The sequence below is a fragment of the Athene noctua genome, chromosome 5, assembly GCF_965140245.1.
Source record: "Athene noctua chromosome 5, bAthNoc1.hap1.1, whole genome shotgun sequence".
Lineage (NCBI taxonomy): Eukaryota > Metazoa > Chordata > Aves > Strigiformes > Strigidae > Athene > Athene noctua.
Window position 1 is genome coordinate 11,103,276 of NC_134041.1, and position 226,341 is coordinate 11,329,616.

A 226,341-nucleotide genomic window follows, 5' to 3' on the forward strand; every position below is an offset into this window, starting at 1 on the left:
TCATGTCAACGTTTGCAAGCAATAAAAGGGCATTATGTGCTGGTCATTGCATCTGCTTTTGAGATAAATCTATGTTAGCATTTCAAAGGATCAAGGAACTCTTCCAGGGCAAACAAATTCTGGAGCACTGATGCCAGATGGTGTGTATATAAAGTGGAAAAACGAGAAAAGCAATTTACTGTGTTCCTGTTCCAGGGAAAAGTATCACCCAGAAGGACAGCAGAAGAGGTGAGAAACTACTGAGAAACTGGAGACACTGTTTTCTTCTTCTGTAACATGTTGTTTTCTTTATATCTGAAAAGTCTAGGTACATAGAGGACCTGCATCCTTATTTGGGCAAAATTTTTGCAAAAAGATAACAGGAATAAATTAACTAAAGAATGAAGAATAAAGAAATTAATAATGTGTATTAAGAATTATACATTAATTTATGTGACAGGTTCTAGATTTATCTATATAGCTAATATGTAGTCTGTGTTTAGAGAAATTTTAGTCACACAGATAAAACGTTTTTATCTTGGATTTTTGAGCAAGCTTTACAAAAGAGGCAGAAAATAATGGATCAGATTCTTAGGTATAAATTAGCGTAGCCTCCACAAAGTCAAGTTGTGTAATTTATCCAGCTCAGGTGCTGACCGCTACTAGCTCACTTGCACCTGTATTAAACATGTGATTTCCAAGTGTGCAAAACAACTCTGCAAATTTTAGAACTAATTGATCTTTTCTTCAAATCTAGCTAAGTAGAGGAATGTTACTTGGAAGGTTCAAAGATAAATTCAGGTCAGCGTAAGAAATTTAAAACAATTTTCTTAAATACTGAAAATTGTAATATGCTTTCATAAATAGCCTGAACTATTGGTGGCTTTTATCACTTGCCACCCAACCTCAAAAATATGTAGCAGAAGTATAAGTGTTCATATAATAAGCAAAGAGAAAGGGAGAACATGTGTCTTAATATTTATGTGTGCATCTTTGCCAAGCACGTTTTATTTGGTTATATATGTAGCTTTTTTTAAAGCAGTACTTCTTTTTCATGTTATGGCATCTCCTAGAAATAAAGGATATAAATAAAGACTTCTCTCCATACAGGAAAAACAACCGAACAACAATGCTGAGGTTTGCTCTCACCCTCGTTGCTGTCGTAACATCCTCTACCTGCCAAAAATATGGATGCCTGGAAGGGGACACTCACAAACTGAAGCCAAGTCCTGAGCCAGATATGCATGAATGCACTCTGTACTCTAAATGTAAGAGTGGTTTCATTTTTGTCAAATATAGTCTAGAAGTACAGCTTTGTACACGCTAACTGTTTTGGCAGGTCCCTTAATTTCTCAAAAATATGTAAGACGCAGTATACATTGCCTTTGAAAAGCTTCCTTCACTGGCATTTTGCTGCATGCAAACTGAGAGTAAGATTCTGGTTCTTAACAAAGTCAGCTGCTGAACTCTCATTGACTTCATTTATTTTCTTTAAAAACTCTGATGCAGTTACTTTTATTGTAGTTCCGTCTGCTTAAAAGAGTTTACAGCAAAGGTGAATTTGGTTTACATGTTTAAGTGTAAAAATTAATTAATTTTAGCAGACACCAAATGGGAAAGTTAAAATCAAAATTCTATAGTGAGGGAAGTATAGTATTTGTTACATTTCTTCAGCAATTTTTATGTTTGGCAGCTTTCAAAGTTAGTATCCCTCAGGATATAACATCTGGCAGTATACTAGTAAAATTCTTGGGGCTCTCTGGGCACACCTTGACAAAGCACGGTTGATGCCAGTCCACCTTACTTAGCATTTACACTGCTGCTTCCAAAACTAAAAATGTTAAAGCTTGAGGACATCTTCTAGTTAGTACTAAGAGACTTTATCATGTTATGGACCAAAGCAGATTCATCTTGAGTCTTCCAAATACAGTATTAAAGAAAATCCTTATTGCAAGATCTCTGTTTCTTTCCTAACAGCTTCCTGTTGCTATGTGGACTTCACAGAGCAATTGGCTCATTCCCCAGTAATTAAAGTAAACAACAGCTACTGGAACAGATGTGGGCAGCTCAGTAAATCGTAAGTCAGCTTTGATGTTGTCTGTGTCCTGGTTCAATAGATCTGTGCTGTAGGAGCCACACAGCTAGTGGCAACTCCTCCTGGAGCTGCTGATGGACAGTCCCTAGGTTGCCCTGGAGATCATGCCACCCAGCCTAGTTCCCACCATCTTTTCTCTGTACCTGACCAATGTCTGACTCTTCTTCTTCTCTCACAAGAGCCCATGAATCCCTAAATATATACTGTTCATGCAGAAGGATTTATGCCATTTTATCAAGAAAGGGTTATGTTTTTTCAAGTTTGCTTCCAGTATAGAACCAGATCTAGCAATGCAGAGTAGTCATAAACCCAGTAGGTAACAACCACGCTGCACCTCTGTAACTCTCCAAAGCAACCATCACATCCCAATGAGTGTGACCCCTAGTCAATACAAACCAGGCTTCTTCCTTTGTTTAGAAAGCAGATCAACTTGATTATTAAATCTGGGGAAAAAAAAAAAAAAATCAGAGTCCAGAAATGAAACATCTGAATATTTAGAATAAAAATTCTTGTAGTCCTCTGGGTTTTTTAACCATGAAGAATGTCTTCATAATGAAGATTTTTAGTACCCAGTTAGATGTTAGAGCTGTGAAACATGGCAAGTTATAGAAATAAAAGAATGAAAGTACAAAACAATTAAGCAAAAACAGATGTGCAAAAGTAACAGCTATTGCCCGCCACTCCCAGAAGAGCAGCAACAGTATGCATTTTTAAATAACTTCAGCTGGGCTGTGGGAAAATCTAAAGATTACTGAAACCATGAGGCTACAGCATAGAAGGAGTTTTGTACTATAGTTTTAAAGTACATTTTATTATTGCCTGGAATCATTCTTGCCAGGAAAACTCAAGGCCTCAAAAGTTTACAGAAAGCTTACACAAATAGGGCTGAAATATGCATGGAAACATTTGTGCACTCTTTAGCTGTCTATGGTAATTGCGCAGTCAGAGCCTGTACACAATGCCAAAGGAATGAGTTTTGAACCTAGACCCTAACCAGGCAAAAGGATGCTTTTCTTTGTTTTTCTCTGAATCTGTAGTATTACATCCACATCAAAGCAGGCCTAGGAAACTGAGGCCTTGATGCTCAGAAACAGGCTTATTTGTGGCTTTTCTCACCCACCACAGCTGTGAAGATTTCACAAAGAAAATTGAGTGCTTTTACCGGTGTTCCCCACATGCTGCTCACTGGATCCATCCCAACTACACTGCTGCTATTCAGTCTGTTCCACTGTGTCAAAGCTTTTGTGATGACTGGTAGGTTCAGCTTTTTATCACAGTACTTTTATTTAGCTTTAATATGCCTGTGTTACTAGGGTGCCGAGGAGCATGGGTGCATGAAGCAAAATCTCCCAGTCAAGTGGCACTGTTGCACCACCTTTATTCCTTTTCTCTTGTTCTTCATTTCTTGTTTGCCATCTCTACTTTTTCCTCTGCTAAACTACTACCCCCAAAATAATGACACAGGCTGAATGCAGCATGGAGTCAGGAAACTCTGACAGAGTTTAGTGACTGAGGGACAGCACTGTCCTGCTCTCCCTGAGGATGCAGTGCAGTGGCATCAGAACTGCCTGATGTGATGGAGGAGCAATCACCACACTGACATCACTAACAGCAGTGAGAGCCTGCCAACACTTTGAAAAGTCCATGCCTGTGAGTTAGCATTTATGTAGTTTAAATCTAAATACTTGATCATGATGTGATACATTTCTTCTGTATCTATAAAATGCTCTGTGCAATCATGAAAGCAAACACTTCCTGTATGTTTTCAATTAATTCATATACCAAATTAGCTTAATTCCTTAACTTTTTTCACCTTTGTCCTTTTTCCTTCCATCATCCCTCTCTCTAAAATCACTTCTAAAAAGCCTGAATCAAGAAAAACTTGCAGCCAAGTAATACTAAAAATATTAATAGCAATGAGCAAGTATAATAACATCTAATTTTGTTTCCCAAAATATAGCATCAGGGAATCACATTCTTTTCTGAGTGCAAAACATGTAGTGGGACAACCCAGCACCCATCTGTCCTTTGTCTTGGGGTAGGAGCATTTATATCCAGGTGGGGTGCTGAGATTTTTTCAGTGGTGCATATCCAGCATATCTCCCTCCCTCCCTCCCTCCCTCCCTGTTTTGAGTTGCTGGATCTTAAATAATGTCATCATGTAACAAATAAATCTCAGTCAGGGCCATATTAATGCTCTGCCTAGTAACTACAGTAACTTGTCTGCGTAGTTAAATTGGTGTGAAGCATAGGACAAACAGCACAGGCTGCGTTCACACTGAAGGACTATAACTGCTAGATCGCTTGAAAGTAATGAACTGTGAATGTCTGAATCCCTTAGGCTGCTCTGAAAATCACATAAAACTTTTTTAATACTTCTAAAAATGTTATAAAAGAGCTTTTCTTGGAAGCACAGAAAATACGTAACACATGGTAGCACACAGTCAGGTTCTCCCGTGCTGCTCTGTACAATGCTTTCCCTAGCCGTTATGCAACTTGAATATTATTGACACATGGATCCATTTTCACTCTCATCTTCTCTCCAAGAACAAAGTCATGTATGCAGTGCAGTATTTTGGCAGGATATGTCTTTAAGTATGTCTCCATTGCCCTGTGCCAGAGAAGGAAACAAGAAGCATAGCTTGGATTTGTGGATTTGTAATGGAAGATAGTGAGAAGGGCTGATGTATGTCTTAGCTTCCCTAGTTTCCTCTAGTGACTAATTTCATTTCTGTGTTAGGAAACTCCATGTGCCTCAGGAACAGATTTGTCTTGTGCAGTCTTCCTTCCTAGATTTTTGTTAATCTTCTAAACTGAATCCAGATTATTGACCTCCCTGAAGATAAAGACCAAGACCTTGAATTTGTGAATCTCAAAGCTCAGAAGAAAATATTACCAAAATTTGAAAGCATTTTGATATTAAAGCATTGGAGTTGCCAATGAGTTTTAGAATAGCTCTAACAGGCAAAGCAATAGACTACCAATATCTAAACCAAATATATCCCAAACTAAGTAGCACACAAAATCATCACCAAACTGCTATATCTAGTAAAAGTGTAAAGATGAAAGAAAATATACCCTGTAAGTTTAGTTTGCATCTACGAACTGGTGTAAGCCAGCCTTAGTATATATGAGATTTATACCAAAGTGGGTATGGTGGGTCAGTGTTACATAGCAAAACCCTCAGTGTCCACTGGGTATTGCCAGAACCTCAAGATAAACAGCATTTTAACTTCTGTTGTTGGAAAGTATGGGGGGTGTGATCAAGAGCTGCTGCATGGGAAAAACTGACGCTTTTCCAGTATAGAGTCTCCTGGCAGAGAACAGGCTCTACTCTAAACAAATACTAAACAATGATCTATTGCCCCTGTTGGCGTCATAGATGCCTGGCCTGAATCAAAAATGTAATGATGACCCATTACCGTGCATGCTAGACTGTGTGCCTGCCTAGCACCAATGTCAAACCCATTCCCTCACCCTGCTTAAGGCCTGAGGCTAGAAAAGAGCCTGGACAGAATTCCCACTCTTTCTGGTGATTTAAAGTAACATTTTTTCATGTTCAGTATTCACTGGAGTCCCTTTAGCACGCTGTAGCAGTGCTAGTGACATGACCTACTTTCTCTCCATGCCGTGAGTGTGCCTGCTGCATACTGTATGTCTTTGTGGCCAGAAATGTGCAGAGGATTCTGAATGAGCAATGACTTCATTTAAGAGAAATTCATCTGACTAGCTTGGGGCCTTCCTTTTCTTCCTATTGTCTTAGGATTCCTCGCTCCCACTAGTCCTAAAACTATTGCTTTTGAAAGACCTCGATGTACAAGCCAGTTTCTGATCCACCTGTGAAAGGGCCCTGTGCCCTTTAAAAGAGAAACAGCTCATTATAAAAAATGGGGAGGGGGGAGGGCTTTAAAACAAAAATACCCTGACTGTGCATAGGGAACTGGTATGTTCAGGCAGGATCTTTTCAATATTTATGTTTATGTTTCTCACAGGTTTTAATTAATGTTTGAAGAAACCACTATGGGTTTCTGGACAGCAGAAATCAGACTTTTCATAAGTCACAATTTTTCATAAACTTAGCTTCATAATTACTTCCACCGGGATAAAGAAAAACTTGTTACAATAGAGTTATGCCTTGCTACCTGCTTATGTAATAAACCACAGAGTCAAGCAATAATCAATAGGAAACATTTCATCTGACAATTCAATAGATAATAATGAATAAAAAATATAAATCATTTAATAAACATATCTAATTCAAATTCCTGAGGAAACCACATGCATAGCATGAATGCCCCAGTCCAGTAAAACTCTGAAATACATATTCACAATTTTAAAAGTATAACTGAAGGTGACGGTCAAAGGAAGCAGCTCTGCCTTCTCCTCTGCCCCAAGGGCTGCTCATTCTTTCCCCTAGCCTGTCCCCACCCATGCGCCAGCAGCGCTGCCTGAGAGGCCATGAAGGGAGCCCATCAAGCTGAAAAATATTTAGCCAAATAAAAAAGGAAACCAAAAAAGAAGACTGTGGGAAGGTCACAACTGCTTTAAGTGGAAGTGCTAGTATCAGCCAGCTCACAGCAGATGTTGATCGACTTTGGTAGAAAGCAGTGAATTTAAGTGTGTGCATAAAGTAAAGGACATGCCTACACAGCTTGAAGAATAAAGGGGTAATTTTTGAATCTGCTGCTGGTTTGTGAAGAGTTCATAGATGGTAATTAACAAAAAGTTTGCACTGATGCTCCCAACTGGCATGCCTTCAAGCAGGCAAAGTGACCAGCGTTAGAGAAACAGCTGTCACTGGGGAGTTACCTCTGGGTGTCCTTCTCAGTCAGGGTACATGCAGCAGCTGACAAACAACAAACCAATTATTCTTGTAGTCCCTAGTCCCAAAGTCATGCCACAGGCTGGTAGGATCTGCCTATTAGTGTCACATTATATTAATTTATCAAATTGCAGCCTATATTTCCAGCAGAGCCCCTTACTCTGACAGCAGATTCAAGGAATATGTCTCCTGCCCTAGACCTGTTCCCTTCAGGCTCTGGTTACTCTCCATCTCTTACTGCTCTTTCTCCCCAAAAAGCCCAGAAAACCTATGTGAAGATCTGCAGATGTGCATGTTCTTGCCTTTCTGCATGTGCAAATGTACTGCACTGTCTAGTGCTTGTAGTTCTGTGACCACATGACAACCTCATGTTTCATTTCACAATGAAAGTCTGCAGCCCTCATGATATCAAAATAGTTTTGGAAACATGACCTTGAAGATCAAAAATAACAAAAAGGCATTAATGATAAATACCATGCTGAGCAATGCTAGCTTTTTGAAAGCTGTGCCTCGTGGTTTTGGCACTCTCAGTTGCTGGTGTGAATAGTCTGCCTGAAGCCACTGAGACTAAATTTAAGCAGATGTTAACTGATTTGTGGAAAATGATCCTTAAGAAAGGTAGGAGCCAAAAAGTAGAACATAAGAAGTGGAAGGAAGGAAGTCATATAGGATAATGGTAAGTCATGCAATCTCTCATCACATAGACCAGCCAGTTGCATATCATACTCATTCCAGGCCATTTACAGGCTTTTTTTTATATTGCCACTTGCAAGGTAAAAATAACTTAAAATTTCAAATTTTAGACCTTGATGCTACAAGGCTATTATCTTTCCTCCTTCACTTCAAGTTTAAGTCCTTTGAAAACGTCATTCTGAGGCTGACAGCCTATTAGTTTATATGATTCTGTTTGTGGATTTTCCTTATTTCAGTGCACATTCCTCATAGCAACTCCCTGCCCAGGAAATATCCTCATCTTTCCCCATATTAATTCATAAATACAAACTTTCCCCACATCTCCCTCAAGTGACAGTTTCACTCTTAGTGTACCTGTGCTCTGTCATAATATTGAACATCAGCATTCATGAAACTCCCTCCCACCCTGCATTTCCTCCTCTCAGTAACATCAGCAAACATAGCTAAGCAGAAAACACTGCACGAATGAGTGCTGCTCCTCAGAACACGAGCCCTTTACTTAAGTCTGTGAGTATAAAATGTAAGGAGTGAGCTGTTTAGTTTTCATTTAGGTCTTCCTGGCCAGATCAGAGTTTATGTACATGTCAAGCTAAGATAATGTGCACATCTTTTGAAGATCTGTTGCTAAGCAAAACTGTGCAACCATACCACGTTACGAGCATAGCCAGCATAGAATTTTTGAGTTGAATCTGAGTACGCTGAAAAATAGTGAGATAAATAACTGTATGTTCCACACTAATCTCCATGAAGGTATGAAGCCTGCAAAGATGATTCCATATGTGTTTATAACTGGCTGACGGACTGGGAATGGGATGAAAGTGGAGAAAACCACTGTAAGAATAAATGTATTCCGTACAGTGAGGTAAGAAACTCTGATCAGCTGGAACAGAAAAAATGGCATTAAGAGTTGGGTTTTTTTTCCTGAATATATGGGTGTAAAATGCAACAAGTGAATTATTTTTACTTCAGCAGTTTTAAGCCATACCTACATCAGAGTTTTTAAGTACATAAATCTTAAAACATTTATATTTATGTAAATCACTCTAAGTATATATACATTTAATTAATCACTATTCATGCCACTTGTGAAACAAAAGTAAAAGTTCAAGCAGCATGGATATTTTAACCACAGTGGGGTTTATAAAGTAAAAGATAACTTTGTTCATACAATAGAAACACTGAGATGCATTTTATAACCTTCCTTAGATAATGTGGGGCTTTACACACCTCTGCCTTTTTCAACTGGGATGTAAGTTCCCAAATCACTAAGAAAATTTTAAGGTTTTCTTGCCTATTAGTCTTTGCCCTTTTCTCAATTTCACTTTATTATGTTCAAGTCCTTATGCATTTTCCAAATCCCAAAGTCCTGACATTTTTCTAATTGTCTCCCTTTTGTTCGCCATAGACCCCTCATATCTCTCATGTGTGTTCCCCATTGTGTCTGCCAATGGCTAGGCAGAGCTAACTTTGTTCTGTACAACTCTGATGGTTAAAGAGCAGCACTGACAAGATTTCTGAGAGCTCATGCCATCTTTCTGAGAAGGTTTCATGGTTAGGATAACTAATTTTATGAGCAAAAGTGTATAAAATGAGAACTGACAAGACTTACAGGAGCAAGGTGGCCTGGAACCTGATCTACAGACCTTTCATGAGTCAGGTAGGATTTTTCCTAGTGACTCAAGTAAGTTTAGCATCAGGGCAATATCATACAGCTCAAAACTGCTACACTTTTTTGAATACTTTTATGTTGAACTTCATTGAGTCCATGAAAACTGTCCAAATTGCAGAAGCAAATGAAATTTAAGTGTAATGCTTAGGGACCGGTAGTATGGCTTGCAGAAATCCCAGATTCACTGTTTTGAATTCAGTTCAAGTGCGTGTACTTCCAGAAGTCAGTTCAGCAACTGATAAAACTGGAAGTCACAGTCCAGTTAGTGTAGGATTGCTGTCTGCCTTGCAAAAGTGACACTAATCAGCAGGCTCAGGAAGGTGGCCAAAAAACAAATGGGCTGCAGAAACTTACAGCTTAGTTTCCCAGATGTGCTAAATCATCAGTAGTTCCAGATGAAGTGAAAAACAAAATGATAATCTCCTTAAATAATCTCCAGTCTCTCTTCAAACTGTCCCTGGTCCAGAGATGGAAGTTTTTAACCTTGAATTCCCTTGTACTTATTTCTTAAAGAAAATATACCATCTGCAGGGAAAAACACGCAGCAAATTCAGAGTTCTTATCACTTGAAGCCAGGCACAGCTATTCCTAAACTAAATGGAACCACACCCTAAACTGCCCATGTTTTTACCAAAAATAGGTTTGCATGCTAAGTAAGAATAAAGATGAAGTTTCTTCAGAGAAATTAAAAAAAAACACATATCCTGTATGAAAATTACATGATACACAAACACTAGACTCACTTGGTTTGGACTCAACTCATGGAAAAGAAAGTTACTGTTACCCAGAAGCACAAATGGCTTTCCAATGTTCCTTTCTTTTGATGCCCTCGGCTCATATGAAGGAGCAATCATCAGCCCTGCGTTTGACGTATGCAAGTGGTTGTAAGGACTATTTGGAACAAATGCTGAATATTAAGAATGCACAACAAATCCTATCCAGTTTTAGCCTGGATAAATCGAGGCACATTTTGTCATTGTTCTCCCAGCTGAGTGCTCCCCAAGCAATGTTAATGCACAGACTAGAACATTTTCCAAGTAGCTGAAGAATCAGAATCGTTTGCAGTAATTTAGGACATGTTTGGCAAAAGGGCTGTGTGCAATATTTGTTTGCTGCAGCATTCTGGCTATGCTCTGATCTTTAAGCAGAGTTAGGAAGAAGGTCAAAATAAAATTACTAATTTAGCAAGTAGAAGAGCATGAATACATGTTAGAGAACCTGTGGGACACCAAAATAAGATGTAGCCATGTATCCTGCATACAGACCTAAGAAAACCACGACAGCTTCTAATGCTTTCTGGAATGATTAGGTAAAGGCAGGTAGAATCCAGGAACAGTACAGGAGCTGGAAAAAGATATCTAAGGCTGCTTAAAAGCACAGGAATAGTGAGAAAGAAACAGGTAAGATCTGCCTGCCCTGAGAACACAACGAGAAAACTAGATGAAGCAGTCTTTCCATTTCTCACCCTGCATTACTCCTACTGCACTAGCCAACCTCCACAATCCTCCTCCAGCAACTGCAGCATCCATGGAGAAAGATGTGAACTGAAAAGCTGTTTTACAGACTACAGAATCTTTGGGGCTATTTGGAATGGACTCTATTACTCATGAAGGATAGATTTCTAAGGCAAAATGATGATTATGATTTCTTCTCAGCTGCCTTCCTGCACAGTATAGGTCAACATAGTTTTGCATATGGGGAGACAGGGAGACATCTCATAAGAAGAACTTGTGGGAAATAGGTGGAGCAGAAGAAGCTGCAGGACTACAGATGCCCAGTCCCACTTCCATATAATAGACTTTAAAACTGTAACCATTGATTTTTTGCACACAGAGCAGCTTCCATGTATCATTTTCCCAACCACAAAGACAGGGCACCTTCTGCAATATTCACAACATCAGATCTTTATATGAGCTGGCAATGATAACAATAAACCAGCACATCATCCAGAAATTACATCACTAAGAGAAACACTGTAGAATTAAAGAATCGGCGTCATGTGCAAGGACTACTTGTACTGCTACAAATGAAATACAGCTTCCTTCAGAAAGATACTGGTGACATGGTCAAGGTGAATCAGGCAGCAGTGGAGCCCAGTAGTCCTGCTGCCTGGCCCACTGTTTCAGTCATTAACACTCCTTAATTCCCAAGGCTTCTATTCTTGCCGTCACTCCCACCCACAACATCATTCTTAGCTTTGCTTCTGGGAGTACCTAAAGCTTCCTTTACAGAAACAGAACAGATTGACCTTCAGCCACAAACACATGGGATAAATGCAGGCAAGATAAAGTATATATCCTGCCTACTTTGTGGCTGGACATGATAACTCCTAAGCTAATACTCTTTAGGTGAACTCAAGCTGGGAGGGCAGAAGGTTGTCACAACATGAGCTTGGCAAACAAGAAATATCTTTGTGGTATATGGTTGTGCAGGTCTTAGGACACAGGCCTTACAAAAGGATGTAGTACCAAGAATAGGACAGATTCACTTGAAGAGAGTACAAGAAGCTGCTGTTTACAGTTTCTTGAGCCAGAAAGGCCATTGCACCACTGGACATAGCACTCTGGAAGCTGGAAGAAAATTTACTTTCTTCAAGCAGTTTCTTAAGTTATATCCATTCTTGTTGTCTGTGAGGTCCTGCTCAGTCACGAGGTATGTTGCAGCAGGCACGATGAGATCCCACGGAGTTGTGACTCCGCTGGGCTCTCTCTAGCCTGTAGATATAAAGATTCCCGTATTCAAAGCAGTGTCTGGCACTTTCAGCACTGCTGAGATCCCAAGACGTGTCAGAGTGTCCTGACATGTACAGCTTTGGTCTGTCAGACCCAGGAAGCTAGCAGGGCTGTCAGCCCCACAGTGGAAACAAAGGGCTGGCTTTTGATCACTTTGCACTTTGTGTAATCACTTGCTTTCACAACAGGCAAATCTCTTTTGCCAGCTGTGGAACTGAATAACATTTTAAGATATCTCAGAAGTGATGAAGCCTGGCACACAGCAAGACAGTGAATGACTGCAGACTGGTTTTTTATAATCTAGAACTGGTAAATGTTTATCAGTTGGGTACAAACTGATTTTCACTCAGTTCTTTTTAAATGTAATTGATGCATTTCTTATTTGACACACAGATGTACACAGATGGGACTGACATGTGCCAGAATATGTGGGGGGAGTCATTTAAGGTGAGCAAATCCTCCTGCCTCTGCTTGCAAATGAACAAGAAGGACGTGATGGCTATCAAGTATCTCCTATCCGAAAGCTCAGAGGAAAGCTCCAGCATCAGCAGCAGTGAGGAGCATGCCTGCCAAAAGAAACTCCTGAAGATTGAGAAACTAAAGGGAGAGGAAGGGGAACAAACAAGATAAATGTTGGCGGATGTATGTCAGGACAAGAGAAATCATCGTGGAGGCTGGGCTCAGGGCATCACGCCAGCTTGCTTTATCCCTTACTTCCTAGAACATAATAAATCAATGGCTGGTTATATTAATCTTTCTGTGATGTTTTTGCATCTGCATCACAAAGCTCCCAGACAGGTTAGCACAGGTGTAATCTTGTGACTTGAACTGAACAGCTAGAAGCCTGAAGGTAACAGCTAAGGGTTGACTTTCAAAGAGGAGAGCACAGGCAGCTCCTGCTGACTTAAGGTGGAACAATGAGAACTAGAGACCTCTGGAAGGCCATGTCAATAATGCACCAAATCTTCAACCCAAATCTTTCATTAGCACAGGCACACAGCACTCCTGTCACGAGTTCTGGGATGCCTGACTCTGCTCAGATGAAGAAGAAACACTGCAGGCAGAAACAGGTCAGTGAGCCTGGCTACAGAACACTGAAATGTATTTATTTTATATCTCAGAATCATTCTTGCAAAACAGGGGATTGTGGTGTACTAGATAAATCTCTGCATACTGTTTACTGGATACTGCCAGTATATAGTATCCATGGTCTCTTGCACTGGGCTTTTACCTTAAACAGCAGTATAAAAGTCTCTCACAATATGAATTTGAAGCATAATTTTGAGTGCAATTAATCCCACCAAATTGTTCTGGACAGAATGATCTGTGACAAATGGAAGTGTCAGAGATGGATCCAATCAGGTTCCGGCCATCAGTAGTTCTGCTTCGCAGTGTCACTGTTAGGTCAAAGTAAAACCAAAACTCGTCAGACAAGGATGAAAGAAATCCTGCTTTCAATTATACATCTATACTCCCCCTGACACTGCAGTGGAGTGGACAGGTCTGTGCCATTCTGTACAGCCTCTCATAGTAGTAACATCAAGGAAGCCATGAGAAGGATTTAATTTCAGGGGTCAGATTATCAAATTGTGAAAATCAGCATCATCCCAGTGCTTGCTATGGAGCTAGGTACCTTACAGCATTCAAAGATCTGGCCCACAGTTAAAACAATGACTTGGCATGTCCTGTTAAACTAGGAGAATCTTAAAAATCCGACACACTTTCTTCACTAGCCTGTTTATTTATTGGAATGGTTTCACACAGCTGCAACAGTAATGCTAAACACATTAGGTCATGCTCTGCTTCCAACCAGCTTCTCAGTATATTTAACAATGGACTAATTCCTACCAGCACTGAATTGTTTTTAGAATGATACTTCGCTACATCTGTATTTCGTGCTAACTCAATTTGTAAGTTCTACTGTTTGAAAAGAAAAAACAAGAATTTGGTCTTCTGTAAAGCTCTGGCAGTCCTTTCCCCCCCCCCCCCCCCCCCCATTTCACTAACTCCGTTCTTTCCTGTGCTTCTTTATTAGACTTGAATCAGAGCAGAAATTTTCCTGCTTTTTATTTTGCTGTGCTCAAAATTCAATAATTAATTCTCCCTTCTCACTGCCATAATACCAACTTTTTCTATATCACCATAGCCAAAGATTTCCTGCATGTTTTTTGTTAAGTAAAGCACAATTGTTTCTGCCTGTTCTATGCTCTTTTTCTTCCCATTCCACTTTATTCTCTTTGCTCTGGCTAAATTACTCTTGAAATCACTTTCAGCAAACAATTCTTCCACGCTTAGTTTCAGGATGAGCCATGGGCTGGTTATTGCATGCTCTTGAACAACACTGGATCCTAACAGCAGCTAAGGGACCAAGACCATTTAGCTCCTATTCATAACTTTCCCACTGACTCATGATGTACCCTAAGCAAACCATTTAACTCTTTTGTGACACAAATAATTTTGCAGAGCTACCACATTTTCTCTAGCACATCTCCTTTCTAAGCCACAAAGTCAAGAACTACTCAGTTGTCCCTAGCGTAGAAATTGTCCCATATCTCTTGGTCATTCTTTCATTGATCCAGATAGGTTTTATTCAAATACAAGTTATCATCCAGAAAGACTTTCAGTCTTGATTTAAAACTTCAAATAATGGAGAATTGACCAATTCACCTGAACGTTTGTTTCCTCAGTGTTAAAGATTATCCCTAATTTAATGTTTGTTGTTTCAGCTTTCAGCCACTGGTTGTTGCTAAAGTGTGTTATATTAGAGTTCTTCAGTATTCAGCATTGCTTTTCTGCTCAGCAGCATATACACTGGATTAAAGTGATTCTTAGCAATTAGCTCTATTTTAGCTCTATTTAGTTTACATATGTCACTGTAAGGCATTCCCTCTCTCCTTAAATCATTTTTATGGTTCTTGCTGTACCTTCTTCAGTCATGACTATCCTCCCTAAATTGTACAAATCAAAGCCGTGCGCCATGGCAGCGTTAAGGGTGACCTACAGAGAGAGCACCATGTCCCTGCCTCTCTACACACTTCCCCCTGATTGCACTGCCTGTGTCTACAAAGGCATCATTCTGATTTTTGCATGCCTCCAGTGTCCATGTGTTCCTCATTTTTTCTTGGTGTTAACTCTTTTCCACTATACAGCTCCCTCGTTCCAGAGCTGTGAACTGTGATCTTAGTTCTTAGGCTTATTGCTTTGAACTTGGTTGTGTTACAAAACCTTCATGCGAATATACCAACCTTCCTCAGCCACTGTTTGCTCTGTCCAGCTGCTATATATTCACAGTAATTTACATTTTAAACAATCTCTGTGTCATTCAGAAATGCTATCAGTGGAGATTTTTACCTTTATAGAAAGGCTTGGATAGCTCACATAAAGCAAAATTTAAAATAACGCAAATCACTAAAAAACAGCAATACACTGCAAGGTGAACCAGGGAAAAGAAAGGTCCAAGTTACTGATGATTGCAGACTTCCCCAGCTAATGCTGACCTGATTTGGTAAGTGCCTGCTGTGCACCACAGCTCAAAAGCACGTGCCCTGCTTCTGGACCCACACTGGCCCAGACAACTGAAATGTCTCTGTGTTTAGTGACACTGGACTAAAATGCTTTATCAAAATGTCACAATGATAGATCAAATGCTTTTGTGAAATATGTTGTGAAATATGTTCCTACACTAATCTGTAGGAAACAGACTACAATCTTTATCAAGATGTTAAATTGGGTTTATCACCAAGACAATGTTGATTAAAAATATTGCCAATTATTGACTGACTTACAGCCTGGCCAAGTTTCAGCTTTTGTACTGCCTTGCTTGGGATTGGTGTCACGTTAACCATAACACAGCTAGCTGGGTCATCCTGCTTGCTCTGTTGTTTGGTTTTTTTTCCATAAACATTGCCACAATACTATGAATCTTCTGAAATTTCACTGAAATGCCAGGAAATATTACAAATGAGATCTTTCTTGACAGTTCTGCTACGGCTCTTCAGTATAGGTTATTCAAGCCTGCTGCTTTAAAATTATTGTTACTTACAATGATTAACCTCATTTTTAATTACTTGCAGAGTGAGAAGTTTTTCATCATCCTTCTGTAATGCACATATTTCAATACTAAGCATTATAAACAAAACTGGCCCACTGTATCTTGTACCATTGCAAGGCTTTCTTCATCAGGTTACCCAGCTGTTTTCCCCTTTAATTTAGTTGTACCAGCCACAGTTTCCTGCAGTACCTTTAGAGTTCTCACTCTATTTTTATAGTTCATAATTCTCCATGGATATTGACTGCAACATAGCTTCCTTTTTAAAAAATAATAAGCATCAGTAATTATGACATTTTCAACTTCTGTTGCATTTTTCATGTGCAGGTTTCACTCAGAAGCATTTTATAAATATTCATTAATCTTCAAAATACACCTGAGGGGAAAATAAGTAGTGAGAAGCAAACTGAGTCAGTGGGAAAGAGTCAGTAAGAGACTTATCTGATCATTGCAAGTATTGCAGAACTAGGACTAGCATGGACAAGTTCTGTTTCAGAGCCTTATTTCACACTGCAAATGGAGTTGCACTTTTTAAGGTGATCCTTGGACAAGTTAGTATGCAAAAATTATAAAAGAGATTTTATGAAATAAAATATTGCAAATGCTGAGCATCAAAAAATATAATAAGTTATTAAACAATGCATTTCCATGCTCATTGAAGTATAACAAAATTATAAAAATAATAATTGTTAGATTATTTAAGACAAATAATCTCAAAACAGGCTTATTTCCCTTGCTGAGAGACAACCAGCCTGCAGAAAAAGGGAAAGCTGTAAATGAGATATGGGTTTTTAAGGGCTTTGATAACATTTGATGTAACATCCTGATAAGCAAGCTGAGAAAACCAAAGTGCAAACAAAATCACCATAATACTGGTGCACAACCGGTTTAAAAATACATTAAAATATTACTATAGGTATGTTGTCATTAAACTCAGACAGGTCTTCTGTTATGAATCCCAAAGGGTCTGTTCTGATTCTAGTCAACACTTTTGCTTACTCAATGAAGTAGAGATTTTGCAAGCTCTTTGAAGGACAAGATTAGAATAAAAATGATCTTTCTAACCAGAGAACTAGTCCAAGCCTCCAAAGGTGAACTTGTGAAAAGGGAGATGAAAAATGCTTGCACTGAAGAAAGGTAAATCAAGGAAAAAATTCATCCAGGGAAATACACGGCAAGAGAACAGCAGAGCAGCCACAGAACTAGGATGCGTAGTAGCAGCCTATGCCATTTACAGTTGAAATGCTGCACTGTGGAAGATTTAATCTTTTAAGGCTTCAGTGTATGCAGAGCCCTGGAAGTCCTGACTCACAAAGCAAACAGATGTAGGACCTGCAGACGTCCTACTAACAGTTACTCAGAGTTTGTGACGTTATCTCACATTCCAGAGAGACACTGCTTCTGGAATGACCCCACTGCACACACAGGCTGTGGAATGTGGTGGGTATCAGGCAGATTTAACTCTATCCATCTTCTCAATGAAATTGGCTAATAAGCTCTGTCAGTGCAAGTGCAATACCTTCTAGGAGAGTAAACATGCTCCTGATATATATCTAATGACTATATAAAAAAACGGGAATAGAATTAGCTGAATTTATGCACATTTTCAGGTTATTTTCCTTTTTTTCTCTTCAAAAGGTTTGCATAACTTGGAGTTATTTTTTAAAATACCACTTGCTCTAGACAGCTCATGGGTCTGTTGTGTGTTTGCTCTACTTTATTATCCAAGGGAACATGGTGATTTAGACAATAAGAGTTAAGTAAAGAGTCCAAAAAGCATTAGGATTTGGATTACAATTTGAAACATTGCCAAACTTTACTGATGGCAAGGCTAAAGTCCCATGTGCCTGAAGACTGATAATTCTCAAGCCCAACTCATTTTTCTTTTTGACAAATGAAGACCTGCACCTTCGACAAAGCCACCTTAGTGAGCAGGTCTAATTCAGTGTGAAGCTGCAGGACAACTCTAGACAAAAGTGAAAAAAGAGCCAAGCTATGAAATCAACCATCTACTTCAGATAAGTGAGACACAGGGTCAGACCCCAACAGTCTGGCAGCTTTCAACAGCTCCAAGAAAAAGTTGCAGCGATCCCCTACTACTGAGATTTAACTTCTCAGAGAAATGAGGGGGGAAACTCTCTCTGCTGCACAGTTTTGCTTCCCTTTAGCTACCAAAAGCCTATCTTTCCTGCCTCTATTTTGATGACCAACTGCTATCTGAGTCTTAGTATTCTTTTGGCCTCCTTCCTTGGAAATGCAGCGAGCTCTCTGTGGAGTTTGCCTCGGTTCCCCTCTCAGACAGCTGTGATTAATTCAGTGTTCGAGCTCTTGAGTTAATTCTCTCATTAGATCACTTTCCTTCTTCATGGAATGATTATTCCCACAGGAGAAATGAGAAAGACTAAAACAATATTGTGCTAGTATCTGACACACTGCATCCAGGATGTTTACTTTAAATCAAATTGCCTGGAATTGCTCCAGATCTGTGGCTTAAACACAAGAATCTTCTAACTGGTAGGGAACTGTAGCCACGCATATTGCACAACATTCCCAGTTTCACTGGAATTCCTCCAAACTTCCTGCTAGGTAAGTATACCCAGAACATGAACCTCTCCACACAAGTAGGTCAGATGACACAATCCTTTCATTGCTAGGGCATACTTTAAGACTGAAAAAGTTTTTTCCTTTTTTTATTACTTCTTATCATACGTCAATCACCTTTTGACCCAACACTGTTGTGAAGGTGAAGCCTGAAGCAGACAGCAGCGAAATATTGCCAGTGCTCCTGAAATCACAAGCCATTTTTTGTGCATTACTCACTGGGAATGCCACATTCTCTCTGGAGGCTCTCACAGCTCAGACATGCTCCCCACTTTTGCTGCCTGCCAAAAGGCTCCCCGGGCTATGGCTGCTTGCTGGAGGGCATCACCCCGCTCAGCTGGACTCTAGCACAGCCTGCTTCTCAGTACCTTTGGTGCAATGTGGATACTTGGGAGAGTTTCTCAATATCCCGTTCAAGAATGCTAAACCTGTCTGGACCGACAACTGTGGTATCAGGCGGTTATCTTAATGTCACCTTTACCTAAAGCCATATTACAGTGAAAGCAATAAAAATACTTAATTACAAATTCAAAAAGAGAGAGGAGAGGAGGGGAGGGGAGGGGAGGGGAGGGGAGGGGAGGGGAGGGGAGGGGAGGGGAGGGGAGGGGAGGGGAGAGGAGAGGAGAGGAGAGGAGAGGAGAGGAGAGGAGAGGAGAGGAGAGGAGAGGAGAGGAGAGGAGAGGAGAGGAGAGGAGAGGAGAGGAGAGGAGAGGAGAGGAGAGGAGAGGTAGAGGAGGGGAGGGGAGGGGAAGGGAGGGGAGGGGAGGGGAGATCATTCAGCATGGCACCTCAAGGAGCTTTACAGTTTTCATAGCCATTAACAGTTCAGCTGAGAAACGGACACAGCCATCACCACCTCGCAGGTAGTGTGAAAACTGTAAGAGTTTTCACACAAGCCCTATGTTCTGGGGCTGCCTGTGCAGAAAGACTAGCTTTGGGAACCACTCTTGTTCTCCATCTTTGGGTCAATTCCAGCTCAGACCTCAACCCCCCCCACACACACACAGAGACACACACACACATAATCATCAAGACTCATTATCCCTCACAGGAATTAAAGTAACAGCTCTGGGGCCTGGCCCAAACCTACCAAGAGAGAGTGTTCTCATGCCTGGCTTAAGTCTGGGAAATGTTATCTCACTGTGAAGCACAAAGCCTTTACCCACTGAGGTGAGAAACATTCAGGCCCTGCAGGGAAGCTTCATCCACTAAAGCTTACGTATCACACAAAAACATAAGCTGACAACAGGTTTATGTAGGTATCTAATTAGAATCTAGTGTCTGTAGATTAACAGAGGTTTTTGACTGGGTAGACAACACAATAACCAGTCCCACTGGGGTAATAATGGGTTAATCACCATTGTCTTTGAGAAATACCTTGAAAGTACTCAGGGAGCCTCTTCTCTCCTCTGTGTTGCATGAGTGTGAACTGGTCTGCTGGGCCTCTTTCATCTTACCCCTATAAGGGCTCCAAATTCATCATGCAGCACATAACACCACCGCTCCACTAAACTGTGCATCAACAGAGACTGCTGGTCCACGTCAGTGCCTTGGGCATGCAGTGGCATCTGGAGGAAATGGGACACCTGGACAAACGTAGGCCTTGACAGAGAGAGGGCGTCTTGAAAGCGTACGAGATGCAGCTTAGTGCACTACAGATATTTCTAGTCTTCATAACCTTTTGGTTGGCTCTGCACCTCTGCAATTTTGACTTCTCTGCAGGAAGTTTGAGTTCAAGTCCTTATGAAACTTAGGGAAGTAGAAAAAAAATGGTTGCATCCTATGAAGATTTTGTGACCCGGACCCAAAACCACAAAGTAAACTCCTTTCTATTTTGGTGAGGCTGTCCAACACCTCTCCTCTGGTAGGTCAAGTGCGTTAAAATACAATAACTACAGTGAGTAATTAGTAATTAAAACAGCAATTAACTGTATCACTGAAAGATTACAGCAGATGCCTTAGCACTTAAGACAAAGTGCAGAGATGCACTGCAGTTTGGAAAGGGAAGTGAAGATTTCATACCCATTGAAACAGAGAGAGAAATTTGACCTGACACATTCTGGCTGACTTTTGTGGAAAAGTGGCTCCTTATCACAAAACATCCCACAGGGTTTGTCATACCTACAAATAGTCAAGGCCCAAGTTTCACGTCTCCACTGCAAGAGAGAATTTTAGCAGCCAAGTATGGTAAGAATACTGCTTGAATACCAAGTCAAAATGATCCCTAAAGTTATAGCCATAAAGTACAGAATTCAGACTAAAGGCAGACAGGCAAAACCACACTTTCAAATCAATTATTTTCCTTTTATTTTTTTGAGACTAAAATCCCTCCATCTTTACGGCGGTCAGGAAAGAAAAAAACTTAGATCTAACAAAGATCTTCCGGTAACAGGGGAGAAATACAACATGGACACATGCAACACCTTTTAGTCACCCATTTTTGTTGCATGTTCAAATGTATCATCCTGTAGTAACAGCACCATCTGCAGCATTTGAGAGAGGGAGCACAGACACCAGCTTAGCTCAGCAGAACATCTTCCAGCATCTGGAAAGGTTTTCCTGAGAAGACTTCAGCCAGGGAAATCTGAGCAGCCATGGGCCTCTGGTATAACACAGGGAGGACTGAAGTACTTCATGGCACTCTGGCACAGCACAAGGGTTTTCCAAGAGAAAGCCTGAATAACTTGTTTGTGAGATTCTTCTCACTGAGGGGTTTTGGCACTGTGACGGCAGCACTTCTGTGCAGGCGTGAGCAGCAGGACACGTTGATGAGCACACGGCATGCCTTTCTTGCCACCCGTCCTATATGTCAGTCAGCATTCAGGTAGCTTATTGACAAATATCATGTTAGGAGCCTATTAAATTAAAATTGAAGAAATTTTGAATTCCTTCATTGGAATGATTGTAACTCTTGATGTTAACTAATCAAAAGGCTCCTCATTACACAGTGCAATTTTTTCACTGTCAAATGTACTTTCAGTCATATTCCTGAAAATCTACAGCTTGTCTAGGGAGAAGCAAAATAGTACATGGGAGCGTTAGCTCCATCTTGTAGAGCTGGTTACAGAAGAAACATGCTGAAGCAGTGCCCTCTTCTGGAGGCAGAACCGTTCAACCACATTAATACAGTACAGGACAGGCCTTCAGGGCAAAATTAGCAGTCTCAGCAACGCTATTTTGTGTCTGTAAATTTGGCGCTGTGGTGTGAAATCCTAGTACTGGCCAAGTGTCTAACAGCTGACATCAGCCAGCGACTGAGCCACTGGCATTTAGGAGAATTCTAAGCCTTTTACTCACAGGCCACTTCCAATGAATAAAATGTCAGCACGAGAGGGGTCTGGTTTCTTTTACTGATTCATCAATGAAAGAAAAATCTCAACGCATTTATTAGCCTAGCTTAAAATTTATACTGAGTTATATCAGCATGCATTCAATTGTGTGTGCTTGCATAAACTTTATTTTTCTATCTAGATCTATATTTTCTATGGGTATTTTTTTAAGACCAGCTTGAAAGGTAGTTTTACCACTCTACTGTCAAGAATGTAACGCTGATGAACAGAGAAACCAACAGTCCCCAGAGAGTATCACGATTCTGATTCCTTCCAGAAGCATATTTAAAAGTTGTTACAATGAAACGCAGAATCATGAGAAAAGCCTGAGGGGCCATGACCATTGTAACTGTAAGCAGACATGTTTTTCTTTCCCAGTCTCACAGTAAATAGATATGGAAGCATTCCAAGAGGCTCTCTGATTGCTTTTTGCTTTGGCTGCATGTCATGTTGCTGGAATAGTTGTGGAAAACTCAGGAGGGATGCTTTTCTCTCAGAATCAGTGCCAGCTCTGCCAGACCCAGTGACCATGTGCATGTAACTCAGTATGTGATGCCCATCGCTTGGTCAGTGCTCAGGCATGCAGTGACTCAGTGAATTATACAGACCAAGGCAGAAGCATGCTGTGCCTCAGGATCAGTCCTGTCCCCGGTGGCGCACATGGTACTGCTACAGCGCACAGTGATGAAACATCCGTGCTGGAATAAAGAGGAAGGCCCAAACATGGCATGACACTAGAGAAAGGGGGTGCATGGGCTGGCTCTGCCTCCAGTCAGTGCTGGCTCTAATGCCACAGTTCTGAGCTGACAGGCAGTTCCCCCCGCCTCCCATCTCCAGGGTTTCCCCAGGCAGATGGTAGCTGTGGTTTCTCGCAGAGAGAGATTAGAGTGGCTCAGAACCCAGTTTGCAAAAGCATGACTGAGGGACAGAGGCTGCGAAGGCAGTGAATAAGGTGACGGCTCATCTGCAGGTCACCAGTTACCCTGGCACCAGGCACAGTGAGCAAACCTACCGGGGGACCAGCTTTATTAAGCACAGACAAGCAATCCCCTCGCGGTGCGGTGGCCAGAGGTGTCTGTGGGGCAAGCACACAGACAAAGGATCAGACAGACGTACCACAACTAGGGCAAATCCACCTCCTACGCCCGCCGGGGGAGAAGGGTGCTCGGCACCAGGACACCTCGGCGGGCCCGTTCACACAACCCGCCGCCGCCTCTGCGGGGCGACCGCGCGCTCCCGCCAACAGCCCCCCGGCCCCGCGCATGCGCCGTGGCCGAGCGAGCCGGGCGCCGGGAGCGCATGCGCCAGCGCGGCCCCTCAGGGGCGGGGGCGGGGCGGTGCCGCCGGCTCGGGGAGCGCGATGGCGAGCGCCGCGGCGGGCAAAGGCGGCGGCAGCTCCTTCTCTGACCGGCACGCCCGCCTCCTCCTGGCCCAGATCAACCGCCTGCGGGCCGGGCAGAGCTTCTGCGACGTGCGGCTGGAGGTGGGCCCGGAGGCGTTCGCCGTGCACCGGCTGGTGCTGGCGGCCAGCAGCCCCTACTTCGCGGCGCTCTTCGCGAGCGGCATGAAGGAGTCCGGGCGGGATGTGGTGCGGATCGCGGGCGTCGAGGCGGGCACCTTCCACACGCTCCTCGACTTCATCTACACAGGTAACGGCCGGCGGGGTGGCGGCGGGGCGGCCGCCGGGCCGGCCGGGGCGGCGGTTGCCCGACGGCTGCAGCCTCGAGCGGAGCCCGCTTGGTGTGCGTGCCCGCAGGGGTGGTGAGCATCGGGGAGCACAACGTTCAGGAGCTGATCGTCGCCGCCGACATGCTGCAGCTCACCGAGGTGGTGGAGCTCTGCTGCGAGTTCCTCAAGGGGCAGATCGACCCGCTGAACTGCGTCGGCCTCTTCCAGTTCTCCGAGCAGATCGCCTGTCACGACCTGATGGAGTTCACCGAGAGCTACATCCACGCGCACTTCCCGGAGGTGCAGAGCGGGGAGGAGTTCCTGGCCCTGACGAAAGAGCAGCTGATCAAGATCTTGCGAAGCGAGGACCTCAGCATCGAGGACGAGTACCAGGTTTTTATAGCAGCAATGCAGTGGATTTTGAAAGATGTGGGAAAAAGAAAGAAACACGTCGTAGAAGTGCTGGAGCCTGTTCGATTCCCTCTGCTACCAGCACAAAGGCTGCTAAAATACATAGAAAGTAAGTGAAAGAAGGGAAGAAGTATCAGATGTTTGGATTTGAGCAAACAATGTGTCATTCTGAGTTACTAGATTTTGATGGATTTTTTTTTAATAACATGGTGATTGAAAAGATTTACTCTATCCAAACAAATTCTGCTTTTTAACAGCTTACTTTAAAACCTGCTTTTGAAAAACCCTTACAGAAGTAGGCAATATTGATTTGTCTGCTGTTTTAGGAGAAGTTAGTAACTTTTCTACAACAGAGTTACTTATTGTCTGTAATTTTTCACTATGCCTTTTTTCATCTGCTTTTTTCCTCTAGGTATTCCAGATTTCAGCCTTCGGGTGGCCCTGCAAACTCTGTTGAAAGAATATTGTGAAGTCTGTAAATCTCCCAAAGAGAACAAGGTCAGCAGTTTTCTGCAAGCTTCTAAAGGTCGTCCCCGGAGGAAAGCCAGGAAGTACCTTTATGCAGTAGGTTAGAATTTGGCTGTTTGAACCTTGTAAAACAAATTATGAAGTAGTATTTCATATTACAGTGTTGAAGGAGATACTGGATTTTTTTTTTTAATCAAAAGATATAAAAATAGCAAAATATTTCATCTGGCTAAGTTACTATTTTGGCTGCTTTCTGCTTAGAATTGCACAGAGGGGCAGCATTCACATTTCATGTTGCTATGACATGGCATTCAAAGCCTAGATTTGCCTTCTAGAAATTATTTGCCTTGGGCGGGAATCTGCAAATCAGCAGAGCATTTGCCCGTGGTTCACTGCTGGAATGGTGTATGCAGATTCAGTGCACATCTTGTTCTTCTGAAGGGTGAAGTTTTTTCTGTCTGGAGTATTCTGGTTTGTGTGATAGGATACTTGAAATAGCAAGTCTTCAGCAAAGCTGCAGCTTTGTATTGGAAGGGAATGCTTTTGCTTCACTCTAGGAAGTAACACAGACTTAAGATAGCAAAGGCTGTCGGCTTGTCTTTAGTAAGAACACAAATGGTAATATTTGTGGTGTTGTGAGCTCAGGCACAAGTTACGTGACCCTCAAGGTGACCATTATTCCTTGTGTGCTGGAGAAACAATGCTACTTCAAAAGTCTTAAAGTGGCTAGTAGCTGTTACTGTAATTTTTTCGATGGTTTAGATATAGGAGCGTGGGGGTGAGCAGGAAGCTCTTACTCAGCCGTGATCTTTCCGCTTACTTTCTAGGTGGGTACACCCGACTGCAAGGAGGACGCTGGAGTGACAGTAGAGCCCTCAGCTGTGTGGAGCGATTTGACACCTTCAGCCACTACTGGACCACAGTGTCCTCTCTCCACCAGGCCCGGAGTGGGCTGGGTGTGGCTGTGGTGGGAGGAATGGTCTATGCCATCGGAGGTAACAGCTGACATGTGTTTTCTTTGTTACACAGACAATAGAGAATGCGTGGATGGAGGTCTTTAAAACTATTCTTCCTTTAAGTGGTTCTGAGGAACCCAACAGTAGATAATACAGCTTTTAGACACAGTGCCAATTGATGGTTCTCTACCATCACTGCTCTGTGAATGCCTGTTAGGGCTCCTGCATTGGCCATTTTTTACTAAGCTGCTCTCTCCTCATGGTACAGCAACTGACAGGTAAGCATATGGATATGTGCAGATATACTAAGAGATGTTGGATATTCTGTGGACCAACTTTGTGTACCAATTTGTGTACCAACACTAATAACATTTCTTTTCTCCCTTGTAGGCTAGCAGAAGCCCATAGCATAAAAGGCAGCTGTGCAGGACAGACCACTTGTGGTCTGCCTACCTGGAAAGGCTTGTTATGTATGTTTGTACGAGGATGTGATGAGTAGCTCTACTAGCCCATCATTAAAGACTGCATATATATACTGGGTTTTGTCACCACAGAACACGTTCTTTGGTCTCAAAAACCCTGCCAGTTGTGCTATGGAGTGAAAAGTGTGTAGCACCCCTCTGATATTTTCAGTAATGTTTCAGGGAGCTGTTGATGAAAACTGTTACGGGTGATGATTCAGTTCTAGGTATAAAAAAGGGTTTTTTATGTTGGCCATTTGGCTACCTGAAAGGAAGGTCTTGTATTCAAACGTTGTCTGTCCCGGAAGAAGTTGAAGAATGCTTGTGTATCTGCAGTGAAAAACATTGTTTCCCCTGTCTCTGTTCTTGCTCTTACTATGCAGGTGAGGACAACTCAATGATTTTTGACTGTACTGAATGTTATGATCCTGTCACTAAGCAGTGGACCACTGTGGCTTCCATGAACCATCCCCGTTGTGGACTGGGAGTGTGCACGTGCTATGGTGCTATCTATGCTTTGGGTAAGTTCGGGTGAAGCTAATTTTAAAGGTGTTAATTCATGGAACTTGCAAATTGATCTTAAATATTGCATCTTGGTGTTGCAAATTTGCAAACTTAAGTTTGGAAAAACAGATGTTTACACGAGCATTAGTATACTAAATCTTTGTTAAGGAGTTATTGTTTGGTTACAACTTACTTCCATTGTAGATTGCATGCTGGTTTCAGAATTAGCCTGTCCTGGAACAGTGCACCATGTGCCTAAAAATGCACCTAACACACAAACTTCGTGCCATTAAATTCTTTCCTGTGTTTACTGTTATTTGCAGGAGGTTGGGTTGGAGCAGAGATTGGCAACACAATTGAAAGATTTGATCCTGAAGAAAATAGTTGGGATGTGGTGGGAAGCATGGCTGTGCCCCGTTACTACTTCGGGTGTTGTGAAATGCAAGGTGACTATTGTTAAGTTTGTATCCATAAACAGTTCCAAGAGCTGTTGGATTTCGCAGCTTTACGTTTCAGTCATGAAACATAAATATGCATGTCTTGTACTGTGCTGTCAGTTGCACAAGCTTGTGCCTCACTTATATGTCCTTCTAGTACCATACTTCTAATTCTATGGAACTTAAAGACTGTGAAGTTCTGTCTTCTGCCTTTTATCTCATGAAAACTTTTTTATGTGGCTGCCAGTATGGTTATCCAGCTAGTCTTGTAACAGTTGATTTTCCTTTCCGATACTGCTTTTATTTACCTCCTATATTTGGGTTTGTGTGTGTCTTTGTGACAGTTTCTAGAGTTGCCACAGGTTATTTTAAGATATGTCTAAAGATTTGATCTATAAATGTGCTTATTAAGCATTTGATCCAGGCCTGGTCAGCGCTTGCAGCCTTCTGAATTCTCTCCCCTACACTTGATTAATTAGTGCTCCATCAGAGCTTCTAGTGCTTGAACCTCAAGTTACTCATTTGAAAGCTTTATGTATGCTACTACTGGACAAATGAGGGACTTTTATTTGATGTTCTTAAACCATCTCAGTGTCAGTCTGAAACTTGTAACAAACATTTACTCTCTTTCAAACCTTTCTATTATGAAACCTAATAGATGAAAAACTCTGCTTCTACAGGTTTGATTTATGTTATTGGTGGTATCAGCAATGAAGGAGTAGAGCTACGTTCTGTTGAAGTGTACGACCCAATATCTAAACGTTGGTCTGAGCTTGCTCCAATGAGCACCCGAAGAGCCTATCTTGGTGTAGCTGCTCTCAACGATTGTATCTATGCTGTGGGAGGCTGGAATGAATCTCAGGATGCGCTTGCTACTGTAGAAAAATACTCCTTTGAAGAGGTATAGTAGAGCCCCTTTCTTTCATAAGTGTAGATTGCATCAACTTTGTGTAAGATGCTATAGAGGTTGCCTGCTTCCGTTCTTTAAAAAGAAAACAGTTGGAAATTCTATTTCTTTTCACTACTGGCTGGTAATCTCAGTGAAACAAAGCTTCAGTGACCTCAGGGTCTGTCTGTCCTAACCAGCCTGTAGAATCTTGCTATCTGACTCGGTGGAATGTTTACGAAGATTACATGTATGCTTTTGGGAAACTGAAAACTAACCAATACTGATGATGCATAGATACTCTGTAGTTTGATAAATACTCGTTAGGGTTAGGATGGGGGGATAGATACCCCCTCTGCAATAGAATGGTCAATAATCTGACAAGAGAGGAAAAAAATCCCTGAAAGAGTTGCTCTTTGTTGCAAAAGTTGAGGATCTTACTTCTGCATCAGAATGTAGTGGTGTTTCGGCATTCACTAAAAAAATCACTTTGAACACTTAAACTTTTGAATAAGATAAAAATTATTCGTGACTATTATTGCTCATGTTTCTGTGATGCTCTTCAGAACAGTGGCTAGTGTTAAAAGTGGAGCATAATCCAGTGTACCATTCTGTTCTGCTTTTGGACTTGAATATAGTTTTCCTTATTTCCCACTTCACACTGTACCATTCTCTATTTTAGAGACAGACTGCATCTTGCAGTGACTGAAGAAAGGGAGGGCGGTCGTGTACAGACAGTATGTGATCCGCTTTTTAGTGACTAGCATGATTTTGACCACTCATGAAGGCGTTGTCATTAGTCTTGATAATCCTCTTGATACTGTACACATACCATATTTCAGCCCGTGAAGTGTATGCATAGTGTTTTTTGTTTCAGTCTTTTAAGCTTGAAAAGTTACTTCTATCAGAATTGGGGCTTAACCCTGAAGCTACTTGTTGACTCTTTCACCTTTCCATTAGGAAAAGTGGGTTGAAGTTGCATCAATGAAGATACCAAGAGCTGGTGTCTGTGTTGTGGCTGCAAATGGATTTCTTTATGCCTCGGGAGGCCGAGCTCCTAGTCATGATTTTGCTGCTCCGGTAACCTCTGACTCTGTTGAAGTTTATAACCCTCATATGGACAGTTGGACTGAAATTGCCAACATGATCACCAGCCGCTGCGAAGGAGGTGTAGCTGTGCTGTAAAACACAAAGAAGAAAACTCATTCAAGGAATAAGTAAATCTGTTTCCTCAGATTTCTGGTTTCATTGGCCAGAAGCCTCTTCTAACACCAGAGCTTCAGTAGAGACAGTGGAGAATTAGATCAGAGGGCTCTTCCTGAGCAAAAGGAAATACTAAAACTCTTGTCCTGCAAACTGGCTCATCCAGTGTCTGTCTGAGGAAGTACTCAAGTGTAGGAGTGCCCCTTATGACTGGATTAAGATCACTGAAATAAATGGTGAATTTGCCCTGTAAAAATCCGAAGAAATCATTCCAGCACATTAGAGACATTAATCAGGTTGTTAACTCTTTAAGATGCACCAAAGCTAGCATCTTTAGCTGGCCTTACAATCTGGAAAGAGGGTACTACAGACAGCTAGGAGTCACCTGTAGATAAGAGCAGATGGGCTACTTGGTTAGCATTAAATGTCCTTTTCTGGCAGAAAACAAGAGAAGATAAGAGATAGGAAAGACTTGGTACTTCTACTTAAGACTTTGATGCATTTGAGCCTCTTTGCTGCTGCTGGAAATGACGGTCATTCAATATGAATTGGATATTTACTTCTTGACCACTCCACTGACTTGGATGGTGAGTGGCTGAGAATTTCCTGTTCTGGAAGGTTATTCTCATAGTTCCAATAATGTCATTCCACTTCAGCACAGGCTTTTCTTCTCAGTCCACTTGAGCACGGGCTTTTATTCTCAGTGGTATCAGTGATGACAGTAGAGCTCCTTTTTGTGTAAGCTCTGATGAATTCTAGATAGAAGTGCTATTTATTAGATTAGCTGTTCTGTTTAGGACTGCTCTTAGTATGAAAACATAAGGAAAGCCTTTTGCCCCCTTTTTTTTTTTTTCCCCTTAGTTAAATGTGTTTTACCCTGTGTTACACGTGCTGAGACTTGGCATTGGAATACATGCTACTCTGCAAGGTACACACATTCCTTCTTGCTACATCTTATCTCCTACCTCTTCCAAAGTTGAGCAGACAGAGCATTTTGATAGAATTAGCTGCATTCAGCATTAAAGTGATACTAGTGTATTTTGTCTTGAGGAGTTTGTATTTAGCTTGGATACACTTAGTAGGATAATACTACTAGGAGTTTGGAGTTATTTCTAGATTCATTTAATTAACGTACTTGAAGTTGCTTTTTGCACAATATGATTGCATTTTCTGCACAGCTGTGGATGATTTGGATGGAGTCTGAAATAAGGCTGTTTGATAGACAGTGTTATTCTAGAACACAAAACCACAACTGGAATGTCACAAAACAGGAAGCCTGCACTGTGTAGACAAAGCAGCATTCATGCTGTCTAGGTCAATATCCCCTGTGTAAAATTAATACATGAATAAAATCCTCCGAGGTGAGTGTTGCCGGTACCTTAGAATCTAGGTATTATATTCTAACATAGGAGATCGGGAGATTGCCAGGCAAAATCATGCTAGACAATGGACCGTTTGTTTCTTTGATCATTCAATAATCTTGTGTGTGTTTTTACTTCAAAAGGATTTCTTATGTGTGAACTAATGTTTATTCTGTCTTTTTTTCCTCAAGTTTAATCTTGTTTTAGACAGTTTTTCATAATAAAGTGCATTTTCAGAACTGTGGAATGCTCTTGAATATGGTGCTTTCCTGTCATAATGAGTTGTATCTCTGCCACTTTCATGTAATAGGTTTTGGGGTTTTTTTACTGGAAATCCTATTTCCCAGTAGGATACTACAAAAAGATGGTTTATAAATGTTGACTATTTGAAAGGTGCAAGTAACACACTTCTGTAGTAAAACACTGATGTGTTTCTCTTCTCAGTATAAGATTACTCAGACTCTGTAGAAGTCTGGCTCCTTTGCCAGCTCTGTGCAGCCCTCTCTGGGATCAAATGATAGGTAATATTTCTTAGGCTCTCTTCTTTGCATTTCAGGATCCCTTGTGAACCATTTGGGAAACATTACATTAGCACTTTTCTATTAGTTTGGGATCTACCCATTCACTTCTGTCCCTACCTGCAAACTTCGTTTTGTGGAGCTTGAGGGAGTCTGCTGTTTTATGAAGTTACCTTCACCAGTTTTTATAGTTGATTCTATCACACGTGTTTGAACAAAACTACGAAGTCAGTTGATTATGGTCTCTGATACTCAGCACCTCTTTCCCTGAATCAAACCAAAGGCAGTATTCTTCTCTGGACCCATCTTAGACATGTTTTTTAAGTAAAAAAGAAAAAAAGAAATGTTTTCATTCACAAACTAAATGTTACTTTCTTTATATTCAGAGCACTGAACTATACTGCTGTTTCAGAGTTATGATGCTGTTAACATGTGAAGGTTAACAGGTTACTGAAGTCTGAGGCTCATGTACACAGTTGCTGTTACAGAAACGCCATGTAGGAAGATAGTTCTATCTTCAGGATAGACAGATTTTTTTTAAACGTCTGTTCTTTGCAGAATGAACAGATAACAAATCTTCAGTGACAGTATGTGCCCCATTCTGTATAGAACAACAGTATAGTACTGTAAGAGGAACTCCCGCAATTGTCTAAATTGGCCCTAAGACTCTGTGGATGTCTCTTTTCAACTCTCTTCCTGCATCTTATACTGTGTTTAGATAAAAAGCCCACAGTAAATATACCCACATACAGTTTCATCAGTTTCTTGAGGTAGCTGAGGCTAGAAAAGAAAGCCATGTGGCTTAGTTGTATCTTTTTCCCCTAAATGATGTGTTAGGAAGACTTAAGTACAAAGAGCTTATGCTTCTGCAGAGTTTTCAGTAACTGGCCCATCATGGAGGGTTTGCAGGCTCCGAGTCCATTTGTACCTGCCCTGGGTGCTCAAATAAAATTAATTTTGAGGAGGGAGAAGACACAAACTACTCTCAATCCCATTATCTGAGCTCTTAGTGCCAGCAACTGAGTCCTTGTGTCATATCATACATTCATCCATGTGTTGTACCCTCAGCTGATAGTACTTTAGGAGTATGACAGATCTTTATGGTTATGTTGCATGCAGCTTCCTTGGCTTAGGCAGCCCTAAATCCAGACAAAACCTAGGAACAGATGTCCCAGTTATCCTTTTTTATTTCAGTAAGCCTGAGAAGGAAGCTAACCTGTCTCTTGGGGCGCCTTGTCCAAGAAACAAAGCTTGCCCTTCTAGCTTTCCCCACTCCGTCACAGAAGCTGAATGACATATCTTAGGTGAGCTCTGACCTTGGCTTGCCACCACAAACAAACCTTGCCTATCCTTTCTTACCTGACTAGCACTTAATCACAGCATTTTCAACAGCTTCTTGGGTGAAATAAGAATTCTGTTCCTCAATGTAGGAACTGAACACATATGTACTTTTGCATAATTCTCTGATGCTAAACACTAAACTAGAACTGCTTTCACCTTATTACTGTTTACAACTACACAGTTGTTCTTCTCACCACATAACATTATGACACATGATAGTTCAATCAGATACTTTTAATAATTCAGCATAGAGAAATTCATACCCATGTCATTTGAATACCATTTTAAATTCATGACAGTAACATCTCATTTGAGTGATGCTTTATTCTACAGATAAGGACAAACTCATGCCTGCCTTAGAAGTCAGCACTATTCACAATCCTTCCCTCCTAAACTAGCTGTTTGTTTTGATCACTACCATCTTATGACTTCTAAGCACAAATAAGTGTTTGTTTCCCCTGGAACTCAATACAAATACCTTATTGACAGATAAAGAGTGTTTTCCTATTGATTTTTTTATTCCATGTTCTGTCATTTATCTCTGCTGTCACTTGGTTGCATCTCTGCAATAGTCTTCAACACTGCAGTAGATAATAGTGATAATACCATCACCACCGTTCCCACTACCCTCAGTACTTTAAACCACCTAGGATAAGCAGGAAGAAGGGAAACATCATAATGCAGTGCAATCCCTAAAGCTATTACTAGCATTATTGCAGTAGAAGTGATATCTTTCAGAAGTAAGGCTTGCCACGCAAGTAGAGGAGAAACTATACTGTTAGCCAGGTTCAGCCAGTCTGGCTTAGCTGGGCTGTTTTCTGGGAGAGCAAACCCCCACCTCATTCCTCCTATGAAAGAGACTGTTACGGCACCATACATAAGCTGAGCAGACACCAGCTCTGGGTAGTAGGTCCCTTGGACGGCCATTAACAGTGGCACAGAAGCAAATGGAATTAGCCCTGCAAGGCTTAAGTAAAGGGCTGGCTTGGGAGACTCCTTTAGTGATTTCATACTTCGCTCCAAGATGCCTGGGCCTTTGGTCTCAGAATCTGGGGGGGTTTTCTTCTTGAAGAAGGGGAGAGAGGTGTGAAAAGCCTGGAGCTTCGTTGTATATACTGATGCTGGGTTGAGGCTTGGAGATCCTGAGAGAGGACACACACCTCTCTGCAGCCAGAGGCCAAGAGGAGACCAAGTTGTCTTACTCTTTCCGTGCAGTAGTAGTCTGGGAGTGGTTAACTTCTGGAGCTGCAAGTATAAAACTTGTTCTGAACACCTTACATGTATGCTTAAGGATCGACACTTACCTAAACTACCCATGAAATATTCTACCAAGTAGTTTTCCAAGTCAGGTCACAACACAGCTGCCTCTTCCACTCAGTTTTCAGGTGATTTTAACTTAAATAATTAAACCAAATGATACAGCTTTCAGAAGCTACCTGATGAAAAGCAACTAGGTTCTTCATAGTGACTAAGAAAAACTTGTTCACTACAAAAGACTTGTATATCTACCCATCCTTCCACCCACACATGCATTCTTTAGGCATTTTTCAGTTAAGATATATCAGTCCTTTTCAGAGTAAACTATGAAGTGATTGCAGAAGTAGGACAAGGTCACCCCAGAAACTAGCTACTATCCCCTCGCTACTCTACCACAGAGAGGTGAAAAAAGACCTTTAGACATAAAATTTGGTTTTATAAAAGAAATTTATTAGTTTTGGCTAAAAGCTCCTGTAGAGACTAGAAACCTCTCAGAAAAGCTGAGGGATAAACATGTGGCTACTCCAACTTCTAAGACACCCTTTTTTAATGCACCAGTCATACCTTTCGCTATTTTACTTTTAAAGAAAATCAGACAGCAAAAAAGGCTTCAGAAACTTACTTTGAAAGGTGTGTGGAAGCAGCATCTTTGTATGAGAGGAAACATACTTGCTTTATCAAGGCCCTAAAACAGAAAAATTCAGAAGGTCTGTAACTGATGAATAGCTGAGTTTGTATTATGCCTAAAGTCATCACAGTCTAGACATGCAAGACTCTTATAGATGTATATTTAAAGATAAATAATATATGTACTCAATCTTTATTTACCCACTACAGGATATTTTGTTTCAGGTAGTTCTATGAAGTTCTAAAGTTACAGAATCACAGAATCATCTAGGTTGGAAAGGACCCTGGAGATCATCTAGTCCAACCGTTCGCCTAGCACAGTTCCCACCTACAGCATATCCTTAAGCTCTAAATCGACCCTACTCTTGAACCCCTCCAGGGATGGGGACTCCACCACCTCCCTGGGGAAAAAAAAAATAAAATCTTGTAATAACTGTGGCAAGAACAATTTCTAGTTAAAGAACTGAGTCTCAGGGAACAGGTGATGGCTTTCCCGTTTATGGATCATTTCCTTTCCATGGGATAAACGGCTGCATGCAGGTTACAAACGACCAATTCCTCACATGTGGAAAACCCAATCCTGAACCATTACAGAGTAGGAACTTCACCACATCCCAAGCTGCAGGTAAGCTACTTGCACGGGGGACAAACCTAACTGGGAAAGGCAAGCAGCTCGCCGGCAGACTTGACCCCCCAGTTCACGGTCCTGCTGCTCCGGGGAGAGAGGGGCGGCTCCGCGCGCCCGAAGGCTTAGCCCGGAGGGAATGGGAGACGAGAGGCTGTGTCCGGAGGGATGCGGGTCCCCCGGGGCCGAGGCGGTCACGGAGAGGCCGAGCTAAGGCCGGCCGGGCGCCCCGACCACGGCGGTATCCACCGGCTCTAGCCCGCGGCCTTCCGACCCAGCACGGCCCCCAGCCTCCGCGCTGAGGCGGCTTCCGGTGCCCCGGGAAGCGCTCCGGCGGGGCCCGGCGCTCAGCGGTGCGAGTCCGGCCGGGAACACACGCGGCCCGTGTCGTTCCGCCGGGCTGGGGAAGCGCCCGGGTGTGTGAGGCAGCCACCGGAGCCGGCGATCCCGGTCCCTGCGTGCTTGAGACCGGGGACAGCAGAACCGAAAGGGCACGCTCCTTCCCCTGCCACCGCAGCAACCTCACTCGCTCCGAGGCCGAAGGCTGCGGTCGGGCTGGCGGAGCGGCGACAGGAGCCTCCGCTGCCCCCGGGGTTGCCGGGCGGGGAGTGGCGGACGGGACACGCCGCTGCTCTCTAGATTCGGGGATCTCCGCCGCGGGGAAGGGCAGATCACGCGGGAAGGACTACATGTCCCAGCCTGCCCCGCGGCGCGGCGCCCGGCCAATCGGCGCGGCGGGAGCGCGCGCGGCCTTCTGGGGCACGTAGTCTCCGTGTGGGGCCCGACCCGCGGCGAGGGCGGCGCGTCCTACCGCTCTGATTGGTGGGGCGGGGGGCGCGCGCGCGCCCCTCTCCCACGTCCGGGGCGGGGGTGGGGAACGCCCCGCGTGGCCGCCGGGGAGGGGCGTGTCCCTTCCGCCTCCTCGGCCCCGCCCCGCGCACCCTCAGGCCCCGCCCCCTCCGGCCCCCGGCCGGGCAGGGCCGGGCAGCCATTTTGGGCAGAGCTTTGTTATGGTTCTGGGGCCGCAGGAGGCAGCGAGAGGGGCCTGGCCGGTGAGTGCGGCTCCTACCCCTCTTCTCCCGGCGCTCCGCCGCGCCTCCCCGTCGTCCGCCACCCCGGGGCCTGGCCCGCCGCCCTTCCCCCCTCCTTCAGCCGACTCTGCGGCCTCGGAGCGGCCCGGGATCGGCCTCCCGCCAGGCCGGGACCCCGCTGGCGGCGGCGGCGGCGGGGGGTGCGGCCGCCGGGGGGGCTCCCTCCGCCCTCGGCCCTGCCGTGCGCCCACCTCCGTCCCTCACGGCGGCGGGCCCGCGGGGAGCCCGCTCCCGACGGCGGCAGCGAGGGGCTCCCTGCGGGGCAGGCCCGCCGGGCCGGGGAGGGTGGTTGGGGCCGAGGCTTCTCGCTTATTGTTTCCTGCTTAGCCGGAAAGTTCCCAGCGCTTGACACTGCCTGGGCGCTGCCGCCGCCGTTCTGGCTCTCGTCCGGAGTTTAGCCTTGTCCTGTCATCAAGCTGGCCGGTCGGGTGCGGGGCGAGGGGCGGGGGGGGGGAAGGCGGGCCGGAGAAGGACGGGCCGGGACGCCGCGTTCCGCCGGGGCGGCGGGGTGAAGTCCCCGGGGCGCCGGGCCGGGCGCGGGGCTTCCTGCGCGGCGGCGGCCCCGAGGCGGGCGGAGCGCCCGCGGCAGGGGCGACTTCGCTGCCGCCTGTTTGGATTGCGAGCTGGAAACGAAACTGGGTGAGCCGTGCTGGCTCGGGCCGTTTCCCTTCGCCTCTGCGGGATTTACGGCCGCTCTTTCCGGCAGCCCCCGGCGGGAGGGGGCGGTCGGCGCCGAGCAGTGACACGTGTGCGGCGGGCAGCCGAGCCCGAGCGTCCCCAGCCCGCTACCAGCCCCGCTCGGCCGAGCCGTGCGGGGGCCTGGGCGGACGGAGGCTGGGAAACTTGTCAGGTGCCACTCGTTATCTCCTCACAGGAAAACAGCGCCTGGCGTGAGCGTGAGATGGCGCTTTTTTTTTTTTATTCCCCCCCCCCTCCACCCCACCCCACTCCCCCCCCCCCCCCCCCCCGTCGTGAAAGTTATTTCTGTGTGTCCGGTGTGTTTTATGCCCTCTTGGCCTAAGGTCTTGCATGGTTTAACTTTAATGGCTGTAGTGGGACTCGATCAGAACAGCTGCGTTCACACGTAGCATTTCAAAGCTGCGTTTAAAGCTTTGAATTGAATTCAGTTTAGTAATGAGCCGTTTTGGAACAATTTTAGAGCAGTTAGTGGGTGTCTGCACAAGTTACAAGTTTTTAAACAGCTTTAGAGGAACAGTCGCTATTTAAATCCTTGTAAGTAATGGTAGAATCGTTTAAGATCGTTGCTTAAAAATATTTTTATATTAACATGACCAGATAAGTCAGCCTACCTTTCCCCGCCCGCGAGGTCTGAGTGACACAAGTGTTAGTAATGTTGATAATACTGTGAAACGTTGCAAGTGACTGACTGAAGTATGGAAGCAGCAAAGGAAGGTATGGAGACGAGGGAGGAAACAGCTGAGATAATTGAAGGACCATTAAATCTGAGTTTACTGTGGAGTTAATACTGCTTCTGTGAAAATGTTAGGTGGTTATCAGACCGAGTTTATGCAAATGTTAACTTCATGAATGAACATGGCTGGTATTCCAGTGAAAGGTTCCCCGTGCTCATCCATTTGGAGACCAGTATTTCAATCTTCCAGTCTCTGACTCAGGAACGAAACAGGTGTAGAGCAGTAGTAGGAAGAAATAAAATCACCAGATTTAAGAAGAGCAGTTTTTCCTCTTGCATTCTTGTTTCAACTGTAAGAAGAACTTCTTGAAATTTTGTGTTTAGAACAGAAAAGCTTCAGGTAATACTTCCCTTTTTTTTTTTTTTTTTGTTTTTTACAGCTATTTGTAGGGAAGTGCAGCTTCTGCGTTTTATATTCATCTGGTTTGTAGTCTTAATCCTATCTGACACAGAAGTTTCCATTGCAGATATACTAGGACTTAAAGCAAAAATATTCAGTGAACAGATGGCATTTAAAAAAAAATAATCCTGTTACTTCTGCAGATGCCTCAGAAATAAGAGGAGTAGAATGCAGATGTGATATATAACAAATCAAGTGGAAGTGCACACTTTCTGAATTGTTAGTAAAAATAGTTTACTTTGAGAACATTTTACAGGGTATGGTCACCTTGTCTTACAGATGTGACTGCTTTCTATGTGGTGTTACTGCCTCTTGAAATTCCTGTTTTAAATTAGGAAGTTAAGCCACTACTAATCTTCACTAGCATTTTCATGAAATATAAAATATATTCCAAGACCTGTGGGATACTTATTTTTAATAAATACTGTGAAAAATACTGTGGTTAGATCTGAGTTTCTTCAGGAGCATGGGGTATCAGATAATGTTATTTTTTTTAGTGAACAAAAACTGTTGGGTTGAGTTAAAATTGCTTTTTTTTTTTTTTTTATTTCAGTGTTACAAGATATTTGAAGTTAGTTGTGGAGCTGCCGAACTGACTTTGTTGTGAAGTGTACTTCAGGGTGTGCTTTGTTCATTTGTCTGTATGAACAGATTGGAAATGAGCTGACTGTGTTCAGTAGAGCTAAAACATAAAGCACCTCTCTTCAGTAAAGTGCTGGCTGCTCTTGCATGGATACAGCTTTTTCTTATGGCTTTGTAAAAACACAACCATGGGATGACTGTTGCTATAACTTATACAGGGAAAGGTCATAGTTACTGAATTTTGGAGTTGGAGAGGTACAGTGTATACCAGGAAGTTTGGGATTTTAAAGTTTTAAGTTAGTTTATTTGTAGAGGCAGGAGTGGTTTAGATTTTTTTCTGCTAGCGCAGCAATGTAAGTAGACTTTTTATTGTCACTTACGTGGTGACCAGGATACCAACTAAATCTTATGTGTCTTTTGTTTCAGTAAGAGTAATTGAAGTGCATGTTCTCTTTACTTGTCAGATTTGATGAAAAGCAGTGAAGTTGGCAGAAACATGGTCCTGCTTAGAATACTTCATGAATGCCAGGATGTTGTTTAACTTGTGTTCTGTAAGTTAATATGTTCCTGTGAAAATGTGCCAAACTTTAATGAGTTACTGTATGGTCAGAAGATAAATTTACATTTTTGGGAGTGGATTTAGGTAGAGATTGATAGTGGCTAAGTATTCACCACCCCATATGTGCATGTGCAAACACTGTGCAGACCTAAAAATTCGAGGTTAGACAAGGCGATTAGCATGACAGTAAGTGGGAAGGGAAGCATATTGGTTAAATTAATCATACATATTAGTGATCAGGCTGTATCGCTCCAAACTGGAATTTCTTGATTAAAGTGTGCTTAACTATTTAAGTTTCTGCCTTCTCTAGCTGGCTTTCTTAAGTGTCAGAAGAATTTTAACACACTATGTTTCTTAGACCTTTCTGTAATTAAACAGCAAAAAGACTTTGCAAAGTGTTGTTGTATGCAGTTCCATAAAATGACTAATCTGAAATAGTTGTGCTTCCAAGGTCTGGCTTAGCAAAAATATTTTGCAGTGTATGACCTTGTGCCTCAGGGACTGTTGTACACTGGATGGTTCACCAGGAGCTACTGAAGTTCTAGGATTTCCTGTCATACTAGCAAAAACGCCAATGTTTTTGTTTTTTTTTTTTTTTCTCCTTGAATCTTGTGATCACTTCCAGTTCAGTGTTTTCGTAGTCTTGTATTCCACCCTGAAAGGAGCACCATAGCTTCATGGTGTGATGTTTGATGGCTCTTAATAAGCAAAGGGGTGTGTGTATATGTTGTTGTCTAAATGTATGTCCCTGGTTTTAGGAGTCCCCTTTTTTCTGTGTAGGTATAAAGGAAGACTTTTAAATGACTTTTCCTTCTAGCTGTTTTTCCAGTGTCTGGTCTAGGTACAGGTAGGTAGTAAGTGTCGGGGTGGATAGTGGTGTGGCCAAGAATGACTGGCAGTGGGGATAGAGGTTTAATGTGGCAGGGACTGCTTTGCTGGATATCTGTGTGACCCTCATAGGGTATTTGAAACATACAGAGCATGTGGCAGTGACGATCACTCTCTTTGAATTTTGTCATATTCAGTTTGTGATGAACAATTTGTAAATAAAGGACTGACTCTGTCATGGAGGTATATGGTATTATTCTGGGCACAGAAATTACTGGTATTCACAAAGTTGCTCGTGAATTTGTATGGTAAAGATTACAACAGGTCTCCAGTCTTTCAGCAGAAAGGAGTGTTTTATGATTTTGTTCCAGTGCATCATCCATCATCAAGGGATTAATCAGTATTCACGCAAGGTGGTCTGAAAAGACCTTTGATGCTAATCTTAAAAAATGCAGCAAGGGAACTCTCTCACCCTGAAAATGTTGCATGTGTTATGATCTTGACTGTTAGTTTGGGAAAACTGTCTTTCCTCTACTTTGAACTCTAGTTAAAGTAGAGAAACAGGTTAATGACAACTTTAATGTCTTCAGGTTGGCTGGGCCTTATGGAATGTGTCCTACAGTATTTAGGGAACTGAGAGCCTGCGGGGGTGGGAAGAGTTCCAGAAAACTGAAGAGTTAAGGAGCGCTTCCCCTCACAACATCTAGATAAAGGTAGGACTTAGGTATGTTCAAGGGAAGAGTGTTTGCATCAGGGAGTCTGTCCTGGGTCATGTACTGTTTGGTGTTTTCACTTCTTTGCATTGAAATAAGATTCTTTACTGAACCAACAGATATGATCTTGACAAATTCAAGAAGTAGTCTGAAAACAATAGCATTGATTTCAGCCATTTCAGTGTAGACAGGTTCAAATTACTGTGTTTAGGAATATTACCTTATGCAGACAAGTAACAGCTGGCTAGGCAGCAGTTCTGTGGGAGAGTATTAAGGGGTTGTAGTGGTTCCTAAATTATCGTGAGTCAGCAGCATCACCGTCATGAAAATTGACTTGTCATACTGGAACATGTAAAAGAGCATTGTAAATAAGGTAATGAAGCAGTTTTTCCATGCTGCTGAGGAGTGATAGGTCTTTAGCTAAAAGTATCTCGTTCAGTTTGTGATACTATCATACCTCAGGAAGGTTATGGCTGGGTAACAAGATCTGTAAAGAAGATAACAAAGTCTGTAGAAGAGAGAACCTCTGAGTGAGGATTGGGAAAAAAAATTGGATCATTTGGCTCTAGAATGGTTTGTACAACTTGTGTTTCATCAGACCCCAGCAGGTGATCTATAAAGCAGCTTAAAAAAGTTACCTGCAGGTGTAACTGGGAGCCAGCTCTGACATCCTGTCCCTGCCTGCAAGCTGTCAGGCTTAGTAGGTGGGTCGCATCAATTTTTTCATCATCAGTGCTTTGAACTTAAGCTTGTAGCTTCAACAGTAAAATTGAAGTGGTTGGGGGGAGTGTTTGTTTCTTGAAAACATGACTGTATTTGATCACGAGATGTGTTATTACATCCTTTTTCTGCTGCCAAGCAGTGCTGGGATACGGGGTGGTCTGTGGGACTTCTCCCCCCTGACACTGCCCAAAAAAACCCTCCCACCTGCTAAAGGTTGCCTTTCAGTCAGGGAACACTGAAGTACTGGTCTGGAGAAAAGATGTATTAAAAGGTACCTGCAAAGAGAGTTTAGTCAGCTTTCTATATCCATCATGAATAAAACAAGTAGTTATGGGTTGAAATTGCAGCAGAATATATTTAAGTTAGGCATTAGGTGCAGGGACAGGCTTTCAAGCCATAAGAATAACCAAAACAGATTGTAGAGATATGCTGGAGAATGCAAGTTTGCTAATCTCTTCTGATTTACAGCTTCCAAAAAAATATTCCAGTGGAGGTATGAATAGCTGCATAACGAGTTCCAGTCTGCTGATAACAAACTCATTTTTCTGATACTTTTGGAGACATATTTTAGGATTAATTTTTGGACTCCTGCAGCCTGAAGGTCACTGTACAGATTGGTGGAGGGAGGCATTGCTTAGTTTATTTTCAAAGACATGTGATGGGAGAGGGTAGAGCTAAAGTCTTAAATATCAGGAGAAGGGGATGAACTATGCAACCTCCGAAGATCTGCCCCCCCCCCAGGTGTTTTCCTAGTATTCCCTTGTTTATTGTAGGACACTAGGATAGAAGAACGACATTTTAATTCTTGGCTTGCACGGTGTACCTGCAGAGTAACAGCACAGTAATTCTCTGCAAGATAAAGATGACTCAAGACCAGCTGGACAACACATTGTCCATAACTCCTTGCTTTATTTTATATCTGAGTTTCACAGACTGTCATAGACAGAACTCCAGCAAAACACTGTGAACATCCAAAGAGGATATATCTGCCAGCTGCAGCAAATCATCAGATCACAGGATTAGGATCACTTGTTCCTCTTTTTTCTTTTTTTTTTCTGAAGCCTACACCAAACAAATGGAATATTTATTATTTGTGCGATTTATTTCATATGTATAGGACTTGTTTTAAGCTGAACTGTCTTCAGTGACTTTTTTGCATTGATGTTGAATGTTCAACACCAGCGCTGACGTTCATTCTGATGACGTACACTGGAACAGGTTGCCCAGAGAAGTTGTGGCTGCTTTCTCCCTGAAAGGGCTCAAGGCTAGGTTGGACAGGGCTTTGAGCAACCTGGTCTAGTGCAAGGTGTCCCTGCCCATCGCAGAGAGGTTGAAACTAGATCATCTTCAAGGTCCCTTCCAACCCGAAACATTCTATGATTCTGTGTTTGATAGTACTATCTTTGAGAAAGTGCTGAAAATGTTAAGCTAGTGGAATGAAAAACATAGCAGACAGTGTAAACTTTACAAACTGTAATGCAGGTGTTGTACACATGCTGAAAAGAGCTGAGAGAATGTGTCTTTGTTGTGTCCTAGTCGCAAAGAAGTAAGTGTGGAGCTTCTTCATATTTGCCTGGTCTTGAAATAAAATGGTTTGGAAATAATCCAAGTGGGGGGGAAGCACAGAGAGGGTATGACTAGTCCCTTAGTCTTGTCCTGTTGTCTTGCGTGGGAAGTACCTGTAACTGGAATATACAGCCCTTCCCGGTCAGTAGTACTGGTCTTGTAGGGCTTGGATAATGGTATTGTGGGGAAGGATTACTGTAATATTGTTTAGGAGAATGGTCTCTTATTTCTGATGTCTTCTCTGTTTATCTTGTTGACTCTCAGTTCCCTTTCCTCTTTGCAAGTGACATGCCTTCTACTCTTATCCTTCATCTGGAATGCAGATCTGTACTTCCCTGTGCTTGATTTACAGTCTCTCCTGCCTTGACACAAATATTTGATAAATAGTCTGGTTGCATTTGATGCTCTTTTCCAAAGGAAATATGTTTTTCTCAGCTCCAAATGGAATATATTTAAATGTAAATGTGCTATAGTAGTGATGGTAACCCTGGTAAAATACTGGGTTATAAAATACCCATAGTGGGAAACACACATCCTTTTTTTTTTTTTAAGGTGCTGGGGAACTACTTACTTAACTTCTGTTTAGGCTCTGTCTACATCTCTGGAAGACAGGTAGGCAGGAGGTATGTAGTATGCAGCAGGGATAAACCAGTAATTACATATTTGCAATTCTTTACTTATGATGACAAACATTACCCTGGTGTGTGCTACTGAGCAGTAGAAGCAACTTTGTTCATTAAGGCTTTTGGCAGACCATACAGATAGACTCTTCATTGCTATTTCACTCATTTTGTCATGAGGTTTTGGGAAGGATAGTGGTACCTTTAAAGGTGGCCTTGACAAGGTGTTGTGCTTCGTAAGGTGCAGAGCAGAACAGAGCCTTATCTTGACCTCAGATGCTTCTAAAAGGCCTGCAGATCAAAGTGCACTACAAAATAGATGCTTGATGTTGTTCCCTTCAAGAGCTAAAAAGACCTTTGGATTTGATTAAAATTAGCAGAATACCTTCTCCAGATTTAAAATACCTTATTTAATAAAATGCTAAAGCTGGTTGAAAGTTCAGAATATTGTTCACATTTAAAGCCTAATACTATTTAAAATATGGTTCTTTGGTTTGTATCAGTAGTGTCAATAGATAGACTTGTTTAATAGAGGTGTATACAATCCCTGGAACCTTACTGACTGCAGTAGGGCAGAACAGTGAGCAAGTTTTAATATTTCAGGTAAATACCGCAGTTCTCCAACATAAACAATGCTAAAGACTGTTAAAGGGACATCAGAGGGAAGTAGAATCTTAAGCGGCACAGGAGAGAGGCATAAGGGATAACAAACACTATTGCCACTGGCTGTGGAGTATAAAGCATGCAGAAATAACTGTTTGTAGGCATAATATCTAGAAGGTCTGTGTTGTCCCCATTCTGTGCTTAGAACAAGTTGAGCCTTTTAGATTTTACGTGTTTAAAATGGTCCTATTTTGGTCCTCAGAGTAAACTCATCAAAACCTACTGGAACAGTTCAGTTACAGGGTGTCACACTTGCTGGCTGAGGTTCAGAGCCTTATCATCTTACGCAGGCTTCTGTTCCCCAGATACTCCCTCTTCCAAAATGTGCTTTGGGCTTTCGTGTTAAATACAGCTTGCTTCCAAAGACAGGCTTGCTGGCTTTGGGTTCTGTAGTCTCCTCAATGCACCCAGTACTGTTGACCCAGTAGCAATGTGGTCGTAGCCTTGCTGGCAGAAATTTGCATCAGCCAGGGCTAGGAGGGCAGGCATCAGTCAGTAGCATTGCTAAAGGTGATGTTTTTGTCAGTGGTGTTTCCTTATTCAATGGAGAGTCTTTCCTACATCACAGTCCTAGAAGTCACTTTTCTCTGTGATTTGGTTATGTTACTCTTGTATGCCCTTATATCTTTGAGTGCTGTTAAGAAAGAAAAAAATTATCTCCTTACCCACCCCATTCTAGATTCAGTATGTATTCACAAGAATAGGCTGTTAAGGCTTTGCAAGGTATGTGGTTGTGTGGGTGCATATATTCGTTCCAGAAATTTTGAAGTAGGTAAGATTCACTGTGACCTTAGGGAAGTGTGAAGCAAGGAGGTAAATGGGCAGGATGTTTGTGAAACAGCACTGTACGAGACACCAGTGAGAGGACTGTCAATAGAGAAAAAGGTTTTAGGGTATGGACCTTTCTTAATCTATTTTCTGTTCATTGAAGTTAGTCATCCGGTTTGCAGAAGTGGTCAGATAGCTAACAGTTAATATGATTTTCCCCCAGCCCATTACTCTGGAAAAACTTTTGTATGGACAAGCTTCTGGCATGTTTTCATCTTGGAATATATAGATTTGCAGTGTTGTTTCTAGAACACAAAACAGTTTTGATGATTCTGCAAGATGGATTCATTTGCTTTAAACTTGAAAAACAAGGTGTTAATCTTTCAGTAATAGCTGGTTTTCACAAGAACTTTTAATATCTGTATCTGGGAAGATTTTTGTTTGGTGATTAACATTTTAATCTATCATTTAGTGTTTTAATGGGCTCATGTTTCCATAATTCTAGAAGATCTGGTATCATGCTTTGCATTTTTAGATGCTAGATTTTTTTTTCAGCAGTCAGATAGAATTTAAACAATGTTTTACACAGTATTTTTAAATAATAGAACTGTCCTTTATATTTGAGTAACCATTTTGGGGGGTCTAGCTGTGTGATACAATGGAAAGAAACAAGTAATGATGGCAGATCTGTATTATAGTTATTCTGGTGCATTATTACCTCAAGGTGTATGAGTACTACCAGTTGTACATGCCCTTCTGGAACATCTACATTTGTCCTCTCAAAAGGTAGCCCTATTTCAGCCATGTAGCCAGACTGAAGGTGTGTCTAGACAATTGTATTAATGGAAACTGAAAGCAAAATGAAAGTTGTTTTTTTAGATATTTTATGTAGGTGAACTGCAAATAAATGATCTCAACTTGAGAAGACATAGCTCACCAGTGGTTATGACAACTGTTGAACTAGTAATGCTGCACTTGTGTCTTTTGTAGTAAGGCCTAATGCATGTGAGGTTGAAGCAAGTTTTATAATTACATTATTTTAAAAGGACTGTACGCCCAAATATGATTATCTTATTGAATAAAATGTTTCTAATAGTAGTAAGGCCAAGCCATGTTCTGCTTTTTTGGAAAACAGGATAATGAAATTTCACGTGTGTCTTTCTGATATCCTTAAGGAAATCAGTTAGCATGCTTTTGATGACCCCTAGGTTGGGCTCCAGGCTGTGACCCCCTATTTCTGGGAATGTGTTGGATGAATCAAAAGTTGTTAGAAGGATATCATATTTTAGTGACTGCATGTGGTACTAATTCTTTATCATAAATTAACATACACCTATTAAATGACACTCTACTCTGTAGAGTAGCTAAGTGGAAAGATCCGTTGTGTATGTTTAGGCCTATCTGCTTGATTAAATAACTTTAAAAGAGCTGCACAGAAAGAAAAGTGATGAGGGAAGTAAATTCTGTTCTGCCTTATGCATCCATTAAATTGTTCACTAATTTTTCTGAATGCTTTTGCAACCCAGCTGACATCTGATCTTTAGGAATATTACTGAAATCCCAATTGACTTGGCCAGTTAGAAAAACAAATCTTTACTTTTTTTAAGTAAACATGTTCAATTTAATACATAGAAATGCAATGAGTGAACTGAAATTGTGACAGGGATAGACAGATGTTGTCCTTGTGACCTTTTACAGCTGCTCTTAGCTGGATTAATAAATGTATAATGAAGGGTGAAGTTTATTCTGGTTTTCCATTAGAGGCTCCTCCTCTTTGTGATTTGCTGTTGTAGGAGAGGAGAAACAGAATTAGTGGCTGTAATTAATAATATTCTAGGTAGGCAGCAGGGTTGAAGGGACCTGAGGACATTTGCAGGGTACAATGAGGCAGAAAAAGCATCCAGTAAAATGTGTCCATTTCAGAAATGTGCACTGCATTATGTAATGTGAGCAAAGGTTAGAAGCCCTTGTTTCAGGTATTCCCAGAGAAGTTGTGTGCTAGAACAGCGCAACATGGCCGGCGATCTTTTAACTCAGCAGATTTTGCTTCCCATTGGGCTTTTACAGTTTTGTAGGCCAAGGCAAGAGATGGTAGGGGAAGTAATAGTAAAAATGCACTGCTGGTAAGGCTAATCTGTGCACTTTGTTAGGACTTTTGAAACATCTCAACACATTTCCAGTGAGGAATTTCAAAGCTCAGTGGATCTGATTAGCTTGTGTCTCTAGTCTTATATTCTAGTCAGTATAGGTCTTTACATATTGAATACCTCCTTGGTTCCTACTGCAAGGTACGTCTGGAAAGCTTGAGAATCAAAGCTTTAGAAACTATGGTTTAGAGATTAACTCTGATCAAGTCTATGTTAGGAGTAGAAATGAAAGTTAACAGGGGGATTAAAACAACTGGGCAACTATATTCAGCTGTAACACAGCCAGAACGCTTTGAGTGGTGTACTAGAGAATGGGAATTTTGTGCTGACTATGTATGTTTCTTCTTTAAATTGAATATACTTGTATGTTCCTTCCATTTTCATGTCAGTTTTTTAATATTTAAATAAATACACAAATCTGGCACTATAAAAGAGCATTTGACAATTTTAACTTGTTTACCTCAGTGATAAGTATCACTTCTTCCACTTTCATGTTAAATGATATGGTAAAGGATATTTAGATATGAAACTTGCTATTCAAGGGAAAAAAGTACTTTAACAACAAAACCTTATGAAAAGAAGCTGATATGAAATTACAGTGAAAACAGTTTTAATGCAACATGCAAAAATTGCTAATTTTAAAAATTTTTAAGGTTAATTAGAACTGTTAACAAGTGGAACCCAAGTGCTAATACAGAGTTTAATTTTTTTAATGTATTTATATTACTTGCCAAAGACTTCATTTTGATCAGTGAAAGAATATTTTGGGGTAGTTGACAGACAACATGGTTTTTTTCTTCGCCAAAGCTCATTTAATGCAGGTTTCATTGTTCTGAAAGGAGATATGTCTTTATAAAACATCTCAGTGATATTATTATTAGTTACTCTTTTTCTGGTACATGTTTCCAGAAAGAATTTGAACTTAAACTCATTTAAAAGGAGGGAGAATTAATTAAATTTGCATTAATGAGCACTTTCATTGGCTTTTTTTCTTGGAATTGGGAGTGGTTACCGGGGGTGATCTTTGTCCTTGCTGTTTTCCATAGTGAAGCAGAGACCAGTTCAATTGAACTGTAAATGCAGTATGAGAAGAATTGGGAACTTTGCCTTCAGGGAATATGTGAGTGTTTGTTCCACACACCTGTTCGTGTGCATGACCAGAGAAAAGCAGACCCCACCTGTACTTTGAGGCATCTCTTGTGTCTGTTCATTATTGAGTAGCTGGCAAAGGTCACTTCAGTTCTATGTAGTAATAAAAAAGACCAAAACACCAATGTTAGATATTGGGAAGAAAGGTTAAAAAATGCACAATTTTGGCACTGTATAAATTAGTCATGCTCCCAAATCTTGAATAGTTTATGCTGGTTTGGTGATGATGGTAAAGGTTAGTGAGGATGATTAGAGGTGTTCAGAAAGCTTTCATAAATAGTCTGACATCTTGGAAGAAAGATGATTTGATGAGTACATATATCGTGTATAAAAAATCATGAGTATCATGGGAAACCAAATAGAATATGGTTGAGCACTTTGGTAGCACAAGAAAACTTCCAATTGAATTGAGGCTTACATTTTTATAGCCACAAATTGACTTTTACACAAAGCACAAGTAAACTGTGTCCCTTCTCGTTTGAGAGGCAAAAATGTATAAATGTGTCTAAACACAAAACAATTCAACAGATTTACATAGAAGCACTGACTGGTAATAAAATGTAATACAGACTCTGGCTTAAAAGTCAGAAAAAGTATTCTGGGAGCCCTGGTTGGAGTTTTGCAGAGTTTCACTTTGGTTGTGATTGTGCTGAAATATAAAAAGATGTCTTGCAGCAGCACAGGTTTTGCAAACTGTTGATGTGCTTTCCTTTTCCATTTCCTTTTCCAAAAGTGCTGGGAACCTTTTTTGTGAAGTGGAACCTGGGTATTATACTTCTGTGGTGTGTTTATTTTTTGTTGTATACTCAGACCTAGTTCCTACTTCAGAAGTTTTAATTCTGTGGTGTTCATTTGTTTAGATACCCTTAAATCCGAGGAACAATTCTGTGCAGGCTTTGCTCTGTTTAGGTCCATTTTTCACATAGCTGTGAATCATTCTCAGGGTTCATTAAATCAACTTCTTAAATTATATTACTTCTGTCAATAGTTTGACATGGCTTAATTGCTATACAGTTTGTTCTGAAAAGCATATTTATTCAGAAGGTAATGAATCTTGTTTAAATATAGTCAACTGCATTGACTTTGTCCCTGTTTTATCTTCTGCTTCCTACTCAAATGTTTGGTAGCAGCCTCAGAAGGTCACATTTAAAGGAGTTCTGTACACTGTGAGTTCAGTGTGATGGGAAGACTGTTCTGTCTGTAGCAGATGTTCCAGGATGTCCCTATACACACTGAAAAATCACCCTTTAGTATAAAAACAGGTGTCAGCAGGTTAGCACTTCTGTCGTTTGCAGTGTGTGATACTTACGGGCTTGTGGTATTGGGGTGGGATGCTCAAAAAATTCCCAGGTCAATATTGTGTATGTTCATGTCCACTCTGGTTTTGCCTCGTCTTGGCTGGTAGTTTGTAGGGGTTGTTAGGCTGCTTGCTAGAGCTCTACCTCCAGAAACGTGATCATGGCTCACAACTTAGGCACAGAGATGTTTTCCTCTTTCCAAACTCCCCTACACAACAATAACATCTAGTTCCAGAAAGAAAAATTTGCTATGAAAATTAGGGGGTTTATTAAAGGGAATGACCCAGAGCATAAAAAGATGGTGATTCTTCTACTATTCCCTCTCTGTGTGTATTTTGAGCCTCTATCAAAACAGTCTTAAACACTTTAAAAAAATTCGCATGCTTTGCAGAGTAAAGAATGGCATAACAAGTGCAATGAAAGCCAAAACTGATCAAAGAATGGAACTGTATCCAAACAAGGAAAACAAACCCTTAAGTCAAATATAACGACATAATAAGGCATGCCTAAAGGGATCCTGAAAAACTGCTGATGGCATCAGAACAGTAATAAAAATTTTCAGACGTTTCAAGAGTAGTAAACTATCTGTTTGCTTCTGGTTAGGTAAGAAGGTTCAAGGAAAAAGGGGCCATAGCAGAAGAACTCTTTTTTCTTTTATTGTTGTTGTTGGTATTTTCTGTGGAGGAGTTAATGGAATACTGGATTTTATCATGTGTCACTTGAGGGGCATCTGGCTGTACTGGAGCAGGCGAGCAGTGATACGGGTGCACAGAGGAGATGAGGCACATGGAATGGCCAAGCCTACCTGCACCGAGACTCTCATTATTTTAGCAGCAGGTTTTTAAATTGCTATGAAGTGTGGAATCCCTTTCATTAGCTGCATGCAGTTTCTCCACTCTTCCCTTTATTCTGATTCAGCTTGTTTGTATTGCCCTGTTGTAAACTAAATCTGGGAAGTGATCATTTAAAAAGCAAAAACACCCTTTTCAGGGACCTTGTTTTTTAATTAGATTATTTCAGTTTTTGTTTTGATCAGAGATCAAATAGCTTTTGGCACTGTGCTATAGTTGCTCAGTTTCTCCTTCTGTTCTTTTCTTTAGTCATACTTTGTCATGTTTATGCTGCTTGTATTGATGGAGTTTTGTTTTGGTTTTTTTTACAGTGACTACAGTTCCTGTCTCACCTCTTTGATGAAAGAGGACTATGACCCAGAAGTGAAGTCTCCACTGTAGAACAAGCTCCTGTGGAATAATTTGTGTCCCTTTAAAAGCAGCACCCAGTTTACAAAAAATAGCATAGAGGAGATTATTTTTGGACCTGGCTTTTTTTTTGTTCATGTGACCTATGTTTCAGCATGTAAATGGTGAAAAACGGGGAGATAAACATTTGTGCCTGCTTTTGAGCTTTATATCAAGTAGTGCTTAGCTCTGTGGAGCATTAACCAAGTTACGTGAAGACCAGAATATATCCTAACATTCATTTTTTAAAATACTATACCTTTTTTTAGCAGATGTATGTGATAAAAATGAAGTTTATATTTTAAGAGCACTTGGGCAGATGCTTCTTGTTTAGATCTTAGCATTTGGGGCAAACGTTTTTATGTAACGTCGTCCTTTTTCCAGAGTGTTCAGGTTGATCTGCTGCAGATCATGAATTATCCAGCAGACTTGAGTGTATCTGTTCAGTATTAACCATGGTGTTGCTCTGAATGTTGTCATGCAGACTTGACAAACCTTTTTGTAATGTAAAGGCTGACTTCTGTACTACCACAACCTGAGGAAATTTAATGAGGTGAACGTGGTCGTGGCTTTTTTTTAAATATAAATTACCTTCTTAGGTAATTTTTTTTTTGTAGTGAGAGTGCAAAGAGAGGTTAAAATGAGCAGCTGAGGGGGTGAAGGGCACAGTTGGCACAAAGTGCGGCCTCTTGTGCTCAGCTTTGAGACGCACTATTGCCTCAAGGCTGGCCTTACAGCATACTGTAGAAGGAAGGAACCCGAAGGTCAGTGAAGCACAGAAACTGAGGACATTGGACTACAGAGGCCAAACTCAGGGTGAGTGATCATATGTACATTTTTCTTTGCTTGCATAGACTTGTTCATAGATAAATTAAAGTTGAAAAATAAAACAGTAAACTGGAGAACCTTCCACAAAAGGCAGAATCCAGTTATATGGACCAATAATGGAATTTGCATCGTTTTGAGCAGTGTAAATTGCCGTGACGTGGAAAGAACAATTCAGTTTCAGATTCCTCAGTGAGACACCTCAGCTGGTCTTCAGTTGAACTTCCATTAAGATCCTTCAACCAGCTTGTGTTCTGTTCCTAACCATTTGGTTTCTTCGCTATGAAAGCAGTTTCACCATAGGGTATTCTCTGGTGTATGGAAGTTGGTGGATCTGGATACAAGTTTAAGTGAGGGGTACAGGTGCTGCCATATGGTTGTCTTTCAGGTCTCTGATCTGCTGTCAGTGTCTCTAACATCATCACTGGTTTGGTTGTATTTGATTTACAGCCTCTGGAATAACCATGCAGTGTTCATGTCTTTGTAGACTATGAAACAACGAGCAATGAAGGAATGTACCCCAAATTCTGTCATGTCTTGATTTTATACATCTGTGCATTGTATGACTTTTGTATGCTATTTGTTCTGTTTTCTTCCCACCTCCACGCCCATCTTATCATGAATTTCATGGGTGTGTTACTTGTAAACAGGAAGTAACTGGAAGTTTGAAGTTCTTACCTGTTGCAGTCAGAGGAACAAAGTCAGCAGGAAAAACAAATGCTTGCATGTAATATGAAAAAGTACAGCAATTTTTCCCTCCTATTCATATAGGCCAAGCTTTGGGAAATAAATATTATTATTTCAGTTTGAGAAAGATGACAGGGAATGTTCTTTCGTTTACAGATCCTGGCCATGAGGTTTGATGCCTCATTTTATTGAAGGGAGACACTGGACCTAAATGGCGCAGCATGACTTTGTTCCTGCCTGGCTTAACTTCTCAACGCCACAGTCAACCAAGGTAATATTAATACAGATCACCTTCTTTTACAGCTATGACAAAAAGCTAAATGTTGCCCCAGTGTTTTGTTGAACTTAAAAAGTTTAATTTTAACTTCTTTGGTGTTTTTAAAGAAGGCTTTTGGAAACTTACTAAGGTGAAAATAATTTTATTGTCTTTGTTTCAACAAATATATCCCTTTTATTTCAGAGGAGGAACAATCTTTGCATTCAGACGTGGGAGTAGTTCAGCATCTTTCTGTTGAGACTTGAGTGAGATCCCAAGTAGAAAATCATTAAAGAAACAGCACTAAATCTGTGGGGGTCAAGACTTGAGCTGCCACTTATTTACAATTCAGGATATAATTTGGGTTTGACTTATGAAAATAATCTGACCCTTGCTGAGTAGTAGATTGATAATAAGCCCTTGGGCTCTAACTCCAAGCTCAGAAACACTCATTAGTTTTTTGCAGCCTTAAAATGAGGGCAGTTTCCCTGTCACCTTCTCTACAAAACTGTTTCCAGAAGCTTAGGTTGACCTAGGAAGTCTGGTTTAGGACTTGTGTTACTTGTACATGGCAGTGGATAAAAACATTTAAATAGCAGACCAGATCATAATGGACAACACTGATGAACAAGAAAGAAAACAACTTTCTTTCCTCATGTTTAAGCTTGAAGGTGAAAAGTAATTTCAGGATATTTGATCCATTTAAACCAAACCTGATTTTATTTTTTATAAATGAGGGAAAGTGAAGAGTAAAAGATTCTTTAGAATCTTAATGCTAGAAGCATTAATGTTTTCTACAGCATCATAGTTGTTTCCATTCAAAAGTGCTTTAACTTGCTTATGTATCTCTGAATTTTAATCAGATTGATTGGACCCTCCATTGCTGTCTGCTCTTCTGACTTAGAGAGAGTGAAGGGATGAGCACCTCTGTATCTTAGAAATTCTTAATTTTGTAGAAAGTATGTGTTTGCAAAGACTGCTGGTAATTTTAGTGTGTTAGGCTCTCTCTGATTCTCTATAAGATACAGAGATTTGTGTGCCATTCTCATCGGGTTCACATGATTTGTGTGGCTTGTGTGGTTCACATTGTTGGCTAAGTCACTGTTGAACTGACAGGCTCCTGGAGTGCCCTGATGAATGTGTCATTACATCATTTTTTTACTTTCTGCAGTCCCCTGCAGCCACCTTTGAGAAACATGGAGAGCATCTTCCACGGGGAGAGGGCCGTTTTGGGGTGAGCCGTAGGAGACACAACTCTTCTGATGGATTTTTCAATAATGGGCCCCTCCGAACTGCAGGAGGTGAGTAGGAAGGATCAGAATGCAGTCTGAGAGCAAACATTTTGGAATATTTTACAGAATGAAGAATTCTGCAGAATGTAAATAACATTTCCAAAAACTGTACCTTTTCAAAACATCCTATAAGAAACTTGTGCTATTCTCTTCTCCTGTGCCATGTGTTCAGGCCTTGAGGGGTTTCTGTGGTAGCTGTATGTGCATTACATAGCTTTGTTTGCTTAGCAGTTTGCTGTAGCTGAATAAGTTTGGCCTAGTAGTTACTTAGTGAACTCTGAGTTAACCACAAAGAAAAACAGCCTGATATTTCCAGTGTTCTGCATGGTGTGTTGACTTTTTTATTTGCATACTTATCTCCTTTTGTTTAGACTGCTGGCATCAGCCATCCCTTCTCCGCCATGATTCTGTAGATTCTGGTGTTTCTAAAGGAGCTCATGTTGGGCTTTCTGGCAGTCAGCCTGGCTGGCATGGTCCCTCACGGGGCCATGATGGTGTGAACCAGCGTGGTGGAGGAGGAACTGGAGTTCATCGCCACTGGAATGGCAACTTCCATTCTCGGAAAAGTTCCGCCTTTCAAGAAAAGCTGCCTGTTGAATCCAGGGAAGAGAAGAAGGAAGATAAAGAGCAGTTGCAATTTGAGGAAGAAGACTTTGTAAGTGTGTAGCTTCTCACTAAAAGCGGCAGCTGTGAGAGGTGGCTCTTCAGATCTCATTTTAATTAGCATTGATAGGTGGTGAGGCTCTAGAGTTGCATTCCATTTCATGTCTGAGATCACAACAGATTTAAAGTTATTCCAGTGCTGACAGGATATTAACTGGTACCCAGAGTCCTCGGGTTTTGACGACCCGTTGGGTGGTGGATTTCGGCGCATTACAATATTATCCCAAATGGTTATTGTGAACACACAAGGCAGATCTTCAGTGAAACTCATAAGGTGACACTTCAGTCTGCCACAGGAAAAGTAGTTGCACTGACTTTGTGGCTTTTTACAAAGCCTTTTTTTTTTCCTCCTAAGTACATGTGTTCAGCTTATCTTCAGTCTACCTGCTGTTCCTGTCCTCTGCATTCTGGTACATATTGGTATTTGTGATAACCTTCCCAAGCTTGTTTGTGATATGTGCTCAGACCTTTGCAACCATCTATCTTGAATCTTCAGGAATAGTATTTTTTTTATCAAAGATGTTTTCCTATTTCTCTGTTAATCTGGGGATCAAGGTTTCTTGAACTATTTCTTCTATCAGTATCTCCAATTCATCAACTTCTTATCCAGCATTCTGATTCACGTGGTATTATCAGTACAGTAGTCTCTTATTACATCCTGTTTTACTGGAATATCTTTAGTTTTCCAGACGTTACCAGATAGTCCTTGGACTTAACGGCTTTCATCTTTAGGATGTGCAGCCCTTAATGCTAATGCTTTGAGATATATGCACCTTTTCTGCTTTCCTTTTTTTTTTTTTTTCTCCTGTGCCCTGATGAGGATTTTCCTGATACCAGACCATGTATTTTGCTTTTTACATCTTGTTTCTTGCTCTCTCTAGGCTCTTCTTTACCAGTGTAATGAGGGCAATATCATCTGTAAGGTTCTGGTAACTCAGTCCCTTCACTTAATGCATTTCCTCTGACTTCATCTTCAATGCCAAAGCCATTGCTGCCTCCATTAATGAAAGGTTTCAGTGATAGTGTGCACACTTGTGTGTATCATCATCTTGAGATTTTTGCTGTCTTATTCAGCCTTTCTCTCTGGAAGGCTGTTTACAGCTGAAATTGTCATGGCAGTTTGATGGCACTGCTTCTATTCAGGAAGTAAGGAGTTGGATTGAAATGTATGAATGCCCACGGCTGCTTCAGGCCAAAATCTAGAGTCTGTACTTAAATTGCCACGGAAGCCGGTTTGATTTAACCTGCTGGGTTTTTTCAGTGAAGTGCTTGGAGAGCTTGCATGCTCATGTTCAACTGCTTAGTCTAGGAGTGGTAGCCTGCATCACTGTAGTTAATACCTTGAGAGCAGTGATAAAGCTTGTGTATAGATTTCTGTTAATCTGATTTCTCAATTCAGGATTTCTATAAACTCCTTCTTCAGACTGTCAAAAGCCTGTTGAAATGTAGAAAGTTACTATAACGATTGCCACTGTGTACTGTTCTAGTCTGTCTTGGTCTAAATCTTTCTTCAGTGTACTTCTTCATTCTCTTCTTCAGTGCCTTGATGAGTGCTGCATGAGTACTACATGGCTGTTTCTTCTGTAATTACTTCCCCTTTTTTTTTTTTTTAAATGATAATACCACACACTGTCTAGTAGCAAGCTTTGCTAAATAACTCCTGTATTGTCTTTGCCATAGTGGTAAAACTAATGTATACTGTGGTTAAGTATGTACCTGTTAGGCCTATGTGGCTGATGATGGCAACACCTTTTCCTGAAAGGTCTGCAGAACAGGCTGTTAGTCTAAGTTCTCCTGTGGTGTGAGCACTCTTGCTATAAAAACTGACCTGTAACTAAAAAATGGAGCACTGAAACAGAGGAATTTCTAGGGTCTCAGTCAGGAATTTATGCTATGGTGTGACATTTTTTCCTAACTCTTATAGAACAGGAATGCCTACTATTTCAGAAGCTCATTATTAGAGACTTATGCTGTCACCATAGTAACTAACATATGAAGAATTCATTAAAAAGAGGAAAAAGATGGCTTTATTTTGAACTGAAGTTATTTGGGACGGGGGAAGAGGAATAACTAATCAGGAACACTTGTCATTGAATGCTTAGATTCTCTGTACTCCGCTTTGAGCTTGGACATGTCCTTAGCTATTCCACTAAGTTGAATTCTGATACTGAATCAAAGGTAAGTCTACAGAGAGCACTGAGTCTGTGTGCAGTATTGTCCTGAAAGGTGGACTCAAAAGCTTAACATAAATTTACCTGTAGCTTCTTTGTAAATGTGTATATATATTAATTGTTCCTTTACATTAGGAGCCTAGTATTGCTTTTGTTGGGGGGAGTGTGTGTTGTTTTTTAATGGGTTAATGCATAACTATTATATAAAAATATTTGGGAAATGAGACTAGATTCTTCAGATACTGATGATGTGAAATCTGTTTTATATTTTGAGCTGCTGATTAAATACCTAAATCCTTTACATGTGTATTGGTTGGTGGAATGTACATAATTGTATAGTAGAATACTAAAGGGCCTAACCTGAACCCTCTGATAGTTATGTTGGAAATACAGCAGAAGCCAAGGGTAATACAAACTTGATTTTTAGATGTCTTGTGACAAAGCACTCTCTTCTAGTTCAGGTGCTGTTCAGAGAAATCTACCTGTATTCTGGGTTTCTAGAAGCATAATATTATGTTAACACTGAATTTTTTTTGTTACATGTGATAAAACGATATACTCAGTTGCATTGTCTTTTTACAGCCATCTTTGAATCCAGAAGCTGGAAGACACAACAACCAGAACAAACCTTTAGGGACACCTTCTGGAGTATGGGGTAGGTAAAGGTAGTTACATCACTGTACAGAATGCTGATGCTGAAGCAGAAAGTTATAAGTGATGTTTAAGTGCTATTTTTTTCACTCAAAAATATTTTAAAGCCTTAAGTGACACAGACAGTTTGCAGCTTTCTCTCCTTTGTTTTCCGTCCACAATTTTCACTAATCTCTTGGCCTTTTTGTCTACTTGAAACTGTGCTTGTGTTGTCTTAAAAGAAACTGCTGGTGGCAGTAATGTCACGGTTGCATTTACTTCCTGTCTTACTGCAGTTACAATTTCATGCAGACATCACTTAAAGGATAGAGCAGATTTGAGGGAACTAGATGTTAGTTCCCGAGTTGTGATTTTCATATTAGAAATACAATAAAACTGTCATCATTCTGTGGTTTGGATTTGATTTCTTTTTTTTAAACTCCGAATGGGCTTGCTTTTGAGTTTGTAGTATGCGAATCTGTGCCTTTAAAAAAAGTGTGAAACAAAATGCCAGTTCTAGCAACTGAATACAGGTTTAATCTATACTTAAAATGTAGCTAGATAAGTTGGCTTAATACTGTAAATAGTACAAATAAAAGAAGAATTTCAAAACCACTTCTTGCTGTAGTACCAGATTGTATTCTTTTTGCATGTTTGTCAGGTATCTATTGTTCTGCTGAAAAAATAATGACAATTGGCATTTATGGGTCTTTTAGCTATTTATAATATTACTGTTGTTAAATTGTTCTGCTTCTGCAGATGTGTTGGTTTGGGCTAAGAAATACTAATTGCGCTTGTTTGTAAAAGCACTGTGTCTTTTGAGATATAAGTTAAGCAAAGTATTTTTGCTGTGTTAGTGGACTAACAAAGCAAATCCATGGTTGCTCAGAAAAATTCTAATGTCTCCCCTGATTACTGTAGTATAGTGGGAGGCTGTTAGCTGATGCCACTGTAGGTTTTTCCCTTCAGTGGCAAGGGAGCTGTTGTGATTAAATGAAAAAAGATTGGACTTAGCCAGTATTTTTGCTCAAAGCTGAAACAAAAGTACAGCTGATAGCAGTCTCAGAATCAGTTGTGCAGCATCTAAGATTGAGGGGGGAGAAACTGGAGCAATATAGTTGAAGCTATTACAAAACAACATTTGTATTTCAGAATGTTTCTCATTTTATTTTTACAGAAAACCCCCCTAGTGCCAAGCAACCTACGAAGATGCTGGTCATCAAAAAGGTTTCAAAAGAGGATCCTGCCGCCGCCTTCTCAGCTGCATTTACATCACCTGTTTCTCACCTGGCAAATGGCAACAAAGCCACCACCATTGTCCCAAGTGTCTACAAAAATCTGGTTCCTAAACCTGCAGCTCCTCCTTCCAAGGTACAGGGGTTTCCAGTGAAGTTAGTGAGCTGCAGATCAAGGGAGGGAATCAACCCCCTGGCAAAAAGGAGTTGGAATCCTGTAGTTTCTGGGATAGCGGCCTTTACAGTAGAGGTCTGGTTACTACTAAAATTGTTGTTCCCTGTCAAAAAGCCATTTGGTCTTGTCCATAATGAGAACTAACCTCTCTTCTGACTATACTAATGTCCGTTTGAATGGATGTGTTCCCATGCATTAGACAAATCCTTATCTGAATTAGACAAAACAAGCAATGCTATAGAAGTGGAATGTGTGCTATGATGTGCTCAAATTGTTCACGTGACTACTTTGAAAAATCTTTATTGGGTTACAATACTTTGATGTGTTTAAAACACAATTGAAGCTAAAATCAGATTAGATTGTAGCATCCTGTAATTCAGCTCTAATTTAGTTGAGCTTTAAAGACAACCTGGGAAAGTAATGGGGTTTGTGCTATAATTCTTTTGCTGATAGAAATGTATGAGTGTTGAAAAAAAAAAAAAAGTGTAGCTTTTTTGTTTCTTAGTTCTAGGGTTTATCTTGCCCATTTTTTCCAGAGAATCTACATGTATAGATGCCGTAGAAACTTTGTAGGATTGATAATGAAAGTATTTAAGAAGCTAAAGAAAATTATTAGCTAGGTTGTTCTTTAGAAAGGTATCCAAATACTTTGAGTTCTAAAATTTATTAATTTCTAATGCTGTGACATTCCAACAAAATCTTTCCTATGATTAGAGTAGATTAGTCTTACACACTTCAAAGATAAAAGCAAAATAAGAAAGATTAACAACTTTTTTTGTTAGAAAACAAGTTTAGAGCTTTTTTTCCCTTTAAGTTTCTCTTAATTCAGGCTAAATTCTATCAACTACAAGAAAAATCCTCACAGTTAAAACGATTATCAAATAATCTTGTATAAACCCTTAATTTGGCAACTGATCTCTGTGGGATGGGATAAATTGGGCCGTTATAAAGGTTATTAATAAGAGTTTTTAATTCCACATACAGTTTTCAGTCCATATGCATACTTGTTCAGAATAGTTAAACAAGATGCAGCTTCTGATGGATAGGGAGCCTCCTGTGGCTTTTATTTTCGCTTGTACAGCTTGATTGATACATGTGAATATATAGTCTTCCCTGGTTTTAGTCTGGATGTTTTAAGTGGTCTTTGAAACAAAAGGCTAAAGATACATTTTCTGTCCAGACTGTTCGGTTGTCTCTGATTGCTTCAAAGTAAATATAATTCTAGTGAACAGGAATGGATACAGCTTTTCTGTCTTGGATCCTATTGTGTGCAGAAATAACTTGCAGGTTCTGAAAGTTAGTGCTGTACCATCTGGAGAGACTGAGAGGTTGAAATGCACTTCTGAATGCTATGTAAATGTCTGTTGTTACTGCCAGTCATGGTATACCAGTTGCTTGAAATTGTAGAATTTGGATGTAAAAATCTGTTCAGTTGTTACTCCTTGCTGTGCAGTCACCATTGCATTTGTTTTGGCTACTTCTAAAACCCGTGGTCAGAGGTTTTTCATTAATTCTATCTAGAAGAGCTGTCTTGAAGCTTTTCCTAACTGTGTTCTGAAATTAGGCTCTGTTTTGATTCTTCAGATGAAACAAAGTGCATTAATCAGTGCTTACAGTTAGAATAAACCCTTTCATTTTTATAGATATTTTGAAAAATATTACCTGTTTTTCTGAGACAGCCTTGTGACTTCCTTGTGGAAGTTCAGCTTACATCAAAAATAATGGTAGGGCGCTTTTGTTAGCTTGTTTTATGTTATGTAGCTCTCATTTGCATTCCAGATTGTGTATCTATATTTAAATCAGAGATTATGACAACATGTAGTGCTAGCTGGCTAAGTTTCTTTTAATGAAGTATTTAGTGTACTGAACCAGTTGGTAGGTCTGGATTACACCTGGATTCATACCTGAGGTATTACAATATTGATAACTTGTGAAATGGTATTTGTCTCGTGGAGAAGGTATTGACTTTTGATATGTAGCCCAAGAAATCAGTTATGTTTACATGATATAAATATATATTTAGTGATTTAGATATTAATTTTTAAGTGTATATGCATTGACGTAGTGCTGTGATCGTTGGGGGAGTGTGGCTCTCCTCAGCAGTGGGGATTGCAAGAGAGAAGAATTGTCTGCTGGTGTCATCAGCAGGCTTTTGTTAATGAATGGTGACTATTGGCAAAGCTGAAAGGTGGGATATCAGCATATCCTTACTCAGAAAAACTGTGTGCATGATGCCTTTTACAAAGGTACAGACATAAAGCAACTCTGGTAGGATCCATTATTCTGAAAACTTCTAGAAGTTGTACAGAAATTGCAGTGTATAAAGTAGTAGAGAGGTCAAAATATTCCTTTTGACAAAGTCAACAGCATTGAAAAGGTGTCACAGGCAAGCTCAATGAAAAATGTTTCTGTTAAATTGTACCAGGTAGTGTTGAACAGAAGTGGTGGCAGTGAAACAAGTGCATTCTTTCTTGGCTAATGGAGATCACTCATTGTTCACAGTCAAGCAATCCATGAAGGTCATAATCTGCAAACGATTCCTTTTGATATTCATCTCTAGTTGTGCTTGAATCTAGTGGCCTCCCTAGGAAAGCAGTAGGGGTCTTTCCTTGAATTTGTCTAAGCTGCCCCTTTGTGGAAACTGGGAGAACAACAGTCAGCAGCTAAGAGCCGGGCATCTTAAACGGTGCAAGCACCTGGTCTGCGGAGGTAACTTTCTGTCATAGTAATTCTACACCCTAATTTTAGTACCAGACGATATTGCGCAGATCAGGATATTTTCCGGGTTTGAAGGGAATGTTTGGAATGTGTGCTGTGAATGCCAGATAATCCATTCAGTAATGTGGACTGCTCTTGTTTTTAAGTAGGAGTGAAAGAGTAATGCTGATGGCCTCCCCTACCGATTTATTTATTTTAAAATTAATGAAATAACCCAATGGAGGGTGAGAACGTACTGAAGTAATGGCTTCTGCTCTCATTGCTTGCAGAATGCAAGATCTGTTGCATCTCAGATTTAACTGAATCCCACTTCTGCATGAGTTATTTTGCTAATGACTTGAAGGTGGCTTCAGAAGTCTAATGGGTCGAAGGAACCAGTATGGTTTAGTGCTCTGACGGGTGTTTTTCTTCTGCTACTGATAAAAGTTTCTTGTTAAGATCCTTCTTGTAAAGACTGTTGGTTCACAGTGTTTGTCCTTGGCTGAGAAGAGACTTGAGAATAATATTCCAAGTAACAAAAACTTACCTTGAAGTCTTTGCTTTTCAGCCAAATCACCAGTGTATTTGAAGGAGTACTGCAGAGAGTATCCAGAGCAAAGCAGCAAGTGTTCATGCACTTTAATGAACTGACTGCTTTTTCTTTTTTCTTTTTTTTTTCTGTTGTTGTTGCTAAATCAGTGTAATGATGGACACTTTCAGGGCCCTAGGAAATAAGTAATTTATATTCTCAGCCTGGACAGAAATATTCCTTGATGTTTGCTTCTTCCTCACGCAGGGGAGGTTCCTGTCAAGTGATGCAAACCCTTCCTCTGTGGCATACACTGTTCCCATATGTAATGTGAATTTAATTGGGATTTTTTTACTTCCCATCTGTGGGTAGCTGTAAGATGCATTGCATTTCTTGGTGGTGATTCCAGTTAATGAAGAGCAATGCTGGATTTTCTCTTTGAGCTCTAACAGTTTTACTGGAGAGTGGTGCCTGTGAAGCAGAGTTGTGAGTGGTTTGGGTAAGACAGAAGAAGATGGGGGTAAAAAAGTGAGTGTTGAGGTAAACTTGTTGAGACTGTTATTGGAGAGGAAGGAAAAAACCCCTAAATCTGTACAACAGCCAGCTACTTGCAAGCAACCCCTTTTTTTGCCTTACCATTTACTGTCCAGTATTTTGTTCTCTTCAATATAGCCAAGTCCATGGAAAGCCAACAGAAGTGAACATAAACCAGGCTCGCTTTCCTCCAGCCGTGACTCTGCCTTTACCAGTCCAGTGTCTGTAACCAAACCAGCGGTACTGGCGAGTGGCTCAGTCCTCACCTCTCCCAAAGAGGTAAGGGGTTGGGTTTGGGAATAGGGTGGGAACTTCTAACACTATCACCTACTATAGCTTAAACACGATACGGTCCTCTCTATACATGGTACCTACCTTTGCGCCCTTGAAGAATGACTCACTTGTACATTCCTAACACGTTCTGATACACCAGAAGAAAGAAAAATGTGGTTTACCTGGATGTAAAACCATTTGCCTTTGTCCAAATGTATTAGAACTTCCCTCCAATTTAAAAAATACTAAAGCTTTACATAGTATTGCATAACTAGACGTGCGTAAACTTGGTGTTATTGGAGTGTAGATAGCAAGAACTGATGTGAATAGATAGATAAACTGGTACCATGCTGTTCTTCAGTATGAGAAAAGAAGGGGAAGGAGGTGATCTGCCTCATTTCCTTTCTTTAGAACAGCAGCACAAGCAGTGAGCTCTGAGGGGGTTGAGGGAGTTTAGCATGTATAGGTGTGTCTTCAGCTACAGTGTCTGTTTTTAATTTTGGTGTTGGAAGGAGGTAATCTGCTGAGGTGGGAACTGACCTACCTCCAGGTTTGGTCTCAAGTATGGAGAGAACCTTGGAATAGAAATCTGTTAACATTTCAGCAGTAACTGTGAAATAACACATTTTGGCCAGCATTCCTATGCTTCACTTTATAGCTTGTATACAAAATGCTGGTGGGACCTTGAAATTCCACAAAGCTTAACCAAAAAGTGACACTGAATAACTTTTCTCCTCTGCTCCTGGGAATCAAAATTCAACAGGTTTGTGAGCCTATGTAAAAAGAACAAAAATAAAACAGACTACCATAAATTAAGTCTTCACAAAATTTTAAATGAGAGTGTTTGCGTTTCAAGTGCAACAGTGGGATATTTTTTCTAGTTGTGCATTTGTCTTGTTCCTTTACAGATCTTACTTCTGAAATAAGACCTTGTCATCTTTATGATTCTGTGCTTTTCAGGCTTTACTTTGCAACAGCCTGTATTTTTCTGCTTTAGCCGCTGCCGAGTGTAAAAGTGGTCATTAAAAGCAGTAGTTAACAAGCATGCACCTGTCACTTTGACAAACAGATCTTGCACTGTATTCCTTTCCCTTACCTTGCTTTTGTCTGTCCTTAGACTGAGTCCTTTGTGCTACTGACAGCTTTTCTTTTGGTGTAATGCACAGCACAGTATGGACACCTTTGCAGCATAAATATGTAAGCTTCAGTAGGCTTTCACCTCCAGGTAGATGCCGAGATGGGTAATCACTTTATATCATACAGTCGTAATGCAAGTTGTCTCCTTCACACACACACCCACCCCACCCCCCAAGGTCTTGAGTGAAACTTTAGTCAGCAAAGATGTCAGGTACTAATCTGACAGCAGGAGTAGGCAGCTGGTTTTTCCCCAGAACAAGCAGTACTTCCTTGAATACTTCTTGTATTACCAGCATCAATCAACTAACCAAAAAGGGCTTAAAAATTCCTCCCAACTAAAACTGAACACTTGTAATACATTTTTCTTTGAATTTGTTGGAGACTTGCAGTGTGAAAATACAGGACCATGGCCAGCAAATACTACTGTAATCCTATCCCCACCAGCCTACCACAATAACCTCTGCCTCTTTATTTCTGAAATGGGGATAATGCCCCTGCTGCAGAAGTGTTGAAAATAACACCTTTATGCATAAGAGACCACAGTGTGTTGAAAACTAAGAGTGCCAACTGGCACCATGTCCTCACAAGCCAGTCTAAGAAAACCAAATTAAGATACAGTCTGAATTCTTAAAATTATTCAGGATGACTTTTCTGTAAGAGTAGCCACCCCTGTTACATAGACTGACATCTGAACAAATCTGAGATGATGCCTAGTGCTCTCGTTAAACAAACAAACAAAAAAACCCAACAGAGATGCTTTGACATTTCAATGAAAGGGCTAAACTTACCTTTAGGAAACATACCAAAAATGTCTACTTGTACCCCTTCAGTACTAAAAGAGAATGTTTTGTAAAAACACTTCTACAGAAAGCTATGCATAAAATGAGAATTGAAGTGAAATTAAACTCCCTTTCAGGGATCAGTTGTTTCTAAACTTTAGCTATAACTGTCTTCCTCTAATGTGTAGAAACTTTTAGTATCTCGGCAGTTCTATGAAACTTTAAAACAGCCACTAGTAAGGAGCTTGATTAGAGTGTTCCAAATGAGTAAATATGTGAGCTGACATAGGCAGGGTGCAGGAACATCCTTAAAACCACAGACAAAATGCAAAGTGTAAACCTGCTCTCGTTGTGTCGCGACCCGGGGGATCCCTGCAGCAACACCAAAGCAGAGGCATGCAAGTGGGGACACAGGCACTGCAGAGCTTGGTCATTGCTAGCCAGAAAGGGGAGAAAAAGTTGTTGAAGCTGCTGCTTTCACCTGTGTATTAGGGATTTTTGCAGGTGTGGGTTTCCACTGTGCTTTGCTCTTTCCCACAGCAGGGCAGGGATCTCAAGCATGTTTGATAAGGTGCCTCTGAGTCTATCACAGGCCTGTGTTATCTCAACACGGATGTTTTACCACAGATGTTTTGTGTTTTACACACAAAACTAAACAACATTTAGTACCATACATGTTTTTCAAAAACCCAGCTGCAAGTCACTTGAGCGTGTTTACAATCCTTCTTGCCTATATATTGCTGTTATATTCCCACACCAGAAGACATCTGATTTTTATTCTCCTTTGTTCATTTTTACCTTCCGTCACTGCAGACAAAGTAGTTACCATGTTGAGAGCTTAATTTCAGTACTGTGCTAGCTTTTTATCCTAATACTCACAGCCACTTTTGTCTGTTACAATTGCTGATTTATTCTTTACTGTGTTCAATTAGGCAAAATCTGCAAAGGCCACTTGAGAAATGTTTACTGTAAGACATTACTTTCAGCATGTGCTTCCCTGAAAGGCATTATTGCACACCAGTGTTTCATGTGCAACAAGCATTAAAAATATAAGCAGCAGTTGCTGCCTTGTTTTTGTTTGCTAAATATTTTAGTTCCCTAGATCTTTGCTCAGAGCAGTGTGAGTATGATAAAAATACTTTGCGAAGGAGATTCATTTTGAAGAGCCTGGATTTGCAACCTTCCCACTGCAGTTTAAAAAAAAGTCGGGGGGGAGAAAAACACTCCAGGCTTTAGGAAATTTTGCTCTGTTTTAATTAATATTGAGGGAAAAAAAACAAGTAAGCAATGGGAAAGAATAGTTTTGCATGCAAGATTCTAATGTCAGGTCTCCATACTAATGGCTAATTGCTCATTGTTTTAAGAGTAGCCAGACGTGAACTCCATATATGAGCAGAAAGTTAGGATATTGGGAACTTTCACATAACGTACCCTTAGGTTTCTTTTCTGTGCCCAGTCAAAATCATGGACTAGATTAAATTGAAAGCTCATCTTGGTTAGTAGTGCTTTTATTGCAGTGTCATGGCTGGGATACTGCTAATGTGCAAACTCTTGGGCCTTCTGCCTGGATCACAGATTCAGGATAATTAAGAAAGCTTAGACACTGTAGAAGAGCATAAGAGGTTACCTTGGGTTCGTGAATTGACCTGAGCCAATTTCCCACTGGCTCCAGGGTTGTCTGTGTCTGGCTCCACACTGACCCATCCGGGCTGTGAGTGTACATAGCAAGGAATCAGCCACGTGCTCTCCAGGGGAGGATAATGAGGCTGTGGCTACCCATTTCACACCCAGTTGTGGTTAGTTAAGCATGTAACCACTCCCTGGAAGGAGATTACGCCACCCTGTAGCTTAATTTCAGGGTAGAGTCTGTCAGGATGGCTTAAGATGCAAATTTGAACTGAGACTAATCTTAATTTTTTAATTTTTGTAGGGTAAGAGTCCTGCATGAAGTTCTCTGCCTTAATATTCTGTTGTAAACTCCAGCATTGCTTGAGAGTTACATTGCCAAGGAACAAAATAAAATATTTTTATGGCTGAGTTGACTCCTAGGGGAAGAAAAAAAAATTAAGACTTGATAATGATAAGTGGGAGAACAGAGTGCTGGTAAGGGAAGAAGTGAATGTGCCTCACCAGTCAGTATTTTTTTGATGGGAATTTGACATAAGATTTTTCTTTTTTGAGGGGTTAAGAGCCAGCCAAAAAACTGATGGATGTTTGAAAGGTGTAAGCACAGACCCTGAAAAGGGCCCCATCTTTGCAGCAATACAGTTTGTAAGTCTCTATATTCTACCTTCCTTGTCTAGAGTCCTTCCAGCACCACCCCTCCCATCGAGATCTGCTCTTCACGCTTGACGAAGCTGATGCGCCGTACCACTGATAAAAAGAGCGAATTCCTGAAGGCACTGAAAGATGATAGAAACGGGGAGATAACAGAGAACAGAGAATGTGACAAGCTGGATGATGTAAGATTGCTGTCCTTACTGTATATATGATCGTTATGTATTTAAGGAGTTGGGTACTGGAAAAAACCAGAGCAGTGAATGTAGTTCAAGTTCTGGTGGAGGAGAGGAATGATTTCCACTGGTCTGGCACAAATGCCAGCAGGAGTAATGCACAGCACTGTGATGAAGGGAGGTCCATAACATGATGAAATGTAAATAGGTAATTAATAAATAAGGTGGAAGGGAAGGTCACAGACAGTGATGATAATTAGATTTTTGCAAGGATTCTCTAAGGAGTAGAACAATACCATATTTTAAAATCTTATTTTACTTTCAAACTTCCTTGTCAAACTACACCACAGGAAAGTTGATTTCAGTGCTTGTGAAAGGTGCAGGATAGTGGCGTGAGGCTTGGATGCTTGGACCAGACCTCTAAATGTGTAAGTCTGCAGCATAATTATCAGTCCAGGCTTTGTAAAAAACACTGACTCGAGGTGAAAAGCTTTGCTTTGCTTCCAAAAACAGAAGCTTGAACTTGGAACCGTGCTGTTGGCATGGTCTGTGCAAGCCCACTTCGATGCTTTTATTTTTCTTTAGATGGAGAGCAACAGCACACCAGAACCAAAGGAAAACTGGGAAGAGAACTGCCATCAGAATGGCCTTTCTCTCCCGTTGCCGGAGGAGGGGGAAAACCTCTCTCATTCATTGGAAGCAGAACACAGGTGAGTAAATGGTAAAATAAGGTGTCTGGAGTAAAGGAGGGCAAGTCCTAGGACTGTTTGAGGAGAAGGAAACTATTTCAAACACAACACTCTGGGAAGCAGCAGTAGTTTTGTGTGTAGTGAGCTAGAGGTGTGTGGGCTTCCTGACTAGTGCTGGACTGGGTGGAGCCTTATTGAAGGTAAAACAAGACACTGATGACAGCTGAGCCAAGACTTTGCAAGGTCTGTAACTCCACTTCTCTAGTGCCACATCCCCTTGTGTTGGTGCTACCTAGATATTTATCTGCCCATACCAGGAGTGAGGACAAACCTAATGTGATTCTGGTTAATTTACAAGCAGGTGCCCTAAACAAAATGGTCTGAAGACTGAAGGTACACACTCACACCACTTCTCTGTCTGCAGTTAAAATACTCCTGTGCTGCTTTAAATGCTGTAAAAGTGGGGGAGAGTTAAGAAAATATTTACCTAGTGTCTCAGCTTGTATCTGGCTTCAGTGAGTAAACAGTGTGTGAGCATCTGGTGTAAGCGGAGGGTAAGTTTTAGGAGAATCCTGAGCTGTGATACTGGTTTGATTGCCTTGTGTCCTCTTTCAGTGTCCTTGGATAGAATTTCAAATCTCTGCTTTGCTCTCCTTCTGCCAGACTAGTTATCTACCCGTTGTACAGGGTTGCTGATGATTAAATATTTGTAAAAGACACCGAGTACGAAAAATGTTGGGTAAACATGAAACATTGTTGAAGTCTGCCTCATACAGAAGATTCCCTGGTGAATCAGGAGTGATTTAATATCAAAACCTTGTGCTTCGTGGACAAAACGTTCTCTCCTTTGCCTTTGTTCTCTTGCTTTAATTCCTGTGCTCCTTTTATTTTCTCCACAAATCAGGTTATTGAAAGAAATGGGATGGCAGGAGTATCCTGAAAATGATGAGAACTACCTTCCCCTCACGGAGGATGAGCTCAAAGAGTTCCAAATTAAATCAGAGCAGGTATGTTTACAGCTCTTGCCACTCATGACTGCTCTTCTCCCTCTCCCTTCTCATGCACATGTCTTCTGTGGTGTAATTCTTAAGGATATTCAAGAAGACAAAGAATTGAAGTGAGATTGTAGTGTGACTGATGACTGTGTTACCCATGCAGAGCATGTGTATGCAGTTAAATACATAATCTGGGTCCACAGATGGTTAGTGACAGTTACTCTCTGCACTTTTGCTTGGTTTAAAACTTGCTTTCATTCCTACAGCGAAGAAGAAACGGATTTGGGAAGAATGGATTTCTTCAGGGCCGCGGCTCCAGCCTGTTGTTCCACTGGAGAAGCACTTTTAAGACAAAGATTGAGGACTCAGACACAGAAACTAGTAGCAGCGAAACGTCAGATGATGATGCCTGAAAGTGGGCACAAGAAAATTAAAATAAATAAAACCAACCCAATAAACTCAGTTCATAGTTCAACATGTGTTTGGGGTTGTATAAACTAAACAGAGTTTATTCTGTCTCCAGTCTGTTCAGTTTTTTCTTTTGTTGTTGATACTTCATGCACAAGGGAAATAATTGTATCCCAAAGAAGAGAGAAATTGGCTTCTTTAGCTTTTTCTTTTGGTTTTGCCCTAATGCTTAATAGAAGTTTGTGCAGCTAGCAAATTTTGACAAAAATCCCTTGTGGGGCAGTGCACAAGTTCAGTCTTGTAAGCAGGACACAAGTGGCTGACTGATCTTTGCAACAACAAGCTTCTAACAGTGCCGCCTGCATTACATAATGTTGTGCGGTAACAGTGTGCTAAAACAATCATTGTCAATGACAAAATGGCTATTGAAGTTCTAATTATGTTAAATTAATGCTAATAACATGAATTTTTTATTTTATTTTATTTTTTTTTGGCGGCTCGGGGAGCTTCATCACTTAACCAGGCGTTTGTGGTTTTCTTTTTTTGGGTACAGCTGTAAAATATTTGGATATAGGACTTGTTTGTGTTCTTCTTCTTGCAGCCTTGATATTCAGGGTGGATTGTAAAATATAAATTTTTTGTGAGATTTCAAAGATTAAGATTATTTTGATAACATTATTTACAGATTTAAAAAAGTGACTATCACATTGAGTCTGTATGAGGGGGAAAAACTACTGCATCAAAAATAACTAACTTGGAATAAATATTTTGCATCAGTTTGCCAATTCTAATTGTCTTTCTTATGTAAGAAAAGCTTTCCTCTAAAGGGACCTGCAACTTTGGGGGTTTAATAGCTCTGGGGATAAATAGTTTCTTCTCCCACTGTATTTTTCCACTTGGCAAACATTGCTGTAGCGCTCAGACTGCAGGAGCTAAACTCTTCCTTTAAGAAGGGAGAGGGAGAACAATGGTGAGATGATAGCCCATGTTTGTTTTTTTTTTTTAAAAAAGAAATGAGAGAAAATAATTCAAATTATCTTCTACTTCAAGCAGTGTGCTTTTTTTTTTTTTTTCTGCTTCATACAAAATCGTGAAGCTCGACTGGTCGGTGTCACTTGTTCCTAGTGCAATGCTGCTGTTTATGTTCACAACGTGGCAAGGGAATGTCTGAATCCAAAGCTGTTTTCATTGAAATCTTTTTTAAAAATTCATGAAAACATTTCTATTAGATTAAAAAGGATTTTACAAACAACTCAGTTGTGGCCTAAGATATTTCAGTGTCTGTTTTAAGTTCAGCTTGTACACAAACATTTTGGATTGGAAAGTATTGGCATGGTTGTGCACTGTTAGGGGGTTGGATGGAATTGCACGTGGGGTATGAAATCCTGGGGGGATTTCACCCGAGGTCTTGCTTCAGTCTTTTTAATCTGTTCCTGGCCAGGCAGAGAGGGCAGATGTGTAATAAAATTTTCGTGTTTAGCTGTGAATCTTTGCACCTGGGTTCAAGGGAACATGCTCAGTGACACCAGGTGTAACTCTGCTATTTGTGCCTTTAGTTCCTGCTGGCTCGGGCTGCTGGCACTGCCCTTACCCCCTGGAGCGAGCGGCTGAGGGCTGTTCTTCATCCCTGCCCTTGCAGCCAGGCTCCACTCGCTGGGAATGCTCGGGGAGGTGCTTGGGCTGCTCTAAGACCACAGATCCTCTGCTTCCTTTTGAAGGTACTTCGACTCTGGTGCCACCAAACATGGCTTTTGTTTGGACAACTTTATTCATTTTAAAAAAATACAACTTCCTACATCCATTTAAATGAAAAATAAGATAAATGTATTGTTGTCGTTGTCAAGAAACGGGGTAGGTTTAAAAAAGTCCGTGCTGGAAGCCACTTGTACTGGGCAAAGTAGATAGCTGCACCGTTCCTGGCAAAAGTGAGAACCTGCTGCTGGGGCCCAGCGGAGCAGGAGCTGCGTGTCCCAGAGCTCGGGGTGTTTCATGTCGAACTTCAACTTCCACCACGGGGGGTGTGCGGTTTAAACACCGATGGAGCTTTTAAAGCGTTACTGCCTGCCTCTGGGAGAGCCGGACTGAGCAAAGCCCCCTCAATCAAACGGCAGCTTTTTCCTGAGCAAATCGCCTGTTTTCTGTGGCGGGTGTTGCTAGTGGCAAAGCGGGAGGGTGACGTAGGGCACCCTGAGAAGAGCCTGTGGCTGCTCAGCAGAGAGAGCGGGCAAGGAGGGGGCTCGGGTGGGCCCTGGCCACCTGTGGCACTGAGAAGGGGGCAGGGGGCGAAGGAGCGGTTCCACCTCGGGGAGGAGGTTGCTCAGCAGAGGTGATGCACAGCTGTGACCTGCTCCAGGGAGGAAAAGGGGCTCTGCCAGGGCACCCCCGGGGCTGGCAGCGAGTGCTGTGTAACCACGAAAGGGGAGCTCTGGGGGGGACAGGGCAGACTCTTGCTGTGCGTGGCTGCTGGCAGGGCCTCCCCCATCTTGGTTTCTGTGGATCGCTCAGGTGGCCAAGTGACATTTTTTTTCCCCCTTTCCCGTGGTAAACAGTGGGAACGGCCAGGGCCAGGGGTGCGGCCGCCTCCCTCGCCCGTCCCAGCATAGCAACGGTGGCTTCAAACACCGCGGCCGCTGCCGAGCAGGTCGGTGCCCGCGTCCCAGCCCACGCCAGGGCGCCGTTCCCGGCGGGATGACCCCTCTGCCCGGGCAGGGTGGCACCCCCAGGTGACCCCCAACTCCGCGGTGTTTTCCAGGGTGTCCCATGCCGGGCGTGGGAGGCTTCATCTGCCCCCGCTGCCGGATGGTTTTCAGCTCCCGGCCGCTGCTGCGGGCGCATGAGGAGAAGCTGTGCCTCGGGACCCCGGCCGCCAGCACCTCCTGCCTCCCCGGGGGGGACCCACCACCTGCGGAGGGGACTCTGGGCACGGCGGCGAGGCCGCAGGACACCCCGGTAGTGTGGCGCCAGGTCTGGCACGGGGGTGTGGGGCTGGGGAGAGGGATGGGTGCTGGGCTGGGACGTGCTGCGGGTGAGGAAATGCAGTGTCACAGCCACTGTGGCTGGATCTGGCCCAGCCTGAACCAGGGGAACCCTCCAGCCTTCCGCCCCTCGGTGGTCATTTGGCCAAAGCCAGAATAGTTTATGTTGTTAAGCATTTCCCCCCCGACCTTTTCTTCCTGTTTGCCTCTGCGAGGTCGGGATGTCCCGGCATGGGGCCCGCGCTGAGCCGCACCATCTCCTCGTGCTTCCTGGGCTCCCACCGGCCGTGCAGGGACAGCGGGGGTCGGGGCGAGCGCGGGGGGCTCCCCTGGGGGCCGTGCTCACCCCCCGCGAGAGGGCCCTGCTCCGTGCAGCTGACCCCGCGTCCAGGCGGCTGGCAGTGGAGGTACGGCAAACCCGGCACCCCAACGGCTCCCTGCGCCCCAGCCCCGTGACTGGTGGGGCTCCAGCCCCTCGAGCCCTTTGCAATTCCCTGTGCAGCAGGGAGAGCCCCGCCGGCGGCCAGCCCCACCGCGGGGGCACGGGCAGCAGCCACCGGAGCTGCTGGAGGCCCACGAGCACCACATGGCTGAAATCCGGGCCAGGACCCAGCAGCTGGAGCAGCAGAGAGAGGGTAGGTGCTGGCAGGGTTCTGGGGTGATGGGAAGGCATCTGTGGGATGCGGTAGCCCCCAGGGAGCAGGGCTGTGGGGGTCGTGCTGAGCCACCCCTGCGGCCCCTCTGCCATCCCACAGGTCTGTGCCGGCGGCTGGCGGCGCTGAGGACTGGAGTGGGTGCAACCCCCCACCCTGAGCAGGGGGAGCCAGAGCGGAGCCAGGCCCCAGAGGTGCTGCAGGATCAGGGCAGACGGGCCCCAGAGGTGCTGCAGGATCAGGGCAGACGGGCCCCAGACGTGCTGCAGGATCAGGGCAGACGGGCCCCAGACGTGCTGCAGGATCAGGGCAGACGGGCCCCAGACGTGCTGCAGGATCAGGGCAGACGGGCCCCAGACGTGCTGCAGGATCAGGGCAGATGGCTGCCACACGGAGGGTGAGCCCCGGCCTGGGGACAGGGCTCTGCACCCCTCCAGGGCAGCGCCCAGGAGTGGGGGACTCTCATCCAAGGGGCCATCAGCCCCTCATTTTCATCACATCCCTCTATTTCCATTTCCTCCCCAGGGCTGCCCTCCACCTTGACACGCTCCTGCCAGCCGCTGGGCCGCTTGCCGCCGAGGCCAGGTGAGGTCTGTGGGTGATGGTGGAGCCGAGCCAAGCGTCTGCCGAGCCCCCACCATGGCTGATGCCGGGGCTGCGGCAGGGCACTGCGACTGGCCTACCTGCACGCCGGAGGGCACAACCCAGCCATCCTGGACCAGCTCCTCCAGCTCCAGGTGGAGGCCACGGCGCTGGAGAAAGGGCCCACAGGACTGCGCGGGGGCAGGAGGATGGGTAAGCCCCAACCCCAGCCCAGCCCCAGCAGGGACCCTGTCTGCGCAGGGGGCAACTGAGGCAGCCCCGGCTGTGCGGGCAGAGCCCCCTGGTGCTGGCGCACAGGGCCTGGACGCGGCCCTGCTGGCCGTGGAGGTGGAGAACCAGCGGCTGGAAGACAAACTCTTGGCGCTGAAGGCCAGGAGGGAGAGACGAGCCAATGCCGGTAGGTGACAGGTCCCAGGACTGGGGCAGCCCCCACAGCCCCCGGTTGCGGCTGTCAGAGCCCCTGGGCTGCACTTGGCAGGGGCCTTGCATAGTGACAGCCCTGAGCTGGGGGACAATGTCCCATCAGACATCTGGGAGGGGAACAAGGAGGGGAGAGTCACGGCAGCAGCACGAATAGGACCCCCAGCAACCCTGCACACCAGCCCCGTGGGGTGCCAGGAGTTACTGGGGGGGTGCTGGGGGGAGTGTAAACTCTGCAGCGAGGAGCTGCCGTCCCGCAGGCTCCCGGGCAGCCCAGCGGCACATGGAGGAGCTGGCCCAGCTCCAGGCAGAGGTGGGGATGCTGCGACGCCACGTGGAGCAGACAGGGCCACGCCTGCCCCAAACCATCCTTCCACCCCCCGCGGCCCCCCAGCTCCTGCCAGCCCTGCCTGTGCCAGAGCTTTTTACGGTAAGAGCCTCCTCCCAGGGCTGTTTCCAGCTCTCCGGAGCGGGGAGATGGGGTTGGACAGGATGATGGGTTGGAGGTATGAGCTTGGGGAGATGATTGGGGAATCACTTTCCCGGCTGCAGCCAAGGACAGGGGTGCCCCACAGAGAGGGAGGTGTGCCCCCTCCCAGTGCCAAACCGCAGCCATTAAGTGCTCTGCACCCACGGCCGTGTGTGCCGTGGGGTGGCTGGGCAGCTCCTGCCAGGACCCCCCATTAACGCCACTTTTCTCCTTTCCAGGAGGCCCCTGGGCCAGCACTGGGGACGGGCACAGGCACAGCCCCCAGCCACCCCCTTGTTCCCTCCAGCCTCCCCCTTGCCCCCTTCACAGCCCTGGAGGACCCTCCTCCTGCTCGGGACACCCCAGTCCAGCACAAACCCCCTCGAAGGTGAGCTGGGAGGGGACCATGTTCCCCCAGCACCCCCCACCCAGCTGGAACAGGGACTCAGAGCTTTATTAACTACGTGAGGGGAAGGGGTGGCAAAATCTGCATTAGGGCTGCAGGGAGGGGGGCTTGGGACAGGCTCCATCATTAAAACTGAGGCCCCGCAGTCTAGGACTAGAGAGGCTCTGGGCATTTTGGCAGCAGCAAGAGCTGGCAGGGAAAGGACAGGCAGCGTCAGGCACAGCCCCGAACCAGCAGCCCCATGGCTCAGCCTCTGCCCCAGGAGTGCCCCCATGAAGGTTCCATCCTGTGCCCCAGAGCCCTCTCAGAGGGGCACCACCCTTTTTTTCCCCCTTTTCCTACAGCTCACTCCTCCCTCAGGCACAGCCCCACCACAACCCCTTTCTCGGGGCAGCCTGACACAAGGCCACCACAGCCCAGCCCTGAGCACCCGCCTGCCTGGTGGTGGGTCACATGCTACAGGCTTAATAAACTGCTTCAGCCTCTCGCTTTTTACTTCTGTCTTTTTACACATACACACACACGTATCCCCCGGGGACAGGGGGCCTGGCCCTGTCACTGAGGAGCCACCACACCCCCTCCCACCCCAACACAGGGATAAAGGAGAGGGGGAGCAGAGCCAGTGATGCAGTGCCAAAGGGTGCAGGGGCCAGCCAAGCTCTTACCAGCCTTCCCCCACTCCAGGCTGAGGGAGGCACCACAGGACCCCGCACCAGGCTCAGCCTAGAAAAAACAAACAGCCAGAGCTTGTGCTCGAGCCCCTGCCCCAGCCAAAGGCAAAAAGGTCTTACGTTGACTTCCCCTAGACACCACTAGAGTAGATTCCATTCATGACACGCTCCCAGCAGCAGCCAGCCCTGCCTCCCCCAGCACACGCCCTGCTCCTGCCCCCTTGGGCTGTTCTGGATGGAAAGGCTGAGGCTACAGGGACAGGGAGGCCAGTGGAGAGCCAGGGCAGAGACCTGCACCCCCAGGGGCTGTGGGCAGCAAAGGCTGCAGCTTGTAACAGGAGGAGGTCAAAACAAGGACCATTTGCTTACAATCTTTATTGAAGTCATACAAAAGTTGCCAAAAAGTGAAAAAATACACTATATACAAAACCATTTTCCTTGTAAGGAGAGGAGTGTCCAAGGTTAAAGAATTATCATACTGTGCTTTCAACTGCAGCCCCTGATTCTGCTTGTGGCCTTTTCTCTGTCTAAAAGAAAAGAAAAGGTTTTGTTTTTCAAGAACAAGACACTGCCTTACAGCACCAATTCATGCAGCAGTTCAAGGTTTCTGTCATTTGAAGACTTAACTGACTACTCACATGCTTTACTGGTCTTCAGAGCCCAGCACTGTTCTAAAATACTGATGTTAACAACTGTAGCCCAGGTGGTAAGTATTAAAACCCAGGAGTACTGAAAAAAATACTTTGGGGAAAGGCCCTGTGCTGTAGTTCAGCCCAACTCCAACACTCAGAACATGTTTCTGTCCCACCCCACAAGTCCACACCTCCACAGCTGGTGACTTCCCAGCCCAGTGTCAGACACAACATGCATCCTGCCAGAGGGGGAATATCCCCCATCTTATCTGGGCACCTTGTGGAGACCAGCAGGCAGTAAAACCAGTACAGCTACCATGCACAAAACCATGTCCAGAGGGGAGCGGGGGGGGGGGGGGGGAGGAAAACAAAAAAGGCATGGCACAGACTCCTGCCTCAGCTGCCCACCTCCTCTTCCATTTTTTCTGCAACCTCATTTCCACTGGGGGCAGCGTCAGCACCACCACCATTGACAGCCGGTTCTGGTTTAGATTTCTTAGCTTCATTGTCCCCCTGTGGAATCTCCTCCTCTGGTTTCCTCTGAAGACAAAATTGTATATAGTCTTCACTACGTACAAATTAAAGTTTAAATATTTTTTAGAAAGTTAGCATCTAGATGTCATTGCACATTATCTATTCAACCTCTACTTGCCAGGTTCAGGACAGATATTTAAGTGTTAAGACTTAACCAAAGCTCTGAAGCTTTGGTACAGAGGTCTCGACCACAAAGGATTTCCAGCAAGACATTATTTAGGTGCTAGTATCTATAGTGCTGAATTATCCTTAGTTGTAGTTTGGCAAGGAAACATGCAACTGCTGAGCCAGGTAACAGTTAAGAGGGTAGATTGAGGGCATCTATGACACTTACAATCACCTGTGTAAAGCAGATCAAAGTTGCTCCAGACAAACCTGAACTGAAAGAGGCCAATATAACACAGGCCAGGCTGTGCCACAGCAGCATACAAAATAAAGACTAAGATCCTATAGGGGATAATTTTAGTTATATTAGCAAACAGTTCTAGAAAAACATAAACCTTTATTTTAAAGGAACCTAAGCACTCAATATATTACCTCTATGAGGCAGTCTATCATTACTACCATTAGACTGGCTTTGCTGTTTATTAAGTCCAACTCTATTTCCACTTGGAAAGAAGGGAACCCAACTCAGCCTGGTTGCTTGCCCTCTTAAGATCTGTAAGGCCACCATGCTCTTCTTGCAGGTCTGCAGCAGAGGAGGGCACTTGTTCAGAGAACACCTGCAGAGCCACACAACTCGGCTCTGAAGTTAAGCCAGCGTGGGTCGGGCAGGGTGTTCAACCACCAGCAGCAGTCTCCTCGAGGCTGGATGGTTCCCAGTGGAAAGGAGTTTCATGCACTGTTTCTGGTTTTACTTTTAGAGTGTTTTTTCCATTACAGAATTAAGTTTTAAAAGAAAACAAGCTTTAGAAATCCAATTATGCAGAGCAAGCCAGCGGTACTTTAATGTTCAACTAGTCATTTCTGGACTCACCTTTTTCCTGACTAGGTGAGAGATGTCTGTAACACACTGAGATGCACCATCAGCTGCTTTTCTTACTGGAATCTATTACAAGACAGACATTGGCACATGAGTAACAGCAAACGGTAATCCTTAGAGCTGACAGGAATTACCATCGTCCATCTTAAATTAACTTACTGTGGAAACAGAACCACTGTCTTCACTTTGTGCAAAGCCAGATGTAGTTCCAACCTTAAAAAAACCAGAAGAAAGTGAAGAATTAATTTCCAGCAGAACCACATATGCTAGTTTAGAAAAGGACAGAAAACCCAACTCCTTCACGTCTCAGCTCTCCATTCTTCACTTACACATGGGACAGATGCCACACTCAGTCCATTCTCACATTTGCCCGACATATCATTTCCAGCCCTGACACATTAAATTGCTACAGAAGCCTAAATTCCAGTTTGGTTTGAAACAACTGATGTCAGCGTGTTTACCAAATATTCTCTTTAGATGTCAGCTGCCTCAGTTTCCTTTTCACCATCACAACCCATAACACCTGTGAGCAACCACCAGCCCCCAAACTGTACGATCAATCCTGAGCTCCCCGTTACTGGTTTACTTCAAGTTTGACTGGAAGAATGTTTGGTTAGAAGAAAACCACAGGATGCACTAACCAGGGTCGCTTTCAGTGCCAGCTTAGCTACTCTTGAGCTCTTTTGAGACTCCTTTGAATCTTCTATCTTTTCTTTAATTTCAGGAAGCAGTCCCTTCAGTTCTTCAATCTCCTGCTCATCTTCAGGGGACCCACTTTCTGCCTTCTTTATTCGCTCAGTAAGCATCGCTAGGATGAAACAGTTATTATGGCAAAAAACTTCAATACACAGAAGCTGCCCAGTTATCAATATCCAGAGGTATCTTAACACACACTGCTTCAACAACTCTGATATCATCGTGTAGCCCGTTACCACTTTCAGACCAGCAAACATTTGCACAGCAAGGAATAAGCATACCTAACTACTTCTAGGGCAGTTAAAGTCTGATTTGACTTGTGAAAGCTCTCATATTCACTAAGCAGTTTTAGAAATCCACTTACCCATTCTCTTGTCAATGACTTCTACAGATTTACCAAACTGCAAAACCGCCTCATCGAACTGGCTGTTGTAGTGGTAGGCCAGTGCCAGCTGGTAGTGACTCTCAGCGAGCAGGCGGTCGTGAGCCTCCAGGTACTTCTGCTGCAGGGCCAGGCAGGCCTGAAACTCTTCTATAGCCTGCATGTAGTTTTCTATAGGAGAAAGAAACAAAGTCTTTACAAACTACACTCATTTATCCAAACAAGCAGCTTATTCAGTTACTCCGTATTTTATTAGACCTTATATAGTCTGATCATCAAGTGACAGCGCTGCCTCCTCCCTCACAGATTTAAGAGTCCAGTTCCTCTAGTTCTCTAAAGAGTTCTTTACTGTGTTGCTGTAAATAGACAAACTAGGCTTTCAAGCCAAAACCAGGCACACATATCCTGCTATTTAACCCCCTACCATGAACTGAATGTAACTGGTCACAACTGCAACTTGAATCTAGAACTAAGGGGTTGCCTGCACCCCTGCAGTAAAGCTCTCCATTTCTGATCCAGAAACTTGTCAGATTATTTCCAATGCTTGCCATAGAGAAAGATTACACTCTACTTTAATTTAACATGATTAAAACATGGTTTTAAATGAAGGACAGGTAAAACACGTTACAAGGCACGAAGGTGGGGCTTGCTTCCCACTCTTTTTTTCTGCTGCATAATACAGAGTTTTCCCTGACCCTACCCTAGGATTGTGGAAAGTCTAAGAGCCAACCATTTCTCATTTACACACTACTTCTTACTCAAAGCTTTCTTTCACCATTCTGGAAAAGCATGGACTATTCTGTTTAAGGCTTCAACTTGTTCATCAACTTCAAAGCTTCTCAAATGGCTGCACTATCAATTAGACAAACTATTTTGTTTTCATCTTAAAATGAACGGAGGCGAGTTAAGGCTGTTAAGTACAAAAGTGACAGAAAGTGGAACCAAACCCTTAATACATGAGAATTAATATTACTTACCAGATTCAATACTAACTTCTCCGAGCTTTAGATGAGCTTGAGCTGCATGGAGCTGACCTTCTTTTGTTTCTTGTCTAAATGAAGAAAAAAAAAAAAAGTAGTTTTCAAATCCTGAAGAGAATATGACACATTCACTAACTGCTTATGTCACACACACCCCATTTACAATGAGTTTCTCTAGCCCATATCCAAATGAGGACTTAAAGTCTTTACCTCTTGTAGATGATTTTTGCCAACTCCAACATCTCCCAGGCTAGCTCAAGATTTCCAATTTCATCCTCCTCACTTTCCTGTAAAGACTAGAAATGCATTAAAGATTAAGTGGTTACATATCACATCAAACAACACTGAGTTTCTAAGCAGTGTCATCAAAGAATTAATTTCTTCATGAGAGAAACAGTATACCACTAGAAGGTAAAAACAAAAAAAGAACATGCAGAAGAGGTTATTGCATCAACCAAGGCTTTTCCTGCAGTGACCGTGTTCTAGGTGGAAGATAAGCTTACATTGTTAGTTGATATGGCCTTAATATTTTTTTTCCTAGAAATAACAGGGTGTCAAGCACCAACATTATCCCAAGAATAACATTTTTGATAAAGGTGGTATTTAAATGAACCAAAAGCTAAATAAAGGAGCTGATGTGGGGTTTGGGTTTTTTTTTTTTTCAAATGAGCTTTTGAACAAGACAGGTGTCTAACATGATTAGCAACACACTCTAATAGGCTTCAGATTTTTCTAAGTGTTTTGACTGCTATATCAATTTAACACCTCAGATTTAAGTAGGACTACACTTCCCGCTACATTCCCATCCTAATCATGGCTTACTGGACTGGATGCATTCAACACGCATAGTGAGACAACAAAACAAGCAGAGAATAAACTGTTACAAGTAACTAACTTTAGTGAGAAGCTAAAGCAACTCTCCCTGCCTGCACCGACCAGGCTGCATTACTCATCAACAGACTGCAAGCATTTGTTTTGGCGTAGCTCAACAAGCCCAAGTTTACAGACTGAGCTGAGCAAGATCCTACAGTGTGGACTACACATAAGACTGCCCCTTCCTTAGGCAATAGTGCTTTTTAAAAGTTATTTCCTACACAGAACTAAATGAAATACAAGTGAGCTTTTATAAAAACATTAACATGACATTTCTCTTCCATGAGCACCAGTATCAGAGCTCAGCCATCTCACCTTGTCTTCCACTGTCAATTCATTCTCTTTATCATCTTCAGCTTTCTCATTTTCTTTATCTTCCTCTTCAGATTCTTCTGTTTCTATAAGGAAAGTAGATGAACGAGAACACTTGTTACTATGCTTGCTTCACATGGAGTCAGGCAGAATGTATTCTATCCAGCCCCTATCCTTCCAGTTACAGGTTAGATGTGTGATGCAAGAAGAGCACAGAGACATTAGACTCGGCAGCAGCAGCCATCTTGCTGAAAGCATTAGGCACCATAGACTGAAGTGTTTCCGAGATACCTTAGTCCTTAAGTTTCACTTCAAACTACCTACAGAAACTTAAGAGAGCATTCAGTTCTCACAAAAGCACTGAGAACTCACACTGAGGCCGTGGGATCCTGAGCACCCTGGAGGTACGGGTCAGTTGCTGGACTTCATGCTACAGATAACAAAGGTTTTCAGCAAGATAGCTGCCAAGCTGGGTACAAATAAAGACTGTTTCTGAATTTGTGTTCCTCATGTCAGATATTTAAGTGGCAACATTATTAACGAATGTGCTATTGTGTAGCACTGATTTGACTTCTGATACTGTGTTGCATGATCTACCAATAGAAAACAATTCTGGGAAAATGTGCAGTGAAGGAGTATGGCTAATAACTTTAGAGCACTGGTTGACTTGCATGCTGAAGTCATACACCTCATTCCTGTGATTTGACCACTAATTGCAGAATAACACCAGCTTGATGGGGTGGAGACTAGAGAACCTGTGAGCTCATTAGGCTAACTCCCAAAAGGCACACCTACCACTGAGAGGGCCCAACCTGCAAGTATGAGGACAGCTCAATCAAAGGCAAAACAGAAAAGATATTAGGAAGTTAAATTTTAAGTAGTGGGAGGAGTCTGGAACGACATAGCACCAGACCAGGATGTTCAAGAGTGTCCTCACACTAACAGAGTTGGGGACAAAAAAGCAGCAGTATGTGCACATAATCAGCTTTTCACAGGATGAGGAGTGGATAACTACCCTCAGCTTACACTCAAGTCACACTCTGTCCAGACAGACATGTTGTTAGGCATCTGCTCCACCACTGAGTGTTCACTGTGCTCAGCAGTACAAGTCCTTTCAGTGTCCAGAGCTATTCAGTCTCAATATGTGCCACTCCCAAAATAAGGGTCTTCCGTGAAGCTGATGTACTGACAAGCAGTTTCAATTATCAGCTCATCAATTAACTTGTGCAATAGAAAGCCCTGGCCTACTAAGGCCATGCAAGTAATGCTTCAGCAAAGTGTACAAGTTTTACTGGGTTACCTTAACATAACCCTGAACACAGCTGTAGTGAAGCAGGGAAGCAGAATGGCAGAAAAAGCTAAATAGCAGGAAGACTGTGCTAGACAGTAGCAATAAGCCTTCAGGTTCAAGGGCAAATTAAGTTTAGATTTGCCAACCAAACTCTCACTTGTAATTACCACCAGAAAGACTCAAATGGAGAGCTCCCTCCCCCCACCAAAAGCAAATTTACTATTTTGTTATGTATTCAGCTGTTCTTATTTTTCTGCTCCACTGTTTTAAAATAAAATATGGTTATAACCAGAGGCAACTTGTGCTTCAAGTTATTTGAAGGTTAGTGCAATAAACCCAGATGCATGCAAGTGAACATCCATTCAGTATTCTCCACCAGCCTAGCCATTACTCACACATTTCACAGGGCTGTAAGTTTGCTTTCAAGTAAGATTTGCTTTGCAGTTAGTTAAGCGTTAGTCTAGACAAACTGAGACTATTCACTATTCCTTAAAACTTTACTTGGATGTAAAAATCCTTCAAGAGCCCCTTTACTGTGCCTTTTCCTTATTCTAAGGCAAACAGAAAATTCTGAATGGAACACTTTTTACCCATTGTTAGCCAAATCCATCAAGTCATTCACCCACAAGTACTTTTCTCCTCTCACTGTTACCTTCTCCCTCTGCCATCAGGTCATCTTTCTCTTCTTTTTCTACCTTAGCACCTTCACCCTCTTCCATCAGGTCATCTTTCTTTTCCTCTTTCTCTACCTTAGCAGCTACTTCAGCCTTTTCTTCCATGTCATTAGACAGCTCTTTGCCCTCTGTGGGCACAAGTTCCTTTGAGGACTCTGTCTCTTTCGATTCATCCAGTTCCTTTTCTATAGCTGTCTCTACTGGCTCTTGTTTCTCCTCCACCTTCTGTTCAGCTGCCTCTGCTTCCCCTTCTGCAACTTCTTTCTGCTCCACAGCAACTGCTGCCTGCACTTCTGCTGTCACTTGTGCTACCGCCTTCTCTTCCACAGCTGCCTCTGCCTGCCCTTCTACAGTCTCTCTCTTTTCCACAGCTGGTTCTTTTCCTGTCGCTTCTGCTGTCTGCTCTCCCACCTCTCCCCTCTCTTCCACAGCCAGTTCTCCAGCTTCAGCTTCTTCCACAGCTGCCTTTGCCTCCTTGTCTGACACTTCTGTCATTCTCTCCTTCTCAGTTGACTCTGCTACTTCAGACATCACCTTCTGCTCTTTTTCCACTACCTTCTTTTCCACAGCTACCTCCTCTTTCGTAGTCTCCTTTTCCACAGCGGCCAGCTGCTTCTGCTCTTCTGAAATTACTTCTTTTTCCACAGAAGTCTCCATCTTCTCTTCAGCCTCTTCAAGCTTTATGTCCTTGTCAGCAATTGCTTCTTCTGCTGGTTCTTCTTCTGAGATACCTCTCATTTCAGCATCCTCCTCTTTGATATCCTTCTCAGGTAGTACTGGAGACTCTTCTGTAGACTTTTTGGCCTCTTCTTTTTTCCCCATGGCGTTATATACCTGTTCTCTCAACTCCTCCCTTGCATCTTCTACATGATTGAGGAAGCATAAACATTTCTTCGAGTTTAGTGATAAAGACATTAATGGGCACTGACAATACCACCCTCAGACCCTCCAGTGTGCTGGTTTGCCATCAGATTAGATGACATTCCTAAAAGCTCCACTTTCAAAGTAAAGGAACTAACATAGTAACTTGAACTAAGCAAATCCCTTCCCCTTCCCCAGACTGCATTATAGCAAGCGGCCGCTCAAGCAGTGTGCAGTTTTGCGCGCTAGCATTTTTAGTCACAGCTAAGCAAGAGGTGCCAGTGCTTTGATAGTCTGGATTGACAGGAACTCCTGTATTATCTCCAGCTGCAAGTAGTACAAAATAGTTACTATTCTTGAACTTTAACAGAGACTCTGACCTGTCCTACTATATACACTGTACCATTACAAGGCAGTTCGAGTCGACTGTGAAGCTTAATAAAGCAAGTCTGAATGAAGTGTTTCAGGACACAGAGACCTGGTGACACTTTACAGATGCTTTCAGTGACTGGTTTCTTGCAGAAGTTTTAGAGCTTTTGTTCAATCTTTAAGCAAGATTAGAAGAACAAAAAACCAAGTCCATTCAGGCTGCTAAGAGTTTCAGCAGAATGATTCAGGCTGAGATACCGACGGACTGAACTTTGATCATTTAGACAAGAAAACACAGCTCAGTGCCTCCACAACATGGCCAACAGCTTTACATACCATCAACAGTTGGTAATGCAGAACCACCTTCAGCTTTTTCTCCTTCCTCTTCAACCTGCACCCCTTCCAAGGCATTTCCCAGCACACCGTTTTCCATTCTAAAGGGAACAAGTTTGTTATCCCTTAGCTCTTTTAACACCACCATTTTAACTGCACAAGCTGCAATGCCCATCCCACCCCAAGCAACCCTGTATAAATGAAGTTCTGTCTATGTGAGGGTGAAATCCTCTTATGCCAGGCAGACTCTGAATCTGTTAGCATACCTTGCCAACTCCAGGAGAGATTTTCCATAGTAAAAAAAAGCTTCTGCACACTCATCCGCTGTCTCACCATACTTTTTACCCCTACAAAAGTAATGAAGAATTATTTTACCTGTGCGTACTTTAGATTTTTGATACGTGAACTTGAAAGTTAAAGATTACCAGACAGGAAGAATAATTTTCTTAGCTTGTCTCCCATTGTTTCAAACAAATCATGAACACTCCTCTCATTTAGCTAGACATGGCTCTCAAGCATCTAGCAATGTAAATTAATCTAAAACCCAAAGAGGTATCATCCTCAGAGACTGATCAAGACTAGCAAACAAGTTACTAGCAAGTAACACCATCCCATTAACTTCATATTAGCAGACATCAGAACCACACACTGCAAAACATCAAATTCCTTTTCCTCATTAGGGAATTGCACCAACAATTACCATCATAAAAGTTGCCTAAATTGCACACCAACTACAGTACTGTCCAACGCTTGGGTTAATTTAAATAGCTCGTCCTCTCCTCCACTGTATTATAAATACAGCAGCATATGTAAGGTAAAAATCTCAATCTTTCTTGTATAAGCCACATCAGTGTAGCCAAGCTGAAACCCAAGCCCTACAAAAATACAGAGAACAGTAGTACTCACAGTAAGCTCGCAGCTTCCTGGAATGCATTAACAGCAGCCGGAATATTTCCCATTACCAAGTGTTTCTGTCCCAGACCCAATAGTTTCTTTGATTCTCCGTCCACATCCATACTGGAGAGGGGGAATAAAAAAAGAAAAAAAATTCATTTCCAGCTTTCAAAACCTAGTCAGCTTTGTGTAAGAGCAAGTTGCATACATTAAACTGGTTGGAACTACTGGGGGGGGGGTGCGGTGGTGTGTTGTTTGTTTAAATCTGGACCAATGTTTAGTTCTGATGACTGAGGGCAGACAGATTAATTAGTTAACTGCTGCAAGAAGTAGGCATCAGAACCTGATATGACAAAGAATGCTAAAGAACACGCTTGAAGAGTTGCACACCAATACAACACGGACTATTGTATTGATACTAGTTAAGCCAAAAAAAATAGATGTAGGTTATGACTTCTCATAGCACACCACGAGGCATGAGAAGAATGATACGTTCAAGCCTTCGTTTAATTTCAGTTCATCTTGCATAGCTCCATTTCTAGAAGGTCCTTCCCATTCCAGTACCTTGGACTAGGACAAGAGGATCTAGCCACAGGAGTACCACTACATGCTAGTCACATACTTGTACCTCCCCGATGCCTCCCCAGCACTAACTCACAGATCAAAAACTTCCTGAACAACAGCTAGTATTTGTGTGCTTATTAGCTCTTGAAAGAGTTTTGTTGGGGCAATTTGTGCAGACCGCTGGTGAGCACGTTTTCAGCATCTACAGCATCCACATCTGTTGAACTTCAAGCTTAGCAACTGATATGAAGGGTGACCTTTTTGTTTCACTCAATCCCCAGACTTCGCATTCTTCAGTAACTGACAATTCTGACTCCCATCTCACCTGTCTGTCTTGTCTGTGGATGTGGAAGGAGCTGCCAGTTCCTCTTCCATCCTGCAAACAAAATATTGCATAAGTGTTTATAACAGGCCACCCATTCCATGACAGGAACTGAGCTCTCAGAGGCGTGAAATCAGAGCCAGGAGCGGTGCTTGCTTTCAAGTGTTCAGCCATCTACAGCAAGTTCATTCTGCTGGCTGTCTTCTGGAGAAACCTAGTAGTTTCAGGTTTATTTATTGTTTGAACAAAAGACTGATAGGAAAGCAGATGCTTTCACTTTCAGGTTATATCAGACCAAACCCGGCCAACAGGCCGGGACAACCCGGCCAACAGGCCAGGACCACCCACCCCTGATCTACAAGCACCCGCAGCTCAGAGCTTTCCCCACGCAAACTTGCGGCACGGGACGACCCGTAAAGCACAAAAACCGGGCGTTTTGCACGCGCTTCCAGTTAGAAACCCGGGAGCGTGCCTGGAGCGCCCGTCCGCCCAGCCCAGGGGGCCTGGGGGCTCACCGCGGCCGCCCGCCGGGCAGCCCCTGCTCGGCAGCGCGCCAGGGCAGCCGCCGCACGGCCCCCGGCCGCCAGCTGACAGCCGCCGCGGCCGGCAGAGGGAGGCCGGGGGCGGCGCCGCGGGGCTCCCCGGGCGGAACAAAGGCCGGGCGAGGCGGGCAGCGGCCCCGGCCCCCCCTCTCCCGCCCCTCACAGACAATGGGCGCCTTTCCCGCCTTCCCCCCGGCCACGCCCCCCGCCATTGGCGCCAAACCCCGACGGCGGCTCCTCACGGGCTGATGGCCCGGCGTCACGTGACGCCGCGGGACCACCCGCCGCTCCCCCTCCCCCCACCCGCCCCCCGGGCAGGCTCCGCGGCGTCGGCTGCCCCCAACAAAGATGGCAGCAGCCGCGCAGGGGTCACGTGGTGGCTCCGCGCGAGCCGAGCGGGCCCAGCTGGCGCTGGCGGCGCGGGGCGGCACGTACCGCCGCGGGAGGGGGGAAGGGGGACGGGCGCGCGAGCCCGACCCGCGCCCCCCGCCCTTCCCCCCGAGAGGAAACCCTGACCCGCCACCGCCCCCTGACACCCCCCAGCCACGGGCACCCCGCGGCGCGAAAGCGCGCTCCCCTCTCCCCGGCTGCCCCCCTCCACTCCCCTGCTCCCCGACACGCACACACCGTGAGCGGGGCCAGCCCCGCGCGGCCCTACCTAGTCGGGGAGGCCGGCGCGGGCTCAACGCAGGGGGGAGCGGCGACGGCCGAGGATTGCATAGAAGCTGCTGGAGACAGAGGCGGCGGCGGCAGAGTGCAGACCCCTACCCCTCCGGCTGCCTATATACCCCCGAGGACACGCCCCGGCCCGCCTGGCGGCGCGCGCACGCCGCGGGGGGACTACCGCTCCCGGCAGGCAGCGCGCCCGGCCGCCGCGGGACGTTGGGGGCGCCGCCGCGCGGGGCTTGTCGGGAAACGTAGTCCCGGGCGGGAGGGGCGGAGCCGGGCCCGCGGGGCCCGCTGGGAAGTGTAGTGCCGCGGGAGGGCAGGGCGGGGCGCCGCTGCCGCGCGGCATGCTGGGAGGCGTAGTCCGCCCCGCCGCCACCCCGGCCGCCGGCTGGGCGGGGAAGGGGGGAGCCGCGGCTCCGCCGCCCGCCCCGCGGGAAGGCGGGCACGTCTGCCCCAGCCGGCCGGGGCTGCACCCCGGCGCAGGTCTCGATGAGCCCGGCCCTTGCAGGCGTGTCACGGAGCCCGGGGCTCCTCCGGCCTTCGCAGGCAGGGCCCCTCCTCAGCACCGCGGCGGGCAGGCGGGCCCTGCCCCTGCGGTCTGATCCAGAGCCGGGGGGGCCGGCGCTCTCGAACGCGGGACACATCCAGCTCTACCGCCAGCCCGTTCTGTGAAGGGCTGGTATCGCATGTGGGGAGGCACCAGCACCCTTGCCCTGGCATCATCCCGCCACCTCCAACCTCAGCCTAGACAAGGTGAGCAGTCGGGCGGCGCCGGCTGGGCCCACACGGATGCTCTGCTTTCCCCACAGCACGTGTAGCCCAGCAGACAAGGCAGACATGGCTGCTGCAGCTCTGACAGCAGAGACCTCCGCAAAACTTGCACAGCAGCAGCAAAGCCATTGGTGGAGACCTGGAGGCTCCTTTCCCCCTGCATTATTTCAAGATAAAAGTTCACCAGCTTTAACTGTGCTATGTTACTCCATGCAGTAACAAAGCTGGGAACGGTGGGTTTAACAGAGATACGGAATTAATCTGCCTTTCTTGGGAATTCTCTCTGCCCACTTACTTGCTTTTGATTAGAGAACTAACACGAAAAAGTTAATTGGGGCCCTCACATTACAGAGGGGAAAAAAAGTCTCAGAGTCATACACCAAGTACGGTATTTATTTAAGACATTCAAACATGCAAGTGGAAATACATGCAAGAAAAGCCACTTGGCAGGATGACTGCTGTTAACATTCTACAAAGCACCTTCAAAGTAAAATTGCTTCCCTACTGATTTGCAGTAAGAACCGTATTCAAAGTCACCCGTGTTTGATTAGAATAATAAAAAGGCAACAGGGATTTCATTTCCCTTAGAGGAAAACATCCAGTCTAGTAAAGAATCCTAACTGAGCTGTAATGGATTTCTCCACTGAGGTAAATTCAGCAGAAATTAGGAAACACTTTACTGAGGAACAGAAGTTCTTTAAATTTTACATAATGATTACAAAAAGCGATAAACGGGTTTGTTCTCATTTGGCTGCGTGCTGTGAGGCCCAGGGCAGGAAATACTTGAGGAAGCATTATGCTTGAAATGAATATATAGTTTCACTATAGGCCTACTCTAAATGCTAAAAAAATTTAATTCTTTAATTTTTGAACTATTTGAATACAGATGATTATTGTTCTAATTCTATGTTTGTTATTGCTAGGGGAAAAAACAAACAAAAAAGTGTTCTCTATTTCACTTGCAGTCAGTTAAGCTTTCTTTATTTGGCAGCAAATGAGAAGTCATGCCTATGACTGTCTCTGAATGGCATCAACAGATCTGAAAGAGTTCCTTTGTTTTAAATCTGAGAGGCCTTTAGAAACTCTGTCTTGCTACTCCATCTGCCCAGAGGCAAATGAGCATTATTTCTATTTTATAGGTAGAAAAAACCAAAATAAAGTGTTAACATTGCTAAGGCCACAGAACGTATCACCATCAGAGCACTGGTAGGTACTAACCCTCCTGCCCTTTGTACTCAGATGGCCAGATAATTAATAAGAGACTGAAACAAAATAAAACCGTTGTTAGAGATAGGGTTCCAGTTCTGCTCAACGGTTTATCAGCACTCAGTAAATTCCCTGCCAGAGAGTAACAAAGAGACATGGCAAGTGGGAAAACAGAGGCACAGGAAAGGCAAGTGACTTGCCCAGTGTTACCAGTGGGTCAGCAGTAGAACAGGAGACAGGACCAGCTCTCCCAAGTACCAACCCAGGCAGCAGTCAAAAACGTGACATTAAAATGGAAGGGGCCCTCTGACGGGTCACTGCTCTAATTTTGTGACCTTCCAGAACTCAAAACTGGAAATCCTTGGTAAAGAGAGACTGGGCAAATTTAGGGGAAAAAGCAGGATGTTTTTCTACAAGACTTGCTAAAAAGTTCTTGAGGCTTTTGTGATAGGACAATCAGCGCTATTGTCTGAGCTGAAACCTATCCATTGACAAGCAGGGAGGACTGCCCTGAAGGCCTGCTCCAGGGTATGCATTTATTCTCCTCAAATCTACAGGCAAAAAGTTGATGGCTGAGCAGTTTTTTAGTCTTAGAATGCTTTCATGAGGTTTTTTTTCCCTCCCCTTATGGTAATAACTAAAGCTTTCAAAACTTTCTCAAAGGCAGTAAACCCCCAGTATTACCCTTGCTTGATAATTACGTGTATGGAACTTGATTTAGACTCCCCCACTCTTTATCTAACCCCCAAAAGACTTTATGCTTCCAGGAGCAAGCTTGCAGTCATTGTTATAAATCCACAAACTTTGACATGGAAGCTACACTATCTCCAAAAAGGAGGTAAATTAGAAGAGGTACATTGTAAATAAACCTACTCAGGCAGAAAGGTTTTATTTAAACTTTTTTTTTTTTTTGACAAATTGTGGCAACAATTATTTTGTGGAAAGGCATGCAGGGGAGCATGTTACTCTAACGCCTTATTTTCTACTAGTTAATAGGGGTCATTGAAGGGGTAATGGGGGTGTCCAGCATCTCTTGCTACTAGTTTTCCATCCACCTGTGAAGTAAACAGACAGACTTGAGTCAAGAAGATGAAAATCCATTCTTACTCACAGTTTCAAATCCTGCGTGATTTAGATTTCTAAATATTCATACCCCAAACATCTGGGAGGATGTCTTTCAGCTTAAACAAGAGCTGTTCCCTCTACTCACGAGTTCTCTTAACACTTCTTGAAAGAAAAATTCTAAAATTAATTTTAAAAAAGAGACAGATTTCTGTAGCCTAGAGCAAGGGTCTTTCAAGCTGCTGAGGCTTGAAAAATTAGATTAAGAATAGTTAAAAGCCTTTTGCCTTGTAGCTGTTAAGTGTTTTAACATGCACACTTCAAAATACTTTATTGGAGTCAGAGCTTTTGCCCATGTTTCCATTATAGAGAGTTGCTGGGCTGCCAATTTTGCAGATGGATAAGATGAAACACACTGAGTAACTTGTTCAGGGTCATATAATGAAGCATTAATAGTGTCACTGAACTCCTTCAGAGCACTTTTTGTTTCAGAACATTTCCACAGAAGACCAGCTTCTTCAGCTGTAACATGGGAATACTGAAACCCATATTCACAAAATACAAAACTCAGAAGCTCAGGCTGGCTCAAAAGCAGATGTGGCCATGCAGAAGTCCCAATTCCTACACTGCACCTCTAAGCATTCAGATGCACAAGTTGCACTTCTGGTTGTAAATCTATTGTAATACCCCTGACTTCCAAGGAACCAAGGTAAAACCTTGCTCCTCATCTGTAACATTTGGGGAAATTTAGGTGCAACACTAGCAAAGAGATACACACCTCCCCGGGTGACAGAGCAGTATAATTCAGCTAAAACTCATACTAAGTGACTAATGACTGAATAAAAGTTATGTTAGAGCAATAATTGACTTATGCATATAAATGTGATTTTTATACATATAAATGTGGTGTTAGAGGTCACTCAAAATGTTACGGGGCAGAGGTAATCACAGGGACTTTCAAACCAAGTATCCACTAGCAAGTCCTTCCATTAGCTTTCCGTATAAAACCTGCATTTCAAAGCAACAACCGGAATCCCTAGTAATGAATTGTTTACAGTGACTACTGAAGTGTAAAATTAGTCACTTGGGGGCACTACAGAGCAGAAAACTAAGATGTTAAGGTTTGTCTGATGATCGAATTAAAATAAAATAAAGCTGAAATGAAGCTGTCAGCTAAAGGCAAACTGTGAACAAAAGCATCACAGGATCTTTAGGTTTCCTTTCTCTTTGAGAGTCAACAACTTCGTGTTCCTAGAATTCATATTCTTCATTTTTCCCCCCCCAGTTTGTTCCCCCTGAATATTTCACTACACAGCTCTTCAGGTAAGCATTCTTCTTTGCAGCATGCCAAGACAGCAACTGCCAGAAGCAATGTTTCACATAGCTCATTCCAGCCTGCCCCAGAAATATGAGAGAAAGAGGGGGAGGAAAATCAGCAGTGAACAAACTGCAGATCAACAGTAGCTAACGATCAAAAATGGACAAATCATCATATGTATAACACAATCATTCCTCCTCTTCTGGCCTTCTACTCATTCAAGTTTCACTTAAGTATATTTCTTGGCCAATGATGTGTTTCTAAAAGTTTAGATTTCAAGCTGGTGCGAGGTGATTTCCAACCTCTATCCAGATAACGAACCGTTAAAGTATAAAGCAACTTAAATTGTCTACATGCAATGTAAGAGCCTCTCTTCATGCTTTAAACAAAACACAATGTGGAGAAGAGTGGCACAACTATAAGAACTTGTAGTTACATATCAATGAAGTAAAGCAAGGAAAAACTGTCTCGTCAGTTATGATAGGAGCTCTGATATCACTGTCCTATCACACTTTGAAACCCAGACACTCTAAGTTAGATTCACAGAGGAGATAGGCATGAAAGGTTAGAGAGGAATTTCAATTCACAGTTGATGAGAATTCTTTCCAGTAAGCCCAGAAGGAATGGGCGGAGACAAAAGGTTCCACTAGAGATCTCAGCCAGAGTCGTGTTTTAATTCTCTCATCTTGCTTCTTCCTGTCTTGTTACCTGACAACACGGCAATATCTTTGAAGCCCAGCTGCTTCACATTCACTCTTTTTCTATTTGGATGGGCTAGCGCTTTGAACTCTATTTCATCTCACCTTTGTGAATCACTGTGATCTGATCAGGTCTCCCGGATAACAAAAGCACACAAATTATCCCCGGCTCATCCAAGCCAGGCTATATTCTACTGTATTTTGCAGTTTCATTAACAAAACAACATTGTTTGCAGCATGAGTAGCAAAACACTTGAAACACCTGTCAGCACCAGGTGTGCCTGTCACTATCACACTCACACAGATCACCAGCTAAGCCTGCAGTTTGGTGTACAGACTCCTGATCCATAAACAAAGATAATTTTGGTTGCAGGTATGGGGGTTTATATTTACACGCACACATTGAAGCAACTATACAGTTAAAAGCATGGCCTTGAAGCTCTTGTAAAGCCCCAGCATGACAACAGTGAAAGCTGTAACAAATACCTACCCTTGATACAAGATAGTCATTCACCACACATTCCCTACTTCTCTAACTCAGACTAGTCACTGATACGCTCTCAAGCAATCAAAAAAACCTCAATGATAAAGCCTGGAGAAAACCTTTCCCCAAGTAATTCCTATAGCCAGTAGCCACTGACTACTGAAGAGTAATTTATAGGCAAACTGCTGGAGAGGCAAAGGGAGGTTTGCAGACCTACTGTATCTATGCAGTGTACTGTATGAAACAGAAGGGATAAACCACTTCAGACTCATTACAGCATAGTTGCCATATGTTGGTTGGTGACACACCACAGAATGGCAACAGCTCTCTCTTGTATAGTCAGAAGCAGGATAGTAAGAAATGAGGAATACTATAAAGCCAGGAGACAACAAGGCATTGATTTTTTTTTTTTTTTTTCAGTGAGGGGAAAGGAACAAGGTTAGGTCCTTTAATATAAGAAAAGAAAGGCCAAGAGGACTTCAGCATTTTGAAGGGACTCATTTCTCTAAGAACAGACTGGCAAATGATAGCACATGAGGTAAGGTTTCATGTGACAGAGTAAACTACTGATGCTAAAAGATGCTGTGGATAATGGATTTGGGAAGAAAAATACAACAGCCTAAGGCAAACTCCTTACACTGGAGGAAGGTCATTACAACAGGTGCTCAAAGGGGGGGACACCATCCAGTGGAGGGGAGTATATAAATTCCCTCATGCGGCTTCCATGAAGGATGTGGAGAACTAACAACACCATGAGTCTTCACTGTTCTTAGAGGTTTATGGTATAAAGTAGACAGGGACAGATGGAACAAGGAGTACTTCTGGAGGAACGGCATGGACCTTAGCCCACTTGTACATAAGAACAAATCAGCAGGAGTTTGGTGAGATTTGAAGTAAGATGGGATTTTGGCTTCAAGGCCCACAGACAGCAATGAGAACTCTTAAGAGTGCTATCACTGGCCAAAACAGAGGAGAGAAGTTTTCAAAAAGCTACCTATTTTGTACCCAGCTTTCGAAAAAATTCATCTTAGATACCCTAAAAAGATGTAGTGTTCTTACAAGTAAGTAGTTCTGATGGGGACAGTAAAAGAAAGAAAGCCAAAATGCCCAAGCTGTGGCGACAGGCACATAATGAAAACTAATAAAACAGGAGAAATTTACCGTAACCATTGGCACAATGTAGCGCCAGTTTTTATTCAGGCTTCCAATGTGGCTCATCTCCTCTTCTGTGAGGCTGAAATCAAACACCTGAGAACAAAAGCAAGAGGCTTTATTCAAGAATCACAGGTTTTTCATATTTAATTGATATTGAGTTGTGCCTTTTGGTTTTGTTTCCTTTGTAGGTCACAACCATCCCCTTGTGCTGTGAATTTCTCCAGAGATCTACAAGCAATAGACCTGTCTTAAAAGGCAAAAAGGTTCCACTTCTCAATAATCCAGGACAGAATGGAACAGAAGCAGTGATCTGAAACACTGCTGATTATTTCAGTGTTTAATTTCAGATGACAGTGTAATAACACAGTTGTAACCGAAGTAAACACACACAAGACTGGAATAATTTATTAAGCTGTAGTTACATATTTCTTTTGTCATTTCAAAATGAAAACCTATGTGCTATATTAGAGTTGCAAGGTCCTAATATTAAAACCCAAGTAAATTAAACGTAACGCAACCTGTAATATTTCAAACACCTTCAGAAGCGGCAACTTTGCTAAGTCAGCCTCAAATAGAGGGATTTCTATGCAACTCATCAACGGAATTTATGCATCTGTAAAAATCTTGGCTGCAGACAGCATTACCTTGTCTTCTGTTTATAAATATGAAGTTGCAATTAAGCTCATTGTATAACAAACACCAAAACAAAGGCTTAAAGCCTGAGGTGTTCATACACTTGCCAACTCTAACCTTACACTAATACTGCATAGAACTCATCCACAAAGATAAAAAGCAGTGTGACTGTTCCTCCAAGTACCTGCTGCCTATTCAGTGAAACACTCTGTTCCCATGTAGATCTAAACCTCAAGTAACTGCAGAGTTTACCAAGTTTCTTGACATTTCTAGCAGCATACTACATGGCAGAACTCAGTTTCACAGAAGTAAGTTACAGAAACAAGTCTTAGCTTAAAACACATAACCAGCCCATCTGTATGATTAAGGGTTGAAAAATAGATCACCAGGGTGATTCAGACACTTCCTTCCAAATTACTGGAAGTCAGAGTTTTCAAACAATTTCTAAAGTGAGCTGTCTGTACTTCAGAGCAGAAATGAATCACACTAATCCTATTCCTTCAGCATCATTACAAGACAGTTTTCTGCAAAAATAGTCACCAGCCCTCACTTACAGGGTAGAACAACTGCTATTCATAAATAAGAACCACTGAACATCATTAGGGGACTCCCTTGTTCAAGAAATTTGTATTTCAGATAAATTTCAGTAAATATATTTAACTTTTACAAAGTACATTCTTTACTCTTTGATAACAAGACTGTGCACATGCACACTCACACTCTTAGTTGCTTAAAACATATCAAGTTTGTTTCCTAAAAATCTTTACCCTCCCTTCTAAGTATGCGCATACATTGATGAATAAGTACAAACCAAGTGGCTCAGCTTGTTGTTCTGCAAGTAGTAGGACAGTGTATTACTCACAGGAAAGGCCACTGCTGAAACTCCCTTCCTCCATTTAAACTCACCTGGAGATTCTGCTGAATGCGAGCGGGAGTGACACTCTTGGGAATGACAACCACTTTGCGCTGCACTTGCCATCTGTTAAGAGGAGGAGGAGAGAGATTTTCTGTGTGTGCAGCCCAAGAACCGCAATATTTATTTTGGTTGAATGATATTCTGTGGCATCAGAGGTGCTACTTACACTTCTATGTGAAATAAAAAGCCCCCAGAAGAGGGCTGACTGTATTGTGTTAGAACCCAGCATGTCCAAGCTCAAGCAAAACAGTAGCCGCTGGACTAATCAATGAGAGGAAGATGTTCATGCCTTTGAACAAGCAAGCAAGTTTCAGGTGCTTTAAGCTAGAAACCCAAGAAACAGTTAGGGAAAAAAGTGTACTTGAGCATTTTATGCAAGTTCTAACATGACAACCACCGAGAAAGTAGAAGAAAACCCAAATCCCTCAGGTGCCTGTCTAGTGGTTTGAGTATGAAGTCTTGAACATGTTCAGCTGGCAGGGTAATTTGCTGCTGCCCAAGACTGTACTAGTGATAACTGATAGATACAGAGCCAGACAAAAAAACAATGACAGAAATCCAGTTTTACTTTACAAGGTGCTGATCATATTCCGGATTATCACTCAATCATCTTGTTTCCCAGTATCCAGCAGATGGCTTTTACTATTTAAAAACAAAACAGCAAACTGTTCTTCAGTGTGAAGAAGGAAGGTCCCTTCCTCAGCCCCTCTTCCTGGGAGCCCATCTGAATGCAGTAGCAAGAGCTCAAGGGTTCAAGCAACTGACCCTGTGCAAATTCAGTAGGCAGCACTCAAACGTGGTGCACTGACTGCTGCCTTAATTGTCCTACTGCTGTTCCCTGGAGGAAAAGGTAGTGAAGTGTCCCAGGCATGGATCCAGGCCCTGAATAGACCACTCAGATCTAGTCCATCCACCTGCCCTAAGGCAGGATCAACTCTACCAACTCTGTAAGACAAGCAACAAATGGGCTTTGCTTCTGGCACTCTGATTTTAACACTCCCCACTGATCAGGGGACACACATCTACTTCAAGTAGATTCCTTCTAAATTGCATGTTTTGCTTTAAGGCCAGGTCCCAAATGCCACCCTCTCTCACAGTTGTTTTGTACCTGAGAATGATCTGTGCAGGTGACTTGCTGTATTTTTCTGCCAGTTTTTTGATCCCAGGTTCTTCTAGAAGCACAGGCTCATCCGGGTGTTTCCAGGTGCGATCTGGAGAACCAAGGGGACTGTAGGCAGTGACAACCAGTCCTTGTTTCTGGCAGTGAGCTATGAGCTCGTTCTGAGCTAGGTAAGGATGGCATTCTACCTATTAAAATGACCCACAATGAGTGGCTAGAGAACAGATACCAACACAAAACGCTAAACACACAGAAAGTCAAAAGCACAGTAGAATCAAACATATCACAGGTCATTACAGATTCTGGAAAACCTTATGAGGTTAAGGTTTAAGTTAGAGAATGAAAAAATGTCTGGTAGGCTAAGCTAAGTTTACAGGAAAAGGAGAACAGATTGCCCAAGTGTCAAGTGCTGGGTTTTCTCCATGTACCAAACAAATCATCCAACAAGCAAGGAAGCTCTCTATAGAAGGGATTCAAATCACTCCCTCGCAGTCTTTCTTTCTTATAGAGTATAATGATCCTCACAGGGAAGACGAACTCTTCCACAGAGATGTTTAATTAAGCAGGCATAAGAGGCCACAGAAGACTGATAGAGGCCTCCTCCCCAACAAATTACTTTGCCTGGAAAGACTGCCTTTTTATGCCTACTCCAGCAGAGCCAGCTGTATTCTTCCCCGTACAACAGAAGCTGCACCTCTTGTGCTAAACACTTAGCATTCATTTGTAAATTCTTCACTCCTATGGACACATAGTAAAAGTATTCATCCTCTTCTTTATTCATCTTACCTGGAGCACAGCTGGTTTGACAGTAGCCACACTTAGCACATCATCGATCTGACGCCTGTTGAAATTTGACAGCCCAATGGCTTTTACAAGACCTTTTTCTACCAGCTTCTCCATAGCCTTCCAGGTATCCTTGTAATCAGTGTAATCATAACGCATCGTGTTATCAGGATTCTTTGGGAAGAGATTGTCCCCTCGCCTAGAGCAAACAAAGTATAAGTACATATACCACATTATTCATATAATGTGAGTTTTTGCTAAAAGAAACTTTCCTCAAAGTATTTTCAAAAGCTTATATGTAGTTTGGAGGGCAGAGTACAAACTGAGCAAATTTGTCTGTTGAATTCCATTATGCTGACTTAACCTATAAGAAATTATTTCACATACAGTCTTTCCTAAATAAACTCATTATACAGTACTTTAAACTACTCACCTATATGGTAGTGACTACACAGAACCAATAAGCCACCGTATACACAGCAGCAGCTCTTTGCACACTTTGATCCTAGCAAAACTGCTGATTCAGAGCAGCAACTCAGAAGGCAACTTCAGTTTTTCAATTTGTTTTTGAGGGGGGACTAAAACTCTTCATGGTCTGTTTGGAGCTGCTACCAAAGGGATCTTGGTTTAAGAGCTATCTAGGAGAGACTGCATTCAAAGTCTGCTGGTTTTCCCACTCCCTCTGCATTCTGTAGCTGTGTCAGCACTCAATACAAGTGCAGATTCTCACAGAGGTCTTAACATGTACATATTTGTCCTGGTTAAACCTGACAATGTTGACTGTAGGTCGGGTGTGTTTCCAGTTAGTAATACCAACACATTAAAAAAGTAAAATTAAAAACAAAACCAATGAAATACACACAGAGAACCTGGTTATGCCAGGTGACGCCACCATAGCCAAAGGGCTATGACTGCTCTCTGAGCTGTACGTGCTTGAAGGGGTGTCAGCAATCCCTCTGGAAGAGTGCTGCTTCAAAACCACTGCAGGACTCCACTCGCTCAGATCTCGGAGACTGCAGCTCTAGCTAAGCAGTAAATGGTGCAAGAAATGGCAGTAGCTGGGGACAAGGGGAGATGGTTCGTGTTCAAGTCCTTGATGGATCTGGAACCAAAAACAAGTCTGAAAACCTTATGAGCTCCCAACTCAAAGCAGCCTCATATGTCAAGAGTAAATATATTAAGTGAGAGGTTAATTTTCAAGACCTAAAGGCACAGTGATTTTCATCCAGAAGTCCACTTTAATTTCTGTGTAAATAACACTCTTCTGCTTAGCTTCCCAATACAGTAGGTATTAGTTAACCATGCATTAGAAGTTGAAGTAGAGCTAACGCAAAACGGTAGAGTGAACAGTTCCCCAGGAGAAAACATAAAACTGCTTTATTGGAACATCAGTTTTGTCAAGTTTCCACATCAAGCCCATTTAAATATTAGTAATATCTAAATATACATCATTATTTGTGGTATGTGTTAACATCAAAGCAATGTTTAATGGGTTTTTTCTCAATCAACTGGAAAACAAACCTGTTTCACAACAGGGGGAATTTTTAACAGTTCTTTCTCTAAACCAGCTCTAGTTGAAAACACTTCCTCATTCTGTTATGCTGAGGAATGTATTTATACTTTAAGTGTCTTTCCTCTTACCGTTAGTGTTGTATGTACGTAAAACTCAGTTTGTATGACTAGAAGGGGGAAAAAATGTTCTCAAATTTGCAGAACAGAAAGAAACCCCTTAAGCTGAGAGGGTTTCCCCTGTTGAGTGAAGTCTCCATGCAAACACCTATTCAGATTTATTCTCCCCACTGCTTTTTTACTAAATGTAGGGGCAAAGGAGTGGAACTGCTTCCACATCTACAAGAAAATGAAGTAAGGAATTCTGCTTCTGATGGGGTTGTAGGGTAAGTGCATTTAGCATTTAACTGGAGAACTTCCTCATCTCATATTTACTCAGATCATAGAATTAAAGTGTCATAAGAAGTGATTTTACTTTCTTCCTCATACAGACACCACAATGATACTGCATGTGCTTGGCCACTCCAGTAGAGTTAATAACTATTAGTGAAAAGTGCTGTTATCTTTACAAAGCACTTAATTCCCATTTTACAGATAAGTAAAACTAAGGCACAAAGCAGTGACAGGATTTCTTCAAGGTTACCATGAAAGTCAACAGCAGACCTGAGAACAGCTGTCACACTTCCCCAATGCCTAGACAAAGACACTAGACTGTTTTAAACTTCTAATATATTTTAAACTCGACACAGATTTTACCTCACAGCAAGCCAAATATTCAGCTAGTGTAAGATGGCATGCTTCAGTATAGAAACCCATCCCATAAAGCTTTACTACTTTTTCCCAGTTAAACTACTTTCAGTTACCTAACTCTGCTACCCATGCCAAACTTTCAGAAGTTTAGTGATCCTAATTTCATTACCTAGTTGTTCCTACTATTGCAAAATTTAAGTAATTGCGTAAAGATTTTAAATGAAGACTTAACACACATTTTCCAGCCTCATCATTCCTAAATAATGAGAACAACTGTCCCTTTTCTATTTACAGTACTGTTACACAAAACTAGAAATCTTGTCTCCTCTACAGTATGTTTACAGACATACTACAAATCTAACAGTAAACAAATTCTCACCCAACTGAAATTCAAGAAGAATGAAATTTGAACAATTGTTTCTGTGAATGGACCAAATACGAGTAAGTGTACAGGTTATGGGTAGAAAAGAGTGTCTATATGACAGTTTGTAGCTCTATGCTATTATCCGCACTGGAAAAACATCTTCCAGGCAGTATACACAGGAAGAAATTCACAGCCCAGAAAGAAGCTCCTCAGGACATAACACCAGCCACTTATGTAAAATTGGGGTTTCTGCTTTCTGTGCCCTTTCCAGGTAAAACTTACTCAAAGGCATGAGGCCAGTGCATGAGGTACAGGTCCAGGTAATCCAATTTCAAATCTCCAAGTGTTTTCCTCAGCGCTGGCTCTACATCTTCTGGGTGGTGCTTGGTATTCCAAAGCTTTGATGTTACAAACAGATCCTCCCTTTTAATAACCTTTAAGAAAGGGAGGAGAGTGTAATTTACTGGAAGAAGTTCAGAAAGGGAATTGTAACAGTTCCCCAACTAGCTTTGAAACTAATAGAACAATTAAAGTTCTTAAAAAAATATGGTAACACATGGAACCCGCAGGTTAAACCTTTCAAAAATATACTGGATGGAGAAGAGCAAGAGAAATAAACACTTACATTGGCAAGTCCTAAAGTATACCAAATACTTAGCAATTTCTTATAAGTTTTCAAAAACAAAACAATCCCCTCCACACACACCCACACTCTTCTCCAAACTTTTCAATTCAAGTGTTAAACCCACTACCAAGTGTGATGTGACCTAAAGAAAGATTACCCAGTTTATTCATATGTAAATGTTGTGATTTCTATTTAACAATTCACATAATCTAGGCACAACCCAGTAACTTATACTCATCACACCTTATAAACAAAGAATGCTTCTCATGGAAAGAGTGTGGGAAATAAAACAAAGCTTTCCCAAACCTCCACACTTGAGCTTCTAGGTTCTGTGAGGGACATGCTAAGAACTGAGCACTCTATCCTGTATTGGAAGGGTAAGACGCAGAAATGAAACAAATGGGAAGCTGGTCAACTAAAAAGTATAAAACACAAGAGGGAGATCATGTTTGGCAGGCTGAAGCACAGAACACCATCAGAGTGCATTTCTTACTGACTTGTGTAGGAGCAAGTTTCACTCACATCTATACTTTGTAGAAGCTGGAATGATTAATTAGTTTCTCTCCTCCAACCATTCAGTTATTTGTGTGCTTCACATATGACTGTTGTATTCAAAGAGAAAGACGTTTTAAAAAATTCTATTTTTGAGTTAGCTAGCTAATAGGAACTGAAAAATAGAGTCCTATGCTTCCGTATTATTAATTAGCATATCTAGTAGGAAGGAATCCTTGGGGCAAACTGAAAACAGTTCTCTCAAGCTAATCACATAACAAAGAGACTGCCCTAAAGCCAAGGCAAGAGCAGCAGAAAAGCAGGAACATAAGGATTTCAGGAGCCCCAAGGCTGTACAGGCAATCCTTCTGGCCCCTCAGGCCAACAAGGGCAAGGGAATGAATTTAATATTCCACCTCAGGTCATTCACAGGAATGCCTGTCAAATTACTTGATATCTAGGCTATGGCTCTCACTGCAGGCCCTAGAATCCCAGTTACCAAACCTTCACAGGTTTGGGGTTTTTTAGGAAAAAAAAGGTACTTATTTACTCACTCATATTTGATCTATAACCAAAAAAAACTACAGTCACCGAATGCTACCCACCACTGCATGCTACTCTAAACCAGCAAAGTAGAGTAACTTCATAAAAATCACAGCAAATATTTTCCATTTTAACAAGTGATTCTGGGAACATCCAATTTTTTGAGGAACCAAACTGGGATAGTTTGCAGGGGGGAGCGGGACAGGGAAATGTTAAAAAAGACATTTTCCGTAGTTTCCATGCAATATTCCTGATAATCTTTTCTCGTCCAGATAGCCAGGACAGTAGAGGAGGGAAAGCTCTCTTCCATGCCTGCTCCTGATTAATAATGAACAGCTGGGATAGACCAGAAGGAAAAGCCACAGAAGTTTACTTTACAGACTGCTTTCAGGTCACAGTTGTAGGTTTTGATACAACATATTGTCAGCATGGTAGTTCTTGTGTTCTTACCTTGTTGGATCCAAGGCATTCCTGGAAAGCCTCACCGATCTCCGCTTCATTGCTGTAAGCTGCTGCGCAATCAATGTGGTGATAACCCACACTTAGGGCATATTTCACTGCTTCTTTCACCTGTAATCAGAAACAGATTATCGAAAGGAATCGGCGAAAAGGGACACATGGCTGGAAGAAACAAAAAGTTAAGGCCTTAGTGAGGAACACCCCCAAAACACAGGTCTACATAAGGTCATGAGATTCAAACAGAGTAGGTCCTCTGTGGCACAGTCTTTAGGAGGGAAAGATAATTACTAGCAGATGCTCCAAGAGTAACAAGAAAACAGACCATGCACACAGGCCAAGTATGCAGAAACTCATCAAGATAGATTAGGGATTCATTCTTAACTAGAGTTGTCCCACTTAAATATAAAACGAGCTTTAAGAAGCAGTTTTCAAATAAATCATGGCTTAGGAAGACAAACTTTCTGGAACCAGCAGACCAATCAATCAATGTCAGTCAAGCCTGGAAGACACCTTTTCTCTCCCAGTAAAGGAAAAAACCTGGTTTCTAATTCCAGAATTGCCAGAGTTTGGATTTGGTTCAGCTGCTAACACTTAATTTCTAAGATACAGGTATTTTATGGCATATTTTCCCTTTATGTCTTATTCTCACCGATTGTACAAAAATCGAAGTCACTATACTGCTGAATATGAACCCATGGCCTGTAGGGGATCTCCTGATGGTGCTTGCAACTTTGCATTTTGCCTTCCACATGACTGACAATGAAGGTGTTGCCAACAGCAACATGTCAGCAACGTTGCAAGAACAAAGAATTACTAGATTTCAGTGTCATCATCATCTCCTGTCAGGTTGACGAGCATCAAGTAAAATCTATTTCATTTAACTTCCAGTGGACAATAAGCACATGTTCTCTTTTACATCTATCTATCTGAAGTGCTACAGTAAGAGTATATCATATCTGTTCAGGGATTTCTATACATTGCTCTTCACTGACTTGTCTCTAGAGACTGTGGGAGATTGTAAATTACTCTGTGTAAAAGGCTTGATGCAACAGGGCCCTAATGTATTTATAGAGATGATGTCTCTCTTGTCAAGAGATTAGAAAAAAATGTCCACAAATACTACAGAGAGATTGATTTCTTTCAACTTAATCAAACTACCAGCATTTTCTATTTTAAAGCTGACAAAATTACTAACACCAGTTAAAGATGTATACAGCCCTGCTTCTAGATGCTACAGAAAGAGAAGGGGGAATCAAATGTGAAAAAGATCTTTCTTCTACTGGTGGATTTAACTTGGGTTTCTTGTCAAGAACCGCAGTAAAGGCAGACACGGTAAATTCTGACTGTGTTCTTTGGCATTTTAAAAGGAAAACTGGAATGTAGACCAGTTTCCCTTAGCTAGAATGACAAAGCACTTCTATTACAGCAGTGAAGTAAGCTCTTTCTTTCTCTAGCAGGATGGTATTTACGGTCCTTGTTTCACTTTGATAAAAACATTCCTCACAAGGACACCACAAAGTCAATGTCATGGCAATTCTGAAAACACTTGAGACATATTAAAGGCTTTTAAGACTCAATATTCACCCTCCAAAAAGGTAAGAGTTATGGAGCTGAGGCAGAAAGGAAAGGAAAAACAGCAGTATTCTTTGTTAAGAATTAATCCCCCATTTCCTCCATCAGGACAGTATTTTTTTTCAATCCAAACATGCACAAAATTTTCCATAAAATGAAAGTAGGCACCTCTCAGAAAAATAAGGATAAGGCACTCCAAACATGTCTTTTCAAAGCAATAAACAGGAGGCCATATTTCTGTATCAGCATGTTTTGATAAATTTCTAGCACTGAAAAACTGGGACTAGTCATTTAAGTTTTGGATTTGGTCGAAATCCATATTTGTGTAAACTGCTCTCAGTCTACTAAGGCATTCCAATGTGAACAGAGTTCCTGTTCCACACGAAAGGCAATCACTCAAGAGAAAATGTGCAAAAAAAGCAGGGGGGGGGGGGGAACTAAAAACAGATAGATGTAAATTTCAGATGAATACTTCCTTTTAACAGCAAGTTTTGTATTTCTGAGATTATGTTTAGACAGGAACATGCATTTCCTGAGGGGCAGGGAAAAAAAAAACCAAAAACAAACCGACAGAAGCAGTTGGAGATTCATATGCCTCTGGGTATTTGGTGTTGTAAAGTAACAATAGCCACAGGATCCCTCAAACTGTCCGTATATTCTTTAGTTTAGCTTGTCAATACCACTATGGAAGGAGCAATTACTAAATTACTACAGGCTTGGGGAGGAGTGGCTGGAGAGCTGCCAGTCAGAGAGGGACCTGGGGGTGTTGACTGACAGCCGGCTGAACAGGAGCCAGCAGTGTGCCCAGGTGGCCAAGAAGGCCAATGGCACCCTGGCTTGTGTCAGCAATAGCGTGGCCAGCAGGGACAGGGAAGGGATCTGACCCCTGTACTCGGCACTGGTGAGGCCGCACCTCGATTCCTGTGTTCAGTTTTGGGCCCCTCGCTACAAAAAGGACATTGAATGACTCGAGCGTGTCCAGAGAAGGGCAACAAAGCTGGTGCAGGCTCTGGAGCACAGGTCTGATGGGGAGCGGCTGAGGGAACTGGGGGGGTTTAGTCTGGAGAAGAGGAGGCTGAGGGGAGACCTCATTGCCCTCTACAGCTCCCTGAAAGGAGGTTGCAGAGAGCTGGGGATGAGTCTCTTTAACCAAGGAACAATTGATAGGACAAGAGGGAATGACCTCAAGCTGCACCAGGGAAGGTTTAGACTGGATCTCGGGCAGCATTTTTTTACAGAAGGGGTTGTTAGGCGTTGGAATGGGCTGCCCAGGGAGGTGGTGGAGTTCCCATTCCTGGAGGGGTTTAAGAGTCTGGCTGACATAGCTCTCAGGGATATGGTGTAGTTAAGAACAGTCAGTGTTAGGATAATGGTTGGACTGGATGATCTTCAAGGTCTTTTCCAACCTAGATGATTCTGTGATTCTGTAAATTAATTTTACATTAGGCAAGTTGAGTCACACAGCTTAAGTGTGACTCACCAACCTAGCATCATATAACCACAGAAAGTAGGTGGGAAAGGATCTTGAGACATCATCTAATCTATCCTCATGCCCCACAGCATGACCAACTAAGTCTAAACCATTCCTATACACATTTGTCAAAACCCTTCTTGAAGGTGACAGGCAGTCTATTCCAATGCTTAGCTATCTTTATGTTCAAAGCCTTTTAGACATCTAACCAAGATGGCCCTGATGCCACATCCTATTCCTCACAGACATGAAATCCATAGCTTCACCTTGGTGAGGGCTTCTTGTGCATTTGCAAAGTGCCAGCATGTCTTCTTTCAAACCTCTCTTGACCACGTAACTGTAGGTGCTTCCCATCTTTCATCACAACTCACCTTTCCCAAACCTTGGGATGATCACTGTTGATGCTGTCCTGTCAGCTGGTTCGTGCTTTCTAGAAGTGGTTTGCCCCAAAACAGATACAATATTGAAGCTGAAGCCTTATTCTCCACCACTGTATAGCAAAGCCCTTGGAACTACAGTCCCATTTATATATCCAGCAAGGGACATGGCCTTCCCACCCACCCTCTTTTGTTTTTGAAGAAGGAGGAACATAAATAACATTGCTAACTATCAGGGGCAGACTGAGAAACAGAATCTTCAAGTCCCAATACATTATAATATCCATTACTAGATTTTCAGTTCAATTTGCCCATAACAAGGTGAAAAACTAACAAGCCATCTTTATACTTCCAAGCAACACAGAGTTCAAGTGACTAGGGAGCCTCTTCTGCACAGCCCCAAGCCATTATGAAGAAACTTTCACTCTAACAGTTCCAATCCATAATACTTGGAAAGAAAAGGCTCTGACAGCCTCCCTTGGTTCTTGCAAAGTTGTCACATTTCAGCAGTCCAAGTACATCTGCTGATGGGGAATAGGAAAAAAAACAGATCATCTGTCCACATGATATTCAGATGCAATATGACCAGAAGTATTGCTGTATCACAGTTTGTACATACTGTACTAAAATTTGCTGAAAAGGAACTCAGACCACCACATAAGTAATGTCCACTTATGAGAGCTGATCTCCCTAAAAATCAAGGGTTTTGCCTCCTACCCTTCAGATGTTGAGTTCTGAAGTGTATATATTCCCTTAATATATACCAGCAGCAGTGAATTTTTATGCACGTAACCAGGACTCTCTATATTATCTAACAAACTTTCAAGAACTAAAGTCTCCATAGCTGCAATCCTGTCACAAGACACCCAGTCCGACGGGTTTTCTGAGGTACGCATTTCCCCTTCAGCTTTCTTAAGTTTCACACAGAAATACAACTTCCCTAAACCCTGCGTCTCTCTTCCCCACAGACCCAGCCTCTGCCACAGCAGATCAGACTGTTCATCAGTTGGGGATCAATCCTCCAAGTTGAAAGCCTGGCCCAGTTGAGAGAGAGAACAAAGCATTAAAGGATTACAGATAATCAAGCTCCAATATTAAAAAACAGATGCTAATTCTTGATGCTCCTGTCTGAATGGACTTCTCTTTGAACTCATTCATGCTGCTGGTTCATAAGCTTCTGTACTGTGTTCCCTTCCATTCAATAGTCTGCCATCTTGTTCCTATAGTAACATAATAAAACAAATTTCTCTTCTTGCATTTGATCATGTAAGACAGAAAACATCCTATTATTTTATAGGACCTAAATCCTATAAAATACTATAGTCTTCCGACATGCGTTTAGATTCAGTAATTCTCCCCATTCTTACCATCTAGGAGACTAGAGCTGCAATGATGCCTTTGTAGTGGACTGCTAAGATCTGGCTACAAGGTCAAGGCTTGTTTAGGATCAGGAACAGTAACAGTGATACTAAAGAAATTACTCAAGAGAGTAAGGTCAAAACTGAAAAGCAGCTTGGCAAGGAAAATAATTACAATCTGCACAATATTTACCTGAAATAATTTAAAAGCCATTCCCTTCCACTCTTGCTTCTAATGCAGCCCTTGCAGAGAAGTGCTTTTGATAAATAGCCTCTACTCAGTAAACATCTAGATTAAATGTAATCAATGACAATTCTTCTGCTTCTCTATGTTTTTACCCCTTAGTCTTTAATTCATAATTACAATTATTCTCCCTGAACTACATCATGTCCTTTTAAGGGTAAATCTTTTGGAAACTGCCAAATTGCTGCTATGCTTCTGAACTTTGAAGAGTGATAAACAGGAATTTATTTATTCCATAGGAATAGCAGCATATTCTGTAACTCTGGCCATTTTCACTGCATTTTCTAGATTTTACCTTCAGTACATTCTAAGAATAAGTCTTTGAAGATAGTAGATATTTTTAAAAAGTGACTCCCAATGACTTCCATGGGACCCCAGAGAAGATAGCTGCATCCTGTATAGGGTTCAGCTGTTAGAAGTGCTGCTTACTGTGGCAAAAATCCATCTGAATTAGGTTTAAATTATGCACAAACAGGATCTTTCCCACTTCTTTTATAAGACTGCACTTTTCTCAGAACCACAAGTGCACAAAATAAACAATGCATTCATATTACGTTTGTTCAGTTTCAGGCATTTGTTTTAGACAATGCGTATTTAACTGCTTTGAGTGCACAGAAATTAATCCATTAAGTTCCTGCATGTTAATAAACTTAATTCAACTGTCAGTTGATGTTTTAAGTGATAGAGCTGAACATTCATCCTTGTCATCATTTCAGAGATTGGCTGAGCTCTCACACCAACTCAGCTTCCACATTAGCACAGCTTCTATTCCCAACAGATCAACTGTCCTGACAGTTGTTTGGACAGGAAGCCCAACAATAAAATGGCTCTGAATAGATTTAATTTTTATAGCTTTTTTTCCCCACCATTTCCTATAGCTAGCATGAGAGAATAGCACAATGGGTCATCCTGAGAAGGGTTTTAACTTTCACTCTCAGTTACAAGTAAAATGTCATCCAGTGTACTCAAAAAACCATCATGAAGCTAACAAGAGTAGCAGCATTTACTGCACAGACATACAATGGTACATATAATCCAAAAGGCATTAAAACAATACCAAGAATTTCACCAAGCAAGAGGACACGCCTGCTGGACATTGCACATACTTGCTGTGAAAAGCAATCTCTGCCCTCCCAGAAACGTATCTTTTTGGCTAAATGAAACAGAAAGGAAAAGCCAGACAAGGGGAAGTATTACAATAGCAGGCACGGCCCATAGCATGCAAACATTCCCACAGACAGTTTGTAGTAACACAGAATTGTTTCCAAGAGTGGTGTTTGCCAATTCATTGCATTTAGAAGCAGAGTGAATGTCTAGCGACACATTAGTCGTCTTAGCCTAAAATCAGGATGACCTAAGCAAGCTCTTTGTTTTTCTGCTAAACATGGGCTGACTGCTGGAACAGGACTTAGGACAAGAACAACTTGAGTTCTTGCCTCCCAAAATAACGCTTTCATGAGTCATCAGCCCAAGCCAGAGGGATGTCTGGTCAAACTGGCAGTCTGAGGAAGAGTCAGGCACCATACCACAGCTACAGCATTTTCTCTGTCTCACCCCACTCATTGGTCTCTTTCTGGATTCACCTCCCAGAGCCCCACTGCCTGAGGCCTGGGTTGACAAGTCTTAAAAGAATTTGCTGCTGCTGCTTTTGTGCCTTAAGGCCTTAGTCATGCAAATACATACACACATTCCACTAACTTCAGGCGACCCAAGACTAAAAGCATTCAAGCAAAGGATCCAGGCCTCACATCTGGGATCTTCAAAAAAGGTGCTCAAAAAACAAATACTAGTTGAGAGCACAATATTATATTGTTCTCTACTTACTTGGCCACGATCACTTTTCCAAGTTCCCAGTCCTACGAGAGGCATCTTCTGCCCAGTGTGGAGCGCAACGAAGTCACATGCTGCAGACATTTTTGCCTAAAGAAGAACAAACTGAGTTTTGCAGTAATTCATTAAGTTGCAACAATTTACCTTTTCCGTGCAAAAATAAATAAAATCATAGAGGTCCTCACAATGCTAGAATAAAGATGAAGCAAGTTCTTTACAGTTTTGCCTGCTATAAAGGAGATTAATAGCTACCCTGGAGAGACTAGAAAATGACCCCTTTTTCTCTTTCTTCTTATTCTCTTTTCGCTTTACAATTCACAAGTTTAAGATTTCACAGAGTTGAGAAGTACAAAAGGAAGCATTCTGTAATAGCATACAACTAATAGAGAAGCTCAGGTGAAAACATGCTTTTTTAAAAAAAATAAGCAGCAAGCATTGAGGAGGCAGAAGGGAGCAAGAGATGTTTGTCTGTCCTTAGTAATTCTGTAGGACTTCTGCACAAAGTCTTTCTTTTCTACCAACTCACTACCAGCTCGCTCAGGAACCAAGCTCTAATTACCACTGCAGTTGGGGATAAACACATTTTGTCAGAACAAACATTTTGCCAGGATAAAAACATTTTGTCAGCTGGTTCAGGTTAAGGTTTGAAGGCCTGATACAGACAGAGTTTTGATTAGAAGTGAATGGTAAAGGCATTTATGAAGGCATAGCCCCAAAAAACAAAAAACAAAGTTTAAAAAATGCTCCAAAGAGGATCACTGCTAGAGAATCAGTCCCATCTTTTTGTGCCAGATAATGTGCTTTGTCACCCTTGAATCCAAATTTTCACCAACTTCAAGATGAACTACAGCTCATTATGAAGGCCATCTGGCATTGTGAAGAAAACCAGAAATATCTGCAACAAGCATAATTTTTTAATAAATTGTTATATCCTGCAACAGACAAATGCTACCAAATGAGAAGACTTTTATTTTTTTTAAACTCTAAAAAACCCCTCTGATGTGAAGTCAGGACTAGCAAACAGGACAAAATGGAGGCACTTTCAAAGGTGGACACTAGGAAATAACACCTCAGCACACAGAACACATAAAACCACTGCATATATAAATTTTTATTTTTCTTTAATCATTCTGACATAGAACTAGAAATAGCTGTGTGCAAAGTGAGCTAAAATGCAGTAGGTCCTTACATATTTATGCGTTTTGAATCCCAAAATAACTTTGTCTTCCTGCTCATTCAGAAAGGGACGCTATCTTTTTAAAGAGCTGAAAGATTCCTTGCTCCCATACTGCCAAAATCTGCATGTAGGCTCTGATGGAAGTTTGAGATGAAGAGCACAACTCTTCCATAAGATGCATTTCAAGTACAAACAGAATGCAATATTCAGCACTGCTATTATAGAAAGTATCACACACCGCATCTAGCACAAGTTCACAGAGGAGTAGCGTTCTTCTGTTACTAAAGGGAGAATGAAAAAAGATTATGCAAAGTCAGTTGGCACTTTGAGCCTGGGCTTCTGTCTCATGATTAGCACTGTGATATCCAAGTATTTTCCTTGTGAAATTCAACAGAACAAAGGTCCAGCAGGATCCTCCATTACCTGTTGCTGGCTTTATAGCTGCTGCAAACAGCAATCTGCTCAAAGCAATAAAGCTTTTTAGCAAAAAGGAAGGTTTTACAGTGTGTCCCAACATCCTCATTCTACATTTTTTGTCAAACTGTTAAAAAGAAACCACATTCAGGATGAGCTCCAAAGCTGGCTAGCTGATTTCAGCAGAAGCTGAGGAAGTTACTTCCCAAGCTCAGCTGTGTCCAAACTTATTAATGTTATTTGTTTTTAACAAAACCATGAGTGGAAGCATGCAATGTTGTTTGAATGTCTGACTATGTAGGAGGAATGGATGTTTTCAAAGCAGAGCATTCACACAGCATACCATCATAAGACAGCTTTGCCTACTCCACGTTGTTATAATTTTCCTCAGATAATTAAGTCAGAGCTGATGGATGCGTTCACACAGAAAGTTTCTATTTTCAGTTTCTTGCTTAGCTTTTCAAGCTGTATTTTTGTAGATTTACAGCAGAACCAAAGAGCACGCTTGTTTTAGAGAGACATGACAGTGTAGTTGGAGCAGCCCCGACCTGAAGGCCATTGCACACCAAGGAGCTGGTCATCCATGTAGCAGTCAACCCGAGTAGGTCCAGGCTTGTCTTGTGCTGCGCTTCAGGTACAGCACGGCCCTCAGGCCTGTGCTGTGCAACACACAACCCATGGCTGCAGGATAAGGTCAGCAGCTAATTGTTACCAAGCTGTCTGCAGGCAGCTCCTACTTGGTACCTGCGATTATGCCACCTACGTGTCCTTGCCTTTACCTAAAAAAGCAGGAAGTTCTCACGCAAGCATCCTTTAAAAGTATAAATGATGAACAGAGTTGTTTTCTTGTAAGAAAATCACTAATAGCTCGAGTGACTGAAACAGGGTAACCCTTTCGATGGACGGGTTCTGCCCAACATGCTGCACGTGAATCGGAGGCCTGTTCAGTGCTGCACAACTCGGGGTTCCCAGCACCTGAAGGGATGCGAGATTACCAACACCACCATCTTTCTTTATAGGGTTAGCTCTGACAAGTCCCATTCGAGGTGATACTTCACAGAGTCCGATTCCCCTTCTTATCAGGACTGCAACAGACCAGCACCTCTTGGTGCAAAACAGCCGTTAAAGACAGACTAACGGCTCTGAACTTGCACCGAGAATGTATTAAGTCCAGACGTTAGTGCTTAGGCAACCATCAGTGAACCAAACTGCGGGTATACATCTATTTTTTGGGGTAGGGAGTCAGAGGAGAAAGAATGACAATGACAAAGAGTATTCTCTTCTATTCTGAACCTGCATAGCAATTTCATAGTCAGCGACATGCAAGCAGGTGATTTTTATGTGAATTTAGTTGCCTAAGTCAAGGTATCTTCTTACACCACACAATACAACTGAAGACTTAGAGCTTTTTGATTCACACTGCCCTGTAACACAAATATGCCACAATCATATGCTTTACACAAGCATGTTACACAATCATCTCAGATGCAGCACTTCAGCCCAGAAGACAAGGTACACGTTTAATCAATAACTAGCATCAGCACATTTTCTATAAACCATCTCACTTCATGTAACACTGTTGTACATTAACATCGCAAAGAGAGCAGAACTACAGCCTCTGGAAGAATGGAAACATGCCAGAATTAGAAACACTGGAAGAAAACACACTAATTAATACTTTCCACTCAGATTCCCCCCCTAATAAGGGGATGCAAGAGAACTTGAGTGTCTGCTAGCCATCATTATTTAGTTCATTAAAAACCTGGAAGCCTCTTTTTAGAAGGGCAAAGACAAAAATAAACACAGACGCTAGTTCTGGGCAAGTAAGATGTGGTTTTGGCTTAACAATACTCACCTCTCCGACTGCCACATTTGCAAAAAAGAGTAACGCTCAGAGCGATGCAAAGGCACCGCGAGCAGCCGGGCTAGGAGGGTGCACGATCAGCCGGGGAGGTGTAAACTACAGCTACATGTGAGCCCACAGCTGGGACTCATTTTTAATGCAAAGCAAGAAGCCTCCCCCCAGTCAAACGCGCATAAAAACGCACTAAATCACCATGTATGGATGCAAACAGGTATATATGGAAAATACGGAAGCCGCTACCGTGGAATCGCTGTTGCCCCACAAACGGGCCAAACCCTCCGGAGGCGCCCAGCCCGCCCACCTCCCCCTTATCGGGGCGGCCAGTCCCGCGCAGCCCGCGGCAGCACTCACCGCTCGCCGCCTCCCGCCGCCTCCCGCCGCTCCGCTTCCGCTTCCGGGCGGGCGCTGCCGCCGGCGGGACCGGCCCGGCCCCCGCGGAACGCGTGCGGCCTGTCCCAGCCCGGCGCAGCCTCCGCGGGCCGGCCCGGCGAGCGCGGGGTAGCGTCTGCCCGGGAAAACAAGATAAGATAAAATCAAATCAGATCAAATAAAAGTAAATAAGATAAAAACTAAAAAAAAAAAAAAAAATCCAGCAACGAGTTCGTGCAGGGACTGTGCAGAGGAGCCGGGGTCCTTAGGCCCGTCCCCGCGGCGCGGCCGTGGGAATGGGGACAGCCCCGGCTCTCCGTTCACAGCGAGCGCTTGGGGGACAAATCTGCGGGAGGTGCACTCAGGGAGGGAACCCACCCCTGCAAACCCGACAGAGGCTGCACAGAGGGCACGCACTTACATCAAAAGCTCTGTCTGCTGTTTGTCTCGAGGCTGTTTTTACTGGTAGGAAGGCAGAATTTCCCCAGTTTTAATCGCAGCCCTAAATAATAGGAATCCAGGGGAGGTCTAAAACCAGTCACACTCGCTTTGCTTCAGCTTTTGTGCTAAAAGGTGCATAAAGAAACGGAACTTCCTAAGAGGGCTGAGGCTCCTCTCTGCAGGTGCACAAGAATGCGTTTCCTTATTTGCGCAAGATTGAAAGTAAGATTAGGGCAGACTGATTTTAAGAGCGATTACTTCTGGGTAGGTACAATCTTGCTGTTGTAGTCAAGGATACAGCCTCTAACAGGAGCAGACTTCGGCCTGTAACTGAGAGACTAACCCTAGGTTTACAGGACTGTACACGTAATCTTAAACACAGTTCAAGAAAATTATAACCAGTTTTGGGTTTTCCTCCAGGCTTCCATTTTTATAAGTAATTTATTCAGAGTTTGAAAATAGTAAGATTATATCAGAAATAAGGCAAAATACATATCCAACAGGACTTTGAAGAGGCTTTATTTCCAGAGAGATAATTTGGCTGCAGATTCTTTCTTTGCTTCTTCTGACTTGAAATGCTCAGGAGACCTAAAGGCACAAAGGTTAATTAATCTCTTGGGCATGCACATGACCAGACTTCTCTGTTGTGCAGCCTGTTTTGATAAAATACAGGAAAGTGAAAAGATAGTGCAAGGACAAGGCAAGACAACAAAATAACAGGAAATAGAAAACTGAGAAGAGGAAAGAATAAAGGGGGAGGAATGACCGCTGGGTTTGATTTATTTTTATAAAGACCCTGTCAATCACAAATCCATTTGAAAATCCACAGTCTTAATGCAACAGAAGATTTTTGAATTAATATTACATATGAAAACTTTAACAAACCTCAACCTCTGAAAATGTAATAAGGAGTGAAACAGGAAAGGTAAGGAAGACATTTTGACATCAAAAGACAGTGATTATCTAAACACAGAGTAATCAAGTTTGTTAATAAAAAAAATATATGCAGAGAAGAAAAAGGTAATGCAAGACATTTTGACCTAGAAATACAATCTTCACTTGAGCAAATCAAGGAAAACAAATGTGTGCATTGTATATTTAATGATATATAATTGTTTTAATTAAAACTATTGTGCACCAGCTGCTTGTGCATAAATGCCCCACAGCTTGGGAACATGTCAGCTGTTGACTTTTCAGTTGACTTTTTGCATGGTATATCAAAATGTCCCCACCTGGCCAGGATTTTACTCTTACTGTGCCCCTGACGGTACCCTGTGTATACAGTAAATTCAGGATGCTCAGGATTCAGCAGGCTTTCTGCACATGCAGTGATCCACTCTGGGGAACTGTATGATGATGTCCCGATGTGCTGGCTTTAGAAGGCATGCATGGATCATCTCGGCTGTAGAACTGATGTGTGGATGCTCAAGGGATTGTCCAGCATTGCCTGAGTGCAGTTCACACCACTGTCCCAGCTGAGTTCATCTTAGTCTAGCAGTCATGGGTACACTTAAATAAAATCCTCAGATCCTCTTCTGACAAAATGTGTGGAAACCCCAATGTGTGGTAATGTTCTGAAATAGGATCCATTTCTTTGCTTTTGATTTCACACACAATGGGGTTTTGTTTTTCACATCAGGGACTCATTCCCAAACAAAATCTATGGGAGAGACTGTGATCAAAATGATACCTGTAAAATCTGGTGTGATTTGGAAACCTTTGTGTAGTTTCAGTGCTCTGGCACTGCAGGGCCAGCCAGCTCCTCTTTGTCAACATAAACTACTTAATGTGGCCATATCTGTATGGGTGGGTGCAAAGAGGCCTGCGCTTGGGCTCCTCATGCTCCACGCTAGTCAGGTACAAGCTGATCCTCTCTGGTGGGTATCTTAGTAGAGCATCACACTACAGCTAATCCACTGTGTGAAGAGCAGAGTGGGGAGAAGCAAGGTGTGGAGAGAACTCTGTCCTTCTAGCACCTGCTTGGGTAGATGTCCTTTCTTTCTTGGAGAACTTGGGTCTTTTTAAATCTGAGTAGCACCTGATATCTAAAGATGGAAAAAGGCTACAGAAACCCATCTCCTCACTGAACAAGGAGCAGCCCTGACAATTTATCACTCCAAAATCTCCAGAAATTGATGGCTGAAAAGAATAGCTCAGAAACGAATAAAAAATAATTAGGCCATGGACACATGAATGGAAATGGAATGCTTAAGACACAAACCTGGAACAAACTGCGCTGTGGTAGCTATGTAAAATGGGTATATTATGCATCTGGAAGTGTGAGAAATGTGCAGAACAAGCATTAAAGGAGTCTGAAACCATGAGAAAGTCATTACTTTGTCCATTGGTAATCATGCTGGAGTTGTAGTAAGACTGCATTTTTCTAGAGGTTTTAATTAGAACAGCCTGACCTTTCAGGAGTTAATCTGCTCAGAGGTTCATGGCCTGAGCTGATAGGTAGATACATATATGTCTCAATTTATAGATCTCAATCGTCATCATCACATTGATGTTAAGAAAGTAACAAACTTCTTTCTGTAAAAGATTAAGCATGATGTAACAATAGAAACAGCAATAAAGTATTTGCGTTAAGGTGAGTGCAGTTTATTTTTCTGAATACACATACATATTGTTTTGCTTTTATTATTTCAGGTGTAATTTCATCTGGTAATGAAACCAGTCATCTCTTGGGTGAATCACCACATGGGTACGGTCACCCAGCAACACTACAGTAATGTAACTTATTTAAAAGTTTGTTAATCCTTTGTGGTTTTCTCCTCATTACAATTTATAATCAGGTTTTAACAGGTATAAGAAACACTACTGTAAACTGCAAAACAGACAAGTGAAAATCAGTTGGTAAATACATTTATCACTTTTGACTAAACCAAGCAGTTTTGTCATTTATATGTCCTTATTGGCCTTTAATATTCACTATTTAATAAAACTTTTATATTGAAATTCAGGGTTTGGACCTCAAAAAGTACCAACTGTTTAAATTCAGTTCTGCATCCCAACAGAAGGATTTGCTCAGGCTAATTGTCCCTCAGTGTAGCTTCACTCTTGGAATGATGCAAAACTCCCTGAAGTAAGTAACTGTGTCTTCCACGAGTTTCCATCCTACACCCTAAACTCAAGAGGTAAGACTTAATTTAGCTTTCAGCTTTTTTGCTGACTTGCATGACTTGGATCAGTCTCCCCATTGATGAAGAAGAATCAATGAAAGCTTTGGGAATTAGCACCAGGTTGAGGAGGCATTTAGTAACGTGGAGCGAGAGGATGAAGGTTTGACCCCAGAGCTATGTAACACTGAATGCATTTGCCTTAATAGAAGGTCTGATTTTATCCAAGTCAACGGCCAACTCCAATTCATAAATGACACGTCTGTCGTCTCTTAGTCTCCCTCAAAATCCTGCCTCTGTCTCTTTGATGGCTTCCAATAATTATTGTTTGGTTATAGCTAAGGCATTAAAAAAGTAACTTCTTCTTGCAATAAGCCATCCGATTCATCCTGCCGTGAACTGTTTACAACTATTCCTCGGCACCTCCCAGGGCACTATCAGAGAATTCTTCATTTATTGAAAGTCTTCTGCTGCATCCAGCAGCCCGGGGCAGTGTCTGGGTCGCGATAAGGTCGCACAAGCCGCTATCGAACTCCCCGCCGGGGACCGGCCCGAATCTGCCAAGTCATCCTGCCCTTGCAGCGGCGGGGGGGCGGCGGCGGCGGCGTCTCCTCGCGAGATCGGGGCGGCTATAAAGGGGGCGGCGCGGGGGGGCTGCCGCAGTCTGCGGGTGCCTTGTGCTACCGGTCACCGCCACTCCGCGACTCCTGGGGTGAGTGCGGGGGGAGCTGTGTGGGTGCGGGCGGGCTTGCCGCGGGGCGGTGGCCGGGGCGGTGTTCGTTTGGGGCTTTGCACAGCGCGGTTTTTTCCTTTTTTTTTTCTTTTTTTTGTTCTTTTTTTCTGTGTGCTTCCCCTCCCCCTCTGCACCGATGGGCTCTCGGGCGCAGCGTGCAGGGCGGGCTCCTGCTCTCTGCATCCCGCCCCTCAGCTCTGTGCGGCTGCCGCTCTTCCCTCGGTTAGTTGTCCCCCCCTTTTTTTTTTCCTGGGGGGTGTGGGGGCAGATAACCCTTTCCTACGCGCCGGCCTTTATCGCTCTCCCCGTTGTGCCGCCCGGGGAGGAGCCGCGGGGCGATCCCGGAGCGCGGGGCTGGGCCCGCCGGCGGCCTCGGGGCCTCGCAGCGCGGCCCCGCACCGGCCCTGCCGCACTGGAGGCTCCGCCTGAACGCGGGGCGACCGGTATTTCGCTGCGAAGTCTTAAAAAAAACCCCAGAGTGCTGGTGGGGGCATGCGAGGGGGCCGGCCTGGCCGTCGCGGAGCGGGGCCGCGGCCCGCACCGCCGGGGATGGCGGCGGTTCGGCGCTTTCCCGGCGGGACGCGCCTGGCGGTCTGTGTGCCGGCGGCCGCGGTGTACGAGAGCCGCGGAGGCCTGCGGCCGCATCGCGCTCCCCCGACCGCAGCTCAGGAGCTTAGCCGCGTCTTTGTGGTAGTCTGAAGGTAGCGCAGCGGAAGGCAGGGCGTGTGTTTTGAAACAGCCTTTCACTTTTGTGCAAGGTGTCCTAAAGGTACGAATCGCCAGGTAAGAGTGCAGGCCCGGCGTGCTATAATTGCAGCTTGAAGATGATTGATGCTGTGTGCGGTTACGAGCGGCAAGCAAGAGCCTCAGACCTGATGCAAGTGTATTTGATTTGCAGTGCCCGTTCTCCGTCCCTCTAGAATGAAAGGAAATAGCAGTGAGTCTGTGGTCTGTCCCTCTGGGTTAAGAAATGCTGTGGCTAGAAATCCAAGCTGAACGTGTGAGGACATGCGCTAACCCCGCACGGAAAATCAGAAATGTCGGCAGGTCGCAGTAGGTGCTCTGAGGAAAGCAGGTGGTTCTCTTGCAGTACAAAGCAACTGGAATCTCCTGCCAATGTTAAAGGGGACATGTTACCTAAAAAGGGGACAATAACTTGTAATTTAGAAAGGGGAGGTATCAAAAGAGCAGCCTGACAGTTTTTATTTGACATTGAATACCTATTAAAATACTCCAGGGGGTTACTGATGGAACAAATGTAGGAGGACTGGCATAGTATGGAGCAAAAGGATGACCTTGAACAATGGAAAGTAATGTAATTGACTGACAGAATATGGGATCATGCACCCCAGACAAAACGGCTCTTATGAAGCTCCCTAGTTGGAGGCATCTCAAATCCTGTGCAATAGCTGTCCCCTGTTCTTCCTACAGAACTGCAGTTTCAGAATTCTACCTGCATCCATGGCTACATGTACAGTCCTATGAAAACTCTGTATTTCTAGCCACCTCCTCCAGCTCCTAGTCTGCTGCAGTTGAAGACTAAAAACCTTTGAATGAACAGGGGGGTAAAGAGCTTTGTTACAAAAGACAATTAGAAACGTTGAATGACATGCCTCAAAATGAAAACAGAGGTGGATGATTCCTGTCTGTATACTGTCAGGGCATGTAAGAGAGACTTCGAAAGGTAAAACCATTAGGAAAAGACTAAACTTTAATTGAAAGCTAAGTGCTTGTGACTATGGGCTAGTTCTCCAGGAAGAAAGTGGGCTGGCCAGGGTGAAGGAGCCAAGAAGTGAGGTGCTCTCAACTTTTTTTAGAGTGAACTTAGTGCCTTGCAGGCAGGACTTGGAAGAATCTTTGAATCTCATCTTTCCTTAGCAACTTGAGACTCATGCTAACCTTTCAGACGTGTTTTTATCTCCAAGGCAGCTGGTGCTTGTATCTGTGTATAGAATGGCTGAAGATTTTGCAAGTTGAACAAACAAGGTTCATAAAGTTAGTTCAATTAAAGATGGTGCTCTGGAAGTAACAGGAATTCTGAAGTGATATACTGCATTCCCAGACTGAGCAAAAATACTGTACAGGGCATATTACAAATGACCAGCTTTTAGGGCAGGCAGCCAGAAGTGAATTATCTTGTCCTTGTGTACCCTCTTTTCTGTTAGACTTGGAGGAGGAAACAACCTGGCTGTGCTGATGTAAAGTTGGTAAAACTTTAATTGCTAACGTGACTGTGATTCCCTTGTCTACCATGAGTCTTTCTAGTTGCAAATGAAACAAGGTTTAATTGTTCAAAAGGCTAAGTGTAGTTGCAGAGCACTAATCCCTGGGGATTAATAAAAGTTATTTCCTTCTGGAATCAACGGGAAGATAAAGTTTGAGGTCTTAAATTCGCTTGTGAAATTGAAGAGTATCCTTTTCGAAGGTTTTAAAAAGACTGATGCATTCACTTAGTAGAATGGAAGACTTAGTACTGCTAAAACTCTAGGCTAGCCCTTTCCCAGGCTCTTGAGCTGATTCTTTTCAAAGATAACCATTAGGAGGCTAATGAGCCATAGATCTTGAAGTGCTAGTAATCGATGTAGTGGCTTGGTCTGGATATCTAGGCTGTGATTATTGAACTGCATCTTAACTGTGCTGCTGCTTTAGTAAAAAAATGGTAGTGCTTTGACTGGATTACCCAGGTGACAAAGCTTAAACTAATTTCACTCTTAAACCTTGTGTTGCAAGATCAACTGTCTGGTGTTAAATTTAAATTGATAAGATGCTTTGAATAAATGCTTACTTCCTGGTGCAAATGTACTGTTATCTAAACTGTATCATTACTAACTCTTATCTAGATTAAATCAAGATGTCTTCAGGAAAGGCTTTCATTGGAAAACCAGCCCCTGACTTTACTGCCACGGCTGTAATGCCAGATGGACAATTCAAAGACATCAAACTCTCTGACTATAAAGGTAAGTTTATGTGCTTCTCTAATGACACAGATATAATCTGGCCATATGCAGGCGTGGAGGGCATCTAAGGATACATCTTGATTATGTTTTGAAGTAATAGTAATCACTTGGTAGTAGACTGAAATACAGAACTTGTGCAGTATGTTTAGGAAATGGTGAGCAGCATGGCTGAAAGTCCCAGCTATGATAACTGTTGCTAATTAACATAAAACTCCTCTAAACTGTAATCTTGGATCAGGCTTATTTGTCCTGTCTATCATACTATGAGACTGATATAACTTCTCCAAACTATGCGAAACAGCAAAATCTTCTCCTCTTAGGCTTTCTGTCATGGGAAAGTATTCTTTCCTCTAACCAATGAAGTCCCTTTCTCTAGAGTATTGGCAAAATGTTTGCCATACAGAAAAAAAATAAAATCAAAGGGAAAGCCTGAAGTATTCAAGTACTAATGTGGATGGCATTAGAAGGACATTTCCAATGAAGCTGTGGCCCTTAGACTGCATGAGGGTGGTGAGTAGGTATAGACTAGTCACTTGATTAAAATGTCTCCTTGGCTTGTAGCCTTTCAGACCTGTGGCATTTCTGCACTCTGTTAGTAGTCAGCGGAGGGGCTTCCAGTGTAGGTACTGGGTGTGCTCTGGGCAGGCTTATGGGAGTAGACCAGGAGACAGCCATTCCCTGTTAAATTTGACAGTCTGGGTTTTGGAGGCTTAGTTGGGTAGGGTTCTGTGTTACTGCCTGTAGAGTGGCCTTGGAGGGTGGTGTGAATGGTGCTTGGCTGAAGTGTGAATTCCGTAGGTGCTTTATGGGCTTGCCACCTATATAACAAGCCTTGAAATAGGGATCTGTAGTCTGCCATTTAATCTTTAAAGGTGGTATTGTATCAAGCCCTTTCTCCTCTGTCAGTATTTGAATGGTTGATACTGAATATGACAGCTCTTTCAAAGGTAAGAGATTAACTGGTTATACTGCTTTTCTAGGAAAATATGTTGTGTTCTTTTTCTACCCCCTGGACTTCACTTTTGTCTGTCCAACTGAAATTATTGCATACAGTGACAGAGCTGATGAATTCAAGAAAATTAACTGTGAAGTAATTGGAGCTTCTGTTGACTCTCACTTTTGTCACCTTGCCTGGTAAGAATCGGCCTTTTAATCTAATAAAATGTTCTGCCTTGTCTTGATTCTTGCAGGACTTCAATCCTGAGTGTATTCAGACTTGCTTACTGAAGTATCAAATAAAGGCCCTTGAACTTGGTAGTGCCAGCTGCTTCTGAAAGAACTGAGCATATACTCTTCAGTTCTTTTGTTGCCTCATGGCTGACCAAGTATGATATTGCAGAAAGTATCAGCTTCTGTTGTACCTCATACTTTATTCTGAACTGTCCATATTTTTAACATTCAATTTTTCTTTTAGGATCAACACTCCTAAGAAACAAGGTGGTTTGGGTACTATGAAAATCCCATTGATTTCTGACACAAAACGTGTGATTTCCAAAGAATATGGAGTACTTAAAGAAGATGAAGGTATTGCATACAGGTAATACATAATTAGCTATTGGAGATGTAAACTGCCTTAAGCTCTCAAACTCTCCAACAAGGGGAGATGCTATTTGCTTCTCATCAGTGTGTAGACTTTTCATGGTGTTGGTAAGCTAGATAAATGTTTGCTGCTTCTCTTTGATTACATATCTGCACAGTGCAGGAGCTGCTGCAAACTTCAGTAATGCAAGACCTACATAGTCATAAAAATGGTTACAGGTATTTAGTCATTAAAGTACAGTTTTTATTTTGAATGTAAGAATGCCTCTCCCTTCAATTCACTTTTTCCTTGGTTTTCTCTTCCACTTTTTTCCACTAGTATTTTCCTTAAATAGGAAGTGTTAGTTTCCTGCATCAGTGTTTTGACTTATCTCCTGTCCCTCCTAGTTCCTGCTGAACATTTAGCTTTCAACTGCTACTGTTTGGTGCTGTGCGTACACCAAAGGTATCAGTTTTTAGGAAGAGGTCAGTAACAGTAGATGACACAACTTACTGCCATTATAGAATACAGAACCCAAGTTTTTGAAACTTACTTCAGTCTAATCAGTCTTTCAAAAGCTGTGTTTAACTTCAGGGCTGGCTTGTTTTTTTTAGGGGCCTGTTCATAATTGATGAGAAGGGGATCTTGAGGCAGATAACAATCAATGACCTTCCTGTTGGCCGTTGTGTCGATGAAACCCTCAGACTTGTGCAGGCCTTCCAGTTCACAGATAAACATGGAGAAGGTAAGAATTCTTCCTCTTTCTAATATTAAATGTTTTTTTCTAGAGAACAGTAATAACTAGGCAGGTTAAACTGAGGTTTAATAAAAGGCACAAAGTACATGCATCGATCTGTGCACAGCAAGTAATTGTCACTCTTGAAAGCAGCAAGTTCTGTGAAGCTACTTGTTGAAGGACACTACAGTGCAATGTCCATCCTATTCCAGTTAATTGTCCATTGAGTACTTGCTAATGTTGAAATATCACTTATTTCAACATTAGCAAGGGTGCTGGGTGTCCTAAGTGTACAGCAGTTGTCTCTTTCAGTGAGACACAGAAAATACTTGATACAGAAGAACATGTAACAACTTAGCCTGTAAGGGTAGGCATAACTTAAGACTGCTCTCAGGTTTTGTAGGTTGAGGCCATCAGTACTAATGCAGTGTTTTAAACAGTCTGTTAGACAAAACATTTAAATTACCAGAAAGCCTCCTGATTTTTGTGTCTGTGTGTAGTGAGGGGAAAATGGATGAGAGTCTCTCTGTCCAGAGTGGTAAGGTGCTCAAGGCTCGTAGCTTGTCTGCAGGAATTTAAAAAAAAGGCACTGCAGATGAGAGGTTTGAGCCAGGTTATGGAAACTCAAAATTACTATGTAGGTATTAATAGTCTTTAGCTGTCATTAAATAATGACATGTGTTGCTGCGGGTGATACTTAACTTGCTTCAGAACTGGTAAATCAGTGGTAGATTTTAATGAAGCAAGCTGCTCTTGTGGCTGTGCTATAGCCCGAAGAGTCAGTGCTTCTGAACTTGTATGCCATCCTCTGTCAGCTGAGGAGATGGCCCTGATGTTTGATGGAGCAGTCACATGTCATGCAAATGAAGCCTTTTTGGGGTTTACTATGCCCTGGAGTAGTCAAAACTTTTTCCTCCAGAACTAGGATTGCAGTCTCATCTAAACCAGGATAGACCTGGTTTGATGCATAGGAACACTCAGAAGCAGAGAATAGTACAGCTAAAATGGCCAGGCTTGTGTGGAGCAAGCATTGAGCCTTGTGTGGCTGTGTCCAAAAAGTGCTGCTCTGGAGTTGCTGCAGTTACTAGGCTGTGCAGCCTTTGCAGCTTGGCTATATAGGGGAGCTAGAGACAATTTAACTCTTCTCCCTCCTTGTTGAACTGGAGAATGGGACTAGGGCTGTAAGGAGAGTATAGGCTTGACTGGATCCAGGGAGAGAAGTGTACCCCAATAGCTGTAAAGCCTTTCTGACCCAGGCTGCTGGAGTTGGTGTTACCTTCCTGTCAAGCTTCTGTGAAGCTTTTAAGTGGGGTGGGAAGGGAGATGTGTAAAAGGCCAACTGTCCTGCAGGCAAACACCTCATTCCTTGGGTGCTACTACCTAATGAGCAAATAGAAATGAGTAAAGGGAACTGAATATAATGCCACACTGAATAATGCACCTTCTGTATGTTACAAAGATGTATGCATGTTTGGAGTTGTTAGTTTAATGTTGTGTAAAACGTGTTCAGCAGGAGCAGCTGGTAAGACTTAAACATTCTTATCATTTCAGTGTGCCCAGCTGGCTGGAAGCCTGGCAGTGACACAATCAAGCCTGATGTTCACAAAAGCAAAGAGTATTTCTCCAAGCAGAAATAAACTTTCAGTCTGAGTGGAAACTAGTATGCCTTACAGAAAGAGCAAGCATCAGTTACTGAACTTTGACGAAGTCATTGTGTCTGAGTCAAGGGATCATGCTGTAGGTATAAACAGTAACTTTTTTTACTTGAAGGAAAGTTTGTCCTGTGTCATTACCTTCATAGAAAATCTTAATGATTGATATCTGTACATCAAGCCCTGTTGACTTTAGTGACAAAGCAGTGTATGTGGTTAGCCATGTGTTGCATATAGAGCAGTGGTATCCTTTTGTAACTCTATTAAACTTGTGGAAAGAGCATACTGTCTACTGTTGTTATGTATAGTAGTTGGGAGCCCTGAAAGCAATGCAGGCTGCACTTCTGGAAGCTCTGTCTACTGAGCTGTCTGTAGGCATCTGAATGCTCAAGGCCTCTTAGAGCTGTTTGGAACAGAGATACTAATGCTGAGTTTTCATATTGCAGTATTAAAGTACTCTACACTCTTGACTTTGCTACTAGGTAAAGGAACACAGCTTGATACTAGTCAGACTTAAGCAATGCTGCAGTGCCCAGAGCATGAAGCAGAGATGGGACTGATAGGGGCTGGGCATATTTGCATGCACTGTGTCAACTGAATCACTTCTGCATCCACTTTGGTCAAAACTATGACTGTTTATGCTAAACTTCCAGGATTCCAACATTCAGTTTGGACAGTGTGTGTACAAGAGTGGAAGGCTGGGCTCTCTGGAAAGCAAACTTCCTTGAATATACAACACTCATCCCTAGTCTCTCTCACTACAAGGAGTAGGAGTGAGAATATGCCAGTTACCCATTAGCTTGTAGTCATATGATTAAGATCAAAAGAAGGGTGGTGATACAAAATCTGGGACTTAGATGTGCTCAACCTTGTCTTTAATATTTGTATTCCAGATGATTATGTGCATATTGTAAAACTCAAAGCACATGACTTATGGCCTCAAGTTACACTAAAGCTGTGTCTGCTGTGTAGCTTCATGGTTAAAGGTGGTTTGTGATAAAGTCCTGTACTTAGAGCAGAGGATTGGGCTAAGGAGCTATTGCCTGGCAATATAAGTGAGTTAGAACCCTGCAATCTCTGTGTATCTAAAGATTAAAAGGCCAAGACCTTGCATCCAGCTTCAGCTCCTCAAGTAGCAAACAAGTTCTGTCCTGCTGAAAGTGAGCAATAACAAAGTTGAGGCCCGGGGCTACTTACATAAGTCAGGAGTGAAAGTTGCATGCCTTGAGTAGCAAACTTGTCTTGTGCAGCTGGAAAAAATAGACTTACTGCAGAAGCCTTACTACCAAATACTGCAATAAATACTAAAATAGCTAATCTCCTGAGTCTTGCTGAAGTGCCATAAATCTTCCTGAAAGTGATAATTGCTAATAATAAGTGATAATTAGTTGGGTCACTTTTTTAATCTTAAAAATAATTTGGATTTTAAATGGTAAGCAAATGAGGCTAAGATCCTAGGGTGACATTGAAGTAACAGGAGCATTTATATATGTAGGATAGGGTTCAAGGTAAGTGAATGAATACCAATTAGTATGGCTGAGCACTAAGTTTTATTTATATGTATAACTTTGTCTACGTATTTGTCTGTTCTGAGCAAGTGGAAAGTAATAAAGTCAGGGCTAATCTAATGTAAAACTTCCAGTAGTTAGCCTTGAAGTGTTATACAATTGATTACAGCAGTTCTTTGCAAGGTACAGTACCTTTCCTTCACCATGGATCCCCTTCAAATACCTTTGTGGCCATGGACCACCAAGACTTAATTCAAAATTTAAAGCACTGGACTGCATCAAATATTTATTTCAGTTTTTCCATGAGGGTTCTTCAAATTTGGAGAGAAGAGGAACTAAGTTAATCTGTTAATGCATGCACACCTATTATAATATCTTTATTGCAATGATTCCATATGAATTTAAAATAATAGCATCAACACTCTTATTCAAATGGCCCATTTTATGGTATTTTAACTCGCTGATTTCAAATTTGATGCCAAATTTTACATTGAAATTTGAAAAGTTTTTGCAATTGTTCTCACCACCCCCCCCTTGCTTGTCTGCATTCAGTCACCGTATATTTTTGTTTATGGGTCCAGGGCCACCACTTGGAGGAACAGACTTTGGCCCCATTGTGGCCCTAAAGAGGGCTGTTGAGTTAAGAAAATGTCTTTAAGAGAAAAACCGCCTAGTTAGTGGGTCCCATCAGCCCATACTAGCACAAAAACTACAACCACATGGAACTATTAATACCAAAATGCACATACAAAAGTCACATGAAAATTAAAGCTAGAAGGTGACACAAATATTTTACAATTTGTACTTGTTGGGGAAAAAGGGAACATGGTATGTTTGCATAATTACAACTAATGCATTTCGCTCAGGCCTTGTGTCTGGCTTAATAGGTGAGACTTGTCGAGTTAGAATACATCTTTCAAGTGGTTTCTATGCTTATTCTTAAGATGAGAGCAGAGAATGATTTTTTTGCACAGATATGTTGTTACAAAAGGCATCAATACTTTCATAGCCCTTTGGGGTTCTGGAAAATCTGCTTGTAGATAAGCCCAGAAGTTTGGACTGTTCTTTGAACTGCAGTTTCTGAGCACCATCTGTGGATATTTCTATGAGCTTGTCTACCTCTGCTGCTGTGAGCCCCTCTTATTCATACATGTTAACTGAAAAAGGATCTCTAATCTATGTTTTGCTTGCATTAGGAGCAGGGAAATATTCATGGAAACTATGCTGCAGATCTTCCAAATGTCATGTAGTAAGTGATGTGTCCTCAGACATCTCTTTGTTGGGGGAACCAAGAAAACTTGTGAGGTTTGGAAATGTTCCATAGTTGGTTCAATAGGCAATGGTGCCACAATTTCAGCTTTTGGTCATTGCTTCAATCTTCAAAAACAAATCTTTTCCCCTTGAGGACTTCAGTTCAGCATATTTAAGTGGGTGAAGGTATCTGAGAAATACACCAATTTGACTAGGAAAAATCTGTCAAACTATCACCAAGGTGAAAAGTGCTTCTCCATTAGGAATAGTCTTGTCTCTCAGTTCCCAAAAGCAAGACAAAACTACCTTGTGATAGTCAATGAACGTCACAGTGAACATCAGCAAGAGTTGCCGATGTTCACTGTTCATATCTTCACAAAGCCATTCAAAAAGTTCTGAATTCAGTGATCTGCTTTTTATAAAATTGACTATTTCAACTGATTCATTCAAAGCCTGCTTTAGTTTCTCTGATATCTTCTTAGCAACTAGGGCTTCTCTGTGTATGCAGGAAAGGTACCAAGTCACTGACAGCATGACTTCCTTAATCCATGCTACAAGCCCAGTAAGATTTCCAGACACTGCTCGTGCACCGTCTGCTAAATTCCAGTGCATTTTGACTACTCCATGCTATGTTTGTGCTTTTGTCCAGTTGCAGTGCAAAGTAGGGTGATAGGTGAATTCTTTCTAATAATTGTTCCTTGATATTGGCTGACAAACTGTTGATCTGCCTCTTACCTTTGTCAAATGACACAGTTATTACGGAAGGATCCTTGGCAGCTTGCTTGCTGATCAATGCAGAAACCGTGATTTTTGCAGCAGGTAATACAAGTTCTTCAGCTATAGTATGCAGTTTTCTGGTTCTTACTATTAGTTGAGAAATCTCAAATGAGGCCCTCACTGCTTGTTACAACCAGCTGCAGTCTTTTTCACCATTTTCTTACCTTTCCAAAGCTCACGTTCCCTTCTTTTGAAAAAAAAAAAAAAATCAATGTTCTTTGTGGCATGTTCCTTAGGTTTAGTATTGAGATGTCTTTGCAATTCTGAAGGTTTCATAGCCTTGTTTGACAGGACCTTGTAACACAGCACACGCTGTGGTATAGTGCTTGTCCTCTGGGCCTGTACATGTGAAGCCAATCAACAGATACTCATTCCTATAACAGTGATACTTTTTAAAATGACTGGAAGCCCAACTTTCCTTTGAATAAGATGCACCCTCATCAATATCATGTCCCTTTACATTTCAAATTCAGCCAGTGATCCGTCCTGATGTTAAACCAAAATGCGCTGTCATGACATCCACTGCAGCAATATCAAGAACCCACCTTGACATACAATAACAAAACAGAGACCGAAGATAACAGAATCAGTCTGAATGCTTACTCACACTGACAGTGACTGACTTGGCTTTCTCTGCCCAGCAGTTTCTGGCTATCTGTGCAATAGCAAGAAATGTCACATGCTTTCTCTTTGCTGCTCAGTGTTATTCACTTGCATGTTCTCAGCATGTGCAGAAATACCAAGTGCAGCTCTTTGTCATCAGATAGCTACCCTCATAGTTGATATATACCTCGGATTGTTTTTAATCGAGGCAATAGGTTAAAAAAAGCCAAGGTTTACAAAACAAGCATTGAAAATTAATAAGATTGTGTTCTCTTTCCTGTTCTGTCTTGCTTTCATTCACTCATTTGTTCATTCAGGTTTAGCTGCAAAAAAACATTTCTTTAAGCCAGGGGTGGGAAACCTTTTTTTCTGCCAAGGGCTATAACATCATTCACGGGTGGATGCAGGCAAGCAAGCACAAGCAAGCAGTTCCAAATCAGCTTATGTAGGCAGATATTCCTAAAAAAACCATTACCTTTGTTGCTCAATAAAAAAAGCTGCAGCCAATGTATCTTATTCAAAGTATAACACTCTCTGCTAATCAATTGCACTCTTCTAATGCAAGCTATTAGCACCTACTGTTGTGTCATCTCCCAAAGTGCAAGTAAAAATGTCTTGAACATAATTAGGTTTACAGTATCTGGCATTCATCCTAAACAATTTATCAGGCCTTGAGGGGCAACACTGTGACAGACAGAGCACCTTCATGCTTGTTACTGGAGGCCAGCCCTGAAGAGCCCAGTGATGGAAGGATTTGCTGGTGGATCTGAGGGCAGAGGAGAGTCACTCAGCAAAGGTGAGCGTGCTGCTACCTCTGATGCACATCAGGGCAGTCATGGGGCTTGAGTATGAGAGGAGGGGGCTGTGGGAAAAGGAGACACAGTGCTTGCCCCAGGCCAGACCAAATGTTCCCGGGATGGATGTTCCCCACCTTTAAGCCTTAACGGACCCCAGTGATGACATCACGGCTACCCAGGGGTCTGCAGACTACAGGTTGAGAACCGCTTCGTGGGTATTCACTACTTGAGTGTAAAAAACGCATTTAAAAGGAACAGACACGAGCTCTGCTCTTGCCCACCTCCTGTAGGGGATAAGGGGGTTCTCTCACGTTCTGGGCTTCGAGCTCCCTCCCAAAGGTGGAGGGAATCGCACTGCGCCCGTCCCAGGCCCTGGCAGGAGGAGGCGGCTCTGGCGGCGGCTCCCCCCTCCCCGCGGCGGAGGCCTCGCGCGTTTTCCCGTGGCGCGGGGCGGTGTGTGTGGCGCGGCCGTGAGGGCGGGGCGGGCGGGGCCCCTGGGCGGGCCTCTCCTCTGCCCGTCCGTAGCCCGCTCCGCCCGCACCGTGTGTCCTTGGCGTACTGGTCGTGCGGAGACTCCAGTTCGACGGGAAGACTTCATTAGCTGCTGACACTGGCCCTGCTAACGCAGTTGTCTTCACGTCTGCGTTGAGTGGTATCTCATTGTCCGACAACATCTTTAACACCTCCGGCTTTTTAAATGTCGCAACAGTAATAGTTGCGTTCATGTGTTAATTTTCCTATTTTGATCGCTATTTAGATACCTATTAATTCAGGGGAAAAAAAAATGCTCTGAGGACAATATTTCGGTTATAATTGGTCTGCTGTTGTCCACTTGGGGTTGGTAACGCTGAGGCACTGACAACGGTGCATATTTAAACATCAGTCACTGGTGAACAATGACAATGTGGAAATTCAAAACAGCCAAGAATCAAAATACCTGTGGGTTAGGAACGGTTACATGCTTGCACCAAATGGCTGACTGTGGGAATTAATGCAATTAAACAATTTTTCTTTATTCTTCAACCATGCAAGGCATTTGTGGGAATGCTTGCCATGCTATCATTTTAATGTTTCTGAGAGTATAACACACAAAACCTCTTCAATCAAAGAGTCCAGATTTGTTTATTTGCTTAAACTCAATATTGATTCAGGTGTAGCTTGGAATTTCCATTAAGTGTTCCGGGGATTACACCCTGCTCCTAGTTGTGACATCTCAGACTGCTGTAATTTTTATAAGATTCAACTCAAAAAAAGTGAGGTAAAAAACACATCAGCAGTCCTGAGTTTTGGTGACAAGACTGATAGCTGTTCTAGTATTATGTACTGCTTAGTGGGATTTTCCCTGAAGATGCATACAGCAGATGTTATTTGGAAAGGACAGAATCATGAATGTGATGTCTGCTTTTTTATAATGTGTGAGTGACTGCACTTTTTTTTTGTTTGCATGCAATCTAGAAAACCTTTCTCCTTAGTTTTTTTGTAATAATATTATAAAAATAACCTTGTATTCATTAATTTCTTTAGAATATCTTAGTTGGACAAAGAGAAATGGAAATACATCTTACTGTGTCTTTCATTTCTCTTTGTAGCTGATAACTGTGTTTACTGGGGGTTATATAACTGGCTTGCTGCTTTGCAAAAGAACATTTTACAGGCATATGAAGTTTCAGTCTTAAAATAATCCCTAAAAAACTAACTTGGTTCAGTTTAAATACCTGTATGTATCTTTTACAGATTTTTACAGAAATGTATGGTACTGTATTGCTCTCAAAAGCAGAGTGCCAATAAACCAGCAGTTATCTACTGACAATATGATAATGAAATTGGCTGTGTTTTAATATATTTATATTGGGTTTGAGGGCTGAACTATACAGCACCAGGTGCCTACACTAGTAAGCAGCTATAGTAGGTGTAATTATATAAACATATATGAGATTTTACCTGTTTGGTGAGATCTGTAAAACTTAAAACTGTACATAATTAAATATTATTTCAAAATTGTACACAACAGTAGCGAAAATGAGCAAATGCTTGTCAGTCTTTAAAACTGAACTTTCACCAGGTGTGTTGAAGTAGCCCTGACATCACCTCTCAGGTGGTATGGTGTTGCCTTTGAAATCAATGGCAAAGGTCCTGTTCACTGCAGTTTTACAGACAATGGCTTTTAGATTCTGCTTTGTCTGATCTTATTGAAGAATGAGTACAAGTGGAAGGAAATTAATCTTCTACACTGTGGTGAGTTGACCCTGGCTGGGCACCAGGTGCCCACCAAAGCCACTCTCATTACCCTCCTCAGCTGGACAGGGGAGAGAAAATAGAACAAAAGGCTTGTGGGTCAGGATAAAGACAGGAAGATTGTTCAGCAATTACTGTCATGGGCAAAACAGATGCAACTTGGGGAAAGTAACTTGATTTAATACCAATCAAATCAGAGCAGAATAATGAGAAATAAAAACTAAATCTTAAAGCATCTTCCCCCACCCCCTTTTTCCCAGGCTTAACTTCTCTCCCAATTTTCTCTACCTCCTTCCACCCAGCAGTGCAGGGGATGGGGGTTGTGGTCAGTTCATCACCCATTGCCTCTGCCACTCCTTCCTCCTCTGGGGGAGGACTCCTCACACTCTTCCCCTGCTACAACGTGTGTCTTTCTCACGGGCTGCAGTTCTTCACAAACTTCTCCAGCGTGGGTCCCTCCCAGGGGGTGCAGTCCTTCAGGCACAGACTGCTCCAGCGTGGGTCCCCCACGGGGTCACCAGTCCTGCCAGCAAACCTGCTCCAGCGTGGGCTCCTCTCTCCATGGACTCACAGGTCCTGCCAGGAGCCTGCTCCAGCATGGGCTTCCCACAGGGTCACAGTCTTCTTCAGGTGCATCTACCTGCTCCAGCGTGGGCTCCTCCTCTGCTCCAGCATTAACCTCCGTGGGCGCAGGGCACAGCTGCCTCCCCATGGGCTGCACCACGGGCTGCCGGGGAATCTCTGCTCTGGCGCCTGGAGCACCTCCTCCCGCTCCTTCCTCACTGACCTTGGTGTCTGCTGAGTTGTTTCTCTGACACATTCTCACTCGTCTCCCCGGCTGTAGTTGCCGTTGTGCTGTTTTTCCCCCTTTCTTAAATATGTTATCCCAGAGACGCTGCCACCGTCGCTGATGGGCTCAGCCATGGCCAGCGGTGGGTCTGTCTTGGAGCCGGCTGGCATGGGCTCCATCGGCCATGGGGGAAGCTTCTAACAGCTTCTCACAGAAGCCACCCCTGTAGCCCCCCATCACCAAAACCTTGCCAAACAAACCCCACACATATGCATTGTGTTCTTCATATATTATCTAAAATTAAGAATATTTACTCCCTTATTTTTGTGATAGATATCTGTAATTAAGTTTTCAGAGAACAGCATTTGTATAAGAACAACAGGATTTTTTTGGTATGTGTAATACAAAATAGTGCATCGGACTTAAATTCTATATATTATATGTTTATTGTAGAAGACACGGAATGTGATTTTCGATATTTGACATAGAGGACCTAACTAAAGAGTTTTGTACATCTAGATTTTGTACATCTGAATATCTTATTTCAAAATTTAAAATTGCATATTTCAGATGTTTATAAGAAAAACCCGAATGTTTAAAGAATTAGCACTGTTACAAAATTAGTTTCCCACAGGTTTTGAAAAATACAAAGTTACTAAATTTTAAGTACTGTTTTCTTAACAAGTACACCAGCCTTTTTATCAGGACTTTAATAGGTTATCGGATTGTCCAGCAAGTCAATATTGTTCAAAGAACAGAAGCAAGTAGTTTACATCTCATAGGTATTGCAAAATTATGCACTTTGGTTAGGAAAGTATATTTACAAAAGCCCCACGACTGTACTGTTTAGTAATGTTATACATCAAAAGAAGAGTCATGTAAAGATTATGTTAAAATAATGGTGTTTATCATATGAATAGTTTGAAAAATATTATATACAGCCACTGAAATTTTCAGTGGGTCTGATGTTCAGTATCAAATGACAGTGTAAATATATGTTCTGAAGTATCTTGCTAGACAGATAAATCACAGAGGACTTAAAACTGAAACATGGTTCTACTTTGCAAAGGGTGAAATGAGGTAAGTGCAGAGGAGTGGTGTGATGCCACAGGGTAGTTCACTCTGTCCCGTGTAGTAGGAACGCAACACACTCGGACATCAATTCAGAAAGTGTGTCAAAGCTGTCACTGTCTTTTTTTGATACAAATTAATGGTACATACAAAAAGAAAACTGAATTAGGAAATCAAAGAAATAGCAGGTATCTTTTTGATCATTAATGTGTTTGCTTCTATTTTTAATACTAGAAGAGAAAAAACAGATTAATTTGCCTTTAATGTACAGTCAGAACTGACTTGACTTTGGCTGTCAGTGTGTCTGTATCAGGTCACTAGTCAGTGTCTTCACCTGTAACACCGGTATAATTTAAGCACCTCATGAGAATACAGGAGCATGCTATTACAGAATGGCTTTATAGGCCAAAGCCTGTGCAGATCAAACGACTCTGCATGATCAACTGCGCTGCACACACTTACATGGCTGCTGGGGAACTGTGAATTGTTTGCAGTGTTCCTGCACAAGAGATGTGCCTGTGGTAAGTTCTTCTCACCACGCCTAGTGATGATAGGTTTGGATTTTAATGTGAAACTTGGCTCTTTCGCCTGAAACTTTGTCCGTATTATGGGAAACGTGTCAGAGTTTAGACTGTTCCTGTGCAAGATACTATTTGACCATAGATCTATGAATATATGTGGTCATTAAGATTGCACTGTCCTGTGAAACTGTGAGCCCAGTAGGTTTATGTTCCATGTTCTGCAACAACATATTTCTGAAGTATCTGCACTGAAATGAGATTGATATCCTTTGTCAAGAGAGAAAGAAAGTCTTTAATCTACACTTAATAAAACAATGGAATTTAAAATGAATGTATTTAATCAAATTCACTTTTCACAAAGAATAAGGTGAATTTCTTTTCATTTTTATTGCTGTAGTTTTTTATATTTTGGAAGAAGAGCCTGTTAAAAAAAAGATTGAAGCAACAGTAAATGGTTCAGGAAGACTAGTCAGAACAATACTAGAAAAAGGGTTATGTCATGAAATTAAAACCTAAAACTATCTAATTCCTTTTAAATGAATAAAAGATTTTATGCATTCATAGAAAAACTAATGATTCTGCATAAATTTAAGATTCTGTAGGTTATTTTTCAACACAGAAGATCCCCTCACCCCTTCCTGTCTAATTTACTTACAGGAATTATCCTATCCCATGCTTTGTTTTACATGAGGAAAAAAAAACCAGAGCAACTTAGTATAAAGGTGTTTGATTTCCAGAAACTTTGAAGATAGAAAAAAATCAAATTCTCTTTCAAAATTTCCTTTAGGAAGTGTTTTGGGGAAATAAAACATACACAGTTATTTAAAATATTTATTAATATTAAACTAAAAATTATTAATATATAAAACCAAAACATACACAGTTATTAAAATTATGTAAAAACATCTACAAAAATAATGAAATGAGAAATGTATTATTTAATATTAATGAATGATAGTTATGTAATTTATTTTGGGGGGAAGTAGCCATTTCCAATACTTTTATACATATGAAATTACATTTTGCAGATTGTGGTATATTATCGGAGAGATATTAAACATTCCACTAAAATATCTTGTTCCTCATTCTATGACAAAGTATTTCCTTTTTTAAATTTCTCACCATATTTCCCATTATTGTGTTTCAGTTATTGGGAAAAAAAATACCACCTCATTTTTTCATCTAAAGTACTGTTTTTCTAAGGAATGTGAGCATTTATCTGTTTTTTCAGTTGCAGAGAGAAAAGAAAAGCCTGTTTGTGTTCCTTGGTTCTTTCTGTTTCCTCCTTGAAAACTTAGAAGGGAAGTGCTCTGTTCACTTTCTAAGGCAAATGTGATGGATGATCTGTCACAGGATATATGATATGACAGGAAGCAAACTTAATGGCAAAAAAAGTCTCACGAATACATTTGTCCATTTTGGGAGATGAAGTTGTGAAAGTTAAGGTTACAGAGGTACAACTGGCTCTCTGCTGCAGTAAATGGCAGAACCCACTTCCTCTTAGAGGAAGAACTTTGGAGGTGTTGCTGCTTAACTTGGTATTCAAAGCTAACTTTTTAAATGTACATTTTGCACGGGGCTGGACAAAGAGTGCTGATAACCACAGTGGCGCTGATCAGTAGCTGCCACTTTTTGTTTTTAGAAATATGGAAGCCTTTACTCAGATTTATTATTTTAGTTAAATTCAAGTCCCTGTGCATTTTCAGAAATTTAACCCATGTTAAACAGTAGCTACACCACCAATAATTTTGGCCACAAATGAATAAAAGATCATCTACTATACTGAATGAGTAAAATTATGCTCCTGACCCAGAGGAGGGCAATCTTGCCCTAAAGAAGAAAAAGCTTAAAAAAACCCCAACAACAAAACCAGAAGAGTGCACTGCTCTCATAAGGTTGGCTGTTCTTGTCTGACAAACCAGCACTGATTTACACAGCAAACCATCTTTAGTCTTCCATAGCTTAGAGGAAGGCAGGATTGTTACAAGCTACCCTTTTTATAGGAGAAGGAAATAAGACAGTATCAAGAATTAAGCTTGCCAAACTCTACTTCATAGCCTGAAGAAACATTAGTGCTTATTCTTGCACCACTGAGATGTAACCGATTTAACTGGTACAAAAAAGAACAGGGTTTTCTCAAGTGTTTTTCCCTTACTGAGCAATAATCCTGATGGCTGCTTGTCACCAGATTAGATTGTACTTTGCATTTAGTATTTTGTAATTTTTGTCACATCTTTAATCTTAATAAAAATATCATTTATTTTAAGGTTAATGAAGTCAAAAAAGGGAAATTTTAACTGAAGGAGAGGATAAATGATGTTATGTGCAGGAAAACATTACAAATTTGTTAATTATTCATAGAATATTGTATTAGCTTGAAATAGCGAATATCTTGTTGCTAAAACTGAATTCAAATTCAACTAGCTTTTAATTTTTTAAGGTTTTTTTCATTGTGCAGCTCTTGAATACTCACCCTGCTGGTTATATTGAGGCAAAGATACTTTAATAAATGTTTAAGAATTAGGATTTAGAGAAAAACTTGCCTAAAAATGTATAATGTGATACTTGAACTGGTAAATCTATCCAAGTATTTGCAATTACTTGTTTGACATTTACAAGTGCTGAAAATGCCTTCATAATGCCTCAGGATCTGTTCCTCGCCATGTCTAGGCTTGTCCCGAGAGATGAGATATGTCAAACAGGTTCTCAAACTTCAGTTTTGTAAGACAAAGACCATTACACTCCAACTAGCAAGGAAAGAAAATTAGTAGTTGTGGCTGTGGATCTCAGTGACCTGGCTAAGAGAAAGCCCCTAAGAACTAATCCAATTCACTCTAAAATCACTGTAGTAGGAATGGATATGTTATTTAATATCTGTACTCTGTTTTGCCTGACATAACTGTATCGCCAGCAGCACAAAGAAGACAGATTTGCCCTTATGGTCACTCAGTATTCACTCATATGTTTTAACAAATAAGAATTAAGTTGCTGAGGAAAAATCCCTCAAATATCAGTTATGTATTTCTGGACACCTTGAACTTTTGTTACTGCAAGAACAGAGGCAAAAATGAAAGTGCATTGTCATGTGCTTGCTGTTAAATGATCTTGCTGAAATGACCTGGGAAAGATAAATGTTTATTAGACTTACTCATTATGTGCCATGTTTTATTTTTTTTTATATTCCAGATGAGCCTGCCATGATAGTTTGCTAATTTCTACCAAGATAACTAACTTTTGTTTTCAGATATGAGATTTTGTGTGTCTTAGGTAGCTCACTATTTTCAGTATGTTAAAAACACAGCAATTGATTCTCACTTTAAGATCTTTCGCTCTCCACAACTTAATCATTGCATTGTTTAAATAAAATTACTCAGTACTGAGGGTTACTTACAACTTTGTATTTTATTATCCAAAATACCACATGAAGAGAAATAAATTACAAAAATTGAAATGAAATGGCTATGGTAATGTTTAATAAATGAACTAAGACAAAACAATCAATGTTTGTAAGAAATCAACCCCAAAATAGCAAAATATTTTAAATTGAAATGTAAAAAGATAGATCTGATTCCATTCTGTATTTATCCTTCTAAGAGAATTAGTATTTTTTATATTACTAATATGAACCATTAACTCAAGTCCCTGTTAAATTACAGTTCATTTGGGAAGTTCTGGAAGGTCAACCAACATTTCAACCAGAAGTAATTCTATAACAAAAGAAGAGAATTTAAACAAATTCCATTATTTTGCTTAAATTAAAAATCACAGTACTATTACCACACTGTCAGGTGTCTGCCTTAGTCCACTGTGGCAAACAAAGCATCGGGAAGCAACAAAGACTATTTTGTAACAGCAAATACACTGAACAAACGCAGTGATCACATGCTCACTACTCTGTTTACAGAAAAACAAACCTGTTATGCTAAATGTTGATTATGCTTAGTATATAGACTATGAAAAACTGTACCAAGAAGTGACTTACTGTGACTTACTGTGAAGGCAACCTTAGTGTTTGAGTCTCCAAAAAGTATGAAGAATCACAATGTAAAATAAACAGAAAGGGCTCAGTTCTGCCAAGTACTTTTGCATCATCATGTTGATATTGTGGAAAGGGAAAAAGTGCTTAGCAATTTGCAGCACTGCACTGCAGTCAAGTAACAAAACTCCCACAAAATATTATTTTAATTTAACATACTATTTTAATGAGGCCTGACCCTCAAAGTGCTCTAAGATAAATTAATTCCTGATTCCCAGTGCCACTGTAACCTCTGAACAAATCCAACAGGACAGAGTAATGTAAAAAAAAGTTGTTTCTGTCTGAAGATGTTTTACCCAGCAATATAAATAACATGAACGCCATGAGTATTTTCTTTTTTTCTCTGCTTGTTTGCCTGTGTGCGAGACAAGGCTTCATGCAATGGTTTTTACGTGTGTGCAGGTTTACTATCTCCCCCATATAGAAAGTACAACAGGAAACTACAGTAGTAAAACTGTGGTGTGTGTGGTGTGTGCTGGCACGGCACTGAAAAATATGTTAAATACAAACCTCATCTGCCTTAGAAAAAGGTCATAAGAAGTGTCTTTTTCTCAGTCAGTTATCTTGAGTAGAAACTCCACTCACATAGACATTATTCAGCATCTTTCCAAAGATTTTAGTCAGCTGCTCTATACAATGGATAAACACTTAAAATTGACCTAAAGACATCACCTTGTTCTGAGAAGCTGACCCTGGGTGAAGAGGAAATAGCAGATTCGAGCGGTGACCTTTGTACCATCCCTTTCCCTTTCGTAACTACCCTGAAGGAGGCGGTTGCTGTTGGCTCTCTTTTCCTCATTCCTGCTCCATGTAAAGAACCACAGTACACAATGAAACGATCTCTGGAGAATTTTCTTTCAGATGTTACAGAGACATTACAAGATTTCTTAACTAAATTAAGTCAGCTTCACTGCAACTGAAGGAATACAGAGTGAATTTTCTTTCTGGGGAAGGCAAGATTGAGAAGACTGAACACTTACTCCCTAGGGAGAGTTATGACACACAGTAATAAAATGCTGGATGCATCTAAAAAAGTATCTGCCCAGAATTCAGATAAAATATTTCTGAGTACAATGACTGAAAATTAATTTTTTTTTATGCTTACACAGAATAAACCGAAAATATTTGGAAGAAAAATTCTTGAGAACAAAAATTACTTCTCTGATGAGCAGCACGGGTTTTCCAGTTGCCAGGGTGTCTGAACTTTTCCCAGCCAAAGGCTAATTGGCATCTTACCAGACTCCCCAAAAGTCAGACCGAATCATCAGCGGCACAGACTGCTCCCACCTTTCTCCAGACCACAAGTGCTGTGATGCAGTGCTCCCTCTGACTCTGAGGAGCTGCTGTTTGGATTGAGACGCAGCACACGCTGCTTGGATTTGCCATCTCTGTTTCAGCACGCCGTCCTCCTCAGCACGGTGGAAAAGAAGGTGCTGATGAGTTACACTTCGCTTGCCCTCTGCCCCTCCACAGAGCCACGTTAGTGAAATGTGCTTCTCTGGGCTTCTTGTGTCAGCCCTAGCAGTCTGAATCTCTCCGCTGGAGGAGTGGCAAAGTAGGCTTTTTGCTCTTCTGAATATCTTTCCTTTACTTCAATTATGTCCCTGTAGCGGCCGTCCTGCCAGTGGAAATTGAATTGCTCCAGCAACTCAATTCTTTTCTCTTCTGTGCTCACACAGTCAACCGGGGCAGACTGTTCCAGGAACAGTACCTGAATATCTGGGAACAGGAGCAGACCCCGGATAGCAAACCAACCACCATACTTGGGATGGATACATACGCCATAGATCTTCTGGAAGAAAAAAGAAGAAGCATCTAGGATGTCTCAATTTGTCTCTAGTAATGGTTAGAGTTCACAGCATCAGGCTTCAGTGCAACTTCTCACACTCCTAGCCCTCTGCTGGAGTGCTATACAGAGAAGAAAGGAAAGCTCTCTCCTGAACGTGTGACTCTAAACACTGCATTTAATTCCCATTTTCCTGTGCCCACACGCAGCTGTAATGTGGGGAGTGGACCCTTTTTGAAAAGATTAACACAGAAATTAACCATGGTGCAATTTTTTTTTTCTATTTATAGTGCTCCAAGCAACAGGGCTTCCTTTATACTGTGATTTATTCTCCTAAGTAGGTTTAATAGATCAAGATATTCTTCTCCATGTATGTATCTCCCTGCCACCCTGAAGAATCTTGGAAGCTTCCAATTCCTGTCTGAAACACTTACCCCATCTATATATGATCTGGACTTTGTGTTTTCCTGCAGGAAGAACTAGTGAGTAAACAACAGTTGTATGATTCAGGGATTGCAATTTAGTGGTTTTTCTCATACTGTGTTTTTACCTCACCTTTTTCCCCCAAGGATCAATCTTCACATCCTTCCTTTGGTAGTAATATGCAGCTCCAGCAACATGGGCAGCTGTCTGTGCCAAGAACCTGGGCTTTCGGCTTGGCAGAATCTCGTAATCAAAGATGATATCCACCTTCTGGTCAGGGAATTTCTGGGAAAATTAAAAAACATCAGCCCAGGCTCATGGAAAAAGATTTGCCAGTACAGAAGTGCTGTATGCTAGCAAATCAGGCACGTGTGAAGACTGCAGATTTCCACATCCTGCAACTGAAGCCTGTCAGCACGCTTGTAGCCTTGGGTTTTCAAACTACGACTGTAAAGCACTCTACATAGCTACAGGCTGTAATGGCAAGGAGACAGAATATGCAAGTAAAGCAGGTCAACAGCCTGTTGATGCTCTTACCATCATGAATAAGGCTTTACCTTTCTGAAGAGCAAGGGCAGGAGCCTGGAAGGCTTTGTTTACTACTCAACCCACCTGGTTATATGCCACAATAGTAAAAGGAATTGGTATTTCAGGTTCTTACCTCCTTCACACGTGATAAATGATGAGAAACACACTGATCTACAGGATCCCTGATTATTTTTAACCGTTCTTTGTTCACAAAAGGTTTAAGGGCTTTGTCAAACATTGAAGGTGTGCTGAGGACAACGAAGGCCAGTGTGTCATCTGGGTAGGGGAGATGAAAGGCTGGCTGAAGAATAGCATTGTACCATCCAACCTTTGGCAAAGAAAAACAAATCTGCATTAAAACAGGGACACCACTGTTTTGCTAGCCGGCATGCAGGAATTTAACAAAGTGGAAAGAAGTGTAGCCACCTTCATTTGCAACCCAGATAGGAAGTCTGCCTAGTGCCTTCCATTCAAACCGAGTTGTTTTGCACACTGGGATTTACAGTTTCTGGAAGCTGCACTGTGAGCTGTATGCGAGAGATAAGAATCAGTCACTGCATTCAGCTCAAGACTGCCCTTTATCCAGCTCTGCTCAGAAATGGTAGAGGGAAGTAGGAGCAACCAGTCTTGCCAATGCAGATCAGATGTCTTGGTTTAGGCAAACCTTTTACAGGTTTTTTTTTCTCATCTTCATCAGGAAAGAAACTGTTTTGTTCATATGACAAGTTGCTTGGTTTATTTCTTCATCAGGAAACATTTATGTGTGGAAATGAAGGGTGTGAAGCTCCTAGCAGTGCTAAAATCCCCCAGAACCATCAGCTGTACCACATGGATTGTGACACAGCCACATTTTAGTATTTGTTTTCAGGGCTGGAAACACAGTCCAGAAATGAGGGATCAAGCTAGAGCAGCATGAACACATGAGCAGAGAGACAGGGCTCAGACCAGCAACTGCCAAGCAGGAGGAGGTAACAGCCAAACCCCCCTCCACTCCACTGGTAACTGCACAGTAACATCAGTCTGTTTATAGGTTATGGTAAGTCCCCTGCTCCTGGAATGCCATAAAGACCAGGTCTAACATCGAGATGTCAAGTAATGTAACTCTAATATTCAGTCTGAAAATGCAAAATACTGGTCACCTCTAAACATTAGTGAAATGAATCTGGAAGTGACTTTACAGGTGATAGTGGCAGCCAGACCTTCCCATATGGAAACAGAATGAAAACTTATATTCATAGAATGAATAAAGATGCATTCTTATATCAATCCCAAAGTTTAATTAGTTTTGTGCCTCTTGTTTAAGATGATGAATTGAGATGTTACAAGAAGTTAAAGAGATGTGAATCTAAAGTTTGCTGATTTCTCAGTATACATCAGTCAGTCCACCAGGGCTAGCTGTCTGAGAATTACATCTGGGAAAAGATACAGTGCTATAGTAGCTATAGTGTTTCTGATCTGGGTTCTGCCCCTAATTCTGCTGCTGTGTTTTGGGAAAGCAGCATCAAATTCTTCTCCAAATTCTGGAGATTTCACTTCTCTCAGTGCCTCATTCCCTTTCACTTTTTGTCAGATCAAGGGTACAGCAGGAAATACAAATATTTCAGGTGACAAATACATTCCCAGGAAGGGAAGGTCATGTTTATTGTGGATCGATGTATATTTGATTGTAGATTTGTATTTGATATTGCAGATTGATTTGTTGCAGATTGCCCCTGGGGTGGTCAAAGAAGGAACCCCTAAATTTTGGTGGGAACAGCGTATCCAGTTCAGCGCAGGGCACAGTGGGAGAGGCTGCCTCAGCTGCAATGGAGACTCCCTTCAGCCAGCTGGCCGTTTACAAACGGATGAGGTAGTCTGCACTTTTATATACAGGTGTTTCTACTTTTAGATTAAAATTTAAGCTTGCTTGGAGGACTTTGCTGGTCCAGATGTATCTTTATTTAACTCTCCTGACCGTATCAGACTGGGGCCAACATCAAGGCCCTGAACAAACCTCTAGTTCGGCAAGTGCTCTGCCGGTGCCAAGGCACAGCAACACCCTTCACGTCCTTCACCGGCCGGACCGGACAGGCTCTCTAACGAGCAACGCGGCTCCTCAGGAGCGTTTCCAGCCCCAGTCCACCAAGTGCCGTGCCAAGGCGCCGGCCCCGGTCCCCAGAGGGGGGCTCCAAACTGCCCCCAGGCAGCGGCCGCCCGGTTGTCTCCCCGCTGGAGGTGCGTGCGGCGCCGCGGGGCTCCGTCTCCAGCCCGCAGCCGCTGGACCGCCTCAGCCCCGAGCGGAGCCCGCAGGGCGGAGCGGCGGCGGCCGCCGAGCCTGGGGGAGGCAGCGCCGCCTGCCGCCGGCCGCGTGAGGGGCTCGGCGGGGGCTCGTCCTGCCCGCGCCGGCGGCCCGGGCCGCGCTGGAGGCGGGAGCCTGGCGGCGGCGCACCGCCACCCGCGGCCCCCGCCCGGCACCGCTCCCCTCCGCGGGGTCACCCGCCGGCTACCGGGAACCGCCCCCATCACCGCGCCCCCTACCGGCCGCGGGCACAGCAGCGCCGCTCTGAATGACGTCGCCGCGGGTGACGTCACCGCGGGTGACGTAACGTCGCGGGCCGCATGACGTCATACCTTGAAGGCGTGCACCTCGAAGCCGAAAGGGCCGAGGGCGCCGCGGAGCCGCTCCGCCACGCGCCCCTCCATGCCGCACGGGGCGCCACCGGCACGGTACTGCCGACCGCCCTCCGGTGCGCGGCTGCGCGCGGAGCACCACGGGAGACGCGGCGGGACACCCTCCCCCAGCCACATGGCCGCGTCTCCTAGGAGACGGCCGCCGCGCAAGGCACCCTGGGACTTGTAGCGCGCGCGAGCCCGCCCGGCGGGGGCTCCGCATCCCAGCGGCCCCCGCGCGCAGGGCAGGGGGCGGGGCCGCCGGCGGGAGGGGCGGGGCGAGGGGCGGGCGGGGCTTGTGCCGGCAGGGCCGTGCGGTCTCGCGTTCCCGGGGCGCTGCCGCGGAACTGCCGCTGGCCCCGTGTAGCGCAGTGCGCCCGCGGGTTTTCTCGGTAGAGGCCTGCCGTCGTGTCGCTCGGGTGGGAAGGGGTAGAATTTCGGTATCTCGACGCGCACGCCCTGGCCCGTTTCTAAGCTCGGGGCTGAGGCGGTAGCTGAGGCAAGTTTAACGATGCAGCAGGCGCAGGTGAGCTCCTTCCCGCACAGCCCCTGGTAACGTCTGTTGCTTTTGATCTGCAGTGGGTTTGCAGCTTGACAGACCAGGCCCTGAGAACGCTGCGATGGAGGAGCGCCTGCCTGGCACCCACCAGCCGCGTCTCACCTGCGTGCGTCTCCCACGCCGCAGCGAGGCAACAATGGAGCCAGCAGCTGTCCCAGAAAACCAGGGTGGTTTGAGGGCTCTGTTGAGATCGCCTCTGTTAAAGAGCAAGTTTTCCTACCATGCTTGCACAGTGTGCCCGTCTGTGCTATAGCTCTCTGTATTGTGCGTATTTTTCTTTCATCATGCAGTTTGAAAGCTCCACCTTCCTGTGTGGGTGGACGCCGCTCTCTAAAAGAAAGGCCTAAGTGCTGATAATCCTTTCGCCTTCCACGTTTGAAAGTTTGTGTTCTTTGCAACTTCCCTGTTCCCTACCAACACATTTCCACACTGGAGACCAAGCCTCAGATTTGAATCTCCTTACCCTTATCTTTATAGCAGCTTAACATAACCTTTATGGTTCTTGTGCAATGTTCTCCAGCCATTAGCCCTGAGTTTTATGAAGTGTCAGGACAACAGATCTGCAAGTTCTTGGGACAGAACTACTTCAGATATGCAAACTTCTTTGTTTGTGGAGTTCCCTTATATCTTCTAGAACCCCAAGAGTTGTTTCTTGTTGTATCTGTGCCCTCTGCAGGAAGAGGGCAGAAGGGTCCCATCAGTATTGTTTAGAATGAAGGTTTGTTCTCCAGATTTCCCTGTTTTTCCATCTTCTGAAGCTGAACCAGGCTACTAACTTTCCTGGACTAAAATATTCTCATAGAAAATCTGGTTTTGCCCTTCTGCTCCGATCACTGAATTCCTCACTCAGTTGTGAATTGACTGAAGCAGGAGGAAGCGCTCCAGCAGGAGCAGATCAATAAGCTAGAAGGTAGTAAAGGCACTGGAACTGAAGCACTGATGGTTACAGGAGCCTCTTACACAGATCACTTCTTGTCTAGGTTGCTGAAGTGCTTTTGAAGAAACAACAGGCTGTGAGTGTAGCCTGGCACAAGGTAGCTCCATGTCCGTGCTAAACAAGTGAGCACAAACAAAGTGTTTAATACAAGGCAGAAAGGGCTTTTTGAATTTTTTATTATTCTTTTGTCTTTTCTTTAGTGATCTGAAAACCTGAGAAGCACCTTTGCTTCCCAGAAGGAAAAGTGGACAGTGCAAAAATTATGTGATCTCTTGGAGGGCCATGACCAAGCTTGGTCTAGAGTCAGGTATGGAGTCCTTTGCTGAAACCCTTGTGAAGTGCAATATTTAGTCAGCTGTCCAAGTTGCCTTTGAAGGTGGTTAGTTCAAATATTCCAATTCTTAATGTGCATCTTGTCTGTTTTTCTGTCTGAATATAGTGGTCCAGGAAGACAGGGGTTTTGTGGTCTGCTGAGCATACAGCATAGTGGCAGAAGGGAATTCTTGGGCTGCTGCTGTCCTCTGCCTCTGTCAAGGATTGGAATGGGGCTGAACCTTGAAACCATCTTACTGGGTGTTCCTTGATCCTATTCTTGTCCTTTCTGTCCCAGCAACTGAAGAGCTAGTCTGGGACCTTAACGCCTCCCGCCTTCCCTGTTTGCTGTTACAGAGGATGCTCAGTGATCGCAGAACAGCACTTAGAACAGTTGGGAGGCCTTGCCAGGGAGGATAGAGGAGCTGAAAGGTGAATGCCATAACTAGAAACAGCAAGTGCTTCACCAGCAGCATGGAGATTGTGCATCTCATTTGTATTCCAACAGTCCACAAGAAATAAATGTCAGTGAAAAAGACAAAGAAATAGATGTCAGTGCTAAGATCTTTGTAGATTTAGGGCTGGTGCAGGGGAAGTACTGGTGGAAAACGTAACTTTTCCCACTTTCTTTAAGCAGTGAAATACTACCATGACAGCAACTGTGGCATAAAGTCAGTGAGTGGTGGTGTGCTCTGCTCCTCGCATGGTCTGAGCTCTGATTCTGCACAGGACAACCCGTTTCTGCCCAAGTGGTCTAGCAGAGGCAGCCCCTGGTGGGAAGCAGTGAAAGCTCATTATAGTTGAGGATCTCTGTTTAGGAAAATGAAACCAGGGAACACTGCTGAACAGGTAGCACTGGAGGAGAAGTAAAGAGGAATACACAGGCTGGCAAGCTGTCACTCCATGCTGTGCTCTGGGAGAGCTGTGGGAGGAGAACATGTGTGGGGCTTGTCAGCAGCCTCTGAATCCACCCTTTGCCTTGGGAGAGATGTGGGTGGATATAGTTCTGTAAAGTTTTGCCTGGTGACAGAGAGATGGAAACTCAGATGCAGAAGGTAGTTGAGCCATAGCCTTTTTCTTGGTCTCTGTGAGGTCAAGTTGCTTTACTGCAGAGGTCAACAAGAGGAGGAACTATCAAACCACGTGTCTGCAACTGATTGAATTAAGACAACTCAAAGCCAACACTTCAAGGTGGACTGCTTTATAGTCACACCTCTTCCACCCAAAATCTGGCACTGGATGGTTTGATGGCCAATGGCAGACCTACTGTTGGAATGGGCAAGCTTTGCTGCTGGGATCTCTGGAGGAGAACTGAGTGTTGAAACTGATGTATGAAGAGCTCACTGTGAAGAGTAGCCAGACTGAAAAATGCTGTTGCTACCTGCAACAGAGGATGTATTTTTATTAAGTATTGTAGTACCGCTAGAAGGCTTTGATTGAGACAGCCAGTGTGCAAGGTGCTCTGCAGGCACCTTTCCTGCCTCACAGGCTTGCTGAAACAGCAAGAAGAGACCTTCCTGTTCTAGTATTAAATGATGGAGGGCAACTAGAAAGGTATCTTCAAAATATGTGTAAGTGGGGGAAAAGGTAAGTGTATATATGCTGGTATAACAGGTCCTACTGCAGCCAGAATGACACCAATATTTTTTTTAGTTATTGAAGAAGTAGATTACCTTTGCCAAAGGGAGAATCAGAGAAGAATTGATGGGAGAACAGGGAATGGACAGAGATGGCAGGGAAAGGGTTGAAATGAGAGTAGGGCTAACAACTATCTTTTGTACCAAGCAGCATGTTACCATGCTTCTAGAAACCTGCTGCAGGAGGATACTTGCACGGCCAGGACTTGTAATCAGCTTCCCAAGGGGAGGTGAAAGCATGCTCCCAACTTCTCTATAGACTAAGGTGATCACACTGCTATTCTACCTGTAGCAAAACTTGTAATTCCTGCTGAGGAGGGCTAGCATGAAGAAGAGGTTACAGGTGATGCCAGGTGGGGTGCCATCGTGATCTGAACCCAGAAGCATATAAAGACACCGAGCATTACTTATGGTGCTGGAAACATGGAGTGTTTACCAACGGTGGCATGTTATATGTCCAGCTCTCTACTTTTTCTCAGTTGTTCTGGCCTCATCTGGGCATGATTTTTCTGCAGAGTTTAATGATGCTGTGGTGGATCAGAGGCTGCCTCTGCAAAACGCTTGGAAGTGATTGTCCCCTCTTTCTCATGTGCTAGGCCTGCTGAACAGCCACAAAGCAGAATCTTACAGTTTAGGCAAATTTGGGATAGAAGTGTGGAGCACCCAGCAGAAGCTTGGCCCGCATCAGGTAGAGGAGATAGACCTTCAGGGCATCTGGGAGATGCATGAGTCTGTGCATGCCACATGAGAGCTGCTGCAGGGACAAGTGCAGCTCTTGGGTTTCAAGCAGAGTAACAGCCTGGGAGCTGCAGGAGTGTGTCACAGGAGGGTGCTGCTGGTTGTTCAGAGCTCTGAAGGAGCTCTTGCAGCTCGCTTTCACAGGGACTGGATCAGCAAACTCAGAGATGCTGCGGACTGATCTCTTATCTTGCTGTTCTTGTTTGTCAGCTGTCCTTTGTACCTGCCTGCACAGAGTATTTGTCTTGTGGAGCACAGTTCATTTCCATGGCTAGTATGGCATTGGCTTTACTGATGCAGAAGGTAGTAGTAGATTTTTCAGCTTTGTGTGGTGAGGTCTTCTGTTTAAATCCTTAACTTGGTAAAGCTTGAAGTGGGTATGGCTTAAGTGTCTGCTGTCTCCTGGAGAGAACCTCTGGCTAAGTGCAGTCAAGGCGTTCAGTCCTCCTGAGACAGCTAGTGCAGGGGGTGAAATGGCAGCCTCTCTTACTGAGACATTTATATCCCGAGGGTTAGCACCTTCAGCTTATTCCATGTGGGCGCTGAGAATGGGTACCTGCTGTTCCCTTCACAGCTGTCCTTGGCGCTGAGCTGGCAGGGTCTGAGTTAGCTCACAGCTTCCCTGAGCCATCTCATCTGTCTTGTTTAATCAGGGCTGGTGCTGTCTCCTACCCAAGTCCTCTGTTAGGGCAGTGGTAGACTCCATATGCTCTCCTGGTTGTTAGTTGAACAGTACCTTACTTGCTTTTTGCTGAAATGACTGGAAATAATAATCGGTGCCTCCAAGAAGAGGTGCTCGTTTGAATTGACTAAACTCTAATTCTTTCCCAGTTTCCCCAGCTGCCGTCACTTTCCTCTCACCAGGCTCAGCTGGTGGGAACTAGCTCTGCTAGTGCCTCTAACCTCTGCTAGCTTGGCCCTTGCTCTCCCCCCACCCCTATCCGAGGGCTCTGACATGCTCCCTGGAGAGAAATGAGTGACATCGGAGCTTCCTTGTTGAGGATCCTTAGATCTTTCTGTCTCTGTTTAATTGTATCCTCTGTCCAACCCCTGCTGCCCTTGGACAGCTGCCAGATGTCCTAGGTCGCAGGTTTAGCAGAGGATTTGTGTCACTGTTCCCAGCATTTGCTTCCCCATACAGCTTTGTGCTACAGTACATCGGCACCCAGAGAAAATATGCATCACTCCTCTGGGGAAGGCAGCGATGTCCCTGTGAGGTGTCTGTGTCCCAGGTATGGTGGGGTTTTTTTATTCTTAGGAAGAAAAACAATAATCCCATTTATCTCTCTCAGGCTAATGCTGATGTCATGGCCCACAGTGTGATTGGTGTCATCAAAAAGTATTCATACAGAAAGGATCTTTCGTTCTCTGTGTTCTCCAGTAAATAAGTATCACCAAGACACAATGTTGTATTGCTTATAACATAAAGGACTTTCCTTCTGCTTTCCATCCACAGCTCTTGAAACCTTTTTCTGACCTTGTTGAAGGACTATTGCTCTGCATTAGGTAGGAACCTGAGAGAGACAGTCACACAAATTGTTTGAAGACTCATGGCAATTGGTAACCGAAATGAAGTTAAAGGGTATCTTAATTCCTTGTCTGTTTTTCTGATCTTTCTCCCTCTGGACCATAAGCATATTAACGTCTATCTTTATTAGTGGAGAAGCATTGGTGGACACTGAATGTGGAGGTCAATGTAGCTCTATTATTAGGTTTTCCTTGATAAAGGATATTGTATCAACTTAGTGAGATGTTTTCAGTAATGGAACTTCATTGCAGTTCTCCTGTAATTAAATATCGATTCCCTATTTCTTTCTATAAAAGCCTAAGGCCTTCCCTTATTGTGTCACTCTCCCACCTATTGTTAAGCTGCAATTTCATGAGATGTGTCTGTGCTGTCAACATCAGCTTAAAATGTGCCCACCCCTCTGCTTTTTCCTGCACTGGCCTCACAGCACATTGCCTCCTGAGTTTCTGCCACTGCAATTGTTGGTGTGCTGTAAATCCGATCAGGGAGCCGAGCTGGTTCTAACAAGTGCGTCATTGTTTTGTTTTGTTTTGTTTGTTTTTTCCCCTAAAGTGGTGTGCTTCACAGTGCTGCTGCAGGAAAAAATTGTGCTGGCACAACTGAGATAACAATGTGAACAGGGCTAGGTGGGGAGGCGGAGGTTCTGCTGCCAGACCGTTCATCTGCTGAAAACACAATTGAATTGCTCAGCAGAACTGCCTTCTGCGGCTACCAGGCATGACTTTGTCAGAAACCCTGTCAAAGTGGTTCCCACCCCATCCCCACACCCAAGAACTGTACCAGTAGGCATTGCTAAGCTTAGGGGACTGTCAGTGTTATCCTTTTGCTTCAATCAGATCTACAGTCTCTGAACTGGAAGATGAAGTGAAAAGTCTGTTCTTGAAAGAGGTGCCATCCACTGAGCCTGCAGGGAAAGACAGAGGTCACAGGAACTATTCCCCTCTCACTCCAACGTTACTAACACTCTGAGACATGGTATTCCAACCTCCCTTTAGAGATCTCATGGTCAGGTCAGGTGTCCTGTTGTCCCTTTCCAACACTAATCGACCCCTTTATGGGAAGGGTTTGCCATTGTGATTACGGCTTTGAGCAGAAATGAGCTGGCCGATTCCTTGTGTTTTAAACCTGCATGATTTGCAGTTGGTTGGAGCCATTGGTGTCAAAGACAGATGAAATTCAGTGCCTGAAGATTTTTGCCAATGTGTTTTTCTGCCTAGGTTTGTGATGGTGGTACCTGTTTTCTGCTGCCTTGTGCCACTGCTTGTACCCATGTAAGAATAAGTAAAATGCTATTAAATCAGAATAGCAACAGTTTCTCCACATGATAAGAGGTGGCACAAAAGGTAGACAGTGGAAGCTTAGGCTCAGGAAGTTCATCCTTGAACTTTTGACCTAATCTGCTGCTTTCTTCATTTCTTTTAGTGAGAAGCAAGAACTTGCTGAGAGAGGCAGAGTGGTTTTCTCCATCTTTGGATGAGGTTTCCACCTTGGAGACTTCAGCTCCAATGAGCTTTCCGGCACCACAGAGATCAAGGTGCCTGAAGGTAAATATGGCTGGTTCCTGCACCCTCAGAATCCGAAGAACCTGGTGGGGTTTTCCACAGTAATGCAGATGACAGAGATCTGCAGAACCTATTTACGTCTACTGTTCAGAGCGTTCCAGAGGTCATACTGATAATTTGATTAGTGGCACTTGCTGTGGCCACTTTTACTGTTAGGGCCGAGTATTATGCACCTAAAGGCGGGAAGGCAGTACAGTTTGGAATACTGTCCTAGCACTTGGGCCACAGTTAACACTTTGCTCTGAGAGCACTGTTGCTATGCCAGCACAGAGGTAACATGTGTGTGCCTGTCTGTTCTTTCATCCTCCTTCCCCATCTAGTGTCAGCTGCATGTGAGGGCCAATTATGATACTTATCACTTCCTCTGACAGTGCCAAGATACCACTTTTTAATGTGGCTCCATTTTTGTTTTGGTGCTGACACACAGCCAGTGAGATTTGGAAGGTGAAAATTGCTCACTTCAAGAAGGTTCATCTCTCAGCCCCTTTATCCTTTTGGATTTATGCCTTGCTTTTAGGATATAAAACCCCCTTGTGTTTGCATTAACACTTAGCATTAAAGGAAATCAGGAACAAAGGGCTAATGGTCCTTTATGCCCTACTTTAGTAAGATGCTTAAGATTCTTGTGAATGGAGGCTGTAAGGCATGTTAAACTGCCCTGTGTTCTGTTTTTCCAATTTACTAATCCTGCTGATTCAGACTTTACTAACAAACCTGCTACAATTAACTGCTTTGTAGATGCAGTTGTAACATGTCAGGCTGCTGTTAGGACAATGCCTAAGGAGTCTTCATGTCCCATCAAAGGGTTAACGTTTTCTCTTTAACATTTATTCTGAGGCACATGCCAGGTAGGGACTCCTATATAGAGCTTTACTAATCAAATGCTCAAGCAGTGCCCCTCATTTAATAAGAAGCAGCTAGTTACCCATTGCTTAGTATTAGTAGTAAATATTAATATCGTAGTAGCATCAGAAGCCCTGGCCAGTAGTACAGTAGGGGCACCCAGTAGCTGTGTTGGCAGCTTCCCAGAACACTTGGAACCATGATTCACTTACATGGGTACCTATTTTTGTTTGAGCTTATGTAGCTTGTGAGGATGCTTCTTGGTATTTCTCTGTTTCAGTGGGAGATGAATGAGGATGTTTTTTATTAGAGTTTGACACGGATTGCAGTCCACACTGAACCAGCAGTGCTGGAGGGGCTAGACATAGGCTGCCGTTTGTTCTTAGGGCTGGCATATGGAGTAAAGAGTCTGGGGAAGGCTAATTCCTTTTTCTGTTGATGTAGATTGTAAAGGTATCTCCACACTGTGTTTTGAGCGGGAGGAGAGTAGTGCTGGAGAAGAGGCTAGAAATAGCTGGAGCAGATGACCTCAGGAGTGACCTGTCTGACAGCTTGCCTGAACTAGAGCTGCGTGACCTTTAATGTTAACTAAAAGGTGCCCTCTTTACTGTAGGGAAAAAGTAAAAGATGGAAAGGATATTGGCTTCCCTAGGCAGGCAAACTACTTCTTGACTCGTTTGGTACCTGGATTTACCAGAAGTGGACGATACGAGGTGTGGGGCTGACCCAAGGGTGGCAGCAACTCAAGGGAGGGAAACACCCATTTTGATAAATCATTCACAGACCTGCCCAGTCCCATGCTCTACCCGAGACCTGAACTTTTGGCTGTTATTTCATTCTCTCTTGCTTAGACCTACAGCTTTTACCTTTACAACAGAGCACTGTGTATTCTGTTCCTTCACCCCAGGTGACAGACACTGATGGAGGTCCTGATCTGTGGTGCATCAACCCCCCTTTGCAGTTGCCAGCTGGCTTGCAGAAGGAGAGATGCTGCAGTGCGTGTCTGCAACGGGGGGTTTCCTCCAAGGTCAGAGAATTCCTAGTTGCAGCCCTTTGCTTCAACCCTCTCCTGTGGGATGGGATGTATGATCCTGTCTTCTGAGCTCTCACCTGGTGGACCAGAACATATTGAGAAAATTTTGTGTGTTGTCTCTACTAATGCCTTCAAATGTATTTTTCCTCAAATATACTGCAAGTTTTGGGTTATGCTGGATATTGTTTAAACTGTTGGCTAGCTAAAGCTCTGGGATATATAGCTGGGCTTAGATTGTGCCATTTAGGGAGACTATATATAGCAAGAACAGAACAGATATAGATGCACCATAGATTTACCCTTTCTGAAAAGATCCAATATGGAGCAGCTGACTGGTAATTTGTAATTGGTAAATTTCTTCCCCTTCTGTGGCTAAAACAGGCTATGAAATCTTGTTCTTTCAACAGAAACTTCCATGACCACCATAAAGGGGAGGTTGGAGGGTTTGTTTTATGAGAAAAAAGTGCCATAGTGGCAAAAAAGGGCCTTGTGAAATTTCTTAAAGTGGTTTGAATTTTTTTATTCCATTTTCCTCTGAAAGAACTTAATTTTAGAATTGCTAGCTGGTGAAGAAGGGAAGAGGTGAATGAATGATATTGAGTTCAGAAAGCCTTAAGAGTATGGGGAAAGAGGACAGCTGCCTATTTAATGGTGAAGGCTTTGTAGTCTAGCAGGTGGGATAGTGCTGAAGGTGGATCTGTGGCATTTTCTTTGCTGCCTACTTCTCAGTCAACACAAAGGACCTTGGGATGCGACACAGAGTCAGGGATGCTGTAAAGGGGGCCCAGTAGAGCTTGGTTAGGCCTGGTTTGAAAAGCAGGCTGGTGGTGCAGGGATTAGCAGTAGGAGTCTTGAGCACAGATCAAGACAGGACACAGTGGCAGAGGCCGCTCTTGTGACCTCCATCTCATTCAGTTGCACGAACTGTGGCTTCTGCTTTGAAGATCAGGCTGACATCAGTTAGTTTTCCCTCTCCAGTGAACAGCTGCTTCCGAGTTCAACTCTGCTTCTTAGACTGGACCTGAATATGTGAACAGCCATTGGCAAATCATGGTCAGGATACAAAAGCCTGCTTGAGTGGCTTGGATCTGACTGAGCTGAGCTGGGTAGTGACTTGATGCATCCAATAAATAGTCTGAGCAGGATGCAAGTGACCAGTTATCACTCAGTGTGGGCCACCAGGTTAGACCTGTAAAACAATGGGAGTCATTTTCCCAGTGCTTCTCTCAGCCCTTTTTGAAAATGGGTTCGCTTTCTGCTAACCAGCCACAAATAGTATTGTGCATGATTGCCTTCCACCTACAAATATTGAGATCCTTTTAAAAAGTACGTGAGAATTCTCATCCTGCCCCCAAGCTTATCAGTAGGGAAACTGAAGCAATGATCATATTACTGGCTTGATCTGCCTGTGTGATCAGAAGGCATAGCCAGGATTAGCACAAAGGAAAACTTTGCTAATTTTGCAGTTGTCCCCAGTAAAACCCTTTTCAGTCAGAGTCAAATGAGTGCCTAAATCTGGCTGAAAGGCATGTTCATGAACCCATGAGCCTTGTCCCAAACATAACCTGTAATTTAGCATCGAAAGCTTCTGGAATTCAGACATAACAGCAATTTTTTAAAAAAAATACTGAACAGGGCTGGCTGCTTATCCCTCTTCCTACAGCTCCCAAGAAAGACAAGGGTGAAAGGAAACACTCTAATGTTTGTGAGAGTCATCCTGTGGCAACTGATGTGTCTAATTTCGGAGCAAAAGTACTTCTGAAGGAGAGAGGATTAAAACAGGGGAGGGGAGAAGTTACCCTGCGGGAGATTGTCAACAGATGTTCCATTATAGTTCAAAGAGCACTAGCAAAAGGCTTCTGCTGCAGGGATATATTAATTCTGGGCAGTTCATCACAGGGAGACCTGTTTTATGACTGGGAGGATACCTCTAGTAACTTAGCGAGCTCTTTATTTGAACTGTGGGTGGGTGATTGGGTCTACCTGTAAACAGAGAGGGAACTGCACAGTAGGAGCAAACACATACTTATTTTGTTGCAGCTGAACACTGTCCGTCTGATCAAGATCAAGCTGGTTTTGTGGTTCAGGGGGTTATTTGGCTGATGGGTCTTTCAAAAGAAAAAATATTACAGAGGAACTGAGGCTAACCATTGTTAAACTGCTGGTGCACGTGAAGCAGACCTGTGTTGAGTACGTCTTTCAGTTATATTTATTAGACAGGAAGTGGGAACAAGCACGAGGAAGGCTGTGCGGGCTGTCAAACATGAATACATTGATCACTTTGTCTTTGAATACACAAATCTGTCAAGTCTGACACTGTCTAGCACCCTATCTATGCTTCCTTCATGTAATAATTATTTATTTTAAAAGCTTGCTAGTGTTGCAGAATCAGCTATGGTGTGGGATCTACTTTGCAAGCTATGCATCACCAGCTACAACTGTAAGGGCCTCTTCTGGTCAGGTCTAAGTGCTTTATCTTCTGAGACTGTTTTGAAGTCGTGCTTTGAGTAAAAGTTGATTTTTCTCAGATCTGTGAGGAAACATGTCCCCTGCAGCATCAGAGTGGGGACGTTTTCACTCAAATATGATTGGATGAGGAGGTTTGAAGACCTTCATTATCTTACAAAGTTTGGGGGGATTAGAAAACTAAACAACCTCAAGCAATTTTGGGGAGACTTTTATATTAGCAGTTATGGTCTTTAAGCTTTGCACATCACTTAGCTACGTATCAGTAGGCCCACAGATCTGCCTGTTCTATGGACAGGACATGCATTATTTCTTTTTTCTTTGTGGGGGATGAGAGGGAGGATTGGAGTGACGATCACTCTCTCAATTCTGCTATGCTGTGAAGCAGAGGTAGCAAGCTGATGGGAACATCTCTAGCAGAGGCTCAGGGGGTACACTTAGAAAAACTCTCCCCCTTCCCCCATGAAAAATCCACATTTATACTGAATTGAATGCAGTCACAGAAAATTGAATATAAATAATGCGGAGGCATGCAGCCTCCTGTTTCCTTCCTAGGTGTCTGGGAAATGACAGTAGGCATTTTCTGTGCTCCCATGGGTACAAGAACAACACTGGCTACTAAAAGCTTCCCAGGTTATGCATTATTTCATAGCCTTCATTACTGAAAGTTTACTGTTCTGCCTCCCTGGCTTGCTTCTGTACTCCTGCTTCCTGGCTCAGTGCAATGCCTTTTTCATTCTGCTTTAAGTGGTAGAAAGCGCAGGGGACTATTATCCATGGGAGACCCTCATAGAGTTGTTGGTCTTGTGAGATCCACACTCTGCTTTGTCCACTCCAGTGCTCCTCATGGCAGTTTCTCTGTCTCTGAACAGTCTGTAGCCTTATTTACAGACTTGCAGAGTGACATGATGGTGAAAATACACAGTATCCAAAGCTAAACTATGGGCACTGAGCCATGAAGGATAACTGAGTGGGCAGAGAACTGGCACCTAGCACAGGTAGCCCTGCCCTTGGCACAGCAGCTCTAGCACTGTCACTTTTCAGCTGCTCAAATCCCCTTCCCTTCAAAACATGAGTCTGGAGAGAGGAGGAGGGGAGGGCAGAGAAGGCAGGTGGGTCTCAAACTCGGCTTTTCTTTTATCTGGGTTTCTTTTCCTCCTGTTTAGCTTTAAATGTGATTTGATTGATTCTGGTCTTGCTAATTAAAAATATAATTTAGCCTTAGCCTAGGAGGTATAAATCTAAGTCTTATCAGAAGAAAGAGCTGTGTTCAAGGGGTCATGCAGAAATTAGCAACAGTTATTTTCTGGTTCTGTCAGTTTGCTTTGCTGCACGGGAAAGATGAAACCCACACAACTGGCCCATGGTCCATCTCCAAACCTGGCCACCTCAGAGATTGCATCACCTGGCTGGGAGGTCAGAACTTGGCTGGGCAAAGGCAGTAGGCTTCGTGCCTCTCGAGGGTGGCTGCCTGCACAAGCTTGTCCTGCTGCTGCCTCTCCAGCTAATGCAAATCTGCTCTGTGCTACCTCTCTAACAAGGAGCTCAGCAGTTTGTTCTGCAAAAAATGAATCAGCTCTGAGTAGGGTTGGTGGTAAAAGAGCAGAACAGAGGAGACTCCCGACACAAACCACCAGAATAATGCTGACTTCAGACCTGAGAAGACTGGCTTAGTTGTAGCATGTTTGTTCCGTTACTTAGTTCTTCTGTTTTGTATGGCTGTATGGTGGGACAGGACTGAAATCTCTGCAGGGTTTAGAGTTCACTCCCAAGTCTTCAGACTACTCAGCAAGCACTTTGCTAGGCTTAGGAGTCTTTTGTTTGTTCTCCCCTTGCTCTAGATCTTCCAGAGATTTGCTCTTCTAGATTTGTTGTGGGAACTCTTTCAAAAACAGCATATGCCAAGTAACCAAGTAGTTTCACTTGCTATATTTTGCTTTTGCAATAGAAAGTCTTGTAACACAATCCGTCTGTGACATGACTTGGATGATTTTGCGCAAGTAATGTAACAGCTAGGAGAGATTATTCGCTCAGGAGACTCTTATCAGCTCTGTAGCAAGAGCTGGGCTTTTGTAACAAACCATGAGTGCTAATATCCCTTGGGTCTGAGCTCCAAAGCGTTCAAAACAGCTATAAAGCTAAACAAAAAGAAGTACATGCCTTTCAGTTTGCTTTGTCTTCTGTACTATAGAAAGAAGCATGACAGATGATGCTACTTAGGTTTGGATTAGGCTGGCTTTCAGGATACTTCTGTAAATAGAGTTCAGGGTCACAGCTGACAACAGATGAGAATAAGGGTATCTTCAGTCTGAGGGAAAGGAAGAGTCTGAAGGTGTATGTTAGATTCTCTAAGACAGGTTTCATCTGATTTGACCATACAGAAATTAATCTCAGCCAACCCACGCAGGGAATGACCCTGACAAGAAGCAACACAAGCAGGGGGTGGTGTCATTCTGAACCCTCAGAGCTATGGTTTATAGCTGTCTGGCATTTTCACTAGTATCAACTCTGTGACTCTTCCTACTCCAAACTGCTTTTGTTTATCTGTTAGAGGATTCATTGTGATCTACAAAAGCTTTTCAGTTAGATGTTTGCAATGAAAATATGAGAACTGGGGCACCTTTGGCATTTGTAACTTTATTGCAGAAAAAAAATCCACTATTAACATATTTTACAAAGAAAGTTGCACTTTGGTGTTGGGCGAGTTTTCTTTCTCACCCCTTTCCCCTGGACAGCGATGCATGGGAAACCAGAACAACTAGCCCCTGCCCTTTCAGTTGGGTGCAGAGATACTTTCCAGCTACGCCAGCATGTACCAGTTCCAGCCAGGATGGAGTTCTATTTTCCACCACTAACTTGCCTCTCTTTGTGCCAAAAACCAGTAGCACCCTGCCCTCTGGCAGGGGAAACAAGTCTGTAGCTGGGGAGATTGCTCTGTGCAGACAATGCTTGATACAAAAGCTTTGGAGTTGTGACAATTGCCCTTTAGTTTTCATGCAGTAATAGTAGGAGAGAACCAACCTTTCTTCCCTATTTTACTGGGCATCCTTACAATAAATATATGCAAGGCCAAAGCCAACAGCTGAACCCAAGCTGCACTGCAGCCATTTGTCAGCCACTTCGGAAGCTGGAATGCAGGAAGGAGGAACTGCTGCCTTACCCAGTTCATCTATTTGACCCAGACCAGTTCTGCTCCATCTTTGGGCTTTGCAGATAATTTGAGGCCTGCTGATGGGGAAATTCCCCTTTTTCTGCTAAGACGAGCAATAACAGTACTGGAAGATAAAAAAAGGTACTTTTGCTAGTGAGGCCTGGTATCTGTCCTTGTGGGGTCAGTGAGCCTTGCTACTGAAAGGAGAGAAAAGACTGAGGCTTTGTAAGAGCAATGTTGTAGATAATCTCTAGCCCTTGCTGTGTCCTGAGGGAGCAACTGGCTTAGCCAAAAATCAAACACTCTAAAAGAAGGCATGTTTTTTCTCTTTACCTGCATGTGAATTAGAAAACAGGAGCACGTGTTAATTACATGAAGATTTCCATGTCATACACACTCTGGTCTTTCTGAGGTGAGGACACCGAAAGATCCTCAAACTTAAGACTCAGAGGCTCTGGTCCGTGCATTTCCTTGAGGGGTCTCAAGAGCCTTGGATGCAGCCTACAGCAGTGATATTTTGAGGTGAAGGTGCAGAATGTGATCAGCCTAACACCTGGAAAGGGAAGGGGAGGAAGGCACCTACATCCAGGATCTGTCCTCATGACAAGACACCAACTGGCTCAAAGACCAACATTAAAAGGTAAAGGAGCTTTGACCTTGCATAGCAGAGGAGGGAGAGTGCAGTTTTGTACAACAACTTTCAGCAACCAGATGCTAGCAGCAAAATGGGGGGTACCTGAGGAAAGGCATTTGTCAATCCAGGCAGGGAAATGGATTAAAGCATTTACTGAGCCTGGGTGAGGAGTTTACGCATATGCTGAAAGCATCAAGTATGGGAGACACAATTTCCTAATTTTGGTGAGACCAAATCAGTGTGTCTAATTTGCAACAGACTGAGTCCTATCAAGCCCTGTTAAGCTAAAATGATGTTCATTTTCCTCCCAGCAACTTCAAAGCAACATCAAGTAGCAAGGGCACTTCTCCAGTGGCCACAAAACTCTTCCCTGGTTAAAAAAGAAAAGGCATGCATGTAGGAAGGAAGAAGAGCAGTCTGTCATCCTCCTGGTAGGTGTTCCAGGATGAGCAGTGTCAATCCCAGGACTAAAGCTGAAACAGGAACAAAAAAAAAAGTGCAAGAAAAAAGCCAAACCAAACAACCTTAAAAATACAGAACAAGAGTGAGCCCAGAGAATTATTTCTCAGATATTCTATTCTCCCAGATTTCCATATCCTTGGCTCCCTCAGAAGACAGCAGTCTCCTTTGCTAGTACTGTGCTGATGCCACCAGTGTTAAGAGCTCTTGTATGGATCACTTGCCCACCTCCTTTGAAAGAAGCAGCTGCTAAGATGGACAGAAGAGATCCATGCAGTATGTGATGGCAAAGGTTGTCTTGGCTAATTGGTGACCACACTAAAAGGAGGAGTTGCCTCCTGAGGGCCTTGTTTCAAGGAGAGACTGGAGGAAAGGGCCAGACTTGGGCTCTGATTCCCAGCATAAAAACTTCACCACTGAACTGTTTAAAATGTCTAAAACCAAAAGCCATCTGAAAAGGATCTTTCAGTTGTGTGCAAATCACAGCCCCTCATTCCTCAGCAGATCGTCTGGGACCAAGTCCTCAAGGCCTTCTCCTCTGGGAAGTTCAGCCAGCCAGGCAGAGGACAGCCTGGTTGCCTAGTAGCTGTAGAGTGAGAGAGGGGTGTCCTCCATCATGTCATCCTAGAAGCAGAGAAGAGTGTGCTTTAATGAGATGTCTGCACGACAGCATGCAGTCCCAGCCTGGCAGAGTGCTGTGCAAGCAGCACAGCCCGCTCATCCACACTGTCACAGTGTGACCATCTGTCCAGCAATCCACCCAAATGCTGTCCCTGGGCAATTCCTGGATCCTTGGACTGTCATTCTCCCCTCCTGCTGCAGCTTTTGGAGAGGTGTGTGCAGGAACAGGCTGCCTGCTGCAGGGATGTGGAAGACCCTGGCTGTGGAAAACTCTACTCAGCTTGAAACAGCATCATCTTGCTTGCTAGCTGCAGAAGGGAATCAGTACTCCTCTGTCCCAGAAAGTGCAAAGTTAGTTGCAGAGTCCCCAGAGCTAATCCAGCCTCTGAAACCCTCATATCTTTTTATTTCCCAAAGGGTCAAATGCAGACAGACAACCTCTCTGGAACAGAGCATGGAATCTGCTTTGTCATAGTCACAAAACAAATACAGAATACATGAGAGGAGGCTAGGAAGGTATCATTTCAGGGGAAGTTTGGATGGAACTCCCCTTCCTCTCTATTTAACCTCTTAGCATTCCCCTGCGGAGTGAGGGGAAGGCAGAGAGCTTCTTTAGTGGCCAACCTTGAGACTTGCTGTCTTGATTCAAACCCTGGATGGAAGGAGAGGGACCTAAGAGGGAACAGGAGTTGTGATCAGCATTCTTGCTGCTGCAAAGACCCAAAGCATTGCTAATGTAGTAGAGAGGGGGAACTGCAAAGCAGCCAGTAGCAAGCCAGACCATGTCAGGCTGGGCTGAAGGCATTACTCACCATGGGCAGGTCCTGCAGGCGCCGGAACTCCATGCGGCTGTTGTGCTGGCGGTATCTCAAGAAGCCCACCAGGCCTAGGATGCCCACCATGACAATGAAGACAGAGATCACGGTGATTACCAAGGGGTCAGCCCTCGTTGTCTCAGCCAAGGGAGAACTGGGTAGCTCTGCAAGGATACCAAGGGAATGAGGCCAAAGGAGAGCCTTCAAGGGCTGGAGTAGCAAAGCCGGGTCTTTTCTGGTTCTGCTTAGTACAACTGAGAGGCAATTTGAGGTAGCCCCAACCCTTTGCTATGTTTTGTGAGAGCAGGAACAAAAGCAGAGCATTTACCTGGATTTTTGTCATCACCAACATCCAACACGGAAGCTTTCTCATGCATGGGTTTTAATGGCTGCTCCAGTGCAGATGTGTTGGTGGCAGTATCAGCTGTGCTGGTAGACAAGGAGCTGGTCACAAGGGATCTCACTGTCACAGTACTGGAGGTGATAGCAGAAGATGTGCTCCCTACGGTGGAGATGGGAGCAGAGGAGGTTCTGGGCTCCATGGTGCTTTCCTCTGTGGCACCCACAGGGCTTGTTCCTGGCCTGGTTTCAGCCCTTGCTGCTGTGGGCCCCGTGATCTGCCCATCAAAAGGCCCCAGCTGAGAGCTGTTTGTTGTTGCTGCAAGATAGGAACAAGCAGTTATTTCAAAGGATAAAGTGCGAGTGCACTGTTCTACAGGACTGGATGAGATGGAAGCAAGGCTGTAAGGAAGACTGCCGGAACTATAGGGAAAGCAGCTTATTTGACAACTCTTTGGAAAACAAGCGGATCCACAGCTGAGGCACACTATAAGCTACAGTGCTTAGAGAGTCCTCTTGGCTTTCATACGTGCCAATCTGCAATGTCAGGCAACCTCAGCTGGGCCCACAAATCCTGTCCTCTGGGGACAAAGGACAAGCAGAGAAGCCTCAGACAGCTCTGCACAGAGCTGGGGATTGCACCCCAGAGCAAGAGGCTGGGAAAGGTCTCTCATTTTTCCTCACAGGGAGCACAAAGGGAGCTGCCCAGGGACTGGGTAGCAGCATCCCCTGAGGCTGTGTCCATGCATCGCAGAACAGCAGGACCCCGTGACACAAGCCAGGGCGAAGGATGCAGTTGTGCATGAACGCTGTGCAAATCAGTGGTCAATCAATATCTGCCTTGTATTGAGGGGTGTGTGACAGCCTGACAGGCCCCAAGGTGGGCGAGACTGGGATCGCAGACCCTATAGCCAGTCCCCACGCTGCCCAGAGGGATCTGAAGGTAGGGTAGGGGTTCCCATGGTTGCCCAGGGATAGATGGGCTGATGCTTCTGTGCCATTCTTTGTGTTAAGGGAGGGGGTGTTGCCCAGTTCTGCAGTGGTTCCCGTCAAGTCCCCAGCCCTGGTGCAGGAGAAGCCCAGCTGGGCAGCGCTGCTGAAGCACGTTGTTTTGGGTAAGATATATAAAGGACTTCCCTGCACACAATCAATGTCTTCATCAGAAAACAGACAGCACAATTAATACCGTAATTAATGGGGTTTGCAAAGAGGATGCTGAACTAACAGCACCTCTGCAAGTCAGTCCCACTAAGTGGTCGTGCTTAAGGGCTCATTTCCTTTTTCTCCCTCTCCCCAGTTCCCATGAGGGTTCACAGAAGTTTCCAGGTTGTGCATCCTTGGGGCAGGACTTTCTGCACAGGCAGTAAAGGCAAAACCTTACCCAGCACACTGTTCAGAGGAAGCGTGGGGGTTGCACTGCTGGTGTCATCCATTTCTTCAGTTGTGCTGGAAGTCTCTGTGACTTCATGGTTGGTCTGGTTTTCTTCCAGAGTACCGGCAGTCAGGGTAGGGGAGGGGATTTCAGTGCTGCTGTTGACTGACAAGCTCACGTTGTGGTGCTCACGCTGTGTAACTGTGACGTCTCTGGGGCTGGCAGGGGTGGAAGCCTGCAGTCTCTCTGCCTGGGTGCCTACCATGGGGGTGGTAGGGATGGAGACATCCTCCATCTCCGTAGTGTGGGCCCCAGTGGCATTGAGTGTTGCAGCAGTCAGTTTTTTCTCCAGGCTTGTCTCGGAAATGGCAGTAGTCACTGGACTGAAGGCAGAGGCTTCCGTTGGCTGATGCAAGGTCAGAACTGTGCTAAGAAAAGGTGATGGTGTCTCCAAGGTCTGTGCTGTCTTCTGTCCCTCTCCTACAGAATAAAGAAACACTGAGAAGTCTGTCAGAATCCCACACTGGGAGGGGAAACAGAGGAGGCCAGGAACTGAACATTTCCATCCCCTTAACTCCAAATCCAACACAGGTTCACACCTGGGGAAGGGGTTCAAATAGCTCCTCTGTCCTCCTGGCCTCTCTGAGGCAGGGATCTGCTCTAGGGGACCTGTCTTTACCCTCCTCCCTCTCAAGCCCTCTGCTCCTGTTCTGCGTGGTCAGCATCACTAACCCCTCTACCCTGGAGCACCTCTCTTAAACCCTTTTAGAGGATTTGGGGTTTTTTTTAAGTACCACCTGAGACCTGATTCTGGGAGAAACTTAGACAAGTCTTCCTTGGTTCATTGAGAAAGAGTTAGAAGCGGTGCAGAAAAAATACAAGTGGGGAAAAAGGGGAAGTAGATCCTCTAGCTCCCCTGGCACAACAAAGTGTAGAAAAGTAATGTTTAAAAAGTCTGTGGCTGGCAAGGGTAAAGCATGTATTACTCATCATCTTAGCAGTAGTGTGGGCTTGCTGCTAGAGGGGAAGATGAAATGGGTAGCCAGAGAGTACTACAGCTAACAGGGCTGGTGGTGTACTTTGGGAGCCACATTCATGAGCTATTTATAACACATCACCACCATAAAGTGTGACTGTTGTCATAGAAATGGGGAGCTACTCAGCCTCCCACTAGAGCAAACAGGGCTACCTTCCCTCGCGGGGACATGCAGCGAGCAAGGATCCCCCCGGATCCGCAGCCGCTAGACGGTGTGACAGCACGCGGGAGGAGAAAGACCACAGGGCTCTTACTCTGCCTGATTATAAACACGGATCCTGTGCGGGTTTTTTAGGGTGTAAACAGGAAGAAAACAGAGAAATGTAGCCACATCAGGATGGACTCTCCAGACAATTTAAAAACATCGCATGGTCAATATTTTGACGATGTCTGTTCAAGTTTCTACCCAAGCCACAGAGGCGTGGGGCAGATCCAGCTTCATGCCCACTCTCTCCATAGTGGAGAAGCATTCGAGGCAGATGCTGTAACCAAGAAACATTCATTCACCAAAAAAGCAGGCCACTCTCATACTAAGGCTTTGGGGAAGTCTTGGCAGTTTTTAAAAGCTCTTTAGAATGGACACAGTTATCAGAGCTCTTCTCCAGCTACAGCACTTAACAGACCCTAAAAAAAGACACAATACAACTCTCTCAAGAGACTTTCACAGTACCCTGACCAGCTGGAGAATTCAAAACCTCGAAGCAGCCTGACGGAACTGTGCTTCCCCGGCCCGGGGCCCCAGTCCCTGGAGGGCTCCGACGGGGGATGCACAAGCAGGCAGCACAGCCTCGCTCTGCACGTTCGGAGAGCAAGGTCTCCAGAGGAGCCCCAGCTGGGGCAACTTAAACATAAAGTCTGAAGGCGTAAGTGATGCTCCCTTTGGCCTCGCCTGGATCCAGCTGTCAGTGGCCAGAATGTGCCTCTAAACAAAGCAAGCTGCTCTCTGAAATGGAGCTAAGGCATAGGATATGCTTACACCAGTAACACCTGGAAGGAAAAGAGCTGAGCACTGTGTTCCCGGGATCAGGCACCAAAGCTCGCAGCTCTTCATGCAACAATTTCCAGCCCTAAAACCAGCTTTGCTATTCAGCATGCTGCCTGGGTGAGCTCCCAGCAGCTCCAGAGCCTGCGCTGGGCAGCGCTGAAGGATCCCACCTCGGCATTGGCAGATGCTCTCTCTGTAAACACCCGATTACCTGTTCCTAATGTAGCAAGAGATGCACACAGAGCTACACTGTCACCATGGGGTAAACAGGAAAGGTGGTGGCCAGGTGCCCAGCCAGCCCCGAGCCTGGCTACGTGCTGCTTTGAATAGCTGGCCTGTGCCCGGGGTGGCCTCCCACAGGGTGGCAAGTCATGAGCAGGGTCACGAAGTCTTGCACAAATGCTTGAGCACCTCTGAAACAGTTGTGCCAGTTTCTGACTAGGAAAGGAAAGCCAGTGAGAAGGTGAATGAGTCTGGGCCTTACACACCAGCGCACCTCCCCACAGTGTCAGGAGCTGACATCCCTGCCACGAGGTGCAGTGGGGCAGGAGGGTCTGTGGGGAAAACAGCTCCCTCCACCCTGCAAATAAGGATGGGCGGCACACACAGCACCCCGATGTCTGGGAAGGAGAGCTGGTTGGAGCAGTACATCTCTAAGCTCTTCTTTCTGTGAGCAGCCACACAGCTCCCTCCCACAGAACGTCCCAGTGTCCATGATCAGCAAGGAGGTGGTACCCAGGGCTGCTCTGGCCCCGCATCCCACAGGAACGTAGCGGGACCATTGCAGAAAGGCCTGTGCTGTAGTGGCAGCCAAACCAGCACTGTGGTATGTAAAACCCAGGTTGTAGAGAATTGCAGAAGAGTTGTTAAAATTGGCAGGTACCAAAAGAGACCTGCTCTGAGGCCTTCCAGCATGGCAGGTGTTGATGGCACCTGGATTAGCAGGTCATCTAACCCAGCACATCTCGGCACACCCAGCTCAGGAAACAAAGGAGAGCCTGGAAAAAGGGAGAGCCTAAACCAGGCTAACACTAATACTCAAGCCTTTAAGAGATGATGGTGGGAAGATCGAGAACAAGGCCAGAGCCTTAAGATGGGCAAGGAAACAAAGGACAGTGAGTAAATCCTGATCACTGGGAGACAGACAAGACAAAAGATCACCGTCACTGTCTGTCAGCTCCCAAGGGGTAAGGGCACATGCAAAGCCAGCACACAGTCACCAAGCAAAACACCTGGAGAAATACCTGATAGGTGCAATTTAGTGCTTGTAAACATGTGGGTGTTAAGAGTGAAAGCACTAATGAGTGTTACTTTTAAAATAAAAACACCCCCGACAGGGTCTTGCATTAAGATTTACTACATCGCTGCAATACCACAACTCTGTTTCCCCCAGTTTTACCACCCAAACAGGCAACCCATTCCCACCCAGCTCAAACCCCTCAGTGCCGTGGGGGAGAGCATGGCTCTGCTGCGAAGCTGCTGCAGCTGGCTGTGCTGGCTGGGACCCAACAAACCCCATGCCAGCTGTGGTCCTCCAGGGTCCAACCACTGTGGTTTGCTCTGGATCCTTGGTGCCCAACAGGTTGCTGCTGCTCCAGTCGCTGAGCGATGATGTTTTTAGCTGTTTATCAGTTACTTATAGAGACACAGGTCAGAGCTCGTCACTCTGGCATCTTCCTGGAGGAGCTCTGCTTCCTGCAACACATGCCAGGGAGGCTGTGGCCACACTGCCTAAAGCATCGCCCTCATCAGCTCCTGCAGACAAGAGGGAACCAAGCCCCTGTTGTCTCAGGTGGAAGGGGAAGGAGTTAGTGTGGATGCTTCACCTTCTCTGGGATCCTCCAAGGCCTGACAGTTGCGGCACCCCAAGACAGCTGGTGAAGGTACAGTCACCCTTGGATCCATAATAAAGCAACTACGATCATACTGCAAGTGAAGAAGCAGGACCAGCTGCAAGGAAGAGCTCTGATAATAACAGCAACTCTTTTTCCCTGACAGGGAACCAAGGGTGGGTTTGCTTTGGTTACGCTGCAGTGCCTGCTAAAGCAGAGCTGGCTGGTGGTCCCCAGGCTACAGCCCCGGGTCTGTGCTGACCACCAGGCTCAGTCTGCGCCTGGTGAGAACCAGCGATCTCAGACCACATTAGGGCAGGGCTGGTGGACTTGGAGCGGCAGCTCCCATCAGACAGCGCTGACTGCAGTGACCTCTGCCTGGGAAAGGAGAGGGGCAAAGGAAGAGAGCAGCCCCAGGGGAGGAGGGATGCAGCCAGCTGAGAAGCCCCTGCCTTGGACAAGGGTGGGAAACACTCCCTGCTCTGCGAGGGGAGGGCTCTGAGCATCAGCCCACAGCTTTGTCCTCTCCAGTGCTGCAAGACGACACTGAAGGACCTCCACACATCAACCCGAACTCCCACCAGCTCCAGAGCAGACATGGTATAAATATGCCATAACGAAGAGGAGTGAAGGAAGCCAGCTCGGCAGGAGATGGGGCCATTCCTGCTTTGCTCTCCCTGCCCAAGTTTCAGGGCTGGGGCCAATCGAGGGGCTGAGGAAGGTTTGCACAACCAGCACAGAGCATCGCTGCTGTGTCAGGGCAGCCATGCAGAGTGGAGTTGTCTCCTCCATCCTCTGCCACAGCAGTCACCCACAGTCTATTTGTTTCTCAGAATAAAACAAGGCAAGAGAGAGCAGGGCCTCAGCTGGACCAGCTTACAGACAAGTTCTTACCACAACCCTCCTGCCCCAGTCCCAGGAGCATCCTCTGCACCCTCCTTCCTATCTCAGCCTGAGCTCCCCAAGGGTCAACACAGAGGCAACTCCAATCCATAGGCTTTATCACTGTTTCTAAAATCCCTCTTAGGGTGAGATGTAGAAGAGCCACGTAAGGTACGGAAGCCAGCAGCAGGCTGGCTGCCGGGGGACTCGAGGGAGAGCAGGGCAGCGGGGTGCAGGCTGCAGTCACCGCTAGAAGAGATGCACAGAGACCCAGGCGAGAGCTGAGCACAAAGATGAGAAAGGATCTACCCAGGATTTCAGAAAAGTGCCCGTGGGAGCAGGACTCCCTGGTGCAGATGTATCCTCCTGCGCAGGCTGTCACTGTCTGTGGATAGCACCTCACTTAAATCCGCTTCCTACAGAATGCGTGTCAAACTACTACTCTGATTCATTGAGAAGGCACCCAAACCCTTCTAAAATGCTATTTTTGTGCACTAACTGAATTCAATTTCCATTTAAGTGTGACAGCTCAAGTCACAAACAACCTAGTAAAATGCAAAATATAATGTTTAAAAAGTAACAGCATAAGCTGTAACCTATATGTATTTAAGCAATTATATCCTATTGCTTAGCAAAGTACTCCATTAAGTGTAGAAATTACCTTTTGTTGCCAGTTATTACATTTTTATGGTTACCAACCAACGGTAATTAAACAACCTCTTCAAGGAAAAAGAGCTTGAGTATAAATGCAAATAAAACCATATAGTGGGATTTAAAACCAAGGCTCTTCATTTAATTTCAAAGTGGAACTGGAGTAGCTGCTGATTAGATACCAGCTGAGCCCTACCTCTTCTCCTTAACTCAGAGCTTGGAATAAAAGAAACAAGCGGCAGGAGAGATTTCTAGAGCCCTTCAGGAAGGTGCCAGATGCATCCAGGGATGCTGTAGGGCAAACACCCTCGTCATGGCGAAGCGAGGCGCAGAGACACAGATCCGGTACAAAGGGCAACTGCTTTGTAAACCTGGCTCCCGTTTGATACCTCACAGGACCTGGATGGAGGCAGGATGCCACTGGGCTGCATTTGCTGCAAGCTCCAGCGTTCTCCCTGCCAGGGCTAATGCTGGGACTGTCCCCATCCCTGTCCTGGCAGAGAGGCTGAACTGGCTCCAGCTGCTGTGATGAGTCCAGGCATGGGGCGCAGGGACAGATCAGGCCTTGCAGCCTGCCTGGGGACCACAGCGGAGCTCTTGCTGCAGCAAGTTAATTCACTGCACCCCACGTGGCCCCTGCGAGCTGGGCCATGCCGTTGCACAGGCAGCAAAACTGGGGGATGGGGGAGGCTGAAATGGGGGTGCTGAGCACCCAGCGTGGCCCTGGAAAGCTGCCAGGCACGCTGCAAATCAAGGGCTGCGGTAAGGGACAGGAATAGAAACTGTGTCTCCTGACCAAGAAGCTCCTTCCAGCCCGATAGGCAGGTGGCCACGAGCTGAGCACGAGACGGGGCCCAGATTAGATATGGGGTGCTGAGCGAGCGCAGCGCTGGGGAAGGACAGCCCAGTGCCCAACCTGCCCGGGCAGGCAGGAGGATGTTTCCCCAGGGCATTTGTGGATGCCAGGCCTCAAGCTTGAACCCCTGGGGAGCAAAAAGGGGAGCCAGGAGCGTGCCAGTGCTACCGCTTTATTTGGTGGCACTGCATTTGGGATGGGGACAACCAGCCAAAGGTGGTATAGCAGAGCCAGGCAGAGAGTTGTGAGAGCAGAGATGAGCAGCCCTGGAAACGACGCCATAAATGCCAAGCACAGGTTCTTCAGTACCAGGAAAAGCCATAAAGCAGCACAGACATGCCCAGAGCATGCAGCAGTGCCAGAGCCTGAGCCAGGGAGGGGGGCAGTGCCAGCCCGAGCGCCTGCCAGTGGGACGCAGCACCCCAGGGTGGCACGCTCTGCCTAGCCCTGCCACGTGAGCCCTTCCCCACCCAGCCGGCGTGGGGAGAGATGCAAGAAACTGCTTTCCCACAGGTTTACATGAAGTCCCATCACTCAATTCCACCATTTAGAGGCGAGGGGGCTTATTCCGAACTTTCCAAACTCCTGTGGCAGGACAGAAGGGGAGAGCAGGCTGCCTTGCTCAGCCACCACCGTCACACCAGCCAGTTATTTTCCACTGGCTGCATGCAGCTACGAAGCACCCGGCTTGGCAAGAAGGTGCCTGGGAGGCTCCCATGCTGTTTGCTTTGTTCCTCGGTGCAGGGATTGAGCCGTGATGAAGACCCCTTTGTCCAGAGGCTGCTGGGGACACGCACAGCACCCAAGCCCTGGGAAGCCTGTCCTCTGGGGCTCCATAACCCCAATAATACAGCAACAGCAGGGAGCTGACCCTGCTTACCCTGGGAGTCACAGCTACAGTGGAGGAAGTACTTGTGTCATGAGGAGAAAATTCATTAGCCAGTCGCCTTAATAGCAGCCCCATGTCAGGAGGGAGTCTCCAGGGCAGTGTGGCATGAACTCGGGGGGAGTCTGGACACCAGGAAATCTGCCCAACCCTGAGCAGCACCCAGGACCTTCCGGCTGTGTGGCTGCTGGTTTCATGGGCCGTGGGCCTTGGAGGATGCATCCTGCCCTGAGCAGCCGTGGTCTGGGTCATGCAGGGTGAGCATGTGCCCTGGCCCTGCCCTGAGCAGCACTACAGGGCTCAGGACACGGCCCCGGACCTCATGAGTGTGGTGAGGATGAAGGCAGGCAATGTCACCACAAGGCAGCTTGTGGAAACCCCTGCGTCTGCCCACCCAGAGGGCCTCAGTGGAAAGGAAGGAGGGAGAGGGGCCTCAGTGCTTTGGATCGTTCCTGCTCCCCTTCACCCGGAGGGACAGGGCCAAGTGACCTGAAGGAGGCGAGTGCTTCTCCCCTGCCCAGAGGGTCAGCAGGGAGCCAAGATCCACCCTGCACCTGGGGCTGGGGTAAGAGCATGCACAGAAGCAGCATCAGAGACCAACATGATGGGGCTGAGCAGCGGGTGTTGTGTCGGTCGTTACCCCCCACAGCAGGAGGTACCACCCTCAGGAGAGGACTGAGCTGTGGCTCCGTTATGGATGCAGCAGAGCTGGGGCCAGCCAGCCAGCCAGGGCTTAGGTACATCCACATCCCCTCGCCCTGGGCAAACTCTGGGAAAATAATCAGGGCAAATCAGCCATGGGCTCTGGAAGCGGACACACTGCCCGCCTGTGTGCGAGGCCCTGGGCGCCGACAGACGGGGCTTTATGCGCTCGCACCGCTCCCAGCCCGCGCTGTCCCCTCCGCTTGTGAGGCAGCTCAGCGCGGGAGGGGGAGGCAGCAAAATGCCCACACCAAAATTACTCCGGGGTTTTATTTGTAAGGCTGATGGTGCTGGAGGAAGTGGATTTCCGCAGGCTGCGAAGAAAGGCTGCATTGAGAGGCCAGGGTGGGCAGAGCACGGGGGACGCGGCAGCTCGAGCCCCTCTGCGGCCTCGCAGCAAACCCGGCTGGGAAGCGGGAGCAGGCGCTGCCGGATGGGGGGGCAATGGGGATCTGGGCCGGGAGCAGGGCAGAGACCAGCCTGCAGAGCTGGGACAAGCCCCATTTTGGACAGGTTTGTCTCAGGACTGTCAACTTTAGCACCAATCTCCGGATGAACCTTTCCTTCCCCCATACCTGTCCTGTTGGGATTCTCTGGTGTCTCATTAAGGGTTGTGCTTGCGATGGGGCAGTTTTTATTGCTGGCATCTCTTTCACGCCACCTATTTTCACAAACCATTTGCACTCTCAACTGTGGCTGGAATTAGCTAGTGGACCCAAAAGCCATGAGGACAAGGGCCAGGCTAGCTGCATAGGTGCCATTTCCTGAGGCTGTGAAGGGACTTTGGGGCTGGAACACTAAGCATGAAAGATGCCAGGAAAAATCCAGCACAACTTTAATTCTGGCATGTCCCAGCAGTTTGAGTCTTGGACTTTGCAGCAAGAGGGCTCCTATGAGCCAGCTGGGGCAGAGAGCTCCCCAGGGGTACCTCAGCATGCTGCGAGACATGGGGCGAACGCAGCCAGTGGCAGCCCTGAGCTCCTCCTCTTGGCTGATGGAAATCCCAAGTCATTCCTCTGCCAGTGGCCAGCCACCTCCCTGCACCCTGTCATAGCAGAGCCACCCTCGCGGGGGGAGCGCGGCGTTACCCAAGGCTTTGCCCACATGAAGGGGGCTGGTTTGGGACTATTTCCTCACGCTCAGCCTCAAACCCAGCCAAACCGCATCCGGCACCCAAAACCTTAGCCTGAAGAGCTGCTCTTGCTGCCGGGGCTCAGCACCACGGGCACCTACGCTGGGGTTTTGCCAGCTCAATTAGTTACTAGAAACCCAGTTTCTACGTGTAACCATCTCTTACAGCTGCTGTCACTGTGCTGTGATATGTCCAGGCTCTGGCCAAGGGTTTTTTCTCAGCCGCAAAGAAGAAACACGTTTGCTTCCCGAGCCCCTGGCAAGCCCCTAAATGCCAGCTCAGACTTTGTCACTGCCAGGGTCACGGGGGTGGCGACAGCCCCCCGACTCGGGGCAGGCTCCCGCCACATGCAGGGCTCGGGGCCTGTGGGTGGACGGGGCTGTCAGCGCCACGCTGCAGACCGCGCCTGCCCGCGTGGGACGTGTTGCTCGTGGAGCCGAGCCGGAATACTGCCTGGGAGAGGCTGCCTGGGGCCGGGGTCTGGCTCCTGCTCCGGCCCGGCCACCGGCATCGCCTCCGCTCCGGCAGCACGACGGGGCGGGCGCCCTGTGCCTGCAGGAAGGCGGCAGGGCTGCGGCTTTGTCCGGGGTCTCCTCGGGGGAAGCTCAGCAGCGGCTCGCAGGCGCCCAAGAGCTGCAGGGGGGCAGACGCGGGGCTCGCAGGGCTGGATGCTGGAGGGCGAGTGCCTCGGGGCTCGCCGCTGTCCTCCCCGCGCATCCCCCCGGGTTCCCCGCTGCCCCGGGGAGGTGAGCCCGGCCCGGCCCGGCCCGGCCCCGCTGGCGGGGGCGCAGCGCCCGCGGGACCAGCGCTGCCTGCAGCTGCCTTGTATGGGCAAGGCCGGGGCGGGCGGCCTCGCCGCTGCTGCCTGGGGCGATGGGCTCGCCCGGGTGTCCCCCCCCGAGCATCCCTGGGCGACCATACCTGCGCGCCCGCCGGGGCGACGGCGCCCGGTGCTGAGGGCACTTGGCCCGAGTTTCGGGGCCAGGCCCGGGGCGCTGCTCCCCGGAGGTTTCCGTCCCCGCGCTGGGCTCCCCAAACCCTCCTCCCGCAGCCCCACCAGCGGCCGGAGGCGCCCGGGCCCCAGCGCTGCCCCGACGGCTGCCTCCGGCGCTGCGCTCCCCGACCGGCGGGGACCCCCCGGGGCTGCCCCCCCCCCCCGGGCCGGTACCCCTCGGACGGCCACCCCCGGTACCTGGCAGGGCGCAGAGCAGGCAGCAGGCGGCGGCGAGGCGGAGCAGGGCGCGCCGCGTCCCCTCCATGCTGGGCCGATCCGCGCTGGCTCCGCCGGCGGCACCGGGGCGGCGCCGGGGCGGGACGGCGGCCGGGGCGGGGCGGGCGGCACGTGGTCCAGCCCCGGCCCCGGAGGCGCGGGGCGGGGGCCGCTGCCACCCCCCGCATCCCCGTCCCGTCCGGCCCCGACACCCTCGGTCCGGTTCGGTACCGCCCCCAGCACCGCCGGCTGGTCCCCGGTACCCCCAGTTCGGGCAGGGCACCCCGGGTCCGGGCCTTCCCTGTCCCGGGCATCCCCGGCGCAGTCCTGCACCACCCCGTCACCCCATTCTGGTCCCCCACTTTTGCCCCACACGGGGATGGGGACAGTGGCCAAGCCTAACATAGAGCATTGCCCTGGGGCCTCAGAACTGCTCCGGGGTACCCGGGTCTGTGGGCACAGCCGGGTGCAGAGCTGCTTCCAGCACCCCTGGATGCTGCCCTGGCCAGGGCTGAGCCAGGTGCTCAAGGTGTCACAGCTGGCTCTCAGGGCATTCTGCAGCCGGCGGGACACCCCCTGCCCCACGTCCCTCCCAGCCTCCCTCGGGCTGGCCAAGCCCATCCAGGCGCTGTGAGGGCCAAGCCAACAGCCATCGGAAAGTCTGACCGCTCTCTTCTGGTTGGCATTTCTGAAGAAGAAACCCCATTATGAAGCTGGCGGTGGCCAGGCACCCAGCCAGGAACCCTGTGTCCAGGCTGCTCTCTGGAAGGATCAAAAATCCCCTTGCAAATCCGTTGTCACGGTGCTTCCTCCCTGACCCCAGCCTCGTGTAGTGCAGCTGGAGTGAACCCTCCTATCCTGCCCCATCAGCTCTCACAGAAACAATGGGAAGGTTTAGTGCTCCTCTGACCTGGGAAGGTGCCTTTTGCCCATAAGGTGTGAAGAACACGAGGCCTCGGAGGCATCCAAGGGCCCCACATCTTGGTGTGGTCCTTGCTGACCCTCTCAGGCTGCTTTGGCAGAGGTGGGGCTGTGTGTCTCCTTCTCCATCCCGTGTCTGCAGCACCACAGGACAGAGGAAGAAGACAGAAATGGGTATTTTTGTTCCCCAAGAGGGAACTGCCTTCCTTCTTCAGTGTGAGGCTCCTTGGTAGCTCCTGCCCTCAGTTCAGAGGCAGGGAGAAGAGAACAGGGTTGATCTGGTGCAGAATCGATCATGTCTTTTACTGGCTCTTTAAAAAAAAAAAAAATTAAATCTCAGCCCCTCATTGGAAATGCATTTCTAGCTGTTTGCTACTTATTACCCACCAAAACGAGATGTACCATTTTCCAGCATCCCCTTAAGGCAGAAGTAACTGGGCTTCTACAAATTTCCCAGTTCTAAGAGCAATTGTTTTAAGTGTATTTTCAACTTCTTGGTAAGTGATAAGTCTTCCGCTCCCCCCAGACACCACAGAGGTGCCTGCCTGGCAGAGCAAAGCCTTCTCTGCACCGGTCAGGCTTGGGCTCTCAGTGCCACAGTGTTCACTGCCCGACCCAGCACCTCGGGGTGGTTGGGAGCCTGCCACGTCTCTCCCACGAGGAACCACGGCATTTCCACCCCCCTGGCACCCTGAGGAGGACATGAGCTCCAGGGGACGTTGGTGCTGCTGGCTGTGACCACGGTTCCTGAGCACGTCCAACGCCTGCAAGCTTCTGACTCACGTCTCTCCTCTGGTCTCTCTGTGGAGATGCTGAAACGATATCCGCCTCAGCTGGCTTATAGATAGCAGCTCTCAGTCGTCAAGGTTACCGCTCCCTCTGCTTTAATTAAGCGTGTAGACATGGCACAGGGTATCTTCAACAGCTGGGGGACAAGGAGAGTGGTGGGTTGGCACTCCCCAAGGGGTTTCTGAGCAGCACGATAAACCTGGGTAGATGAGACCCCCTGCAGGTCACTGCTATTACTTTAGCTGATCTCTACACTCATTAGGATTATGATTAACACACTAATGAGGCACCTTTGGCTCCCCATAGCATGGAAGGGGCAGCTGGGAGCGAGAAAAGTGACTGCATAGGCGTGACAGTCTCTTTGCAGTGACACTGCTGCTCTCCCATCCTGGAGAGGGGAGGGAAACCACGGGGTGCTTTAATATCCTGCTGGTGCACTGGCACTTTCTCATGCAGTGAGCAAAAATATTCCCTCAGATACCAGGGAGCAGCCCCCTGTGTCTGTGTGGGTTATACAGGGGCTCTGACTTGCTCAGAGGGTAATCGCCCCAGGCTGCTCTTGAGGGGGAGAGAAAACCCCCTTACAAACCCATGCAGCATTTAGACCAGACAGGTCTGGGTAGCAACGAGAGTTGAGGAATTAGAATAACTTGTGAAAGAAAGTTTTGTGCTCAAAAAAGATGACATCGACTTCTGCCAGTATCACGCTCTCTCTTGCAGTGGCTTTATTTAGCTCCTGTCCTTTCGCTTCTGGCTGCTGGCCAAAGCACGGAGCAGGCCAGAGATGATAAAGTTGATTATGTTAATTTAATAGGAAAAAGCAGATAATAGAAAACAAGTGAGTGGAAAATAGTGGCAGCAAAAGGGCTGAGGGGAAGTAAGGGCATAGGTAGGAGGAAGGGAGATGTTGGCCCTGGGAGAGACGTGCAAGCTCAGTGCTTGGGCTGTGTCCCCCAGCCCAGGGTATGACAGGAGCTGAGTGTCCTCCTGAGTGAGCAGAGCAGCAGCAGAGCTTTGGTCCTGCTGCCACCGTCACCCCAGTGCAGCCCACGCACAATCTGCAGAGAGATCATCCCTTTTGCACAGCCTGGAGGTGAGCGGGCGCAGCAGCGGGAGCCCTGGGCAGAGGGCTGGCAGCTGTGGCAGCGCTGCTGGGACACGGGTGGTTCACCTGGGCTCTGGGTTCATGTAAATCATCCTATTTCTTGCGCTTTAGCCTCTCTGTCCTCTGACCTTTGCCACTGGGCACTGGCACACATCTCACCCCAGCCTTGCAGAGAGCTCAGTGGATCCCAGCCTGCCTCGTGCCACCTTGCAATCTTGCTTTTTTCAGGAGGGCTGGACAGGATCAAAGTTGGTCTTGGGGCAGATGGGCCAATATATCACCTCCAGATGGCTGCTCTCTCACCCCCCAGAAGCACTTGACTGTGGGATGGAGAGAGGGGCTGCTCTCAGAGGGAGATGATACTTGAAGTTCTCAAGGGAGCTGATAGCCAACTGACTGGAGCAGAAGAGCTAGTCCAAGGTGAGTCATTCCCCCCAGAAGGCTGAAATATTAAAACAGTTTTTTATGACAGGCAAATTAAATCCCACAAGTCAGAGTCAAGAAAAAAGAATTTATCAAAGAGCAGAAGATGTTAACTGAGTGACTTGCAGGCAGACAGAGGGTGCATTTGCTCGGCAGCCCAGGATATTACATCTCCTCTGTTGCTCCTCCAATGCAAAGAGCACTGCCATTCATCTATTTTTAATAACAGTGACGCAGGCAGTGAACCTGACTTCAAGGCTGGGAGCTTGTCTTCTTCCCCCTGTGTATCTGTCCTGACTCATCTTCCTTTCCAAGGGCCCTTCACTGCTTTGTAATCCAGCAGAGGAAGAACAGAAAAACAAAACTGAAGAAAAAAAGCACACCACACACAGCAAAGCATCGGAGACAGAGAACCATTCTGGGAGAGGAATAATAAACACTGGGACTTTGCTGGCTCAGGGAGCCAGGAAAAATTAAGGGGCTGAGAGACTTGAATGCATACAGGGTCATGCTGATCCGAGAGCGGGATCTCTCCAGCAACCAAGCAGGGATCCAGTAGCAGCTGGATGCTTGTAGGTCGTGAAGCTCTGCAGAAAGCCCAGGCTGGAGGAAGCAGGAGCAGAACTGAGTGTGCCCAAGCCCAGGGTGGAGGGGGGGACAAGCTGAAGAGCTCCACTGTGGCAGAGGTCTCCAGTTTCAGTGCCACAATGGGTCTCTACCGTTGTAATTGCAGAGGTAAGGGCAGCAAGTGTGAGGAGTGTAACCAGAGGAGGACAGGCTGCCATATGGTCCAGGGAGGCAAAGCGCTGTGCTTTCATCCCAGAGAAGAGCTGGCTTAGCTGGGGTGTGAGGATGGTGCACCAAGAAATTCAGGAACCCTTTTGAGCCTTGGCATGGGGCAGGAGAGGTGGGACGGATGCCCATGTGGGCTGGTGGCCTTAATAGGACTGTGTGGTCTCTTTGGGCATCCACCACAGTCCAAACTAATGCAAGCCTGTATTTCTGCACTCTGGTGGGTGTTATTGTGAATACACCTTTGCCAAATATGTAAGGTTTTCCGCTACAAAATTGATATTTTGGTATCGGACAATCCAAAAACTCAGGGGCTGCTGAGAGGAGCCATGTCTGAGGCCTGCTCTGAGCACTGGGGTCTCACCCTTTGCCCCTCAGCTCCTACGGGCTGGAGCATGGTCTGATGGGCTCTTCCCAGGGCTGAAGGCACTCAGACACAGTGACACAGGGTCAGTCCTGGCTCACCATCCTCATGGCTGGGAGCATCGTGGAGAAAGCCAGCGGGCTCCGTGCCACTCCATGCCCGCAGTGCCACCAGGAGCTTGGCTATAGCCATGCCATGGCACTGTTGTAGTGTGGACAGGCTCCGAGCTGAAGCCAGGACAGCAGATGGCCATGATGAGCAGGCAGGGAAGCACAAGACCATGGCACCAGTCACAGCATGGCAGCTGCCTAAATGGGAATATCCATCTGCCCCAGCACAAGCTGTCTCTGGTTCCTGAGGCAGGGTGTCTGGCGCTGCTGCCAGCCTCCCGCCTGGGCTCTGCCCAGCCTCCTGGAAGAGGAATGTGGAAGATGCTCTGACAATCCCAAGGTTGCCAGGTCTCGTGCAGAGATACGAGGTGCCAGGTTTGGACTGACATGGCAACATAGCTTCACAAGGACATGCTGGTTGTCTTGTCTGCACAGGTGGTGAGACAGAATCATTAACCCTGTTCTTCATCAGCAGGCATGTAAATCCTCATCCAGAGGACAGCGTGCAGGCAGCCCCTGCAGAGCTGTCCTTGCTGCCAGGAGGATGGTCGTGACATGACAAGGAGCACGCAGTCCAAGCGCGGCCCCAGCTGTGCCTTCCCATGCTCAAAGTGTTGGGAAATGGCCTCTCACTCATGAGCAAACCTCACCTTGGTCTGCAAAGGCCACCTGCAAGGCTGGCTGAGGGAGGTGCGGGCGGGAGGATGTGCCTCCAGGGGAACCCGTTAAGATGCTTTTCGAAATCTAGGGTGTTTGGTGTGTGACTGAAAGCCTAAAGGGATCATTTTTCATGGTTGTCCTGTTAAATGTCCACTTAGGACAGGGGCTAGAAAAGACACAGCATTGACATTAGAGGAGGGTAAATTCCAGGCAGTCCCTCTGGGACCCTCTCCTCCTGCTCTCCATGACTCCAGATCTCCACTGGTGTAAATCAGAGAAGAATTTGACCAATCCTGTCTAAAAAAGATTTTTTCCTTGACGTGTTTCATTACATGAAGAATTTGGTGGGTTAAATCACTAAAATGCCCAATCTCATCACAGTGCTGTGAAGCTGACCCACTGTCTTCATCCCCTGGTAGTGGAGAGAGACAGTCCCTGTTGTCTGACACTTGTTTCATTTTGGAGCCTACAAAACCTCTCTGTTGGGGAAAACACCTGCTCTGCTACAGCGGAGACAAAAGTTGTGTGGTTAGCTTGCAGCATCTTTCTCCTTGTGAGGGAGAAATCTCCAAAACTTCTCTCCTCCGGGGCATTTCCAAAGTCTGGTGGAAGGGAATTCCCCCTCCTGCCTGCTCTCACCCAATTTCTCTCAAGTCTATTTTTATTGCCACCCTGTGAGTTAACCCTTGGCTACTCTTTTGCCAAACCGGTTACATTTAAAAAGCCAAACTGATCTGTCTGGGGAAGAGAGTCTGTCTGAGAGCAGAGAGGAGCAAACCACAAGCCACAGAGCTGTTTTTGGAGTGGCTGATCTTTGCATGGGGCAGCAGCCCAGGGGCAGCTGGAGGAGAGGGAAATACCCGCCATGAACAGAGCTTCCTGTGGTATTTACAGGCTGCCTGACCCTTCTGGGATGCAAGAGAGATCGTTAGAACAAAGTGCACTGTGACATCTGCAGAACTTTGCCTTTGATGAGTCTCTTTGATGAGTCTTCTAATGCAATGTTCATTTTCCAACCTCCAGGAAACAGAGGAAGAGTACAAAAGTCACTCATCTGCAGATTTCAAGGCCACAGATTTGCTAGGGTACTTCTGCCAGCTGTGAGGAGTTATGAGGGAATTTCTCAGACAAAGGTTCTGCTGGTGATGTACATACACACGTGGTCACCAGCAAACCCCCTGTTTTTCCACTTTCAAAACGTAGGCCTTGCCTTTGAGATAAAGCCCTAGGAGGGTCATAAGACTCTTATTTCCCTCTCAAAACAGGGATCTTTAATGACATACATCACAGGACCTCATGCAATGTTATATGAAATACAGCATGAGTGTTTCCAGCTGAGATTTAACTTTACTGAATCACACTGGCACATTTTAACGATCTCACTTTGCAACAGCCCATGGGATAAATGCTCATTCCTGTATATTACCAGTAAGACATTTGCAGGCCAAAAGCAGAGACAACGTGTATATTGTTTGGGAAGCAGAAAAGAGGTGAAATTTATGACGGGGAACTGGGAAAAGATAATAATTCATTTGCCTTAGTGCTGGGCTCCCAAAAGGAGAAGTAATAAAACCTACCACCAGATGTCATCTTGAAGCTTACTAATAAGTTTCCAAACCGGCAGGGACAGGGCATATCGGGGGAATAGCGAGATGAGAGGAGAAAGCACTGGGGTTTCTTTAACCCGGTACAAGGCCGAAGGGTTCACTGCACCCTGGCATAATGAATGACCACGGTGATGGAGATGCTTCAGAGTTGACTTCGTAAAGTCTTTTCAACTTGCTTAGGTAAATCGCAGCAAAAGGTAACACATTGAATTTACCTTTAAATAATAAATTCTAAAAAAATTAGTCTTGCTGAAAAGCCCCATTCTGGAGCTGAGTTCTGCTTGAGTGTTAGAGCGCAGAAGACACCGAGGATCTGTGTAGTTACATCTGCTTCATCACCGATTAAAATATGAGGGATATTATAATATTTGTTAATGGCTTAATTACAAAAGCTTTGCTGCACCCTATGTTTGAGCTGTCATTAGAATAGATGTTTGCATATGGTTGATATTTAACATTTGGGAGTGTGGGAAAATTTCCCGTGAAGGATATCCAGAAGGAAAATGAAGAAAACAGGACAATTTTTTTCCCCACACAAAGAACTTTTAATCTGTTACCTGTGCAGAAATTATTAAATTTTTTTGTAGTTAAATATACAGAGAAAGTTTCACTGTAGACTTGGGTGTAATTCTGAGACTAAATCAAATCAATTCAGAGTAGTTAATCCCACTGTAAGGATAAATCTCTGTTCAGTACTATTTGTAGAGTTGGTGTTAATGTTCCAACATGAAACACCTTCAAGCGCATTTTGAATTGAGCTGAAAAGATTAGATATAAACTTAATGACAAAGGATAATGAGGAAATATATCACTAATATGTTATGGCAAGGTTGAGTGACGTACTCTTGTCTGAGACCCCTTTTAGTTACAACTCTGCCAGTTTTAACTGTTTGGGATTTGGTTATTCTAGCCAAGAGTCTACAGCAAATGAACTTGTTTTGTAGAGTTTCAGTAAAAATAGCTCAGCCTTTGCCAAAGATGAGGTCAGGGAAAAAATCAGTCCCTTGCCAATGTAAAACAAAACCAAAACCCCCTCGCAATCATTTAATGAGATGTTCTAGTCCTGCCGTGCTTTGGAATGGATACTTGAAGTTTGGCAGCATGTCCTCGCAGGAAGAAAGGTATCTTTTTCTATACCTGTTACAGGCTGCCTACATGTGGATAAGTTATAATTTGAAAAATAAGTTTGTATGCGAAAATCAGAGACTTATTACTGCTTGGCAGCCAAAACCTCAGAATATTTGAGATGCATTAAGCAGGCTACAAGCAGGGACTCGAGGGGCTGAGCAGGATGTTCTGCGCAGCGAGCAACTCTGCTGTGAGTGACACCACGGCTGGGGCGCAGGCAGCTGGGAAAAAGGGAAGAGTTCGGGTAAAATGCTGAAGCTGCAAGACCTGGAGGGAGGAAGAAACCAGAACAAGGGATGAATCCTGTGGGAAACACAGTAGAGGGACAGGTTGTTAGAGGCAATAACAGCAGGGATGCCGCCACAGAGCCCAATTATGGTCACTTTAAAGCCGGGTATTGCCCCAGCCGCGTGTAAAATGGATGCCCGGGTGGAGGGGTGAGGGCTGGTGCCGGAACCGGCCGCGGTGCTGGTCAGGTTTTAGGGCGAAGGGCCGGCGGAACCTGCAGCACGAAGGCCCGAGGTGGGCGGCGAGGAGCCCCCCTCGGAGAGGACGGGGGTTACTGCGCTGCCCGGGCCGACAGCCGGTCACCAGCCCGCGGCCGCTGACGCACCCCCCAGCCCCCGCCTCTGCGCCGCCGCCCGCGGTGCGGGACCGCAGGGGGCACTGCAGGGGGCTCCGCCGCCGCCACGGCACCGGGACGGGACAGGACGGGACCGGTGGGGCCCCCGTCCCGCTGACAGCGTCACGCCCACCGCTGCCTATAAACATACGGGGACTGGCTCTCCCGCCCGTCCGTCACCACGCGCACCGCACTCCTACTGGCTAACTCTCTTATTTATAACCCGCCCTCAAAGGCTGGCCAGTGAAAGCGAGGCGCCCCTAGCAACGCCCCTCTGTCTTTCCTGCCACTGGCTTCCGCTCTTCTCTCGGGAGTCGCTGTCGCTCGTATGGTTGGCCAAGCGGCCTGCCTCTCAAGTGGCTTATGACCAATTAGAAAGGGGCACTCACGCGGACTACCTGCGAGTCCCTCTGCCCGGCTTCCCTTTCTCCATTGGCCGAACGCCACCGTCCATCCAGCTTCGCCCGGCGCCAATTGGCTGCTAGAGAGGGGCGGCACCCGAGCGGCGCTGTGGGCGGCTGGGCGGCGGAGCTCACTCCGGGGGGAGGCGGACGCGTGAGGAGGAGGAGGCGGGGGCGGCGGCCGGGGAGGAGGAGCCGCGGTGATCGCGGCCCCGGGTCCCGCAGCTGGGCTCCCTCCTCACATGGGGCCCCCTCGCTTGCCGCAGCGGCGGGACAGACCCTGGCCGGGTTGCTGAGGGGTCGGCGCTTGGCCGCGGGTGGGGTATGCGGCCATGAGAGCCCGCGCCGCCCGCAGGCCCCGCTGGCGCCGCCGCTCAGGTAACGGCCGGCGCGCGCGCGGGGGGCGGCTGGGGGCAGCGCGCGGGCGGCGGGGGGGCGCGTTTCTCTGGGGGAGCCGGTGCGGGGAAGGGCCCGGCGGGGGGTGTGGGGTGTGTGTGTGTGAACCCCCCGAAGGCGACGAGGGAGGAGAGGAGAGGGCGGTGCTGCGCGAAAGGGCACCCTTTGGCGGAGGGGAAGGGGCAGCCGGCGGGGTCCCGCCGCCCCCTCCCGCCCCCGGCGGCGCGTTTCGGTGAGCGGGTGGGTGAAGGGGCTGCGTTCGCCCCGGGGGCGAGGCGTGAGGGGGAGCGGGTGCTGCAGGACGCCTGAGCGCTGCGGGGAAAGCCGGCTCCAGAAACCCGTGCCCTGATCCGGGGGCAAGGGTCTGCCTGAACGCGGCTAGGAGCTTTGCCCAGCCACATGAGGACTGCCCTGAAAACGGTCACTTTGCCAAGAAGTGTGAAAGCCTGGCTCGGGTTTTGCCGTTTTGTGCTGCCCCGTAAGAATACGTGAATCGTGTTTTAATGACAGGCTCGACTGTTCAGGTGTATGTGCAAATATGTTTGTATTATGGTCTCCAGATGAAAGGTGCTGTATAAATGCAAATGATCACTCTTAATGTAGTATTTTTTTCAGGGTGGGAACTATATTTGTTTTAAGTACGGGGGACTTCCCACTTGGGTATTCTGATAGGTGGTGCCTTTATAGTTAAAAGCTAAAATTTCAATAGTACTGAATTTATATTTATTTAAGTTTATACCTTTCTGTTTGTCCCCCTAGAAAAGACCTATAGCTAATATTTAGGGTAATTTATGAGAAGCCTCTATGTACCACTGAAATTAATTTTTATATTTTTTTGGTGAAGATCAGAGTTCTAGCATATTTTATTGTCTGTAAAATAAACAGACTTACAGTTCTATGGACTTAATTAGGCAGTGGAATTTACAACCTAAGATAAGATTTCTTTTAATGAGAAACTCTGATATACCCAGTGGACTAGCCATAAACCTTTCCATTTAGTCATCATATTTTGGAAATTATTGTTGCATACCATATCCTGATAGGCCAATAAAAATGTCATTTTCTGACTCCGGCAGAAGTATGCTGTACAGCTGTAGACACGGCTGTGTGATTTCATTGTCTGTTTTGGTTTGTCTTCATGTAGAACTTGCATGCTAAACATGAGTAGCTTGAACTGAAGGCAGAGGGATGTGTTCCCTGTACCTGGTGGTAAATGTGTGCTCTCCTATGTTTTTTGCTTGGAATTTGTTTTGTGCTGTTTCATTAGGATGAACAACTGGCAGTAGGAATGGAGCAGGAGATAGGGATAGAGCAATCCTTGCTTCAGCACTTGATGTTTTTGTGACCATGGAAGGAGAAAGTTGGTCCAAATGAGGTGTTCTGGTGTTACGGGCCTGCTGTAGCCTCCAAAGCTATACATTTGCTTTTGCTGTTGTCATTCTTTATGCAAACGATTTCACAAATTCATGAAAAAAATGCAGGGTTAAAGGAGGGAATTGTTGCTTCTGTGTCTGCTGCAGAAAAGAATGAAGCTTGTGATTCACTTGCATCATGGATTCCCTTTCTGTATTCTTCTGTAGCTGAGAACCATGCGTTTGCACAATGGCAAAGCTTTTTATTGTATCCTTGCAGTGTGGTATCCTGCAGCCTGGCACAAAAATAAGTGCTCTTCTAGGCAAGATCAGAAAAGGTCAATGTTCGTATTTTTTTTTAAGCCATTTTCCTGCTTATTAGATCCCCAACATATACATTTGAAGTTGTGTATTTATCAGTAAGTACATCTAATAATTGACAAATGTATCACCCTAGCTCCATCTGTTGTCTGTTGCCAAGTCCTCTTTCTGACTTGGATAGTAAGCTTCTTTGCACGTGGTCCTGTCTCTTTTCCTTAAGTTGAACACATTTCTGGTAGTCGCTAAGCCACTTTTTGATATGGTTGTCCCATTGGCTGCACTGCAGAACTGTAATAGCTCTTGCAACCAGGAGTGGAGTTAGTTGAGATAACTTTGCTTTTGAAGGCTGACTTTGTACACTCCAGGTCTGTGGCTCACAAACTGTGAGATGTGTTTCCCTGCAGTACCCAGAGTGCTTCAGATTGTACGTAAATAACATCAGACTCCAATGTCTCCAATACCTTAACAATAACAGATGTGGGAAGCCCTGTTCTCACTTCAAAAATTTGTAAATAAATTAGTCAAGACTGTGTTACTGTTTCAGTTGTGCAGCAGGTACCTGAAGTAAACATGGTGTTGGGTGTTTCACTGTAAAATGAAACCAGTAACACATATGGGTGTTTCAGCTTTATTTTAAGGGTAGATTACAGAGTGTGCGTTAAATATTTGTGGAGATGATACTTTTAGCTGGAAAATAGAATCATTGACTGCCTTGTTTGACGATACATAAATGTAAATTGTGTCCAGGAGAGGTCAGTCAGGTATGAAATTCAGCCTGCTTACTTTATCTTCATGCCTCTTTCAAGCATTCTTGTTCTCTTTTCTTGCCTTTTCTGTGTTGGATTGTGTCTCTGGCTGCATCACAACTACAGAAAGTTGCTTCCTGTCTCCTGTGAAAACCGCCCCAGTGCTAATAGAGCTGTCAGCCCTCAGTCATAAACCTGGCAGAGAGGCTGAGGGGGAAATTCCTTGATTATTAAGATGTTACAATACCTGTGGTATTGGAAGGATTTGATTTTCCTTTGTTTTTCCTCAAGAAAAACTGCTGACACCTGGAAGGCATGAGCTGCTTCTCAGTGTCTTTACTGAGCTCTGTTTTGTTAGGCAAACATAATATATTAAAATTATCCATTTGAAGCAGCAGCTGCGTATTGTACATGATCTACTCAAGTGATTATTTAACTCTAACGATGCTCTGTAACTAGGCTAGAGTCTGTCTGTCTGCACTGTGGATTGGAGTGACTAAAACCAGACTAGGAGAGGAATGGATTTTTGCAAGGTCCTTCTGTAGAGGTTTAGGTTTGTATTATAATTGGACCCTAGAAACTGTTGACAGTTATGCTGTGGGCATAAGAATCAATATGTGCCAGAATTTATGCCTCTGCTCGATATAGATATTTTTAAGCCTACAACCTTGGCCCTGAATCCTGAGCTCTGCAGTAAGTTAATGGCTAGTCTCTCTTACTGGTTTCAAACTTGGCTACAGAAACAAAATAAATGAACTGTTTGTTTCAGTTTAGCCTCTTGTGGAGGTTTGTTTGCATTATAAAACCACGATGCAGTTTAGCAGACTTCCAGTGGTGTAGTAGGGCTAATGCAGGTCTCTTCTGAGGAATGTCAGCCCTAGTTGTGGGAAGTTTATGCTATGACAGTACTGGCTAGAGCTAGGAATTATTCCCTACAGGGGAGATGAAATTAAAGCAAAATGTTACCTAAATGAAAATATAAAATGTTGGGATTTTCACATTCGAGTGTAAGTCTATAAACTGGACCCTAAGACTTACACTGTAAAAGCAGTCAAAAAGACTTCAGCTTCAGGATGAGTTAGGCCAAGCTCTGGTACTTGTAGCTACCTTGTCTGTAAATATTTGATACTATCTTTTTCCCAAAGACAAGAAGCTATGTTATGGACAAACCAAGGAACTTTCCTCTGTTAGGAAGGCGGATGACACGAGTTAAGAACAAAATTGTGGAATGAGTGGTTCTCTTTACCTGTTTAGTTTGATTTCTTGTGTTTCACTTCCAAACATCGTTTTCTTGTTTTTCTTCTCCAAGCTAATGACCTCAAAGTCAATTCAGTCCTTGGAAGATTTTGTTCTTGACATTCCTTTGAAGCTTTTCTGAAATTTGCACATTACAACAGTGAATTCTAACACACACACTACCCCCCCACCCCCCCCAAGTTGTTATTTTGTTGAGTGATACTTGCCGGCATAATTCCTTCATGTTTTTGTAGTGCTGGGTTTTTGAAGCTACATCAGGCTATCAGTTTAATAGTTAACTCTTGGCAAATGACTTATGTCAAAGCTTTGGCATCTTGTTCTTCAGAAAACCTTTTCAAATTAATAACATGCATTTACCAGATTTATTGCTTTCCAGGCTGAATGCCTAGCGACAGTCTTGTGTGTCTAAAAATGGTTGTTGTTGTTAAGGCCATCTTTTAAGAAATTGTGAGTTCGACATTTGAGTGCAAATATGCACATATTTATAAAGATACTGTGGACAGAAAACATCTTAGTAATGAATTGAAAGGGTTTTTAGAAGGATCTTGTTTGAAAGGGTTTTTAGAAGGATCTTGTTTTATATACTAAGACATTAAAGGGCTGCTGCTAAAGTTGAGAAGCCTTACACATTTTTGTCTATGAAGTATAAAATGTTAAGTACTGGCTAATATATGTGATCTGTTGGTTTGGGGTGGTATACCCCTACCCTGATGTGTGGGGTATAACTTGATGTGCTATTGTGGGATTTCCATCTATAAATATTTGTGGACTTAGGCATTGTTTTTGAAAGCCAAATAAGTGCTGATAGTATTTGTGTTTATAGTAATTTCCACAATTAAAATATCAATGCATTCATGCAGTAGAGAAACTGATCTTAATATAGTATTAACATGGATTTTTTTTTCCCCAAGGTTTTTTTAAACCAATAAATTAAAATGTGGTAGGGTATGAAACATTCTGAAATTGTGCTTTTCAGTAATTAAAATATGGATGAGTAGGGCAGGTATGCATTTGGGGAGGTGTATTTCTAAATTATTTTTCTCTTGGCAGAGTGGGGTACATTTTTCTTGAATAAGTATGTTAGAAAAAATTGGTCTGAAAGCTGAGGAATTATTGGGAAATGTTTTTTAGTCTTTAGTGTCTTTTTTTTAACTGGCTGTTGAGCACAGCTTAAGAGTTTTTAAGCTGAACTTTAATGAAGAAAACCACCCAACAACCTTTTAGTTGGTTGCAGGATTTGCTGGATAGTCTTGGATTCTGTTCAGTGCACTTTAATTAACCATACAAGGTAGTAAATTAAAGTACCTCAGACTGACTTGACAGTCAATTAAATCTTGGTTGATTTCATTGAGAATGTGATCATTAGTGTAATTGGCCAAAATGACAGGAGGCCCACTTGGAATTGTGCCCACTTGAAATTTTCCTCTAATTTTGTGTATGCAATCCTGGGCAGAACACTAGACAAATGGAGCTCTATCCTAATAATTTTGAAGGATTTCGCGTAGCTGTCTGGAAAGAAGGCAAACTCTAGCAGACAAAAATGAAGGAATGGGTTACTTGGGAATCCAGATGGCAAAACCTTTTGGGGTTTATGTTGTGTGAAGTACTTTGAATCTCTTCTTTCATTGTGGGATTTGTATGGAGTTTTGCAAAGTTCACCATGTGATTTCAATCAAAAGGATGTGTGTGTGTGAGGGAGTTTTTTGTGTGTGTGTTAAATAGATCGAGAGACAATGCTGAGAGCTGATCTTTCCTTAATGGTATCTGGATACTTAAGCCAGAGTTAGACTTTTCCTCCTGTTGAAGATGGCTTACCGAACTTGGTGTCTTCCTCTAGTTAAGACAACAGCAACCTTCCCTATTTTGTTTTTGCGTATGTCTTGCTTTGCCTGGAAACTTAAATTTATAGTCCTGCTTTACAAGTTGCTGTAGTTTGCTGGCTGAGGTGTGGATGTGGTGTTTAATGAGATTTAGCTGGGATGCCTACAATATCTAGGGTCCGCTTCATACGGCATTGCTGTGATACTGGAGTGTCAGCCTGCATTTCTGGGGCAAATACTTGTTCCCTTCGGAAAGCAACTAGTGCATGTGAGTACTACTCTCTGATGCAGATAAGTTCTAAAAAATTGTTTCTTCAATTACAGCAGGGTTTTCTGTTCAGTCTCCAAAGATACTTGCCTCTCATGTTCCAGAGAAAGAATTGTTAACACCATGGTTTCTTGTCTATCCTCCTTTTATAGACAGTTCTTCATCTTCTTGAAAAGTAGCCAAATGATAGTTTGTCCCTTTCAGATCAAAAGGAATTATTTAAGCATGCCTTAGAAATTCCTGGGCATCCTCTATAGCTGAGGAGGTTCTCTGGGCTATTTTTCTCAGCTGGAGAGACATAACAGGCTTTATCTTTCCATGGTGCTTCTGTACCATTTCCAGACCCTCAAGGCTCATGGGACAAGAATATGAGGTCAGAAATTGGATCCTGATCTTATGTGTGACAGTTGCCCACACTATAACATTAGACTGTGTAGTGCTATCATCTGAAAAGTGCCGTAAGTGCATGCATGTGGGAGTCTGCATATAAAATTATGTAGGAATACCACAACATGGGATTTGATATAGATTAGATTTTCTTAATTGGGCCCTGGTAAGACATTCTTATACCCACTGACTCTTGCTTAGAGAGGTAAGTGTTAAGATGTTTGAAATAAACACCCTTGAAAATATGGAGATGTTTTGGTTTTGAGAGGACAACCTCAAATTAATTCCACAGAGTTCAACAGAGTTTACTTCTGAAGGCAGGGAAGGACTATGTGCTTTTCTGAAGTGTTGGCACAGAGCATCTCTGAAAGATACACTGCATACAAAACATGGGTATGGCAGCACTGCTATGTATTCAGAGGACAGCTGGTGTGCCTGATTTTGAGATGCTCTTCAAATTTAGTGTATTGTTCAGGTTCTGTACATCTGTGTAAACAGAAATATAATTGCCTGGCCTGTTCCCTGCTTTGTGATTATTTTGTCCACCATTTTTTTTTTTTCCTTAATTTTATTGTTTCCTCCTTCTCCTTCCAGTTTTTCATTCACTCTCAAGGGGTGGTGGGGCAGGGGGAGGCAGGGAGAGAAATCTATCCTCTTTGTGACTGCTCACTTTATTCAGGTTTTGTAAAGGCTCACCAAATTGCTGTAAATGAACAGTTAAGTGTGGAAAAGATTTAATAACCTCCTGAGTCTAAGGTTTGAAGAAAAAAAAAAAGTAGGCCACCTGTCAGGTCTGCCAGTCCAAGCTGAATTTGATGGGCTCCAGAGTCATCCTGATTACTTCATCATCCTCTTAAAAAGAAAAAAATTCCGTTACTGTTGGTTTTTCCTTTTTTTTTTTTTTTTTTTTCTTTTCTCCGACTTGGCAAATGTAGCTTGTTTCCTGTGTTTTCAGTTGAACTGAAATTAATATAGCTTCAAAAAGTGTGTTTGTGGGGAGAATTGTTCTGGCAGTTTCTTATAAGAATACTTTGTTTTTGCAGCAGGATTGTTGATGTTTTTATAAATTTGAAGGCTAGATCTTTAATGGGTATAAACTTGTGTTCTTACCAGTTAAGGAATTGGTCTTGGAACATTCATAGGTGGAAGCTTTAGCAACAAAGGTTTTGGTGTTCCAGCTACTGTTATTGACAGCTAATAATTTTCCTTACGTCAGCTGAAAGTTGATCTGTTTTTTTATAGTTAGAGATCCTTTGTTCAGTCCCTAATGTGAAATGGTTTCTTGCAATAGCAGTAGCTTGGTCACCAACTGCTACTGAAGTAGAATAGAACGTTACATTTTGTGGGTTTCCTCCTGCTTACTTGCTTGCTTTAGCAACCAGAACTTAAGTAAAAAAGAAAGGGGTGGTGAGGAAGGAATGAAAGTTGTTTGTTACCAGTTAAATTTTGAGTTCCAAACCTATTAATTTCATAATAGCCAGAGCATAGGGTATTTCCCTGAATCTAAAGGAAAAGTTAATTAGATTGTCTGTCTTTACTGATGATGCTGTGTTGTTGGTTGTGGTGTGGTTTGGGTTTTTTCTTTGTTTTTTCATGCCCCTACTTGGCTACCTTCTGCTTTTTTTTTTTTTTCTTATTCCCTTAAATGGGTGTAAGCTGTGTTGGAGTCCTGTCAAACTTATTAGATATGTTTACAATAATGGTAATCTCAATTTCTTGTATTTTAGGATCCAACAAGAGTAGAGAAGACAGCAAATTACCTAAGATGTGAGAAGTCCTCCCTTAGCAAAATAAAACCTTGTTTTCAAAATGGACCGAAGTAAACGGAATTCAATAGCAGGATTTCCACCACGCTTGGAGCGCGTTGAAGACTTTGATGGTGGCACTGGAGGAGAAGGGACTGCATCCCAGATAGGAAGAGTTTGTACCTCTTCATACAGAGCCCTGATAAGTGCCTTTTCCAGACTTACTCGTCTCGATGACTTCACATGTGAGAAAATTGGCTCTGGTTTCTTCTCTGAGGTGTTCAAGGTGTGTGTTTAGTTCTTTCCTCTCTTTGTGTTGATTGCTTCATGTTTGGTGCTGCGAATGTAGGAGAGTATCAGCCGCAGTACTTTTCACTGAAGTCCACTGTTCCTGTATTTGCTTTACTCGAGTGAGTGATGAAGAACTTGCAGGTCTCAGATGTTTCCTATGTCACTCTTCTAGCTGTTTTTTATCACTTGGAATTTATTTGTGGAGTTGCAGAGGCTGTTTGGGTGAAACAGTAAAAGCTAAAAAAAAAAATTGGTTTATCTTTTGGTCTCTGCCATGTATTTTTGCATCCTGTAGTGTATTAAACACCAATGGCTATTGGTTCTCTCATATGTATGTGTGAATGTCTTTATCTAGTTTATTAGTTTTGTGGGATTGTACTCATTCCTTTGATAGTCTTTACTTCCCAACACTGGATGATGCATGTGTTAGGAGATCTATGCACTGTTACTGAATTTGAAATCACAAAATTTATTGCACTGAAGTTACAGTACGATTAACTACTCCTTCTGTTTGCTTTGCTGCTTGCTATGCCATGCCTCTGACTCGAATAATCAGAGACGGGTTTGAAGTAATAGTATGGAAGAAAAAAATCTGATGTTGTCAGTGACTTGCTACTATGAATCTGGGAAGTGGGTAAGATCTTCATAAAGCAATTTGCGAAACCATACAGGCAATCCCAGTTACAGTGCTGGTGATATTTCTGCTTGTTGTGACTGTTCTGGTAAGGTATATCATAGAGGAATAGGACATTGAGTTGACTTCCAGGATTTCAGGCACTGCAAAAATATTTTGTTTCCTTGTCCTAGTTTCTGACTTTAAATGAAGTTACCCTCCAAATTACTTCCATTTCAGTGAAATGCCAGTAAACTTTATCTCACAGTATATTATGTCCATTCCATGACAATTCATGTGGACTTTTCATTAAGAAGTTAAACCTCAAAACCTCTTATCCAGCTTTATTGCTTTAAATAAATATGTGAATTAGAAAATGAAAATTATTTTAATGTTGTTTTAATATCCAGAGGCATTCCAAACTCAATATATACCTCTCTTCTTGTGTAAAGGAAGTCACTCCACAGAAGTTTTTCTGTTTAACTAGGTATATAAAATTTAATTTTCACTAACACAAGTTTTTAATTCTTTCAAATGGGCAGACATGAAGAATTTTATTTGGGGTATGTAGGAGACTTGGGACAGGTCAGCTCTTTGTGAAGCCAGCTTGTGTACTAATTGAAAACAAGGTGCGTGTGGGGTTTTTTGTTTGTTTTTTTTTTTTTTTTTCTTATTTTCCTGTGTGTGGAAAACTTTCTGTAATGCATTTTGTAGCAACTGTCTTTGTATCTAGACATTTTTTTAATGTGAAATGAACTGATTTTTAAAGTTCTGTGTGCCACTGGAACTCATGTATACAGGTTTTATGGCGAAGCTGCTGTGAAGTGTATAAGAATACCAATAGACTTGGGTCATCTCTGAGTAACTGGGGAATAACAGACCTTGGTTTGTGTGAGTTTCAGAATTCATGTTTCAGAGTAGTTTTGTCTTAGGTTTATCTCATTATTGCTGATTAGACATTGTGTCTTTTCCTATTATGTAACTTCAGGATTTAACCCTCTTCTAATACTTGGATTTTGCAGTGCTTCACTTATGAATTTATCCTATAGTGGTACTGCCAATCGTATTTATGTTGGGGCTTCAAAAAGTTTTGCAGTCAAATATCTGCATACTTTGTGAACAGACTTACCTAGGTGTAATAGCTGTAGTATTATACCATGCATTGGTGAGGAACATCATGGAGAAGCACCCTGAGGCAAGGTGCTTGCATATCCAGCAGAAAGGTGTGGTATTATTGATCATTAGGAAACAAAAGCAGGTGGGGGAAAAAAGTGGTTAAAATTAAAGGTAAACTTCCAGCGTTTATAGTTGTTGATTTATTAAGAATATCTTATTTTAAGAGAGCACTTTAGTCAGGTGGTGGCATACAGAGGTAAACAGCTGTTTGAGACTTTATGTTGATTGAGAGAAATGCCTGATATCCAGTTTGCCTTCCTGTGCATAAATAAGTCTGCTAACTGTTTGAAAACCCTCCCTTGCCAGTCCCCCTTTTGGTAAGCTAAACTAGGTATCACGTGGTGTCAGTCTGCAGTCAGTGGCATTACTCTAGGAGGGTGATGGTAGTAGTCTGAGTATCTAGTGTCTGTTTTCCCAGAAACAACCACAGACCTCCCGCAAGGAGACAATGAGTGATAAAACCTTCTCTTTCACATCGATTTCAAACAAGGTCTTGCTTCAATTTTGGCACAAAGGGATGAGAACGCATTACGACCTTATCTTAGATACAGTTCCCTGCTCATTTAAGCAGGTTTCTGTTCTGCTAGTTTATCAGCCTGACCACCTCTGTCATTAATCCTACTATGTTGATGATCAGATTTCATGCAAGAACCTTGATGTGCTTCCAGGAAGGAGAGCCTTATGGTTTGACACAGTTAAAGTTCAGGCCTATCTACAGGCTCCCAGCTAAATGATTGAACTCAATAAAAATCCAGGATAGTTCTAGACTTACTGTATCTTTACAAGAGCAATGAAGTCTTCTCTTTAAATGAGCAAAGGTGTTTCAAAAAACCCCATGTCACCAGAGCTTTTTCAATTATGGATTTGTCTATTGTATTGTGAGTATCATACATTGGGTTCACTCAAGTGATTTAGCAAAGAATGCTTGGATTGTTTTGAGAGTTTAGGATTTTTCTTTAGCTATGTAGCTGACAATTGTTTTTAGTGATTTCTTCCCTTCATCCTTTTCTGTGGAAACTCCTTTTTAAATATAGTCTATCGCAGTGGATAGAAGTTGTGTTCTCTTAACTTGGGCATAGGAGTACATTACAGCTTAGATGTATATATTAATGGTCGTATGTGCTATGAATGATCTTTTAGAATTTCTAGTGCACCTTTATTCATAAACAAATTAAAGTTTGTGGTTTATTCAGCATGAAGTATTAAACTAGCATTTTAATTTGGTTAGCCATCACTGTAACACTTCAAATTCATTTTCACCTGAATACTAAGTATTATAGAAGCTAGTTTAGAAAACTGAACTTTGTCAAACTTCTTAGCAATCTAGTTTGAAGGAGCTCCCTGACTAGTACATGTTCCAGTTTTCAACAGCAAGTGCGGCACATGGAGGCTTACTTCTAAGATTTAACTGGGCAAAGTTTATGTAAGTGAGCAATGCCCAGCCATGATCCCAAACCTTTAAATTCCTATTTGGGAAGGTCGACAGAGCTGTAAGTAATTGTGGGGTAGATAAGCATCACGCTGAAACTGAATAGCGTATTAGGAAATAGATACTATTCATTATAAAATGTGTGTGTGTGTTGGAACTGCAGTCAGACTAAAATCCAGGATCATCTTCTATTTGAATATACCTTTAGGTTCAAAGTCAGTACTAAATTTTCAAGTTGCTGTAAAATTCCTTCAGGAGTTCTTATTGGCTCTACATTCTGTAGTTGAACTTTTGAGAGGGGCTGGAAATACTTCAACATTTTGACTGAACGTTAAAAATGGACTTTTGGCAGTTTATTATTCATGTATACATGAAAACTCAGATCATTGGTCCGATATAGAATTGTGCAGATTCATTGTCCAGTATATCTGCATGTTGGGAAGGTCGTTGTAAGGTGCATCAAAGCCACATGAAAACCAAGATATGACGACTCTTAGTGCTGATATGACATGAATACCTTTGAGAAACAAATGCTGAAAATATGTCAGTGCCATTCTGTGATGTATGGACTCCACAGCCTATGAAACTAGCACTATCCGGGTGCAAGGCCAAGTCTGAATATAAAGAGGGGGCACTGAACTTTTGGTTGACTTAACAAGAGGGATGGTGAGTGCAAATGGGTCAGTATCCTCAGGATATTCATGCTGTGTGTTCTTATGCTGTAAGGCCTCTTATTTGAATACCTGGGAACAATGGTCCTCAATTCATCAATTAGTTGTTAGTCTTTATTTTATATGGTCAACTTTATATTCTTTAAGTTTCAAAATTGCTGACTGATCAGGGAAGGTGCACCTGTCTAAATACATACAGTGCACCTGAGGCTAAGGATTCTGTTTCTCATATTTATTTAATGTCTTCAGGATGCCTTAAAGATAAGCAGCATCCAGCTGTCTAATGTGAAAGGAGAAACAGGGCTGATGTGGAGTTGTGCTTAGGGGTAGTGTGAAGAACACTTTTTTTTCAAATACCTGTAATGTACTTAGGATAAAACTGGTAGTTCTGTTGCTTCTAGTGTACACTATCTAGTATCATTTATGTTTTGTATCATTTATGATACTGTGTCTCTCAGGCACGTTGTCATACTGATGGACTTGATCTCTGGAACATCTGATTGTGTGAGATCTGAGAGATACTACTGATCTGGCTTTCCCAAAGTGACTCATTGAGAGGTTTTTTTTTGTGCTTTATGACTTTATTATTGTTCCGTTTGATTAACATCTCTCTCTGTGTCTATAGTTTTGCAGGCCTTGAGTCCAGTGCAGAAATGTTTGATGTCACTTTCTTCTTTTGGCCTTTGACCTAGGTTTGACAGAACTGGCTAACTAGAATAAACAGTGCAGAGTAAGAACTGTACACTAAAGTGAAGGACTAGCTCATAGGACTTCAGACATAAAAGTTAGGAGAATAGACAGGTCACTTGACCATAATAAAAAAAAAAAAGTATCTGTCTTGATTGGCATGAATATCTATTTTCATATTATACTTTTTCCATTATGTCTCATCGTTAAACTAATGTTTAAAAATAAAGGCATTATGGAATTCTCAAACAGTTAAGCCTTGGAAGAGTTATTAGGTCATCTACACACACACTGCCACGTACTCAGAGGTTATTATATTTTGCCAGTAGTGGTATTTTGTCTACAGCATATATTGATACCACATACAACAAGGGTATACCTCCCCCCTCATGATTTTTTAAATTCAGTTCTAAACTGAAGACCTCAAAGAGAGGATCATGCATTCCAGTGCTCAGTGTGTAATCTCACTTTTGTAAATTTGTACCTGACTTGAAGTCTCTGTACCTGCTTGCCTACCCAGTTGTTCTTTGTATTGTTCTGGCTGGGCCAGCGTCTTTTTAGTACTTCTTCTTTCCTTCCCATGAAACTTGATGCGCATATATCCAATCAGGTTTTGACGATTTGGAGGGTGCTAGGTAGTCCTAATTTCTGTCTCTTTTTCTGTCCCACCTCTAGCTCTTGCAATATAGGTTTAAGTCTTTCCAACAACTTTTCCAACATCTTTCATTTTTTAGAGTGGACAACCTAACTCAGAATGCCCTAGTTTTGTTCTTAAATGACATGTAAAAACTATCCTTTTGCTCTGTGTCACACTCTTTTATAATGCACACCACTTGCCGTTATTGTAGTACATTAGTACCTTATGTTTAATGGGTGTGGATATCCTGTAGCCTTCAATCCTTGTTTGTAGCAAAGTTTTTCATGTGGTTAAGTTTTGCTCAGATGGCCCTAAGATATGAAGTGGCCTTCACTACTTAGTGAAATAATGTGAACAGGGTAATGCTACAAACTTGGAAGTTGCCACTCAGAAAAATTTTAAACTTCTATCAGTGAGCTGGAAGTGAATGCAGTAACAGGAGGCCTAGCTCAGTTCCTTTGGAAGCTCAGTAAAAGACGTCCCTATTTTACGCTGCTTTGTCACGTACAACAGTATCTTGAGCTATCATTAGCCAGTCTTTAATCTTCGTTGTAGTGGGTTGTGGCATTAAGTCAGATGTCCTACAGAAGTCTGTGTGTTCATCTATGTATATTGCTGTTATAAAACATTTATAAAATCAGATTAATAGATCTTATCACCTAATTTTAAAATTAATATAAAGCTAGGAAAGAATGTTATTAGAACTATTACAGTATCCTTAGCTGAGCCAGACTTAAATATGTGATCTGTTCTTGGCAGCTATTTTCAGTATGTCCTTTAAACTTCCATTATAGAAGATTATAGAACCTCCTTTGGTGTATCCAGGCCATATTTTATTATTATTTTTTTTAAACTATTCTTTTATAGCTAGAACTTCCCAGTTTGAATTGTTTCTACAGCTGGTCCTGTCTATTTGCTTATTGACTCTACTAGCAACTCATTACTGACAGAGGGTTCAGTTTTCCTGTGGCATTTAGTGATATATCATGTCAACAGAGGCCTTCTTCCAAGAGTAAAATGTTTGTGAATGTGTGTAAGGAGGGAAGGAGATATTTGAGTAGTTTTGTAAATGAGCATGCAGAGAAGGGAATGCCAATTCAGATTAAAAGGAGGGGATGACTGCAAAAAGGACATGGAAAAGGTGCAGAAGAAAGGGCAAGAGAACTTGAATTCAAGGCAAGGGAGCAGCTGCTTGGTTTTCAGCCCATGCTCAGCAAAATCCCACTGGAGAAGGTGTTGGAAACTGGTGGCTCAGAGTTTGCAGACAGCACTTTCCAGAATTGGAATCTTTATTAACTTCTTTTTGACAGATAAGCAGGCACTGCGATATTTGAACTGTCAGTGTGTTTTAAGTCTAAATGTGAGTCTGTGCATTATTACCAGTCTTTGCAGGATGGCCAAGAATAGAACTGGTGTGGAGCGCCTTCCTGCAGGACAAGGCCCCAGCACACTCCTAGGACTCTACAAGCAAATTCTTTCTGTCTCCTCTGTGTGCACCTGTTTGTCATCTAAATGGGGTGTCAGTCTTCAGGACTGTCAAACCAATACTTTCCCTCCTGAATGCTTTTAAGAAGGAAGAGGTTAAATGCCAGCATAAATCAGGGACATTCTGGGCATTCCAGCTGGAGACAAACTTTTCGTAATCCTAATGTAACCTTTTTATGATTATTTCAAAACTCAGCATAAACACTGACAACAGGAAAAAGTTTGTTTCTTTGTTAATACCAAACAAAGAGATGAATTTGTCTCTTAGTACAACTCTGGCTTTTACTTTTGAACAGTTTCATTGCTTTGTCACCAGATTTTAGGCCAACATTACATTCTTCAAGGTGACATTAATATCTCCATAAAATCTCTTAATTGGGCAGAATGCTTCTGTGGTTTTTATGTAGAGAAACATAGGAAGACCAATTGTGTGTAGGTGTGTTTCTTCATGGTAGCTGCTGTATGTGAGGTTTAGTGTTGCTGGAACCATAGCTTGGTTAACAGAGTGTGTGTAAACTTGTATTGTGTCCCCAGACTTAGAATGCAGTAACAAGAGTTTTCTTGTCATTAGTAGCGTACTGGAGATAATTGCACTAATTTATCTTTTTTTCCTGGAAACTAATTCTTGCCTGGTAGGCATAATTGCTTTCTGCAAGTTTTGCTTACGTCAAGCTTTGGCATTTTTATTGCTGTTTAGGCCTTCCTACCACACTGTACATCTTTATGTGTTTTTCTTTGCTTTATAGATTTGTGGATTCAAAAGCATAGGGTTGGAAAAGACTTCATGTCGTCTCGCTCTTCATCCTTTTGTCCCAGGGCAAAAGCAGCTTTATCTGTCATTCTTCATGGACACCTCCTTAACCTGTTCTTTAAAGCCGATAGTAGAGACTGCTGCAATGAAAGATACCAACTCACAGGTATCTCTGGAGAATCTGTTTTATTGAGCAAGAGAGGAGTGGTTGCATCATAAGCTACTCTGGACTGAAAAACCTCCAGCAGTAGATTAGGCTACTCTGACTTCCTGTGGAGATGATGTGCATGATCAACCCCCTCATATGGTTGAGCTGGGAGGGCAGAAGCTCTTGGCAGAGGGATGGTAAAAATCTACTGAGGAAGTGAGAAAGCATCTGGAAGATTTGATTTTCATCACCTGTATATGGTTTCCTCATACCTGCTCTATTTAGAATGATTGTTGTTTAGCTTCAGGAACAAAATAGTAACACTGACGATTTAGAAATTTGAAGTACAACAAAAATATCTTTCTACATAACTCATAAGGAAGTATTTCTGGTATTCAAGTTAAAAATATTCTGAAGGCAGTGCTGAAGTAGAAGTCAGCTGATAATGTGAAATTTCACAGGAAACCTCAAATCTATCTCATGCTTTTTCTTTGTCCTTACTGCATAAGTTTCAAAGTTCTCTCATTTTCTAATGTGTTGTTTTGAACATTTTGTGTAAAGTTTGCACTAGGAAGAAATCCTCTTTGATTGTCTCTGGAATTAGCAGCTGATCAGGTGCCTGAACAGATGTAGGTGTTCCTCAATAACTTTGTAAAACATTGGAGGTGAGATCACACAGTATCCTTGATATTTCTGGGACTATTTGATAGACTTTAAAAGTTATTATATTTTAGTTACCCTATTAAGTATTTGTAGGAAACTGTCTAGTTGTATGTATTAAATACTTCTTTAACCTTGGATATTTAGCTTTTCTAAAGCTGGAGAATTGTAATACTTGAAGTCAACACATGGGGAAAAACAAACAATAAAAATTGCTTTAATAACTAGAGCAGTGATTCAGTAAATTACTTCAGTCTTAACATGTTTGGTGTATAGAAATGATGTCATTACAGTGTGTAAGCAGTCTTACAATGAGAAAACACTTGTTTGAAGGGAGTCTTCAGTGCAGTGAAAAAAGGCATAAGGCCCAAGGGCTAGAAGCTGTAATAAGAATTGTGCTTATTATTAAAAATTAAATAGCTGTGGGAACAGTGTCACCAACCAGAAATTGTCTTTTCTCCTGTTGGTTCACTGGTGATATTTGTCACCATCCTTTTTTTTTTTTTTTTTTTCTAAAAAAAAAAAATGTTCTTAAGCTTGGCAAGATGTTGAGAAACTTAGAGCGACCAACAGTTTAAGGTCACCAGGTTTGGAAACTAATGTTCTAGACAATTAGATTTTATTTTTTTTTACTGAAGTGTTTGGGTTTTTTCTCCTTGAGATTGGTGTTGCTGCATTAGGCAAAATCAGATACTTCAGGCTCTGCTTATGACATAAAGTGACAAAGAAATCCTTGTATATTGGAAAATGAGTAGGGAATGAGTGGATTATTCTTCACATTGGTTATGCAGATCTAATATTTGGCCATGTAGGCATGGGGAATATACCTTGTGACTGAGAAGTGACACCCATTTGGTTAGTGTGTGTCTTCCCTCACCCAGGTGTGGTGCATTGTTCCTCTTCTAAATTTCTTCTTTCATTCTGTTGCAGTGGGATAGAGCCATTGCTGTTGTCACTGCCCTTCCTGTGTGATGTGATGCTTGTTAGACAGACAGCAAATCTTGTCCACACATGCCTCTTTGTCTGACTTCTTATTTCAGTGGAATTCAATTTTAAGCTGACAATCTTTACGTTTTGACTAGTGGAGGAAACTCTTATATCTTGCTCAAGATGACAGAATCAAGATATTTGAGGCTTAAGGTCTCTTTCTACTCTGATACGTGTAGGGAGTAGTGGTGCTTTCTTAGTGAAAGTAGTGGTGCTTTCTTAGTGAAAGTAGTGGTGCTTTCTTAGTGAAAGTAGTCTTGTAAGTTTGATTCATCTCACACTGATGTGTGAAGTATCGGCCTTTTGGAACCCTTCTACTGACTGCTAAGATGATTTGTATGGTAACAACTAAACCAGACAGTTGCCTTCCTCTTGCTAATGATTTTTTGGTTATTGAGGTGCCAGGTCGCTGTCACCCTAGTCCTTGTCACTTAGTTAGCCAATGCTTTTATAGGGCATAGGCTGTGGGAGACATAGTAATAAACAGGCCTTACTCCAACAGATCATTAATATAGAAATTAAAAACCTCATCCACATTATTAATCTTTACAGATTGCATAATGGGAGCAAAATACTCATTTCATCCCCACTTGTGTGAATATCATTAAAAATCAGAATTACCTTTGACTTGAGTGCAGGACACTCTTACATTTAGCAGAATTGTGAATGCTTTTAAATACAAAGTAGAATAGAGGGCTAGTTCACATTTGTTATCTGAAATAAGTCCTGATTTTTATTTGTTTTCTCTGTAGAAGTCTTAAGATACGCATGTTATAATCACCTTATAACATCAGCTGAAGAAACACTGGGAGTGACTCAAAAGCTGTCATCTGGTAGCAGATCTAATGAAAGCCTTGCCTTTTGTAGGGGTGTTGAAAAATTTTAAGAAAACTTTCAAAATCATATTTTTGTAGTACTTTTTTCTACAGTCCTACTTGGCATCACTACAAGTAAAGTCTAAAACTATATTGAATGGTGTAAATTTAAAAATGGAGGAAAGAGTTTTGCTTACATTACATTTCATTTTCTCTGGTTTGGTCAGCCAGCTTCTCTGTTGAAGGAAAAAAAATCTTTGGAAAATATGACAGAACTGTAATTATACCCTGAAAGTGAATGGTTTGTTTCTTTAGTAAAAAGCCAGAACAAAAATCTCAGTAACAAACTTGATGATAAAAGAATACTTTGTCAAAAAAATTACTGTAAATTAACATACTTATCACCTGTTTGGAAACACGGCCTCTTGTTGAGCAGCTGATACGTTGAATGTCCAAGGTAAGTCTTTGTTGTCCTCACAACTAGAGAGAATGCTAACAAATTCTGTCAACAGTAAGAAATGCACTCTGATACTGTAACAAGTGGGACCTTGCAATTAGAGATAACCCCCTGGTTGGATTTTGTGTTTAGTACAGTGACTTCTGTAGTTCAGAGTGCTTTGGGCCTTTGATTTTCTTCAGGAAGAAAAGTTGTGCCAATCTGAGTATCATTGTGTAGTTTCCCAGGGGCAAGGCAGGTGGCAAGACTCCCTTGGCACAGAAATGTTTGTGTGCTTTTTGTCTTGTTTTCCATAATAATTTCTGAAGCACAGTTAAATGATCTGTTTAGTTTTCTGTTCTGGATGGAGATGTGCTGGGTTGGCAGCCCTGGGATTTTCTACATTTTGCCAGCTGGCAAACATGCACATTTGTGTAAGCTCATTCATAGCTGATACTGAGAGACAGGTGCTGATTTACTGTTCTTCAAATAACTGTGCTGGCACATGTCCAGTATTAACATGACTGCGCCTAGAGAACAAGAGTGCATCGCTTAAGATCATTGTGACACACCTCTCTGAACACTTATTTACCAGTATTGGACGGGGGGTAAAGTTAAATATATTTTAGTGATGGATTTCACTGCCTTTGTCTGGAGAATGTGTGTGTGAGATGGTAATACACATGCATGTGTTACTAATATGAAATACAAAAATGAGGAGTGCAAATTATTATTGGTAGCAGTAACAGAAAAGAGAGGATGTTTACAGTCTCGGATCCATAGGGAATGCTTCCTCATAGCCTCTGAATAGCCATTGGTCATGATTAGAGAAAGGAACTCCGAAACCTGTGTGATACGGCTTCTGTGCTCCTCTGGCTGTTGAGAATTCTGTATGTGAGTTATCCAGAACACCCTGTTCCCAGTAGCTGCTGAGGCCCAGTAGCTGCTGAGGCCGTATCCAAATCACAGGGACTCCCTTCTGTCCGTGTGAGCCTCCTGTGCCTGGAGCTGCCGCGGCTGCTGCCCTGATCTCGCTGTGCTTGTCGCAGCCTGCGAGCGCATCAGGGCGGCTGCGTGGCCCTTCGCGTGGGGCAGCAGCAGCCGGCACTGCTCGGCATGGGTTGGGCCTTGTGTTTGATGGTCTTGTTGGATTAGGGGTTGAGGAGAGGACAGAGCTATGAAATATCCGCTGGAGTAATCGATACTGAGACAGCGTTGCTTTGTTAACTAATCCGTAGCTGACAATATGTCTAACGCTGAGGCACTAATGACTGTTTCTAACTTTCACATCAGCTGCCTGCAACTAAGTCCTGCAAATCCAATTCCTGTGCTTCCTATCCTTTACTCTCAATGACGGGACATGTAAGAAATTGCACAGTATATTTAATTGGCTACTTTTTTGTGAGAATGTAATTCTCAAGAGCAGCAGTTCCATGGAGGCTTAAATAAGAAACTACTTAGATCTTTTGGTTTTAGCTATAGCCTAAAAGTTATTAAATGTAGTAATTTATAAAAACTTAAGTATCCTTAAGTAAGCAAAATGTAGCTACTTCGTACTCCCTGCTCTCTTCTTATTTGTGGTTGTGGTCAAGTCCTAGTGCTTTAACTGTGATTATAGTTGCAGTAGCTGTATGCCAGCGGGTTCTGTTCTGAAATGTAAGACTGACTTCCTTACTCATGCACAGTAACATTTATTTGGAAGATTTATGAAGGAAATTATTTCTGCCCAAAATAAAACTTTCTCTCAAGGTTCCCATACAGATTTTTTGAAAAGAAACCCAACAAATGTGTTTGAATAGCAATGATGACGTCATTGGTACTGGGGGGACGACTGTGTGCTCAGTACCAAGCTGTCAGTGTACTGTAAAAGACTGAAGGTGCAATTATATTTCAGGAAATCTCAGCCTGAAGTGCTTTTTGCTTCAAAAGCGTCTGCAGATTATGTAAATACCATCATCTTTCATACAGGATAAACCCATAGTAACACAGGAAATATTTAACCATAAGTATTAAAAATAGGAAAATAAGGACACAGATACAGTGTCTGATTATGTATTATCTTTGGATGTTACAGCGGTCATTCGTAGATGTCAAACTTGCAGTTTCCCTGGCAGGCAGATAGCAATATCACCTCCATTTTATAGATACAGTTTAAGAGGGAGTGAAAGTAAGTGAAGTAGCATGCCCAGGGCTGTTAAATGAGCTGATGACAGCTTATGATGATAGCTAACATTAAAAATGAAGAATAAGCTTCCAGTTCTGTACTTCAATATTTCTTTTTCTTTCCTAACTATGACATTAGACTCATCTTTAAAGTACATAGTTGAGCTCTATACTGAGATTGTGGTATAACAGTGCTCTTCTGCATTTTCTTCATCTTCATGGGTTCATGTTCCTTCTTAATTGCAAAGGGAAATTTATATAGTTACATTCTGCTGAACTGGCTACGAAATCAGTCAGCTTCCCCACCTGGGATGTGTCTGTTTATATCTCATCTCAAACTGTGGAACAAATAGTCCTCTGATTAATTTGTGCTTTCTCTCAAAATAAGACTGTAGTCTCTTTTGCCTTTACGATTTGCTCGAGATCAAGTTAACAGCAGAGATACACACACAGATTCCTATCAATAAATGGTTTGTTTAAAATAAATGAATGTTGTATTTTGGGCCATGGTTCTAGATTACAGTGGGCAATGAAGAAAAACAAAATACAAAAGAAAAATTGAGGGGTTTTTGGCACACATAAATGGATTTACAAAGTATGAACGGTACTGCTGTCTCACTAATTATAAATTCACTTTAGTTCGGCAAAAAAAATAGAACTCATTTGACTGTAGATGTGGAATATGCTGTAGTAATTGAACTTGTTGCTTTGCTGAATTGGTGATGCTAGAAGTTAGTAAAGTTACCGAAGTAGGATCTTTGACCAATACCAAGTGTTTGTACTAAAGGGAAAATGTTAAAGGCTCCACCTTTTTCTGTGAATTTCTCACAACTGGTTTTAGTAATAGAATTTAGTGGAGTCACATTTACTTTCACGCTTTTAAAATGTTTTGGTTTTTGTTTTGTGCCTAGTTTCTGTACATCTTCTGAACCTGTGCTAAAGCTCTTCTAACACATGCTGACTAGTTTTGTTTGGCAAAGTTTTGTTACACTTGGCAGGCTTCTCTCTTGCTGCTAGAGGTTAGAGTATAGTGACATTATATACGACTACTCTGAAAACAACCACAACCCAATCTGACTGCCTAGCATCAACATAACAGCTTATTATTATCTGGACTGATGTATTTCTTTAAGCTTCTATTTGTCACTGCAAATTTTCCTAGTGACATGAGATTTTTGACTTGGTATAGGCATCACTACTATAAACATGCGTATCTGACTGTGAATACATTTTAATGTTTAGAAAAACATTTGAGAATCCAGTTTTACAAACAGCATGATCTGAGCTGAAGAACAGGTTTGTCTTCTTAATTAAAGGGACCTTTCTTCAATCAAACGTAGAGTTTAGGCATTTTTTAAATACATTAATCCTTGAGGCACAAATATATGTCCATATGAGTGTGGTGACTCTGAGACTTGAATACAATGCAGCTGACCCTAACTTTTTTTAAAGGTTCCTTCTGCTGTCACAGCAAGGAAGTAGGCTGTTTTTGGAGAGGTCTTGTATCAGAGCCAGATGCTGGTCTGCTTCAGAACTGTTGCTCTGTCGTTTTGTAGGGAGTCCTATGGTGCAGTCTTTACTCTTCAATAATAATTATTTTTATCATCTCATGTATCTCACTAGCTTTATTGTGGAGTCAGTAAGCAGAGTTATACTATATAGGATAGTTAGTGCAAATGGCCTAGAACGGTGACTAACGTCTTCATCTCTTGTCATCACAAGAGAAAATACTCACAAATCAGTTGAAGACACAGACTGTTACAAAGAGTGATAGAAGATGGCATAGATAAGTGAAAAGCTATTTAACCTTTGCTGTATATGTCACCAACTTGAAGGCTGCAGACTGAACGTGGAGGCAACATTTGAACTGGTGAGTGTAAGGTTGGTGAGCCAGTATAAGTAAAAATATATGCAACGTTTTTGCGGCTAATATAGTGAGCTCAGGAACAGGCAGCAAACTCAGGGGAGGTCACATATTTAGACTAGAGAGGGCTGCTTTTAAAATGGTACTTTGGACACATGTCAGGAAAGCTGAAGGTGAAATGGCCAGATGAAGACTGAGGTGTGTAAAAGAATAAAGAAAGAATTGCTGGAGGTGCTAGAGGTAGAGGGACAACATCATTTTATGTAGTAGGCTGTATAAGTAAAGATCTGTAAATGTAATTAAGCAGTGAGGCTGGATACCTGCAGAGGGGAAGGTAAGGAAAAGCTGGAAAGCAATTAAATGCAGTTTTGGAAGAGAATAGTGACAAAATACTTCTAGCTGTCATATATGATGATGATTTGGAATATAATGAAAATGCAGTGAAAAACTAGGGCCAAAGATGAGAGCTGTATTGGCAGACTTATAACATCAGTATTAGGAAATGCTCTTCAGATGCTTATTCCAAGGCCACTTGGAAAGGTACGGTTACTACAGTTCAAAAAAGGTCTTGTGAGAGATGATAATCAAGCTAGATTTCAGCTATTGCTTAAATGTTCCTCCCCTTCAGTCTAGGCAAAAGTGAAAGTCATAAAAATGTTTGGATTTTCAGAAAGCCCTGACATATCTATGTGACTTAATAATTATCTAAATTATATTTAGGGTGTTTTTAATAATAAAGAACTTTGTAGCTAAACAGCAAGATGAAAATTAAAACCATTAGTTTTTGCAGGATATTTCTCGTGTGAACTCAGTACAGCATTTGTATGGTGATTAGTTCTTTTGAATGTGAGCCCTGCCTGATCACTATTATGATATTTCCTTCAAATATTACTAGATATTTCCGTATCTGGATCCACGGCTTTCTCTGCTTCTCACTTTCTTCTAAAGTTCTAGGATCAGAACACGGTTTGGAGACATGGTGAGAGGCAGGCCATGCAGCTAGCCATATCCAGGTCAAAGTACTTACAAAGTACTTTGATCCTAGAAGAATCAGAGTGCAAAGGGACAGTTTAACTGCCTGACAGCAATAAAACAGGGAGGCAATATCTAGTTACTGTGACCTCGGAGATGGAGACACATAGGTAAGCAGAATGAGAAGTCAGAAGCATGTGCAAAGCAGCATGGGAAAGCAGCTGTAGGATTGTCAGAATATTTCTAAGCAGAGACATGATCATCCAGACATCGCTGAAAGGTTACTTGCTCTGATATGCAAGGAACCCTAATTAATAATAATGTCAACAGCTTTGAAAGCTTTGCAGCAATCTGCAAGTTGCATCAGTGTAAGGTTTGAATTGCATGAGTGAATCCCTGTTTGTGTTGAGTATACAGGCATATGCCTGAGGCAAACTGCCTTGTAAACAAATATTAAATTGGATCAGCAACATTTCCAAAATATTCACTAGTTTTCCTTGGGATCGGTCAGGTGATTGAAACGTCATTTCCATGCTTTCATTGCACATAGGGGGCCTGAAAGGAGATGAAAGATTAAACAGTTTGGCAGGGTTTTGGCAAGGGATGCCAAAATAGACCCAAATTTTGTCTAGAGTATGACTGACAGGTAAATAGGCACAGAGGGTAGTGTAACTGATAGCCCCTATGTAGATGATCTGGAGTTTGACCGAGACCTTAAAGATAGGACCTGTCTGTTCCCTACTGGCAGTCCATTCTTGTCTCGGAAATACTGTTTGCCAGCAGTGCTTCAGAAGAGAGAGCACAATTAACCTTATGTATATTCAGAGTGATTAGCATTGTGTTCCATAATATATAAACTGGTATTTGAGTTTATGCATAATATTGGGTATTGTCCTCTTAAGCAGATGTCCCCCCCTTCCTGTTTTCCCACCTCTCCTGTGGTTTGATTAGGTAATTTGCAGTTCTGTTAGATTTGGCAGGAATACATCAACATCAGAACAGTATATGAAAGTTCAAATGAAATTACTGCTGTTACCTTACAGTGTCCCTTTAAGTGAAACAAAGTGTAGCACAGTGTTGAGTGCTGTTTAGAAAGCACTTATATGGACAGAATATGCTATATATGCTAGAAATCTGAGCTGTTTCAAAGCATGGGGAAAATGATGTTCTAAACCAAACACCCCCCCCCACCCCCCCCCACCCCCCCCCCCCGAACCTTGTTCAGTCTATCAAGACTGAAAAGACTGCAGAAAATCCTTCTGAGATGGAGGATGAAAAATTTTGTCCTTGCAAAAGTGGCTCAATTTTCTCTGGATGTGGAGTTAGTACTGTGGACAATCAGACCTTTGAGAAGCAGTTGCTAACAACTTCCCCTTGTGTTCACCTGAAAATCCAGGAAGCATGCAGGACACAGTCTCCCCAAAAGTTATCCACCCTCTTTTCCGAGGTTTCCCTAGCTCAAGAAGAGTGGTCAAACAAGGAAAAGGCAAATAACAAGGAAGAAAGTCCTATGATAGATTCTACTTTTACCTCAGAGTTGAGGGAAAAGGACTTAAACTTCGGCACAGAAGTGAGTGAATTATAGAAATGGGCAGGAAATTAAGAGGTGGCTAGCAGAGTTAATGAGAAGGCAAATAATGTTTAAGACCACACTCCATCCAAGTTCCTGCTCACCTTGTACCTCTATTCATTCCATGTTGGCAGACTGTGAAGCTTCTAGGTTAGTGGAAAGCTGATTTCTGAGGAGGCTCTGTTGAAAGCATCTCTCTGACTGTAGGAGTTAAGTTCCTTCAAATTTTTTCCCATTCCCTGCAAACCCAAAATTACTCCACCACAACACCCAAGGCTCCTAACCCTTCTCCCAGAGGAAGTGTGCTGATTTAGCTGCTGTGTATAGATTCAAAATTCTTAAATTGTCCTTTTTTCTTAATTTAAACTTGCATTGTTGCAACAAATCTTCCTTTCTTGTCTATGAAAGCATTTAAAAAATTTTTTGTTCCTCAGCCAAAGCATCACTGCTAATAAAACTAATATATAACTAAAGTGTATGTTTTAAAAGTCTGTATATAGACATTGATCTGTCCAGTTTAGCTTGCTCATTCAAATTGGCTGTGTATGCAAATGCTACGTAAAATTAAAAATTAATGAAAGTGCACAATAGACACAAGAAACCTGACAAGTAACAATAAACCTCATCAACTTAACATGTAATCATCCCGCTTAAAACCAATAAGCATGCCAAACAGGCAAGACAGGTTGTATGCATGAGGACTCTAGATTATCATGTTATAATGCACAAAAGCTGTAGTTTGACCAGTTTTATTTTAAAGCCGGTATTTCCACTGAAAGGAGGAGTCCCATGCTTATGAACTTGCTGTTGGTTTCTGCTCTCAGTGCTGGTTTCTATATCCTTCTCCACCTTCTTTCTGTGATCCTTCTTGCGCTGGAATTACTGGGTGACTGTGGGTGAGGCATCTGATGAGCTTGTGTGCATGGGCAGGGTAGGAAGCAGGAGAAAAAGCATCTGTGGTCTATTTTTCTATTCATTCTGTCCCTCGATGTTTATCACACTTAACTGCGATTTTTCCGGTGCTATCCTATACTTCAAACTAGGACGGGATTAGGCAACTCAAAAGCATTAAGCCAGGCACACATCTGAAACAGGACACTGTTTCCTCCTAGTACATCCCTGTGCTGCATTCATGGTGCTCTGTGTCTAGGTGAGAGTGTTTAGCTGAAGTACTTGCCCTGTTCTTGAAGATAATGGCATGCAAATACAGCTTGAAAATGGGTATCACTTTCTACCTTGGACCTACCACTGAGCCTCGCCTCCAAAAAGCACACTCAGATTTCTCCTTTCATCTGCTTGTCATGAGTTCAGCTGTTCTTTCTGTAACTTACACATCACAGCTAAAGAAGCCTTTTACTGGAAAAGATGAACAGTCTTCTAGAATAAAAGGAAGCAGGCTACCATTGTTTAAAATACAGGTAGTATCTACATCACAATGTGGATTTCTATTTTAAACTAGAAGACTGATGAAAGTCTTAAATTCTTGCATCACAGACTTTTCTAAACTTTTTCTGATCTCTATAAACATGAATAAATTTTCCATGGTGGTAATTCAGTGCTTTGAGAAGTACACATTTTCTTTCTGAGGTGCAGGTACCGATGTAGGAAGAAAATGGGACACAATTCCCAAGAATACTACCGATACGCATGTGGGAAAGCTCAACTGCGAGGAAATGTTAAGGCCTTTCAAGACTTGAGTTATTGTGGCAACTGTCTGATAGTAGCACACATCTATGTAACATTGGTCTGTTTGCTGATGACAGATAGGCTAGTTTGAGAGTATCAACTTAGAAATAGCCACAGTCATGCATTTCTGACTGGGGAAGGTACCTGAACTGTGAGCTGGTTCTGTGCAGTTCCTAGAGAAATCTTCTTTTTCATGCTGACCCTTTGCAGACACGACTAACATCCTAGACTAGGTGGTATCGTGTCCAGGAATGTCTCTGGTTTGCAGCAGGCATTGGTATGAATGCTTTCTGTCCACTGAATGTATAAGCTGGTTTGTGGTCTTAATTCAGAAATAAACATTGAATACCTCTGAAATCTGCCCTGTAGTTGTAACCAACAGGTCCTTTCATAACATGTTCTATGGAGCAATGACACCAATCACTGCAGTGGGAAAAGAGGAGGGATATGGGTGGAACAAAGATGAATTTCATAGGTCTTGCAGTAGGAAACCTTCCCTGAGGTTTTCCCTGTGAAAGACACAAATAAGTGTCTTTCTTCACTTGTACGAAGAAGCTGATTTTTTTTTTTCAACTTCTCAAGCTTTCTGTCATCACAAGAGAAGAGCAAAATACCTTTTCACATTTGGATAGTATGCCTATAGAAAGTCATCTGTGTGATAAAGACTACAGAAATCAGAGTATAGATCCAGTGGTTTGTCATAAAGGATCTCTAAGTTGTACTACAACATTACTGTTCTTTCAGTCTCGCATTTCATATCCTTACCATTTGTTGCTTGTATCCTATAGGTAAGGCACAGAACTTCAGACCAGGTAATGGCTTTGAAGATGAACACACTGAACAGCAACAGAGCAAACATGCTGAAAGAGGTTCAACTCATGAATAGACTCTCACATCCAAACATCTTAAGGTATAGTGGCTTTTTTCTGAATCTTAGAGATAGGTTGTCTTTCGTAGAGCTTTCTGATTTCCAGCATTTATCATAGCTTTATCTGTTGTAAATGTGTTGGGGTCAGTTTTTACTTTAATGGAAGAAGGGGAGGAGGAAGAAAAGACTGGAGCAAACTGAAAATCCACATGATTTTGTGACTGGCATTTACTAGTAACAGGTAACTTATTTCAGGGAAAAACAAGTTTTCACAGAAGTTTCTGATGAGTCAGTAAAATTATATGAAGAGCAAAATTTGGCTTCTCCATGAATTTAAATTACTGCAAATTTAACACCATTCAAATAACCTATGGTTACTAATCTTGCATATTGACAATGCAAAGTCCCATTTTAGCATTTTCTTATTGTAGTATTACAAGGTGGGATAAGAGGAACTGAAGAAAAGAAGCTAGAGTTGAACTAATGTGATTTATCTGCTCTTTAAGGGGAAAAGGTAGTTCTTGTTTTGCAATAGATTATTGGATAAAAATACACAATGAAACATTTTGGATCTTGTTATTCCTTGAATCTTTTCAGTCTTGGATACGCTTTTATTATGATGATGTAACAAGCAATTAACATAATTAGCTGAAGCCATAACATTAAGAAGTTTAAAGGTGTGATGACAGTTCACCAAATAACTGTTTTTCCTAAACTGCTGTTGCACAGCTGGGATCCATTTTGATAGTCTCAGGCAGTATAGCTCTTTCTGAAAAGTTCTGGAGACACAGTGAACTTTAAGTTACTTAATTTCCTCTTCTTCACCAGACTGTTAAATAGTACAGACATAGTACTGATTCCTGAACTCCTTTATAACAACTTTTCTGATCCTTGAAATCCTGGCTCAGGCTTCATCATCTGATGTGTAACACTATTACCTTGTTCACTTCCTTCAGTATTTATGAAGACACATCAGTAGTATTTGGAGCATTCCATTAATTCATGCCTATTTTGTATTACTCTTTTTCCCTTTTTTTATGAACTTAGAGAATTTTTACTTATAGTAAACTTATTGGGTTTATCACAATATATTTATTCAAGTGTTGTAGTAATCTTCCCTAATTAGAATTCTTGGTCCCTTCTCTGCTCCATGGTGAGGTGAGTTCCCAGCAACTCCTCTGGCTCTTCTGTTTGATGGTCATTAGGGTTGGGGTTTTGTTTTGTTGTTTTTTGTTTTTTTTTTTTTAAATGATATCAGATATCTGGTTTTTTAGGTTTCAGGATCATTGTTTCTTATATCCATCCACCACTTCCTTTCGTTCAGAACCCTTAGATAAGCAGCATATGATTCTGGGGTGTGATACAGCTGCTTTTTTAGTAAGGTTTGTGGAAAGAATAATTGCATAGGATTGACATTGTCAGAATCATTAAGTCAGTACACTTCATCAGTTTATCAGCTTTGTGTAGTTTGTAAATCTTATTTTAAAAAACATCTAGCTTTACAATTCTGTTCAAAATAAAATATTTAATTTGTGCTGGGGTGAGGGAAAGCTAGGAAGGGGATAGTTTGACAGGCAAAAAGCATTCAGTTGCAGCTTAATGTAACACTGCCCCCCCCTTGAATGGAGTTACACAGGTGTTGCTGAGAACAAAAGTTATTGTGCTCAGTTCTGAGTAATTGCTGAAATTTAAATATCTCACAATGTCTCAGAGATCATATTGATGATATACCGGTCCCCTCTGGCCTTAGACTCTATGAATAATTTGAAGTCAGTGGTGTTGCACAGATGGTCCTGAAGGAAGAACAATAATGTATTGATTTATGCATGAAGCAGAAAAGAAATTCCATTTGGTCTCCCAGTTATTATACAGGACTGATAGAGAAATCCTTTTTCTGTGTGCTCAGCTAAGCAGTTATGACTGAATACCTAAGAAATAAATGACTGAAAAAGAAATGGTTTATCTTTGTGGAATTTGTTTTAAAGAAGAAACTACATTTGCTTTATGAATTGCTTCATTTGAGGCTTCTTCAGAGTTGGTTCTCTGGTAAAAAATACTGCCTTTTTCTTATGTATTAGGTAAGTACCCTTGCTGCAAGGAGCAAGGACATTCCTACAGAAAATGCAAATGAGAAAACTAGTTTTAGGGGTTTTTTTAATTGAATAATACACAGTGAAAATGATTATTTTTATCTGTAGGACATTAACTTGGTGGTTTTGTGTGTTAGGTATGTGCCATTTTATTTTTGCTTTAAAAATCACATACTGCAGTGTTTCCAGTCCTTTTATATCTGGGAGAAAATTTTTGCTCTTTTTAAAATGTTACCTGCCTATGTGTCTATATATATATCTGTATATATATATACACACACATGCATACAAACATCTGTATTTATGTTTCAGAAACCTATAATCATTGGTGCTTTTTCTAGTGTTGTAAAAATTAGTTTAGGACCTATTTCCCACTTCAGAAATACATTAAAAATAATATATGATAATAATTTGCTTTTATAGTAAAGTGGTGAGAGGTGAAAACAAGGTGTTGTCAAGTAAGAGCAGCTGGAGTAGTATTGCTGAGAGGCCATTAGGAAAATGTCAGCAACATGTTCCTGCTGAAACATTTTCTGGGATTATTTTTGGAAATTTTAAGCTTGTATTAGTATTTAAAGGGAATGATCAGCTTCCAAGAAGCCTTAACGTATAACTTCCCCTTTCCAGGGGCTATGAGCTACCTCAGTTTGCTGTTAAATGTTATTTTCTTAAATCTGTCTGAAGTTCTTCCTCTATTACTGAGTAAGCTGTTTTGTCACTAGCATCAAGTTTATTGATTGGTCACTGGATCTCCTCCACATGCCTTGAAGGGGTACTCTGATTTTAGGTAATATATGGATCTGAGCTGCTTCATATTCTGTAAGCTCTAGGACTACCTACTTTCAACTTACACTGTAAACAAGTTACTTTCCTTAGTGCTGATCTGTTGTTTGTCAGTAAGGATACCAGTGGATTCTTAGGCTGAAATGCTAAGATCATGTTGTGCAGTGGTTAATTGTAGCAGGTAGAGGGCTGCAAGGTGCTCTGATAGCAAATGGCTTGTAAAATTATGAAACTGGATGTATACTGTTTTTACAGCATCCAAAAATCTGCTCTTAACCTATTTCAACATGTGCAGTTCAGTCAATGTTTTAGAAAGTGAATGTCAGATTCAGAAATGATGCTTTTATTTTAGTATGTTAAAATCTTTCTTAGCCTGGGTATGTAGTTATGTTTTTGAATGTTTTGATGTTTTGGTACCTAAAGTTTGTAATTGAATCAATGTTTTTATCCTAGAACTTTTCCCTGGTTTATATGAAGTGCGTGCTATGGAAGAGAGGTCTCTTCCTAGTAGTGTGTTTGATAGCCAAAGATCATTATTATCCTTTGAGTGATTAAAAAAACCCATCCCTTTGCCAGTGCTCTAAAACACATAGCAACTTTTTACAAGCTATCAATTCCAATGTGTGCACAGTTAACTTCAAGATGTTACTGCAGAGATTCTGTGTTTTTGCCATTGATTGCACTGATGTGAGCAATAAATACTGCTGACTATTTAAAACTGCTTTTGCTTCTGCGCTGTCCGTACCAATTTATTCTCACCATTCCAGATACCTTTTAAGGTTTTTTATCCTAGCTTGCAATCACCGTTCTCGAGTGTGAGTTTGTCAGTAGTTGCTGACTTTCTTCTGTTTCTTAACTTAGTAGAGATTACTTGGGGGCAAGTCTGTGTTTTTTCCTTAGTGACACTTTTGTACTGTTTTAGGAGATGGAGTTGTGTTCTAATACTTGGTGAAGTATCAATCTGGTTATTTAGGCTTTAAAAATAACTTGTGTTTCTGGGCACAGAGTGAGAGGCTAACTTGAAATATCCCCACTCATTTCAGTATTTCTGTGCTCAAATTCTGATCTTGGCCAGCTATGTGGATCCATCTTGATCAGAACACTGATGTAAGTGAAGAGCTTAGTTTTCACTTACCAAGTCCTCAGTAAGTGTACCATCCCCGTGGTAGCATCATGAAAATTCTAGCGGTCAAATATATACATATATTTTTAAAAAATTTCTAATGTATTTTCCATCAAGAAAATTAGAAACTTCCCTCTATTAGAGGGATTACTTTGGCAAAAATGGAGCCTCTTTGTCAGTCTGTTAAGGATATTTTGGAATAGAAGACTTCAGCTCTTGCATCTTACATAAAGGAGCTTTAGAGGTTTTCTATTTGTCTCCCTCCTTCTTGCTTCCTGTTTCAGTTATCAGGTGTGATTCCAGAGGCAGAGTTAACTGTTATATAGTAATTTTTTTTTTCAGTCACTGTCTGGTGATTGTAACAAATGAAAGAGCTGCTTGTTTTTTGTTTTGCCTTTTTTCCCAGGGACCAGCTTAGGGACATTTTGGAGTTGATAGGGTGCAAGCAGACTAATGGTGTTCATGGAATGTTCTCTGTTTCTACCATCAGACTCATCTCCTCTTTCTACCTCACTCCTCCATGAAAGCTAAACATGGAGAACTAAAAGGCTTTTCTGCCTCTGATCTAATTTCTTGCCCTGGGTGTGGGATGTGCTGGCTTTATCACATCTTCTCTCAAAACAGATGGTGAGAACAGGAGTGGAAAAGTGAGCTGACGTTCTGTTTTGCACCACATGATGTTTACTATAGCCACTTTAGTATAGGCTGGCTGATACACAGCAGGAATGTAATCGCTGGGGTTAGAGCACACAGAGGTTTGGAGTATTTCTTCACTTTCTTACTAGCTTGTGTCCCATTTAAAGCTCAGTGCTGTTGAAGGCTTGGGTTAGATCTGGTACCAGTGTTATGAAAGGTCTGGTGTTTGCCTGTAAACGTCTTTTACCGCTTTGCTGCTTCTCTGTATGCTGGTCTGTTGTTGTAAGTCTGGAGTTTCCACCCAAATCAAAGTAAGAAAATAGGGCTGGAAAAGACTTAGAAAATCTCTGTCCTTGTGTCCTAGGCTGGGAGCCTTAGAACTGCAGGCTGAGAGACCCAATACCTTTTCATTCTGGTAATGTTTTACAGGTGTGTTTTTCTCATTTTCACAGATGTGTGCTAACACAGATCCTGCATCTCCTGTGCTGTCTGTTAAATTGGTATATCTTCAATTTTGAGATAGAATTTCAGTCTTTAATATCACTACTGTTTCCATGAAAAAGTATTTCTTTATTTGATCTGTACCTTGGGGACTTCATTTAAAACATTCTGTACACAGAAAGCCTTAGCTCATGTCTTAAGTGCTCTCATGGGAGTGCTTGGAGGTATTGCTGTGTGTTTGGCAGTGAGCGTGCAGGCAGATTGACTCATTGATTAAATCCATCTTCTTGTGTGCACACACACACACAAATAAGCAAGCAGTGCGCGTACTGCATGAACTTTTTTCAAGGAGAATTTTATTTCATCTCCTTTCAGACAAATCTAGCACCCTGGGAACACAGTACTGGGTTTTTTTGTGTGTGGTTTTCTCCTTTCAAACCTTCCTTTTTGTGAAATTACTTGTGAATGACTTTGTTACAACAGGCAGAAAGATTACTTTTGTCTTTTAACATCCTTTGTCCTGTATTGAACAGTGCTTTAACAGAAGAGAAATACTTTTGCTTCTCTCTGTGTAATGTGGTTATCAAAAAGGAGTATTTTAGAAATGCTGTGCACAAGACAGCTGTATGTGTTGTATATAATATGAAAAGATAGAATAAATGTCTTGCATCTATGTCTGAATTCAAAATGCAAGTGTAGAAAACTTAAAACACATTTTTAATCTAGCATGGTACCTAAAACATTAAGAAGGGTCTTGATGCAGACTTAATATTCTTACTCACACTTTTCCTTCTTCAACAGTCAGTGCAATGAAATAATGTGTCTTTTGACCTTGTTTCCCTTTGTGTTAACTGCACTCACATGAGAGACTTTTGCATTGTGTTTTGTTTGTTTCTTATGTTTAATGTTATTATCAAACTGCTGAATTTTCTCATACAAGCAGTAGATTTCAGAGGGCACTAGTTTATTGTGTACAACTGTAGCTGCCGAGGCTTATTCACAGAACTGTCGCAGTGAAGTTCCTTTAATGGGAAGCATGTGTTCAATGTCTAGATGTCTGCAGTGGCAGTGTATAATCTGGATATTAGTTTTGCTTGATTTATCAAGGAGGCAAAGATTGCAGGCTGAGGCTACAGTTCTTAGTCTTGCCTTTTCTGTCCAGAATTTTCTCCCTTGCAGTCAGGCAGACCTGAAGGCAGTTTGGGTAACTGCTGTAACAGACTAGGAAATAATCCAGAGTACCTTCTCTTGCTCTTGCATAGGAGTGCAGGTATTCCAGATTGATTGAGGAATAACCTGGTTTATGGCAAGACACCTCAACATCTGATCATCACTGACGTTTGTTAGAAAGCATTTTGTGGTGGAAATGCGCTGCACTGTATTTAGTAGGGAGGACTCAAATATCATCGTTCGTATTTGAAGCTTCTGGAGAAATTTTTCCAACTACTAGTTAGGATTTTGGAAGTGCTTCAGCTTTTCTGATAAGGCCAGATCACTGTCTTGAAAATTAACTTCCTTAAATCTGCAAACAGTCTCCTGTTTTGTGGATGACTGGCTCATTGAAGCTTCTTCCAACTAGAAATGCTTATAGGAAGTGTAAACTTTGGCCGACAAGACATTCTGCAGAAGTTCACCTACAAGCACTTTTTGGCTCTGGAGACAGTGCGTCTAGCCAACAGGAATAATCTCAGCTGTACTGCACCAGTATGTCAGCTTCCTATCCACAGAATTTGGAATCTCATCTGGGGCAATCTCAGAAATTGAAATTTTATGTTAAGTCTTGCTTGGTAATTGTATTTCCTGGTAGCAGTTGCATGTATTATCTTTTAGTGAAAAAGCTTTCCAGTGCTGTTTTGCAGCAGTACTTGGCTTAGCCAAGAGGCTTATTATTGCTTGATACAGCAGCTAAGAAGAAGTTTTCCAGGAATTTGGATCACTAGAGGTCTATTCTTTCAATCTATTTTCCAGAGCCTGAAAACTGAGATTCTTGACACAGTTTAAATGGTTTCAGTATGTTGCTTGTAAACTCATTAATTCTGTCTTTATCAGTATATCTGGTTTCTCTTTTCCTGGGTAATAAATTCTAAATATGTAGGGTTTATAAATGTATTTTCATGCCCAGCTTTTTTCCATGAGATCATGATATTGAGCTTTGTTTTTAATTTCTGATTTAAAGTTTTACATTTTAATGTATGTTTCCCAGTAGAAGCCCTAAACGTTTAAGAATTTTTGAACTCTTACTCTTCGTAACTTGAGCCAGTGTGTCTTTTCTGCTTTAAGTGTAGGTTCACAAAGGTAATCAATATGTTTCCGTTAAGACTTCCCTTGACTAAAAACAGGTTGGCAGAAAAAGTTAAGTTCTACCAGTCTCTGGGTGACAGGGATGCTTTTCCTTTCTGGTAAAGATGAGACAAGAAATTTAATTTTGCCAGATTTCTGATGAATTCTTAATTGAATTAATATTTTAGAATTAAGCCAAATACAATGAATTCCTAATTTGACAGTAACATAATACACATTGACAAAGGAAGAGTTAATACATAGATGAAAATGTTATTTTTAATTTCTTAGCCTCAGTTTTTGTTGAATGAAAATAATGCAGTACTGGGTTAACCTGGTGTCATTAGCATGTCAAAAGCTGTCTAATAGTGGAACTTGGATTTTTCCAAAAATCCTGGATTTTTCTTCCACTTTTGCTTGTGAATAAAGCTATTAACACCATACTGGATGATGGTTCTGGAGACTTTCAGAATGCATTAAGGAAGAAACAGATTTCTGCTCTGGAGGAGTCTGGATTTCTTAGTCTCAGGAAGCTTAACTTGTTTACAAAATAGTTCATATGCAATCACTGTATGGAGTAAAACTCAGAAACAACGATGCTTTGAGTAGATGGTATACCTAAAAGAATTCTTCCTTTTCCCTTGAATACCAGGTCGTGCCCTATTGTTCTTCATTGAACAAGAGAAATCAGATTTTCACTGTCTCTCAAATTAAAATTTGCGTATTTAATTTAGGGAATATTATTTGAGGGGAGACGTTCAAGTACACGTCCTGCTGCTTCTTTGGTTATAAAAACAGATTTCCACAGCTCAGCTTATGCAAAGGATCTTACCTATATTATTTTTCTTTGCTTGTAATTTACCAGTCAGCTGTTAGACAAGAGAACAGTGAGAATCATTCATTTCTTCAAAAGCAGCTTAACTGAACTAGTACTACATGTGTCTTGCATCATTTTGTTCTTAAATTTGGACGTGTTTGAGGATACAAAAGGTCTTTTTCTTTCAAATTGTTCTCCACAGGATTCCTCTGTCGCATTTAATGAAATAATACCTTTCTAGCCCTAGCTTGTGAAGTGGAAATTTATGAACATTGTGGACATGACAGTGTGTTTTTACTTGAGACCAAAATCTAAGTGATAAAACTGAAAATTATTTAATCTAAAAATAACCAATTCTTTAACTATGCAGGGAAGGCTCTAAAGTGCATACAGTTTAAGTTTAAATGAACTTTCTTATGGGAGAAGTTTACCATTAATATTAGTTTTCATTTTGTCACTTTTAAGTTCAGCTTGTATGGTGGTAAAAATGAGCTTTCAGTTATTCCTCATATGTTAAATGTATGGCACATTCTCTATGCTTTCCAGAAAAATTAAGGGTGACAGACATTACTATTCACAGAAGGAGTCTGAACCTTGTGCAGTGTAGGTAACTTTTGTGGGATGTGTGTATACTGGGTACTATCGAAACTTGCTTTGAACCAAGTATTGGAAATAGGGGGTTGAGGAGGGGAAGTATACTGCACATATGTGCCCTCAAACTCCTGAGTGGTTAGGAATGGAATAGGAAATAACATATTTATGCTTAAGCAGCAAGATGCGGGGGGAAGTAATTTTCTATTTATGCAGACCAGCAGTGAATTACTTGGCTTAAACTTCCTTAAAACAGAAGTCTGGTACTGTTCCTTTCTAAATAAATCATTATATGCTCGTCTTTGCTTATAGTCAAACTAGTAACTTTCCATCTTGAGTTTGAGCTCTCTCCTGTGCTCTCTTGGAACTGCTAATTCAAATTATATTGTAGTGTAGACACATGATTTTGTTTTGTGCTAAGATGTTTAAATAATCAACCTTGAGATATACAGTATCTGTGAGGCTGAATTTTTTTCTTTTTCCTTCTTTCTTGGCATATCCGGTGGTACTTATTATCTTAGTTTCTTCAAAGAAAAAAAAAAGAGGGGGGGAAGAAAGCCCAAACCACTTTTCTTTTCTTGTTTCTTGTAGGTTTATGGGTGTCTGTGTGCATCAAGGACAGCTGCACGCACTTACTGAGGTAAGACTCTTTCATAATATACATACTCAGTATGGAACAGTTCTTGGGCCAGATTCTGTAATTGCTGCTCACCTTGAGTGATAGTTTCTTTTACGGTGACTGGTGAATTAATCATATCCTACTTGCTACACAGTGGGAAGATTGCAGAATCAGGCCTCAGAACTGTACTTCACTCATAGCCCTTGTATGCTTTTCTCATCAGACATGCTTATTAGGATGAAAAAAAAAGTAGTAAGAACATAAAATCTCACTGATAATACTCTAAATGAGAGATGTGGATTACCCTTAAAATGCTGCTAAATATTATTTTTTGGGGGTGACACTGCATTGTATTTAAGTCTTATTTATGCTCCAGTTGTGTGTACATTTCATAGGTGAATCAGGGATGTTTCAGATGGGTGATATTAGTGTATTGGGTCCCTGCCACTTTCTTATATGGAATAACATCAAGATTACAGCTTAATCTGGGTCCCACAAGGAGGAATTATTCCATTGGCAATATACCCTGGCCAAAACGTAGGTGTCAAATGAGAAACTGAAGTTTCTGTCCATATGAGTCTTTCCACCAGTTTTTACTGGGTTGTATGTTTAACCCCCCTGTAAAACTGCTCAGGAAAAACAAGACAGGAGTATTCTCTTGTTAGGAATAGCGTTGTCTGTTTTGAGTCAAAATCAATAAAATGTTTGTCCTGCTGTTTTATTTTGAGTACAGATTGAGGGGAAACTCATGTTTTGTAAAGTTAGATGTTTCTCGCTTGCTTCTGTTTTGTAGGAGCTGCTCAATTGAAAGATGAACCCTTTCCCACCCCTCAAAGACAAATATGTTATTAGCAATTAAAACAGGTTCCTGGCATGCTTGCCGAGAACTACTGTAAAATGAGAAGACTGGATAGCTGTGTGCCAGTTATAGGGATATGTGAGGCCACAACTTTCTTATGCAACTCCAAGGCAAAGATGCGCATATGTGGGCAGTGAATTTCTTTACCTTTTGGGGTGACAGTTCTGCAATTCTAGTTCTAGTTACTATTGGAGTGATGCACACTAGTTCACAGTGACCGTATTTCTAGTGTAAGTGCAAAGATAAAGACACTTTCAGAAATTTCAAGATACAGCACGTGTGAGGGGTCCTTTGATACAAGGGACAGTTTATGTGATCTTTTTTTTTTTTGTCCCTGTGCTCAGGAGAGGAAATGTTTCTAAGATTTGGCATTAGATGGCTGATAAAGCCCTTCAGACAGGCGTTGCTAACATTATTGCCAATTTCTTTTGGACCACTGATCAGTTAAAACAGGGGAGGTTACAGGCCCTTCCACTCACTAAGCATGTCCTAGAAGACATGGAGCTTCATAACACTTCGTTGTACTAAATCTTGTCAGATCTTGCTCAGTGTGGGTTTTTTGATTTTTTTTTTTTTAATTTGTTTGTTTGTTTTTCCCCCTTTCATCCTAGTTGCTTGCCTTTCAATGTCCTTCCCCACCCAGAAAAGAAAATGAAACCAGCACAGGATGCTTCCTCATGGAGAGCTAACTTTGTAGCTGCTTGCTTTTTTCAGCTATTTTTGAGTTCTTGGCAAGCAAATAAATCTAAGAAAGACTTCAAAGAATAACTTTTTATAGTTACAGTTCAGAATAACAGAAGAGATTCCTGAAACATCTTGAGACCAAAGAGGAAAAGTTTTAGACTGAAGAAGGTTGCCGCAAAATTTTAAGAAACAGAATAGCTTTAGTGACATAAAACTATATGTAGTGGTCACTGCTTTTCTTATGGGGACAAAGGTGGACATTTAATGCCTTCAGTAGGAAAAAACACAACTGGAGGCCATCATAAGTTGATGTTACAGGGAATCCACGTGCAATTTTGTCCAATATAGTGGTTGTTCTTTGGTTTTACAGAGCTTTTAAAAGTTAAGAGCTGTGTTATGTTCCAAGTGGTGGAATTAGTTGTGTTTTCTGGCAACAGCAGTGGCATTTTTAATCTTGAAGTGTGTGTAGAGTAATAGTTGAGTTCTAAAGACTTTTGGAGGTTAGAGAAGGGAGCTGAAATGGCTAGCTGAAGGAATTATTGGTAAGATGGACGTGGTGAGTCACCAGTTCAAATATAGCCTAGGAGAATAAAATCAGCCACTGTCTTGTGCCTTTTTCAGCTTGTGGTTCAAAAGGTGGTCTCCTAGCTTCCAGTACCTGATGCTACTAGCACTCAGAGAACTTCTGCCAGGGTTTCATTTCTTCAGAGATGAAACTGTTGATCCAGAGGCCCATTGCTCAGTAGGTGTCTGAGTCACTGCAAGGAGAATCCTCTCTCGCACTAGCCTGTGCTGGACCTGTCTGTAAGGAGCTTAATTAACCCTTCTTGTGTTTTGAGAGAACAGAGGGGTACATGTCACTTAGAGCTTATGTCTGAGGATGAGATGGGAAATCATGTTTGTTTGTTTGTATATGTTTCCATGACACAAGAAGTTTAGAACTTGTGGCAAATGTTTGGTGAATGGATTTAGATGACATGTGCTTAATAGCCTCCTGTGCCATTAACAAGCAGGGCAACAACCACAAACCGTGTTAGAGGAGCCCTGAGGATTTTAGAAGCCTGTTAACGGCTTACATTAGTAATATACAGCATTTTGTTATTGGAAGGCAGAGTCTGAATTGTTACAGATTTCTTGCATGTTTAAACATACGGGAGGTTAAACACAGTGGATCATGCAGAGCAGGTTTCTTGCTTGAGGAAGGTGTTGATCTTATGTAGGCCTTGGGTTTTTCCCTTTTGGCAGCATTTTACATTTTTTTTTCATTGTCCTCTCAAGTGGCTTTTGTTTTTAAAACTGTTGGGCAAGGAGCAGTTTCTGTTTGTTTTGGTTTGTTTTTTTCAAAATAAGAATGGAATTGTTTAATTATAGACTGCACTAGACCAAGACTTTGAATCCACAGTCTTATCAGTTCTGAAAATCCAATATTGTTTTTGAAGTTCTACTCAAGCCAGATGCTACGGCATATGCCTCTTCTGAAGTACTTCAGTATCTCTCCTTAGAGTCACAGAATGGTTTAGGCTGGCAGGAACCTCTATCCTTGCAAGCACATAGTTAAGAAACATTTAAGGAAAGTGAAGTAGATGCTTTAATAGGTGCACCACTCAGATGAGCTGGCAGGCATTAGACTGCCTCACTAACTTTGAGCTGGCACATATTTGCTATGTTCATTTTCTGTAAAACCAGGAACTGGGTATTCCTTTTTCAGTATTCAGCTCTAATCTGTAGCTAGCGATTTGTTTCTGCAGCTACAAGAATCTGCAGGGCTTCCTGCTGTACTTGCATGCCTCTCCAACCTAACTTCAGCATCTCCTCCAAGTCTCTCTGTGTTTTCCGGCCATCTTCCTGATCTGATGACTCTCTATTCGCTTGCATTTCTTAATTTCCTGGCATGCAGTGTCCTCAGACTTGGGTAAACTTGCGTAGTAGTAAGGCTCTGGTGTCAGCATGAGATGTTGCTGAGCATTCAGAGACCAGATCTGAGCTGCTGCCAGGAGGTTAGCAGACAGCATACACTCCAGGGGACATGAAGCTGTGAGCCAGTTAGTGAGGAGCAGCCATGGCTTAATAACAATAGTGTACGATCTTATCCCATGCACATCTACCATGGAATGGATGCATGAGCAAGCATCCATTTTGGATGGGAGGCAAACATTTATTTGTGTGTTGCAGGTTCTGTAGGCCTATGCTATTAAACTGAAGCAGATAACAACATACGGTCTAGCACATGAAAGCCACTTAATACCTTTTTGCACATCTTAAATTATTTGTTGAACTCTGTTAAGTAGGTTTATCTTAATTTCTGAGAGAGAGGTCAGGGTAAAATGTTGTTATAATTAGATGTATATATATGCACAGAATGAGTCATACAGCTTGATAATTCCTTCTTGGAGGAAATTAAAACCCTGACAGCTGTGTGTACAGAAGATGAGAAAGGGAGAGTTATATGTTGATTGGGATATCTTGAAATTGCAGTGCTTCACAAACAATAACTAATTGTTACAGCAGAAGTTTTATGGCTGTTAATTCATGCTGGATGACAGTAAAAAGGTGCACAAATGCTCTGCTGCCACGATCTGAAGCTGTAGCTCTACTTGTTCAGTCCAGGATCTGACACACATTGGAGCTTTCTCAGGCAGGGTGCAGGGCCGTGGCAACGTGGTAGGAACGCATGATCCTGGATGATGCTGGAGGGGTGGACAGTACTGTTTCAGCCAGCAGCTGGATCTGCTGTCTGCCTGACATGCCTCTCCTGCCGTCTTTCAGTCTTTCTTCTTGCTGGTGTGCTGCCTAGTCAGTCCTTCTGATTCCATCCCAAGTATCTGGTATGGTATTAGATGTTTTGTGGGTCTAAGAGTATTATCTGAGCATCTTGGTTTTAAGGTGCTGTATATGTGGCACTGGAACAATGCTGAGATAGCTGTAAGGGTCGAGCCAGCCCTTCTGTGCACCTGGCTCCTCCAGTGCATCCTATTCCATGAGTTCTCCTTATCTGCCTCACATACTGCACCTTACAGCTGCTGGGTGCAGGGGTGCATCAAAGTGCCTTAAGTCTAAAGCATTTCCTGGGTGCTCAGAGTGGCGTGTCTGCAGTAATGCATGCTGGCAACGTAGAGTATGGGCAACAGAGTTCAGTGCAGACCCATGGGGTAAAAAGTGCTGTAAGAAAAATCTTGACTGCTGCTTTAACTTTTTTTAAAAGAGAATCCACAGAATTCTTTGAACTTGTGCACATTTTCAGTTCCATTAATTTTTTTATAGCTGTGTCATGAACCCCAGGAAAAAATTTATTATGGAAATCCTCCCAGACATGTTAATTTTTATCTGGGCAAGGTAATTGCTATTAGACTATTTTTACATGTTGCACTGTAATAGCTTACTGAATTTGACACTGCTGATTTTACCATCAACCACAACTCATTGTTTTGACAAAATAATACTGTTATGTAGCAGTTTGGAAAAGACTTTTTTCCCTCTTCCTTGCAGTGTCTCCCTTTTGTACTCCTAAAGCTCATCTCGATGAAAGAGCCAGTAGCTTTTGGAGAGAGGTGTTTTTTTTTTTTTCAATAAGTTCCTCTGTGGTAACTAGAAACTTTCCTTCTTTGCTTTTCTTCCCAACAGCAATAATCTATGAATGCAATTAGTGGAGTTTCAGGCCTTTGGAGACCTTCCTTTTTTTTAGGTGGTTGTTTAGTTTTGGAGATAGCACTGATTGGGAAGAAAAAAATATGAAAAGCTTAAAATTCTCAGAATTGTTATATTTGGGGTGAATTATCCTTTTACGAAGATGGAGAAATAAATTCAAGTGAGAAGGTCCTTCTGATTATACAGCTTTCACAAGCAGAATCTATCATTTAAAAATATTTAATTTTCCTTTCTTTTTTCCTCCCCTCAGTTCTTAGGCACCTTTCTTTGGGAGAGCCTTTGACCGTGGAATGGAGAAAACCAGACAGACATCACTTAAGTCTCCTCTCCTAAACCTTTATGCTACAGCAAAAATTGTAGGCATACACTGGCTTCCAGATGGCAATTGCACACTGAGTTTTAAAAAGCCCTGGAACACCATTCCTTCCCTGCTTCCTCCTCCCCCCATCTTCTGTAACACTTGCTAAATTCTACTGTTATTACACCAGTGTGGTTCATATTGTTTGAATAACTTTACTCATGTAGCACTGCAAATATTTAACTTGGCTTTGGTGACCACAGTAGGCTGTCAGCCCCAGAGAACTTAGTGTCTTTAGAGCTGTAGTTCCTATTATCAGTCATTCTGCAAATATTCCACACAGTGAATGAATTGTTCCCAGTTTAGGTATTACCTGTTTACAAGCTCATGTTTATTTCCTGGATAAGATGGCTCTGGTGGTTTTCTCTTTTCTGAGGGACTAGCTGCAGTGTTGATTAGCCTGAGCTTGGAGACAATTGAAGAGAAGGTGAAGTTGTTGTATTACAGGTGGCACCAAGTAGAAAATTAAAAGAAATTAAGGGACTCTCAACTTCATCCTGTTAGAGAATATCACTCATCTACTGGATATTGTTATCCAGTTTCTAGTAAAAAACCAAAGGGAAGCCCTTTACTTCATGTAAGATTAAAAGTTTAGGTGTTATCTAATGTGTGCAGTCAAGCCATGCTGATTAGAGGCTTCCACATGAGTTTGTATTCATTAATATCTTGTGCTTTTCATTAGCTTCCCTTGCTTATTGAAATCTTCCTCTGGCACTTTATATGGTCTTTCTGACTGTAGTATTGAAAAAAGAAAACTCAAGAGGAGGAGCAAAAGAGCACTGGGGTGGGGGAATTCTAGAGATGTTTTCGTCCTTTGTCTCTCCTCAGATTTTTGTCACTAATTCTGGTCCAGTTTGGTCTCATTTGCATATATAAAGCATCTTCCTTGAGTGTATTAGATGTCTCAGGCTGTATGTGAGGTTATTTACTTTGTGGTCTTGTGGAACTGGCAACTTGCTGTAACTTTTTTGGAGGAATGAAGTGAGCAACTGTGCAGACTTTCTCTTGGGTGTTTTTGTTGTCAGCTCTGAGAATATACCTGTTAATTCAAAATGTCTTTATTTTAGAGGAATGAGTCTTGATACAGAGTAGTGTGAAAAAAAAAAAAAAAAAGGAATTTACTTTGAAGTAGCTTTAAAAAAAAGGTTAGCATGCTATGATGACAAAGGATATTTTTCAGATGACTTTCGGCAGCCAACAGCTGGCATTTTTAAATGCCTCCTGGCTATAGGGTGCTGTAGAAGGACTGCTGTTTAAACTTTGTAAGAACTCTAAGTATGTGTAAAATTCTGCAGATTAAATTGATCCTTATGATCTCTCAGCCAATGAATAGCATAATCTGTGGATTAATACTATAATAAATCTCTACTTGCATGCTTTATTCTTTTTGTCCTTATTTCAGATATTTTTTGTAGCATTTGTTGGAGCTACAGCTTCATTTTATATACTTCCCTGGGAATAGGAAGAAGAGGAGTTCTTTCAGTGGTGCTGTACTAGTGCCAGTGCTGGAATGTGTAATGTGTAGAGGCAGTCTGGGCCTTTGCAGGTATAAAACCCAAGTACCAGAAGTGTAAGTTTAACCTTATGGAAAGTATGTCAGAGGTGTTGGGTACTCTCTTAAACTATGGTTACTTTGTACCACTCCTGGTATGGACTTGGGTATTAGAACTGAATATATTTAATTCCAGGAAGATATGCTTCAATGACAAGCATGGTTATATAAAACTATAGAGTACTTATTGTTATTATTTGCTTGCCTCTTTTGCTGCTTTTGTTGTAGGACTGGAAGTCCAGCCAGCACACATCTGTGTTATTTCCTCTATTAATTTGATTGTTTGGGTTCATTAGCTTTTCCCTTACAGGAGTCATTAAGAGTCAGGTCTTGCATATACTTTCTTCTGGGTCAAGAGAAAACCGTTCATCTGGACCGCAGGGATTCAACCTCTAGAGAAGAGTAATGGTAACATCGTCTGATGCAGCAGTAGTTGCACTCTCTCTTAATGACTGAGGACCATATGAGAAGTTCGCTAAGAGTAAGGGTCATGGCAGCAGGAGCAGAATTTAAAACAGAGTGGGAAAGTAACTTGGGTGTTAGGAAGACTAGGCTAGTCTGTCACGTAAAAGGTGAGAAATCATTCAATTTCTTTGAAACTGTTTTCCAGCACTAAAATAGAATGAATGTATCACATAAGATGTCTGTTAGGACTGTTCACTCTTTATGTTTCTGTTCTTGAGAAAAAGCACTTATTATCTCACCACAGAAAAATTGTTGCAAGCTAATGGATGCTTTGAAATACCTAGTTAATTCTGTCATCCTTTTTAAAAATACATAGAATTGTGGAGTCTTTTTACTTTGGGGAATGGAGTAAAGGTGGACCTGCAAGATGCAAAAGTCTCTGTACTGTGTGCCTG

The 226,341-nt window shown here is 43.2% G+C and overlaps 10 protein-coding genes and 2 long non-coding RNA genes across 17 annotated transcripts in view; 7 read left to right on the forward strand and 5 right to left on the reverse strand.

The window, feature by feature from the left end:
- The first annotated feature begins 201 nt into the window (after positions 1-201).
- On the forward strand, positions 202-12,620 carry LOC141961305 (riboflavin-binding protein). The gene is made up of 7 exons (XM_074908125.1): positions 202-228; positions 900-904; positions 1,090-1,247; positions 1,957-2,056; positions 3,200-3,328; positions 8,340-8,451; positions 12,384-12,620. Exons 3-7 carry the CDS (start codon positions 1,109-1,111, stop codon positions 12,618-12,620), a joined length of 717 nt encoding a protein of 238 aa, XP_074764226.1. The 5' UTR covers positions 202-228; positions 900-904; positions 1,090-1,108.
- Positions 12,621-23,301: 10,681 nt separating this feature from the next.
- IPP (intracisternal A particle-promoted polypeptide) lies at positions 23,302-30,557 on the forward strand. The gene is made up of 8 exons (XM_074906300.1): positions 23,302-23,617; positions 23,725-24,156; positions 24,460-24,615; positions 25,343-25,510; positions 26,316-26,453; positions 26,760-26,882; positions 27,554-27,774; positions 28,720-30,557. Exons 1-8 carry the CDS (start codon positions 23,329-23,331, stop codon positions 28,942-28,944), a joined length of 1,752 nt encoding a protein of 583 aa, XP_074762401.1. The 5' UTR covers positions 23,302-23,328; the 3' UTR covers positions 28,945-30,557.
- Positions 30,558-32,401: 1,844 nt separating this feature from the next.
- On the reverse strand, positions 32,402-35,200 carry TMEM69 (transmembrane protein 69). Of its 4 annotated transcripts, none has more exons than XM_074908128.1 (3): positions 34,723-35,200; positions 34,062-34,124; positions 32,402-33,427 (listed from the first exon to the last, which is right to left on the reverse strand). In XM_074908128.1, the coding sequence occupies exons 2-3, from the start codon at positions 34,104-34,106 to the stop codon at positions 32,714-32,716; spliced, it is 759 nt and encodes a 252-aa protein (XP_074764229.1). In that variant the 5' UTR covers positions 34,107-34,124; positions 34,723-35,200; the 3' UTR covers positions 32,402-32,713. The 4 variants fall into 4 exon arrangements, with proteins under 4 accessions (XP_074764229.1, XP_074764227.1, XP_074764230.1 ...); XM_074908126.1 differs by having other exon boundaries at positions 34,718-35,199; XM_074908129.1 differs by lacking the exon at positions 34,723-35,200 and adding an exon at positions 34,630-34,684.
- A 441-nt stretch (positions 35,201-35,641) lies between these two features.
- On the forward strand, positions 35,642-70,132 carry GPBP1L1 (GC-rich promoter binding protein 1 like 1). Its single transcript, XM_074906301.1, has 12 exons — positions 35,642-35,743; positions 50,393-51,284; positions 52,137-52,251; positions 53,408-53,537; positions 53,900-54,183; positions 56,945-57,017; positions 58,170-58,363; positions 62,301-62,441; positions 66,655-66,813; positions 67,390-67,514; positions 68,398-68,500; positions 68,755-70,132. The coding sequence occupies exons 3-12, from the start codon at positions 52,192-52,194 to the stop codon at positions 68,899-68,901; spliced, it is 1,416 nt and encodes a 471-aa protein (XP_074762402.1). The 5' UTR covers positions 35,642-35,743; positions 50,393-51,284; positions 52,137-52,191; the 3' UTR covers positions 68,902-70,132.
- A 5,327-nt stretch (positions 70,133-75,459) lies between these two features.
- Positions 75,460-87,135, reverse strand: NASP (nuclear autoantigenic sperm protein). Of its 2 annotated transcripts, XM_074906302.1 has the most exons (15): positions 86,993-87,135; positions 85,796-85,846; positions 84,919-85,029; positions 84,279-84,359; positions 84,016-84,113; positions 82,428-83,312; positions 80,488-80,570; positions 79,510-79,595; positions 79,297-79,370; positions 78,302-78,490; positions 77,883-78,049; positions 77,401-77,454; positions 77,236-77,307; positions 76,134-76,265; positions 75,460-75,620 (listed from the first exon to the last, which is right to left on the reverse strand). In XM_074906302.1, the coding sequence occupies exons 1-15, from the start codon at positions 87,052-87,054 to the stop codon at positions 75,567-75,569; spliced, it is 2,199 nt and encodes a 732-aa protein (XP_074762403.1). In that variant the 5' UTR covers positions 87,055-87,135; the 3' UTR covers positions 75,460-75,566. The 2 variants fall into 2 exon arrangements, with proteins under 2 accessions (XP_074762403.1, XP_074762404.1); XM_074906303.1 differs by lacking the exon at positions 82,428-83,312.
- Positions 87,136-87,378: 243 nt separating this feature from the next.
- Positions 87,379-94,929, forward strand: LOC141960598 (uncharacterized). The gene is made up of 3 exons (XR_012633668.1): positions 87,379-87,756; positions 92,963-93,080; positions 93,886-94,929. It is a non-coding gene; the product is annotated as an uncharacterized LOC141960598 (long non-coding RNA).
- On the reverse strand, positions 89,834-112,656 carry AKR1A1 (aldo-keto reductase family 1 member A1). The gene is made up of 9 exons (XM_074906304.1): positions 112,550-112,656; positions 108,738-108,833; positions 101,883-102,002; positions 100,055-100,206; positions 97,153-97,348; positions 96,355-96,554; positions 95,237-95,309; positions 93,704-93,790; positions 89,834-90,035 (listed from the first exon to the last, which is right to left on the reverse strand). The coding sequence occupies exons 2-9, from the start codon at positions 108,825-108,827 to the stop codon at positions 89,970-89,972; spliced, it is 984 nt and encodes a 327-aa protein (XP_074762405.1). The 5' UTR covers positions 108,828-108,833; positions 112,550-112,656; the 3' UTR covers positions 89,834-89,969.
- Positions 112,657-116,774: 4,118 nt separating this feature from the next.
- On the forward strand, positions 116,775-124,010 carry PRDX1 (peroxiredoxin 1). Its single transcript, XM_074906305.1, has 6 exons — positions 116,775-116,842; positions 119,704-119,820; positions 120,801-120,954; positions 121,235-121,357; positions 121,954-122,084; positions 123,627-124,010. The coding sequence occupies exons 2-6, from the start codon at positions 119,715-119,717 to the stop codon at positions 123,710-123,712; spliced, it is 600 nt and encodes a 199-aa protein (XP_074762406.1). The 5' UTR covers positions 116,775-116,842; positions 119,704-119,714; the 3' UTR covers positions 123,713-124,010.
- Positions 124,011-136,163: 12,153 nt separating this feature from the next.
- On the reverse strand, positions 136,164-142,778 carry MMACHC (metabolism of cobalamin associated C). Of its 2 annotated transcripts, none has more exons than XM_074908132.1 (4): positions 142,664-142,778; positions 140,187-140,381; positions 139,658-139,810; positions 136,164-139,105 (listed from the first exon to the last, which is right to left on the reverse strand). In XM_074908132.1, the coding sequence occupies exons 1-4, from the start codon at positions 142,733-142,735 to the stop codon at positions 138,797-138,799; spliced, it is 729 nt and encodes a 242-aa protein (XP_074764233.1). In that variant the 5' UTR covers positions 142,736-142,778; the 3' UTR covers positions 136,164-138,796. The 2 variants fall into 2 exon arrangements, with proteins under 2 accessions (XP_074764233.1, XP_074764232.1); XM_074908131.1 differs by having other exon boundaries at positions 136,164-139,108.
- A 350-nt stretch (positions 142,779-143,128) lies between these two features.
- Positions 143,129-152,178, forward strand: LOC141960601 (uncharacterized). Its single transcript, XR_012633670.1, has 3 exons — positions 143,129-143,228; positions 149,836-149,957; positions 151,726-152,178. It is a non-coding gene; the product is annotated as an uncharacterized LOC141960601 (long non-coding RNA).
- Positions 152,179-156,934: 4,756 nt separating this feature from the next.
- On the reverse strand, positions 156,935-171,976 carry LOC141960600 (uncharacterized). The gene is made up of 5 exons (XM_074906306.1): positions 171,863-171,976; positions 161,718-162,188; positions 160,326-160,655; positions 159,995-160,161; positions 156,935-159,185 (listed from the first exon to the last, which is right to left on the reverse strand). The coding sequence occupies exons 1-5, from the start codon at positions 171,927-171,929 to the stop codon at positions 159,141-159,143; spliced, it is 1,080 nt and encodes a 359-aa protein (XP_074762407.1). The 5' UTR covers positions 171,930-171,976; the 3' UTR covers positions 156,935-159,140.
- Positions 171,977-180,984: 9,008 nt separating this feature from the next.
- Positions 180,985-226,341, forward strand: part of TESK2 (testis associated actin remodelling kinase 2) — an 82,493-nt gene continuing 37,136 nt past the window's right edge. The window contains exons 1-4 of the mRNA XM_074906308.1: positions 180,985-181,180; positions 189,077-189,380; positions 208,924-209,045; positions 218,356-218,404. Coding sequence (XP_074762409.1) covers positions 189,159-189,380; positions 208,924-209,045; positions 218,356-218,404 — 393 coding nt within the window. The 5' untranslated portion in view covers positions 180,985-181,180; positions 189,077-189,158. The remainder of the gene's footprint in view (positions 181,181-189,076; positions 189,381-208,923; positions 209,046-218,355; positions 218,405-226,341) is intronic.

What these genes read in the sequence shown, in the direction of transcription:
- LOC141961305 (XM_074908125.1), top strand. Translation starts at nt 1,109, where the DNA reads ATGCTGAGGTTTGCTCTCACCCTCGTTGCTGTCGTAACATCCTCTACC. An exon ending in ATGCACTCTGTACTCTAAAT is followed by an intron (nt 1,248 to 1,956) that starts GTAAGAGTGGTT and finishes CTTTCCTAACAG; the next exon opens with CTTCCTGTTGCTATGTGGAC. An exon ending in AATGTATTCCGTACAGTGAG is followed by an intron (nt 8,452 to 12,383) that starts GTAAGAAACTCT and finishes TTTGACACACAG; the next exon opens with ATGTACACAGATGGGACTGA.
- AKR1A1 (XM_074906304.1), bottom strand. Translation starts at nt 108,827, where the DNA reads ATGTCTGCAGCATGTGACTTCGTTGCGCTCCACACTGGGCAGAAGATG. An exon ending in AATGCCTTGGATCCAACAAG is followed by an intron (nt 100,207 to 101,882) that starts GTAAGAACACAA and finishes CCTTTCTTAAAG; the next exon opens with GTTATTAAAAGGGAGGATCT. An exon ending in ACATTGTGCCAATGGTTACG is followed by an intron (nt 90,036 to 93,703) that starts GTAAATTTCTCC and finishes TTTACTTCACAG; the next exon opens with GTGGATGGAAAACTAGTAGC.
- NASP (XM_074906302.1), bottom strand. Translation starts at nt 87,054, where the DNA reads ATGCAATCCTCGGCCGTCGCCGCTCCCCCCTGCGTTGAGCCCGCGCCG. An exon ending in CAGGAAGCTGCGAGCTTACT is followed by an intron (nt 84,360 to 84,918) that starts GTGAGTACTACT and finishes TTACTTTTGTAG; the next exon opens with GGGTAAAAAGTATGGTGAGA. An exon ending in AGAAGTTAGTATTGAATCTG is followed by an intron (nt 78,491 to 79,296) that starts GTAAGTAATATT and finishes TTTCTCCTATAG; the next exon opens with AAAACTACATGCAGGCTATA.
- TMEM69 (XM_074908128.1), bottom strand. Translation starts at nt 34,106, where the DNA reads ATGTTTCCTCTCATACAAAGATGCTGCTTCCACACACCTTTCAAA. An exon ending in GCTTCCACACACCTTTCAAA is followed by an intron (nt 33,428 to 34,061) that starts GTAAGTTTCTGA and finishes TTATACTTGCAG; the next exon opens with CTCCAGAAGTTAACCACTCC.
- PRDX1 (XM_074906305.1), top strand. Translation starts at nt 119,715, where the DNA reads ATGTCTTCAGGAAAGGCTTTCATTGGAAAACCAGCCCCTGACTTTACT. An exon ending in CAAACTCTCTGACTATAAAG is followed by an intron (nt 119,821 to 120,800) that starts GTAAGTTTATGT and finishes CTGCTTTTCTAG; the next exon opens with GAAAATATGTTGTGTTCTTT. An exon ending in GATGAAGGTATTGCATACAG is followed by an intron (nt 121,358 to 121,953) that starts GTAATACATAAT and finishes TGTTTTTTTTAG; the next exon opens with GGGCCTGTTCATAATTGATG.
- LOC141960600 (XM_074906306.1), bottom strand. Translation starts at nt 171,929, where the DNA reads ATGGAGGGGACGCGGCGCGCCCTGCTCCGCCTCGCCGCCGCCTGCTGC. An exon ending in TGGTGATGACAAAAATCCAG is followed by an intron (nt 160,162 to 160,325) that starts GTAAATGCTCTG and finishes GTATCCTTGCAG; the next exon opens with AGCTACCCAGTTCTCCCTTG. An exon ending in GCCTGCAGGACCTGCCCATG is followed by an intron (nt 159,186 to 159,994) that starts GTGAGTAATGCC and finishes CTCTGCTTCTAG; the next exon opens with GATGACATGATGGAGGACAC.
- GPBP1L1 (XM_074906301.1), top strand. Translation starts at nt 52,192, where the DNA reads ATGGCGCAGCATGACTTTGTTCCTGCCTGGCTTAACTTCTCAACGCCA. An exon ending in CAACGCCACAGTCAACCAAG is followed by an intron (nt 52,252 to 53,407) that starts GTAATATTAATA and finishes TACTTTCTGCAG; the next exon opens with TCCCCTGCAGCCACCTTTGA. An exon ending in AATGTGACAAGCTGGATGAT is followed by an intron (nt 66,814 to 67,389) that starts GTAAGATTGCTG and finishes ATTTTTCTTTAG; the next exon opens with ATGGAGAGCAACAGCACACC.
- MMACHC (XM_074908131.1), bottom strand. Translation starts at nt 142,735, where the DNA reads ATGGAGGGGCGCGTGGCGGAGCGGCTCCGCGGCGCCCTCGGCCCTTTC. An exon ending in TCGAGGTGCACGCCTTCAAG is followed by an intron (nt 140,382 to 142,663) that starts GTATGACGTCAT and finishes TCTTTGCCAAAG; the next exon opens with GTTGGATGGTACAATGCTAT. An exon ending in TTGATCCTTGGGGGAAAAAG is followed by an intron (nt 139,109 to 139,657) that starts GTGAGGTAAAAA and finishes TTTTTCTTCCAG; the next exon opens with AAGATCTATGGCGTATGTAT.
- IPP (XM_074906300.1), top strand. Translation starts at nt 23,329, where the DNA reads ATGGCGAGCGCCGCGGCGGGCAAAGGCGGCGGCAGCTCCTTCTCTGAC. An exon ending in GAAGTACCTTTATGCAGTAG is followed by an intron (nt 24,616 to 25,342) that starts GTTAGAATTTGG and finishes CTTACTTTCTAG; the next exon opens with GTGGGTACACCCGACTGCAA. An exon ending in AAAAATACTCCTTTGAAGAG is followed by an intron (nt 27,775 to 28,719) that starts GTATAGTAGAGC and finishes CCTTTCCATTAG; the next exon opens with GAAAAGTGGGTTGAAGTTGC.